Below are 261,639 nucleotides of genomic sequence, written 5' to 3'. Positions count from 1 at the left end.
TGCTTATACCAAGCCAAGGACACCTCAGCCTTTTGCTCTGTCCTGCCAACAGGCAGGCTGGGGGTGCAGTAAGAGCTAGGAGGGGACAGACCCAGGACAGGTCTGTCCACCAACTTAAAGAGAATCTATCTTCATCCCCACCTGAAACAACCAGTGTCCACCGACCAAAACAGAACACTGTGGAGAAACTTTCTGAAAAGGTTCACCAACTTGAAGAGAGATTATTCTCCTCCGCACCTGTACAGAGCAGTGTCTCAGCTATCAGGAGTAGGCGTTCATCCACACAAGGAAGACGATATGGTGGGTACTCACCCCGTGCCACCCTGTGGTTTTACTTACGAGACCATGGAGAGGACATGAGAAAATGGGATGGAAAATCTACTGCGACCCTAGAGGCACGGGTACGTGAGTTGCAAAAGAAAACAATCAGGAAAAAGGGATTCTCTGAAAAGTTTGCTGCTCCAACTTCCAGCAGACAGTCCTTCAAACACAGAAATGAAGAAGATTCTGACCAGGATTAGGGAGGCCCTGCCTCCAGCCAGGGGGAGGAAAGGGATAATCGAGTTTATTGGACTGTGTGGATTCGATGGCCTGGCACATCAGACGCACAGAAGTATAAGGCTTTAGTAGACACTGGTGCACAATGCACTATAATGCCATCGAGCTATAAAGGACCAGAGCCCATCTATATTTGTGGAGTGACGGGGGGATCTCAGCAGTTGACTGTATTGGAGGCTGAAGTGAGTCTGACTGGGAATGAGTGGGAAAAGCACCGCATTGTGACTGGCCCGGATGTTCCATGTATCCTTGGCATAGACTATCTTAGAAGAGGATATTGCAAGGACCCAAAAGGGTTCCGGTGGGCTTTTGGTATAGCTGCCTTAGAGACAGAGGGCATTAAACAATTATCTACCTTGCCTGGTCTCTCAGAGGACCCCTCTGTTGTGGGGCTGCTGAGGGTCGAAGAACAGCAAGTGCCAATCGCTACCACAACTGTGCACCGGCGGCAATATCGCACTAACCGAGACTCCCTGATTCCCATCCATAAGCTAATTCGTCAATTGGAGAGCCAAGGAGTGATCAGCAAGACTCATTCACCTTTCAATAGTCCCATATGGCCAGTGAGAAAGTCTAATGGCGAGTGGAGACTAACAGTGGACTATCGTGGCCTGAACGAAGTGACGCCACCACTGAGTGCTGCAGTGCCGGACATGCTGGAACTTCAGTACGAACTTTAATCGAAGGCAGCCAAGTGGTATGCCACAATTGATATCGCTAATGCATTTTTCTCTATCCCTCTAGCAGCAGAGTGCAGGCCACAGTTTGCTTTCACTTGGAGGGGAGTCCAATATACTTGGAATCGGCTGCCCCAGGGGTGGAAACATAGCCCTACCATTTGCCATGGGCTGATCCAGTCTGCGCTAGAGCAGGGGGAAGCTCCTGAACACCTGCAGTACATCGATGACATTATTGTGTGGGGTGACACAGCAGAGGAAGTTTTTGAGAAAGGGAAGAAAATAGTCCAAATCCTTCTGAAAGCTGGTTTTGCCATAAAACAAAATAAAGTCAAAGGACCTGCACGAGAGATCCAGTTTTTAGGAATAAAATGGCAAGATGGACGTCGTCAAATCCCAATGGATGTGATCAACAAAATAACAGCTATGTCTCCACCAACCAGCAAAAAAGAAACACAGACTTTCCTAGGTGTTGTGGGGTTTTGGAGAATGCACATCCCAAATTACAGTCTGATTGTAAACCCGCTCTACCAAGTAACCCGTAAGAAGAATGAGTTTGAATGGGGCCCTGAACAACGACAAGCCTTTGAACAAATCAAGCAGGAAATAGTCCATGCAGTAGCCCTTGGGCCAGTTCGAACAGGACCAGATGTAAAGAATGTGCTCTACACTGCAGCCGGGGAGAACGGCCCCACCTGGAGCCTCTGGCAGAAAGAACCTGGGGAAACTCGAGGTCGGCCCCTGGGGTTTTGGAGTCGGGGATACAGAGGATCTGAGGCCCGCTATACTCCAACTGAAAAGGAGATATTGGCAGCATATGAAGGATTTTGATCTGCTTCGGAGGTGGTCGGTACTGAAGCGCAGCTCCTCCTAGCACCCCGATTGCCGGTACTAGGCTGGATGTTCAAGGGAAGGGTCTCTTCTACGCATCATGCAACTGATGCTACATGGAGCAAGTGGGTTGCACTGATTACTCAGCGGGCTCGAATAGGAAACCCCAGCCGCCCAGGAATCTTGGAAGTGATTATGGACTGGCCAGAAGGCAAATACTTTGGGATATCATCAGAGGAGGAGGTGGGTCGTGCTGAAGAAGCCCCACTGTACAACCAGTTACCAGAAAATGAAAAGAGATATGCCCTGTTCACTGATGGGTCCTGTCGTATTGTGGGGAAGCATCGGAGATGGAAGGCTGCTGTATGGAGTCCTACACGACGAGTTGCAGAAGCTGCTGAGGGAGAAGGTGAATCGAGTCAGTTTGCAGAAGTGAAGGCCATTCAGCTGGCTTTAGACATTGCTGAACGAGAAAAATGGCCAGTTCTCTATCTCTACACCGATTCATGGATGGTAGCAAATGCCCTGTGGGGATGGTTACAGCAATGGAAGCAAAACAACTGGCAGCATAGGGGCAAACCCATCTGGGCTGCTGCACTGTGGCAAGACATTGCTGCTCGGGTAGAGAACCTGGCTGTGAAAGTACGTCACGTAGATGCTCATGTTCCCAAGAATCGGGCTACTGAAGAACATCAGAACAACCAACAGGTGGATCAGGCTGCTAAGATTGAAGTAGCTCAGGTGGACCTGGATTGGCAGCATAAAGGTGAATTATTTATAGCCCGATGGGCCCATGACACCTCAGGCCATCAAGGTAGAGATGCAACATACAGATGGGCTCGTGATCGAGGGGTGGACCTGACCATGGACGCTATAGCACAGGTTATTCATGACTGTGAAATATGCACTGCAATCAAGCAAGCCAAACGGTCAAAGCCTCTTTGGTATGGAGGACGATGGCTGAAATATAAATATGGAGAGGCCTGGCAGATTGATTGCATCACACTCCCTCAAACTCGCAATGGCAAGCGCCATGTACTTACAATGGTGGAAGCAACCACCGGATGGCTGGAAAGATATCCTGTGCCTCATGCCACTGCCCGGAACACTATCCTGGGCCTTGAAAAGCAAGTCCTATGTGTTGCCTTCAGGGGGCAGTGGCGACCTGGTTCAGGAACGGCATGGCGACCAACCCCAGGCCGCTCGGTCCATCGGCTCACAGACACCAATGTGGTGGATGGCAAATGGCGTTTATTGTCGAGTCACATGGCGTTATATACCCGAGGCCCATAGCGTCATTTCCGCTTGCTTACATCACAGACCACATGCTACTGTCCATCAAGGGACGGGCTCCACCTTTCCGTACAGCGCGACATCTTCCGGCCGCCAGACCCTAAATACCCACACCTATGGCGACATGGTACCCCAGAAAGAATAGAGTCAGACAATGGAACTCATTTCCGAAACAACCTTATAGACACTTGGGCCAAAGAACCAAGTTTTGAGTGGGTGTATCACATCCCCTATCATGCACCAGCCTCCGGGCAAGTTGAACGATACAATGGACTGTTAAAGACTACATTGAAAGCAATGGGCGCTGGGACATTCAAAAATTGGGATACGCATTTGGCAAAGGCCACCTGGTTAGTCAATACTAGGGGATCTGCCAACCGAGCTGGACCTGCCCAATCAAACCTGTTACGTACTGTAGATGGGGATAAAGTTCCTGTAGTGCATGTAAGAAATATGCTGGGGAAAACAGTCTGGGCTACTCCTGCCTCAGGAAAAGGCAAACCCATTTGTGGAATTGTTTTCGCTCAGGGACCTGGATACACTTGGTGGGTGATGCAAAAGAACGGAGAGGTCCGGTGTGTACCTCAAGGAGATTTAATACTGGGTGAGAATAGCCCATGAACTGAATTGTACCATGTTAATTACTATATAATACTATATGTTATCACTACCATGACTACTATAGGTGACTAATTAGAATGTATGGAAAAGAGTGTAACCTGAGCATGACATAAATGGTATGGAATAAGGGGTGGATAGATGTCCTGGTTTCAGTTAGAACAGAATTAATTTTCTTCCTGGTAGCTGGTGGAATGCTGTGTTTTGGCTTAGGATGAGAAGAGTGCTGATAACACCCCGATGTTTTAATTGTTGCAGAGCAGTGCTTATACCAAGCCAAGGACACCTCAGCCTTTTGCTCTGTCCTGCCAACAGGCAGGCTGGGGGTGCAGTAAGAGCTAGGAGGGGACAGACCCAGGACAGCTGACCCAAACTAGCCAAAGGGGTATTCCATACCATCTGACGTCATGCTAAACAATATATAGGGGTGGCTAGCCGGGGGGAGGGGGCCGGACTGCTCGGGGTTAGGCTGGGCATCGGTCAGCGGGTGGTGAGCAATTGCATTGTGCATCACTTGTTTGTACATATTATTAGTAGTAGTACTATTATCATCATTGTATTATTATTATTATTATTATTATTATTATTATTATTATTATTATTATTTTCCTGTCTTATTAAACTGTCTTTATCTCAACTCACGGGCTTCACTTTCCATTTCTCTCCCCCGTCCCAGAGAGGGAGGGGGGAGGGTGAGCGAACGGCTGCGTGGTGTTTAGCTGCCGGCCGGGTTAAACCACGACAGGGGAGAAGCTCTGGGAGCACAGTGACTGCCAGAAGGAGAAGCAGCAGCCGTACAAGGGTCTTGGACATGTTTGCTTTCACCAAACTATTCCCACACAGCCACTGGACCACCAGGACCCCTGGCACAGGATTAAGCGAGGAGGGGGATATGCAAGTGGTGTGTCAGTGATGATTGCGCATTGTTAATGAAGTCATGCAGTCAATTAGCGAAGACCTGGGAGCCCTGCTCTGGCACCCCCTGGCCCACAGGCACCCGCTGGGCCCCAGCCAGGCCGGGGGCAACCGGGAGCGACCGGGGGCGACTGGAGGGGACCGGTGGTGACCGGGGAGGGCCAGGGGGGACCGAGGAGGGCCAGGGTGGAGCAAGCTCCCTGGTTCCACCCAGCCCCTGAACTGCTGCGGGAGGCGGGTGTGCTCAGTGGCTGGAGCCCGGCCATGGCCCGGCACTGTGGATAAGTGCCCCGGCCCCTTGGGGGGGGCACTTACTTACTTGGGTGGGGGTTCCGGGGCTGGGGGGTTTGGGGGTGCCCCCTGGGTGGGTTTGGTGCACGCACCCCCAGGCAGCGGAGTGGCCCTTGTCGGTTAGTTGTTAGTGACCATTTCTAAACCAGAGACCTCATTATGAAGGTAATGAAGGTGACTGTCTGCTTCCATGGAATGGGAAGAAAAAGCTTTGGTTTTGGGTCAGCTGGGAAGCTTCATTGCATCAAGCTGCAAGCACGCTGCTTGGTTTTGCCACCCTCTCTGCCCGTTTTCTTTTTTTTAGAGGAGCTAGAGGTCACCACAGTGTCACCTTGGAGCAAAATAAGAAGTTTGCATTCCAAAATATGTTGAAACAGCTGTGGCATGTGCAGGCAATTCTCCGTGTGCAAGGTGGCAGGCATTATCTCGGGGGATCGTAGAAGACTTACCTTTGGTCTGGGACAGGGACAGGTCATGGGATGGTGAGCTACAAATTTTGTTAACAAAGCAAAACCAAGGAGGTGTTGGGCCAGCTGCAGAGTGAGGTCCTGCTTGGTACAGTCCTGCTGACCCCCGGCTGCAAACTTTTCTCAGCCTGCTTTGCAGAGCTGTGCCTGAGGAGGTGACGTCTAGACCTCAAGGTCCATTCTGGAGGAGGTGACATCTGGCATGACCCATAAGCTCCATGCACCAAAAGGGAATGGATCCTGGCTCGGCCATGCTCTAGGCTGTCCCACCCCATGGACAGTTGCCGCATTTGCAGGGTTTGTGCTGCTGAAGCTCTCCCTGTGACTCAGCAAGTTTGCTTCCACCATGAGCATTTAGTGCCTGAAACGATACTGATGGATGCTCTGTTGCAGCCTGCACCAGCGCTTGAGGTCTTGTACTGGGTCTGGCTGGAATGTTAACTTTCCCGGCAGCAGCCCATACAGTGCCGTACTCTGCACTTGTAGCTGGAACAGCAGTGTTATCACACCAGTGTTGTGTCTACTGCTGAGCAGCAGTGGCACAGCATTGGGCCTTTCTCTAACCCTCCTAGGGGGTGGGCAAAAAGTGAGGAGAGAAACATCACTAGGGCAGCTGACCTAAACCAATCAAAGGGATATTCCATACCATGTGGTGTCACACTCAGCAATAAAAGGTGGAAACAGGAAGAAGAGGGGAGGGGTGGGCTCTCGTTGAGAAGACGTCGGTCCTCCTCTCGAACACCGGCTGCGTGCGTTGAGGCCTTGCTTCAAGGACGTGGTCAATCATCGCTCATTTGTGGGAAGTAGAGAGTAATTTCTTTCCTCTGCACTTCCATATAGCTTTCATTTATTTTGTTTGTTTGTTTTCCTCCCTTTTTCCCCCTTTTCCCTTTTACTTCCCCTTAGTTAAATTGTTTAGTTCATGGTAGTCTTTATTTAATTATTATAATTATTTCCCTTTAATTAAATTATCCTTATCTCAACCCGTGAGTTGTTCTTTGCTTTACTTCTCCCCCTCCTCATCTAAAGGAGGGGGAGTGAGAGAGCGGTTGTGGGGTTTAGCTGCCCAGCACGGTAAAACCACCACAGGTCTGTGCACCTTTACATGGTGCTGTGCTGCATTTTTGGGTGCTGCTGATTGTACGTGTTGGTGAATACCATCCTCTGTGGTGGGATGGTGCAGGATGGTGCTCTGCCTCCATGCAGGGCTGCCTGCGCCCTTCCTCTGCTAAGCCGCAGAGGTTGGCTGAGCCCCAGCATCCATCGCATTCCCGTTTGGGTGCACCTGACCCACAGACAGCCTGGATGCATGGACTGGGTTAAATCTGCTGGCTCGGACACCTGGGCTGCGAACTGCTCCAAGGCAGACTGGGGGAGAAAACCTTTCCTACAAACTGCATTGGTTCACTCCTGAGTGGTATCAGGTAGAAAACCATGCATTAGGCAGGGCTCAAAAATACATCCAGGGTTGTGCACGGCATGGGGAGGAGTGTTCATGACCAAGTCCAGACCCAGAGAGGCTACGGCCAAAGCCCAATGCATTTCAAACCAGGTTGCAGAGGTGTCCACGGGTGCCAGCGGGGCAGTGACTGCTGAGCCATGGGATCCTGGCTGGGAGTGGGTTCAGCCCTGCCTGAGATCACAGTTTTTATTAAAAGTAAGGTGAAAAAAAAGGCAAAAAACAGCACATGTCTGGGAAGAGCCATGGTGAAAGGACAAGCTGACAGCTACAAATCCCCTTCAGGTAGGCAGCCAGTCTAGCAACCTTAGGGAAAAACAACCTCTTCCATCACAGACAGTCCTGGAGTCCAGGAAAGCCATAATGCTGGGCTGGGCCATGCAAAATCCCAAAATCCCACAGCTGAATAGAGAAAGGCAGGGACTGTTTTTTGTTTGTTTGCTTTTAATACTTTTTTTTTTTTTTTTTTTTTTTTTTCCGCCAGTGGATATGGGTGTTTTGTAGCTCAGTGATCATCAAAGATTAAGGGTAATAACCACCCCCCTCCAAAAAACATAAAGGCAGCCTGGAGTGAGTGATGTTCACACGTCACCAGCCCCTCCAGCAAGCACAGTGCTTGCTCAGAGCTGGGAGTGCTAAAAAACAACCATGACTAAAGCTCACCAAGGCAAACCAGATGTTCCTCCAGCAGCATGCAGCCCCACCAGGGAGAGGCAGAGGGGGAGAGAGCAGGCAGGGACAGAGATTTGGGAAGGAATTTTTGCAGCCACATGGACTTGACCTCTCCTTTCCCCAGGGGGAGCTGCTAGGATTGGGCAGCCCGTATCATCCCCAGTGGGTGCAGAAGGTCTTGGAGATGCATTTTCCCCCCCAGCCTGTGATGCAAGAGGGCAGCAGAGCCATGGCCATGCACACAGATTATGGGGCAGAGATGCTGCATGATGGGGCTGGAGACTGGCTCCCCACCACAACCAGCCTGGGCACCAGCAGGCTTTGGGCGAGCACCACAGGCAGCCTCATCTTTTCAGAAAGCTTTTTTCCTGCTGAAACAACAGCCAAGGAGCTTTGCTGGGGCCCACTGGGACCTTTCAGTCCCCAGAGCCCATGGGAGGAAATCAAAGATGCTGAACATCACCATGACACTGAACAGTGGTTCCCTTTCACATCCCTGGATTGAGGGAGATTTGGTGGGCTGTCCCTCCCCATCGCCACACCGCCAACTTTACTGGGGCCGAGGCTGCTTTCTCACCTTGCTTTCAGGGGCATCTAGAAACCATCCTGGCTCATCCCCTCTTGTGCAGCTGTGACCACGTAAGATCTTTGTGGCATAATGGACCCTCTGGTGGGACTGCGTAGACTGAGCACCAAACCAGCTCTGGAGTGACCATGATGCTCTCAAGTCTCCAAATGCTTCCTTCACTAAACAAATGAAAGTTATAAATATCTCAGTAGATCGGCTGCAGTACAACTGGGTAACAATGGAGTCCATGTAATTATATTTAAAAAAAAAAACAACACAGAAGTGTGCATGGCATTTCTTGATGGGAAAAGATTAGGAGTGGAGAATCTGTTTCTATATTTTGTATTAGTTATACTACAAGAACCAAGACATTCATTCAATACATTTTAGTAAGTTATTTTACAGCAATCACCACACTAGAGGTCACAGTATTTTCTTTGAGTTAATGCTAATGTATTTATACTTCAAAAGCTATAAAAATTCCCAGGTCAATAAAGTAATGGGTTTATTTACCTCTGGCACCATGGCAAAGCTGATGGTGGAGATTGTTATGAAACCCAGAGGAAATAGGTGACTTCATCCAAGTCAGTGGGATAGTCCGTGAGCAGCACTGGTATCTTCCAACTTAACAACTTCCCCTTGTAGCTGCACCACTTGCCCGCTGACAGGTAGACGTTGCACTCCTGCTTGCCCATCTCTAGGACGGGTGCCACCATGAGGGTGTCCCCGATGAGGAACTGCAAGTCAATCCCGTGGGTGGCCTCATTGCAAGGTGAGATCCACCAGAAGGGCCGGATGATGGGGTAGCCCGTGTGTTGTCTGTAGGTTCGTGCCTGGTGCACCGCACCAATAAGCACGCAGAGTCGGAATCCACCCAAACTCAACTTCAAAATTCCCAACTTCTCGGGACTGAGTATAATTTGCTGTGTTTGGAAAATTGGAGAATCCAGATATAGTTGTTGTTGGTAATGGAATAGCAATTAGGGACAAGGCCTTCTCAGTGTTTTTAGGCATTTGGGAACAAATCCAACAATTATTCCAATAGAGAACTCAAGAGAGATTCTGAATTAATTGGAAATGTTGATTTTCCCCCCATCCTATCGCTACTCTATTAAGAGTAGAGAATACTAAAATAAATTTAAAATACATCATTTCTATATATATAAAAATAATTAATATAGATAATAAAAGATCACACACTAAAGTGTTTTTTTTTTTAAAAGGAAAGAAAAAAAAATACCTCCTCCCCCCGTTAACTATTAATTCTATTAACAGCATCACACATTGCTTGAACTCCCCAATGACTTCCTTGGTGTAAAACAGTTAATATCTGCCTCATTATTGCCTTGTTCAGCATTTCTCTTCCATCAGGGAGCATCCATTTTCCTTCAGACTCCGTGGCTCCTAATTCCTTGAAACAATCTTTTTCTTTATCACTAAATATTTGTTTTTCGGGTGGAGAGGGTACCTCAGGTATAAGACAATTTATAGTGGATTCCAATTGTAAGGCTGCCTCCCAAGCCTTTTCATCTGCCACCTGGTTTCCTCGTGCAGTGACGGAGTTCTTTTTCTGATGTCCTTTTATGTGCACTCTTGCAATTTCAATAGGTAGTAACAAATTATCTAGGACTTGTTTTACAAGTTCAATATGGACCAGTTCCTTTCCCTTACTATTGATCAATCCACATTCCTCCCAGGTTTTACCAAACGTGTGAACCACTCCATATGCATATTTGGAATCAGTATAAATAGTTCCCTTTTTCTCTTTAAGCAGTATAAGTGCCTGATTTAAGGCATATAATTCACATGTTTGGGCTGACCAGTTATTAGGTAATCGGCCCATCTCTTTTACTTCCTCAGTAAATCCATCAATCACAGCATATACATTATACCTTTTTCCATGTACTACCCTTGAGGATCCATCAATAAACAGAATATCTCCTTCCTCTAGAGGAACATCTTGTAAATCAGATCACATTCTAGTTTGATATTCAATTAAATCCAGACAGCTATGTTCTATATTCTATGTTCTATATTCTCTCCAGAACTTTCCCCTTTCCATAGGAAAGTAGCTGGATTCAGGCATGCTTTTGTAGTTAACAAGAAGTCATCCTTTTCAATATTATATTATCCTTTTCAATAAAATCCTCATATTTTAAAATTCTGGAATCAGTCAGCCAGTGTCCAGATTTCTGAGTTAGGATCATTTTAACCTGGTGTGGAGTAGTAACTACCAGACGACCCCCAAAAGTTAATTTCCTACTTTCCTCTACCAAGATAGGAGTCGCAGCCACAGCTTGAACACATTCAGGCCATCCTCTAGAAACTGGGTCCAGCAACCACTGGTTGACGCTTATCCCCCCACTCCTGAGCCACTCCTGAGCCAATACTCCCAGTGCTGCTCCCTGATCCACGGTAACAAAAAGATAAAAAGGTTTATGTAATGCGAGTAGAGCTAAAACTGGTGCCGTAATTAAGCTCTGTTTCAGATTTTCTATTAACTCATTTTCTTTTTCTGTCCATTTAAGTATATTAAACAGCCCCCTCCCCCACGAGAGCCCCCCCTTTTATTGCTGAGTGTGACATCAGGTGTTATGGAATATCCCTTTGGTTGGTTTAGGTCAGCTGCCCCGGCAATGTCCCCTCCCCATCACTTGCCCACCCCCAGCCTGCTGGCTCTTGGGGGCTTGGAAGGAGTCCTGATGCTGTGCCAGCACTACGCAGCAATAGACACAACACTGGAGTGATATCAGTGCTGTTCCAGCTACGAGTGCAGAGCACAGCACTGTGTGGGCTGCTGCAGGGAAAAGGTGACTCCAGCTCAGACAGACCCAACACAACTTCCACCCCTTATTCCATAACATTTGTGTCACAATCAGGTACAGTTTAGTATATAGATGTTCTCATCACCATTGTTTTCTGTCCATTGAAGCATTTATATGTCTGTACTTCTCTTTATTCTATAGGTCTTTTCCCAAAATGCTCATAAAAACTGTTGATGGTTTCAGCTTCATCTGTCAAAGTGGTCACTCAGGGCAGGCGAAGTTGGTTTTCTTGACACCAGCACCAGCTTAGCTCATATCACTGTTGCACTTGCCCAGTTCCTTGCAAAGTTGACCTGTCATTGGTTCTGCAGTGTCCTCCTACAACACATAACTTGGATGACAGATTAATTTTCTCCCAGTGTTAAATCTCCTTGAGGCACACACTTGATATCCCCATCTTTCTGCATTACCCACCAGGTATACCCTGGTCCTTGGGCAAAGACAATCCCACGAGTGGGTTTGCCTTTTCCCATGGCAGGGGCAACCCACACTGCCTTCCCCATCCACTTTCCCACATGCACTACAGGGACTTTAGCTTCTCCCACAGTGTGTAGGGGTTTTGTTTCAGCAGGACCAGGACGGCTTTCAGACCCCCTGTTGTTAACTAGCCAAGTGGCTTCTGGTAGACTTATGTCCCATTGTTTCCATGTCCCAGCACCCAATGCTCGCAGCATAGTTTTTAACAGTCCATTGTACCTCTCAACCTTCCCAGAGGCTTGTGGGTGATAAGGGATGTGATACACCCATTCAATGCCATGTCTCTTGGCCCAGGAAGTGACCAAATTGTTTCAGAAGTGACTCCCACTGTCGGACTCAATTCTTTCTGGTGTACCATGTCGCCACAGCACTTGTCTTTCCAGGCCTAAGGTAGCGTTTCGGGCCGTGGCATGGTTTACTGGATATTTACTACTGGATATTTACTGGATTTACTACCTACACGTCGCATTGCCACATCATCCTTCAAAAAAGAAAGAAGGGCTATTGTTATGGGGGGCTCCCTCCTGAAAGGGACAGAGGGACCGATATGCCGACCGGACCCAACCCGCAGAGAAGTCTGTTGCCTCCCTGGGGCTCGGGTGAGAGACTTTGCCAAGAAAGTCAAGCGCCTGGTACGGCCCACTGACTACTACCCGCTACTGGTCTTTCAGGCTGGTAGCGATGAAGTAGCAACGAGAAGTCCGAAGGCGATCAAAAGAGACTTTAGGGATTTGGGGCGACTACTTAGAGGATCAGGGGCGCAGGTGGTGTTTGCCTCTGTCCTTCCGATAGGGGGGATCGAAGCTGAAAGACGTACTGTTCGCATAAACTCGTGGCTTCGAGACTGGTGTGACCGGCAGAATTTCGGTTTCTTTGATCATGGGAAGGTCTATGCTACACCAGGCCTGATGGCACCGGATGGGATGCGCCTCTCTCGGAGAGGGGTAAGGATCTTAGGTCAGGAGTTGGCAGGGCTGATAGATAGGGCTTTAAACTAGAGTCGAAGGGGGAAGGGGCTAAAACCAGGCGAGCCGGTGAAGACCTAAGGGATGGTACGCTAGAATCAGAAGGGCTGTGTGCCAGTGGGGTCCTTTGGTCAGATCCACAAGGTGCTGAGTGTAAGGAGACGCACCTGAAGTGCTTTTACACAAACGCACGCAGTATGAGGAATAAAATAGATGAGCTAGAAGTCCTGGCCCAGTCCCGCAACTACGACATCATCGGCATAAGCGAAACCTGGTGGGATGAGTCCTGTGACTGGGGTGTTGCGATAGATGGTTACAGGCTCTTCAGGAGGGACAGGCAGGGTAGGCGAGGTGGTGGGGTGGCGATGTATGTGAAGCAGGGGCTGGACTGTGTGGAACTTCAGGTCGGCGATGGCAAAGTTGAGAGCCTCTGGGTAAGGATCAAGGGACGAACGAATAAAGGGGATGTAGTTGTGGGAGTCTATTACAGACCGCCTGGCCAGGATGATAGCGCCGATAAATTATTCTTTACAGAACTAAGAGAGGCCTCAAGATTAACTCCCCTTGTCCTTATGGGGGACTTCAACTTGCCGGACGTTAACTGGGAGTGCCACACGGCTGACACGAGCAAGTCCAGGAGGTTCATGAAGCACCTAGATGATAACTTCTTGGTACAGGTGCTAACGGAGCCAACTAGGAAAGGTGCCCTCCTAGACCTGTTGCTAGAAAACAGAGAGGGTCTGGTGGGAGATGTGGTGATTGGTGGCCGCCTCGGTCATAGCGACCATGAAGTGGTTGAGTTCAAAATTTATGGTGACAGAAGGAAAAGTGCCACCAAAACCTCATCCCTAGATATGGGGAAAGCGGACTTCAGGCTGCTCAGGGAACTAGTCAGTAAGGTCCCCTGGGAAACTGCTCTTGAAGGCCTCGATGTCCACCAGTGCTGGTCACTCTTTAAGCGATGCCTCCTAGAAGCACAAGATAAGGCAATTCCAAAATATCGCAAGTCAGGCAGGCGGGGCAGGAGGCCGGCGTGGCTGACCAGGAACATTCTAATGGAGATTAGGCGGAAACAGAGAGTGTTTCGCTACTGGAAGGAGGGCCAGGCGTCATGGAAAGAATACAGGGATGCTGTTCGTGTTTGTAGGGAGAAAGTTCGAGTGGCCAAAGCACAGCTAGAGTTGAAGCTGGCTGTGTCTGTGAGAGAAAATAAAAAGGGTTTTTTTAGATATGTAAATGGAAAAAGGAGAACTAAAGAAAACATAGGGCCGCTCCTTGATAGGGAAGGTCTCCTCACAGACGATGACGTAGGCAAAGCAGAGACGCTTAACGCCTTCTTTGCCTCTGTCTTCAATGCCGATGATGGGCTTCGGGACCCAGGGTGCCCTGAGCTGGAGGACCGGGACGGTGGGGATGACAAACTCCCAACTGACCCTGAACGTGTGCGGGATTTGCTACTCCACCTGGATCCCTACAAGTCCATGGGTCCGGATGGGATTCATCCCCGGGTGCTGAAAGAGCTGGCGGATGTCATCGCGGAACCTCTATCAATTATTTTTCAACGATCCTGGGAATTTGGAGAGGTCCCTGTAGACTGGAAGCTGGCAAATGTTGTGCCGATTTTCAAGAAGGGTCAGAAAGAAGACCCTAGCAATTACAGGCCTGTCAGTCTCACGTCAGTGCCTGGTAAAATCATGGAGAAGTTGGTTCTCGGACTCATTGAGGCGCACCTGGGGGACAATGCAGTCATTGGTCCCAGCCAGCATGGGTTTGTGAAGGGTAGGTCCTGCCTAACTAACCTGATTTCCTTTTATGATAAGATCACCCGTATGGTGGACCAAGGGAAACCAGCTGATGTGATTTTTTTGGACTTCAGCAAGGCTTTTGACACGGTTTCCCATAGGATCCTACTGGACAAAATGTCCACCATACAGCTAAATAAAAACATCATACGATGGGTGAGCAATTGGCTAACGGGCAGGGCCCAAAGGGTTATGGTAAATGGAGCTGCGTCAGGCTGGCGGGCGGTCACCAGTGGGGTCCCTCAAGGCTCCATTTTAGGACCGGTACTTTTCAATATTTTTATAAATGATCTGGATGTAGGAATAGAGGGTATTTTGAGCAAGTTTGCTGATGACACCAAACTTGGAGGAGTTGTGGACTCGAATGAGGGCGTAAAGGCCTTGCAGAGGGATCTGGACAGGTTGGAGAGCTGGGCGATCACCAACCGCATGAAGTTCAATAAGAGCAAGTGCCGGGTCCTGCACCTGGGACGGGGAAACCCTGGCTGCATGTACAGACTGGGCGATGAGACGCTGGAGAGCAGCCTAGAAGAGAGGGATCTGGGGGTCGTGATAGACAGCAAGTTGAATATGAGCCAGCAGTGTGCCCTGGCAGCCAGGAGGGCCAATCGTATCCTGGGGTGCATCAAGCACGGCATCGCTAGTAGGTCAAGGGAGGTGATTGTCCCGCTCTACTCTGCGCTGGTGCGGCCTCACCTCGAGTACTGTGTGCAGTTCTGGGCACCACAGTATAAAAAGGACATGAAACTGTTGGAAAGTGTCCAGAGGAGGGCTACGAAGATGGTGAAAGGCCTTGAGGGGAAGACGTACGAGGAACGGCTGAGGTCACTGGGCCTGTTCAGCCTGGAGAAGAGGAGGCTGAGGGGAGACCTCATCGCAGTCTACAACTTCCTCGTAAGGGGTTGTCAAGAGGCAGGAGACCTTTTCTCCATTAACACTAGTGACAGGACCCGCGGGAACGGGGTTAAGGTGAGGCAGGGGAAATTTAGGCTGGACGTCAGGAGGGGGTTCTTCACAGAGAGGGTGGTTGCACACTGGAACAGGCTCCCCAGGGAAGTGGTCACTGCACCGAGCCTGTCTGAATTTAAGAAGAGATTGGACTGTGAACTTAGGCACATGGTCTGAACTTTTGGGTAGACCCGTGCGGTGTCGAGAGTTGGACTTGATGATCCTTAAGGGTCCCTTCCAACTCAGGATATTCTATGATTCTATATGTTTCCAGCCACCCAGTAGTTGCTTCTACCATGGTGAGTATGTAACGTTTACCTTGGCGGGTTTGTGGAAGTGGTACGATGTAGTCAATCTGCCAGGCCTCACTATATCGAAATCCAAGCCATCTCCCCCTATTCCAGGGAGACTTTACCCTCATGGCTCGTTTGATTGCAGCACAGGTCTCACACTCATGGGTAACCTGTGTGATGGCCTCAATGGTCAGGTCCACCCCTCGATCACGAGCCCATCTGTATGTGGCATCCCTCCCCAGATGTCCTGATGTTTCATGGGCCCATCGAGCTACAAACAGCTCACCCTTACGTCCCCAGTCCAGGTCCACCTGAGCTACTTCAATTTTCGAAGCTCGTTCTACTTCATTGTTCTGATGTTCTTCGTAGCACGATTCTTAGGCATATGGGCATCTACATGACGTACTTTTACATCCAGGTTTTCTACCCAGGCAGCAATATCTTGCCACAGGGTAGCAGCCCAGATAGGTTTACCTCTGTGCTGCCAGTTGTTCTGTTTCCATTGTCGCAGCCACCCCCACAGCGCATTTGCCACCATCCATGAGTCAGTGTAGAGATACAGTACTGGCCACTTTTCTCTTTCAGCAATTTCTAGGGCCAGTTGTATAGCTTTCACTTCTGCATACTGACTCTACTCACCTTCCCCTTCCATGGCCTCCACAACTTGTCGTGTGGGACTCCACACAGCAGCTTTCCACTTCCGATGGCTCCCTACCACACAGCAGGATCCGTCAGTGAACAACACATACTGCTTTCTGTCTTCTGGCAACTCATTGTATGGTGGTGCCTCTTCAGCACAAGTTACTTCTTCTGTCGGTGCTCCGAAATCCCTGCCCTCTGGCCAGTCCATAATCTCTTCCAGGATTCCCGGGCGGTTGGGTTTCCCCATTCGAGCCCGCTGTGTAATTAACGCTACCCATTTACTCCACGTAGCGTCGGTTGCATGATGTGTAGTGGGGATTTTCTCTTTGAACATCCAATGTAACACAGGTAGCCGTGGGGCCAAGAGAAGTTGTGCTTCTGTACCAACAACTTCTGAAGCGGCTCGAATCCCCTCATATGCTGTTAATATTTCCTTTTCAGTTGGGGTGTAATTGGCTTCTGATCCTCGATAGCCCCGGCTCCAGAACCCCAGAGGTCGGCCTCGAGTTTCTCCTGGGGTCTTCTGTCAGAGGCTCCAGGTGAGCCCATGCTCCCCAGCTGCAGTGTACAGTATGTTTTGCACAGCTGGTCCAGTACGGACAGGCCCAAGGGCTACTGCACGAGCTATTTCTTGTTTGAGTTGTTCAAAGGCCTGTTGTTGCTCGGGGCCCCACTCGAAAGAGTCCTCTTTCGAGTCACTCGATATAGAGGACTCACAAGCTGACTATAGCCTGGCACATGCATTCTCCAAAATCCCACAAGGCCTAGGAAAGCTTGTGTTTCGTTTTTGCTAGTTGGCGGAGACATAACTGTTATTTTGTTGATCACATCCGTCGGAATGTGGCGACGTCCATCCTGCCATTTTACCCCCAAGAACTGGATTTCCTGTGCAGGTCCCTTGACCTTATTCTGTTTAATGGCAAAGCCAGCTTTCAGGAGAATTTGAATTATTTTCTTCCCTTTCTCAAAAACTTATTCTGCTGTGTTACCCCATACGATGATATCATCGATGTACTGCAGGTGTTCAGGAGCGTTCCCCTGTTCCAGTGTTGTCTGGATCAGTCCATGGCAAATGGTAGGGCTGTGTTTCCACCCCTGGGGCAGTCGATTCCAAGTATACTGAATGCCCCTCCAAGTGAAAGCAAACGGTGGCCTGCATGCTGCTGCTAGAGGGATAGAGAAAAATGCATTAGCAATATCGATTGTAGCATACCAGTTGGCTGCCTTTGACTCTAGTTCATACTGGAGTTCTAGCATGTCTGGCACTGCTGCACTTAGTGGTGGTGTGACTTCATTCAGGCCCCGATAGTCCACTGTTAGCCTCCACTCGCCATTAGACTTTCGCACTGGCCATATAGGTCTGTTAAAAGGTGAATGAGTCTTGCTGATCACTCCTTGGCTCTCCAGATGGTGAACTAACTCATGGATAGGAATCAGGGAGTCTCAGTTGGTGCGATATTGCCGCCGGTGCACAGTTGTAGTCGCAATTGGCACTTGCTGTTCTTCAATCCTCAGCAATCCTACAGCAGAAGGGTCTTGTGAGAGACCAGGCAGTGTAGACAGCTGCTTAATCTTCTCTGTGCTCAAGGCAGCTATGCCAAAAGCCCACCGGTACCCTTTTGGATCCTTGAAGTACCCTTTCTTGAGGTAGTCTATGCCGAGGATGCACGGAGCCTCTGGGCCAGTCACGATGGGGTGCTTTTGCCACTCATTCCCAGTTAGACTCACTTCAGCTTCCAATACGGTTAGCTCTTGGGATCCCCCCGTCACTCCAGAGATAGAGATGGGTTCTGCCCCTTGGTGGCCTGACGGCATTAGGGTACACTGTGCGCCTGTGTCCACTAAAGCTTTATATTTTTGCCGTTCCGGTGTGCCAGGCCATCGAATCCACACAGTCCAGTAAATCCGGTTGTCCCTCTCCTCTACCTGGCCAGAGGCAGGGCCCCACTAGTCCTGGTCGGAGTATCTATCAATTAATTCTTCCAAATGTGAAGCAGAAGTCTCTTCGTCAGGGTCAGGAGTAATACTATCCCTTCTACTGCCTCTGGGGGACTGCCCAACAGAAACTGGGGCAGCAATCCTCCTAGGGGCCCTCTTTGTTGCTGCTGTATCTTTCCGTAGGTCACGTACCCGAGCAGCTAGGGCCGAGGTCGGTTCACCGTCCCACTTCCTCATATCTTCCCCGTGGTCACATAAATAAAACCACAAGGACCACAAGGCTTCATTGCCTTCTAGCTGTTGGGTATTGGCCCCACTATCCCAGCATCGAAGCAGCCAAGTGAGGATGTGCTCACCTGGATGACGACTGAAGTCTTTTCGTATTTCTCGCAGCTCACTCAAGGATAGAGACCGAATAGTTTCTGATTCATCTGTGATTTCAGTCTCTTCTCCGTGATGTTGCCGGGATTACGCTGCTTTAGAGCTGCCTGCCTTTTCCTCTTCTCCCTCATCCGTAGGAGGAGCTTCTTCCCTTACTAAACGACCTGATCTCCGTTTCCACTGTTTTGTCTTTACTATAGGGGCGACTGATACCATAGATGGTTGGTCCTCTGGGGTGGTCACAGTGCGTGCTGTCTCATCATCAAATTCAGGAACCTCCCTATCCCCTTGAGGGTGCTGGGCAATGTTAATTGACATCTGATAGGCGTAAGCCAGACCCCAGCAGAGCGCAGCAAGCTGGTGGAGTTCTCTAGTATTGTCAGGGTCAGGGCATACGTCTTTCAAACATTCTACCAGTTTTCTTGGATTTTGTACTTGTTCAGGGGTGAAATTTAGAACCATTGGAGGAGAAAACCGTGATAGGTACCTGCCCAAATCCCCCCACACACCTTGCCACCCACAACTACTTTGTCTGGGGACAGGTCCTTGGATAATATTCTTAATAAATTGCTTTACCTTGGGGAGGAAGACAAACACTAGACCTAGTAATAGGAGGATAATATCTGACCAAGGGTATCCAAGATACTGAAAGGCTGCTGTAATTAGCCCACAGGGAGAAAAGTAGAAGGCACCACCCCCGATATTATTCACTGATTGACTGCTAGGGGCAAAAAAGAAGGCTCTGTAATTCTTAATATTTTCAATAAGATAATCTCCATGAGACCAGGAGGATAACAATGCCGGGCCTGAATACCAAACAAAACTGAAGGCCAGTATGTTACAGCACAACATGATAAAAAAACAAGCACAGACTTCAACACTTTCTCTGATCGGATGTAAAGGAAAAAAGAAAACAGAGAGTGGACTACATACAACATAGCCACACAGAAAAGTATTACCAGAAAACAGAACATTATGACTACCAATATGTTAGTTGTAAATCCTTCAATCAATGCTATTGTTATCTCAACCCTCGAGCCCCACGTTGGGCGCCTAAAAGGACTGTGGTGGTTTTACTCAGGTGGGCAGCCAAGCTCCACCACAACCGCTCTCTCACTCCCCCTCTCCTCAAAGAGGAAGGGGGAGAAAATACAACACAGAGAACTCGAGGTTTGAGATGAGAAAGGTTTAATTAAAGGGAAAGGGAATGGGGAGGGAAAAAAGAAACAAGAGAAACAATCAGTCCGCGCGGAAGCACAGAGAGAGGGGAAAAAAATTATTCTCTACTTCCCATCAGCGAGCGGTGTTCGGCCACGTCCTGGGAAGCAGGGCCTCAAAACGTGTAGTGGTTGTTCAGGAGGAACAGCCCCCTCCCCCATGAGGGCCCCCCTTTTATTGCTGAGTGTGACATCAGGTGTTATGGAATATCCCTTTGGTTGGTTTAGGTCAGCTGCCCCGGCAATGTCCCCTCCCCATCACTTGCCCACCCCCAGCCTGCTGGCTCTTGGGGGCTTGGAAGGAGTCCTGATGCTGTGCCAGCACTACGCAGCAATAGACACAACACTGGAGTGATATCAGTGCTGTTCCAGCTACAAGTGCAGAGCACAGCACTGTGTGGGCTGCTGCAGGGAAAAGGTGACTCCAGCTCAGACAGACCCAACACAGGCTCTTCATCTAATAACTTGAGATACAATCCTTTTGTCTTCTGAGCATATGCCTCTATCCATAATTGACAGTACCTGATCACCCCTAAAAATTTCCTTATCTCTCTTTTATTTTTAGGTAGGGGTAATTCAACAATTCCCTGGATCCTCTCTGGATTTATTCTTCGTCTTCCTTCAGACACTAGATGGCCTAGATACTTGACCTCCCTTTCCACATATTGTAATTTATGTTTTGATACTCTCAAGTCCTGCTTTCCTAGGAAGTTTAACAACTCATTAGTGGCTTCTCACTAATCATTGAGAATGATCATTTATCAGCAGTCCTGGCTATCGGGGGAGGTCCCAGTTGACTGGCGGCTAGCAAACGTGGCGCCCATCTACAAGAAGGGCCGGAGGGCAGACCCGGGAAGCTACAGGCCTGTCAGTTTGACCTCAGTACCAGGGAAGCTCATGGAGCAGATCCTCCTGAGAGTCATCACGCAGCACTTGCAGGGCAAGCAGGCGATCAGGCCCAGTCAGCATGGGTTTATGAAAGGCAGGTCCTGCTTGACGAACCTGATCTCCTTCTATGACAAAGTGACGCGCTGGGTGGATGAGGGAAAGGCTGTGGATGTGGTCTACCTTGACTTCAGCAAGGCTTTTGACACCGTCTCCCACAGCATTCTCTTCAAGAAACTGGCTGCTCTTGGCTTGGACTGGCGCACGCTTCGTTGGGTTAGAAACTGGCTGGATAGCCGGGCCCAAAGAGTCGTGGTGAATGGAGTCAAGTCCAGTTGGAGGCCAGTCACTAGTGGCGTTCCCCAGGGCTCGGTGCTGGGGCCGGTCCTCTTTAATATCTTCATCGATGATCTGGACGAGGGCATTGAGTGCACCCTCAGTAAGTTTGCAGATGACACCAAGCTATGCGCGTGTGTCGATTTGCTTGAGGGTAGGAAAGCTCTGCAGGAGGATCTGGATAGGCTGCACCGATGGGCTGAGGTCAACTGCATGAAGTTCAACAAGGCCAAGTGCCGGGTCCTGCACCTGGGGCGCAATAACCCCAAGCAGAGCTACAGGCTGGGAGATGAGTGGTTGGAGAGCTGCCAGGCAGAGAAGGACCTGGGAGTGATGGTTGATAGTCGGCTCAATATGAGCCAGCAGTGTGCTCAGGTGACCAAGAAGGCCAACAGCATCCTGGCTTGTATCAGGAACAGTGTGACCAGCAGGGCTAGGGAGGTGATCGTCCCCCTGTACTCGGCTCTGGTGAGGCTGCACCTCGAGTACTGTGTTCAGTTTTGGGCCCCTCGCTACAAGAAGGACATTGAGGTGCTTGGAGAAAAGGAGGCTCAGGGGCGACCTTATTGCTCTTTACAGATACCTTAAAGGAGGCTGTAGCGAGGTGGGGGTTGGTCTATTCTCACACGTGCCTGGTGACAGGACGAGGGGGAATGGGCTAAAGTTGCGCCAGGGGAGTTTTAGGTTGGATGTTAGGAAGAATTTCTTTACCGAAAAGGTTGTTAGGCATTGGAACAGGCTGCTCAGGGAAGTGGTGGAGTCACCATCCCTGGAAGTCTTTAAAAGACGTTTAGATGTAGAGCTTAGGGATATGGTTTAGTGGGGACTGTTAGCGTTAGGTCAGAGGTTGGACTCAATGATCTTGAGGTCTCTTCCAACCTAGAAATTCTGTGATTCTGTGATTCTGTGATTCTCGCACCACTGTTCTCTCTGATCCAGATAATAAAAGATCATCCACATATTGCAGTAGCAACACCCCTTCTGGAGGTTGGAATTTTTCCAAGATCTGTTCTAAAGCTTGGCCAAATAGATTTGGTGATTCTGTAAACCCCTGAGGCAAGACTTTCCATGTATATTGTTGTTTTCGCCCTGTTACAGGGTCTTTCCACTCAAAGGCAAAAATATTCCTGCTCACAGGGTCCAGTGGACAGGCCCAAAAAGCATCTTTCAAATCTATTACACTGAACCGCTTATGTTCATGTGGGATCTTGCTCATCAAAGTGTATGGGTTGGGAACCACAGAGTGGCGCTTTCGCACTATCTCATTAATTTTTCTTAGATCCTGCACCAATTGGTAAGAACCATCAGCCTTTCTCACCGGCAAAATGGGGGTATTAAAAGGAGACATGTATGGTTCTAATAATCCATCCTTAATCGATTCTTATATTACTGATTTAAGACCGTTTCGTCCTTCAGTCGAAATAGGGTATTGCTTCTGCTTTATTGTCTCATATCCTTCCTGCATATCTATCTTCAGGGGGGTAATATTAATTCTTCCTCTATTTCCCTCCTTGACCCACACTATAGGGTCTATTTCTTTCTCATCATCTTCTGTCAATAACCTCATTGATACTGTTATCCCTGTCTGATCAGTTATTATTTGTATACCCAATTTCATCATTAGGTCCCTCCCCAGCAAATTAGTCCCTGCCTCAGGTACATATAATAATTGCCCAGTAATTATTTTATCCCCCAATCTCAGTTTGTTTTCCCCAAAAAGTGGTACTGTTATTCACATCCCTTCCATCCCGTTACCCTTAGGGTCTCATTAGTTAATTTAAGCCCTGATACCTTATGGGCTAGTGATGATCTAGCTGCTCCAGTATCTACTAAAAATACAACTTCTTTTTCATTAGGTCCCATCACTATATTTATCAAGGGCTCTCGGTGGGACCAAATTTCTGAGAACCCCTGACTCCCCTATTCTTAATTTATAACACCAATCAATCTTTCCTCCTTTTTCCATTCAGGGCAATCCCGTCTGAGGTGACCATCTCGACCACGCTTGAAACACTGTTTCCTGTCGCAATTTAGACTGTGACATAGATAGATTTCTCTGCCTGTTGTTCTTTCGTTTCTCTTCCTCCATCTGCTCTAGCCCCTCCTGAAAATGTCTTCCTCTATCACTAATTTTCTGTTTCATTATCTGATTCACTGTAGATACCATTAGTTTTGCTTTTTTTTCCTCTTTTTCCTCCCCTCTCCTGACATATACTTTTTGAGTCTCCCGCAGGAGGGTTTCTATTGGCTGTTCACTCCATCCTTCTATCTTTTGGAGCTTTTTATGTATATCTGGCCAGGCTTTGGTCACAAAATATACTTTCAAAAGCCCTTGGGCCAGAGGGTCATCAGGATTCATCCCCGAATACCTACTCATTCTATCCCTCAGTTTTTGCAAAAAGTCATTAGGGGATTCATCCTTTTGTTGTTGAATGTCAAATGCTTTAGTAAAATTCTGGGACTTTGGTACTGCCTCCCTAATCCCCATTACTATTATGTCCCTTAGATCTTTCATATGGGTCCTGTATTGATGGTTATTATTATCCCAATTGGGGTCAGCTAGTGGATATTTTTGCTCTACTGGAATTACTCCCGGCCCGGGAGGGTTAGCTCTTTCCCATTCTCGCATAGCCGCCCTCCTGATCAATCCCCACTCTTCCCCAGTAAATAACATACTCAGGATCGACATCATCTCCCCCCAGGAATACAAATTAGGTCCCAAAAACTGATTGAATTGTTCTGCTAGTCCTATAGGATCCTCAATTAAAGATTTAATCTCCTTCTTAAAATTCCTAACCTCCCCACTAGTGAGTGGAGCGTTCACGTAACCGATGTGCCCTGGCCCCATCGGGACCTCCCTAAGAGGGTACATAGACGTACCAGCACTATTGTCGTTAGGGAAGGGAAGATTTTCAATGTCCTTTTTACATTGCTCTAACTCCCGTAGGAGCCTAGAGTGCACTTTCCTTTTAGGGACCGCCCCCCCTTCCAGGGCAGTTGCAATGTCAGCTCCTGCTGCTGCCGGTTTGATATTAGGATTAAAGGGAGGGGGTAAATTTTCAAAGGGTTCCCATTGACTGACCCCACCCCCTTCCTCTAATTCCTTTTCCTCCTCTTTCTTTTGATCCTGACCCTTTCTCAGTAAAAGCTAATTTGCTTCCTTCATCCAGCAGGCAGCATAATTTGACTCCTCCTCCGAAAATGGAACCTTGTTATACACATGCCAATTCAAAGCCTGACAAATCCAGTCTTCATCAGACTCATATTTTGGCCAAAATACTGAAGTTCCTTTTATTGGCTTTTTAGGCCAGACAATTACTCAATATCCACAATATCTAACCACTGTTTGTTTTTGTTTTTGTTTTTGTTTTTGTTTTTGTTTTTGTTTTCCACTAGTTTTGGGATTCTCCTCCCAATTCCTTATCATTCTTCCCAAAGGACTATCTTTAGGCACAATCCCGGGGTCTCCACCCCAACCCTGCTGACTCTTGGAACCCTTAATCCCCATCTCTTCCTGACATGCTGCTGTGGACTTCACCACCCACAGGGTACCACACGCCTTCACCTAGGATTAGGAGAGAGGTGGGGTGTACTGCCGAGCACCTCACCTCACTGTGCTCGGGGTACTGTACACCTAAGGGCCCAATCCCCCGAGACTCACTTTCACTCCTCTCCTCTCTCTTTTGTTTCGTCCCTCTCCAGCCAAGGGTCCCCTCACAGGACCACCGAGCCTCACGGATCGGGACTTCACATTCACTCCGCACTAAAAGTGCGTCTCATTCACACTCACACTCATTCACACCAGAGTCTCTCCAAACCCAACTCGAGGCAAGATACAGTAAAGTTTCCTTTACCTCGGTCCGTGCACGGCTTCCCAGTCCAGGTTATCAGCAGTAATCCCTGTGCCTGTTCCCGATCTGGGCTGGACTATCTCTGGGCTGTGTCTGTGGTATGTCAGTGCTGGCCTCCCTTCTCCGCAGAGCTTCGCAGAGCCTGTCTTCAGATTAACAGTCTCGGTCCTTTGCTGGCCATACCGAGACAACACACCACCCCCAACGGGACCGCTGAAATCAGCAGGGTGCACCTTCCTGTCTGTGGTGGCAAGAAATCTTCGGTAGGTGACAAGATCCCGGACGAGCCCCCAAATTGTGAGAAAAATCTCAAATAATTTTCTTCAGACAGGATCTTCTGTGAAGCTATTTTATTCGCGATTGCAATGGCGGGCGTCCTGTCAATCAGGAGCGCATTTTAGTAAACAAATCATAACCTTTTATTCCCTATTACCCGACACCTGATCACCTCCCCTGTTTCCTCATTGGCTGAGTACTACAGGTTCACAAGCTACTCAACGCTCCTCTATACCATATATGTACAATTTTTCTTCTTTTTTCAACCCTTTAATTTCTCCGTTATGTTTTGAGAACTTGTGATCTTTGTTTTACTGTTCTCACACAGCTCATCCTGTTTTTCTCAAGCTTCTACCTTGTTTTGGAACTGTGAGGCCTCCTACTGTCCACTTATCTATCTACTTAACATTTCTCCTTATTATGACTTCACAACTACCTTGGACTACAGAAAAATAATTCTCTACTGCAAAAACACAACTTAGTTTCTCACAGGTGTGCACAAGAACAATCGAGTCCCCACCTGGTCACAGAGCCTAGCCGTGGTGTCTCCACTCCACTCTACGCTCCGTACTGCTCCTTATAACCAGCACATCAGGTTCCCCCAGCGCGATAGCATCTAAGGTTGGAAGCCTAGGGAACGCTCAGGTAATGCAGCTATGCCCTACCCTGAAAGCCTCTTCAATGCTGTACATTTTCTTTAAAATGTGGATGTTAGTTTTATTTTCCTAGTTACTTTAGGCAATTGCACCACATGGGAATCTTGGAGGGCTTGTTGAAGTACCTGCACACCATGTACTTGGGGATAGAGGTGACATCGGAGCCCACACACACACGGTAGCTCAGCTCGGGGAAGGGCTGCTGGCCTGGCAGGGGTTTGTAGGGCGAGTCCCTGCAGCAGGCCTGGAAGAAGAGGGTGCACTCGGTGGCATTGAAGCCCAGGTGGAAGGGCACCATTGGAAGGGCAGTCGTTGATCTTGATGGCTGCTGCTTTGGAGGCTTTAGTGGCTTTACCAGCGTGCAGTTTTTGGGCAAATGGCTTTCTTTGACATCCCCCTTTTGAGCATTTCCATGTTTTTCTGCCCAGTGGGTAATCTGACTTTCCATGACTCCTTGGTAATGTCACCATCTAGTTAGAAATTTTGCTGCTTATTTTTTTTTCCAACTTGTTCAAAGAAAAGCCCAGATACTGTGTGAAAGTGGTCAACTCTTCTTTCCAAAGCCTGGTCACTCATACCTGCAGAGTTGTTTTATGAAACAGAGGGTTATAATCAGTGAAAAAAAGCAATTAAATCTTCCTAACAGCCCTAGATCCTTCTGGATCTCTGTGAGAAACAAAGTTGTGTTTTATCAATAGAAGGTGTTTTTGCTTTGGAAAATTCCAATAATCTTGAATATTCAAAAGTGATTGTGCAGCATAGCAGTGGGGAGTATGTTAAGCAGATAAGGGGAAGGTCCCACTGTCCCAAAATTAGGAGGACTGGTAAGGGAAACAAGATGAGCAGTACGAAATCAGTAAAAACAAAAATCGCAGGCCTTCTAGTCATGAGAGGAGAAGGAAAAAAAAAGGAAAAGGAGAAATTAATGGTTGGTCAAATCAAATTGTACATATATGGTATAGAAGTGTGTCGAGTTGCTTGTGAACCTGTAGTACTCAGTCAATGAGGAAACGGGAGAAATCAGGTGTTGGATAATAGGGAATATAAGTTTAATAGTCCCATATGGGACTATTAAAAGGTGAATGAGTCTTGCTGATCACTCCTTGGCTCTCCAATTGACGAATTAGCTTATGGATGGGAATCAGGGAATCTCAGTTGGTGCGATATTGCCGCCCGTGCACAGTTGTGGTAGCGATTGGCACTTGCTGTTCTTCGACCCGCAGCAACCCCACAACAGACGGGTCCTCCAAGAGACCAAGTGTGAAATGTGTTCATCTAATTTGTGTCTATATGGAACAATGCTAGGGCCGCATGATATGATGAATGTGACCTCCAGTAGGAGGGTTTGGATTCCGGAAACTAATTATAATAACTGCCTAGGATGCACAGAGCATCCGGGCCAGTCACAATACGGTGCTTTTGCCACTCAATCCCAGTTAGACTCACTTCAGCCTCCAATACAGTCAACTGCTGGGATCCCCCCGTCACTCCATAAATACAGATGGGCTCTGGCCCTTTATAGCTTGATGGCATTAGAGTGAGTACATTGTGCACCAGTGTCTACTAAAGCCTTATACTTCTGTGCGTCTGACATGCCAGGCCATCGAATCCACACAGTCCAATAAACTCGATTGTCCCTTTCCTCCCCCTGGCTGGAGGCAGGGCCCCTCTAGTCCTGGCCAGAATCTTCTTCGTTTCAGTGTTTAAAGGACTGCCTGCTGGAAGTTGGAGCAGCAAACTTTTCAGAGAACCCCTTTTTTCCAAATGTTTTCTTTTGCAACTCACGCACCTGTGCCTCTAGCGTCAAGGTAGATTTTCCATCCCATTTTCTCATGTCCTCTCCATCGTCACGTAGGTAAAACCACAGGGTGGCATGGGGTGTTTACCCACCATATTGTCTTCCTCGCACGGAACGACACTTAACCCCTGATAGCTGAGACACCAGTTTGTACAGGTGGGGAGGAAAATAATCTCTTTTCAAGTTGGTGGAACTTTTCAGAAAGTTTCTCCCAAGTGTTCTCTTTTAGTTGGTGGACACTGGTTTGTTCAGGTGGGGAGGAAGATAAATTCTCTTTAAGTTGGTGGAACTCTTCAGAAAGTTTCTCCACAGCCGAGATGCAGGCCTGTAAGGAAGAGGAGAGACTTTCTTCATACTGCCGGAGTTGTTTAGCCACTTCATCCACTGTGGGTTCCTCATCCTCTTTCCAGGCCATTATTGCCAATGAGCTGGCATATGATGATGGTGCATTCCGTACAAACTTCCGCCACATGCATTGTGTACACCTGACTTCATCTGGATCTGTGAATGTTTGTCTGAGGTCTGGGTCCTCATAAATCACCTCCCGTATGGCTAATTCCCTCAGGTACTGGATTTCCTTCTCCATGGTGGTCCACTTGCCTGGTAGTCATACAAGTTCTTCCTTGAAGGGATACCTTTCCTTCACAGCTGACAGGAGCCGCCTCCAGAGGCTGTGAGGTCTTGCTCCATCTCCAATTGCTTTGTCAATGCCTGCATCTCTAGCAAGGGATCCCAGCTGCCTGGCTTCCTTGCCCTCTAATTCCACACAATTGGCTCCGGTGTCTTAGCACTGGAGCAGCTGCAGGGGCTGGAACGCCTGCAGGGACTGGAACGCCTGCAGGGGCTGGAATGCCTGCAGGGGCTGGGGCTGCAGGGGCTGGAGCGGCTGCAGGGGCTGGAATGCCTGCAGGGGCTGGAACAGCTGCAGGAGATGGAACAACTGTGGGAGCCCGGAGCGGCTGCGGGAGCTGGAGAGCCTGCAGGGTCCATCGTAGGGGTTGGAGTGGCCATTGGGCCTGGCACAGGACTTGGAGTGCCTGCAGGGTCTGTCACTAGGTTGATAGTAGCATCAATTGCAGCTCAATAGGCATAAGCCAGACCCCCAGCACGCTACAGTGATTTGTGTCTCTTTGGAACTGCCGGAGTCATGACACCCTTTTTTCAAGCATTCTACCAGTTTTTTAGGATTTTGCAGTTGTTCAGGGGTGAATTTCCAAAACACTGGAGGTGCCCACTGCTCTAGATGCCTGCCCATATCCTCCCACACTCCTTGCCACTCACAACTATCCCGCCTCCGGGCAGATCTCTGGATGAGATTCCTAAGTAGTTGTTTAACCTTAAACAAAACCTGAAGCGCATTCAGGAGACATAACAATATCACCATGCTAGTCTGAACATCCCAAGGATATTCAAAATCTTGGAGAACTATTGTAACAAGCTCGGAGGATAAGAGGGTGGTGAAGGAGAAAGGGAGAGTGAACAAGTAGGAAAAAATATCTCCCCCTTTCCCCTCCACAGATCGGCTCCCTTATGCAAAAAGGCAATAGATGTAATTGCTAATAGGTTCCAAGATATAGTTTCCAAAGTATAGAGTCGACGACAGTGCTGAGTACAAATACCAGGTTAGAGTCATGACCAGAAATTTCATCATATCATAAGCCACTGTTACAACACACAGTACCATAATGATCTTAAACCAGGGCCCAGAAAGGATAAACAGCCTGACAGAGAGCACATACAGAAAGTAACATGCAATAAAACTCAATTTGGAAAACAGGCACAGCAGACTTGAGATTAAAGCAATCAGCACTGTGACTAGCAACTATTAAGCAGGTCTAATATTTATACCAGTTTTTGGTTTAACACACTCTGGTCAGATCTGTCATTATCTCAACCCTTCGTGCCCCATGTTGGGCGCCAAAAAGGACTGTTGTGGTTTAACCCGGTCGGCAGCTAAACACCACGCAGCCGTTCGCTCACCCTCCCCCCTCCTTCTCTGGGATGGGGGAGAGAAACGGGAAAGTGAAGCCTGTGAGTTGAGATAAAGACAGTTTATTAAGACAGGAAAATAATAATAATTATAATGATAATAGTGCTACTACTAATAATGTGTACAAAAGAAGTGATGCACAATGCAATTGCTCACCACCCGCTGACCGATGCCCAGCCTATCTCCAAGCAGCCGGCCCCCCCACCCCAGCTAACCACCCCTATATATTGTTTAGCATGACGTCAGATGGTATGGAATACCCCTTTGGCCAGTTTGGGTCAGCTGTCCTGGGTCTGTCCCCTCCCAGCTCCTGCTGCACCCCTAGCAGCAGATCCTGTCTGAAGAAAATTATTGCGATTTTTCTCACAGTTATATACATGGAAGTTCTTCAGCAGAACTTGGGTACTTATCATTATTGGAAAAACTCGAGTTAATCCCTAGATGCTGCCTACACTTTCACTCCTGCTGTTCTCATGTATACATCCAGAAAAGAGAAGTGCTCATCCTCATTTGCTGTGAGGTATGCTTGTTTGGTCTTCACTGGAGACACTGTGCTGTTAAAGTTGTTAACCAGAAGTGGGTCAGTCAAGCCCACGGAAGATCCCTTGTCCACAGCATCCGTCTTTGATGAATCGATGGTTTTAGCTTGGAAGGAAATAAAGCAAAGGTATAGGTGGTTATCATTTACTTTTTGTACAGGAACTTGAATACACTCAATGCCCAGCAAGGGAAGGGGAACCCAATCCTACCCTATGAGTCCTCATCCTGCAAGGCAAATGGGATGCAGTGCAATAGCGATCACCTCCTTCAGTTCTCATGGATTTCAAAGCATAAATGAATTTCTCAAGACTGAATCCAAAGCCAGAACAGAGTTTATTTTCTGTTGGGGAATAAGGTCATTAATCTAGGAAGTATGTATGCAACACCAAAAGTTAAAGGATGAGGTAAGAAGAAGCAAGCAGAAGTATAGAGCATCATGGGTAGTACCAACACTGCAGATGAAGAAATGGGATTAAACCTGAGGCAAATAGTCCATATCTCTTGCAAGTGAGTGAGGTAGGTAGGATTTCAGCTATAAAATGTTGATTGAGTGTTTGAGAAATCTAGATACCAAACAGTTGTTTAGGCTGGCTGAGAAGGTCATAGCTGGCAGACCATCCTATGTCTTCTGGAGAGGTTAGAGAACTCTGCTTTGCTCTAGACATTGTTGGGGAGAATACCTGTCTCAGGTGGGTTTGCACTGACACTGCTGCTTGCAGACACTGCTGCTGCAATGCCCATAGCTAGACCCTGAAGAATTGCAGAGGATCTGACCATACAGAATAAGCTCTGGCCAAGGCAGGCACCTCTATAAGGCAGCAACCTGCTGGAGGCAGCAAACTGGCCAAAGGCTCAACAGTATCTTTTGCCTTGCTAGGCTTACTGCAGAAGTAGGGTGTGGTATAGCAACTACTGCTAGAGGGGAGGTTGTGGGAAATCTTATGACAGCAATAATCACCCCTCTTCTGCACTGATGCATATGGCAAGATGAAGAAAGGCATGTCTGCAGGGCTCCCCTCCTGCTTACCCTAACCTCTTCCCTTCCTGCAGCACGAGCATCTAGCCCTCACCCCACCACACATGGGGCAGCAAAATGCAGCTCTGCCTGGTTCTGCTGGGGAGCCTCGAGCTGCCGTAGATTAGAATTGATGCCCTGGTTAGGACACAGCTTCCTTCTCTGAATGTAGGGTGAGCTCTACCTGCAAAAAATCTGGACAAAAAAGGGAGATTGTACATGGGTGTAATATCCTGAGCAAATAACATGGCAAAGTAAAAGTTGTCTGTTGATGGTCAGCTGAAATTGTGGATAAGAAAGGCCTAAAAAAAACACTTAGGACTTTGAAATTGTTATTGACTAGTCAGAGGTTCACTCTGGTAGACTCTGAACCACAGGGTTGGTAGGAAAACTGTCAGTTTGCACAAGACAAGCTAACTGGCACAACCTGATTCAAAGCCTGCTCTCTGTTTACCCTTGCAGCATTATTCGGGGAGCCTGGCTCCAAGGCAGCTGTGGACTGCCAGGAACATTGCCTTAGGGAATGCAAATGTTCTTTTCTCTTGCCTTTTCCCCATATCTTAAATGTTCTATGCATTTCCTAGCCTATTATGGTATTTAATTTTTATTTGCTGTATTTACCTTCATGCTAAACAAACATTAACGCTTGTGACTACTGGTCTGTGATAATTACATGTTAACCTACTAGTTGGCTAATTAAAAACCTCAGTAAAAAGGCCATTTTTTCTACATGACAGCCAAAAAGCTACTATAGCTCTTTCTGTTTCCAATTAGATATAATCTCCTAGAGTCATAAGTTTATACTCATAATCCATTTGCTTATGCCAACCAAATTCAGCACATTTTTTATTTACTCATTTCTGCAAGGCTGAAAAACTCACTTAGGCTATCAAACCTTCATATAAGACATGGTATTACAAGAGTATTTTACAGCCGTAGCTTCTGGCAACTACATTGCCCTGTGTTTTTTCCCAACCACTGCTGTTTTTCTCTTAGGAAAATCTCACTTTTGGTTGACCAATAAGGCTTCATAGCTCTCCCTATTGATACAAGGTCTACTTTTCACCAAGTATTTCAGCAAAGGCTTCAAAGAGAGCAGAGCAGTCATAGGGAAGAAAAAAAAAAAAAAAAAAAAAAAAGGAAAGTTTTACCAGGGAAAAACCCATGGATAACGGATGAACGGATGGGAAGCAGAGGAGGTCAGTGAGGTTGCCATGAATCTGATGCATTTGGGGAAAACCAATCCCTGAAGGGGATATGGTGGAGATTTACACAATCCAGAGAGGCCTGGAGAGAATGGGTAGGGGTTGACTGGTCAGGGACTGGTCCCAAATGGGATGGGGTGCCGGAGAAGGCTCACAGTGTGCAGGAGGAAGTGGCTCAGCATGCAGCAGCCATGCATCCTTGCCACCAGGGAGACCCCATGCAAGCAGAGGGAAGAGATCTGGTAGCCACCGAATACAGTTAAACACACCAGGGTCAAAAAATCCCCCAAGAAGAAAATAGTTGGAGGCTGGAAAAATATATGAAGTAGGAGAAGTTTCAGATACATTTGTTCTTTTTGCCTCTTTCATGTGCGTTGTTTAGGGTTGCTGCAGGGGAGCGGGGTGCTAGGGGTCAGGGAGCAGCCAGCAGCGCATGTGGCCAGGTGGAGAGCAGCCCCCCAGGATATGCATGAGAATTGAGAGGTCTTCTTCTGTGTGGCTGTTGCATTCAGCCTCCTTGGAGGGTCATTTCATCCATCAGTGTTAAATGTGGCATTATTTCAGCAGTTTCTGTCTGCTTGTAAGTACATGGGTCCTGCTTGTGCCCGAGGCTCGGTTCCCACAGCACATCGTACAGTGCTGGGCCAGCATTAAGCTTCAACACTTCAGCTCCCTCCCTGTTTGCAGGGAGTTTCCAAAGCAACCACTCTCAGAAACAGCTTAGGTAATTCCAGGATTTCCATTTTCCAGCAGGAAAATGAACCAACCCTCTGATGTCCGTCAAGGGCAAGCACCTCTGTCCTGCCCACTGCCTTAAGACTGCAGCCCCAGGCAGAATGGAATTGGGAGAGGCTGCAGGAGGAGATTGGCCCTAAACAAACAACATGTTTGCTCTATGCTCTGTAAGTGTCTGGGCACTTCCAGACACTGCTGAGATAAACTACTTTCTTGCAAAGCATCTGTGGATTTATTAGCAGTCTAGCCAAAATGTAGCAGCTGATTGTGTGATTGCATCAAATGCATTTCACTGGAAAGGAGGTTTGCTGGGAAACATCCTGCAACCCTCCTTAATTTACTAATAAAACATAGCTGTGGGGCTCCTATTGTGCGGCAACAGTACAGCACCACTGTCTTATAACACTGGACAAGATCATTTTTAGAGCAAAGAGAAAGAGCGAGATACCTAAGGCTGTACTGCTGCCCCAACAGCCCACCAGTTCCTAACCTGATCCACTGTATCTTCTAGAAGATGAATGTACATCCTCACTCTTCGCTAGCACAATGAAATACATGCACTCAGTCTGGGACTTTAAGAAAGAGATTGAATTCTGTGGATTTACTTTAGCTGGTAAGATTTATGGTTTGAAAAAAAAGTTGCCAGTCTGAGGTTTGTCTTTAAGGAATAAACATCCCAGCTGCACAGTCAAAATTGTTGTCCCCTGGTCTAGAGAGCCTGAAAATCTCTGAGCATCTAACCTGTGAAACTGCAGGTCTGTCGTCCTTGCAGCTTCAGGGATTGAATGAGCCCTGAAGCACTTCAGGGATTTGTTTCGGTGAGTCCCTTTCAATAACCTGCATCCTTAGGCAGAAGAGCAAAATAAAAGGGAAAATATTTATTATCTCAGGGGCTTTGCAACCCATTGCCCATGATGGGGCGAGCAAGATGGTGGGGCTGTTCCTGGGGAACACTGCTCTGTCTCTGCAAGATGCTGCTTGCCAGGATTTCTTCTTTCCTCCTCTACCCATGCACATCAGACACCAGGCTGCTTGGCTTCCAAATCCTCATGTGCCCTGCAGATTCAAGTGATCTTGGACAAAGATGACCCACTATGATGCCTAGTGCCGCAGGCTCCCCAGCATGTCCTGCTCCCTGCTAATCAACACGGGAGCAGGACCAGCGCCGTGAGGTCCTGTCCCCCTTCCCACCACGCTCTCCCAATGCTGGGGCAGTAAATGTAGCACCCAGGGGTAGCTCAGTGTCACCTCTGCCCCAGCAAACAGGTTAATTCACTCCTGCTCTTCTTTGCATTTTGTCCAACCTGCTTTAAAAAGCGGCCAGGATGATGTCCCTGGACAAGCTGTCCCAGTGCTTGGCCAGCCTGTCTCCTGGGCACCCATGTTTAATCCTATTTTAAATTCTGCCTGAAATACACCTGCAAAGCACTTGTTTTACGGCTGGTGGGTTCAGAGCTTTGAAGCCAAAGCAACATTTCGGCAGAAAAATGGGTTAAACTCTGGGAGGCAGTTGGCTTCCCACTTTCTGGCTACCCCAAAGGAGGAGAAACTTACCCTCAAGCCAAGACAGGAGGCAAATGCAACTCAGGCTCAGCCTGAAAAGCTCCACTGTGTCCCAGCTCAGGGAGGGAAGGAGCCTCCAGAGCCTTCTCTGTCATTCAAAGCAGAAAAATCTGCTGGGAAGCTGTGGTGTAAATGCCTGAAGTAACTAGGAAAATAAAAGTAACATTCACATTTTTAAGGAAAAGGTACAGCATTGAAGAGGCTTTCAGGGTAGGGCATAACTGCATTACCTGAGCGTTTCCTAGGCTCCCAACCTTAGATGCTATCGCGCTGGGGAAACTTGGTATGCTAGCCCTAAGGAACAGTACGGAGCGTAGAGTGGAGTGGAGACACCACGGCTAGGCTCTGTAATCAGGTGGGGCCTCGATTGTTCTTGTGCACAAAGCTGCACTTTTTGCCACCCTGAGCCAAGGACCTGTCATGTTTTGACAAATGCTGTACCCTAGTGTACTTTTTTCTCATTATAATATCATTATAATACCAAAACACACCTCCATCCCAAAAGCTACCTGCCTCCAAGGTGCGACCACCCCTCACTGGGCATGCACTCTGAATTTCTCGGAGCCTATTACTTTAAACGGAGACGGGAAAACTTTACACCAATCATAACTAAGATATGCTTGACTAGAGCCACTCAAGCTCCACCTAAAAGATAGAAAATAATATAAATTGGCCCAAGAGAGAGGGGATGTGAGGGAAGATACCACCGTCAGGGGAGATACCATCCCGAGGAAATACAACATCCTTAGGACCTCCTGACTCCTGGGATCAGTCGACGGGCTGAGCCTCTTTCCCCCCCCCCCCCATTGGGATGCCTTTGGGTGAGATCTGAATACTTGCTTATAAATCTCTATAGAGTCTTTGATCCTTTTAACGCGTTTATTTCTAGGCTGCACACCTGTGACACCTGTGATACCTGTGACACCTGTAAACACCTGTAACATCTGTAACATCTGTAACATCTATAACACCTGTGTATTTCACGCATACTAGCTTGCTTTTGCAGACAGTCACTATCGCTGGCAATCCAAAAGAACCTGATTATCTGTTGCTGTAATAAAACCATGATTGATTGCATTGTGATAGCTCTCATTAAGTGCAACTAGGGTGAGGGTGGTTATCCGTGATAGTTCAGTGTTCTGAATCTAACCAGACCCCCAGATGGTTAATGCATTTTTGGTGGATGTCTGAACAGACCCCCAGACCGTTAATGTGTTGATGGTGAATATCTGACGGGAGCCCCAGACGGTTAACGTGTTTTTGGTGAATGTCTGACTGGTTCAGTACTCTGAATCTGACCAGGCCCGTAACGGTTAATCAGCTACACCCCTTAACACGACAGAAGCAAAAACTCTTCTTTTGTCCTCGTGCTGGAGACTTGGCAGTGGGTTTATCAGCAAAGGATCGGTGTGCAGATGCAGCCCCCTTGGAGGTTATACCTTAGGAACGATCCCATAGTGAGCTGGGCTGGCGCAAATGCTGGACCAACGTGCTCACAGCCGCTGACCTTGGTTCCTTAGCGCTCCCTGGCAACAAGCACCACATGCTAAGGAGGCTATTGGGCTGCCTCTGCGGGGCTGGGACTGAGGGAGAATGCAGGGCTTGCCCAGTGAGGAAAGGCAAAGTTCGGAGGAGCGTGGGATTCATCTGCCCAAACCCTGTGCTGGGGCGGTGGCTGTCACTGGGTCGTCATGTCTTCAGGGATAATTTTTTGCACGCATCAGTATGGGCTCTGCACAGTGCGAAAACCCCACATTCCTCCCCGAGGGGCAGTAGCGAAGGCTGTTGGGTGAAAGAGCAGCAAGGGAGGCCTGAGAAATAATTTTGCTAGTGAGATGCTCTCACTCAGCCACATCCTCTCGCGCTTGACTGTCCCACCTGCCTGCTGAGGTCTTTCCCAGCTGGATCTGTCATTAACCCCGGAGCTGCCTCTTGCATAAAAACACATAGAAATGATGTCTTCACATTTCCTGTTTTAGGGTACAGTCCAGGATGGCACCAGCATCAGATCTCCCAGCTCTGCCCATGAGACCAGGAGTCACTTGGAGAGCTGCTCCTGCCTGGCCATAGCACTGCACTCAAGGAAGGTGCTGCAGAAACGGGATTACTGGACTTCAAAATGACAATGTACCAAGTTGCACTAAATACCAGACATTTTTAGTTTAAAAAAGTGCATATTTTTGCCGAGGCGATCGGCTCCGGGGCAGACGCGTTCTGCAGCGGAGCGGGGGATCGGGCCAGGCAGGGCTAATTTTTTCCGGCATCGAGCCTACTTGAGGGAGCCGCCAGGACCCGGCAGCCCTCGTGAGGGAGGCTGACGAGGCGAAGGCGGAGCCAGCAGCGCCCCCTCCCCAGCCATTCAAAAGCTGCCCCTAGGGAGCGCGAGCGACCAGGAGCACGGCGACCAGGGCGGGCAAACAGGGCGTGGCGCGTCAGAAGGGAGTGGCGCGGCAGTTAGCGCGGCAGTTCGCACAGGCAGGGCGCGCAGGAAGGGCAGAGAGCTCCCCCTACACACAAACAACACCTCGTTAACAACAGCCTTAACTAGGCGATAATGGTCGCCACCAGGCACGGCGCGCTCTCCAGAAAGTCGGTACACACGCAGACCGACTACCCGTTAAAAAATGCCGCAGTTCAGGTCACCGGATGCAAGGAGTGTCTGAGCCTGTTGCTGCCATCGGCGGGAGGCAGAGAAACTGTGTGCGTGAGGTGCGAGCAGGTGGATGATCTGGTCCGCATGGTGGCGGAGCTCAAGGAGGAGGTGGAGAGGTTGAGGGCCATCAGGGAGTGTGAGCGGGAGATAGACTTCTGGAGTAACTCCCTGCAGGGCCTCAAGGGGAGGTGCCGAGGTGAGACTCCTCAAATGGGGGCAGACACCCTGCCCTGTCCCCGTCGGGCAGAGGGAGGGGATCTGGGAGCTGAGGAGGAATGGAAACAGGTCCCTGCTCGACATCGCAGGCGATGCTCTCCCCTTCCGGCCCCACCTTCCCAGGTGCCCTTACGCAACAGGTTTGAGGCCCTAGAGATTGAGAGGCCGGTGTGTGAGGAAGAGGTAGCAAATGTTCCCAGGAGGATGCCTGGGGCGAGGAGGTCAACTCCGCGCCTCAGGACTGCCTCCACCAAGAAAGACAGGAGGGTTATTGTTGTTGGTGACTCGATTCTTAGGGGAACAGAGGGCCCTATTTGTCGGCCTGACCCTACCCGTAGGGAAGTCTGCTGTCTCCCTGGGGCCAGGGTCAGGGACGTTGCCAGGAAGCTTCCTAACCTGGTACGCCCCTCTGACTATTACCCCCTTTTGATAGTCCAGGCGGGCAGTGATAACATCGAAGAGAGAAGCCTCAAGGCTATCAAAAGGGACTTTAGGGGACTGGGTCGGTTAGTGGATGGAGCGGGAGTGCAGGTGGTGTTTTCGTCCATCCCTATGGTGGCAGGGAGGGGTTCAGAGAGGACACGGAAAGCCCACCTGTTAAACACGTGGCTCCGGGGCTGGTGCCAACGCAGAAATCTTGGGTTTTTTGATCATGGGGCACTTTACTCAGCACCTGGCCTGATGGCCGCAGACGGGTCCCTATCTTTTAGGGGAAAAAGGATCCTGGGCCAGGAGCTGGCAGGGCTCATTGAGAGGGCTTTAAACTAGGTAGGAAGGGGGATGGGGCTGAGGCTAGGATTGTTGGGGCTGTGCCAGGGGGAACAATGGCAAGGCTGGGAGAGAAGGCAATGGCCCAGCTGAAGTGCATCTACACCAATGCACGCAGCATGGGTAACAAACAGGAGGAGCTGGAAGCCATCGTGCGGCAGGCAGGCTACGACTTGGTTGCCATCACGGAGACGTGGTGGGACCAGTCTCATGACTGGAGTGCTGCAATGCCTGGCTATAAGCTCTATAGAAGGGACAGGCAGCATAGAAGGGGTGGTGGTGTGGCTCTCTATATTAGAGAGTCTTTCGAGGTTGTAGAACTCGAGGTTGGGAATGACAAGGTCGAGTCCCTTTGGGTTAGGATCGGCAGGGACAACAAGGCTAGTGTCCTGGTCGGGGTCTGCTATAGACCGCCGAACCAGGATGAGGAGATGGATGAGGAATTCTACAGGCAGCTGACAGAGGTTGCAAAATCATCAGCTCTTGTACTCGTGGGGGACTTCAACTTCCCTGACATATCCTGGAAGCACAACACAGCCCTGAGAAAGCAGTCTAGGAGGTTTCTGGAGAGCGTGGAAGATAGCTTCCTGACACAGCTGGTTAGTGAACCTACCAGGGGTGGTGCCCCGCTAGACCTTCTCTTCACAAACAGAGAAGGACTGGTGGAGGACGTGATCGTCGGGAGCTGTCTTGGGCAGAGTGACCACGCAATGGTGGAGTTCACTATTCTTGGTGAGGCCAGGAAGGGGACCAGTAAAACCGCTGTATTGGACTTTCGGAGGGCTGACTTTGAGCTGCTCAGGACACTAGTTGGTGGAGTCCCTTGGGAGGCGGTTCTGAAGGGCAGAGGGGTCCAGGAAGGCTGGGCGCTCTTCAAGAGGGAAGTCTTAATGGCGCAGGAACGGTCTGTCCCCACGTGCCCAAAGACGAGCTGGCGGGGAAGAAGACCGGCCTGGCTCAACAGAGAATTGTGGCTTGATCTTAGGAGGAAAAAGAGGGTTTATAAGCTTTGGAAAAGTGGGCAGGCCACTAAGGAGGACTTTAAAGAAGTAGCGAGGCTGTGCAGGGACAAAATTAGGAAGGCCAAAGCTCATCTGGAGCTCAATCTGGCTACTGCCGTTAAAGATAACAAAAAACGTTTCTATACATACATCAACACAAAAAGGAGGACTAAGGAGAATCTCCATCCTTTACTGGATGCGGGGGGAAACTTAGTTACAAGAGATGAGGAAAAGGCGGAGGTGCTCAATGCCTTCTTTGCCTCAGTCTTTAGCGGCAATACCGGTTGTTCTCTGGATACTCAGTACCCTGAGCTGGTGGAAGGGGATGGGGAGCAGGATGTGGCCCTCATTATCCATGAAGAACTGGTTGGTGACCTGCTACGGCACTTAGATGTGCACAAGTCGATGGGGCCGGATGGGATCCACCCAAGGGTACTGAGGGAACTGGCAGAGGAGCTGGCCAAGCCACTATCCATCATTTATCAACAGTCCTGGCTATCAGGGGAGGTCCCAATCGACTGGCGGCTAGCAAATGTGACGCCCATCTACAAGAAGGGCCGGAGGGCAGACCCGGGAAACTACAGGCCTGTCAGTTTGACCTCAGTGCCAGGAAAGTTCATGGAGCAGATCCTCCTGAGAGCCATCATGCAGCACTTGCAGGGCAAGCAGGCGATCAGGCCCAGTCAGCATGGCTTTATGAAAGGCAGGTCATGCCTGACGAACCTGATCTCCTTCTATGACAGAGTGACGCGCTGGGTGGATGAGGGAAAGGCTGTGGATGTGGTCTACCTTGACTTCAGCAAGGCTTTTGACACCATCTCCCACAGCATTCTCCTCAAGAAACTGGCTGCTCTTGGCTTGGACTGGCGCACGCTTTGTTGGGTTAGAAACTGGCTGGATAGCCGGGCCCAAAGAGTCGTGGTGAATGGAGCCAAGTCCAGTTGGAGGCCAGTCACTAGTGGCGTCCCCCAGGGCTCGGTGCTGGGGCCGGTCTTCTTTAATATCTTCATCGATGATCTGGACGAGGGCATTGAGTGCACCCTCAGTAAGTTTGCAGATGACACCAAGTTAGGTGCGTGTGTCGATCTGCTTGAGGGTAGGAAAGCTCTGCAGGAGGATCTGGATATGCTGCACCGATGGGCTGAGGTCAACTGCATGAAGTTCAACAAGGCCAAGTGCCGGGTCCTGCACCTGGGGCGCAATAACCCCAAGCAGAGCTACAGGCTGGGAGATGAGTGGTTGGAGAGCTGCCAGGCAGAGAAGGACCTGGGAGTGATGGTTGATAGTCGGCTGAATATGAGCCAGCAGTGTGCTCAGGTGACCAAGAAGGCCAACGGCATCCTGGCTTGTATCAGGAACAGCGTGACCAGCAGGGCTAGGGAGGTGATCGTCCCCCTGTACTCAGCTCTGGTGAGGCCGCACCTCGAGTACTGTGTTCAGTTTTGGGCCCCTCACTACAAGAAGGACATCGAGGTGCTTGAGCGGGTGCAGAGAAGGGCGACGAAGCTGGTGAGGGGCCTGGAGAACAAGTCCTACGAGGAGCGGCTGAGGGAGCTGGGCTTGTTCAGCCTGGAGAAGAGGAGGCTCAGGGGTGACCTTATCGCTCTTTTTAGGTACCTCAAGGGAGGCTGTAGCGAGGTGGGGGTTGGCCTGTTCTCCCACGTGCCTGGTGACAGGACGAGGGGGAATGGGCTTAAGTTGCACCAGGGGAGTTTTAGGTTAGATGTTAGGAAGAACTTCTTCACTGAAAGGGTTGTGAGGCACTGGAACAGGCTGCCCAGGGAAGTGGTGGAGTCACCATCCCTGGAAGTCTTCAAAAGACGTTTAGATGTAGAGCTTAGGGATATGGTTTAGTGGAGGGCTGTTAGCGTTAGGTTGGAGGTTGGACTCGATGACCTTGAGGTCTCTTCCAACCTAGAAAATTCTGTGATTCTGTGATTCTGTGATATGTTAAACTCTCATCCACATTACTGCTTTGCTTCTGGGGTTGAAAATATGAACGCTCTCCACTGCATTTGCTAAATGTGTCTGTCGTGGTTCCGCTCGAGTGGGCAGCCGAGCTCCACCACAGCCGCTCTCTCACTCCCCCTCCTCAAAGAAGAATGGGGAGAAAATATGTGGAAAGGGCTCAAGGGTTGAGATAAGGACAAGAAAATCACGCAATAATTATTGTAACGGGCAAAACAGACTCGGCATAAGGAGACAGTAAGATTTATTGCCTATTACTAACAAGCGAGAGAAGTGAGAAAACAAAGGAAAAAAAAAAACAAAAGCACTTTCCCCCCCATCCACCCTCTTCCACCTCCTCCCCCCGAGCGGCGCAGGGGAACGGGGGAATGGGGGTTATGGTCAGTCTACAGCACTTCTTCTCTGCCGCTCCTTCTCGGTCACTCTTGTCCCCTGTGCTGTGGGGTCCCACCCACGGGATGCAGTCCTTGATGAACTGATCCGGCGTGGGCTTCCCACAGGCAGCAGCTCTTTCAGAACTGCTCCAGATATGGGTCTGTACCACGGGGTCCATCCCTCAGGAGAAAACTGCTCCAACCTGGCTCCCCTACGGGCAGCAGCTCCTGCCGGGTCACCTGCTCCTGCGTGGTCTCCTCTCCACGGGCTACAGGTCCGGCCCGGAATCTGCTCGGGCAGGGGTCTTCCACAGGCGGCAGCCTCCGTCGGTGCAGGGCCACCTGCTCCACTGTGGTCTCCTCCACGGGCTGCAGCGTGGAACCCTGCTCCACCGTGGTACTCCATGGGCTGCAGGGGGACATCCTGCTTCACCATGGTCCTCACCACAGGCCGCAGGGGACTTCTGCTCCGGCACCTGGAGCACCTCTCCCCCTCCCTCTACACTGACCTTGGCACCTGCAAGGCTGTTCTCTCACTCCCGGCTGCTGTCTGGCGCAGCATTTTTTTCCCTGTCTTAAATATGCTCTCACAGAGGCGCAAACAACATTGCTTATTGGCTCAGATCTGGAAAACAATGGGGCCCTTCCCAAACATGGGGCAGCTTCTAGATCTTTCTCACAGAAACCACCCCTATGGCTCCCTGCTACCAAAACCTTGCCACGTAAACCCACTACAGTGTCTCTCCCGCAGGAGGAGCAGATGGAAGGTTCCCCCAGACAGATGGAGAGCATTACATCAAATGTCCTGGAGGAGATGCTGCTGCCTTTTCTACCACAGATCATGTTACCACTCCTTCCCCTGGAACAGGTATTTCACCTGGTTTTCTCCTCCTGGCTCTTTAGTCTATTTTACACAAGGAAACTGAGGCACGGAGTGGCTGTGGTCTTCACAAAGCCAAGAAGTCTGTCTCTGAGCTCCTGAATCCCAGATTTTTCCCAGCCCACTGGATCACTGTTGCTTTCTAACACCCAGAAAGCCTTTCCTGATCCATACCAGGAAGGTGTCCTTCTGCCATGCATGTAGCTTTAACGTAGTTAGGACCATGCTGGGGCAGTCCCCAAGTCTGAGTCCAGTGAGGACTCAGAGTGGCTGTTGATGGAAAATTAAGCAAACAGCATGCATGTGTCCTACTCTTTTTCTGCCATTTTCAGCTCAGGATTTCCCAGTCCCAGTGTGTTCAGCTTTGCAGTGCCTCAACTAGCCCCTGCAAACTTCACAAATAATAGAATCACAGAGTCATCTAAGTTGGAAAAGACCTTCAAGATCACCAAGTCCAACCATCAGCCTGACTTATTGAGTCCCGTCAATAAACCACATCCCTTAGTGCCATGTCCACACAGCTCTTAAATACCTCCAGGGATGGGGACTCCAGCACCTCCCTGGGCAGCCTGTGCCAATGCTTGTCCAAAATGTTGCTGTGCATCTACTGTACCCCCACCATGGCCCCTTGGTAGCCCCCCCCCAGAAAGCAGCTGAATTCACTTAGTTTGTCTAGCGCTGGATTGAGGAGAGTCTAACCCAGAAACCCACGGTATTTGTGAGCTCTGCAGAAAGTTGCCAGTCTAAATGCACATATGCCAGTACAGACCAAAATAAGCCAGCTTAACATCAGCCACTGAGATCTTCTGGGTCTCAGTAAAGCAGATCATTCTTCTCCCTGTCAAACAAACTCACGTGGAAAACAGCATCATTCTGCTCCAGTGTATTTTAAAAGCTCACGTCCTTTCACAAAACCCAGACACCACTTTGGCCTTATTTCTTATACATGCAGGAAAGTATTTGCATATAAAATCACACTATAGCTCCAGAGCCTATTCTTCCGCAGTGCATTGGATGGCTGATGGCATGGCTTTGCCTCTTGCATAGGGATGCTTCTCCGAATCATTTTCACAGCTTTTCTTAGGCTGCCCTAGAAGGGAGCAAGTGACTTTTCAGCGGTGGTCTCTCCCACACGGAGCAGGATAGTCCTAAAACTGCTGGCTCCCAGTCACATAATTTCAATGTCCTGTTAGTCTTCACTGACCTGTGTCCCCTGGAACAGCCTTGTTCTTGGCTCCATCACCAGTTTGTTGGGTGCTTTGCATTTTCCTCTTCATTTTGCAGCTCATGGTAGCGTTAATCAGGGTGAAGTGATAATCACGTCTGTCTGGGTGACTGGTCCAAAGTTCTTGTGAAAAATTAACTTCAACCCTGCTGGGAAATATCTTAAAATCTCAGGGAAGTTGCTTGTGCAGGGCCAGGCTGAGTTTTGGTGATCCCCGCAGACCTGCTCCTATGTAAGCAGCATGCTGAGGCTGCAGGGAACCCAGAGCAGATGTCTTCAGCCTGCCTGAGAGCCTCATCTCCCCCTGTGGGTGCAGTGGTGCCCACAAGAAGTCCCACGGGGGCAAGTGTGAGACAACCTGCTCAGGACTTCTGACCCTGGCAGGGCAGTTGGATTAAAGAAGACTTTTGTTTTTACTGATTTCGTACTGCTCGTCCAGTTTTTCTTAGCTACCCTCCTTATTTTGGGACAGTGGGACTTTCCCCTTATCTGCTTAACATACTCCCCACTGCTATTACACACAATCACTTCTGAATATGCAAGGTTAGTGGAATTTTCCACTGCAAAAAACACCTTCTATTGCAAAAACACAACTTTGTTTCTCACAATTCCCCCCTCTTCTTTTCTTACTCCTATTGTTGTTTTTGTACCTCTTCACATACTGCACTCTTGAGTTTTTCCAACATTAAGGCGCAATATTCTTCTTTGGATGTCACGGGGGATAACAGATACACAATGCCATTATTATAACAATGCCAACAAATAGTTGTTTGAGCCAATTCTATTCAGGTAATCACAAAGATAATTTCTCCCAAATGTTTCTAAATCCCCAGGAAGTGTCATCTTGGGCCTAATTTTTTTTTCAAATATTTTTGAGGTCAGTCAAATTCATCCCATATATACACCAACTAGCATTAAGGACAGTGCACGCTCCTCCTTGTGAGGTTATTAATAAATCTAATACCATTCTATTCTGGAGTACTATTTTTACAAACTTGTTAACTCCTTTTATAGTTCCTGGACTGCATCCAGAGTGTAATTTTCTAGTTCTTCAATTATAGCTGAGATATTTACAATAACTTTTTCTAATTCACTCACCCCTAAACAAGATAAAAACCACCTTGCAAAACTGTGAAATGCTAGAGGATTTTACTATAGGATTATCTGGAGTCCGCTTAATTCTGTATGTGGTCTCAAGGGGGCTTTGGCTTTGTGGGTCTTCAATAATAGTTATTTTGGAATTATTACCCCCAGGGTGCAAGCTCCCTTCCATACTAGGGGCAACACCTTCCTGAATTTATTGCTACATAGTCAGCACCACCCCTTGCCATTTGGGAAAGGTCATCCGCTTACAGGATTCTCATGTTGTACCTGGTGTGCATTACGTATATTAGCATTCCCGTGGCTACCATATTCGGTACATTACTACTTCGTGGATAATATTAACACACCCAGGGTCAGTAATATTGCCCCCTGAGTTTCTATCAATGTTGTTTAAAAGGCACCTTTGATAACACAGTATGTTGTAGCCAGGACTATGAGTAGGGAGCTCAACTCCAAAATCTATTCCTTCCCAGGACTGAGTACGATCTGTCATTTTTAGAAATCTAGAGAATCCAGACACAGCTGCTGCTGGAAATAGCAATCAGGGACAAGGCCTTTTCAGTCTTTCTAGGCATCTGGGTGCAAATCCAACAATTATTTCGAGATCGCCTCTTGCCGAGGCGATCGGCTCCGGGGCAGACACATTCTGCAGCGGAGCAGGGGATCGAACAGGCAGGGCTAATTTTTCCGGCACCGAGCCCACTCGAGGGAGCCGCCAGGACCCGGCAGCCTGCGCGAGGAAGGTGAACAAGGCGAGAACGAGGCGTAGGCGGAGCCAGCAGCGCCCCCTCCCCGGCCGTTCAAAAGCTGCCCCTAGGGACCAGGAGCGCGGCGAACAGGACGGGCAAACAGGGCGTGGCGCATCAGAAGGGAGTGGTGCGGCACTTAGCTCAGGCAGGGCGAGCAGGCAGGGCAGAGCGTTCCCCTCTGTTTTAGGTTGGATATTAGGAAGAACTTCTTTACCGAGAGGGTTGTTAGGCATTGGAATGGGCTGCCCAGGGAAGTGGTGGAGTCACCATGCCTGGAGGTCTTTAAAAGACGTTTCGATGTAGAGCTTAGGGATATGGTTTAGTGGAGGACTTGTTAGTGTTAGGTCAGAGGTTGGATTCAATGATCTTGAGGTCTCTTCCAACCTAGACAATTTTGTGATTCTGTGACAGAACTCGAGAGATGTTCTGGATTAATTGGAAATGCCGATTTTTCCCTCCATCCTATCACTAATCCATCGAGAATAGGTATTACTAAAATAAACTTGAAATACATCATTTCTATATGTATATATACACCCCTATAATAATTAAGAAATAATAATTAAGAAAAACAATAAAAATCACAAACTGATAAGGATTCTTCTGGTGGGGATTAAATGCCCCACCTTCTCCCACTTCCGGGGAGTGTTCCCTGGAAACACTCCAATTCTGTGTAATTCAATCCCTTTTACTCATTATTTCATTAAGAATTCTTCTAAGGAGAAGTTAAAGGTTTACAATAGATAGTTTTTAACAGTTTTAACCTTAAAAGTCTTTGTTAAGGCAGTCTCTCAGGCATCAGGGTTAACTGATGCTTTTACCCAGGAATGAGTCCACCCTCTCTCAGCCGTTCTTACTGTCGTCTCAGTAGTCAGGAGCACTTGGAACAGTCCGTTCCACTCAGGTTGCAGCTTCGATTCTCTCCATGTTCGCATCAGATCCCAATCTCCTGTTTGGAATGCATCCCTCAGGATCAATCAGGACTTCCAAGGGTGGGGTTTGAGCTAATGATCCATGGGTCCTGAGAGATGACAAAAAGGATGACAGCCCGAGTATATAGTTCTTAAGAAAAGCATCTTTTGTCTCAAATTGAGGTAATTCATTCCTGTTGCAGGAAGAACGGCCGAAAACACGACAGACACCAGTATGGTCAGATCATGCTCTCTCTTTATTACCTGAATAGCCTGACTTTTATAGTGAACTTAACAGGGGTGGATAGTGTCTCACACAAGATTATTGGTCAAAAGCACTCAGATAAACAACTGCAAGAAAACAACCCCCTTGTCATTAGCAGTCACGTAGATCTTGTCCTTGAAGCCAGCTGCTGGCAACAATATTTTTTAATTCCTCACTCAGGCAATATGGGAACATTGTCATGGGAACTTCTCGTAGTCGTCCTGGTAGCTTGGTTTGCTCAGCTGCAGCAAGTCACGGACTCCTTGCTGTTTCAAAAATCCCTCAACACATTCCCTTTGCCCAGGTACAGCAATCCAAATAGTATTTCATATGGTGAAACTCCCACATCTTTTCTTGGTGCAGTTTGAATTCGGAGAAGTGCCAAAGGTAAGCATTTTGTTTGGGGAAGCCGAGTTTCCAGAACATAGTCAATTGCTTCTTTACTGTCTGATCCTCTCCACCCTTCTAGAAGAGGAAGGATGCCAAGGAGTGTGAAATTTCCACTTGATTCCTAGAGTCCACATTAGCCCTTGCAATATTTCTGGCATAAAGTGATTTCCTTGATCAGAGTCAATATTTTCAACAATTCCATACCTGGGAGTTATTTGTTCTAGAATTACTTTAGTTACTATGTTCACAGTAGCAGATACTAAAGGGAAAGCTTCCACCCACCCTGACAAATGATCGACCAAGACTAATAAGTATTTTCATCTACCTACTCTAAGGAGCTCTGTAAAATCTACCTGTACATTTTGGAAGCGGTGAATTCATGATTCTCGCCCCCCCCCCTTGGGCTGATTGTGGATAATTTTCCTATTTACCTTTTGACATACTACACAACTCCTGCATACTTGTTCAACCAGAGTATATATATATATATTCCTACGCATACATATTTCCATAGCACAGCATCACACATTGCTTGAATTTTGGTACTTTTGGGTAGGGGTAGCTCAACAATTGCCTGAATCCTCTCTGCATTTATTCTTCATTCTCCCTCAGACAGTAGATGCCCTAAATACTTGACTTCTCTTTCTACAAATTTTAGTTTATTTTCAATCCTTTCAAGCCCTGTTTTACCAGAAAGTTTAGTAGCTCGTTATAGGCTTCCTTCACAACTATTTTCTCTTGTCCTGACAATAAAAATCATCCACATATTGTAACAGTAACACCTCCTTTGGAGGTTGGAATTGCTCCAAAATTTCTTCTAGAACGTGCCCAAATAAATTGGTGGCCCTGTAAAGCCCTGAGGTAAAATTGTCCATCTGCACTGCTGCTTCCACCCCATTTCAGGGTCTTTCCACTCAAAGGTAAATATATCTTTGCTCCCAGGGTCTGAGAGCAACCTATTAATAACACCATTATTCCAGTCTAACAATTTACTGTTTGAATGCCCAATTTCATCGTCAAATCCCTTCCCAAAAAGTTAGTCCCTGCCTTGGGTGCATACAATTATTGCCCAGTGATCATTCTATCCCTAGTCTCAGCTTGGTGTCCCCAGAAAGTGGCACTGTTATCCCAGCTCCTTCTACCCCTATCACATTTAGGGTTTCATTAGTTAATTTAAGCCCTGGTACTTTACAGGCCAGTAATAACCTAGCTGCCTTAGTGTATTGGGTTTACATGGCAAGGTTCTGGTAGCGGGGTGTGCTGCAGTGGTAGCCCCTGTGAGAAGGATCCAGCAGCTGCCCCATGTTAGGTAAGGGCCAGTTTCAGCCAGCTCCAAAAGGGCCCACTGCTGCCCAGAGCCAAGCCACGAGCAACATTTGTGCCTCTGTGAGAGCTGTGCTGTCTCTGTCTTCTACCAAAGAGCATCAGAATAACACAGAGGTGAATCGAGCTTTGAAAATTGAAGTGGCTCAGGTGGACCTGGACTGGGGACATAAGGGTAAGCTGTTTGTAGGTCGATGGGCCCATGAAACATCAGGATATCTAGGGAGGGATGCCACATGCAGATGGGCTCGTGATCGAGGGGTGGACCTGATCATTGAGGCCATAGCACAGGTTACCCATCAGTGTGAGACCTGTGCTGCAATCAAGAAAGCCATGAAGGTAAAGTCTCCCTGGAACAGGGGGAGGTGGCTTGGATTTCAATACGGTGAGGCCTGGCAGATTGACTACATCGGACCACTCCCACAAACCCGCCAAGGCTAACAGTGCAGGAGCTGGAAGCCATTCGTGCGAAAGGCAGGCTATGACTTGGTTGCCATCATGGAAATGTGGTGGGACCATTCTCATGACTGGAGTGTTGCAATGTCTGGCTATAGGCTCTTCAGAAGGGACAGGCAGCACGGAAGGGGTGGTGGTATGGCTCTCTATATCAGAGAGTGTTTTGATGTCGTGGAACTCAAGGCTGGGAATGATAAGGTTGAGTCCCTATGGGTTAGGATCAGCGGGAAGGCCAACAAGGGAAGCATCCTGGTGGGGGTCTGTTATAGACCGCCGAACCAGGATGAGGAGACGGATGAGGAGTTCTACAGGCAGCTGGCAGAAGTTGCGAAATCGTCAGCGCTTGTTCTCGTGGGGGACTTCAACTTCCCAGATATATCCTGGAAGCACAACACAGCCCAGAGAAAGCAGTCTAGGAGGTTTCTGGAGAGCGTGGAAGAACTATCTGCCCCCACCCCCAACCCCCCACACACACCCAGACAGGAATTCTGATAGAACAGAAATATCCGCTTATTCAACTGTGATAACAACCCACAGCACAGATATCATATGAGAGACTTGGAGTCAGAATAAGAAAGCACTCGGGGATGAATCCCGAGGACCCAGTAGCCCAAGGGCTCTTGAAAGTTCATTTTGTGATAAAAGCCTGGCCAGATACACAGAAAAAGCTCTAGAAGGTGGGAAGATGGAGTGAACAGTGCAGGTAGTATGAAAGTGTATGTCAGGAGGGGAGATGAGAAGGAAAAGCAGAGAGCGAAACTAGTGGTATTCACAGTGTACCAGGTAGTGAGGCAGCGGGTTGGAGATACAGGGACTTTCGGGAGGAGTCAGGCCCAGGCTGGAAAGGAGAGGAAGAGAGATGAAGGAATGGCAGACAAGGAAAGCTACCTGTGTTGCAGCCTAAATCCTAGCAGGGACAGGCTTCGAGGAGATGTGGCCAGGCCGGCCACTTCAAATAGGAGTACCCAGAGTGGAATAACGAAGAGAGATTGCAGTTATAAATTCAGAATACGGGAGTCGGGTCTTCTCAGAAAGCTAGTTCCCTGATAAATGAAAAAGTGTACCTCAAGGGTTCAGATAAGGATATGGGGATCGCTCTACAATTATCATTGCGGGCAAAACAGACTTAGCATAGGAAGATTAATAAAATTTATTACCACTTGCTGACAGGCTGAAGCGGTGAGAAACAAAGAAACAAGCTGGGGGCACCTTCCCCAACCACTCTTTTCCACCTCTTCCCTGCCCTGAGTGGCGTGGGGGGGGGGCAGGAGTCGGGGCTGCAGTCAGCCCATGGTACTTTGTTCCCACCACTCCTTCACAGTCGCTCTCCCCCTTGCTCAGGTGTGGGGTCCCTCTCGTGGGGTGCTGACTTTCCTGGTCCTGTGTGGGTTTCTCCATGGGCAGCAGCTCTTTCGGAGCTGCTCCAGGTGTGGGTCTGCTGTGGGATCTATTCGTCAGGAGCGGGTTGGTCTGGCTCGGTCCCTGCCCCCTACCCTGAATCACCTGCTCCTGCATGGGCTCCTCTCCATGGGCTGCAGCGTGGAGATCTGCTCCATCCTGGTACACCATGGACTGCGGGGATAATCAGCCTGCTCCACCAGGGCCACAGGGGGGGCCCCACCTGTTGGCCGCAGGGAGGCTCCAGCACCTGGATTGCATCCTCCCCCTCCTTCTGCACTGACCTTGGTGACTGCAGGGAGGTTTCTCACTCCTCACTCTCCCAGGTGCTGTTGTGCAGCAGTTATTTTTCCTTTCCTTGGATGTGCTCTTGTGGTGGTTTTACTCAGGTGGGCAGCCGAGTTCCACCACAACCGCACTCTCACTCCCCCCTCTCCTCAAAGAGGAACGGGGAGAAAATACAACACAAAGAGCTCGAGGTTTGAGATGAGAATGATTTAATTAAAGGGAAAGGGAATAGGGAAAACAAAAACAAAAACAAGGCCACGCGGAAGCACAGAGAGGAAGGGAAAAAAAGTTATTCTCTACTTCTCATCAATGAGCAATGTTCAGCCACGTCCTGGGAAGCAGGGCCTCAAAACGCGTAGTAGTTGTTCAGGAGGAACAGCCCCCTCCCCCACGAGAGCCCCCCCTTTTATTGCTGAGTGTGACATCAGGTGTTATGGAATATCCCTTTGGTTGGTTTAGGTCAGCTGCCCCGGCAATGTCCCCTCCCCATCACTTGCCCACCCCCAGCCTGCTGGCTCTTGGGGGCTTGGAGGGAGTCCTGATGCTGTGCCAGTACTATGCAGCAATAGACCCAATGCTGGAGTGATATCAGTGCTGTTCCAGCTACGAGTGCAGAGCACAGCACTGTGTGGGCTGCTGCAGGGAAAGGTGACTCCATCCCAGACAGACCCAGCACAACCTTCACCTCTTATTCCATGACATTTGTGTCACACTCAGGTCCCGCATAGTTTAGTATATAGATATTCTCATCACCATTGTTCCCTGTCCATTAAAATATTTATATGTCTGTACTTCTTTTCATTCCATAGGCCTTTCCCCAAAATGTTCATAAAAACCGTTGATGGTTTCAGATTCATCTGTCAAAGTGGTGTCCTGGTTTCAGTTAGGACAGAGTTAATTTTCTTCCTAGTAGCTGGTAGAATGCTATGTTTTGTATTAGGATGAGAAGAGTGCTGATAACACCCCGATTGTTGCAGGAAGCACGGTCGAAAGCACGACAGACACACAGTAGAGTCAGATCATGCTCCATTTTATTGCCCGAATAGCCTAACTTTTATAGAGAACTTAACAGGGGTGGACAGTGTTTCACACAAGATTATTGGTCAAAAGCACTCAGACAAACAGCTACAAGAAAACAACCCCACCTGCAAGAAAACAACCCCCTTGTGATTAGCAGTCACATAGACCTTGTCCTTGAGGCCAGCTACTGGTAACAATATTTTCCTGAATTCCTCAATTGGGCGATGTGGGAACACTGTCATGGGAACTTCTCATAGTTGCCCTGGTAGCTTGGTTTGCTCAGCTACAGCAAGCCATGGGATTTTTGCTGTTTCAAGAAATCCCTCAACAATTCCCCCTTCTTCTTTTGAGCAAACCAAGCCTGACACAGCAGTTTTACAAGTAACTCTTTAGCTATACTTACAACACACAACGATGATTACCACCACCATAAACCAAATCCTTAATCCCCTTGTGATTAAACCCAGCAACCATCTACACTTTGTTTCAAACAAGTCAGTGAACCATTGATTGAAAGGATTGATACCATATTGAATCTTTCTCATGTGCTCTTTCAGGAAAGTAATGGATTTGTGAATTGACACATTATGATCAGAAAGGTTTAAACAGTACATTCCCTTAAAGTCCTCACACCCATTCCTTTGAGCCAAAAGCAAGATGTCAATAGCAGCTTGATCCTGTAAAAGCAGATGTTGCAGACTATTTTGATCTGGTAACATCTCCTCAAGTATCTCTGTCGTGGCATAGGCTTGCCTCTCGGCCCAGCATACCAATTTTTCTAAGTTGTTACATGCGGCCGCAGATGCCACTCCAGGCACTGAAATTGCTAATGCCGCTCTAGCTGCAACCCCACACAATTCAACATTATCATTGCAATCCAATGCAAGCAATGTCCATTTATGTCTGGTGATCTCACGCAACTGTAACAAGCTAGGAGCAAATACAATGAGTTTATCTATGTAACATGGACATCTGATAGCATTTGCAGGGATACCTTGCCAGGCCCCATCCCCACAAATCAGAAGCACATCAGGAGGTAAGGCCAAAGCTGTACAATTGTTCCAAACACTGTAGTTGTTACCCCTTGTCTCCATGCTACAAACCCCTAAACCCTGCTTAGCAGCGTCATTGCAATCACAGGTGTTATTTGTGTCTTTGTACCAGTATGACCTTTTCCAGGTTCCTGTAGCAGGAATCATCTGATATCCACGGCTACGTTCACTTTTGTAGCCACCTTTCAGGTTGATACACATTTGACTACAGATACCAAGGTTTTGACATTCATCAATGTCTCCACAGTTTCTCTTGTCTATAAACTCAAACCCAGCTGGACAGTCACATTCATTTATGATGCATTCCTTCAGGGGCTCATCACCCCAGTCCTTGCAGTCTCTCTGCTGGTTACACACTTTATTGATATCTATGCATTCTCCACTTCTGCACTTGAATTTGCCAGGTCCAGAACACTGAATAACATTGTTACAGTTTGCTTCATCAGTGCCATCCAGACAGTCTCTCACACCACTGCACTGCCTACTCCCATGGACACAGTTCCCATCTTCACATATGAAATGGTCTGGCCTGCAGGTCCGAGAAGGGCAGTTAATTTCATCACTTCCATCCTTGCAATCAGGATCTCCATCACATCGCCACTTCTTGTGGATACATTCACCTGAGCCGCACTGCACCTCACTCGTAGCACACTTCACTGGAGGTGCAGGCTGGCGGCCACACTGCTCCAAAGATTCATCCGAGTGGTTGGAGCAGTCAGCATCATCATCACACACCCAGCTGATAGGGATGCAGGTAGAACTCTTGCACTGAAACTCATGAACACCACAGGTAGGAGGTGCACACTCCAACTCATCGCTACCATCACTGCAGTCATCTTGAACATTGCAGACAAAGCTTTTGGAAATACATTGCCCACTACTGCATGTGAATTCTGCTGCACTACAAGTCACAATGCCACAACTCTCTTCATCTTCTCCACTGTCGCAGTCCTTTTCACCATCACATTTCCAGGACACTGGGATACACTGGGTTGACTGAGGACCACACCTGATTTCATTTACCCGGCATGTTCTCGTATGACACAGCTCAGCACTCTCATCAGACCCATTTTCACAGTCCGGATCCCCATCACACTGCCATCTATTTGGCACACACTGACCACTGTTGCACACAAAGTCAGATTCAGCACACGTCTTCTTCACACAAGCACTCTCATCACTGCCATCTGAGCAGTCTTCACATTTTGCTCTAGCACCGTCGGCAGCAGTGCACAGGCCGGCGAGGGCGAGCAGCAGGCAGAGTGCCCCGCAGCGCGGCAGCGCCTGCCGCCGCCCCGCACCGTCACCTGTGTCACTTATACTACTCCTATTACCCATGCTGTTAGTGTCAGTGGCATCCTCCTGGCACCGTTTCCGTCTTTGTCGCCCCTTACTCTCCCCCTTTTCTTTTTGCCACTGACCATTCACCACAAATGGATGAGACACATGATTACTAGTTAGGAAAGAGAGTGTAACGTCTGCTATACGGCTGCAGGCCGTGCCAGCTGCAACCCTAGAAGCTGTTTGTGAACGAGCCTGACGGTGGTCATTTGGCGGTGTAATCTGCGTCTCTGCTCTCCTGCCCTGCAATAGAGCTAAATCGTCATTAATAGTCTGTAGAATGTGGCAACCCCACGGAATGTTATCCAGAAACATAGTTATAACACCGATCTGGGGACGAATAGTCTTTTTTTGCATTGCAAGATAACTTCTTATAAAAAGAATGCCAGAGAGAAGCAGCACAGCCGCTGCTGCCGCTGCCTCCATGGTTACGTCAGACAGGCTGCAGAGTCCTGATCTCCGCCCCTCTGCTCTGTGCCGACTCGCCACACGGTGAGGGTCGGCCGCCATTGTCCACTGACGCCTCTGGTCTCCCGTAGCAACTCGATCTCGGATGGCCCGTATCGCACCGCGATTCCGCGTCTCTCCGCGATTCCTTTTTCCGCGTCTCTCCGCGATTCCACGTCCCGCCGCAACTCCGTTTCCCGCGGCCCTCCGCAAATTCCACGTCCCGCCGCAACTCTAATTCCCGCGGCCCTCCGCAAATTCCACGTCCCGCCGCAACTCTAATTCCCGCGGCCCTCCGCAAATTCCACGTCCCGCCGCAACTCCGTTTCCCGCGGCCCTCCGCAAATTCCACGTCCCGCCGCAACTCTAATTCCCGCGGCCCTCCGCAAATTCCACGTCCCGCCGCAAAACGCCGTTCCCCGCGGTTTTCCGCATGTCTCAGCGGGAATACCACGCCTCACCGTGAGTCCTGTGTACCGTGTTTCTGGGCCGGTGTCCGGTCCGCTCAAGCGCCGGTCGGATGGGCGCTCCGAAGTCCCGACGGCGCGGCGAGGTCGCGGCGCCGCTGGTCCCGGCGCCGCTGGTCTCCTGGTCTACCTGCGTTCGGATGTGCCGGCGCCGCTGGTGTCCCGCTGCGCTGCGATGTTTGTCCCGGCGAAGCTGCGATGTTCCGTTCGGGTCCTGTTCAGGTCTCAGCCTGTTCGGGCGCCATATGTTGCAGGAAGCACGGTCGAAAGCACGACAGACACACAGTAGAGTCAGATCATGCTCCATTTTATTGCCCGAATAGCCTAACTTTTATAGAGAACTTAACAGGGGTGGACAGTGTTTCACACAAGATTATTGGTCAAAAGCACTCAGACAAACAGCTACAAGAAAACAACCCCACCTGCAAGAAAACAACCCCCTTGTGATTAGCAGTCACATAGACCTTGTCCTTGAGGCCAGCTACTGGTAACAATATTTTCCTGAATTCCTCAATTGGGCGATGTGGGAACACTGTCATGGGAACTTCTCATAGTTGCCCTGGTAGCTTGGTTTGCTCAGCTACAGCAAGCCATGGGATTTTTGCTGTTTCAAGAAATCCCTCAACACCCGATGTTTTAATTGTTGCAGAGCAGTGCTTACACCAAGACAAGGATGTCTCAGCTTCTTGCTTTGTCCTGCCAATGGGCAGGCTTTGGGTGCAGCAGGAGCTGGGAGGGGACAGACCCAGGACAGCTGACCCAAACTGGCCAAAGGGGTATTCCATACCATCTGACGTCATGCTAAACAATATATAGGGGTGGTTAGCTGGGGTGGGGGGGCCGGCTGCTTGGAGATAGGCTGGGCATCGGTCAGCGGGTGGTGAGCAATTGCATTGTGCATCACTTCCTTTGTACACATTATTAGTAGTAGCACTATTATCATTATAATTATTATTATTTTCCTGTCTTAATAAACTGTCTTTATCTCAACTCACAGGCTTCACTTTCCCGTTTCTCTCCCCCATCCCAGAGAGGGAGGGGGGAGGGTGAGCGAACGGCTGCGTGGTGTTTAGCTGCCGACCGGGTTAAACCACAACAGTCCTTTTTGGCGCCCAACATGGGGCACGAAGGGTTGAGATAATGACAGATCTGACCAGAGTGTGTTAAACCAAAAACTGGTATAAATATTAGACCTGCTTAATAGTTGCTAGTCACAGTGCTGATTGCTTTAATCTCAAGTCTGCTGTGCCTGTTTTCCAAATTGAGTTTTATTGCATGTTACTTTCTGTATGTGCTCTCTGTCAGGCTGTTTATCCTTTCTGGGCCCTGGTTTAAGATCATTATGGTACTGTGTGTTGTAACAGTGGCTTATGATATGATGAAATTTCTGGTCATGACTCTAACCTGGTATTTGTACTCAGCACTGTCGTCGACTCTATACTTTGGAAACTATATCTTGGAACCTATTAGCAATTACATCTATTGCCTTTTTGCATAAGGGAGCCGATCTGTGGAGGGGAAAGGGGGAGATATTTTTTCCTACTTGTTCACTCTCCCTTTCTCCTTCACCACCCTCTTATCCTCCGAGCTTGTTACAATAGTTCTCCAAGATTTTGAATATCCTTGGGATGTTCAGACTAGCATGGTGATATTGTTATGTCTCCTGAATGCGCTTCAGGTTTTGTTTAAGGTTAAACAACTACTTAGGAATCTCATCCAGAGATCTGCCCGGAGGCGGGATAGTTGTGAGTGGCAAGGAGTGTGGGAGGATATGGGCAGGCATCTAGAGCAGTGGGCACCTCCAGTGTTTTGGAAATTCACCCCTGAACAACTGCAAAATCCTAAAAAACTGGTAGAATGCTTGAAAAAAGGGTGTCATGACTCTGGCAGTTCCAAAGAGACACAAATCACTGTAGCGTGCTGGGGGTCTGGCTTATGCCTATTGAGCTGCAATTGATGCTACTATCAACCTAGTGACAGACCCTGCAGGCACTCCAAGTCCTGTGCCAGGCCCAATGGCCACTCCAACCCCTACGATGGACCCTGCAGGCTCTCCAGCTCCCGCAGCCGCTCCGGGCTCCCACAGTTGTTCCATCTCCTGCAGCTGTTCCAGCCCCTGCAGGCATTCCAGCCCCTGCAGCCGCTCCAGCCCCTGCAGCCCCAGCCCCTGCAGGCATTCCAGCCCCTGCAGGCGTTCCAGTCCCTGCAGGCGTTCCAGCCCCTGCAGCTGCTCCAGTGCTAAGACACCGGAGCCAATTGTGTGGAATTAGAGGGCAAGGAAGCCAGGCAGCTGGGATCCCTTGCTAGAGATGCAGGCATTGACAAAGCAATTGGAGATGGAGCAAGACCTCACAGCCTCTGGAGGCGGCTCCTGTCAGCTGTGAAGGAAAGGTATCCCTTCAAGGAAGAACTTGTATGACTACCAGGCAAGTGGACCACCATGGAGAAGGAAATCCAGTACCTGAGGGAATTAGCCATACGGGAGGTGATTTATGAGGACCCAGACCTCAGACAAACATCCAAAGATCCAGATGAAGTCAGGTGTACACAATGCATGTGGCGGAAGTTTGTACGGAATGCACCATCATCATATGCCAGCTCATTGGCAATAATGGCCTGGAAAGAGGATGAGGAACCCACAGTGGATGAAGTGGCTAAACAACTCCGGCAGTGTGAAGGAAGTCTCTCCTCTTCCTTACAGGCCTGCATCTCGGCTGTGGAGAAACTTTCTGAAGAGTTCCACCAACTTAAAGAGAATTTATCTTCCTCCCCACCTGAACAAACCAGTGTCCACCAACTAAAAGAGAACACTTGGGAGAAACTTTCTGAAAAGTTCCACCAACTTGAAAAGAGATTATTTTCCTCCCCACCTGTACAAACTGGTGTCTCAGCTATCAGGGGTTAAGTGTCGTTCCGTGCGAGGAAGACAATATGGTGGGTAAACACCCCATGCCACCCTGTGGTTTTACCTACGTGACGATGGAGAGGACATGAGAAAATGGGATGGAAAATCTACCTTGACGCTAGAGGCACAGGTGCGTGAGTTGCAAAAGAAAACATTTGGAAAAAAGGGGTTCTCTGAAAAGTTTGCTGCTCCAACTTCCAGCAGGCAGTCCTTTAAACACTGAAACGAAGAAGATTCTGGCCAGGACTAGAGGGGCCCTGCCTCCAGCCAGGGGGAGGAAAGGGACAATCGAGTTTATTGGACTGTGTGGATTCGATGGCCTGGCATGTCAGACGCACAGAAGTATAAGGCTTTAGTAGACACCGGTGCACAATGTACTCACTCTAATGCCATCAAGCTATAAAGGGCCAGAGCCCATCTGTATTTATGGAGTGACGGGGGGATCCCAGCAGTTGACTGTATTGGAGGCTGAAGTGAGTCTAACTGGGATTGAGTGGCAAAAGCACCGTATTGTGACTGGCCCGGATGCTCTGTGCATCCTAGGCAGTTATTATAATTAGTTTCCGGAATCCAAACCCTCCTACTGGAGGTCACATTCATCATATCATGCGGCCCTAGCATTGTTCCATATAGACACAAATTAGATGAACACATTTCACACTTGGTCTCTTGGAGGACCCGTCTGTTGTGGGGTTGCTGCGGGTCGAAGAACAGCAAGTGCCAATCGCTACCACAACTGTGCACGGGCGGCAATATCGCACCAACTGAGATTCCCTGATTCCCATCCATAAGCTAATTCGTCAATTGGAGAGCCAAGGAGTGATCAGCAAGACTCATTCACCTTTTAATAGTCCCATATGGGACTATTAAACTTATATTCCCTATTATCCAACACCTGATTTCTCCCGTTTCCTCATTGACTGAGTACTACAGGTTCACAAGCAACTCGACACACTTCTATACCATATATGTACAATTTGATTTGACCAACCATTAATTTCTCCTTTTCCTTTTTTTTTCCTTCTCCTCTCATGACTAGAAGGCCTGCGATTTTTGTTTTTACTGATTTCATACTGCTCATCTTGTTTCCCTTACCAGTCCTCCTAATTTTGGGACAGTGGGACCTTCCCCTTATCTGCTTAACATACTCCCCACTGCTATGCTGCACAATCACTTTTGAATATTCAAGATTATTGGAATTTTCCAAAGCAAAAACACCTTCTATTGATAAAACACAACTTTGTTTCTCACAGAGATCCAGAAGGATCTAGGGCTGTTAGGAAGATTTAATTGCTTTTTTTCACTGATTATAACCCTCTGTTTCATAAAACAACTCTGCAGGTATGAGTGACCAGGCTTTGGAAAGAAGAGTTGACCACTTTCACACAGTATCTGGGCTTTTCTTTGAACAAGTTGGAAAAAAAAATAAGCAGCAAAATTTCTAACTAGATGGTGACATTACCAAGGAGTCATGGAAAGTCAGATTACCCACTGGGCAGAAAAACATGGAAATGCTCAAAAGGGGGATGTCAAAGAAAGCCATTTGCCCAAAAACTGCACGCTGGTAAAGCCACTAAAGCCTCCAAAGCAGCAGCCATCAAGATCAACGACTGCCCTTCCAATGGTGCCCTTCCACCTGGGCTTCAATGCCACCGAGTGCACCCTCTTCTTCCAGGCCTGCTGCAGGGACTCGCCCTACAAACCCCTGCCAGGCCAGCAGCCCTTCCCCGAGCTGAGCTACCGTGTGTGTGTGGGCTCCGATGTCACCTCTATCCCCAAGTACATGGTGTGCAGGTACTTCAACAAGCCCTCCAAGATTCCCATGTGGTGCAATTGCCTAAAGTAACTAGGAAAATAAAACTAACATCCACATTTTAAAGAAAATGTACAGCATTGAAGAGGCTTTCAGGGTAGGGCATAGCTGCATTACCTGAGCGTTCCCTAGGCTTCCAACCTTAGATGCTATCGCGCTGGGGGAACCTGATGTGCTGGTTATAAGGAGCAGTACGGAGCGTAGAGTGGAGTGGAGACACCACGGCTAGGCTCTGTGACCAGGTGGGGACTCGATTGTTCTTGTGCACACCTGTGAGAAACTAAGTTGTGTTTTTGCAGTAGAGAATTATTTTTCTGTAGTCCAAGGTAGTTGTGAAGTCATAATAAGGAGAAATGTTAAGTAGATAGATAAGTGGACAGTAGGAGGCCTCACAGTTCCAAAACAAGGTAGAAGCTTGAGAAAAACAGAATGAGCTGTGTGAGAACAGTAAAACAAAGATCACAAGTTCTCAAAACATAACGGAGAAATTAAAGGGTTGAAAAAAGAAGAAAAATTGTACATATATGGTATAGAGGAGCGTTGAGTAGCTTGTGAACCTGTAGTACTCAGCCAATGAGGAAACAGGGGAGGTGATCAGGTGTCGGGTAATAGGGAATAAAAGGTTATGATTTGTTTACTAAAATGCGCTCCTGATTGACAGGACGCCCGCCATTGCAATCGCGAATAAAATAGCTTCACAGAAGATCCTGTCTGAAGAAAATTATTTGAGATTTTTCTCACAATTTGGGGGCTCGTCCGGGATCTTGTCACCTACCGAAGATTTCTTGCCACCACAGACAGGAAGGTGCACCCTGCTGATTTCAGCGGTCCCGTTGGGGGTGGTGTGTTGTCTCGGTATGGCCAGCAAAGGACCGAGACTGTTAATCTGAAGACAGGCTCTGCGAAGCTCTGCGGAGAAGGGAGGCCAGCACTGACATACCACAGACACAGCCCAGAGATAGTCCAGCCCAGATCGGGAACAGGCACAGGGATTACTGCTGATAACCTGGACTGGGAAGCCGTGCACGGACCGAGGTAAAGGAAACTTTACTGTATCTTGCCTCGAGTTGGGTTTGGAGAGACTCTGGTGTGAATGAGTGTGAGTGTGAATGAGACGCACTTTTAGTGCGGAGTGAATGTGAAGTCCCGATCCGTGAGGCTCGGTGGTCCTGTGAGGGGACCCTTGGCTGGAGAGGGACGAAACAAAAGAGAGAGGAGAGGAGTGAAAGTGAGTCTCGGGGGATTGGGCCCTTAGGTGTACAGTACCCCGAGCACAGTGAGGTGAGGTGCTCGGCAGTACACCCCACCTCTCTCCTAATCCTAGGTGAAGGCGTGTGGTACCCTGTGGGTGGTGAAGTCCACAGCAGCATGTCAGGAAGAGATGGGGATTAAGGGTTCCAAGAGTCAGCAGGGTTGGGGTGGAGACCCCGGGATTGTGCCTAAAGATAGTCCTTTGGGAAGAATGATAAGGAATTGGGAGGAGAATCCCAAAACTAGTGGAAAACAAAAACAAAAACAAAAACAAAAACAAACAGTGGTTAGATATTGTGGATATTGAGTCAGAGGAGGAGTCGGAGGAGGAGTCAAATTATGCTGCCTGCTGGATGCAGGAAGCAAATTAGCTTTTACTGAGAAAGGGTCAGGATCAAAAGAAAGAGGAGGAAAAGGAATTAGAGGAAGGGGGTGGGGTCAGTCAATGGGAACCCTTTGAAAATTTACCCCCTCCCTTTAATCCTAATATCAAACCGGCAGCAGCAGGAGCTGACATTGCAACTGCCCTGGAAGGGGGGGCGGTCCCTAAAAGGAAAGTGCACTCTAGGCTCCTACGGGAGTTAGAGCAATGTAAAAAGGACATTGAAAATCTTCCCTTCCCTAACGACAATAGTGCTGGTACGTCTATGTACCCTCTTAGGGAGGTCCCGATGGGGCCAGGGCACATCGGTTACGTGAACGCTCCACTCACTAGTGGGGAGGTTAGGAATTTTAAGAAGGAGATTAAATCTTTAATTGAGGATCCTATAGGACTAGCAGAACAATTCAATCAGTTTTTGGGACCTAATTTGTATTCCTGGGGGGAGATGATGTCGATCCTGAGTATGTTATTTACTGGGGAAGAGTGGGGATTGATCAGGAGGGCGGCTATGCGAGAATGGGAAAGAGCTAACCCTCCCGGGCCGGGAGTAATTCCAGTAGAGCAAAAATATCCACTAGCTGACCCCAATTGGGATAATAATAACCATCAATACAGGACCCATATGAAAGATCTAAGGGACATAATAGTAATGGGGATTAGGGAGGCAGTACCAAAGTCCCAGAATTTTACTAAAGCATTTGACATTCAACAACAAAAGGATGAATCCCCTAATGACTTTTTGCAAAAACTGAGGGATAGAATGAGTAGGTATTCGGGGATGAATCCTGATGACCCTCTGGCCCAAGGGCTTTTGAAAGTATATTTTGTGACCAAAGCCTGGCCAGATATACATAAAAAGCTCCAAAAGATAGAAGGATGGAGTGAACAGCCAATAGAAACCCTCCTGCGGGAGACTCAAAAAGTATATGTCAGGAGAGGGGAGGAAAAAGAGGAAAAAAAAGCAAAACTAATGGTATCTACAGTGAATCAGATAATGAAACAGAAAATTAGTGATAGAGGAAGACATTTTCAGGAGGGGCTAGAGCAGATGGAGGAAGAGAAACGAAAGAACAACAGGCAGAGAAATCTATCTATGTCACAGTCTAAATTGCGACAGGAAACAGTGTTTCAAGCGTGGTCGAGACGGTCACCTCAGACGGGATTGCCCTGAATGGAAAAAGGAGGAGAGATTGATTGGTGTTATAAATTAAGAATAGGGGAGTCAGGGGTTCTCAGAAATTTGGTCCCACCGAGAGCCCTTGATAAATATAGTGATGGGACCTAATGAAAAAGAAGTTGTATTTTTAGTAGATACTGGAGCAGCTAGATCATCACTAGCCCATAAGGTATCAGGGCTTAAATTAACTGATGAGACCCTAAGGGTAACGGGATGGAAGGGATGTGAATAACAGTACCACTTTTTGGGGAAAACAAACTGAGATTGGGGGATAAAATAATTACTGGGCAATTATTATATGTACCTGAGGCAGGGACTAATTTGCTGGGGAGGGACCTAATGATGAAATTGGGTATACAAATAATAACTGATCAGACAGGGATAACAGTATCAATGAGGTTATTGACAGAAGATGATGAGAAAGAAATAGACCCTATAGTGTGGGTCAAGGAGGGAAATAGAGGAAGAATTAATATTACCCCCCTGAAGATAGATATGCAGGAAGGATATGAGACAATAAAGCAGAAGCAATACCCTATTTCGACTGAAGGACGAAACGGTCTTAAATCAGTAATATAAGAATCGATTAAGGATGGATTATTAGAACCATACATGTCTCCTTTTAATACCCCCATTTTGCCGGTGAGAAAGGCTGATGGTTCTTACCAATTGGTGCAGGATCTAAGAAAAATTAATGAGATAGTGCGAAAGCGCCACTCTGTGGTTCCCAACCCATACACTTTGATGAGCAAGATCCCACATGAACATAAGCGGTTCAGTGTAATAGATTTGAAAGATGCTTTTTGGGCCTGTCCACTGGACCCTGTGAGCAGGAATATTTTTGCCTTTGAGTGGAAAGACCCTGTAACAGGGCGAAAACAACAATATACATGGAAAGTCTTGCCTCAGGGGTTTACAGAATCACCAAATCTATTTGGCCAAGCTTTAGAACAGATCTTGGAAAAATTCCAACCTCCAGAAGGGGTGTTGCTACTGCAATATGTGGATGATCTTTTATTATCTGGATCAGAGAGAACAGTGGTGCGAGAATCACAGAATCACAGAATCACAGAATTTCTAGGTTGGAAGAGACCTCAAGATCATTGAGTCCAACCTCTGACCTAACGCTAACAGTCCCCACTAAACCATATCCCTAAGCTCTACATCTAAACGTCTTTTAAAGACTTCCAGGGATGGTGACTCCACCACTTCCCTGAGCAGCCTGTTCCAATGCCTAACAACCTTTTCGGTAAAGAAATTCTTCCTAACATCCAACCTAAAACTCCCCTGGCGCAACTTTAGCCCATTCCCCCTCGTCCTGTCACCAGGCACGTGTGAGAATAGACCAACCCCCACCTCGCTACAGCCTCCTTTAAGGTATCTGTAAAGAGCAATAAGGTCGCCCCTGAGCCTCCTTTTCTCCAAGCACCTCAATGTCCTTCTTGTAGCGAGGGGCCCAAAACTGAACACAGTACTCGAGGTGCAGCCTCACCAGAGCCGAGTACAGGGGGACGATCACCTCCCTAGCCCTGCTGGTCACACTGTTCCTGATACAAGCCAGGATGCTGTTGGCCTTCTTGGTCACCTGAGCACACTGCTGGCTCATATTGAGCCGACTATCAACCATCACTCCCAGGTCCTTCTCTGCCTGGCAGCTCTCCAACCACTCATCTCCCAGCCTGTAGCTCTGCTTGGGGTTATTGCGCCCCAGGTGCAGGACCCGGCACTTGGCCTTGTTGAACTTCATGCAGTTGACCTCAGCCCATCGGTGCAGCCTATCCAGATCCTCCTGCAGAGCTTTCCTACCCTCAAGCAAATCGACACACGCGCATAGCTTGGTGTCATCTGCAAACTTACTGAGGGTGCACTCAATGCCCTCGTCCAGATCATCGATGAAGATATTAAAGAGGACCGGCCCCAGCACCGAGCCCTGGGGAACGCCACTAGTGACTGGCCTCCAACTGGACTTGACTCCATTCACCACGACTCTTTGGGCCCGGCTATCCAGCCAGTTTCTAACCCAACGAAGCGTGCGCCAGTCCAAGCCAAGAGCAGCCAGTTTCTTGAAGAGAATGCTGTGGGAGACGGTGTCAAAAGCCTTGCTGAAGTCAAGGTAGACCACATCCACAGCCTTTCCCTCATCCACCCAGCGCGTCACTTTGTCATAGAAGGAGATCAGGTTCGTCAAGCAGGACCTGCCTTTCATAAACCCATGCTGACTGGGCCTGATCGCCTGCTTGCCCTGCAAGTGCTGCGTGATGACTCTCAGGAGGATCTGCTCCATGAGCTTCCCTGGTACTGAGGTCAAACTGACAGGCCTGTAGCTTCCCGGGTCTGCCCTCCGGCCCTTCTTGTAGATGGGCGCCACGTTTGCTAGCCGCCAGTCAACTGGGACCTCCCCCGATAGCCAGGACTGCTGATAAATGATCATTCTCAATGATTAGTGAGAAGCCACTAATGAGTTGTTAAACTTCCTAGGAAAGCAGGACTTGAGAGTATCAAAACATAAATTACAATATGTGGAAAGGGAGGTCAAGTATCTAGGCCATCTAGTGTCTGAAGGAAGACGAAGAATAAATCCAGAGAGGATCCAGGGAATTGTTGAATTACCCCTACCTAAAAATAAAAGAGAGATAAGGAAATTTTTAGGGGTGATCAGGTACTGTCAATTATGGATAGAGGCATATGCTCAGAAGACAAAAGGATTGTATCTCAAGTTATTAGATGAAGAGCCTGTGTTGGGTCTGTCTGAGCTGGAGTCACCTTTTCCCTGCAGCAGCCCACACAGTGCTGTGCTCTGCACTTGTAGCTGGAACAGCACTGATATCACTCCAGTGTTGTGTCTATTGCTGCGTAGTGCTGGCACAGCATCAGGACTCCTTCCAAGCCCCCAAGAGCCAGCAGGCTGGGGGTGGGCAAGTGATGGGGAGGGGACATTGCCGGGGCAGCTGACCTAAACCAACCAAAGGGATATTCCATAACACCTGATGTCACACTCAGCAATAAAAGGGGGGCCCTCATGGGGGAGGGGGCTGTTCCTCCTGAACAACCACTACACGTTTTGAGGCCCTGCTTCCCAGGACGTGGCCGAACACCGCTCGCTGATGGGAAGTAGAGAATAATTTTTTTCCCCTCTCTCTGTGCTTCCGCGCGGACTGATTGTTTCTCTTGTTTCTTTTTTCCCTCCCCATTCCCTTTCCCTTTAATTAAACCTTTCTCATCTCAAACCTCGAGTTCTCTGTGTTGTATTTTCTCCCCCTTCCTCTTTGAGGAGAGGGGGAGTGAGAGAGCGGTTGTGGTGGAGCTTGGCTGCCCACCTGAGTAAAACCACCACAGTCCTTTTAGGCGCCCAACGTGGGGCTCGAGGGTTGAGATAACAATAGCATTGATTGAAGGATTTACAACTAACATATTGGTAGTCATAATGTTCTGTTTTCTGGTAATACTTTTCTGTGTGGCTATGTTGTATGTAGTCCACTCTCTGTTTTCTTTTTTCCTTTACATCCGATCAGAGAAAGTGTTGAAGTCTGTGCTTGTTTTTTTATCATGTTGTGCTGTAACATACTGGCCTTCAGTTTTGTTTGGTATTCAGGCCCGGCATTGTTATCCTCCTGGTCTCATGGAGATTATCTTATTGAAAATATTAAGAATTACAGAGCCTTCTTTTTTGCCCCTAGCAGTCAATCAGTGAATAATATCGGGGGTGGTGCCTTCTACTTTTCTCCCTGTGGGCTAATTACAGCAGCCTTTCAGTATCTTGGATACCCTTGGTCAGATATTATCCTCCTATTACTAGGTCTAGTGTTTGTCTTCCTCCCCAAGGTAAAGCAATTTATTAAGAATATTATCCAAGGACCTGTCCCCAGACAAAGTAGTTGTGGGTGGCAAGGTGTGTGGGGGGATTTGGGCAGGTACCTATCACGGTTTTCTCCTCCAATGGTTCTAAATTTCACCCCTGAACAAGTACAAAATCCAAGAAAACTGGTAGAATGTTTGAAAGACGTATGCCCTGACCCTGACAATACTAGAGAACTCCACCAGCTTGCTGCGCTCTGCTGGGGTCTGGCTTACGCCTATCAGATGTCAATTAACATTGCCCAGCACCCTCAAGGGGATAGGGAGGTTCCTGAATTTGATGATGAGACAGCACGCACTGTGACCACCCCAGAGGACCAACCATCTATGGTATCAGTCGCCCCTATAGTAAAGACAAAACAGTGGAAACGGAGATCAGGTCGTTTAGTAAGGGAAGAAGCTCCTCCTACGGATGAGGGAGAAGAGGAAAAGGCAGGCAGCTCTAAAGCAGCGTAATCCCGGCAACATCACGGAGAAGAGACTGAAATCACAGATGAATCAGAAACTATTCGGTCTCTATCCTTGAGTGAGCTGCGAGAAATACGAAAAGACTTCAGTCGTCATCCAGGTGAGCACATCCTCACTTGGCTGCTTCGATGCTGGGATAGTGGGGCCAATACCCAACAGCTAGAAGGCAATGAAGCCTTGTGGTCCTTGTGGTTTTATTTATGTGACCACGGGGAAGATATGAGGAAGTGGGACGGTGAACCGACCTCGGCCCTAGCTGCTCGGGTACGTGACCTACGGAAAGATACAGCAGCAACAAAGAGGGCCCCTAGGAGGATTGCTGCCCCAGTTTCTGTTGGGCAGTCCCCCAGAGGCAGTAGAAGGGATAGTATTACTCCTGACCCTGACGAAGAGACTTCTGCTTCACATTTGGAAGAATTAATTGATAGATACTCCGACCAGGACTAGTGGGGCCCTGCCTCTGGCCAGGTAGAGGAGAGGGACAACCGGATTTACTGGACTGTGTGGATTCGATGGCCTGGCACACCGGAACGGCAAAAATATAAAGCTTTAGTGGACACAGGCGCACAGTGTACCCTAATGCCGTCAGGCCACCAAGGGGCAGAACCCATCTCTATCTCTGGAGTGACGGGGGGATCCCAAGAGCTAACCGTATTGGAAGCTGAAGTGAGTCTAACTGGGAATGAGTGGCAAAAGCACCCCATCGTGACTGGCCCAGAGGCTCCGTGCATCCTCGGCATAGACTACCTCAAGAAAGGGTACTTCAAGGATCCAAAAGGGTACCGGTGGGCTTTTGGCATAGCTGCCTTGAGCACAGAGAAGATTAAGCAGCTGTCTACACTGCCTGGTCTCTCACAAGACCCTTCTGCTGTAGGATTGCTGAGGATTGAAGAACAGCAAGTGCCAATTGCGACTACAACTGTGCACCGGCGGCAATATCGCACCAACCGAGACTCCCTGATTCCTATCCATGAGTTAGTTCACCATCTGGAGAGCCAAGGAGTGATCAGCAAGACTCATTCACCTTTTAACAGACCTATATGGCCAGTGCGAAAGTCTAATGGCGAGTGGAGGCTAACAGTGGACTATCGGGGCCTGAATGAAGTCACACCACCACTAAGTGCAGCAGTGCCAGACATGCTAGAACTCCAGTATGAACTAGAGTCAAAGGCAGCCAACTGGTATGCTACAATCGATATTGCTAATGCATTTTTCTCTATCCCTCTAGCAGCAGCATGCAGGCCACCGTTTGCTTTCACTTGGAGGGGCATTCAGTATACTTGGAATCGACTGCCCCAGGGGTGGAAACACAGCCCTACCATTTGCCATGGACTGATCCAGACAACACTGGAACAGGGGAACGCTCCTGAACACCTGCAGTACATCGATGATATCATCGTATGGGGTAACACAGCAGAATAAGTTTTTGAGAAAGGGAAGAAAATAATTCAAATTCTCCTGAAAGCTGGCTTTGCCATTAAACAGAATAAGGTCAAGGGACCTGCACAGGAAATCCAGTTCTTGGGGGTAAAATGGCAGGATGGACGTTGCCACATTCCGACGGATGTGATCAACAAAATAACAGTTATGTCTCCGCCAACTAGCAAAAACGAAACACAAGCTTTCCTAGGCCTTGTGGGATTTTGGAGAATGCATGTGCCAGGCTATAGTCAGCTTGTGAGTCCTCTATATCGAGTGACTCGAAAGAGGACTCTTTCGAGTGGGGCCCCGAGCAACAACAGGCCTTTGAACAACTCAAACAAGAAATAGCTCGTGCAGTAGCCCTTGGGCCTGTCCGTACTGGACCAGCTGTGCAAAACATACTGTACACTGCAGCTGGGGAGCATGGGCTCACCTGGAGCCTCTGACAGAAGACCCCAGGAGAAACTCGAGGCCGACCTCTGGGGTTCTGGAGCTGGGGCTATCGAGGATCAGAAGCCAATTACACCCCAACTGAAAAGGAAATATTAACAGCATATGAGGGGATTTGAGCCGCTTCAGAAGTTGTTGGTACAGAAGCACAACTTCTCTTGGCCCCACGGCTACCTGTGTTACATTGGATGTTCAAAGAGAAAATCCCCACTACACATCATGCAACCGACGCTACGTGGAGTAAATGGGTAGCGTTAATTACACAGCGGGCTCGAATGGGGAAACCCAACCGCCCGGGAATCCTGGAAGAGATTATGGACTGGCCAGAGGGCAGGGATTTCGGAGCACCGACAGAAGAAGTAACTTGTGCTGAAGAGGCACCACCATACAATGAGTTGCCAGAAGACAGAAAGCAGTATGTGTTGTTCACTGACGGATCCTGCTGTGTGGTAGGGAGCCATCGGAAGTGGAAAGCTGCTGTGTGGAGTCCCACACGACAAGTTGTGGAGGCCATGGAAGGGGAAGGTGAGTAGAGTCAGTATGCAGAAGTGAAAGCTATACAACTGGCCCTAGAAATTGCTGAAAGAGAAAAGTGGCCGGTACTGTATCTCTACACTGACTCATGGATGGTGGCAAATGCGCTGTGGGGGTGGCTGCGACAATGGAAACAGAACAACTGGCAGCACAGAGGTAAACCTATCTGGGCTGCTACCCTGTGGCAAGATATTGCTGCCTGGGTAGAAAACCTGGATGTAAAAGTACGTCATGTAGATGCCCATATGCCTAAGAATCGTGCTACGAAGAACATCAGAACAATGAAGTAGAACGAGCTTCGAAAATTGAAGTAGCTCAGGTGGACCTGGACTGGGGACGTAAGGGTGAGCTGTTTGTAGCTCGATGGGCCCATGAAACATCAGGACATCTGGGGAGGGATGCCACATACAGATGGGCTCGTGATCGAGGGGTGGACCTGACCATTGAGGCCATCACACAGGTTACCCATGAGTGTGAGACCTGTGCTGCAATCAAACGAGCCATGAGGGTAAAGTCTCCCTGGAATAGGGGGAGATGGCTTGGATTTCGATATAGTGAGGCCTGGCAGATTGACTACATCGTACCACTTCCACAAACCCGCCAAGGTAAACGTTACATACTCACCATGGTAGAAGCAACTACTGGGTGGCTGGAAACATATCCAGTAAACCATGCCACGGCCCGAAACGCTACCTTAGGCCTGGAAAGACAAGTGCTGTGGCGACATGGTACACCAGAAAGAATTGAGTCCGACAGTGGGAGTCACTTCTGAAACAATTTGGTCACTTCCTGGGCCAAGAGACATGGCATTGAATGGGTGTATCACATCCCTTATCACCCACAAGCCTCTGGGAAGGTTGAGAGGTACAATGGACTGTTAAAAACTATGCTGCGAGCATTGGGTGCTGGGACATGGAAACAATGGGACATAAGTCTACCAGAAGCCACTTGGCTAGTTAACAACAGGGGGTCTGAAAGCCGTCCTGGTCCTGCTGAAACAAAACCCCTACACACTGTGGGAGAAGCTAAAGTCCCTGTAGTGCATGTGGGAAAGTGGATGGGGAAGGCAGTGTGGGTTGCCCCTGCCATGGGAAAAGGCAAACCCACTCGTGGGATTGTCTTTGCCCAAGGACCAGGGTATACCTGGTGGGTAATGCAGAAAGATGGGGATATCAAGTGTGTGCCTCAAGGAGATTTAACACTGGGAGAAAATTAATCTGTCATCCAAGTTATGTGTTGTAGGAGGACACTGCAGAACCAATGACAGGTCAACTTTGCAAGGAACTGGGCAAGTGCAACAGTGATATGAGCTAAGCTGGTGCTGGTGTCAAGAAAACCAACTTCGCCTGCCCTGAGTGACCACTTTGACAGATGAAGCTGAAACCATCAACAGTTTTTATGAGCATTTTGGGAAAAGACCTATAGAATAAAGAGAAGTACAGACATATAAATGCTTCAATGGACAGAAAACAATGGTGATGAGAACATCTATATACTAAACTGTACCTGATTGTGACACAAATGTTATGGAATAAGGGGTGGAAGTTGTGTTGGGTCTGTCTGAGCTGGAGTCACCTTTTCCCTGCAGCAGCCCACACAGTGCTGTGCTCTGCACTCGTAGCTGGAACAGCACTGATATCACTCCAGTGTTGTGTCTATTGCTGCGTAGTGCTGGCACAGCATCAGGACTCCTTCCAAGCCCCCAAGAGCCAGCAGGCTGGGGGTGGGCAAGTGATGGGGAGGGGACATTGCCGGGGCAGCTGACCTAAACCAACCAAAGGGATATTCCATAACACCTGATGTCACACTCAGCAATAAAAGGGGGGGCTCTCGTGGGGGAGGGGGCTGTTTAATATACTTAAATGGACAGAAAAAGAAAATGAGTTAATAGAAAATCTGAAACAGAGCTTAATTACGGCACCAGTTTTAGCTCTACTCGCATTACATAAACCTTTTTATCTTTTTGTTACCGTGGATCAGGGAGCAGCACTGGGAGTATTGGCTCAGGAGTGGCTCAGGAGTGGGGGGATAAGCGTCAACCAGTGGTTGCTGGACCCAGTTTCTAGAGGATGGCCTGAATGTGTTCAAGCTGTGGCTGCGACTCCTATCTTGGTAGAGGAAAGTAGGAAATTAACTTTTGGGGGTCGTCTGGTAGTTACTACTCCACACCAGGTTAAAATGATCCTAACTCAGAAATCTGGACACTGGCTGACTGATTCCAGAATTTTAAAATATGAGGATTTTATTGAAAAGGATAATATAATATTGAAAAGGATGACTTCTTGTTAACTACAAAAGCATGCCTGAATCCAGCTACTTTCCTATGGAAAGGGGAAAGTTCTGGAGAGAATATAGAACATAGAATATAGAACATAGCTGTCTGGATTTAATTGAATATCAAACTAGAATGTGATCTGATTTACAAGATGTTCCTCTAGAGGAAGGAGATATTCTGTTTATTGATGGATCCTCAAGGGTAGTACATGGAAAAAGGTATAATGTATATGCTGTGATTGATGGATTTACTGAGGAAGTAAAAGAGATGGGCCGATTACCTAATAACTGGTCAGCCCAAACATGTGAATTATATGCCTTAAATCAGGCACTTATACTGCTTAAAGAGAAAAAGGGAACTATTTATACTGATTCCAAATATGCATATGGAGTGGTTCACACGTTTGGTAAAACCTGGGAGGAATGTGGATTGATCAATAGTAAGGGAAAGGAACTGGTCCATATTGAACTTGTAAAACAAGTCCTAGATAATTTGTTACTACCTATTGAAATTGCAAGAGTGCACATAAAAGGACATCAGAAAAAGAACTCCGTCACTGCACGAGGAAACCAGGTGGCAGATGAAAAGGCTTGGGAGGCAGCCTTACAATTGGAATCCACTATAAATTGTCTTATACCTGAGGTACCCTCTCCACCCGAAAAACAAATATTTACAGAATCACAGAATTTTCTAGGTTGGAAGAGACCTCAAGGTCATCGAGTCCAACCTCCAACCTAACGCTAACAGCCCTCCACTAAACCATATCCCTAAGCTCTACATCTAAACGTCTTTTGAAGACTTCCAAGGATGGTGACTCCACCACTTCCCTGGGCAGCCTGTTCCAATGCCTCACAACCCTTTCAGTGAAGAAGTTCTTCCTAACATCTAGCCTAAAACTCCCCTGGCTCAACTTAAGCCCATTCCCCCTCGTCCTGTCACCAGGCACGTGGGAGAACAGATCAACCCCCACCTCGCTACAGCCTCCCTTGAGGTACCTAAAAAGAGCGATAAGGTCTCCCCTGAGCCTCCTCTTCTCCAGGCTGAACAAGCCCAGCTCCCTCAGCCGCTCCTCGTAGGACTTGTTCTCCAGGCCCCTCACCAGCTTCGTCGCCCTTCTCTGCACCCGCTCAAGCACCTCGATGTCCTTCTTGTAGCGAGGGGCCCAAAACTGAACACAGTACTCGAGGTGCGGCCTCACCAGAGCTGAGTACAGGGGGACGATCACCTCCCTAGCCCTGCTGGTCACGCTGTTCCTAATACAAGCCAGGATGCCGTTGGCCTTCTTGGCCACCTGAGCACACTGCTGGCTCATATTCAGCCGACTGTCCACCATCACTCCCAGGTCCTTCTCTGCCTGGCAGCTTTCCAACCATTCCTCTCCCAGCCTGTAGCTCTGCTTGGGGTTATTGCGCCCCAGGCGCAGGACCCGGCACTTGGCCTTGTTAAACTTCATGCAGTTGACCTCAGCCCATCGGTGCAGCCTATCCAGATCCTCCTGCAGAGCTTTCCTACCCTCAAGCAGATCGACACACGCACCTAACTTGGTGTCATCTGCGAACTTACTGAGGGTGCACTTGATGCCCTCGTCCAGATCATCGATGAAGATATTAAAGAGGACCGGCCCCAGCACCGAGCCCTGGGGGACGCCACTAGTGACTGGCCTCCAACTGGACTTGGCTCCATTCACCACGACTCTTTGGGCCCGGCTATCCAGCCAGTTTCTAACCCAACGAAGCGTGCGCCAGTCCAAGCCAAGAGCAGCCAGTTTCTTGAGGAGAATGCTGTGGGAGACGGTGTCAAAAGCCTTGCTGAAGTCAAGGTAGACCACATCCACAGCCTTTCCCTCATCCACCCAGCGCGTCACTCTGTCATAGAAGGAGATCAGGTTCGTCAGGCATGACCTGCCTTTCATAAAGCCATGCTGACTGGGCCTGATCGCCTGCTTCCCCTTCAAGTGCTGCATGATGACTCTCAGGAGGATCTGCTCCATGAGCTTTCCTGGCACTGAGGTCAAACTGACAGGCCTGTAGTTTCCTGGGTCAGCCCTCCGGCCCTTCTTGTAGATGGGCGTCACGTTTGCTAGCCGCCAGTCGATTGGGACCTCCCCCGATAGCCAGGACTGTTGATAAATGATGGACAGTGGCTTGGCCAGCTCCTCTGCCAGTTCCCTCAGTACCCTTGGGTGGATCCCATCTGGCCCCATCGACTTGTGCACATCTAAGTGCCGTAGTAGGTCACCAACCAGTTCTTCATGGATAATGAGGGCCACATCCTGCTCCCCATCCCCTTCCACCAGCTCAGGGTACTGGGTATCCAGAGAACATCCGGTATTGCCGCTAAAGACTGAGGCAAAGAAGGCATTGAGCACCTCCGCCTTTTCCTCATCTCTTGTAACTAAGTTTCCCCCCGCATCCAGTAAAGGATGGAGATTCTCCTTAGTCCTCCTTTTTGTGTTGATGTATTTATAGAAACGTTTTTTGTTATCTTTAACGGCAGTAGCCAGATTGAGCTCCAGATGAGCTTTGGCCTTCCTAATTTTGTCCCTGCACAGCCTCGCTACTTCTTTAAAGTCCTCCTTAGTGGCCTGCCCACTTTTCCAAAGCTTATAAACCCTCTTTTTCCTCCTAAGATCAAGCCATAATTCTCTGTTGAGCCAGGCCGGTCTTCTTCCCCGCCAGCTCGTCTTTGGGCACGTGGGAACAGACCGTTCCTGCGCCATTAAGACTTCCCTCTTGAAGAGCGCCCAGCCTTCCTGGACCCCTCTGCCCTTCAGAACCGCCTCCCAAGGGACTCCACCAACCAGTGTCCTGAGCAGCTCAAAGTCAGCCCTCCGAAAGTCCAATACAGCGGTTTTACTGGTCCCCTTCCTGGCCTCGCCAAGAATAGTGAACTCCACCATTGCGTGGTCACTCTGCCCTAGACAGCTCCCGACGATCACGTCCTCCACCAGTCCTTCTCTGTTTGTGAAGAGAAGGTCTAGCGGGGCACCTCCCCTGGTAGGCTCACTAACCAGCTGCGTCAGGAAGCTATCTTCCACGCTCTCCAGAAACCTCCTAGACTGCTTTCTCAGGGCTGTGTTGTGCTTCCAGGATATGTCAGGGAAGTTGAAGTCCCCCACGAGTACAAGAGCTGATGATTTTGCAACCTCTGTCAGCTGCCTGTAGAATTCCTCATCCGTCTCCTCATCCTGGTTCGGCGGTCTATAGCAGACCCCGACCAGGACACTAGCCTTGTTGTCCCTGCCGATCCTAACCCAAAGGGACTCGACCTTGTCATTCCCAACCTCGAGTTCTACAACCTCGAAAGACTCTCTAATATAGAGAGCCACACCACCACCCCTTCTATGCTGCCTGTCCCTTCTATAGAGCTTATAGCCAGGCATTGCAGCACTCCAGTCATGAGACTGGTCCCACCACGTCTCCGTGATGGCAACCAAGTCGTAGCCTGCCTGCCGCACGATGGCTTCCAGCTCCTCCTGTTTGTTACCCATGCTGCGTGCATTGGTGTAGATGCACTTCAGCTGGGCCATTGCCTTATCCTCCGGCCTTGCCATTGTTCCCCCTGGCACAGCCCCAACAATCCTAGCCTCAGCCCCATCCCCCTTCCTACCTAGTTTAAAGCCCTCTCAATGAGCCCTGCCAGTTCCTGGCCCAGGATCCTTTTTCCCCTAAAAGATAGGGACCCGTCTGCGGCCATCAGGCCAGGTGCTGAGTAAAGTGCCCCATGATCAAAAAACCCAAGATTTCTGCGTTGGCACCAGCCCCGGAGCCACGTGTTTAACAGGTGGGCTTTCCGTGTCCTCTCTGAACTCCTCCCTGCCACCATAGGGATGGACGAAAACACCACCTGCACTCCCGCTCCATCCACTAACCGACCCAGCCCCCTAAAGTCCCTTTTGATAGCTGTCCTGGTTTCAGTTAGCACAGAATTAATTTTCTTCCTAGTAGCTGGTGGAATGCTGTGTTTTGGCTTAGAATGAGAAGAGTGCTGATAACACCCCGATGCTTTAATTGTTGCAGAGCAGTGCTTATACTAAGCCAAGGACATCTCAGCCTTTGCTCTGTCCTGCCAACGGGCAGGCTGGGGGGTGCAGTAAGAGCTGGGAGGGGACAGACCCAGGACAGGTGACCCAAACTAGCCAAAGGGGTATTCCATACCATCTGACGTCATGCTAAACAATATATAGGGGTGGCTAGCCGGGGGGAGGGGGCCGGACTGCTCGGGGTTAGGCTGGGCATCGGTCAGCGGGTGGTGAGCAATTGCATTGTGCATCACTTGTTTGTACATACTATTATTACTTTCGTATTATCACCATTGTATCATCATTATTATTATTATTATTATTATTTTCCTGTCTTATTAAACTGTCTTTATCTCAACTCACGGGCTTCACTTTCCATTTCTCTCCCCCGTCCCAGAGAGGGAGGGGGGAGGGTGAGCGAACGGCTGCGTGGTGTTTAGCTGCCAGCCGGGTTAAACCACGACAGTCTTTTTGGCGCCCAACGTGCTATAATACTCAATTTGGAAAACAGGCGCAGCACAGTTGAGATTAAAGCAATCAGCATTATGACAAGTGACTATTAAGCAGGTCTAATACTTATACCAATTTTAGTTTAACACACTCTGGTCAGATCTGCCGTTATCTCAACCTTTCGTGCCCCACGTTGGGCGCCAAAAAGACTGTCGTGGTCATGGACTGGCCAGAAGGCAAATACTTTGGGATATCATCCGAGGAGGAGGTGGGTCGTGCTGAAGAAGCCCCACTGTACAACCAGTTGCCAGAGAATGAAAAGAAATATGCCCTGTTCACTGATGGGTCCTGTCGTATTGTGGGGAAGCATCGGAGATGGAAGGCTGCTGTATGGAGTCCTACGCGACGAGTTGCAGAAGCTGCTGAGGGAGAAGGTGAATCGAGTCAGTTTGCAGAAGTGAAAGCCATTCAGCTGGCTTTAGACATTGCTGAACGAGAAAAATGGCCAGTTCTCTATCTCTACACCGATTCATGGATGGTAGCAAATGCCCTGTGGGGATGGTTACAGCAATGGAAGCAAAACAACTGGCAGCGTAGGGGCAAACCTATCTGGGCTGCTGCATTGTGGCAAGATATTGCTGCTCGGGTAGAGAACCTGGCTGTGAAAGTACGCCACGTAGATGCTCATGTGCCCAAGAATCGGGCTACTGAAGAACATCAAAACAACCAGCAGGTGGATCAGGCTGCTAAGATTGAAGTAGCTCAGGTGGACCTGGATTGGCAGCATAAAGGTGAATTATTTATAGCCCGATGGGCCCATGACACCTCAGGCCATCAAGGTAGAGATGCAACATACAGATGGGCTCGTGATCGAGGGGTGGACTTGACCATGGACGCTATAGCACAGGTTATTCATGACTGTGAAACATGTGCTGCAATCAAGCAAGCCAAACGGTCAAAGCCTCTTTGGTATGGAGGACGATGGCTGAAATATAAATATGGAGAGGCCTGGCAGATTGATTACATCACACTCCCTCAAACTCGCAATGGCAAGCGCCACGTACTTACAATGGTGGAAGCAACCACCGGATGGCTGGAAACATATCCTGTGCCTCATGCTACCGCCCGGAACACCATCCTGGGCCTTGAAAAGCAAGTCCTATGGCGACATGGCACCCCAGAAAGAATAGAATCAGACAATGGGACTCACTTCCGAAACAACCTTATAGACACTTGGGCCAAAGAACATGGTATTGAATGGGTGTATCACATCCCCTATCATGCACCAGCCTCCGGGAAAGTTGAACGATACAATGGCCTGTTAAAGACTACCTTGAAAGCAATGGGCGCTGGGACGTTCAAAAACTGGGATACGCATTTGGCAAAGGCCACCTGGTTAGTCAATACTAGGGGATCTACCAACCGAGCTGGACCTGCCCAATCAAACCTGTTACGTACTGTAGATGGGGATAAAGTTCCTGTAGTGCATGTAAAAAATATGCTGGGTAAAACAGTCTGGGCTACTCCTGCCTCAGGAAAAGGCAAACCTATTCGTGGAATTGTTTTCGCTCAGGGACCTGGATATACTTGGTGGGTGATGCAAAAGAACGGAGAGGTCCGGTGTGTACCTCAAGGAGATTTAATACTGGGTGAGAATAGCCCATGAACTGAATTGCACCATGTTAAATAGTATATTATACTGTATGTTATCACTACCATGATTACTATAGGTGACTAATTAGAATGTATGGAAAAGAGTGTAACCTGAGCATGACATAAATGGTATGGAATAAGGGGTGGATAGATGTCCTGGTTTCAGTTAGCACAGAATTAATTTTCTTCCTAGTAGCTGGTGGAATGCTGTGTTTTGGCTTAGAATGAGAAGAGTGCTGATAACACCCCGATGCTTTAATTGTTGCAGAGCAGTGCTTATACTAAGCCAAGGACATCTCAGCCTTTGCTCTGTCCTGCCAACGGGCAGGCTGGGGGGTGCAGTAAGAGCTGGGAGGGGACAGACCCAGGACAGGTGACCCAAACTAGCCAAAGGGGTATTCCATACCATCTGACGTCATGCTAAACAATATATAGGGGTGGCTAGCCGGGGGGAGGGGGCCGGACTGCTCGGGGTTAGGCTGGGCATCGGTCAGCGGGTGGTGAGCAATTGCATTGTGCATCACTTGTTTGTACATACTATTATTACTTTCGTATTATCACCATTGTATCATCATTATTATTATTATTATTATTATTTTCCTGTCTTATTAAACTGTCTTTATCTCAACTCACGGGCTTCACTTTCCATTTCTCTCCCCCGTCCCAGAGAGGGAGGGGGGAGGGTGAGCGAACGGCTGCGTGGTGTTTAGCTGCCAGCCGGGTTAAACCACGACAATAGCCTTGAGGCTTCTCTCTTCGATGTTATCACTGCCCGCCTGGACTATCAAAAGGGGGTAATAGTCAGAGGGGCGTACCAGGTTAGGAAGCTTCCTGGCAACGTCCCTGACCCTGGCCCCAGGGAGACAGCAGACTTCCCTACGGGTAGGGTCCGGCCGACAAATAGGGCCCTCTGTTCCCCTAAGAATCGAGTCACCAACAACAATAACCCTCCTGTCTTTTTTGGTGGAGGCAGTCCTGAGGCGCGGAGTCGACCTCCTCGCTCCAGGCATCCTCCTGGGAACATTTGCTACCTCTTCCTCACACACCGGCCTCTCAATCTCTAGGGCCTCAAACCTGTTGTGTAAGGGCACCTGGGAAGGTGGGGCCGGAAGGGGAGAGCATCGCCTGCGATGTCGAGCAGGGACCTGTTTCCATTCCTCCTCAGCTCCCAGATCCCCTCCCTCTGCCCGACGGGACAGGGCAGGGGGTCCGCCCCCATTTGGGGAGTCTCACCTCGGCACCTCCCCTTGAGGCCCTGCAGGGAGTTACTCCAGAAGTCTATCTCCCGCTCACACTCCCTGATGGCCCTCAACCTCTCCACCTCCTCCTTGAGCTCCGCCACCATGCGGACCAGGTCATCCACCTGCTCGCACCTCACGCACACAGTTTCTCTGCCTCCCGCCGATGGCAGCAACAGGCTCAGACACTCCTTGCATCCGGTGACCTGAACTGCAGCATTTTTTAACAGGTAGTCGGTAAATACTATCACTAATTTATCACTATCATTTAGTGATAAAGAAAAAGATTGTTTCAAGGAATTAGGAGCCACGGAGTCTGAAGGAAAATGGATGCTCCCTGATGGAAGAGAAATGCTGAACAAGGCAATAATGAGGCAGATATTAACTGTTTTACACCAAGGAAGTCATTGGGGAGTTCAAGCAATGTGTGATGCTGTTAATAGAATTAATAGTTAACGGGGGGAGGAGGTATTTTTTTTTCTTTCCTTTTAAAAAAAAAAACACTTTAGTGTGTGATCTTTTATTATCTATATTAATTATTTTTATATATATAGAAATGATGTATTTTAAATTTATTTTAGTATTCTCTACTCTTAATAGAGTAGCGATAGGATGGGGGGAAAATCAACATTTCCAATTAATTCAGAATCTCTCTTGAGTTCTCTATTGGAATAATTGTTGGATTTGTTCCCAAATGCCTAAAAACACTGAGAAGGCCTTGTCCCTAATTGCTATTCCATTACCAACAACAACTATATCTGGATTCTCCAATTTTCCAAACACAGCAAATTATACTCAGTCCCGAGAAGTTGGGAATTTTGAAGTTGAGTTTGGGTGGATTCCGACTCTGCGTGCTTATTGGTGCGGTGCACCAGGCACGAACCTACAGACAACACACGGGCTACCCCATCATCCGGCCCTTCTGGTGGATCTCACCTTGCAATGAGGCCACCCACGGGATTGACTTGCAGTTCCTCATCGGGGACACCCTCATGGTGGCACCCGTCCTAGAGATGGGCAAGCAGGAGTGCAACGTCTACCTGTCAGCGGGCAAGTGGTGCAGCTACAAGGGGAAGTTGTTAAGTTGGAAGATACCAGTGCTGCTCACGGACTATCCCACTGACTTGGATGAAGTCACCTATTTCCTCTGGGTTTCATAACAATCTCCACCATCAGCTTTGCCATGGTGCCAGAGGTAAATAAACCCATTACTTTATTGACCTGGGAATTTTTATAGCTTTTGAAGTATAAATACATTAGCATTAACTCAAAGAAAATACTGTGACCTCTAGTGTGGTGATTGCTGTAAAATAACTTACTAAAATGTATTGAATGAATGTCTTGGTTCTTGTAGTATAACTAATACAAAATATAGAAACAGATTCTCCACTCCTAATCTTTTCCCATCAAGAAATGCCATGCACACTTCTGTGTTGTTTTTTTTTTTAAATATAATTACATGGACTCCATTGTTACCCAGTTGTACTGCAGCCGATCTACTGAGATATTTATAACTTTCATTTGTTTAGTGAAGGAAGCATTTGGAGACTTGAGAGCATCATGGTCACTCCAGAGCTGGTTTGGTGCTCAGTCTACGCAGTCCCACCAGAGGGTCCATTATGCCACAAAGATCTTACGTGGTCACAGCTGCACAAGAGGGGATGAGCCAGGATGGTTTCTAGATGCCCCTGAAAGCAAGGTGAGAAAGCAGCCTCGGCCCCAGTAAAGTTGGCGGTGTGGCGATGGGGAGGGACAGCCCACCAAATCTCCCTCAATCCAGGGATGTGAAAGGGAACCACTGTTCAGTGTCATGGTGATGTTCAGCATCTTTGATTTCCTCCCATGGGCTCTGGGGACTGAAAGGTCCCAGTGGGCCCCAGCAAAGCTCCTTGGCTGTTGTTTCAGCAGGAAAAAAGCTTTCTGAAAAGATGAGGCTGCCTGTGGTGCTCGCCCAAAGCCTGCTGGTGCCCAGGCTGGTTGTGGTGGGGAGCCAGTCTCCAGCCCCATCATGCAGCATCTCTGCCCCATAATCTGTGTGCATGGCCATGGCTCTGCTGCCCTCTTGCATCACAGGCTGGGGGGGAAAATGCATCTCCAAGACCTTCTGCACCCACTGGGGATGATACGGGCTGCCCAATCCTAGCAGCTCCCCCTGGGGAAAGGAGAGGTCAAGTCCATGTGGCTGCAAAAATTCCTTCCCAAATCTCTGTCCCTGCCTGCTCTCTCCCCCTCTGCCTCTCCCTGGTGGGGCTGCATGCTGCTGGAGGAACATCTGGTTTGCCTTGGTGAGCTTTAGTCATGGTTGTTTTTTAGCACTCCCAGCTCTGAGCAAGCACTGTGCTTGCTGGAGGGGCTGGTGACGTGTGAACATCACTCACTCCAGGCTGCCTTTATGTTTTTTGGAGGGGGGTGGTTATTACCCTTAATCTTTGATGATCACTGAGCTACAAAACACCCATATCCACTGGCGGAAAAAAAAAAAAAAAAAAAAAAAAAAGTATTAAAAGCAAACAAACAAAAAACAGTCCCTGCCTTTCTCTATTCAGCTGTGGGATTTTGGGATTTTGCATGGCCCAGCCCAGCATTATGGCTTTCCTGGACTCCAGGACTGTCTGTGATGGAAGAGGTTGTTTTTCCCTAAGGTTGCTAGACTGGCTGCCTACCTGAAGGGGATTTGTAGCTGTCAGCTTGTCCTTTCACCATGGCTCTTCCCAGACATGTGCTGTTTTTTGCCTTTTTTTTCACCTTACTTTTAATAAAAACTGTGATCTCAGGCAGGGCTGAACCCACTCCCAGCCAGGATCCCATGGCTCAGCAGTCACTGCCCCGCTGGCACCCGTGGACACCTCTGCAACCTGGTTTGAAATGCATTGGGCTTTGGCCGTAGCCTCTCTGGGTCTGGACTTGGTCATGAACACTCCTCCCCATGCCGTGCACAACCCTGGATGTATTTTTGAGCCCTGCCTAATGCATGGTTTTCTACCTGATACCACTCAGGAGTGAACCAATGCAGTTTGTAGGAAAGGTTTTCTCCCCCAGTCTGCCTTGGAGCAGTTCGCAGCCCAGGTGTCCGAGCCAGCAGATTTAACCCAGTCCATGCATCCAGGCTGTCTGTGGGTCAGGTGCACCCAAACGGGAATGCGATGGATGCTGGGGCTCAGCCAACCTCTGCGGCTTAGCAGAGGAAGGGCGCAGGCAGCCCTGCATGGAGGCAGAGCACCATCCTGCACCATCCCACCACAGAGGATGGTATTCACCAACACGTACAATCAGCAGCACCCAAAAATGCAGCACAGCACCATGTAAAGGTGCACAGACCTGTGGTGGTTTTACCGTGCTGGGCAGCTAAACCCCACAACCGCTCTCTCACTCCCCCTCCTTTAGATGAGGAGGGGGAGAAGTAAAGCAAAGAACAACTCACGGGTTGAGATAAGGATAATTTAATTAAAGGGAAATAATTATAATAATTAAATAAAGACTACCATGAACTAAACAATTTAACTAAGGGGAAGTAAAAGGGAAAAGGGGGAAAAAGGGAGGAAAACAAACAAACAAAATAAATGAAAGCTATATTGAAGTGCAGAGGAAAGAAATTACTCTCTACTTCCCACAAATGAGCGATGATTGACCACGTCCTTGAAGCAAGGCCTCAACGCACGCAGCCGGTGTTCGAGAGGAGGACCGACGTCTTCTCAACGAGAGCCCACCCCTCCCCTCTTCTTCCTGTTTCCACCTTTTATTGCTGAGTGTGACACCACATGGTATGGAATATCCCTTTGATTGGTTTAGGTCAGCTGCCCTAGTGATGTTTCTCTCCTCACTTTTTGCCCACCCCCTAGGAGGGTTAGAGAAAGGCCCAATGCTGTGCCACTGCTGCTCAGCAGTAGACACAACACTGGTGTGATAACACTGCTGTTCCAGCTACAAGTGCAGAGTACGGCACTGTATGGGCTGCTGCCGGGAAAGTTAACATTCCAGCCAGACCCAGTACAAGACCTCAAGCGCTGGTGCAGGCTGCAACAGAGCATCCATCAGTATCGTTTCAGGCACTAAATGCTCATGGTGGAAGCAAACTTGCTGAGTCACAGGGAGAGCTTCAGCAGCACAAACCCTGCAAATGCGGCAACTGTCCATGGGGTGGGACAGCCTAGAGCATGGCCGAGCCAGGATCCATTCCCTTTTGGTGCATGGAGCTTATGGGTCATGCCAGATGTGACATTCCTCCAGAATGGACCTTGAGGTCTAGACGTCACCTCCTCAGGCACAGCTCTGCAAAGCAGGCTGAGAAAAGTTTGCAGCCGGGGGTCAGCAGGACTGTACCAAGCAGGACCTCACTCTGCAGCTGGCCCAACACCTCCTTGGTTTTGCTTTGTTAACAAAATTTGTAGCTCACCATCCCATGACCTGTCCCTGTCCCAGACCAAAGGTAAGTCTTCTACGATCCCCCGAGATAATGCCTGCCACCTTGCACACGGAGAATTGCCTGCACATGCCACAGCTGTTTCAACATATTTTGGAATGCAAACTTCTTATTTTGCTCCAAGGTGACACTGTGGTGACCTCTAGCTCCTCTAAAAAAAAGAAAACGGGCAGAGAGGGTGGCAAAACCAAGCAGCGTGCTTGCAGCTTGATGCAACGAAGCTTCCCAGCTGACCCAAAACCAAAGCTTTTTCTTCCCATTCCATGGAAGCAGACAGTCACCTTCATTACCTTCATAATGAGGTCACTGGTTTAGAAATGGTCACTAACAACTAACCGACAAGGGCCACTCCGCTGCCTGGGGGTGCGTGCACCAAACCCACCCAGGGGGCACCCCCAAACCCCCCAGCCCCGGAACCCCCACCCAAGTAAGTAAGTGCCCCCCCCAAGGGGCCGGGGCACTTATCCACAGTGCCGGGCCATGGCCGGGCTCCAGCCACTGAGCACACCCGCCTCCCGCAGCAGTTCAGGGGCTGGGTGGAACCAGGTAGCTTGCTCCACCCTGGCCCTCCTCGGTCCCCCCTGACCCTCCCCGGTCACCACCGGTCCCCTCCAGTCGCCCCCGGTCGCTCCCGGTTGCCCCCGGCCTGGCTGGGGCCCAGCGGGTGCCTGTGGGCCAGGGGGTGCCAGAGCAGGGCTCCCAGGTCTTCGCTAATTGACTGCATGACTTCATTAACAATGCGCAATCATCACTGACACACCACTTGCATATCCCCCTCCTCGCTTAATCCTGTGCCAGGGGTCCTGGTGGTCCAGTGGCTGTGTGGGAATAGTTTGGTGAAAGCAAACATGTCCAAGACCCTTGTACGGCTGCTGCTTCTCCTTCTGGCAGTCACTGTGCTCCCAGAGCTTCTCCCCTGTCGTGGTTTAACCCGGCCGGCAGCTAAACACCACGCAGCCGTTCGCTCACCCTCCCCCCTCCCTCTCTGGGACGGGGGAGAGAAATGGAAAGTGAAGCCCATGAGTTGAGATAAAGACAGTTTAATAAGACAGGAAAATAATAATAATAATAATAATAATAATAATAATAATAATAATAATAATAATAATAATAATAATAATAATAATAATAATACAATGATGATAATAGTACTACTAATAATAATATGTACAAACAAGTGATGCACAATGCAATTGCTCACCACCCGCTGACCGATGCCCAGCCTAACCCCGAGCAGTCCGGCCCCCTCCCCCGGCTAGCCACCCCTATATATTGTTTAGCATGACGTCAGATGGTATGGAATACCCCTTTGGCTAGTTTGGGTCAGCTGTCCTGGGTCTGTCCCCTCCTAGCTCTTACTGCACCCCCAGCCTGCCTGTTGGCAGGACAGAGCAAAAGGCTGAGGTGTCCTTGGCTTGGTATAAGCACTGCTCTGCAACAATTAAAACATCGGGGTGTTATCAGCACTCTTCTCATCCTAAGCCAAAACACAGCATTCCACCAGCTACCAGGAAGAAAATTAATTCTGTTCTAACTGAAACCAGGACATCTATCCACCCCTTATTCCATACCATTTATGTCATGCTCAGGTTACACTCTTTTCCATACATTCTAATTAGTCACCTATAGTAGTCATGGTAGTGATAACATATAGTATTATATAGTAATTAACATGGTACAATTCAGTTCATGGGCTATTCTCACCCAGTATTAAATCTCCTTGAGGTACACACCGGACCTCTCCGTTCTTTTGCATCACCCACCAAGTGTCCCTGAGCGAAAACAATTCCACAAATGGGTTTGCCTTTTCCTGAGGCAGGAGTAGCCCAGACTGTTTTCCCCAGCATATTTCTTACATGCACTACAGGAACTTTATCCCCATCTACAGTACGTAACAGGTTTGATTGGGCAGGTCCAGCTCGGTTGGCAGATCCCCTAGTATTGACTAACCAGGTGGCCTTTGCCAAATGCGTATCCCAGTTTTTGAATGTCCCAGCGCCCATTGCTTTCAATGTAGTCTTTAACAGTCCATTGTATCGTTCAACTTGCCCGGAGGCTGGTGCATGATAGGGGATGTGATACACCCACTCAAAACTTGGTTCTTTGGCCCAAGTGTCTATAAGGTTGTTTCGGAAATGAGTTCCATTGTCTGACTCTATTCTTTCTGGGGTACCATGTCGCCATAGGTGTGGGTATTTAGGGTCTGGCGGCCGGAAGATGTCGCGCTGTACGGAAAGGTGGAGCCCGTCCCTTGATGGACAGTAGCATGTGGTCTGTGATGTAAGCAAGCGGAAATCACACTATGGGCCTCGGGTATGTAACGCCATGTGACTCGACAATAAACGCCATTTGCCATCCACCACATTGGTGTCTGTGAGCCGATGGACCGAGCGGCCTGGGGTTGGTCGCCATGCCGTTCCTGAACCAGGTCGCCACTGCCCCCTGAAGGCAACACATAGGACTTGCTTTTCAAGGCCCAGGATAGTGTTCCGGGCAGTGGCATGAGGCACAGGATATCTTTCCAGCCATCCGGTGGTTGCTTCCACCATTGTAAGTACATGGCACTTGCCATTGCGAGTTTGAGGGAGTGTGATGTAATCAATCTGCCAGGCCTCTCCATATTTATATTTCAGCCATCGTCCTCCATACCAAAGAGGCTTTGACCGTTTGGCTTGCTTGATTGCAGTGCATATTTCACAGTCATGAATAACCTGTGCTATAGCGTCCATGGTCAGGTCCACCCCTCGATCACGAGCCCATCTGTATGTTGCATCTCTACCTTGATGGCCTGAGGTGTCATGGGCCCATCGGGCTATAAATAATTCACCTTTATGCTGCCAATCCAGGTCCACCTGAGCTACTTCAATCTTAGCAGCCTGATCCACCTGCTGGTTGTTCTGATGTTCTTCAGTAGCCCCATTCTTGGGCACATGAGCATCTACGTGACGTACTTTCACAGCCAGGTTCTCTACCCGAGCAGCAATATCTTGCCACAATGCAGCAGCCCAGATGGGTTTGCCCCTACGCTGCCAGTTGTTTTGCTTCCATTGCTGTAACCATCCCCACAGGGCATTTGCTACCATCCATGAATCGGTGTAGAGATAGAGAACTGGCCATTTTTCTCGTTCAGCAATGTCTAAAGCCAGCTGAATGGCCTTCACTTCTGCAAACTGACTCGATTCACCTTCTCCCTCAGCAGCTTCTGCAACTCGTCGTGTAGGACTCCATACAGCAGCCTTCCATCTCCGATGCTTCCCCACAATAGGACAGGACCCATCAGTGAACAGGGCATATTTCTTTTCATTTTCTGGTAACTGGTTGTACAGTGGGGCTTCTTCAGCACGACCCACCTCCTCCTCTAATGATATCCCAAAGTATTTGCCTTCTGGCCAGTCCGTAATCACTTCCAAGATTCCTGGGCGGCTGGGGTTTCCTATTCGAGCCCGCTGAGTAATCAGTGCAACCCACTTGCTCCATGTAGCATCAGTTGCATGATGCGTAGAAGAGACCCTTCCCTTGAACATCCAGCCTAGTACCGGCAGTTGGGATGCTAGGAGGAGCTGCGCTTCAGTACCGACCACCTCCGAAGCAGATCAAAATCCTTCATATGCTGCCAATATCTCCTTTTCAGTTGGAGTATAGCGGGCCTCAGATCCTCTGTATCCCCGACTCCAAAACCCCAGGGGCCGACCTCGAGTTTCCCCAGGTTCTTTCTGCCAGAGGCTCCAGGTGGGGCCGTTCTCCCCGGCTGCAGTGTAGAGCACATTCTTTACATCTGGTCCTGTTCGAACTGGCCCAAGGGCTACTGCATGGACTATTTCCTGCTTGATTTGTTCAAAGGCTTGTCGTTGTTCAGGGCCCCATTCAAACTCATTCTTCTTACGGGTTACTTGGTAGAGCGGGTTTACAATCAGACTGTAATTTGGGATGTGCATTCTCCAAAACCCCACAACACCTAGGAAAGTCTGTGTTTCTTTTTTGCTAGTTGGTGGAGACATAGCTGTTATTTTGTTGATCACATCCATTGGGATTTGACGACGTCCATCTTGCCATTTTATTCCTAAAAACTGGATCTCTCATGCAGGTCCTCTGACTTTATTTTGTTTTATGGCAAAACCGGCTTTCAGAAGGATTTGGACTATTTTCTTCCCTTTCTCAAAAACTTCCTCTGCTGTGTCACCCCACACAATAATGTCATCGATGTACTGCAGGTGTTCAGGAGCTTCCCCCTGCTCTAGTGTAGACTGGATCAGTCCATGGCAAATGGTAGGGCTGTGTTTCCACCCCTGGGGCAGTCGATTCCAAGTATATTGGACTCCCCTCCAAGTGAAAGCAAACTGTGGCCTGCACTCTGCTGCTAGAGGGATAGAGAAAAATGCATTAGCGATATCAATTGTGGCATACCACTTGGCTGCCTTCGATTCAAGTTCGTACTGAAGTTCCAGCATGTCCGGCACTGCAGCACTCAGTGGTGGCGTCACTTCGTTCAGGCCACGATAGTCCACTGTTAGTCTCCACTCGCCATTAGACTTTCGCACTGGCCATATGGGACTATTGAAAGGTGAATGAGTCTTGCTGATCACTCCTTGGCTCTCCAATTGACGAATTAGCTTATGGATGGGAATCAGGGAGTCTCGGTTAGTGCGATATTGCCGCCGGTGCACAGTTGTGGTAGCGATTGGCACTTGCTGTTCTTCAACCCTCAGCAGCCCCACAACAGAGGGGTCCTCTGAGAGACCAGGCAAGGTAGATAATTGTTTAATGCCCTCTGTCTCTAAGGCAGCTATACCAAAAGCCCCCCGGAACCCTTTTGGGTCCTTGAAATATCCTCTTCTAAGATAGTCTATGCCAAGGATACATGGAGCATCCGGGCCAGTCACAATGCGGTGCTTTTCCCACTCATTCCCAGTCAGACTCACTTCAGCCTCCAATACAGTCAACTGCTGAGATCCCCCTGTCACTCCACAAATATAGATGGGCTCTGGTCCTTTATAGCTCGATGGCATTATAGTGCATTGTGCACCAGTGTCTACTAAAGCCTTATACTTCTGTGCGTCTGATGTGCCAGGCCATCGAATCCACACAGTCCAATAAACTCGATTGTCCCTTTCCTCCCCCTGGCTGGAGGCAGGGCCTCCCTAATCCTGGTCAGAATCTTCTTCGTTTCTGTGTTTGGAGGACTGTCTGCTGGAAGTTGGAGCAGCAAACTTTTCAGAGAATCCCTTTTTCCTGATTGTTTTCTTTTGCAACTCACGTACCCGTGCCTCTAGGGTCACGGTAGATTTTCCATCCCATTTTCTCATGTCCTCTCCATGGTCTCGTAAGTAAAACCACAGGGTGGCACGGGGTGAGTACCCACCATATCGTCTTCCTTGTGTGGATGAACGCCTACTCCTGATAGCTGAGACACTGCTCTGTACAGGTGCGGAGGAGAATAATCTCTCTTCAAGTTGGTGAACCTTTTCAGAAAGTTTCTCCACAGTGTTCTGTTTTGGTCGGTGGACACTGGTTGGTTCAGGTGGGAATGAAGATAGATTCTCTTTAAGTTGGTGGACAGACCTGTCCTGGGTCTGTCCCCTCCTAGCTCTTACTGCACCCCCAGCCTGCCTGTTGGCAGGACAGAGCAAAAGGCTGAGGTGTCCTTGGCTTGGTATAAGCACTGCTCTGCAACAATTAAAACATCGGGGTGTTATCAGCACTCTTCTCATCCTAAGCCAAAACACAGCATTCCACCAGCTACCAGGAAGAAAATTAATTCTGTTCTAACTGAAACCAGGACATCCCCGCATGCTTTGGTTTGGGCACCGGTCCCTGAGATTTGTTCCCGTGCACTCCAAGGCAGCAGCACAGAGTGCACAGACTTGGATTTCATCCCATCTTCCCTCTCCAGTGACTGTCCCAAGGCAATAGGAAAGGAGCTGACGGGAGCGGTTTGCCCAAAGCGGTTTTAATGAAAGCCCGCCTTTGCTCTTCACCAGCACTCCTGGGCAAAGTAAGCCTCCAAGAAAAACTCGGGGTGGATGGTGTAGCTGCCTCGCTGGACTCCTCCCATCCTCTTGAAGTGGCTCATGTCCCACCTGGGGGAACATACATGGTGCTGTCAGCCACAGGGAGGATGAAACTCCAGTGAGGAAGGAGCAGAAGCCCCACTGCTGGCTGCTGGCACTGATAAGGGGCAAATGGCATGCGTGAAGCCACCACCATCTCCTCTGGAGGTGTCTTTGGGTGGTGAGGTCAAAGCCAAAGCTGGGCAGAGGGACTGAAGCTCTGTTATTTCCTTCAAACTTTCATTTCCAGAGCCATGCAAGTACAAGAAAATCTGCCTCTTTCTCAGCAGAGAAGACCCAAGAAACATCTCACCAGGGCTCGGGCATGGGGACAACTGTGGGGAACTCAGCACCCGCTGTTCGTTTGTCCTGTTTGTTTTCAGTTTCTGCTCTCAGAAATATAAAGCCCATCACACGTTTTCTACGAGCCTAACTCCTAATTTTGGACCATGGAGAGTTGATGTAATAGCACAGGGATGACTAAGCTAGATAAACAGCCTCCCCTCTCCCTTTGCTTCTTCCCGAGGGCTGTTCCAGGGTAAGAGCCGCCTCTGCAATGGAGAGATCCCAAAAGGGAACACACGGGGATTAAAAGGTGCTGCCAGACCTGCAGCAGGTGAAGGACCGGGCTGATTACTGTGTAAAGGGCAGCAGGACCAGTGACTGTGTCCCAAGAAGTGCAAGTGACAATGACAGAAAACACAAGAGCAGCACAGACAACACTAATGTGGCCCCAAAATCTGGGAGATGCTAAGCCACGTGCAGGCAGCACCATCACCCCCAGAACAATCCTCTAAGCAATTTTGCATCACACCCTAATGAAAAGAGACCTAGTGGCTGGCTGGTGTTAGGAAAAAATAACAGCTTTACCCCAGGGCACTCTGCCCTTGCTTGGAGCAGTCCCTCACCAAACCCATCCATACCTAGGGCTCATGTATGGGTACGATGGCTGGGGGTGATGTGAAGGTGCACAAAGCATCGCTGTGGGGCTGTAATTGCAGCATGGGATGCTCCTGCAAGAGGCAATGGAGGCAGGATATTTGGTGGCCTTGTGGACGAGGGCGGTCGTGTCCATCCCACCCCATCCCACCCCAACCCAACTCGTCCCACCCTACCCATCCCATCTCAACCCAAGGAGATACATTATGATAAGGAGCGAGTGTGGCGTTGACGATTTGTTTCATGGTTTGGTTTTTGCCCATGTAATTGAACCTTATACATGCTGTTGCTGTTACACTTCCCAGGATATCTAATTCCTGAGGCTCTAGGGGTGCTTGTGGTAATTGGACAGTCCATCCATCCCAGCTGTCTACCACGGAGCTTCCATTCTTTATTGCCAATTGTCCGCTGCTCATCTGGCTGCTTATTTCAGTCCAATCTTTGTTATCTGCTGGGATCCCCCACCAGACATGTCGTAAACAGGTTCTTAGCACTAACCAGGGACAGGCACATCGCTTCTTGTCCTGTCATGTTGGCGAGTGTGACCCAGATGTTGCGGCGTGATTGGATGGAGACCCAGGGCTGGAAATAACTGATGACAGCGGCAATTGTGAGGAGGAGGCCAACCACAGCCTTACTCCCCTTGCTGGTACCTATCTTGGTCCATGACCTGTGGAGACACAAGCATACCCTCAACCCCAAGTTATTAGTGGATGGAGTCCCTCCCAAAGACCTGTATTTATATATATTTTTTTACCATTACTAAGGCCTGCTCTGATTGTGGCACCTGTGACAGGGCAGAATTCATACTTCTGTAATGTTTTACTATGGGTGGCACCTCTTTGTGAGGAAAGGGTAATGATAGGTGATTCATTACGTAAAGTGCCTTTCCCAACCTGTTCTGTGGTGTTTCCTGGGTGTCTCCCCCTTTTTGTTTATTTAGCAGTGCTTTCAAGGTGCGATGTGTGCACTCTACAATGGCTTGGCCCGTGGGGGAATGAGGAATTCCTGTGATATGTTGGATACCCCAACTTTGAAAAAAGGTTTGACTAGTATAGGCAGGGCCATTGTTGGGTTTTATTTCCTTTGGGATGCCTAGCTCTGCGAAAGCAACACAGAAGTGAGCCTGGACATGGCGACTAGTTTCTCCCACTGCAGCTGTTGCCCAAATAGAATGAGAGAAAGTATCTACTGATACGTGAACATATTTCAAGCGACCAAATTATGGAATATGAGTTACTTCAGCCTGCCATAACTGTAGGGACCGTAGACCTCTAGAGTTTACTGTTAAAGATATGGTTGAAACAAATTGTTGACAGTCAGGTCATCTTTGGACAATCAATTTGTTGTCAGTAATCGTTATAGCGAATTGACTTTGGCGGATTGATGGAAAAAGGCATGGGATAACTGTGCTTGCTCCAGCACCTTAGGCACCGGGGCAGTTATGGTCACATTAGCTAGCTGGTCAGTGCGTGCATTACCCTCTGCAAAAATACCGGGTAACATGGTGTGGCTCCGCATGTGAATAATACAATATGGGTGCACTCGCTGCTCTACCAAAAATAACAGCTCCTTAAATTTTAGAAACAAGTTTTCCTTTGGGATATGTCTCAAATGTGCCCTCTCAATGTGCTGAGCGACACCTACAGCATATTGCGAGTCCAATACAATATTCAAAGGTACTGTTGGCCAGCACTTAAAAGCCATTATAATAGCGTGTAATTTAGCTATCTGTGGGGAATCTTGGATCTGCTCAATTTGGTGTTGCCACTTTCCACCTTCTTCCCAGGTTACTACAGCTTTGCCTGTTTTTCCAGACCCATCTGTAAAGACCGTCCACCCATTCACTGGTTGCCGTTGGCACAATGGTCGCTCTTCAATCTTTCTATCATTATAAAAGGAGAACATTTTATGAGGCGAATGGTGGGTATCAACATGTCCGTTGAATTCCGCCAACGCTATTTGGAGCTCTAAACTATTCTGCAAACACCAGTTGAAATAGTCTTTTACTACGGGAAATATAATGAGATTGGGCTCTTCTCCTGTTAATTCAACTATTCTCTCATGTCCTTTCTTTATTAGGTTTTCTTTATTATATTTCTTTATTACAGCTGCTGGTAACAATATTTTTCTAAATTCCTCAATTGGGCGATGTGGAAACACTGTCATGGGAACTTCTCATAGTTGCCCTGGTAGCTTGGCTTGCTCAGCTGCAGCAAGCCATGGGATTTTTGCTGTTTCAAAAAATCCCTCAACACCGCAGTTCTTTAATAAGGTCCCACTGGAAGGGGTTCCAGTCATTTGGCCTGTGATCCATTTGCACTGGAAAAACAAGCCCTGTGGCTCCCCATTCTTTATTGCTTCTCTCTGAAGATGTTCCCAACGGTCTCAGGGGTCAAAGGGATCTCCCACAGGCAGCGCCGCTGGCCTTGTGGGCGGCAGTGATGGCGACGCTGATGATCGCAATGGCATCGAGCGCGGAGTGGCCGCCATGGGTTGGGGGTATCATGTCTGCCTCTGTTCCCAAGTCTATCCAGGTTTGCTTTCTCTGGTGGTACGCAGTCACCGCTTTTTATTTCACCTGCCTGTGTAGCCTGAGTGGCCGCTGTCTGTACCAGTTTTTCCACTTGCCATGACCTCAATGTTTCAGTTACTAAGTGCCAGGTCGTCATCACTGTCGTGGTTCCACTCGAGTGGGCAGCCGAGCTCCACCACAGCCGCTCTCTCACTCCCCCTCCTCAAAGAGGAATGGGGAGAAAATATGTGAAAAGGGCTCAAGGGTTGAGATAAGGACGAGAAAATCACGCAATAATTATTGTAACGGGCAAAACAGACTCGGCATAAGGAGATAGTAAGATTTATTGCCTTTTACTAACAAGCGAGAGAAGTGAGAAAACAAAGGAAAAAAAAAACAAAAGCACTTTCCCCCCCATCCACCCTCTTCCACCTCCTCCCCCCGAGCGGCGCAGGGGAACGGGGGAATGGGGGTTATGGTCAGTCTACAGCACTTCTTCTCTGCCGCTCCTTCTCGGTCACTCTTGTCCCCTGTGCTGTGGGGTCCCACCCATGGGATGCAGTCCTTGATGAACTGATCCGGTGTGGGCTTCCCACAGGCAGCAGCTCTTTCAGAACTGCTCCAGATATGGGTCTGTACCACAGGGTCCATCCCTCAGGAGAAAACTGCTCCAACCTGGCTCCCCTACGGGCAGCAGCTCCTGCCGGGTCACCTGCTCCTGCGTGGTCTCCTCTCCACAGGCTACAGGTCCGGCCCGGAATCTGCTCCGGCAGGGGTCTTCCACAGGCGGCAGCCTCCGTTGGTGCAGGGCCACCTGCTCCACTGTGGTCTCCTCCACGGGCTGCAGCGTGGAACCCTGCTCCACCGTGGTACTCCATGGGCTGCAGGGGGACATCCTGCTTCACCATGGTCCTCACCACAGGCCGCAGGGGACTTCTGCTCCGGCGCCTGGAGCACCTCTCCCCCTCCCTCTACACTGACCTTGGCACCTGCAAGGCTGTTCTCTCACTCCCGGCTGCTGTCTGGCGCAGCATTTTTTTCCCTGTCTTAAATATGCTCTCACAGAGGCGCAAACAACATTGCTTATTGGCTCAGATCTGGAAAACAATGGGGCCCTTCCCAAACATGGGGCAGCTTCTAGATCTTTCTCACAGAAACCACCCCTATGGCTCCCTGCTACCAAAACCTTGCCACGTAAACCCACTACAATCACCTCAGCAGCTGTTGTATCTCCCCTCAAGGCAGCGTCCCATGTAGTTGTCCCTGCGTTTTCCCAAGTTTTTACATCAAACACCACCAAAACTGTCGACGGGGCCCCATTCTTCTGTAAGAACTTTAGCAGTAATTTCACTTTATACGGGTCATAATTCACTCCTCTTTTTATCAGGAGTTGAATCAATAACTTAACTATCACCTCCTCCTCAGCCGATAGATTAGCTCCCATAGTTAGTGCCCCAGTCGCTCACCTGCTTCTTGAGGTGATGTCCCAAGATTAAAGCCGCGGTCTCGCCACGAGCTTGAGTCGTTCGGCTGGGGTCCCTCTGGACGCTTCTCTCAGCAATGCTCTCTTCCGATCACGTCGGGGTCACCATTTGAAGGGATTAGCAACACAGACTCCTGATGGCTACTGAACAGGAGACCTTTATTGCAATTTTCTTCCACACTATATACTTTTCCGGTAGCCCCATACACTGTTCATGCACTCGTATCTGTCATACAATTGGTCAGAGAGCCTTAGGAATGTGCCTCAAACTAGCCAGCAACTGGCCATTGCGCAAAACTTATCTTCAACATTGCAGCTAAGTTGTTTATCTGGACTTGGCTCAAGTTCCTGTTTCTACCGCTTACTTCCTTATTATCCCTAGTTCAGGGATGTGTCAAACAACGCAAGGCTACCTGTGAATTCCTTCCCCTCATTTTACCCCTTTTTAGGTTTGGGTAGAGGTAGCTCAACAATTCCCTGAATCCTCTCTGGATTTATTCTTTATTCTCCCTCAAACACTAGATGCCCTAAATACCTGATTTCTCTTAATACGAATTTTAGTTTATTTTCAATCCTTTCAAGCCCTGTTTTGCCAGAAAGTTGAATAGCTTGTTAGTGGCTTCCTTCACAACTGTTTTCTCCTGTCCTGACATTAAAAGATCATCCACATACTGTAACAGTAACACCTCCTTTGGAGGTTGGAATTGCTCCAAAATTTCTTCTAGAACGTGTCCAAATAAATTGGTGGCCCTGTAAAGCCCTGAGGTAAAATTGTCCATCTGCGCTGCTGCTTCCGCCCCATTTCAGGGTCTTTCCACTCAAAGGTAAATATATCTTTGCTCCCAGGGTCTGAGAGCAACCTATTAATAACACCGTTATTCCAGTCTAACAATTTAAACACGTGGCTCCGGGGCTGGTGCCAACGCAGAAATCTTGGGTTTTTCGATCATGGGGCACTTTACTCAGCACCTGGCCTGATGGCTGCAGACGGGTCCCTATCTTTTAGGGGAAAAAGGATCCTGGGCCAGGAACTGGCAGGGCTCATTGAGAGGGCTTTAAACTAGGTAGGAAGGGGGATGGGGCTGAGGCTAGGATTGTTGGGGCTGTGCCAGGGGGAAAAATGGCAAGGCCGGAGGATAAGGCAATGGCCCAGCTGAAGTGCATCTACACCAATGCACGCAGCATGGGTAACAAACAGGAGGAGCTGGAAGCCATCGTGCAGCAGGCAGGCTACGACTTGGTTGCCATCACGGAGACGTGGTGGGACCAGTCTCATGACTGGAGTACTGCAATGCCTGGCTATAAGCTCTTTAGAAGGGACAGGCAGCACAGAAGGGGTGGTGGTGTGGCTCTCTATATTAGAGAGTCTTTTGAGGTTGTAGAACTCGAGGCTGGGAATGACAAGGTCGAGTCCCTTTGGGTTAGGATCGGCAGGGACAACAAGGCTAGTGTCCTGGTCGGGGTCTGCTATAGACCGCCGAACCAGGATGAGGAGACGGATGAGGAGTTCTACAGGCAGCTGACAGAAGTTGCGAAATCGTCAGCTCTTGTACTCGTGGGGGACTTCAACTTCCCTGACATATCCTGGAAGCACAACACAGCCCTGAGAAAGCAGTCTAGGAGGTTTCTGGAGAGCGTGGAAGATAGCTTCCTGATGCAGCTGGTTAGTGAACTTACCAGGGGTGGTGCCCCGCTAGACCTTCTCTTCACAAACAGAGAAGGACTGGTGGAGGAAGTGATTGTCGGGAGCTGTCTTGGGCAGAGTGACCACGAAATGGTGGAGTTCACTATTCTTGGCGAGGCCAGGAAGGGGACCAGTAAAACCGCTGTATTGGACTTCCGGAGGGCTGACTTTGAGCTGCTCAGGACACTAGTTGGTGGAGTCCCTTGGGAGGCGGTTCTGAAGGGCAGAGGAGTCCAGGAAGGCTGGGCGCTCTTCAAGAGGGAAATCTTAATGGTGCAGGAATGGTCTGTCCCCATGTGCCCAAAGACGAGCTGGCGGGGAAGAAGACCAGCCTGGCTCAACAGAGAATTGTGGCTTGATCTTAGGAGAAAAAAGAGGGTTTATAATCTTTGGAAAAGTGGGCAGGCCACTAGGGAGGACTTTAAGGATGTAGCGAGGCTGTGCAGGGACAAAATTAGGAAGGCCAAAGCTCATCTGGAGCTCAATCTGGCTACTGCCGTTAAAGATAACAAAAAACGTTTCTATAAATACATCAACACAAAAAGGAGGACTAAGGAGAATCTCCATCCTTTACTGGATGCGGGGGGAAACTTAGTTACAAGAGATGAGGAAAAGGCGGAGGTGCTCAATGCCTTCTTTAACCTCAGTCTTTAGCGGCAATACCGGTTGTTCTCTGGATAGTCAGTACCCTGAGCTGGTGGAAGGGGATGGGGAGCAGGATGTGGCCCTCACTATCCACGAAGAACTGGTTGGTGACCTGCTACGGCACTTGGATGTGCACAAGTCGATGGGGCCGGATGGGATCCACCCAAGGGTACTGAGAGAACTGGCAGAGGAGGTAACCAAGCCACTGTCCATCATTTATCAGCAGTCCTGGCTATCAGGGGAGGTCCCAGTTGACTGGCGGCTAGCAAATGTGACGCCCATCTACAAGAAGGGCCGGAGGGCAGACCCGGGAAACTACAGGCCTGTCAGTTTGACCTCAGTGCCAGGGAAGCTCATGGAATAGATCCTCCTGAGAGTCATCACGCAGCACTTGCAGGGGAAGCAGGCAATCAGGCCTAGTCAGCATGGCTTTATGAAAGGCAGATCCTGCTTGACGAACTTGATCTTCTTCTATGACAAAGTGACGCGCTGGGTGGATGAGGGAAAGGCTGTGGATGTGGTCTACCTTGACTTCAGCAAGGCTTTTGACACCGTCTCCCACAGCATTCTCCTCAAGAAACTGGCTGCTCTTGGCTTGGACTGGCGCACGCTCTGTTGGGTTAGAAACTGGCTGGATAGCCGGGCCCAAAGAGTCATGGTGAATGGAGTCAAGTCCAGTTGGAGGCCAGTCACTAGTGGCGTTCCCCAGGGCTTGGTGCTGGGGCCGGTCCTCTTTAATATCTTCATCGATGATCTGGACGAGGGCATTGAGTGCACCCTCAGTAAGTTTGCAGATGACACCAAGCTATGCGTATGTGTCGATCTGCTTGAGGGTAGGAAAGCTCTGCAGGAGGATCTGGATAGGCTGCACCGATGGGCTGAGGTCAACTGCATGAAGTTCAACAAGGCCAAGTGCCGGGTCCTGCACCTGGGGCGCAATAACCCCAAGCAGAGCTACAGGCTGGGAGAGGAATGGTTGGAGAGCTGCCAGGCAGAGAAGGACCTGGGAGTGATGGTGGATAGTCGGCTGAATATGAGCCAGCAGTGTGCTCAGGTGACCAAGAAGGCCAACAGCATCCTGGCTTGTATCAGGAACAGTGTGACCAGCAGGGCTAGGGAGGTGATCGTCCCCCTGTACTCAGCTCTGGTGAGGCCGCACCTCGAGTACTGTGTTCAGTTTTGGGCCCCTCGCTACAAGAAGGACATCGAGGTGCTTGAGCGGGTCCAGAGAAGGGCGACGAAGCTGGTGAGGGGCCTGGAGAACAAGTCCTACGAGGAGCGGCTGAGGGAGCTGGGCTTGTTCAGCCTGGAGAAGAGGAGGCTCAGGGGCGACCTTATCGCTCTCTATGGGTACCTCAAGGGAGGCTGTAGCGAGGTGGGGGTTGTTCTATTCTCCCACGTGCCTGGTGACAGGACGAGGGGGAATGGGCTTAAGTTGCACCAGGGGAGTTTTAGGTTAGATGTTAGGAAGAACTTCTTTACTGAAAGGGTTGTGAGGCATTGGAACAGGCTGCCCAGGGAAGTGGTGGAGTCACCATCCCTGGAAGTCTTCAAAAGACGTTTAGATGTAGAGCTTAGGGATATGGTTTAGTGGGGACTGCTAGTGTTAGGTCAGAGGTTGGACTCGATGATCTTGAGGTCTCTTCCAACCTAGAAATTCTGTGAAATTTACTATTTGAATGCCCAATTTCATCGTCAAATCCCTTCCCAACAAGTTAGTCCCTGCCTCGGGTGCATACAATAATTGCCCAGTGATCATTCTATCCCTAGTCTCAGCTTGGTGTCCCCCAAAAATGGCACTGTCATCCCAGCTACTTCTACCCCTACCACATTTAGGTGTTCATTAGTTAATTTAAGTTAATTAGTTAATTTAAGCCCTGATACTTTACAGGCCAGTAATGACCTGCAAGAACTCTTCAGTAGGTGACAAGATCCCGGATGAGCCCCCAAATTGTGAGAAAAAATCTCAAATAATTTTCTTCAGGCAGGATCTTCTGTGAAGCTATTTTATTCACAATTGCAATGGCGGGCGTCCTGCCAATCAGGAGCGCATTATAGTAAACGTATCATAACCTTTTATTCCCTATTACTCGACACCTGATCACCTCCCCTGTTTTCTCATTGGCTGAGTACTATAGGTTCACAAGCTACTCGATGCTCCTCTATACCATATATGTATAATTTTTTTCTTTAACCCTATAATTTGCCCCTTTTCCCCCCCTTTTTTTCCTCATTTCTTATGTTTTGAGAACTTGTGATCTTTGTTTTTTTTCCTGTTCTCACACTGTTCTCATCCTGTTTTTCTCAAGCTTCCACCTTATTTTGGAACAGTGAGGCCTTCTACTGTCCACTTATCTACTTAGCATTTCTCCTTGTTATGACTACACAACTACCTCTGAATACAGAAAATTAGTTCTCTACTGCAAAAACATAACTTAGTTTCTCACATTGGGGCTTGCAGTAAAGCAAAGATTGGGGTGGGTGCACCAGGACCACCGTGTATGGGGCCAGCAGTAGTAGGGAAGGGAGTTATGAGAGAAAGCCAGTCCCCTACAGCTGGCAAAGACCAAGAGGGCTGTGGTCTCCCAGCATGTATGAGTCTGTTCTGTCCCTGCACCGCAGTGACATTCTTCTCCATGTCCTCTGCTGGCTCTCTAATTACAATGCACATGCTAACAAGGCTGCAAGAGATGAGTCAGTTTGTGGTGTGGTTTGCATCAGAGTCTGCCTGCTTGTTGGGCTGTGTGGTGAGAGCTGCATGGCAATGCCACACATGGACCCTGCTGCAGCAAGGCCACGGCTCAGGGATCCATCCCTGTTGTGGTTTAACCCGGCCGGTAGCTAAACACCACACAGCCGTTTGCTCACCCTCCCCCCTCCCTCTCTGGGATGGGGGAGAGAAACAGGAAAGTAAAGCCCATGAGTTGAGATAAAGACAGTTTATTAAGACAGGAAAATAATAATAACAATAATAATAATAACAATAATGATGATAATAGTACTACTACTACTAATGTGTACGAAACAAGTGATGCACAATGCAATTGCTCACCACCTGCTGACCGATGCCCAGCCTAACCCCAAGCAGCCAGGCCCTCCTGCACCCAGTTAGCCACCCCTATATATTGTTTAGCATGACGTCAGATGGTATGGAATACCCCCTTTGGCTAGTTTGGGTCAGCTGTCCTGGGTCTGTCCCCTCCTAGCTCTTGCTGCACCCCCAGCCTGCCCGCTGGCAGGACAGAGCGAGAAGCTGAAAAGTCCTTGTCTTGGTGTAAGCACTGCTCTGCAACAATTAAAATATCGGGGTGTTATCAGCACTCTTCTCATCCTAAACCAAAACATAGCATTCTACCAGCTACTAGGAAGAAAATTAACTCTGTCCTAACTGAAACCAGGACAGTCCCCCTCCAGGAGCAGGGCTGGGAGAGGTTTTGCCATGCTCAGGGCTCCTCCTGGCCTCCATGTGGTCCTGCTGGCACGGAGGGCTCCCAGCTGGAGCCCTGGGGCTGTGTGCTGGGGCAGCTCCCAGAGCTTCCCAATCTGTCCCCCATCACCACCGTGTCATCTCATGGCCCTGGGTGACGCCCTGCCACTGCCTCAGTTTCCCCTTCATCAGTGGGAACTCTGAAACCTACTGATTGACAAGGTTAATATGTGAGAGCCGATTACACCTGCAAACCTGTTGAGGGATTTTTTGAAACAGCAAAAATCCCATGGCTTGCTGCAGCTGAGCAAACCAAGCTACCAGGGCAACTATGAGAAGTTCCCATGACAGTGTTCCCACATCGCCCAATTGAGGAATTTAGAAAAATATTGTTACCAGCAGCTGGCTTCAAGGACAAGGTCTACGTGACTGCTAATCACAAGGGGGTTGTTTTCTTGCAGGTGGGGTTGTTTTCTTGCAGTTGTTTGTCTGAGTGCTTTTGACCAATAATCTTGTGTGAGACACTATCCGCCCCTGTTAAGTTCACTATAAAAGCTAGGCTTTTCGGGCAATAAAATGGAGCATGATCTGACCATACTAGTGTCTGTTGTGCGTTTGGCTGTGCTTCCTGCAACATATGGCGCCTGAACAGGCTGAGACCCGAACAGGCTGCCAGACGGGGAGACGCTGAGAGAAACGACCCGAGAGGCGCCGAGAGATCCGAGGCACACGGAGACACTACAGCCGCACGGAGAGAGCCCTGAGAGACGCTTCAGAGCCACGGATGGCTCTGAGAGACACGGAGAGCCCTGACAGAAGCCGGAACACCTGAGAGACATTGAGAAACTCCAAGCACCGACCCGGACAAAGGACTCACGGTAGGACGCAGGAAATTGACGTCATCACGGTGCGACGCGGGACATCCGGGATCGAGTTGCTACGGGAGACCAGAGGCGTCAGTGGACAACGGCAGACGACCGCCACCATGTGGCGAGATGGCACATAGCAGAGGGGCGGACATCAGGACCCTGCAGCCTGTCTGACGTAACCATGGAGGCAGCGGCGGCTGTGCTGCTTCTCTCTAGCATTCTCACTATGAGAGGCATATCTTGCAATGCAAAAAAGACTATTCGTCCCCAGATGGGTGTTATAACTATGGTGTTACATAATTTGATAAATGTACAAATGTTCCTGCATAATATTCAGTGGGGTTGCCACATTGTACGGATTACTAATGATGACTTAGCTATATTACTACCTTTATTGCAGTGCAGGAGTGCAGAGCCGCAGATTACACTGCCAAATGACCACCGGCAGGCTCTTTCACAAACAGCTTCTAAGGTTGCAACCGGCACTGCTTGCAGACCTATAGCAGACATTGCACTCTCCTTCCTAATTAGCAATCGTGTGTCTCATCCATTTGCAGTGATTGGTCAGTGGCAAAAAGAAAGGGGGAGAGTAAGGGGTGACAAAGACAGAAACAGGAGGATGCCACTGACACTAACAGCATGGGTAATAGGAATAGTATAAGTGACACAGGTGATGGCAAGGGTGGAATGATAGGGCAGCATTTTCGAGCTCTGGAATGGATTTTCCTACAGATTCAGCCTAAAACGAGTGTTCCATTTTCTCCCACGGGCCAAGTGATGGTTGAACGATCACATCAGGTTTTAAAGGAACAATTAGTGAGATTAAAAGAGATCAAGAACATCGATGAGTGATTGTCCGAGGCATTGGGTGTCTTGAATCACTTATCTTTGACTAGGGACCGAGAAGACCCTCCTGCGAGTATTCATTTTCAAACAATAAATATAGCAGCACCAAATGTGTTACCACAAATAAGAATGAATTACCGAGATCCTGCTACAGGAACTTGGAAAGGGCCATGCGGGTACAGAAATACAAGTAACACCTGTGGTTACAATGACACTGCTAGGCAGGGTTTAGGGGCTTATGGTACGGAGACAAGGGGTAACAACTATAGCATTTGGAACAATCGTACAGCTATAGCCTTACCTCCTGATGTTTTTCTGATTTGTGGGGATAGGGCCTGGCAAGGTATCCCTGCGAATGCTATCGGAGGTCCATGTTACTTAGGTAAACTTACTATGTTTGCTCCTAGCTTTTCACAGTTGTGGGAGATCACCAGACATAAATGGGCATTGCTCGCACTGCATTGCAATGATAATGTTGAATTGCTTGGTGTTGCAGCTAGAGCAGCATTGGCAATTTTCGTTCCAGGAGCAGCAGCTGTGGCCTCACTTAACAACTTAGAAAAATTGGTATGCTGGGCCGAGAAGCAAGCCCATGCCACGACAGAGATACTTGAGGAGATGTTACCAGATCAAAATAGTCTGCGCCATGCGCTCTTACAGGATCTAGCTGCTATTGACTTCTTGGTTTTGGTTCAAGGGCATGGGTGTGAGGATTTTGAGGGAATGTGCTGTTTAAACCTTTCTGATCATAATGAGTCAATTCACAAATCCATTACTTTCCTGAAAGAGCACATGAGAAAGATTCAATATATCAATCCTCTCAATCATTTGTACATATGTATAGGCATACTCGGGTTAGTATGTAAAGCAATGTTCTGTATACATGTATTTAGAATGTTTGATGTTTGTGTGGGCATGTTGGTGGAGCATAGACTCCCTGCACACCCAGCGCTGTTTACTTGCCTTTTATAGCTTTTATACCTTTTAGAAATATTTGTTTTATAAATATTACAAAATTCAGATTGAATTCAGACCTCATTTATAACATGGGTATTAGTGATGTTTTCCTTCCAAATGCAAGTGTATAGCTAATTGAACAAGTGCACAAGTGCCTCCCCAATTAGATGGTAGGGTGGACCGTAAGATCTTCCCTCCACAGTACCAGCAGAGATCTGCCCTGGGGATCTCAAGTCTTGAGCAGTTTCCCATCAAGTCCTTGGTAGCACAAGGCAAATTTTCCCAGATTCTGGGTAGCACTCACACCCTGCCGTGAGAGGCAAGATGTATGGTTACCTATAACTGTAGAGAATGCAGGGGGAACCGCAATATTGCTATCATGCAAGGAACAGCAAAGAGAGAGACTTACAGGCCTCATTTCCCCAGGCAGTCTTCTCTTGGTACAATGCAATCATACATCACATCCCCTGGGAATCCTTGGTCCACCCCTATGGGAAGGGCACTATCTGAGCAATCGGTCTTCCCGAGGCACAAGCACAGCAATTGCTATGGTTGAGACTCTGGAAAGAGTATTTGACCCAGTCTATCCAGGCATTCACATCCCCATACCCTGTTTCAATCTCAGATGTTTGAACTGCCACATTTCAGAGGGCCTCCTGTTTTCTCTCCTGTTTTCTCCTTGAGTTTCTCCCTTTCTCTGATGGCAATAGAGGATTGTTTCCATACAGCCATTCTCAATCTAGCTGTTCGGTCTCTCCTAGTTATTTGTTCTCTCTGCTCAGTTGCCATGGGGAATTTAAATCTCCCCAAGCTAACACCTCACAATCATCAAACATGACAGCTTGTGGTACATAACCCCCTATCACAGTCACCCATATTTTGATGGGGTATCCCGTTTTTGCTATTATCTGGTCATGCCTTTTCCAAGTTGCCAATTGACCGAGGCCTTCTCTGAGGCCTAGAATCACTAAAAACAAAATTAGTAATCAATTTTTCCCTGTCATTATCTTTAAATCTTAGGTTTCCAAATTATTATCAATACAAAGAATAAGATGTGCACTACTACTATAACAACCCCCCCCTTGGGAGCACTGCAATTCGCTATAGGTCTGTCCTTTCTCTCAATCACAAGCCACACACATTAGTTACCTGTGAAAATATAAGGTTAGTTTACAGTTGTAAGCTTTTATCCCACTCAGAGTCCACTATGAGATTTTTCTCTTTGATTTCAACTTCCAACAAGTCTTCTGTAGGAACAGCTTCCCAGGTACTAGGGTCGACGGATGCCTTCACTCGAGTATAGTGAGTCCAACCTTTTTCCGCAGTTCTTACGGCTGTTTCAGTGGTCAGTAATTGTCCTTCCCATTCAGGCCGGAGTTAACTCTTTCCAGGTCCGAATCAGGACCCGGTTTCCAGGGTGATGGTGGTGAATGGGGAATTCCAAAGGTGGGGTTTGAGCCAACAACCCACAGGTCCTGAGAGATGACAAAGAAGAGGACAACCCCAGCATACAGTTCGTAAGAAAACTCTCTTGTTTTGAATTGTGGTATCTCATCCCTTCTGCCCAGATAGGGCAATCCGAACAGCATCTCATATGGTAATATTCCTATATCCTTTCTTGGTGCTGTTTGAACCTATAGGAGTAAGCATTTTACCCAAGGAAGTTGGGTTTCTAACACTAATTTAGTTAATTGCTTCTTTAATGTCTGGTTCATTCGCTCCACCTTCCCAGAAGAGGACGGGTGCCAGGGGCTGTGAAAATCCCACTCACTCTCTAAGGCCTGCTTTAACCCTTGCAGTAAAGCCAGTCACGTGGTCAGTTAGGACAAACAAATAACTCAGTGAAATCTACCTGTATACTTTGGAAAAAGTCGAATCCCTGGCTCCCATCCCCCTCTGGGTGGGTTACGGATGACCTTTTAATTTACCTTTTGACATATGGTACATCCTCTGCATATGTGCTTCACTGAAGTGTATATTCCTACACAGACATACTTTCTTAGCGCAACATCACACATTGCTTGCACCTCCCGATGACTCTTGATGTAAAACAATTAATATTTGCCTCATTGGTGCTTTATTCAGCATTTCTCTCCCATCAGGGAGTATCCATTTTCCTTCAGACTTCGTGGCTCCTGATTCCTTAAAAAAAATCTTTCTTTTAAAACTGTTTAATTCTTTCTTAGTTTTCAACAATTCCCTGAATCCTCTCTGCATTTATTCTTTGTTTTCCTTCAGACATTAGAAGCCTTAAATACCTGACTTCTCTTTCTCCATATTGTACTTTATTTTCCAATACTCCCAAGCCCTGCTTTCCCAGAAAGTTGGATAGCTTGTTAGTAGCTTCCTTCACAACTGTTTTCTCCTGTCCTGACAATAAAAGATCATCCACGTATTTGTAACAGTAACACCTCCTCGGGAGCTTGGAATTGCTCCAAAATCTGTTCTAGAACTTGCCCAAATAAATTGGTGGCCCTGTAAACCCCTGAGGTAAAACCGTCCATCTGTATTGTTGCTTCCGCCCCCATTTCAGGGTCTTTCCAGTCAGAGGTGAGTATATGTTTGCTCTCGGGGCCTGAGAGCACTCCATTAATAATTACTCCATTAACTGTTATTCCAGTCTAACAATTTACTAGTTGAATGCCCAATTTCATCATCAAATCCCTTCCCAACAAGTTAGTCCCTGCCTTGGGTACATACAATAATTGCCCAGTGATCATTTTATCCCCTAATCTCAGTTTAGAATCCGCCAAAATTGGCACTGTTATCCCAGCCCCTTCTACCTCCATCACTTTTTAGGGTTTCATTAGTTAATTTAATCCCTGATACTTTACAGGCCAGTAATGACCTAGCTGCCTCAGTGTATTGGGTTCGGGGGCAAAGTTGGGGGGAGGGGGGGCTGCAGTGGCAACCCCTGCGAAAAAAATCCAGAAGCCACCCCGTGGCAGATAAGGGATAATTTCAGCCGGCCCCAAAGGGGCCCACCAGTGCCCAGAGCCAAGCCATGAGCAACACAGACCCTGCCTCTGTGAGAGCACATCCATGAAAACAAAGAAAGAAAGAAACAAACAAAAACCTGCTGCTCAACAGCAGCTGGGAGAGTGAGGAGTGAGAAACCTCCCTGCAGACACCAAAGTTGGAGCAGAAGGAGGGGGAGGAGGCTCTCCAGGTGCTGGAGCTGAAGCCCCCCTGTGGCCTCTGGAGAGGCCCCTGGTGGAGCAGGCTGTCCCCCTGTCCCCCCCTTCCCGATACTTGGGAAACTGACCAAACACCACAGCAAATACAACCCACTCTGCCTCTGCAGATACAACCCATCAGCCAAGGTGTTACTGGGAGAGGAGCAGTCTTCTGAGATGCTTCCTCATGGAGAAGGCCAGGGCTGGCTTCCTAAATCCCCTCATCCTTGGAGAGGGCTCCCAGCGGCTACCCCACTACAGAGCACCCATCTGTTCCCAGGAGAGCTCCTGTTTTCCTTGAGCAGGAGGCCAAGCAAGGGTATATCAGTACAAAACCTCCTGTTCCCCATCCACTTGTCCACCCGTGGTTTCAGCCTCAGCAAGGGCTGGGGCTGCAGAGGAGATGGTGTCGTTCGTGTCCTCCCACCCTGCTGTCCGTCTCGCTCCAGTGAAAAGGCTGGCAGGCTGGTTTTCATATGTATGCTTTTTAATATCATTAATTGTTACACTACACACAAACAGTAACAATGATAAATACTGCAATGGAAATGTTAAAAAAAAATATTATACACTTCATGGTTTTTTTTTTCAAAAAATCATACTTTTAAAATAAATTAATGCATAAAACTGATGGTAGAAAAAAGAAAACCCAAAACAAACCACAACACAACTGATCTGTTTAAGGCAATACTCTATGCGGTCGGGAACAGAAGTACAACAGTGTGCTACATGTTCTGAACAGGAAGAAAGAAAAATAATCCATACAAGATACAGATTGATGCTTCAGGAGTAAAAAACTCCCCAAACCAGATAATAAAACGAATGGCCAAGTGCAGCATTACTACACTCTGCATGCCAAATGATTAGCAGGTTCCTAACATGGACTAAGGTCAAGCTACAACAAGTTTATCTTCCTAATTAAAAGGTTATTCAGGTCAAACCCTACATTTAACTCTACTTTGCATTTGGCTGTTTCAGCTATGTTTTACTATATGCAAGGACAGCCAGAAATTAATCTCGTGCTCTGAGATTAACGCAAAGGTCGGGAGGTCTCTCATGAAAGGCATTTCCATTAACTATATCCCAGAAGGATCCCATCTGCAGTGACCCACAAATACCTCCTGCCACCCCCTCTCTTGGGCGCCAGGCACCACACAGTGGAAGGAGACCTTGGTAGCATTTGCTTGGGTTTAGTTTCTTTCAAGCTGAGGACATGAAATGGAAATTCGGACTTGATCAGAAGAGGGCTGTCCCCCCACCTGCCAGGTTATCTGGAGCCTGCTGGAAGCGCAGCCTGCTCGTTGCCAGCACAGGAGAAACCCAGCCTGTAGCCAGGCTCTGGATGCAGCTGTGATGTTTGCTATCAAAGCTGGTGTGAAGCTCCATATCTGCCCAGACAGCCAATCAACCCCAATTATTAATGCAGCCCAGAACTTGGCCACTGGAAGGTGGACAAAAATTTTAATGCCAAAAAAATCCCCCTCTTCCTCAAAATCAAAATCAAAATCAAAAAGGGACAGTAGCCACTTCCTGCCAGATTCCCATCAGCTGTCACGTACGCAAGATTGGCAGTGCTGGATCTCACCAGCATTGACCCAGTACGTTCCTGGTAAGATGCATGTCTGCAAGGTGCTGCCAGGGGCAAAGAAGCTTCCTGGGACATGGTCAGAGCCTCCTGTGCTGCCCTGCTGGGGTGCTTGTGGAGGAAGCCATGGTACATGAGGAAAGAAATCCAAGTGGAGTTACTAAAAATTAAGAATTGTGATGGCCAACAGCTGTCCGGACTGCCTTGGGTTTGGGTGGGAGAACTGGGCTGAAAGTCGTTTTGGTGCAACTGCCTCTGTTGCTCATCACTAGTTCAAGGGGGAAAAAAAGATGATGGCTGCTTTGAGAAAAGAGGAGTGAAAGGAGGACATGTGCAATATAACAAGGCCTGAGATTCTAGAACTAACCACTGGATACAGATACTGAAGTTTACCTGTGACAACTAGATATACTGTCATTGCTGCTGCTTTCCCCCCTTCCCTTATCTGACCCTTCTCTAGTTTGGGAAGCTGTAGCTGTTGACATGATGGTCAGTGTTGGTTCTCCCAACCTAGATCCCGCATGGGGCTCCAGGTGACTCAGCTACAGGATGTGCCATGAGGTCTGGAAGTTACATGGTAGACACAGACCAGCTCTGCATGCAAGCAGCACCTGCTTTCAGAACCCTTTAGAAAGTATTTAATGCTGTTTTGTTTCCTTCTTTACTAAGGGTCCAATAACCCATGTGGAAGGAGTTAAAATGTGCAAAAAGGGAGGGAGGGGAGGAATATCTTCTTGAATTTTCTCCCCTGCAAGGACTTCATCCTCTGCAAGAGTTCTTCTCCCTGCAGAACTACAGCCCTACCCATGTGTTTCACAGCTGAGAAGGGGACCACTGACAGACTTCCACCTGTGCCTCCCTATGGGTCTCGGGCTCAGGCAGGTCTTGGACCGGGATCTCTGGTCCCAGTGTGCCCACAGCTGTAAGGGTGATGGCACCCACCTGGGCTTGGTGGCTCACACCAAGGTTTTAAACTCGCTTGGGTGACCCTCAGCTCCACAGCCTTCCCCTGGCCACTCGGGTGGGTGAAGAGAAATCCCATCCAGCTCGCTGGCTCACCCACCATTATGCCTCTTAGGTATCCTTCTGGTCTGATGTTTGCCTTGGGTTTGTCACCGGACAGAGGCAGCAACAAGCTGAATATATCTGCTATCCCAGCCAGCTTCCCCACACAAAGAAACAGAGCAGAGAAATCTCAGCTGGGGAAGGAGGCAGAAGTGACAAAAAACAGAAAGGCTGCCGTAAAGAGAGCTTGTCCAAATTTTCCAGCTCCCCATTGATCTATATCACATTTCCTGATAAACTTTTCCTTTCCCAGATCATGCGGCCTTGAGGAAGATGAGTAACAAATGAAGATGCAGCTTTTTTGGGACCAGTGCAGAAATGAGAAGGCAGCCCGGGCAGAGCAGTGCTTTCTGAAGACCTGACCTGGGGCAGCTGAATAGACAGCTCGGGGAGAAATGCTGCTCTGGGAGGGCAAACATCTCAGCATGTAATGGGACTTATATCAGCATGGCCTTTTAGTAGCCTTTTCTTTTCCTGGTGCCTACTGTGCTGGTTTCCAGTGCCATGCCCAAGACAGTCACATTTAAACAAGGCTTCTTTTGTACCTTCACTCCCTGATGTAATCCCCCCGCCTCTATCGCCACTTGTTACTATGGAAATGGCTGCCTCACAGACCAGGCACAATCAGCCAGGAGAGCTCCTTCCAGGAGCAAATCCATGTTTTGCTGAAGCAGCTTTTTACAGAAAAAGAAAGCCTCAGCCCCAGTTTCTGCTGGCAACTGGGTCTGGAAAGCAATGGGAAGACCTGTTCGCTGCAGGCGCCAGGGAAAGTCAGTGATGTCCTGCTCCGTGCCGTGGCTTCCTGAACGCTTGCGTGGGTCACAGTGCTCTGCTCCATGTAATCTCCATTAGCCCCTGGCCCTAACCTTCCAAGCAATCTGTCGAAGGAGCACTCAGCCAGGCTGCTGTGATCCTGGGATTGCCACCGATGTCAAGGGGGCTGAAGGACGGTATGTAGTTGTAATTTTTGGGAAGCAATGCAACAACTCAGTTGCACAACACAGGGAGTGAAAATTGGGATGTTAGTCCCTGTGAGAAACCTGCATCTGGTTAGTCTGTCATTAATCCTCTGTATGTAATCCCAGGTCCCAATCTCTTCCTCTGTCTCTGGCCCTTCTGCAGGATTTGTGTGGCTCTGTAACAGGCACGTTCATCTGGTGAGGTGCAGTTCAAGTCTGGAGCAACCTCTTGCACAAGAAGGTCTTGACAAGAAATGACAAGGATGCCTTGTCCTCCTTGAGGTGAAAAGCACCTTAAAATGAAGACCTTCCCGTGCCTGTCCCTCAGGCTCAGCCTAGTCCAGCTTCCCCTGTAGCACTCTGCCCATCTCTGCAGATGTTTTTGAGACATGAGAACTAGAAAGAGAAGTGGGTTGTGAAGAGACAGCTCTGAAGGGTGCCAGAGGCCAAAGCCAGGGTATGTTCAGGGTAGTACATGCAGCCTGTGCTTGCTGAGCAGCCAGGTGACAAAGTCTGTTCTGTTCTAGGTAAGAGTGGCCATACTGTGTGAGTATGTCAAGGAAGAATGGAAAAATAAAGGAAGAGCCCAGAAACAAGTGCCTCAGATCATTACATAAATGCTAAATATAAAAGCATGACACTTCCCTGGGAATATCTCAAATAAACCCTTCGGTGATCTCTTCCACCCAATTAAAATTCACTGTCTGAGTTGGAAATCCACCTGCACTCCTAAATTCCTTAAGTCTGCTAGCAGGGGATGGTGCTGTTGAACCACCAATTCTTACATGTTCCCTGTGTCACCGTGCATATTAAGTAGCCAGCTGTGCATGAGCCAACAGCCAAATAACTGGGAAACATCCCCTTGCCAAACATCTGCCCCCAAAGCTGTTTAATCTCTCTACTAAGATCACCCTGCAGCCTTCTGGCACATGCAAGCAACATCAGAAGCTGGTAAACAGAAGGAAAGTAGAGTTGTGTTGCTGTTCTCTGCAGAACTTTGAAAATATGTGTAAAACTTTTATAGCATACTTTTTCCACCCTGCTTACAGATCTGTCCTATCAATGGTGCCTGCCACACACTTGGCAACATCCATGCGGGGTGGTGGTAGCATCCGGGGAAGGCAGGTTTATCCTCTGCGCTGCAGAAGGAGGTGTCAAGAGGAGATGTGACCTGCCTGAGGTTGGAGCAAACACACATGCCAAAAGCAGCGAGGGATCCCAGATCTCATTTCTGTGCTCTGATGGTCCAGCAGACTCTCTGCAGTAGTATTTGGCTGCAGTGCTAGCTCAGGGACATGGTGTTTCTGGTGTATGCATCTGAAAACATGCTTAGCTTGGTATCAGCACTGTATTGCGATAGATTAGTTTGGACAACTGGGATTTTCCCTAGGCCAAGGCAGCACTTGGCAACCTTTCTAGTTATTGCTTGTTTTTCTTCTCTTGTTCCATCTGGTGCCCATCTGGGTCTTTCCTTCCTTCAAAAGCATCTTCATGTTTCTGTTGAGTCACATACAAGGAGCTGCACTTTTCAAGCTTCCTGCATGCCGTTGTACAGCTTGCAGGCCAGCCTGAGGACAGACTCTTCATGGAGAGGGAAGGTTTCTGCTCAGGATCTCAGATCAATGTGTCAGCCAGCACACAGCTGAGCAGAGCAGCTGTCTCCTTTTGGGAAAGGAGACGGAGAGACAAACCAGAAGCAGTTGAGTCTGTCCTGTCTGTGGGTGAGCACAGCATCCTCAAGCCCCTCTGTGAAGCAGGCTTGGCTGCTTGCTTTTGCAATTGCAAGGCATCTACAAGCAGGACAGCCAGAAGAGCAGAGTAGACTTGACAGCCAAATATACGCACTGGGGGTAGACATGCAGCAACATCAGATATGATCCAGTGGCTCTTCCAAAGGTTGGCTTTAAGATATGCCTGATAGGACATCAAATGAGCCTCTGGGATGGTCACCTGGACATCAGCCTTCCTTCAACCAAAGATTATTTACACAACCACAGGAAAAGCAGACTAGACCATGCTATCTAGGACCCTTCCTTGACACTGGGAGGATACTTCCCCTCACACGGACATCTGGAAATGGGGTGTTTGCAGACTGACTGGAGAGACAAGAATTGAGTGCTGAGACCTTGTAGTCCAAAGCTCACATGAAAGGGATGAACTAACATCTGATAAGAAGAAATTATTTGCCTAAACTCAGGTAATTTGGTGACTAAAATTACTTAAAATCCTAGCCAAAAAAAAAACAATCTGGCTTTAGGAGGCATCAAATGCAAATTCCTTTGTTAGAGGTGCCAGCATCACTATAAGGAAGCTATCCTATTTGCATGGTAATTTAGATGGACAGTAATGCAGCTTTTCATACTCCACGGCACTCCTCCCCCTGGTATTCTGTACACTTCAGACTGAAAATAGGGCCTGAGAAAACCATATGGTTTGGTGCAAAGACTAGAACAAGGAATGATTCGCTTTCTTGCAAGTAACCTGCAGTTTGGAGATTACCCAGCAGTTCTGCAGATTTTAGGGCTTTCTAATGCTGCAACAAAGAGCCAGGGACTGTGCTGTTTGCTTTTGTCTTCTCTGGTCCATGACAGCAGATATACTGCTGGTGTAAGGAGAGCAGTGACAGAACAACCATGTATCTATACTCCTTCCTGGGAAGCCCCCACAACCTCCAGTGAGGGCACAAGGAAAACCTTCTGGCCAAAACACAAAGGTCTGAACACAAGACCAGACAGGGAGAGCCAAGCCAATTTGCTGTTAACACACACTGCTGGGCTGTCCATCAGATTTTGTAATGAGCCAACAGACATGCCCTATGGTCATAACCTGACTAAAGGGCTGCAGTTCAGAAGGGTTAGTGGTCGGTTTTCTATGATAGCCACACATGCATTGCCTTAATCCATTCAGCCTTCCTGATAATGACCCTACACAGGTAACTACTTTTCCCCACCCTTTCTACTTTATTCCCCTAATAAAATATATGAACACAAAGCACAGAGAGGAGAAGCCAAAAAATTGCCATTTTATGGTCCTGTACTGTCATGCCAAATCAACTATTTGTGCAACCAGCTCCTTCTGTGAGCAGGGAAAAACACTTGGCTTGTGCTTCTGTCTATATTTGGAGGAATAACTGGCCTAGTTCACGTTTAAATTCATCTTCCCCCCTCACATGTGAAAATGAGTAGTGTCCTCCCAGGGACTGATGATACAAAGCTGGGAGGAGTGTCTGACATGCCAGAAGGCTGTGCTGCCATTCAGCAAGACCTGGACAGGCTGGAGAGATGGGCAGGAAGAAACCAAATGAGGTTTAACAAGAGCAAGTGTAGAGTCCTGCACCTGGGAAGGAACAATCGCATCTATCAGTACAGGCTGGGGGACGACCTGCTGGAGAGGAGCTCTGAGGAGAAGGACCTGGGGGTCCTGGTGGACGACAGGTTGACCATGAGCCAGCAGTGTGCCCTGGTGGCCAAGAAGGCCAATGGGATCCTGTCGTGCATTAAAAGGAGTGTGGCCAGCAGGTCAAGGGAGGTGATCCTCCCCCTCTACTCTGCCCTGGTCAGGCCTCACCTGGGGTACTGTGTCCAGTTCTGGGCTCCCCAGTACAAAAAAGACAGGGATCTCCTGGAAAGAGTCCAGCGGAGGGCCACAAAGATGATACGGGGCCTGGAGCATCTTCCCTATGAGGAAAGGCTGAGAGACCTGGGTCTGCTCAGCCTGGAGAAAAGAAGACTGAGAGGGGATCTCATCAATGTGTATAAATACCTGAGGTGTGGGAGACAGAGGGATTTGGCCAACCTCTTCTCAGTGGTTTGTGGGGACAGGACAAGGAGTAATGGTCACAAGATAGAGCACAGGAAGTTCCGCATCAACATGCAAAAGAATTTTTTCATGGTGAGGGTGACGGAGCACTGGAACAGGCTGCCAAGGGAGGTTGTGGAGTCTCCTTCTCTGGAGATATTTAAGGCCCGTCTGGACACCTACCTGGGCAGCCTGCTCTAAGGAACCTGCTTTGGCAGGGGTTTGGACCTGATGATCTTTCGAGGTCCCTTCCAAACCCTACAATTCTGTGATTCTGTGACTTTAAGGGGTTATGGTGGAAGCAGGTGTACATAACACAATGCAAAGGGTGGAGGGTGGTTGCAGGGTTGTGGGGTTGGGGAATGCCTCAGAGCACATGGCAGGCAAAAAACAGAAATTGGGGCAATAAAAGGACTTAGCAGTGGTGCCATGGGGCAGTGGTTACAGGGAAGGTCTGTCCTTCAGAGGGGAAGTTAAAGTTCTGGGAGACACAATCTCAGACATCTACTTCCATCTTTGTCCTAAGACAAAGGTGGTTTGATGGAGAACTGTGCGATGTGCAGTCTGCCATGGTTAACCAACGGAAATAGACACCTCATTGCTTGAGCAGGCTCACCAAAATACCCCAAGCTCCTGAGCAAAGGCTGTGGGAAAGGCTGCGTGTGTGCAGCCTGCCTGAAAGGCACAGACACTGACCCAGGAGGATAAGTGCAATGGAGATGTTGCATGGTACCAATGCTGAACTGCAAACTCCTGCTTTAAAAGTGTGAATGTTTAAAGAGACTTGGCCATGTCCTACAGGATTTAGTTTGACCATGTGGTTTCTGTTTTCTGTTTTGACTACATTCCCCATCTGAAAAAAATACTCCTGAGCTTTTCCTCCCTTTTAACTTCTCTTCCCACATAGTGCTGTTAGAGCTCTTCTCCCCACTGCAGACAACTTGCTAATCTCACACCTGAGCTAGCACTAGAGAGGAAGGCTGGCACACGAAAGAAGAAGCAAGGAATTGAAGCTTTGTGCTTCTTTAGAAACATTTTTGAAATATTCCCCCTTGGCACTGCCACATTATGAGAAAGTGAGAGGAATTCAATAGAGGAACGCTCTCTCCCTAGAGGAGTTGGCAAGTTAACCAGCACTTCTGCACAAGGAGGCAGAGATGCTCAGTAAACAAGTCTTCTCCATCCTCTTTCTGTTCCCTGGCAGATAGGGCAACAGTCCCTGTTTCAGGGAAGGGGGCAAACACAGTTTTCATGGTTGCCTGCAGGTAGCTGCTGAATAATAAAGCCCAGGAGCCTTGTATGCCTGCTCTTTTGCTCATGCTGCGGATGACATCATGCCTTGCGCTGCACAGAATGAAAACATGTGATGTTAAATAAGTGTCCTCCTCATCACTAAGAGAACTTAAAGAGTCAGCTCATGATGTGCAAATTTCATACAGGGTATCTGTAATTCAGTGTGGAGATCAGGCTCTTTCTCGTGGCTCAGGGGAATTCTGATGGGAAACTTAGAATTGCCTTCGCTTTTTCCCTCCACCAGGCTCTAAAGAGAGCGCTGACATAAGGCAGGCAGTCTTTCTTCCTGTCTGAGCAGGGAAAGACACAGTTGTGGCTGTGTCAAAAGATTTCACCTCAGAGAAAGATGCCAGCCCATCCATCACCTGAATCCCATGTCTTCTGAAGCCAGCAGTGTAAGACTGAACAAGGAGAGGACATATTTCCTAAATCCAGAAATGATTTTACATTTAAAACAATCTGTTGGTGAACTGGCAATTCAGCCCAGAAATCTAATGTAATGCCAGGTTTCCTGACTATTCCAGCATCAAATAAACATAATTGTTCCTGATGTGGGACTGCTCTAACAGACAAAGCTTGGTTCACAAGGGGGCGGAGATGCAATAAACAGTAGTTCCCTCTCATGGCTTTTTTTCAGCTGAATCTGCTCATAATCCCTCTGTTGCTGAAAACTCCCCTAAAGTCTGACACCACCACGTTAACTAATGTCTCCCATAGGCACCAAGAGATGCACTGTCAAGAGTACCAACAGCTGAGCTCCAAAAAATATACTTTCTTCAACTAGCTTTTTCAGCACTGACCTTCAGACTGTATAGCTCAAGTCCTGTCTTATGCAGGACTCATTTTTTCTTAGTTGAACAGAGTTCAAGATTTTTGGAAGCAGATGGCTCTCACAGGACTTAAGTAGAAGCTGAAGTCAGTGTATTCAACTGAACTGAACTCATGATTATGGTATTCTCAGGCAAGGACTGAATCTACTGAAAGTATGGATGGACTGCAGATCAAATCTGATGTGTTTGGTGATAATTTAATGTGGTGCTAAGGGTAGATTGCATTGGGTATGTGACACAGCAGCTCCAGCTACTACTGACTCACAGAGAAATGCCACCATCTTGCTCTCTTTGCAAGTGAATGAATTGTGTCATGTTGATCCTGCCTAGACTTGCCATAAGAAAGGATGCCCTGCTCTGTTGCCATTCCTGTGCCCTGATCATGGTGTAATTTTGGTTACACAGGCAAATGAGGCTTAGTGAACTAATTATGAACTGACCTCAGGTAAACCCCCCCGACACCTCAGACACCCCTGATCTTGCAAATGGATTGTTTTTAGAGGGTAGGATTAACTGCAGCCCCATCTGATCCTTCCCATTCTGGACCTGACACCTTACAAAACATCTCTGGTGTCTACACAAACCCAGAAGTATCTCTGAGCCATTCTGCATCTGCTCTCCGGACCAGTCAGTTCTGCCAGGCACTGCCTAGCACTTTGAGTTTAACTCTTTTGTTTAATCATAGTTTAAAATAACTTATCAACCAATCATAAAATGAATTTTTTGGTTTCTCCTGGCTCCATGAACACAAAGAGGTGCACATCCTACCATAGGAGGAAGCAATGGCGGTTAAGTTTTACAGTTATAGTGGAAAGCACTGATCACAGCCTGCCGGCCTCACTACTGGATGTGACAGGCGGTGGAGGAGGTGGCTTGGCAACACATGCAGGTAGGGTTGACCGATTTAGGGGGGATTAGGTCGAGGTCCTCGTCATCTGGGATCTCATCTAACCGGTACCCATCCTTTAGCAGCTGGATGTTCAAGTCTTGGTTGATCTGCTACAGACAAAGAGACAAACAGTCAAACACTTGAGACTTCTTGCTTCTGACAGGTCGGAAGAGGAAGGAGGTCCCTTATTCTGGAATATATATCCCACATACGATATGGGAAATATATATGATATTTAAAATGGGAAATAATGATAATAAACCAACTGGGAGCTGTGTAGTCCCTCCACTCAATCTGGGGCACTACAGCAGTTGAAAGGTGGTGGTAAAGCCACTTGGTTCTTTGTAATCTCAGATTGCTGCCTAGCTAGCTCTGGGTGAAAAACCCTTCAAGTCAGGGCCCACAGATGGCCCAGATCATTTGACCTGGTCCCTGCTCTTGGCTGTTTCTCCACACTTCAGAGGGATTTTGCCCTAGGAAGAGATACAAGGGGGAACAGTTTCCAGCAGCTTGCGTGCAGAATGGCTGCTCAGCACCCTGACTGTAAATCAGATCCTACAGAAGCAGCACCCAGAGGCCGAGCAACTAATTAACTGGAGATCTTGGGAATACATTCAGAAACAATGCAAGGGATTAGCAAACATGAACTTCCTGCCATTTCTCTTTGAAAGGGCAAGAGTTCATATCTGTAAGTCCTCTTTGGAATTTCTGCTTGCTCCAAGTAAACACCTTCCAGGTGACCCTGACCCCTGCTAAAACTGGAAATGACAGCACACCCTCAGCTCCTTTATTTGTGTCTTGGCAAGCGGACAGTTGCTGAGCTGCCACGACAGACAAGTTGATGCTTTTGCACCACATGGGCACTGCAGGACCGAGCAGAACTGGGAAAAGCTTCAGTGAAGCTGACGGGCAAATCTCTGTGCTGTGGCAGTGTGGGGACGGAGCCAACTAGATCACTAGGGAAGAAAGAAACATGACACAATTTCTGCCACGGCCCCTTACAGATTCACAGAGTTTACACCACTGGTAAATTCCTTGTGTAGCTGTTTCTGGCTGCAAAAGGCCACTCTAAGGCATCTCTGGATGCTCTGCTACCAGCATTCATGGCTGGGAAGAGAGAGTGTAACTCACCTCAGCTGATGAGTATCCCGAGGAGGAATATCTGGACATATCGAAGTCATCATCACTGCAGGGAAGGACAAGACAGCAAAGAAGGAAACAGTTAAAGAGACCTGAATTCCCTGCTTAATCCTATCCTTCTTGTGCTGTGAAGCTGTCCTTTAGGCACAGAGAATTTACATCAAGGCAGCCTAGAGAACAACTTTCATCTGTGAACCTCAGACATTTCCATGAAAGTGCTCTTTACTCTTGTCTCTTCCTGCTTGTTTACATGCACAGACCAATTACGGCATATGCCAAAGGGCACAGCAAGGAAGGCTGCAAGTGGTCTGCAAGAATGGTTTCAGCAGGAGTTAGTTCCAGTGCTGTGCTTTGTCATGAAAAACTTGCTTGCGCCTTAACATATATCATCTTATTATCACTTTGCATACCTGTCCGTATCCAGGGCTACCAGTGGCTTTTCATCTGGATTCTGATCTAATGACGAATAGCCCTTATTGGGAACGACGAGCCTGAAATAATTAAATGTTCTCCATTAACCACACAGTAAAGCTCAGTACCACACATAGTCGTATCAAAGTCACATGATAGTTAGGCTTTCCCCATTTCACTTCTTTGCAAGTCCTCCCTTACTAGTGAAGACATTTAAATAGGTGCAATTCAGAGGAGGCAGGCTGTGTCTCTGGGTAGCTCAGAGCAGATTTACAGGGACAGATGCTGGACATGCCTTGGGAACACACTCCTCCCTGAAAGACAAAATGATTGGGACGCTCTGGGCTTCATTCTGATGAAACTGTTCAGTTTGCAGTGCTTGCCTTATCAGACTTCTGTGTTGTTTTTTTTTCCTAGCAATGAGTATGTGGCACTTGCAATAAGCAAGCAGGAGAAGGTATTCTAGCTAAGGGAAGGTACTATAGGATTGGAAATCAGGGATTTGGTCTTTCTGCCTGTGTCCCTACCCAGCCCCCATAACACAGAACTTGTGAAGTCTCACCCCTAACTTCAGTAATATGAGAAGTAAGAGCTGGTGGGTGTAGCATAAGAGCCCTGTCTGACTTGCACTTTTAAAATCCCATTATTCTATAAAGACTTTCAGTTCATCCGAAGTGTTACAATGGCTGATGATGACTTTGCACCTTTAATTGCCTGAGGGAGTCTGTGGAATGGGATATAGACTTCAGAGCCTCTAGGATAAGGAAAATATTCAATGGTATCCAGCTCACAACAGTTATTTCATCCACAAAATTGCACAAAGACTTGGGTTCATATTTAAAATAAGATCAACCAGACAGAGCAAATGGAGCAAGGTACTATGTTCAGCAGGTGGGAACTGCAAGATTATCATGGAAATCTTATTCAGTGGGTTAAATCAGATTCTCTCCCAAAAAAATGATTGGTCTTTAACAATACAATGATGCAGCAGGGCTTCACTAAGAGTTTGGGAAGATCTACAAATGATAATCCATCTCATCCATGCTCTAATTGCTCTTTAACCAGCTGCAATGCTCTTCTGCTCAAAAAAAATCAGAAAGTCATTACAATTTTAGTAATGTAAAGGCACTGAAGATGGGCAAGGCTCAGGGAAAGCAAAATATATCAAATGTTCTAATGAAGCAGATGTATAGGCTCATAACTAGTTGCATTTTCTTACTGCATTCATTGAAATGCAAGGCTAAAGAAATTAATTGATGCAGAATTTCCAGGCTGCTGCATCAGGGTACTGCAGAAAATGGGATCCACTTGCAAAATGCAAAACCCCTTCCCATATCCTCCAGAGGTTCCTTCTGCTCCCTACAAACCATGTAGGAAGGAAGTCAAGAAGCAAAGATGTCTGGAACTAAAACAGAAGCTGTGATCTGGCAGCAGCAGCTTGCCTATCCAGATACCAGAAGCACTCACTTCCATGCCTGCTCTCCATTTTTCAAGTCACTGCTCCACATACACTCACTGACAATTGTTTCTACATTGTGAGTGAACAAAGCACTATCAGGGGATCAAGGAGAACAGTCCTTTGTGGTGCTATTTACTTGATTAAAACAAATCACTACATCTTTTTGTTGAGAAATGTTTTGTGTTTTTTTTTTCTTAGCAATGGAACTTCAACTTTTCTGCCACAGACTAAAACTGATAATGTTTTTGTCCCTGATTTAAGCTTTTTCTCACATCCTGATTGCCTTTTATTTTCTTGCTTCCCAGTGTCCTTGGAACAAAGCTGGGTTTAAGTTGTACCTGCTTTCATCTGCAGGTATGAGCTTTTTGTCTTGGTGGTTTTGGTTGCTTAACATGGAATACTTTACAACATCTGTGTTTAGTTTATCTTTAGAGTGGACTACAATATCTGGATGCGTAGAAGTAGTGCAGATGGTGTTGTGGGCTCTGCCTGTGTTTCCAGTGGGGATTGGTAACATCACATCAACTTTGTTCACATTGTATTTGCTCTTAGGGAGGCTGAGCATGTTATGGATCCAGATTCTTTCACCTCTAAGGCTGGCTGCGCCCCTGCCTCAGAAGAAGACTCAATGGTGAACGGAACCTGATATTAGAGGCTGGATTTCAGAAATACTGAAGAACAACGGCCTTGGGGAAGGAGGAGGAAGTGGGGCAGGGACAAAGAGAAGAAATACACTTTGAATGAAAGAAGGAAAACATATTTGATGAGGAGAAGAGCAAAAAAGGGGAAATGGCTTTAGCTTCTTCTATAGAGCCTGGAAGAAGCCAACAGTTCAGACATAGAGCAACTAGAACCTGGATGTTTTGCAGTGTATCCCACTGGAGTCTCTCATTGTACTGCAGCCTTGTGAACAAGATTGTGACATTTCTGCCTTCCTGGGGTTGCCCTGTCTATGGCAGGACAGAGCAAACCATTCTGAGGTACCGTGAGGGCTGTGCCCAGACTGCTGCTTGGTTCCCAGAAAGCCAAGGGAGCTGGGGGATGAGGAATCACAGGCCAGCAAGAGCCTGTGCCAGGCATCTCCCAGCTCTCCATATGGGAGCAATGGAGCTTGGCTACATCTGCTACTAAAGCAGTTGCTGCAAACCTGTGTTTTTCAGATCCCAAAGGAAGCTTCTAAAAGCTGTGTGAAAAGTAACTAAGAGATGTGAGTCTATTGCCAGCAGGCTTATCTTGTCTGTGCAGGGTTCTCCACATCCCTGAACACTGCTCAGATGTCCATGGATGGAATAAAACTGAGCTGGCTGTTCTAAAGCTTTTGTCAATGGTTGTCAGTGCTCTACCCTTCCCAAACCAAATCACTCTTCCTTCCACTGGCACCTCTGAAACAGCAGCCCCTCCAGGCAGACGTAACTAATTTTACAGGTGGGCATCAGCACTTATCCTCTCTCCCTTACTATCTTCCCCCACTAATTTCAGTGTTTCTAAATCTCTAAAGCAGCAAATCTGCTACTATTCCTCTTGGGAAGCTATTGTGCAGCCTAATGCCAAAAGAATCCAAGTCTTCCCAGCTTGCATTTAGGATACAAAGAGGAGCAGTGGGAACAGAAAACCCAGCTGGGCATTTGCAGAATTTCTTACTGCCAATAAGGGCCTGGCACATTTACATGGTCTCAACAACCAAATTTGGAGCAGTGAGCAGTGTAGCATATTTCGCCAACATCGCAGGTGCTTACAAATAAAACTTGACAAAGTCCTGGCATGATTTATGACTGCTGTTGTGGGTTTTGGGAACTAATTTGAAACAAAGAACCTCATCTGTTGGATGTGTTGCACAGAGAGAGGCTCTCACCTACAGCTCCTGTTCTACTTAATATATGGTAATCCATGCAAGTTTCTCATTCATCAACAAAAACACGGCTTTAATGCAGACTCTGCTGTCATTTTAAATAAGATCCTCCAATAAAAAATGCCACCTTTCTCATAGCATGCAAAGAGTGCAATCCTGTTGACTCAGTGGGTTCCTGCCCCTGAATTTAGGCACACAATACACAATTGTACTGATGCCTGCATGGAAAAAAAAAGAAAAAAGAAAAACAAACAAAAAACAACAACAACAACAACAAAAACACAGAAATACTCTGAAAGAAAGTATTCAGGTAAGAACGTCTTTGTTTACAGAGGTTTGTAGCACTGTCCGATACTGTCATACAGAGATGAGCCAAAGCAGCCCCAGCAAAGTATGACCATGCTGTTTGCAGTGTGGAGGAGGTGTATAGCAAAGCACGCAGAGATGAATTAGACACCAGCCTTCATTAAGTTAATCAGTATGGGGAAGAGGGCATTTTCAAAAAGAAGCAGGGGAACTATTGGGATAAAAGCAGCCAAGTCAGAACTAAGCTCTAAAACAGTTTGCTGTTACACGAAGCAGCACTGTACGCTCTCCCGCTGGTAGGATTACAACGTTACATGAGGATGCCCAGAGCATTCGAGACAAACATATAAAACCTCTAATTTTCACAGAATGATCGAATCACAGAAAGGTTTGGGTTGGAAGGGACCTTAAAGATCACCCATTCCAACCCCTCTGTCATGGGCAGGACACCTCCCCCCAGCCCAGGTTGCCCAAAGCCCCATCCAGCCTGGCCTTGAGCACTGCCAGGGATGGGGCATCCACAGCTTCTCTAGGCAGCCTGTGTCAGTGCCTCACCATCCTTATAGTAAAGAATTTTCTCCTAACATCTCATCTAAATTCTCTTCATTTAGTTTAAAACTGTTCCCCCTTGTCCTATCACTACCTGCCCAGGTAAAAGCCGTTCTCCAGGCCGGGCTCCCTCTGCCTCCTGAAGGCTGTATTGTCACTTGTCCTGGGCCCAGCTGTCCCCATGTTCCCCCATGGGACAGGATGCAACACAGCACAGAGTGTTTGGGAAAGGCCATCACTGCTCTTACTGTGTATTTGTAGGGGAATGGCAATGAATGTTGTTCTTGTCATCTTAAGGCCATTAGGGATTTCAGCTTAGAGCACAGCTGAGTTTTCCAGTCCTTTACCTTGTCCGTGCCATCACGTTGTTCTTCTTGGGCTGCTGATTAACTGGGCTGCCCATGTTGCCGTTCTTCAGGGAGCCCTTCCGAGCCAGCTCCCTCTGCTTCTCTGCATATGGGATACAAAGGGGGAAAAGCAAAATTAGGGCACCAGCCTGGCAGGTCACCATACAGCTACAGAAACCCAGATTTGATTGCAGCAAAAGGGATTGCAGAATTAATAGCACAGGACATGAGCACTCCATCTCCCAAGCAGACACAGCAGAGGCCAGAAGAGCTGTGTCCCATTGCCTCCAAGGTCCCTAGGGGCTAAAGTTCATATGCCCTGCCTTGCAGCATCCTGCTGACCAGGCCACACAACGACGGCCATGGAGCTTCTGGATGCAGGCCGAGACTGTCCTGCTGGGGCTGAAGAAGGGCAGAACCCCTGCCTCTGTGCAGCTATGGGCTCTGAGACTGCACTGTATGCTGGGCAAGGGAATTTCTCCTTTTACATTTTCTCCTATTCAGGCTGCCACTGAGGGGCCCAGCTGGGACAGAAAAGAGCTTCCATCAATGTAGCACCATCATTTAGTGTTAGTTGATATTGTATAAACTCACTTTAGGATAGAATAAATCTTGTGGTTAAAAATTAATGAGAACAAAATATACGACATCTTGTTATCTGTCGACCTTCTGTTATGTTGAAGCATCTTGTTAACTGAAACACCCCGTTATCTGTTGACCCTCAGTTAGGCTGAAACTTGAGATAACTTGAGCCAACTCGGCATTCCTGCAGCTTGGAAAACAACTGATTCAGCCAACTTGGCATTCTTTAGCAAAAGGTGAAAAGTACATCATGAGGAAGACCTATGGTCTTCCTCCCAAAGACCACTGCCCACGTCCTGAAGACCCCGGCCCACAATTCTTGGGAGGCTTTGCGCAAGCGTGAGGACTGATAAGCTAATTAACATACGAAGCGAGAGTAGGCGGGTTTAGGTATCGAATATGTATAGGTGTTAATAGAATATTCATTGTTTTGCTGTATAAATATGAGATAGTTTGTCACTTTGAATATGCACGTTAGGTGGAAGGATCCCCCGTGCATCCAGCGCTGACAATAAAGGATACTTCGTCACTTAGAAATTTCGGCTTCGATCTTTGAATTAATCTGGCGACCCAGATGGGACACCCTCTCTGCCGGGCTGCAGGACCCGCTGGGAATAGGACTCCCTAGGGTACTCCCGGGATTTCCTGGAGGGACTCCTTGACTCAACGGATCACTGCAGAGGCAGACAAGGACCCCATCGCTGTAAGTGACAGTATTCTTTATTTTGGTTTTAGTTAGTTTGTTTGTTTGGTAGACTGGTCATTTGAAAAGGCCCATAAGTCAGAAAATAAAAGTTCTGCAGGGTGGTGTATACTTTTGTGGCTAGCACCTTAAGTATATGTTTGATTTTGTTGGCATTTAATTGCCGTTTGGAACCTGGCAAGTTTGCTAATAAGGTTCATTTGGTACAGTGTTACTTATTTCGGTTTTCTGACTTATCGCATGTGGAATTTGACTCTGATTATTGCTATTGTGATTTTGGCTATATTCTTGGTAATAATAGTAGGTTCTTGGCGTTGCTATAGAAAGATACCTGCGTGCTGCATTTTGTAAGTGATAAGTGTATTCTGAAAGTGTGAACTGGGAAAATGGGAGGAAGGCAAACTGGTGGGATTTTAAAGAAAAGCCCTTTAGGATGTGTTTTGAGTCATTGGAAGGATATTGGAGGATATGCCGGTGGAAGTGTGAACAGGAAAACATTGATAAAATATTGTAATCAATGGTGGCTGCTTTATAAGCTGGAATGTGGAGAAAAGTGGCCTTTTAATGGAATTTTAAACTATAATACTTTGCTACAGTTAATGTTGTTTTTGAGAAGGAGAACAGGATGAAATGTTGTATACTGCTGTTGTTTCAGCATCTTGGTGGGAAAAGGTACGGAATTAAGTTGGCCCCTGACTGAGCCTTTGATGATGGCATTAGAGAAGTACAGGCTGGAGAAAGATAAAGGAAGTGTTAAAAGGGTTGTTGAAAGTGTTAAAGGTGTTTGAAGTTGAATGAGCAGGGAAAGAGGATGTAGGAATGTTAATAGTTCTGCCTCTGCCCGAGGCAGAGATCTTAAAATCCCGGGTGTTAGCCCTTTAGGGCAAAGGGACCACAATGGGTCTGAGAGAGTTGTCACAGAAACAGAAAAGCAGTTAACTCTTAAAACAACCTGAGTTCATGTGCGAGCTCAGATTGCCGATGGGACCGCTCAGGGAACTGTGGACAATTGCATTCCCCTGACCGACCCCCACTAAGACCCGAATCATCCTGAAAATTATGAACGGTTAAGTAAATACTAAAACCTGGATGAATTGGGAATTGAGAATATGCTTCCAACAAGGTCCAAAAGAAATCCCTATGGAATTTTTGGACCAACTCTGAAATGTTATGGAAAAAAAAAAAAAAAAAAAAAGATTTGGACCTGGCTTCGGAGGACAAATTGACAAGCCTTTTCCTAGGGTAATCATCGGCCCCTGATTTCAACAGGAATAACAGGGACTTGGGTAATCTACCCTAGTGGATCCTCCACTGGTTATAATGAAGTTAGGGGAGGAACGGAAGTGAAATTTCTTATTAATATGGGGACAACATATTCGGTTCTAAATCAAGCATTAATGCCTTTACGGAATGATTATGTTAGGGTAAAAGGTGCAACCAAAAAGGCTTATTTTTGCGAACCTTTGAAGTACAAGTTAGGGAAACAATGGGGCATACACAGATTTTTATATATGCCTAACTCCCCATGGGCACTCTTAGGTAGAGATTTATTAGAGCAATTAGGAGCAGAAATTGTCTTTGAAAAAGGGAAAATGGAATTAAGGATAGGAGAAGAACAACTAATAAATGTGTTGAGCTTGGCACTAATACAAACTGACCCTAAAAGTGAAACACCTTTAGAGATCACAGATCAAGTATATCCAGGAGTTTGGGCCACCTAAGTCCCTGGAAGAGTTAAAAATGTGACCCTAATAATTATTAAATTAAAGCCAGGAGAGAAACCCGTTAAGGTTAAGTAATATCCTTTGAGGATAGAAGATAGGAAAGGAATTAAAGACATAATTGATAAATTTCTACAGTATGGATTATTGATTGAATGCGAATCAGAATACAATACACCCATATTGCCAATTAAAAAGGCAGATGGAAAAAGCTATAGGCTAGTTCAGGATTTGAGGGCCATAAATAAAATCACTGAGGATATACATCCAGTAGTGGCAAACCCTTATACTTTGCTGACTAAATTAAAGAATAGTCAAGTCTGGTTTACCGTACTGGATTTAAAAGACGCCTTCTTCTGCCTAGGCTTAGCCACAGAAAGCCAAAACCTATCTCCCTTTGAATGAGAAAACCCTGACTCAGGCAGAAAGACACAGCTTACGTGGACATTACTACCTCAAGGATTCAAGAATAGTCCCACTATTTTTGGAAACCAATTAGTAAGGGAACTCGAGACTTGGATACCTCCGGACACTGAAGGGGCTTTGTTACAGTATATAGATGATCTCTTAATAGCTACTGAGACCAAAGAGAGTTGTATTCAATGGACTATAAGTCTCCTTAATTTTCTGGGTTTAAAGGGATATCGAGTCTCTCAACAGAAAGCCCAGCTGGTTCAACAATGCATAACCTATTTGGGATTTGAAATTTCGGGAGGCCAACGAGAACTAGGAACTGAACATAAGGAAGTCATTTGCCGGACTCCAGAACCCCAAACGTTAAGGGAGCTACGAACCTTTTTAGGAACGACAGGTTGGTGTCGCCTTTGGATTTATAATTATGGACTAATGGTAAAGCCTCTATATGAATTGATAAAGATTAATCAGTCAAAGTTAGTCTGGACTGGAGAAGCATGAAAAGCCTTTAAACAACTTAAACAAGAATTACAGAATCACAGAATCACAGAATCACAGAATCACAGAATCACAGAATTTTCTAGGTTGGAAGAGACCTCAAGGTCATCGAGTCCAACCTCCAACCTAACGCTAACAGCCCTCCACTAAACCATATCCCTAAGCTCTACATCTAAACGTCTTTTGAAGACTTCCAAGGATGGTGACTCCACCACTTCCCTGGGCAGCCTGTTCCAATGCCTCACAACCCTTTCAGTGAAGAAGTTCTTCCTAACATCTAGCCTAAAACTCCCCTGGCTCAACTTAAACCCATTCCCCCTCGTCCTGTCACCAGGCACGTGGGAGAACAGGCCAACCCCCACCTCGCTACAGCCTCCCTTGAGGTACCTAAAAAGAGCGATAAGGTCTCCCCTGAGCCTCCTCTTCTCCAGGCTGAACAAGCCCAGCTCCCTCAGCCGCTCCTCGTAGGACTTGTTCTCCAGGCCCCTCACCAGCTTCGTCGCCCTTCTCTGCACCCGCTCAAGCACCTCGATGTCCTTCTTGTAGCGAGGGGCCCAAAACTGAACACAGTACTCGAGGTGCGGCCTCACCAGAGCTGAGTACAGGGGGACGATCACCTCCCTAGCCCTGCTGGTCACGCTGTTCCTAATACAAGCCAGGATGCCGTTGGCCTTCTTGGCCACCTGAGCACACTGCTGGCTCATATTCAGCCGACTGTCCACCATCACTCCCAGGTCCTTCTCTGCCTGGCAGCTTTCCAACCATTCCTCTCCCAGCCTGTAGCTCTGCTTGGGGTTATTGCGCCCCAGGTGCAGGACCCGGCACTTGGCCTTGTTAAACTTCATGCAGTTGACCTCAGCCCATCGGTGCAGCCTATCCAGATCCTCCTGCAGAGCTTTCCTACCCTCAAGCAGATCGACACACGCACCTAACTTGGTGTCATCTGCGAACTTACTGAGGGTGCACTCGATGCCCTCGTCCAGATCATCGATGAAGATATTAAAGAGGACCGGCCCCAGCACCGAGCCCTGGGGGACGCCACTAGTGACTGGCCTCCAACTGGACTTGGCTCCATTCACCACGACTCTTTGGGCCCGGCTATCCAGCCAGTTTCTAACCCAACGAAGCGTGCGCCAGTCCAAGCCAAGAGCAGCCAGTTTCTTGAGGAGAATGCTGTGGGAGACGGTGTCAAAAGCCTTGCTGAAGTCAAGGTAGACCACATCCACAGCCTTTCCCTCATCCACCCAGCGCGTCACTTTGTCATAGAAGAAGATCAAGTTCGTCAAGCAGGATCTGCCTTTCATAAACCCATGCTGACTGGGCCTGATCGCCTGCTTCCCCTTCAAGTGCTGCATGATGACTCTCAGGAGGATCTGCTCCATGAGCTTTCCTGGCACTGAGGTCAAACTGACAGGGAATCAAATTGATGCAAGCTCCGGCTTTGGGATTACCGGATCTCTCGAAACCCTTTTGGTTGTTCTCTCATGAGAGACAAGGGATAGCTTTGGGAGTACTAGCACAACGATTGGGTCCCTATAAACGAGCAGTAGCTTACTTCTCTAAACAATTAGATGAAGTAAGTAAAGGATGGCCTGGATGCCTTCGGGCTGTTGCAGCTGTTGTTATCAATATACAAGAGGCTTTGAATCAAGTCCAGCCTAGTTTGACACCATGCCTGAGTTATTACTACTTCCCTGGCTGGCAACTCAATGGACTAACACACCCTACAGCAGAAAATGTTGCTGCCTCTCCTTCTCCTCCTGACAGCCAGTGATATCCCCAGTGTATCTTCCTCTTTTATCTCACATTGAATCTTGAGAGCTTTATTTCTTTATTTAAGTAAAATAAAGAAGTTGCACCTTGTTCTGGGAATAGAAATGTTGTTTTTGCATTTACATTGTTTAGAGGGAAGGAATGTGGTACTGAGATATGCTTACAGTGATAAGAAAGCTTATCAGGTGACCTTGTAAAATGCAGACAGACTCCTTAGGACAATTAGGTGAAAATCGCAGTGTTAAGTCAAGTCAGATAAGTGAAGAAACATTACCACTTCAGCCAAAATACAGGTCTGATGAAAATTCAGGCTTTAAATTTATATGCAAACTATAAGATTCCTTTTTCAGAGGAGGAATCAAGTTATGCTCCCTATAATCCTAATATTGCACTGGCGGCAGCAGCAGTCACTCCAGGAAGGGAGACAGGGACTGCAATTAACACTGTCCCTAGAGAGTGTACTCTAGGCTCTGGCAAGAATTAGAACAAGGTAGAGGAGATATTGAGAGTTTTGCCTTCCCTGATACTAACAGTACTAACACTAACTGTGTATCCTCTTAGGTGAACTCCCCCCCCTCCATACCAGCAAAGAGGTTAGGAGTTTTAAGGAGATTAAGTCATTAACTGAGGACCCCATCAGGCTAGTTGAACTATTAGACCAGTTCCTAGGACCTAACTTATACTTTTTTTGGGGGGGGAATTATATCTATAAGTATGTTGTTTACAGGGGAAGAAAGGGGAATGATCAGGAGGAGAGCTGCTATACAAAAATGGGAAATAGCTCATCCTCCAGGACGAGGGGTAATATCGGCAGGGCAGAAATACCCACTTGCCAATCCTGGCTGGAATAATAATAGTGTGCAACACAGAAATCATATGAGAGACTTGGGGTCAGAATGAGAAAGTACTCGGGGATGAATCCCGAGGATCCGGTATCCCAAGGGCTCTTGAAAGTTCACTGTGTGATTAAAGCCTGGCAAGATACACAGAAAAAGCTCCAGAAGGTGGGGGGATGTAGTGAACAGTCACTGGGGGACCCTCCTGCGGGAGGCCCAGAATGTGTATGTCAGGAGGGGAGATGAGAAGGAAAAGCAGAGAGTGAAACTAATGGTATTGACAGTGCATCAGGTAGTGAGGCAGAGGGTTGGAGAAAGGAAGAAAATCTTCAGGGGGAGTCAGGGCCAGGATGGAAAGGAGAGGAAGAGAGATGAAGGAATGGCAGGCAAAGAAGGCTGCCTGTGTTGTGGCCTGAATCATAGCAAAGACAGGCTTTGATAAGATGTTTTGTGTGGCCAGGCTGGCCACTTCTTGTAGGAATATCCGGAGTGGAAGGAGGAGGAAAAAAAGGAAAATGGGATGAAATATGTTATACTGATATGTTGTTTCAGCATCCTGGAGGGAGAAAGATACAGAATTAAGCTGGCCAATGACTGAGCCTTTGGTGAAAGTACAGGCTGGAGAAAGATAAAAAGAAGTGTTAAAAAGGGTTCCTGAAGGTGTTAAAGTTGTGGTATGTAGTGTTTGACAGAGCTGTTTGAAGTTGAATGAGCAGGGAAAGAGGATGCAGGCAATATCTAAGTAACAGTCTAGAAGTTTTAGTATATTTGCTGTGGTGTTTGGTCAGTTTCCCAAGTATCGGGAAGGGGGGGACAGGGGGACAGCCTGCTCCACCAGGGGCCTCTCCAGAGGCCACAGGGGGGCTTCAGCTCCAGCACCTGGAGAGCCTCCTCCCCCTCCTTCTGCTCCAACTTTGGTGTCTGCAGGGAGGTTTCTCACTCCTCACTCTCCCAGCTGCTGTTGAACAGCAGGTTTTTGTTTGTTTCTTTCTTTCTTTGTTTTCATGGATGTGCTCTCACAGAGGCAGGGTCTGTGTTGCTCATGGCTTGGCTCTGGGCACTGGTGGGCCCCTTTGGGGCCAGATGAAATTATCCCTTATCTGCCACGGGGTGGCTTCTGGATTTTTTTCGCAGGGGTTGCCACTGCAGCCCCCCCTCCCCCCAACTTTGCCCCCGAACCCAATACACTGAGGCAGCTAGGTCATTACTGGCCTGTAAAGTATCAGGGATTAAATTAACTAATGAAACCCTAAAAAGTGATGGAGGTAGAAAGGGCTGGGATAACAGTGCCAATTTTGGCGGATTCTAAACTGAGATTAGGGGATAAAATGATCACTGGGCAATTATTGTATGTACCCAAGGCAGGGACTAACTTGTTGGGAAGGGATTTGATGATGAAATTGGGCATTCAACTAGTAAATTGTTAGACTGGAATAACAGTTAATGGAGTAATTATTAATGGAGTGCTCTCAGGCCCCGAGAGCAAACATATACTCACCTCTGACTGGAAAGACCCTGAAATGGGGGCGGAAGCAACAATACAGATGGACGGTTTTACCTCAGGGGTTTACAGGGCCACCAATTTATTTGGGCAAGTTCTAGAACAGATTTTGGAGCAATTCCAAGCTCCCGAGGAGGTGTTACTGTTACAAATACGTGGATGATCTTTTATTGTCAGGACAGGAGAAAACAGTTGTGAAGGAAGCTACTAACAAGCTATCCAACTTTCTGGGAAAGCAGGGCTTGGGAGTATTGGAAAATAAAGTACAATATGGAGAAAGAGAAGTCAGGTATTTAAGGCTTCTAATGTCTGAAGGAAAACAAAGAATAAATGCAGAGAGGATTCAGGGAATTGTTGAAAACTAAGAAAGAATTAAACAGTTTTAAAAGAAAGATTTTTTTTAAGGAATCAGGAGCCACGAAGTCTGAAGGAAAATGGATACTCCCCGATGGGAGAGAAATGCTGAATAAAGCACCAATGAGGCAAATATTAATTGTTTTACATCAAGAGTCATCGGGAGGTGCAAGCAATGTGTGATGTTGCGCTAAGAAAGTATGTCTGTGTAGGAATATACACTTCAGTGAAGCACATATGCAGAGGATGTACCATATGTCAAAAGGTAAATTAAAAGGTCATCCGTAACCCACCCAGAGGGGGATGGGAGCCAGGGATTCGACTTTTTCCAAAGTATACAGGTAGATTTCACTGAGTTATTTGTTTGTCCTAACTGACCACGTGACTGGCTTTACTGCAAGGGTTAAAGCAGGCCTTAGAGAGTGAGTGGGATTTTCACAGCCCCTGGCACCCGTCCTCTTCTGGGAAGGTGGAGCGAATGAACCAGACATTAAAGAAGCAATTAACTAAATTAGTGTTAGAAACCCAACTTCCTTGGGTAAAATGCTTACTCCTATAGGTTCAAACAGCACCAAGAAAGGATATAGGAATATTACCATATGAGATGCTGTTCGGATTGCCCTATCTGGGCAGAAGGGATGAGATACCACAATTCAAAACAAGAGAGTTTTCTTACGAACTGTATGCTGGGGTTGTCCTCTTCTTTGTCATCTCTCAGGACCTGTGGGTTGTTGGCTCAAACCCCACCTTTGGAATTCCCCATTCACCACCATCACCCAGGAAACCGGGTCCTGATTCGGACCTGGAAAGAGTTAACTCCGGCCTGAATGGGAAGGACAATTACTGACCACTGAAACAGCCGTAAGAACTGCGGAAAAAGGTTGGACTCACTATACTCGAGTGAAGGCATCCGTCGACCCTAGTACCTGGGAAGCTGTTCCTACAGAAGACTTGTTGGAAGTTGAAATCAAAGAGAAAAATCTCATAGTGGACTCTGAGTGGGATAAAAGCTTACAACTGTAAACTAACCTTATATTTTCACAGGTAACTAATGTGTGTGGCTTGTGATTGAGAGAAAGGACAGACCTATAGCGAATTGCAGTGCTCCCAAGGGGGGGGTTGTTATAGTAGTAGTGCACATCTTATTCTTTGTATTGATAATAATTTGGAAACCTAAGATTTAAAGATAATGACAGGGAAAAATTGATTACTAATTTTGTTTTTAGTGATTCTAGGCCTCAGAGAAGGCCTCGGTCAATTGGCAACTTGGAAAAGGCATGACCAGATAATAGCAAAAACGGGATACCCCATCAAAATATGGGTGACTGTGATAGGGGGTTATGTACCACAAGCTGTCATGTTTGATGATTGTGAGGTGTTAGCTTGGGGAGATTTAAATTCCCCATGGCAACTGAGCAGAGAGAACAAATAACTAGGAGAGACCGAACAGCTAGATTGAGAATGGCTGTATGGAAACAATCCTCTATTGCCATCAGAGAAAGGGAGAAACTCAAGGAGAAAACAGGAGAGAAAACAGGAGGCCCTCTGAAATGTGGCAGTTCAAACATCTGAGATTGAAACAGGGTATGGGGATGTGAATGCCTGGATAGACTGGGTCAAATACTCTTTCCAGAGTCTCAACCATAGCAATTGCTGTGCTTGTGCCTCGGGAAGACCGATTGCTCAGATAGTGCCCTTCCCATAGGGGTGGACCAAGGATTCCCAGGGGATGTGATGTATGATTGCATTGTACCAAGAGAAGACTGCCTGGGGAAATGAGGCCTGTAAGTCTCTCTCTTTGCTGTTCCTTGCATGATAGCAATATTGCGGTTCCCCCTGCATTCTCTACAGTTATAGGTAACCATACATCTTGCCTCTCACGGCAGGGTGTGAGTGCTACCCAGAATCTGGGAAAATTTGCCTTGTGCTACCAAGGACTTGATGGGAAACTGCTCAAGACTTGAGATCCCCAGGGCAGATCTCTGCTGGTACTGTGGAGGGAAGATCTTACGGTCCACCCTACCATCTAATTGGGGAGGCACTTGTGCACTTGTTCAATTAGCTATACACTTCAACCTGGCATTTAAAAAAGAAACATCACTAATACCTAGAAGAAGGAAAAGAAGCTTAGGAGTATCATTCAGTGACAGAGTATACATAGATTCTATTGGGGTACCTAGAGGATTTCCCGATGAACAGAAAGCCAGGAATCAAATTACTGCAGGGTTTGAGTCACTGTTCTGGTGGGTAACAATCAATAAGAATTGGATTGGATTAATTGTATGTATTATAATCAGCAGAGATTCATAAATTATGCAAGAGATGTGATAAAAAGAATCGCTGAGCAACTAGATACCACCAGAAAAATGTCTTGGGAAAAGAGAATAGCATTAGATATGATGCTTGTGGCGGAAGGAGGTGTGTGTGTGATACTGGGGACCATTGTTGCACTTTTATACCCAACAATACTGCCCCAGATGGCTCAGTAACTAGAGCATTGCAAGGGCTTACCACCCTTGCCAGTGAATTGGCAGAAAAAGTAGGCATATTTACATCCTTGATTGTAGTTGTAGGAGTTTTGACAGCCATTGGTTGCTGCATTATCCACTGTGTAAAAGGACTAGTACAGTGGTTAACTGAAATCGAACTATTGAAACAAATGACCATGGAGCCACCACCTTACTCAGATAAGGTGATAATGAGGGGATGGAAAGCAAAGAAAGTGAAGAAGAAGAAGATATCTACCAAATTATACCTTAGAGAAAACTTTTGCAAAAATCAACAGTTTATAAAGAAGAAAAGGGGGGAATTGTGGGAATAGAAATGTTGTTTTTGTAGAGTTACACTGTTTGGGGGAAAGTAATGTGGTACTGAGATATGCTTACAGTGATAAGAAAGCTTAGCAGGCGACCTTGTAAAATGCAGACAAACAGGCTCCTTAGGACAATTAGGTGAAAATCACAGTGTTAAATCAAGTCAGATAAGTGAAGAAACATTACCACTTCAAGCAGTAAAAAGGTCAAAAGAAATCTGAAATTTAACAGGCCAGCAACTGAAGGCCATGCATTGATTGTGAAGCATTGGATAGATTGTGAACCTGGATTACGCACTCAGTGGGGAAACAGGGGAGGGTCCTGTCATCAAAAAGTATATAAACTGTGTTTTGGAACTAGTAGATGCGCACTCTCCTGCTTGTGGGGCGCCCACCACTGCAATCGCAAATAAATTGCTACTTCACTGAGATCCTCACCTGAGCCTAAGTTATTGGCTACGGAGTGTTTCTCACATTGTGCAATTGTATTTTTAAACAGGCTATTGTTTGCTTTAGTTTCAAAGCATGTTCTATTTGCTGCTGAAATGTACCTTAATGCTCTGACAGTACATGGGGCTTTCTTTGTATATTCATTGCAAGAGGGGATTAAAATTAGCTTCTCGTTTAGGAGAGGCTATTTCTCTTCTTAATAACTTCTCACCACAGGATCATAACCAGAGTTCAGGTCCAAAAGCTAAGCCTTCTGCAGGAATGCAGCATTTGTGCTGTATTAAATCATCCCTTCCTCCAGGATAGGAAGGATAGGAGCCCATCTATGATGGGCTGTCATATAAACTGATATTTAATTTTCTGATTCAAAGCAATCAGTTAGCAATTGGCCAAAAAAGCTGAGCTAACTTCCCCAAACTCATCCTATAATGCCAGGCAAGTCTGGTAAGGAAAAGCAAAGTGAGAGACCAGCAAGGTAGGAAAAGGCCTAGTTAAAAACATTCTCAGGAATGTGAGAAAATGCTGGAAACTACTTTTGTGACATGACTGAATAATAGGGGTTTACCAGACTGCTGGCTGGGGAACCTGAATAATGAATTCGTTTTGCTTCTGCTTCCCCTGGGGTGTGTGAAATGTGCCGATATATTTTTCTCTTGCAGATTTTATTCCCCTTGGAGACAAAAGCACCTGTTGCTTGTTGTGGGAAAGCTATGTGCCTACCCAGGTGTGCAAGTGTGATATGGGCCAACTCTGTCCTTACTGCAGGGGTAAGAGCAAGGAGATGTGTCCAAGGCCGCCTTTTCTGACAGCAGCAGAGATGCCTAGATACTGTGGTAATGCGTGTGGCTGAGGAACCTGCAGAGAAGAGTTTATACTCATACAAACCATGCCCAGCGCTGCTCCTGATGACAGCAGAGGTAAATAAAAGCTCATTGAAGTTGGCAGGGGAAGGACCAGACCTATAACTCTCTTTGGCATTGTGGGAATAAAAATGTTATTTTTGCAGTTACATTGTTTAAAGATAAGGAACCTGGTATTGAGATATGCTTGCAGTGATAAGAAAGCTTAACAGACAACCTTGTAAAATGCAGACAACCAGACTCCTTAGAACAATTAGGTGAAAATCACGGTGTCAAGTCAAGTCAGATAAGTGAAGAAACATTACCACTTCAAGCAGTAAAAATGTCAAAAGAAATCTGAAATTTAACAGGCCGGCAACTGAAGGCCATGCATTGTCTGTGAAGCATCAGATAGGTTGTGAACCTGGATTACCCATTCAGTGGGGAAACAGGGGAGGGTCCCGGTCATCGAGAAATGAAGTATATAAACCGTACTGTGTGACTAGTTGGCGCGCTCCTACTTGTGGGAGGCCCACCATTGCAATCGCTACTTCACTGTAGCCTAAGTTATTGGCTATGGAGTGTTTCTCACAACATGAGCAACGAAGAGACTGATACAGTGTCAAAGTCAAAATCTTAAATCACAGTAATTTCTCATGACTGGAACTTGCAAATGTTGTGGCTATCCTTGTCTCCAGAAAATAAATAAATAAATAAATAAATAAAAGGCTGGTATTTTGCAGGCCATGTGAATGGTGCTATTCAAACATAGAGGAATAAAGTGGGGTTTTATGGAGGCAAAGATTTACAACCCTAAATACAAAACAGCTTCCACCCATCTACACCAGGAGCTCTAGTGGCTGACCACAAATATGCAGTGCTGTTACAATATGCAAGTTATACAAGTTGCCAGTACTTCAAGATGCTGTATAATTCACAAAAAGCACCTGACTCAGAAACAAGGTTACAGATTTCATTTTCTGTCAAGACACTTCAGGCTTGCCTGAGCCTTTTAAATGTACTGCTGCTCTCTGATTCCTATTGATTACTCACTACAAGCACTAAATGCTGTTTTCCAATTCAGATTACTCGTTCAGTTGATGAATATGGGCTTTAGCAAAGTCTTCTTCCTTCAGTAGGTCTCCCCATGACTATTTTTCTGCTCTTACTGAGTGATAATTCAATGTGTGAGGTTGGATGATAAGACTTCTCCTATTTAACCCCTTCTTTCACTTACTTAGTGGCTTGGAGCAAATATTCCTAAAGCAATAGCACTGCAGGAATACAGTGTCATTGTCACATCCATGCCTGTGTCCCCAGACAAATTTCTTAATCATGAATCAACAGTTCAGCTCCCTCTTGGATGCTATGAATCCTGAGTCCCTGGTGGCCAAAAAGCAAAAAATGGGAGGGAGAACAGGAGCTCTATCCAGCTCTGGGGTGACAGGACAAGCTCCTGGAAGATGGTAGAGATGTGTATAAGTCATTTCAGGCTTGGAGGCAAGGAAAAACAGTAACCAAGTCTTAAAAGTATTATGAACTGCTGCTATGTCCACCATCAACCAAAGGAGCTGTTTGGGTACCAGTCTCCTGAAGTAATTCTGAGCAGCCTTGCACACCAACCATGAGGTCCATGAGAATGGTGGGCTTTCAGTGCCCATTTTCTGCTTGGTGTATCCTTCTGGCCTAGCAGGTAAAGTTGGTGAACTCCATTTATAGGTAGCGAGCTCTTTTCCAGCTCATTTAATTTTAGCTTCCAGATATTTGTTTTAAGGCCAGAGCTCCAAATGGTAAGTGTTATAAATGAAGACTCAACTTAATCTGAATTTTGTAATATTTATAAAACAAATATTTCTAAAAGGCAAGTAAACAGCGCTGGGTGCGCGGGGAGTCTACGCTCCACCAACATGCACACACAAACATTAAACTTTCTAAATATATAAAACATTGCTTTTACATACTAAACCCAAGTACACCTATACATAAGTACAATCAGAAAAGGTAATAAACAATCCTTTAAGTTCCATGACTTAACAGTCTCCATTTTCCATTCCTTTTCTTGACTACACACAAGTCTCCATTTTCCATTCCTTTTGAACAATATGTCTCGCTTTAAGTTGTCAAGCAACTCGGTCTTCAGGCCTTATGTATCCCGTTCTTCCCGGATCGAAGAAAAGCATATCCATCTCCTTTTCAAGGCCAATAGGGTCTGGGTCAAAAGGCACGTCCAGGTCACCAGGGGGTTGTAACAGCAAAAGCCTTCGATGGCTGTAGCAGCAGAGGGGCCCATGGCGTAGCAGTCGGATCAGTAAAGGAGCCCACAGCTCCCTCACTGTCTGGCAAGCCACACGTTTGTGATTGTGGCTCCACATGGCTCTTTAAGGCCTCAGAGATTGCTCGCCAGGTGCCGAGCAAACCCACTGCAACCTTGTCGTTTTTAGTTGCAGAGTCCCACACCTTGACCTCAATTTGGTCCCATATTTCAGGATCATAAACTATCTGATTGTTAATAAAGGGAATAAGCTGTAAGGTTACCAGGACAGTCTTTGTTTCTAAGGACATATGATTCCCCATAATGCGCAACTGCTTACCAGCGAGGGGCGGTTTTGTGCACAGGTCCGCTTCTCTCAGCTTGAGCTTCTTTCCAGCCCTGGTGTGCCTATTTCCAGCGACTTTCTGTACAAGCTTCTTTGAGCGGTTTGCTGAGTTTGGCCGAACTTATCTTCATACCAGCAAGGCTAGTAGAAATGGAGGTGAGACAGCTTCAACCAAATCTGAGTTCCTGCTGGCTTTTCACTAATTTTCCAGACAGATGCTTCCTGTGCACGACAGAACATAGGAGGCTGGGAGGGTATGAAGCAGCCGGTATGTGCCTTTAACATTAAAAAGCATGCTCAATTAGGAGTCTGAAGGTCCTGTCTGATCATTAGTACGGCTGTTGTGTTGGGTAATCTACCTAGCTTCACGCTCGAGTGGAGCAAACTTTTGTTTCAGTGGAGAGCTTGGAGAGCACAGGCATCTATGCGTTCAGCCTGATGCACTGGGGATTGTGGCTGCACCACTTCCTTGTAAGCCAATCCTGGACATTGTGTTGGAAGAGGAAAGTGTGGAGTGACACACACGTCTGTGCGTGTGTGTGTATGTGGGGAGGGGTCCAGGATCCTTTCAATACCCATATACACCTCTGAATAGCAGGAGGTGCAATGTAGAATTGTTACCTGTTCAACTGGCTGGATGTGTCTGGTTCCTTTGTGACAAGGGAAAATAGTGTTATAAATGAAGTCTCAACTCAATCTGAATTTAGTAATATTTATAAAAGAAATATTCATAAAAAGTATAAAAGGCAAGTAAACAGTGCTGGGTGCACGGGGAGTCTACGCTCCACCAACACGCACACATGGACATCAAACATTCTAAACATATAGAACATCGCTTTTACATATTAAACCCGAGTACGTCTATACATATGTACAATCAGAAAAGGTAACAAACAATCCTTTAAGTTTCTCCATTTTCCATTCCTTTTCTTGACTACACACAAGTCTCCATTTTCCATTCCTTTTGAACAATATGTCATGCTTTAAGTTGTCAAGCAACTCGGTCTTCAGGCCTTATGTATCCCGTTCTTCCCGGATCGAAGAAAAGCATATCCATCTCCTTTTCAAGGCCAATAGGGTCTGGGTCAAAAGGCACATCCAGGTCAACAGGGGGCGTAACAGCAAAAGCTTTCGATGGCTGTAGCAGCAGAGGGGCCCATGGCCACAGCTCTCTCACTGTCTGGCAAGCCACACATTTGTGATTGTGGCCCCACATGGCTCTTTAAGGCCTCAGAGATTGCTCACCAGGTGCCGAGCAATCCCACTGCAACCTTGTCTGATTGTTAAAAAGGACAACAAGCTGTAAGCTTGTAAGCATGTGAAGCAGAATGAACTTACATGAATGTGTCTATGTAAAACATCAGAGCTGAATAAAGCATTACAATCATACCTCTGGATCCAGTATTTAAGAAAATCATAACCAGTTTTAATTACAATTTCCCATTTTTTGTTTTTAAATGGAATTCTGAGCAGCTTTTTGGTACACATTGCTATGTGTGGCATTATTTTTGTCTACACTCTATCCTAACCAGAAACATTAAAAAATAGCATATATTTTGGTCTCCTGCAGAGGGGCAGTTGTGTGCACGGGTCTGCTTCTCTCAGCTCGAGCTTCTTTCCAGCTCCGGTGCGCCTATTTCCAGCGACTTTCTGTACGAGCTTTTTGAGCAGTTTGCTGAGTCTGGCCTAACCTATCTTCATGAGGTGATCAATATGCCTGTTCCTGTCCTGGTCTCCGTTCTGCCATCCTGTTCCTCTTCACTCCTTCTTTCTACTTCTTTATTGATGACATAACTTCATTGTGTTGCCCTTTTTTTTTTTTTTCGAAGACAGGATCCCCTCTTATACCCTTCTCTCCACAGCAGTCCTTTTCAAAACAACTTTTCATTGGTCAAACAACTTTGTATATAACAGCAACGGCAAACCCCCAGAAACTTCCATGCCTTAAGGGCTGGAGAACAAGCAACCCTGAGACTGCATGGAGTCTTCCTGAATCACCCTTCTTTGTTCCCTCTAAACTCTTTTACATTCCTGATGGCCTCATCATTAAGAGTCTAATGTTATATCAACCACGGGGCTTGCCGACTCCCATGGCCACGTTCCCACATCTCCCCCTTCTTTATTAATATCAACCATTTTCTCGACACGAATTACCACTCCATATATAACAAGACCAAGTCCTGAACACAGCTCAGAGCATCATTCAGCTCTGGGACATCGGTATACATCTATTTAACACTGAAACTGTCCCGAACTTACACCTCTGACAGAGAGCATTTGGCAGCTGGGAGCGTGCCTCCCCTTGGAGAGATTTCAGGGCGCTCTTTGGTAGGGTCTTTGCCTGCATGCTGAGGAGTGCTGTATAGAAAGGGAGGTAGATTGTGTGCTGTGGCTATGCCGATGCTGACAAGGGCTGTGCTCCCTGGGGAGATTTGGAGCACATGTGTGTGAGTGGTAGTTTTACTCATGTGGGCAGCCAAGTTCCACCACGGCCAGTCTCTCACTCCCCCTCCTCCAAGGGAAAAGGGGAGAAAATACGATACAAAGAAAAGACTCTTCACATAAATAGGGGTCAGATAGCTAAGTCATCCAGCTCCCAACTTGGGAGAGTTGTGCATGACAATATATTTACCCAAAGCACCTCATTTTTGCTGACCCAGCCAAATTTGTGGAGATTAGCAAGGTACGTCTAATTGTGAGAACTCTCAATAAGAGTGGGCATACAAATCTGTCCTCCAAGGTCCCTCCAGGACCAGGTTTTAAGCACCCATGTAGCTGCATTTTCTTCTGTTTTGCTGCTCTGGGTGCTGCTCTGTCTCTTTGGCATGATTGAGAGCTGGCACAAACCCTGCGAGGCAGTGGTTTTAAGCTCCCCTGAAGGCCTGACCAGAGACAGAAGTGGTATGCAGTACAGTACAGACACGATGTTTGTGTCTCTTTTCCGAGGATGCAGCATTTAACTTTTAACATAGAAGCTCCTACAACAAGCAGTCAGTGCACTGCCTGCACAGCAATGCAGGGTTAATGTGAGAAACAAAGTTGTGTTTTTGCAATAGAAGGTGTTTTTGCTTTGGAAAATTCCACTAACCTTGCATATTCAAAAGTGATTGTGTGGCATAGCAGTGTGGAGTATGTTAAGCAGAAAAGGGGAAAGTCCCACTGTCCCAAAATAAGGAGGTTAGCTAAGAAAAAAAGGATGAGCAGTGCGAAATCAGTAAAAACAAAAATCACAGGCCCTCTAGTCACGAGAGGAGAAGGAAAAAAAAGGAAAAGGAGAAATTAATGGTTGGTCAAATCAAATTGTACATATATGGTATAGAAGTGTGTCGAGTAGCTTGTGAACCTGTAGTACTCAGCCAATGAGGAAACAGGGGAGGTGATCAGGCGTCAGGTAATGGGGAATAAAAGGTTATGATAAACTTTTACTGTGTGTTCCTGCTTTCAGGACACCTGCCATTGCAATCGCAAATAAAATAGCTTCACAGAAGGTCCTTTCTGAAGAAAATTATTGAGATTTTTCTCACACTGACTCCTGGGGAATGCTCTCCTGAAGTGCTGGCTCCACAAGTTAGAGAGGTGTGGTGCAATTGCCTAAAGTAACTAGGAAAATAAAACTAACATTCACATTTTAAATAAAATGTACAACATTGAAGAGGCTTTCAGGGTAGGGCATAGCTGCATTACCTGAGCGTTCCCTAGGCTTCCAACCTTAGATGCTATCGTGCTGGGGAAACTTGGTGTGCTAGCTCTAAGGAACAGTACGGAGCATAGAGTGGAGAGGAGACACCATGGCTAGGATCTGTAACCAGGTGGGGACTCTATTGTTCTTGTGCACACCGAGACCGATAAGCTGCACTTTTTGCCACCCTGAGCCAAGGACCTGTCATGTTTTGACAAATGCTGTACCCTAGTGTATTTTGCTCATTATAATATCATTATAATACCAAAACACACCTCCATCCCAAAAGCTACCTGCCTCCAAGGTGCGACCACCCCTCACTGAGCATGCGCTCTGAATTTTGCAGAGCCTATACCTTTAAATGGAGACCAGAAAACTTTTCACCAATCATAACTAAGATATGCTTGACTAGAGTCACTCAAGCTCCACCTAAAAGATAGAAAATAATATAAATTGGCCCAAGAGAGAGGGGATGTGAGGGAAGATACCACCGTCAGGGGAGATACCATCCCGAGGAAATACAACATCCTTAGGACCTCCTGACTCCTGGGATCAGTTGACAGGCTGAGCTTCTCTTCCCCCCCCCATTGGGACACCTTTGGGTGAGATTTGAACACTTGGGTATACTGTATGTCACCATGGAAACTTAGAAATCTCTATAGAGTCTTTGTGCCTTTTAACACATTAATTTCCAGGCTGCGCACCTGTGTATTTCATGCATACTAGCTTGCTTTTGCAGACAGTCACTATCGCTGGCAATCCAAAGAACCTGTGCACTTGTTGCTGTAATAAATTGTGCATTGTTCCTAGCCGTGATAGTTCTCATTGAACGTGACTAGAGTAAGGGTGGTTATACGTTATTGGTGAATCCATGACCGTGGTAGTTCAGTACCCTGAATACGACCAGACCCATAACGGTTAATCGGCTATACCCCTTAATGCGACAAGAGGTTTCTGTTTGGCCAGGCTGATGTTCCTATTTGCATTTCCCTTCAGAAAACACACACTAAACTAAGTGCCATGCTTTTCCTTATGTTACAAATGAGGTCTCAACTCAATCTGAATTTTGTAATATTTATAAAACAAATATTTATTACAGGTATAAAAGGCAAGTAAACAGCGCTGGGTGTGCGGGGAGTCTACACTCCACCAACATGCACATACAAACATCAAACATTCTAAATATACAGAACATTGCTTTGCATACTAAACCCGAGTATGCCTATACATATGTACAAGCAGGAAAGGTAACAAACAATCCTTTAAGTTCCATGACTTAACAGTCTCCATTTTCCATTCCTTTTGAACAATATGTCTCGCTTAGTTGTCAAGCAACTTGGTCTTCAGGCCTTATGTATCCCGTTCTTCCCGGATCGAAGAAAAGCATATCCATCTCCTTTTCAAGGCCAATAGGATCTGGGTCAAAAGGCACATCCAGGTCAGCAGGGGGCGTAACAGCAAAAGCCTTCGATGGCTGTAGCAGCAGAGGGGCCCATGGCGTAGCAGTCGGATCAGTAAAGGAGCCCACAGCTCCCTCACTGTCTGGCAAGCCACACATTTGTGATTGTGCCCCCTGATTAAGGAGGTATTGAGGAGGCATTGGGGAGGCAAGGACAATCCCCAGACAAGGACTGTATATCTCGAAATAAGACACTGGAACTCATGATAAGGAAGCGGCAGACGGACAGAGAAACAAATGTAAGGACTATAAATCTCAAAACTGGACATTGGAATTCATTATAAAGATACAGCAAATGGAAGAATTAGCAACAACCAGCTCTTGCAATTAAGAAACATGCCAATTCAGCAGATTCCTGACCAAAGGTGAAAAGTACACTGTGAGGAAGACTCGGGGTCTTCCTCCCAAAGACCCCTGCCCACAATTCTTGGAAGGCTCTACGCAGGCGCAAGGTGCCAAAAGGCTAATTAGCATGAGAAGCGAGGGAAGGCGGGGATAGGTAATGAATATGTATAGGTGCTTGTAGAATATTGATAGATTGATTGTATAAATTCAAGACTGCTTTCTGCTTTGGATATGCCCGATAGGTGGAGAGATCCCCCGTGCATCCAGCGCTGCAATAAAGAATATACCACTTAAAGGAATTTCGGCTTCGATCTTTGAATCACCCCACATGGCTCTTTAAGGCCTCAGAGATTGCTCGCCAGGTGCCGAGCAAACCCACTGCAACCTCGTCGTTTTTAGTTGCAGAGTCCCACACCTTGACCGCAGTTTGGTCCCATATTTCAGGATCATAAACTGTCTGATTGTTAAAAAGGAGAATAAGCTGTAAGGTTACCAGGACAGTCTTTGTTCCTAAGGACGTATGATTCCCCATAATGCACAACTGCTTACCAGCGAGGGGCAGTTGTGTGCACAGGTCCGCTTCTCTCCAGCTCCAGCGTGCCTATTTCCAGCGACTTTCAGTATGAGCTTCTTTGAGCAGTTTGCTGAGTCTGTCCGAACCTATCTTCATGAGGTAATGAAAGTGCCTGTTCCCATCCTGGTCTCCATTCTGCCAGCCTGTTCTTCTTCACTTCTTTTTTCCTGCTTCTTTATTGATGATGTAACTTCATCGTGTTGCCTTCCTTTTTTCTTTTTTTTTTTTTTTATCTTGAGGGCAGGCTCCCCTCTTATACCCTTCTCTCCACAGCAGTCCTTTTCAAAACAACTTTTCATTGGTCAAACAACTTTGAATGTAACAACAACAGCAAACACCCAGAAACTTCCATGCCTTAATCCTGCTGGAGAACAAGAGACCAGCTGGAGAACAAGAAACCCTGAGACTGCATGGAGTCTCCTGAATCACCCTTCTTTGCTCCCTCTAAACTCTTTTATATTCCTGATGGCCTCATCATTAAGAGTCTAATGTTATCTCAACCACAGGGCTTTCCAACCCCCATGGCCACATTCCCACATCTCCCCCTTCTTTATTAATATCAACCATTTTCTCGACATGAATTACCACTCCATATATAACACTGAGCACACAGGAGGACAGGTAAATGGCTGCTCCAGTCCCGACCAAAGCTAGAATCCATTCACACCACAAGCGTTTCCAAAATTGGCTTTATGTTCCAATAGCATGCCCCTGTACACTAGACGCATTGTCCCAGCCCCAAAGCTCATTTATCTGACCTTCACGTGATTATAGGAAAGAATGACTTCTCTGTTTATATCCATTATTGGGCTCTGACATGAAGGAGAGCTGGGTATCCAGTGCAACTAGCTATCTAGCAAATGAAACCTTATAGCTGTAAATATTAGGGAAATAATTTACTGTTTTGAATTGATTAAGGAGGTATTGGGGAGGCATTGGGGAGGCATTGGGGAGGCAAGGACAATCCCCAGACATGGACTGTATATCTCGAAACAAGACACTGAAACTCATGATAAGGAAGCGGCAGACGGACAGAGAAACAAACGTAAGGACTATAAATCTCAAAACTGGACATTGGAATTCATTATAAAGATACAACAAACGGAAGAATTGGCAACAACCAGCTCTCGCAATTAAGAAACCTGCCAATTCAGCAGATTCCTGACCAAAGGTGAAAAGTACACTGTGAGGAAGACTCGGGGTCTTCCTCCCAGAGACCCCTGCCCATGTCCCAAAGACCCCTGCCCACAATTCTTGGAAGGCTCTACGCAGGCGCAAGGTGCCAAAAGGCTAATTAGCATGAGAAGCGAGGGAAGGCGGGGATAGGTAATGCATATGTATAGGTGCTTGTAGAATATTGATAGATTGATTGTATAAATTCAAGACTGCTTTTTGCTTTGGGTATGCACGATTGGTGGAGAGATCCCCCGTGCATCCAGTGCTGCAATAAAGAATATACCACTTAAAGGAATTTCGGCTTCGATCTTTGAATCAATCTGGCACCCCAGATGGGACGACCTCTCTGCCGGACCGCAGGACCCGCTGGGGACAGGACTCCCTAGGGTACCCCCGGGATTTCCCGGAGGGACTCCTCGACTCACCGGATCACTGCGGAGGCAGACAAGGACCCCATCATTGTAAGTGAGTATATTCTTTATTCTGGTTTGGTTTTCTGGTAGACCGGTCATCTGGGACTGTCCAGTAAGTCGGAAGGTGACTTCTGCAGGACAGTATTTGGTATATACTTTGTGGTTAGTACCACAAGTATATCTGGGGACCTTGGGGTCCATCTGTATCTGGAACTGTCTGTAAGTCAGAAGGTGATCTTCTGCGAGGCAGTGTTTGGTATATACTTTGTGGTAAGCACCATAAGTATATTTGGGGACCTTAAGGAAAGAGCTCGCTTTAAGGTCCATCTGGAATTGTGTTGTCTATTTCGGTTTTCTGACTCATGGAGCATGGTATTTAACTCTGGTTATTGTTACTGCGATTTTGGCTATTTTCCTGGTGGTAATAGTAGGTTCATGGCATTGTTGTAAGAAAGATATCGTTACGGTGTTACACAGTTCGGTTTTCTGACTTATCGCATGTGGAATTTGACTCTGACTATTGTTATTGTGATTTTGGCAATATTGCTGGTAATAGTAGTTTTGTGACATCTCTACTGAAAGATATTGCGTGCCCGTATTTTTGTGAGTGATACATTTTGTGACACGCTTTTGTAAGTAACATGTGTATTCTGAAAGTGTAAACTGGAAACTGGGGGGGCAAACAAGCAGTGAAATTTTAAAGAAAAGTGTGTTAGGATGTGTTTTAAGTCACTGGAAGGATATTGGAGGATCTGCCGGTGGAAGTGTGAACAGGAAAACATTGATAAAATATTGTAATCAGTGGTGGCCGCTTTATAAGCTGGAATGTGGAGAAAAGTGGCCCCTAAATGGAACTTTAAACTATAATATTTTGCTACAGTTAATGTTGTTTTTTGAGAAGCAGAACAGGATGAAATGTTGTATACTGATGTTTCAGCATCTTGGTGGGAAAAGGTACGGAATTAAGTTGGCCCCTGACTGAGCCTTTGATGATGGCATTAGAGAAGTACAGGCTGGAGAAAGATAAAGGAAGTGTTAAAAGGGTTGTTGAAAGTGTTAAAGGTGTTTGAAGTTGAATGAGCAGGGAAAGAGGATGTAGGAATGTTAATAGTTCTGCCTCTGCCCGAGGCAGAGATCTTAAAATCCCGGGTGTTAGCCCTTTAGGGCAAAGGGACCACAATGGGTCTGAGAGAGTTGTCACAGAAACAGAAAAACAGTTAACTCTTAAAACAACCTGAGTTCATGTGCGAGCTCAGATTGCCGATGGGACCGCTCAGGGAACTGTGGACAATTGCATTCCCCTGACGGACCCCACTAAGACCCGAATCATCCTGAAAATTATGAACGGTTAAGTAAATACTAAAACCTGGATGAATTGGGAATTGAGAATATGCTTCCAACAAGGTCTAAAAGAAACCCCTATGGAATTTTTGGACCAACTCTGAAATGTAATGAAAATAAATAAATAAATAAATAGATAAATAAATAAATAAATAAAACAAAACGGTTTGGACCTGGCTTCGGAGGACAAATTGACTAGCCTTTTCCTAGGGTAATCGACCCCTGATTTCAACAGGAATAATGAGGACTTGGGGAATCTACCCTAGCGGATCCTCCACTTGTTATAATGAAGCTAGGGGAGGAATGGAACTGAAATTTCATATTGATATGGGGCAACATATTCAGTTCTAAATCAAGCATTAATGCCTTCACAGAATTATTATGTTAGGGTAAAAGATGTGTCGTGGTTTAACCCGGCCGGCAGCTAAACACCACACAGCCGTTCGCTCACCCTCCCCCTCCCTCTCTGGGACGGGGGAGAGAAATGGAAAGTGAAGCCCGTGAGTTGAGATAAAGACAGTTTAATAAGACAAAATAATAATAATAATAATAATAATAATAATAATAATAATAATAATAATAATAATAATAATAATAATACAATGATGATAATAGTACCACTACTAATAATGTGTACAAACAAGTGATGCACAATGCAATTGCTCACCACCCGCTGACCGATGCCCAGCCTAACCCCGAGCAGTCCGGCCCCCTCCCCCCGGCTAGCCACCCCTATGTATTGTTTAGCCTGACGTCAGATGGTATGGAATACCCCTCTGGCTGGTTTGGGTCACCTGTCCTGGGTCTGTCCCCTCCCAGCTCTTACTGCACCCCCAGCCTGCCTGTTGGCAGGACAGGGCAAAAGGATGAGATGTCCTTGGCTTGGTATAAGCACTGCTCTTTAACAATTAAAACATCGGGGTGTTATCAGCACTCTTCTCATCCTAAGCCAAAACACAGCATTGTACCAGCTACTAGGAAGAAAATTAACTCTGTTCTAACTGAAACCAGGACAAGGTGTAACTGAAAAGGCTTATTTTTGTGATCCTTTGAAGTACAAGTTAGGGAAACAATGGGGCATACACAGATTTTTATATATGCCTAGCTCCTCATGGGCACTCTTAGGTAGAGATTTATTAGAGCAAGTAGGAGCAGAAATTGTCTTTGAAAAAGGGAAAATGGAATTAAGAATAGGAGAAGAACAACTAACAAATGTGTTAAGCTTGGCACTAATACAAACTGACCCTAAAAGTGAAATACCTTTAGAGATCACAGATCAAGTATGTCCAGGAGTTTGGGCTACTGAAACCCCTGAAAGAGCTAAAAATGTGACCTTAATAATTATTAAATTAAAGCCAGGACAGAAACCCGTTAAGGTTAAGTAATATCCTTTGAGGATAGAAGATAGGAAAGGAATTAAAGAGATAATTAATAAATTTTTACAGTATGGATTATTGATTGAATGCGAATCAGAATACAATACACCCATATTGCCAATTAAAAAGGCAGATGAAAAAGCTATAGGCTAGTTCAGGATTTGAGAGCCATAAATAAAATCACTGAGGATATACATCCAGTAGTGGCAAACCCTTATACTTTGCTGACTAAATTAAAGAATAGTCAAGTCTGGTTTACCGTACTGGATTTAAAAGACGCCTTCTTCTGCCTAGGCTTAGCCACAGAAAGCCAAAACCTATTCGCCTTTGAATGGGAAAATCCCGATTCAGGCAGAAAGACGCAGCTTACGTGGACATTACTACCTCAAGGATTCAAGAATAGCCCCACTATTTTTGGAAACCAATTAGCAAGGAAACTCGAAACATGGATGCCTCCGGACACTGAAGGTGCTTTGTTACAATATGTAGATGATCTCTTAATAGCTACCGAGACTAAAGGGAGTTGTATTCAATGGACTATAAGTCGTCTTAATTTTCTGGGTTTAAATGGATATCAAGTCTCTTGACAGAAAGTCCAGCTGGCTCAACAAAGTGTGACCTATCTGGGATTTGAAATTTCGGAAGGACAACGAGAACTAGGAACTGAACATAAGGAAGTCATTTGCCAGACTCCAGAACCTCAAATGGTAAAGGAGCTACAAACCTTTTTAGGAATGACAGGTTGGTGTCGCCTTTGGATTTATAATTATGGACTATTGGTAAAGCCTCTATGTGAATTGATAAAGATTAACCAGTCAAAGTTAGTCTGGACTGGAGAAGCACAAAAAGTCTTTAAACAACTTAAACAAGAATTGATGATTATGAAATATCAAGCAATATTGGTAGAACAGGACAACGTGGAAATTGTGATAACTAATATTGTGAATCTAGCCTCTTTTCTTAGTGATGCTCCGGCACAACCTGTGATTCACGATTGTTTAGAAATTATAGAGACTGTGTATTCCAGCCGACCAGACCTTAAGGAGGAGCCCATGGAAGATGCAGAAGAAACTTGGTTCACGGATGGGAGCAGTTTTGTTATGCAAAGACAACGTAAAGCTGGATATGCTATAACAACTACTCAGCAGGTAATCGAGTCTAAGCCTTTACCCCCTGGAACATCAGCTCAAAAGGCGGAGATAGTTGCTCTCACGAGAGCATTGGAACTGGCAGCGGGAAAAAGGGTAAATATTTGGACAGATTCTAAATATACATTCGGCGTGGTACATGCTCATGGAGCAATTTGGAAAGAACATGGATTGCTGACCGCTCAGTGAAAACACAAAGTATGCTGAAGAAATTTTAAAATTGTTAGAGGCTGTAAAACAACCAGAAAAGGTAGCTATCATGCATTGTCAGGGACACCAAAAGGGGAACACCGATTTTGAAATTGGAAATCGATTGGCAGAGGCTAAGCAGGCAGCTGAAATAACTGAGGTGAAGGCATTGTCTTTGATACCAGACGGTAAAATCCAAACTATATCCAAATTATACAAAAGAAGACTTAAAATTAATTGAAGATTTGAAAGGTAAAATGAAGCCAGATGGATGAGTATATTTAAAAGATAACCACATAGTAATACCCTCTAGTTTGACATGGCCCATAGTTCTTACAGAACACAATAAAACGCATTGGGGAGCTGGCACACTGCATAAGAGCCTGAGTCAGACATTAGTGGGACGATATGATAAAACAAGTAACTCAACAATGTAGCATTTGCTTACACAATAACCCCAATACCAAGAATAGAATAAAATTTGGAATAATCGGTAAAGGAAATTATTCGGGGCAACAGTGGCAAATTGATTTTTCAGAACTCCCTAGAAAAGGGGGATATCATTATTACTGGTTCTGACTGACACATTTTCAGGAAGGCCTGAAGCCTTTCCCTGTCGAACAAACAAAGCAAGAGAAGTGGTTAAAGTCTTGTTAAATGAAATAATACCATGCTTTGGGATTCTAGTAGCAATGTCTTCTGATAGAGGTTCACATTTTTGTGCACAAGTGGTACAACAGATAAGTAAGATTCTAAAGATAGATTGGCAACTGCATACCCCTTATAGACCACAGGCAAGTGGACAGGTAGAAAAAATGAACCATTTAATTAAACAATAAATAGCTAAAATTGGATAAGAAGCTAATTTGTCATGGCCTCAATCCCTCCCTTTAGCATTACTTGGAATTAGAGTTAAACCTAGAATAAAAGGGAATTTGAGTCCCTTCAAAATCTTATATGGAAGGCCATAGCAATTTCTATTTAGTGGAGAGGACCTAACGCAGTTAGGATCAGAATATTTATATGCTTATATAACTGAACTTCAGAAACAATTAAATAAAGTACATAAATTTGTGTTAGGGACCAGGGCTAGAGGGTTGGATCAACCAATCCACCCCTTTAAGCTCGGGAATTATATATATATATAAAGACTTTTTCAGGACAACCCCTACAGGAAAAATGGAAGGAAAGTGGATGGGACCATACCAAGTATTACTGACAACACACACCGCCATTAAGATTAAGAAGCAAGCAGCTTGGATCCACAATTCAAAGGTGAAGAAGGTCCCGGCGAAGATATAGACCACCACTCCAATTGGACCAACAAAATTACGGTTTTCCAGATCCTAATGATTGCAGGGGTGCGGTTCTCGGATTCGGGGTGGGCAACTTGGGATGAGAACTTACACCTGACCTTAATACAAACAATTTCTCAAGTAACTAATAAGACGAACTGTTGGGTATGCACCCATCTGCCACAGCATGGGAATAAGGGTGTATCGTTAATCGGGATTCCGTTGCCTGCAAACTTATCTTGGACTAATTTGTGGGAAAACACATCTTGGGGTCGAAAATATTAAGAAGTTTTGGAACTAGAAGTGAGTAGCTTCATGCCGTTAGAATCCTATTATGTATGTGTACAAAGGTGTAACCCGCCTAAGGGTATAGGAAAACAGCATTGTATAAATACGGATACTACTTATGTGGGAAATCAGACATCTTGTAATTGAACAATTGATATTAGTACGACTAGCGGCTGGGCAAATTCAACCAGCTGGCCGGTTCCAGAAGGAAAAGGGTGGTATTGGCTATGCAACGATACAGCCCCTAAGGTCTTGCCTGAGAATTGGAAGGGAACTTGCACTCTTGGAGCGGTAGTCCCCAATATGACAGTACATGATGTAGTGCCTCGAGGTTACTTGAGAAATCATATGCGGAGAATCAGACGAAAAAAATTAACAATCCATTGATAGAGAGACACACCGCTTTTCATAGTTTTGTTTGATGGTTTATCCCATGGTTAGGAGTGAGTGAATTGGAAAAGGCAATAGTTAATATTTCTGCAATTATAGAGAAGTTAGAAAACAAAACTCTGGATGCTATAAAGGCTCAACAAGAAGAGATATCTAGTTTATCACAGGTAGTATTACAAAATCGGATGGCCCTAGACTTGTTACTGGCCGCTCAAGGGGGAGTCTGTACAGTAATAAACACAAGTTGTTGTGTGTATGTAGATCAGAGTGGAAGGATCTCTACCGACCTGGAAGAAATATGGAAGCAGACAAGGGTCCTACATGAGATCAGTAAAGATGATCTTTCGTGGAGTTTTAGTGAAATATGGAATAAGTTAACCTCCTGGTTGCCCAATTTTCAATGGTTGAAACAAGTGTTCATTGCTCTAATCGCATTAGTAGTATTAGGAATATTTGTGTGCATGTTGTTTAGATGCCTGCTTTGTTGTGTTACTGTAAATAATGAAAGTATCTGATGCAAAAGAATTTGCATGGGAAAAGAAAAGGGGGGATTGATTAAGGAGGTATTGGGGAGGCATTGGGGAGGCATTGGGGAGGCAAGGACAATCCCCAGACATGGACTGTATATCTCGAAACAAGACACTGAAACTCATGATAAGGAAGCGGCAGACGGACAGAGAAACAAACGTAAGGACTATAAATCTCAAAACTGGACATTGGAATTCATTATAAAGATACAACAAACGGAAGAATTGGCAACAACCAGCTCTCGCAATTAAGAAACCTGCCAATTCAGCAGATTCCTGACCAAAGGTGAAAAGTACACTGTGAGGAAGACTCGGGGTCTTCCTCCCAGAGACCCCTGCCCACGTCCCAAAGACCCCTGCCCACAATTCTTGGAAGGCTCTACGCAGGCGCAAGGTGCCAAAAGGCTAATTAGCATGAGAAGCGAGGGAAGGCGGGGATAGGTAATGCATATGTATAGGTGCTTGTAGAATATTGATAGATTGATTGTATAAATTCAAGACTGCTTTTTGCTTTGGGTATGCACGATAGGTGGAGAGATCCCCCGTGCATCCAGCGCTGCAATAAAGAATATACCACTTAAAGGAATTTCGGCTTCGATCTTTGAATCAGAATACAGCCCATTTTACCTCTTCATGGCACAGTATAATCATGAATGACCTTTGTGAAGCAGTAAGCTATATTTTACTAATGGGAGAAACTATTTAACTGCTTTACCTTTAAGCCATGTAAAGCATCTGTGGCAGCAGGGAAGCAGAAAATGGGGACTCCTGGCTCCCAGTCCTCCCCCTGCTCAGTCTCTACAGCCATCTTATGACTATGTAGCAGCAGACAGCAACTGATCTCTCTTCAGCTTTGAACATCTATCTGGGCTGATTTCAAATGCATCTGTTGTCGCAGCTCCCAGCTCACAAGGGCATTTTGTTGTGATTCAGCTAGTGCTTTTTCATTTATTAAAGATTGAGACTTTTATTCCTAATGGCTGCAAAATACTGAATATAAAGATTTCATCCATCACTGTCAAAACTGGAATGTATGAACAGCATCAGTTTTATTTAAATGTATTTTTTTCTTCTTGCACATTTACCTTCAGAAATATATTTTTTTGGTATTTTCAACTATTTTTCCAAGAATAGTTTTCCTACCAGCCAAAAGAACAAAGTTATATATCTGGGGAAGTGCTCGCAACCTGACAAGCCCAGCTAAAAAGTTTCAGTTTATAAAATGAACTCTAAAAAATATAAACCATAAATTTGAGTTACTCTCTCCCTTTACATATTTTAAAGGGACAAAGAAAATTATTTCATCCGGAAAGACTTCTGCAAATGTTCCCTCCAACATCATTTCTACTCAGATGAATACAGGTTTAAGACAAAGTCATTTGCTTGTCCTGAGTCTGTTGCACAGCACATTAGATTTTAAAAAATAATAATAAAAAAGTAGTCTATTAAATGCAGTTTAATTCTTATTGGTTATAGCCATCTTCATTTAAAGCATCACTTATGCTAAAGGCACAGCAATAATCTACCAGAGAAACAATCAATCTTAGTGCCCACATCACATTTGTTATGGTCCTGAAGTTCTGTGAAGAAGCATTGAGGTCACTGATGCATGCAGTAAGTGTAGTGTGTATTTGGGAGAGTAACAGACAGTACAAATTTGCTTAGCTGAATACTCATGGTCTTCAGTTACAGAGATCATTGTACAGTACATATTTGTATAAAAAACACTTGAACAGAGCCTGACAGAAGTAGGCTTGAACTGCATACAAACTTAATCAAGTTTCTGTGCTTGTGTGAGTCTAAAATACACACTAAATGATAGGTCTATGTTAGGGAGCGTGTGTTTTATAGCCTATATAAACTACAGATTGAATTTATTTTTAATATGTTGTAATTGGGAAAGCTTTCACTGGCTGGCGGATACCATGGGTTGGAATGACTTGTTGGGTTCCCATCCAGAAACCAAAACAAATAAGGACAGAAGTGCTAATGCCATAGGCAGCACGTGGGATTGGAAGGGACTCTCAGCTCACTGACTCCAGCATCGTGCTTAGAAAAGGCCTTTGTATTTTTCCTGTTCCCAGGACTGGACTGCAGCTGACAGTCCCAGTCGTGTTTCTGGCCTTGATTTAGCAGCAAAATGTCAAATATTTGATCCACTTTGTTTTATCATTTGCTGCACTGGGTTTCTGCAACCCTAGGTATTTCAAACAAAACTATATATTTTCTACCTAACAAAATTAAAAAGAATAAGGCAAGGGGGCTGGTTAACACACTGAGTGGATGGGTACTCCTCACTCCATCATGCTTTGAGAAATGCCTGCTCTTTTCTGAAAACAGTACCTATTGTTTTCTTCCCTGGGAAAGGGAGAGTGTTACTAACTTAGCACACCGCCCTACATATATTCTTCTTGCTAGATGAGGACTTTCAGGTATTTTTTCACTAGATGAATTTCCTGGTTACTGTGAATCTTTGTAGGAGAACAGGATACGTACAACCTCTTCCTGATATTCAGTTTGTCAGCCCGAGTCCTGTCTGTTTGGAACAGCATCAGCTCTGCTGGAGAGCCCCCCTGCACAGCAAACCCGCTCCCTTAGCCGGATTACTGACCTGATCTCTCCCTCAGTGAGATTTCCGTTGTCTGGAAATTGATAAAGAGCCTTAGAGCTCAATTAGTTATTTAATAAGTTTATGATTAACCAATCTGCTGATTAAGCTTTTGTTAATTAGGTTGGCAGGAGTTCTATTTCAGAGGGATGCTGGCCTCTAATTTAATATGCTCCCTCTTGGAGCAGGGTGGGGATGTCTGTGCGATCTCCGTGTGCGGCACACTGCCATTCTTCTTTTGCAGCAGGAGTACCTGCAAAAGCTGGATGGCATCTAGGGCTGCTCCTTGGAGCATGGTGGCCCATGGGGACAGCTCAGCACAGCAGCCTGGTCTTTGCACTGGGTGCAGCTAAAAGGCTCCCACTCCTCTCTTTTGATGTCTCACCGGGTGGCGTGGAGAGAGGCAGCTGCAGTTTATCCAGGGCAGCCACAGACCTCAGAAGTGCAGTTTCAAAAAGCCTAGCCTAGCATTTTGATATCCACATTGCTTTCCTCCAGATTTGGGTGTCTGGTCCAGCCCAACGGATGAGCTGCTTTCCTCTTCTTCCTTGCAGAGGGCTCAGAGAAAGCTCATGGCTTCTTCCCTGGATTTTATGTCCTCTTCTGAGTGCTCTGAAGGATGGGGCCAGCCAGTGCTGTGATCCCTCACATCCTTGTAGGGTGCCCCAACAGAGGGGTCAGCAGGCTGCCACCCTCCTATTCCAGCCCTGATCCTGCTTTGGCAGAGAAATCAAAGCTGGGCTTGGCAATTAGTCCCAAACTATTACAAATGATTAACCCTTTTCCTATCCTCAAGGCATCTCTTGTCTCTTTTATCAGGAATGGCTATAATGTGGCAGCATTAGTTAATAGAGTATGATGGAGGGGATGGCAGGCTGCTGTTATCAACTGTTTTACGCTGCTTAGTGTCCTCCTTTCAGGATGGGGAGGAGGGCTGAGGGTTTGGAAGCTGCCTCAAAAGACAGAGGGAAACAGGACTGGCCAGAGAAAACACAACCTCACTGAAACCCCTGAGAAAAGGGTTTGAAAGACAAGCCAAAAGGGGCCTTCTGGGCCAAAGACTGCTGGCTGCAGCTGCTTTGAGTGCTGCAGGAGGGGAAGCAGGGCTGGAGGATTAGAGATGTCTTCCCAAAACACAGAGCCTGGCAATCAGGTACGTGCACCGTTGAGCTGAGGCCTTTGTCTAAGGAGCAGCAGTTCTGGCTGCAGGCAGAGTTCAAAGGAGCTCATGCTGGAGATAACAGCAACGTACAGGTAGAGATGAGGACAGTTCTTAATATAAAACCCTGATGTCAAGCCCATCCAAAGCTGCGGTATAGCAGTGCCATCCCAATATCACTCTTTTGGCCACCCCAGTGCAGCTGTCATTCACAGCCACAGAGGTCAGGTGTTAAAGCACTGCTGGCCTGAGTGAGGTTTCACACTGCTTTCTGGGGGCTGTAAAAAGGAGTCTAGGTGAAGGGGAGGCAGGTACAAACTAGACTCTGAGTGTCAGACCCTGTGTTTCAGAGCTCCGCATGTTCCCAGTCCTCTTGCAAAGAGTCAGACTTTTCTGTCTTGCCACACCGAAAGGCCTGATGTGATCCCATCAACTGGCAAGCACATCTGCCTCCCCCTAACAGCCGGCAAGGGAGGTTTTTGCCTCTGCCTCTCAGCTGCCTGCTCTCTCCACCACAGCACTAAATGAGATTTTTCCCCAGGCTGCAGCTGCAGAGACCTTGACACCAACCCGCTCTCCTCAGTGATCCAGTGAGGCAGAAATGGTGTCAGGCTGACACTTCTACCTCCCTCCCTGATGGGCAGCTGTACTCACCGAGGGGAGGAAAAATACCAGCTTGGATTTGCTTATCAAAAGACCATTAGCTAAGGATTTTCTACAGCATTTCTAAACAAAGGATAGGAGGCAAGCAAAAGCAATATGGGAATTATTATAATTTCTGTTCTCATTGCATGCGTGGGTCAGGTTTGTGCTGGGCCATGGTGCGTGTATATTCAGCTTCACTTGGCAAATACATTCTGGTGAGCTAAAATCTCCTACTGCATATAAGCATGAGATTTATTGCTGTATAGTTACAGGTTTGGCTGCCTGACTGGAGTTGGAGCTGGGATAAAAGGAACAGAAGAATTGTAAGAGTAGAAGAAAGGAAGGAAACAGCCTGAGGGTCTCAGCAAGTGAGATTTTAGTGCAGTAGCACTATGGGACTAGAGAATGTGTATATAAGACATAGTTCCATGCCTGAGGAAATTAAGACAGAAAACAGAATGTGTGTAAGCAGTACAGGCAGCTAAAATGGTAGGTGTTTCAGTGATGTACAGCTCCTCTAGGTTCCAACTTCTGTTTGAATTATCTTTAAATAATTAAGATTTACAACAGGCTTTAACTTCTACCCACAGATTCTTAAACACAGCAAAAGTGGGTTGAAGCTAATGATGAAAAAGTAGAGTGAGGAGGGTCAGCTTTTTTTTTTCCTGACAAAAACACTGAACTCCACCAGTTGGTGTTAATTCCAGTCCTTTCAAATGACTTTATAAAAATGACCTTCAGCCAGGCGGTGCTGCCGGGTGGACAGGAAGGGGTGAAGGGGAAGGAAGGGGATTTGGCAGCGGGATGTGCAAGGAACAAAGCTACAGACTACAATCTAGAGCAGAAGATGTAAGGAGTTGTCATAAGGCATGGTGGTATTTCAGAAAGCCTTTGCAAAAACACAAGACTGTTTTGTTTTTTCTTTTTGGTATGCATTTTTTAAAGAAACTAATCTGCCTGTTCATAATCTGTTTTGAATCAAGAACACAGATTTCCGTTGCAAACCAACTGTGTGCAGGGTAAGCAGCAATTGTCTTTTATGTCTCATTATTTCCCTCTATGGAAGATTCAGCAGCTCAAAGTCACACTGCATGTCAAATTACCCCAGGGACAGAAAGTAGGAGTGATGGGAGATGGGACTGGCTGTCCTGGAGACAACTTCAGTGTGAAACTCTCTGAATGCACAAACTGGAACAGGGAAAGGAACCAGTTCCCCCAAGGCAAAAAGTTCAAGTGAGTGCAGGGAGGATAAAGCAGCCATGGTGTACATACACACCCACACCCACAACCTGTTCAATAACTCTCAAACCTAGAATCTTTCTCACACATAAGATGCTGGAAAGAGCCTGGCTTTTGCCAAGACCCAAACAGAAATAGCTGTAATGCTCAGATTTCCTGATAGTCTCTCCGCCACACTGATTCTGGCATGCGCAGTGCTCAAGGAAGATGGGGAAAAGCTGTGAGTAGAGGGAAAGGGTGACAGAAAACACTGCTTTCAACGAGCCCTTGTGGCTGCTAACAGCTGCACTTGCGAGGTGATCAGAAGGGCAACACCACGGTTCGGGGAATAAAAAGTCTTCGACTTCTCTCTGGTCAGCACCAGCAGAGATGTGGAGGAAGCCCTTGGATTGACAGCCTTGTCCTTTACAGGGATAGCACTTAAGCAAAAATTTGGGGGCACTGGGATGTGCCAATCTCTCTTCAAGAGGTTCTCTCCCTGAGCAGTGTGTGCATTTTCCGATCACCAACACATAACCCAGCAAAGCCAACTACGCAGGGAGACTCGCCCTTACTTGGTGCACGTAAGGACAAAAACTGATGAGAGCCAGAAAAACAACTCAAACTGGAATTTTTTCATCCTCTGTGTCTGTTCCCACTGCCTCCACTCCTGCCCTAAATTCCTCTAAGAAGATCAAAACAGTGTTTTTTAAGTCATCAAAATAACAGACCTCATTCTTCAGGATGAATTTTAACTTCTTCTGCTTAAAAAACGCTCCCCCCATTCTTCAGAAAAAAAATACATGAGATATAAACAGGAAAGAACACAGAATGGGAGTATTCATCCACTTTTTATTTTTTTTTCTTTTCTTTCTCTTAATCATTTGTGGCAAGCAACATGTAGGGATCTACATGTGATGGGTCATGATCTTTTCTTGCAAAGTCCTCTTAAAAACCCAAATTACAGTGGGAAAAAATCCTTCTGCCAAGTTGAGACTGAACTGCCTTTCCCAATGGCTGCTGGAGACATCAGCAATGCTAAGAATAGCCCAAACTGGTCTAAGAAGTGGAGCTGTTGTACAGCTGCATTAGCAGGTGCTTGTTTGTCATCTGTGCTGCACCTCACATGAAAACTTGCACAACCATCTTGAATTTGTTTCTGCTTCGTAATATTCCATTGCTACCCTTTGTGAATGCCCTTGTTCTGCTAGGACACAGTGAGTGCAAGAAATCAGGCTGCTTGCTGGTATTAAAAGATTACTCGACATTGAGAAACATGGATAAAATGCCAGTCAGGAGACACATCTGTAAAAGAACAAATTACCCTGTCTGTGCACTGGAGTCAGTCAGAGGTAAAAGCAAAGGAGAAAAATAATTTTAATATATTCTGAAATGTAATCACTGTACAATTGGGGAGGTTTGCTGGATTAAAGAGAAAGAATAGAGCAATAAAAAATAGAAATAAAAACATTTGTAACAGAGTGAAAATGAAGCAGCAATTGGGTTTCTCTTGTTTACCAGTGGACCTCATGTTTATGAATGAGGACTGCTCTGTGCCAGTGCACTCAAGTTACTTAAGTCAACCTCTGCAAATCCTGCTGGGTTTGTGTTGGGATCCCAAGAGAATAACGAGATAGGACTTAGAAAGGATATGACATCTGAAAAAAATAACTGGAGGTCAAACCAGGAATGGGATCATAGGAAGGTTGGAAGGCACCTCAGGAGGTTTCTAGCCCAGTGCCTTGCTCAAAACAGGATCACCAACTGGATCAGACTGGGCTGCTCAGAGCTTTATTCAGTCAGGTTTTGAAAACCTCCAAGGATGGAGGTGACACATTCTCCCTGGGAAAAGGTTTTCTGTGCTTGACTCTTCTTGTGGTGAAAAAGGTTTTCCTTAATTGCGATTAAGGTGTGAAAAGAAACAGGCTGGGAACGAAGTACCCATCAGATGCTGCAGTCAATTGATTGCCAACTTGGCCATGTTGGTATCACTCCTCACTGCCACAAAGGAAGTTTCTTACAATGTCTTTCCACTCCTTTTACAACTCTCCAGATTATCCTGTCATCCTCCATCTGATGGTCATAACCAAGTAAATGCAGACAGTTTTTCCCCCTTTATTCCTGCCCTTTCCTCTTTCTCTGCCCTACCCTGAGGCAGAGGGTACAGCCATAATGTGTTCATAACACCACTTTCTAGGAAGGTGGAAACTCCTGCATTGCTATGACAGTTTTGTTGCAGACTTGAGATTAAAGCAATCAGCATTATGACAAGTAACTATTAAGCAAGTCTAATACTTATACCAATTTTAGTTTAACACACTCTGGTCAGATCTGCCGTTATCTCAACCTTTCGGGCCCCACGTTAGGCTCCAAAAAGACTGTTGTGGTTTAACCTGGCCAGCAGCTAAACACCACAGTCGTTCGCTCACCCTCCCCCCTCCCTCTCTGGGATGGGGGAGAGAAATGGAAAGTGAAGCCCGTGAGTTGAGATAAAGACAGTTTAATAAGACAGGAAAATAATAATAACAATAATAATAATAACAATAATAATAATAACAACAATGATGATAATAGTACTACTACTAATAATGTATACAAACAAGTGATGCACAATGCAAGTGCTCACCACCTGCTGACCGATGCCCAGCCTAACCCCGAGCAGTCCGGCCCCCTCCCCCAGCTAGCCACCCCTATATATTGTTTAGCATGACGTCAGATGGTATGGAATACCCCCTTTGGCTAGTTTGGGTCACCTGTCCTGGGTCTGTCCCCTCCCAGCTCTTGCTGCACCCCCAGCCTGCCTGTTGGCAGGACAGAGCAAGAAGCTGAAAAGTCCTTGTCTTGGTGTAAGCACTGCTCTGCAACAATTAAACCATCGGGGTGTTATCAGCACTCTTCTCATCCTAAGCCAAAACATAGCATTCTACCAGCTACTAGGAAGAAAATTAACTCTGTTCTAACTGAAACCAGGACACAGGCACAAAGAAGAACATCATTGTCAGCAAAGGACAGGAGATCACCTCCTTGTGTGGCTGATCATCCCCTTTCAATGAAGGGTAGCAAAACACTTTATAAAGCCAAATCCAAGGACTATCCTGTACCTTAGCTCTTCTGCACACAGGTAGAAGTGAGTCAGTTATATGAGGCATTAAGAACATAGCATCTGCCTGCACTGAAATATCTATGTCAAGGTTTTGTTTCTACATTTTGCAATTGCTTTACGTCGTCCTGCCCCAAAGATCAGAAGCTGAGTAAAGCCACATTTCAGCGTGGTAGTTAAAGCATTCAGGCAGAAAAAGAACTTGAATCTTCCATGTTCTGACTGAAAGTCTCTATTAGCTAAACAGGGCAAAGATGTTTTGTGTCTGGAGCCTCCCATTTTTTTCTAGCCAGAAACACCTTGCAAATTAGACCCAGATTTGTGAATACTTTCGGAATGAGCAAGTACATATTCTTTCAGTGAATGTACAAAAATAATAGTGCTAGGGTTTATTGAAGACTTTAAGCCCAAAATACCTGTTTTTTCTTCTTTAAAAATTTTAAACAAAACCTGAAAATCCTAATTTTAAAGAGCGGCCTCTGTTCTGGACTCAAACTACCCATGCCTGACAGCATCACTTTAAATATTAAATATGCTAGCCTTGCTCAGGATCTATTTTTAACACTGTGTCATTTAATATGTCAAATACTGCTTGTCAGATCAACTTATACAAAGTACAATTGGCTCCATTGTAATCTTCACCTCCTCTCCCAAATTGCTAGTCTTACAACTAGTATTTTAAATAAATCAAAGCAAATCTGTCTTTTTTTTGAAAACCTGCTTTTATTTTGGACTCGGTAGTGGAGGCAGACCGAGAGGGGCTGTTTTCTGGCACGATGTTTCCTGGGAGCTCCATTGCAGTGAAGGAACTGCTAGCAGCTCTGAAACAAATGCTGTGATCAAACTCTCTTCTCATAGCCAGCTCACGGTTTACTCATGGCAGAAAGCACTTTTAAGCTCCTGAACTTCAGCCTGCTGAGCTAGATGGGAGAGTGCACTGTTCCTCCAAAAGACATCAACACCTTCTGACTTGATTTTATGTCCTGGTTTCAGTTAGAACAGAGTTAATTTTCTTCCTAATAGCTAGTAGAATGCTATGTTTTGGCTTAGGATGAGAAGAGTGCTGATAACACCCTGATGTTTTAACTGTTCCAGAGCAGTGCTTACACCAAGACAAGGACGTCTCAGCTTCTTGCTCTGTCCTGCCAACGGGCAGGCTGGGGGTGCAGCAAGAGCTGGGAGGGGACAGACCCAGGACAGGTGACCCAAACTAGCCAAAGGGGTATTCCATACCATCTGACGTCAAGTTAAACAATATATAGGGGTGGCTAGCTGGGGGAGGGGGGCTGGACTGCTCAGGGTTAGGCTGGGCATCGGTCAGCAGGTGGTGAGCACTTGCATTGTGCATCACTTGTTTGTACACATTATTAGTAGTAGTACTATTATCATCGTTGTTATTATTATTATTGTTATTATTATTTTCCTGTCTTAATAAACTGTCTTTATCTCAACTCACGGGCTTTACTTTCCTGTTTCTCTCCCCCATTACAGAGAGGGAGGGGGGTGTGGTGTAATTGCCTGAAGCAACTAGGAAAATAAAACTTAAAGAAAATGTACAGCATTGAAGAGGCTTTCAGGGTAGGGCATAGCTACATTACCTGAGCGTTCCCTAGGCTTCCAACCTTAGATGCTATCGCGCTGGGGAAACTTGGTGTGCTAGCTCTAAGGAACAGCATGGAGCGTAGAGTGGAGTGGAGACACCACGGCTAGGATCTGTACCAGGTGGGGACTCTATTGTTCTTGTGCACACCGAGACCGATAAGCTGCACTTTTTGCCACCCTGAGCCAAGGACCTGTCATGTTTTGACAAATGCTGTACCCTAGTGTATTTTGCTCATTATAATATCATTATAATACCAAAACACACCTCCATCCCAAAAGCTACCTGCCTCCAAGGTACGACCACTCCTCACCAAGCATGCGCTCTGAATTTCTCAGGGCCTATTACTTTAAACGGAGACGGGAGAACTTTTCACCAATCATAAGTAAGATATGCTTGACTAGAGTCACTCAAGCTCCACCTAAAAGATAGAAAATAATATAAATTGGCCCAAGAGAGAGGGGATGTTAGGGAAGATACCACCATCAGGGGAGATACCATCCCGAGGAAATACAACATCCTCAGGACCTCCTGACTCCTGGGATCAGTCGACGGGCTGAGCCTCTCTTCCCCCTCCATTGGGACGCCTTTGGGTGAGATCTGAATACTTGCTTATAAATCTCTCTAGAGTCTTTGATCTTTTTAACGCATTTATTTCTAGGCTGCGCACCTGTAACACCTGTGTATTTCATGCATGCTAGCTTGCTTTTGCAGACAGTCACTATCGCCGGCAATCCAAAGAACCTGGTTATCTGTTGCTGTAATAAATCACACTTGATTGCATTGTTATAGCTCTCATTAAGTGCAACTAGGGTAAGGGTGGTTATACGTTATTGGTGAATCCATGACCATGATAGTTCAGTGTTCTGAATCCAACCAGACCCCAGATGGTTAACACGTTATTGGTGATTATCTGACCGGACCCCAGACGATTAATGTGTTATTGGTGAAATCTGTGATTGTGACCAGACCCCAGACGGTTAATGCGTTATTGGTGAATATCCGACCGGACCCCAAATGGTTAACGTGCTATTGGTGTATCCGACTGGTTCAGTACCCTGAATCCGACCGGATCCATAACAGTTAATCAGATACACCCCTTAATGCGACAGGGGGAGGGTGAGCAAACGGCTGCGTGGTGTTTAGCTGCCGGCCGGGTTAAACCACGACAGTCCTTTTTGGCATCCAACGTGGGGCTCGAAGGGTTGAGATAACGACAGATCTGACCAGAGTGTGTTAAACTAAAATTGGTATAAGTAGTAGACCTGCTTAATAGTTACTTGTCATAATGCTGATTGCTTTAATCTCAACTCTGCTGTGCCTGTTTTCCAAATTGAGTATTATAGCACGTTATTTTCCGTATGTGCTCTCAGTCATGTTGTTTATCCTCTCTGGGCCCTGGTTTAAGATCATTATGGTACTGTGTGTTGTAACAGTGGCTTATGAGACGATGACATTTCTGGTCAAGACACTAACCTGGTATTTGTACTCAGCAATGTTGTCAACTCTATACTTTGGAAACCGTATCTCGGAAACTATTAACAATTACACCTATTGCCTTTTTTCATCAGGGAGTCAATCTCTGGAGGGGAAAGGGGAAGATATTTTTTCCTACTTGTTCACTCTCCCTTTCTCCTTCACCACCCCCTTATCCTCTGAACTTGTTACAATAGTTCTCCGAGACACTGAATATCCTTGGGATACTCAGACTCTACTTAGGAATCTCATTCATAGATCTGCCCGGAGGCAGGATAGTTGTGAGTGGCAGGGAGTATGGGAGGATATGGGCAGGCATCTAGAGCAGTGGGCACCTCCAGTGTTTTGGAAATTCACCCCTGAACAACTGCAAAATCCCAAAAAACTGGTAGAATGCTTGAAAAAAGGGTGTCATGACTCTGGCAGTTCCAAAGTGACACAAATCATTGTAACATGCTGGGGCCTGGCTCATGCCTATCGAGCTGCAATTGATACTACTATCAACCTAGTGACAGACCCTGCGGCCACTCCAAGTCCTGTGACAGATCCAACGGACACTCCGACCCCTATGATGGACTCTGCAGCCGCTCCAGCTCCAGTTCCTACAGCCGCTCCAATTCCTGCAGCCGCTCCAGTTCCTGCAGCTGCTCCAGTTCCTCCAGCCGCTCCAGCTCCAGTTCCTGCAGCCGCTCCAGTTCCAGATCCTGCAGCCACTCCAGCTCCAGTGGCTGGATCAGAGAAACGAGCTGTAGCAGTGCAAGTTGACCCTGCAGAGGGTATTCCAACCTCTGTGGCAGACCCTGTAACGGGGTCAGAGAAACGAGCTGTAGCAGTGCAAGTTGCCCCTGTAGAGAAGGTGAAAAAATGGTATAGAGATTCAGGTCGTCTAGAACGCAGAGAGTCTTCTGCCAAATCTAGGTATAGAGACGATGCTGGGCCATTAGGGATTCAGGAGGAGGAAGATGAGGATGCTGAAAAATCAACAGTAACTACCCGAAACCTATACAAGCGTGAGCTACGAGATGTGCGAAAAGATTTTGGTCATTGCATAGGTGAGCAGCTTGTCACCTGGCTGCTCCAGTGCTGGGACACCAGAGCCAATTGTGTGGAATTAGAGGGCAGGGAAGCCAAGCGACTGGGATCCCTTGCTAGAGACACAGGCATTGACAAAGCAATTGCAGATGGAGCACAATCTCACAGCCTCTGGAGGCGTCTCCTCTCAGCTGTGAGGGAAAGGCATCCCTTCAAGGAAGAACCTGTATGTCTACCAGGCAAGTGGACCACCATGGAGAAGGACATTGTACCATTTCATAGCAGGGAGCAAAAATGTGGGTATGTGTGTAGGTTGTTTGGAAAAAGAAGGGATTGTCTTGCGTGTAGAGCAAAAGGTAGAAAAAATCAGTTACAGTAAACTTAACACGATGACTTTGGGTTTACAATAGAATTGCCTTAACACCCTGTAGATTTATTTTATTGTGGTATAAAAAAGTGTTACTTTAAAGATGGAATTGAAATAGTTCCCCATCCCCAGAGGCTTAGGCTGGGTCAATTCAAGCTCTTCTCAGGGTAAGAACTGAGGGAAGAAAAGGGCACAGAGTTAAGTACCAGAGCAGAGGACAGAGATGAAAGAAAAAGATTTGGGCAGAGTCCACAGGCAAGAGGGACATGGAGTGGAAGGCAGGAGCTGGGGAGAGGCAGTGGCTGAGGTGTGCAGTCATGAAACATGAGGATAAACTGTTTCACTGAGAGAGAAAGCAGGACAAAGCCTGGGGGAGGAGCAGTTTGCAAAGCAGAAGGGAGAGAACAGGAGTCCAGCACTATTACTGGCCAAGGCTGGAGGCAGGGAGGAGCAGATCACAGGGATTATAAAGGAGAAATTGGAGATGACTCTAAGCAAATGAATCCAGCAAGCTGGATCTACCTGGCAAGAATGTGTTTGCTATCCTTCCTCTCCCCTCTTATTCAGGTCTGGAGAAAGGAACACATTGTCTGTGGGACATGCTTTTTCTACAGGTTAATTTAGAAAAACGGTTTGAGGAATACTCATGTTTTAAAATCTGATGAACAAATTCTGTTTCTCCTTCTGGAAGAGGTTTCACAAAGGGGACTATGACTGTTTTGCACAGTACCCGACTGTGATGCCTCGTTTCCATGAATGGTGCAATAAATGCCTACCCTCAGCACAAGCTTTTCTGCAATGATTCTGTCAGTAATTAAAGCTCTTTAAATTATAGCTATGTTTAACAACTGGCGAAATGGGATCAGACTGTCCAATTACTGCTGTGACTTTACAACTTTTTAAATAAAAACTTATCTTGGTAAGTATGTGGCATCTATAAAAACAGCTTTATTTTTCTTCAGTGAGACCTGCTTTATAGAGAATAGCTGCCAAGTAGAACAAAAAAAGAGCTGTGCCAAAAGCTTGAGGTTTGAGAGAAAAGGAGGAGAGGTGCCAGAGGGGTTTCTGCATGCAGCAGAGCAGAAAGACTGCAACTGGTACAGGCTGTGGTCCTTCCTGAAGAGGCCACCTGCCTCATTACTTCCAGGGGTGAAGCGGCTGTCAGGGTACAGGCGAAGCTCCCTCTCAGTCCCAGCCAGGGCTTGCAAGATCCAGAAGCCTCGTTGCACAACTGGCCCCACTGTCTGCACTGCAGCCTCATTTCTGTTTCTAAAAGTTCTCCATAAAGGTGTTGCTGTAAGAGGTGGGAGGGATCTCTGACCCCAAGCTTGGATCCTGAGAACAGATGGAGATGCTGTAGAATCACTTCCATTGGTCTGCTAACCTAGGCAACAGCCTCCTTTGTGTGTGCCTACTATAGGCCCACAGAGCAACGTGCTCCGTGACCTGCTTCAACCAGCCCTATTCCTTTCCATGAAGCACTGTGAAAGAAACATGTTGATTCCCCCACTTTGGGGAAGCTCTTCTCCCCAGCACTCTGAGCTGAAACTGATGGACACGATGAAGTCCAACAGTTGCTAACTGAGCAAAAAAAAACATGTTTAGTTTGCTGCTGTTGCTCCAATCCTACCTCTTGTCCATCATTTGGTACGTCTTCCTCACTGACACTATAATAGCCTGGGCACACGGGTGGTGCTTAGCTGCACTGCTGTACTGTGCCTGGCATGCTGGGGCTCTGCTGTGCACAGCTTGGTGCATGTACTGGGTCTGGCTGGAATGTTAACTTTCCCGGCAGCAGCCCATTCAGTGCCGTACTCTGTACTTGTAGCTGGAACAGCAGTGTTATCACACCAGTGTTGTGTCTACTGCTGAGCAGCAGTGGCACAGCATTGGGCCTTTCTCTAACCCTCCTAGGGGGTGGGCAAAAAGTGAGAAGAGAAACATCACTAGGGCAGCTGACCTAAACCAATCAAAGGGATATTCCATACCATGTGGTGTCACACTCAGCAATAAAAGGTGGAAACAGGAAGAAGAGGGGAGGGGTGGGCTCTCGTTGAGAAGACGTCGGTCCTCCTCTCGAACACCGGCTGCGTGCGTTGAGGCCTTGCTTCAAGGACGTGGTCAATCATCGCTCATTTGTGGGAAGTAGAGAGTAATTTCTTTCCTCTGCACTTCCATATAGCTTTCATTTATTTTGTTTGTTTGTTTTCCTCCCTTTTTCCCCCTTTTCCCTTTTACTTCCCCTTAGTTAAATTGTTTAGTTCATGGTAGTCTTTATTTAATTATTATAATTATTTCCCTTTAATTAAATTATCCTTATCTCAACCCGTGAGTTGTTCTTTGCTTTACTTCTCCCCCTCCTCATCTAAAGGAGGGGGAGTGAGAGAGCGGTTGTGGGGTTTAGCTGCCCAGCACGGTAAAACCACCACAGTGCAACACTGGCTGATGTAAGTGGAGACAAGACAGACTGTCCCCAGGTTCAGGGCAGAAGGGCTCCTTGAATGTTCCTCCATTAATGTTCAGCTCAGGTCCATTTCCAAGACCACCAGGGTACCCTCACCTAACAAGGACCCTGCTATTGCCAGGACACAAATATCACAGAATAACAGAATTGTCTAGGTTGGAAGAGACCTCAAGATCATCGAGTCCAACCTCTGACCTAACACTAACAAGTCCTCCACTAAACCATATCACTAAGTTCAACATCTAAACGTCTTTTAAAGACCTCCAGGGATGGTGACTCCACCACTTCCCTGGGCAGCCCATTCCAATGCCTCACAACCCTCTCGGTAAAGAAGTTCTTCCTAATATCCAACCTAAAACACCCCTGGCGCAACTTTAGCCCGTTCCCCCCTGTCCTGTCACCAGGCACGTGGGAGAATAGACCAACCCCCACCTTGCTACAGCCTCCTTTAATGTACTTATAAAGAGCGATCTCTGCCGTGTGGTAGGGAGCCATCGGAAGTGGAAAGCTGCTGTGTGGAGTCCCACACGACAAGTTGTGGAGGCCATGGAAGGGGAAGGTGAGTAGAGTCAGTATGCAGAAGTGAAAGCTATACAACTGGCCCTAGAAATTGCTGAAAGAGAAAAGTGGCCGGCACTGTATCTCTACATTGACTCATGGATGGTGGCAAATGCTCTGTGGGGGTGGCTGCGACAATGGAAACAGAACAACTGGCAGCACAGAGGTAAATCTATCTGGGCTGCTACCCTGTGGCAAGATATTGCTGCCTGGGTAGAAAACCTGGCTGTAAAAGTACGTCATGTAGATGCCCATATGCCTAAGAATCGTGTTACCGAAGAACATCAGAACAATGAAGAAGTAGATTGAGCTTCAAAAATTGAAATAGCTCAGGTGGACCTGGACTGGGGACGTAAGGGTGAGCTGTTTGTAGCTCGATGGGCCCATGAAACATCAGGACATCTGGGGAGGGATGCCACATACAGATGGGCTCGTGATCGAGGGGTGGACCTGACCATTGAGGCCATCACACAGGTTACCCATCAGTGTGAGACCTGTGCTGCAATCAAACGAGCCATGAGGGTAAAGTCTCCCTGGAATAGGGGGAGATGGCTTGGATTTCGATATAGTGAGGCCTGGCAGATTGACTACATCGTACCACTTCCACAAACCCGCCAAGGTAAACGTTACATACTCACCATGGTAGAAGCAACTACTGGGTGGCTGGAAACATATCCAGTAAACCATGCCACGGCCCGAAACACTATCTTGGGCCTGGAAAGACAAGTGCTGTGGCGACATGGTACACCAGAAAGAATTGAGTCCGACAGTGGGAGTCACTTCTGAAATAATTTGGTCACTTCCTGGGCCAAGAGACATGGCATTGAATGGGTGTATCACATCCCTTATCACCCACAAGCCTCTGGGAAGGTTGAGAGGTACAATGGACTGTTAAAAACTATGCTGCGAGCATTGGGTGCTGGGACATGGAAACATTGGGATATAAATCTACCAGAGGCCACTTGGCTAGTTAACAACAGGGGGTCTGAAGGCCATCCTGGTCCTGCTGTGGAGGAACACTGGGAGAAAATTAATCTGTCATCCAAGTTATGTGTTGTAGGAGGACACTGCAGAACCAATGACAGGTCAACTTTGCAAGGAACCGGGCAAGCGCAACAGTGATGTGAGCTAAGCTGGTGCTGGTGTCAAGAAAACCAACTTCGCCTGCCCTGAGTGACCACTTTGACAGATGAAGCTGAAACCATCAACAGTTTTTATGAGCATTTTGGGAAAAGACCTATAGAATAAAGAGAAGTACAGACATAAAAATGCTTCAATGGACAGAAAACAATGGTGATGAGAACATCTATATACTAAACTGTATCTGATTGTGACACAAATGTTATGGAATAAGGGGTGGAAGTTGTGTTGGGTCTGTCTGAGCTGGAGTCACCTTTTCCCTGCAGCAGCCCACACAGTGCTGTGCTCTGCACTCGTAGCTGGAACAGCACTGATATCACTCCAGTGTTGTGTCTATTGCTGCATAGTGCTGGCACAGCATCAGGACTCCTTCCAAGCCCCCAAGAGCCAGCAGGCTGGGGGTGGGCAAGTGATGGGGAGGGGACATTGCCGGGGCAGCTGACCTAAACCAACCAAAGGGATATTCCATAACACCTGATGTCACACTCAGCAATAAAAGGGGGGGCTCTCGTGGGGGAGGGGGCTGTTCCTCCTGAACAACCACTACGCGTTTGAGGCCCTGCTTCCCAGGACGTGGCCGAACACCGCTCGCTGATGGGAAGTAGAGAATAATTTTTTTTCTCTCTCTGTGCTTCCGCGCGGACTGATTGTTTCTTCTGTTTCTGTTTTTCCTCCCCATTCCCTTTCCCTTTAATTAAACCTTTCTCATCTCAAACCTCGAGTTCTCTGTGTTGTATTTTCTCCCCCTTCTTCTTTGAGGAGAGGGGGAGTGAGAGAGCGGTTGTGGTGGAGCTCGGCTGCCCACCTGAGTAAAACCACCACAGGGGGTGAACACACTTTTAAATGGGGTCTCTATTTGCCTCAAAGAAAGCAGTGATGAGAGCAATATGCAGCATGTAGTGAGACCTCTGAACAGACCATGGGCTTATCACTGCTGGGGTATTGACTGCTGTGGTTAGGTTCTGCCAGGGTAGTTTTTATTCTAATCACTACTTCTATTACTGTGTTTTTCCCTCCTTCTATCAGAGACTGTCAGTAATTTGCTTAATTTGTTTACCTCACAACCTACTGCTAGTGAAATAAGCAGGACATGATCTGAGCTACTTCTTACATTTGTGACAGATTATGGCAAGTCAGGGCAGTGCAAAAAAAGAGAACTTGTAATTTGCAGCTCTGGTCTTCTGCTTCAAGCACAAAACCTCCATTCAGATGCTTTGGCACATTCTGATTACAAAGTGAAATAACTTGTGTAGAAGCAGATCTCCAGGATTAGCTCACTTTCCTGGACTACCACATATATTTATACTGTAAAAACTCCGAGGCCAGAGGATGGCCAGATACTGCCCATCAGAATAATACAGCTAGCTCATAGCCTCCTCCTACACAACCTTTTATCTAAAGCCATGTTAGTTAAGACTGTTGTGTGTGATACAAGATGTGAATGCACATGTGTCTATCGTCTGGTGAGGCAGGTGGGTACGCAGTGACTTGTCACAGGAGAGGTGCACGTATGATGGAGGAGGGCTGGGAGGAGCAGTAAGACCCTGATGGGCTGGCATAACAAATTGAACAGCAGTGACAGAAAGACTAGGATCATTTTGTGTAAATGTAAATCATGCCACATCGTGCTTGTATTTATTTGTCCACACTGTGCTTTGCTCCTGGCTTTGCTGACTGGTACTTCCCTTCCCTCTGTCTCATCCACCTACACACATCCTCCTGCCCAGAGATCTCTGCTGAACCCCACTGGGTTGCTCTATTCCAGTTTCTCTTAATGGCTTTACTCTTTACTGGTGCCTGTGTCAGCTACAGCATCTCACACACCTCTTCCTTTCTGCCCCTCTATTTCTCCTCTATCTAATCTGCAATAACATGCCTGTCACAACTGTTTTTCTGCCCTCGTTTTTGCCACTCTGTCTGCAGACAGCCCTACTGCCCTTAATGTGATGCAGTTGTTCACTCTCTTATTCCCTTCCAAACAGCCTGGAGATATCCTAAAGGTAGGATGCTGCAATAAATCTGTGTACACAATTTCTCTTACAAATGGTAAGAGTAATAACATGAAATAATGTTTAAATAAATTCCTCCCAGCCCCAGGAGACCTCCGAGTGGTAGGCTGCACTTCTGTCTTCATGAAGAAAATCAATAGCAGTGCTATATTGCCACTGCACTCTGGCTTCCACATTACTCCCCCCCAGCAACGTACAGACTGTGTTCAAGGAAATGTATGCTCCCAAGGAAGGAAAATGGCTTTGTGCACTTAAGGTAATGATGTCATTTGAGGTCACCAAGCAAACAGTTATGGATACAGAAATCTGCAGTTTTGTCAATAGAGCTGGAACCTGGGGACCTAGCTAAAGAGATACAGCTTTTTTATAAAATGTTTCCCTAATTTACCTACAGAGTTTCTTCCCAGGAACAACAGCTGCTAATCGCCTTGTTACAGAAGAGCAACTGGGAATAGTACAGTACTTGAGGTACTGACATAAGGATACACTAATGACATTGATTTGTCCAGTCTACTACAACCTTCCCTTATTATTCTACTTTCTGTATTTAAACACTTAGAAGTCACAAGCTGTGAAGTAGACTGGGAAGAAATGATGCAGAAAAGAAGCCAAGGATGCAGACAGGTACCAACCCATTCAGATTGCACAAGAAGCTTGATACCTGCTCCCTTTGGGATGGCATCTCCCAGAGCCACTTTTTCATCTTAACCTCTGGCAAAAGCAGCACTGGCAGGGGGTTTCTGAGTGAGGCATCCTTTTGAACAGTACTGGGACAGGTTACTCCACTGTTCATTTTGTGTCTCTTCAGTGGATCTGCTTTAAAACAAGTTCTGAACCCATACACAACCTTATGAGAGTGGTTCAATAGCTACACATGAGTTAAATAACTACACATTGAAAGATCAGTTTCAGAAGCAACATGGAGAGTTAAAGGCAGTCTGTTATTTACTGGGATAGAGACCATCTGTAAAGTTTCAACCAGAAATACATGAATTTTGTTATGTTGAACCCTGAGGGCTTTGTAGTTCTTAGCTCATTGACTGATATTCCCAGTACTACTCCTCCCTGACAGTATGGCAATTTAATATCTGTCACGAATGCACAGCAGCAGGCTGGAAGGCAGGAGCCAACACCAAAGCTTGTGCTGTTAGCCTCTGTCCCCAAGTGGATTACTCCTTTGTTCACTCCAGTTTCCACTAAGATGGGGCCCAGCCATAAATTAGATCCTTAGTTTTTTCCAACGCAAGCACACCAGGGAACAACATGCTGAATTTCCTTGGAACAGGATTTCTGTTGCCGTTTCACCCTTACCAGAGTTGCTTGCTGTAAGTGAACATCATTCAAGTTAAGTGACTGAGGTTTCAGAGAATGTTGTTAACAAGCAGGAATTAATACAATAGCACAGGAGAAGTAATTTGGTGCTTGGAAGTGGACACACGTGATTGGTGTCTCTATGCAGAATCCCTGTCCCCAGCTAGAGACTGCGAAAGCCAGAGATATGAAATCCTCTCCTGCCATCAGGTAAAATCTTAGGATGTTTGTACATGGAGAAGTTCAGTGATGGAGCGATGGGTCCATTCCCTCACAGCCTGGTTACGTCTCCGTATGTCACACTCCAGTGCTGGATACCACTGGGTTCCCTTTTAGCAATCCTCTCAGCAAGCACCTTAGCTTAAGCAAGATCTGCAACAGCCTCTTGCAAAATTCAAGGATAATCCTGGTCAACTCCTAGTGTGGCATTTGCCTCAAAAGGTATTTGGATAATGCCCTCATTAAAAGGCTTTAACTTTTGGTTAGCCCTGAAGTAGTCAGGCAGTTGGACAAGATCTTTGAAGCTCCCTTCCAACAGAACTATTCTATTCTATTCCAGCATAGATGAAAACATATTTTATTTCCTGCTGTCTCTTCCTCATTATCCAAATATGCTTTGTATACTTATCACTGGATTTGACAGGTGTTATAAGATTATACCATACAACAGGGTGATATAAAACTTAATTGGATATCTGCAGAGTGCTTTGAGCTTAAAAGGAGATATGGTATACAGCATATTCTGTATGCTATGTATAATAGAGCAAAAAAGTGAAAATTTTACTCATAAATTCTTGTATCTTTCAGGACATTTGATGTATCCTTTAAATATGCTTTTTTTAACTTCAGCACTTTTTTTTTTTTAAATAAACGACACCATAGAGAGGTGGGACTGATAAAGAGAGAAACAGAAGCAGACAGAAAGCCTCAGTGGTCTAATCTGAGATCTCATCTCTCCTTGGAGGGAGAGCAATATGGTTATGTGTCAGAGCACAGCTTTTTCTCCTTCCTTCACCTCACCCTGCTTGACTCAGGCCTCCCCTATGGCTGCTCGGTTGCTCTTATCTCCTTCTTGTCATACAGAAAGCCAAAAGGCCAGGCTGGGATGATTCAAGATGCTTTTATGCTCACCCTAGCAATAGGTCCAGGTTCCAGGAGAGCATAATTTCCTCCCCCACAATAACGGGACTGTGGCTGACCTGCTCTAAGACTGATCTTTGCAGTGTCTTCTGGAGAAAAAAAGCAACATCCTACAGCTGGCCCCAGCAAAGTGTTAGTACCCTATTAATTCATGAAATAGCTCTGCTCTGTTAGCTGTAGGACAGCTTCCTGCCTCTTGAAGCACAGGAAGTTTCTGGTTAGGCTGGCAGATTATATAATTGAGCAACAGCAACTTACATTAAAGGCAACTTTGTGACATGCGCTTCTCCTTATGGGGCTGACTAGTACCAGCCACTGTGTTTTTTTTGGTACTTAGATAAATACCAGCATGAGATCTAAGCTGGGAGAGGAACAAAACTGTAGCTAGGAAAGTGGGAAAATTATCTGCTACATTTGCAATTCAGGTCACTTTTTCCAAGAAGCTTTGCAAACAAAATCTAAAATAAAAACCACAAATATTTTCAAGCCAGCATCAATATGAAATAGGCTTCCTTTTGGGACTTCATCTGCATGTAGCTCACTCGGTCCTAAAGAGGGATCCAGTGTGCTAGATTAGACATTTGCTGATCACATACAGTTAGGCACCCCACTGAGCAATCTTCCAAAAGTAGTGCCATATTTCTCTACCTAGTTCAAAGAGAGAAGGTGCTTACATCTAAGCAGACAAGATCCCACCAGAGCCCTCCAAAAATACCTACCTTTCCCCATTAGCTGACTGGCAACTTTATAAAGAAGCAGTTAAGAAACTGCTCCAGAACCTAGCTAAACTAAAGACAGCAAGGAAGCGCTGACAGATGCACTGCATCCCTGATGGATATCTAGAAGAAAGAGTCCACAGAGAATAATTAGGAGGTCAAAAGGCTGGGAAGAAAGGTATTAGCTGCAACATTTGAGCTGCTTCTGAATATAGCCTATAAAGCATGCATTTTCATAAATGGAGAAGATTTATCCTTTTTCAAGAACCCACGTCCAAGGAGAGCCTCTCTAATTTTCCACAAAAACAATCAAAACTCCCTAATGGCAGCTTGATTTTTGATACCCATCATCAGCCCTTGTTACTTTGCTTGCCTGAAGCCAGTTACAGTCAGCGAGCCCCTTCTGGGGTGGAATATCTCCCTCCAGCACATTAAGTGTACTGGCCAGGTGTCATGCCTTGGACACTGCAATTTTCCTTCCCTCTACAACAGTTGAGATTGCATGAAAGCCTGCGTTGAAGCCAGCCTGCATGCTTGTCATGGACGCTGAGTAAGAAAAGGAAGCAGGTCTCAGAGGGATGCTGCTATGAGTCGCTCTGTCTGCCTTTCTCTCGTATGCTCATCTTGCAGACAAGGATGTGGGGGATTTACTGCCAAGCTCCTGGAGTGGTGGATGTGTTGATAAAGATGCCACTGCCACAGTCCCTCATCACCACTGTAGCCTGTGCTGCAACCCATTGCCACACTGCCTATTTTGTTTTAACGCAAACTGTCACATCACTGACTGCTAGGTAAGACAGACAGACTGTCTGGATGGGGATTTCAGTGCAAAGAAGTGAAATTAAAAATGCAAAATAGAAAAACAGATGGCATAAACTTCATTAAAATAATATGTCATCTTGTGGGGACCCCATGGGGATCTGTTACCTTCCAATGGATATGGAGCCCCTGAGATTTACATTTAGGGATTATTCTGTTCCTTCCTCCTTATCACAACTCTCTTCTGTTTTCCAAAGGCTTGTGGTATGTGCTCCATCTGGATATGCCTCCTAATAAGGATGTGCTGGAGACATCTCCCAGCACTAATGGACACCCAACCCCCCCAGTGCTGTCGGGAGCCTCCTTATCAAGTGATTTGCAGGCAAGAAAGAAGCATGGCTGAGTCCTGAAATTTCAAGAGAAAGACAAAGTGGGAGTGTCAGGAAAGTAAGAAATACATAATTAATATGGTTAGAATATCTGTAAGTCTTAAGATGATGAATTACATGAAGCAGAAGAGGTTACTTTCCCTTGATGTGAAGTTTGTCTCTTTTTAGATGTGGTACCAGCAACAAACTAAATACTTTACTATTCCACTTATAAACCAGGTGTAATCTTTAGGAACTTACTAGAAATAAAAGCCACCTGTGAAGATTTTCTTGTATTTAACTGACCCCCAAACAAACATGTGGTAATGCCATGTATTTACTTATGGGACAGAGAAACAACCATAGAAAGGACATTCAAGCAGCAGGATAAATCTGAGTTTGGAGCATGCAGCACAGCACACTTTCTGTCATCTTCAATCACTGTGGGTTCTGGAAGCAAAACTTGTATGCATGCTGGGTTGGTATTTAATTGAGCTCATTTAAACTAAGCTTCCAGCAAGCACATATGACAGATTTATATATGAATCTTCACAGAGTATAAAATGACATTTATCAACCTTCCAACAGAGTATTTGATATTTGAACAATTGATTCTGATTTAACAGTGAAAAATGCCACTATCCGTACAGAAAATTTGCAATAGGATTAAAACCCTAGTCACTACCATCCCCAACAATGGCTCTGCCAGGTAAACTATTAAACATTTATGTACTACCTTAACTTTGTCTAGGCTTAAAGGGATTAAAAAGTAATCCAAATCCTGATGAGTTTAATGCAGAAGAGACTAAAGATTGAGTTGGAAGAAAAGGAGCCAGAGCTGGGAGATGTGAGACATTAAGCTGCTTGAAAATTTCAAAGGTCAGGCAGATTTTAAGAATGACAGCAGCAGGAGCTGATTGATGTGGATTAAAAGCATGTTACACTGGCTGCAGACAATACCATCAGTCTCATTTTGGCCCAGGTAACCTAGCACTCATCAGAGTATGACTAAGAGTAGAGAGTCGATCCAAATACCGCTAGATATGAGTTCACCTAATTAAAGAGACACACTGTATCCACAGGGAGAGGAGGTTTTTGAGCAGACTTTTCTCTAGAGCCCAGGCAGGAACATGCTTGTCAGCATTGTTGGACAATTCCTCTTAAGCAGGTAGATTTCACCAACTATGATCTTCATAAGCACAGTGTGGTCAGCACTGAGCATTCACTAGACAGGAGCACTAGCAGGTCCTGGAGGCTGCGTTCTTCTATAACTCTGTGGAGCTCTAACATAATACAAGTTTTGGATGTTTTCTGTTATTCCCAGAAGATGCCAGTTGAGCCTGTCCCTGCTTTCATGGTTAAGCATGCTTTAATTTCCAAATGTAATATACCCCTCACAATTTATGCTTAACTTTTCCAATGTTGACACCATTTATTACATCAAATATTTCTTTTTTTGTTCCTGAAAGATTTATACATGGCAAGCAAATCCTTTCTCCATACTGGTTTTACCAGGTTCAATCTGCCAACCTCTTTTAGTTTTCTGTTATATGACAGGCTTTCAAATCCCATGTCTTATGTAGTTCTCATCTACGCCTAGCCCACACTAAATTCTTATTGGTGGAACTGAAGAGATGAGATTGTTATACTGCATTGCAAACATCTTACCCTGGCCTTTCACAATAGCAATGATACACCTTTATCTACTGGAAAAAGTGATACCGACTCTTCTAATATCTACCTTTCCCACTTTAATGGTGGATAATATAATTCAGCAGTGGCCAAATGGAATAAAATTTTCCCTACATGATAAAGCAGAAGTTTTGGCAGAAGAACTAATCATTCTGCTGTATCTGTATGTTTGGAAAAAAGCTGGGAAACTGCAAAGGTATGACTATGGCATATTTTTATGTATTAGTCCATTTTAATAATTACTTATCTTGCAATCATATCAGGCTTCATCTTCCTTAGTCACTTCCAGTTGGTAAACTTCAATATACAGCAGATTGAGTTGCTCCTGTCATATTTTTCTCATTTCTATTATTTTAGTTTTCATGCCTTTCCTCTGTGGCATTTCTGAGCCTTTGTTGTACTGATGTCTCCCTCCTTTCTTAGCCAACTCCCTCCTGCTTTTTGTCCCTTTGTCATTAATGAACTTCAAAAATAAATGACTATTGGACAAGTCCATTAACAATCTCCTTTCTTCTGACAGTTTCTCCTTCACCACTACCTAATGTAGTTCCCAGGGTTCTCAATTCATTGCCCCTGCTTATGCACTCACTTTATAAAACTGAAATTTGTTATTGTCGTGGTTTAACACGGCCGGCAGCTAAACACCACGCAGCCATTCGCTCACCCTCCCCCCTCCCTCTCTGGGATGGGGGAGAGAAATGGAAAGTGAAGCCCGTGAGTTGAGATAAAGACAGTTTAATAAGACAGGAAAATAATAATAATAATAATAATAATAATAATAATAATAATAATAATAATAATAATACAATGATGATAATAGTACTACTACTAATAATGTGTACAAACAAGTGATGCACAATGCAATTGCTCACCACCTGCTGACCGATGCCCAGCCTAACCCCGAGCAGTCCGGCCCCCTCCCCCGGCTAGCCACCCCTATATATTGTTTAGCATGACGTCAGATGGTATGGAATACCCCTTTGGCTAGTTCGGGTCACCTGTCCTGGGTCTGTCCCCTCCCAGCTCTTACTGCACCCCCAGCCTGCCTGTTGGCAGGACAGAGCAAGAAGCTGAGGTGTCCTTGGCTTGGTATAAGCACTGCTCTGCAACAATTAAACCATCGGGGTGTTATCAGCACTCTTCTCATCCTAAGCCAAAACACAGCATTCCACCAGCTACCAGGAAGAAAATTAATTCTGTTCTAACTGAAACCAGGACATCTATCCACCCCTTATTCCATACCATTTATGTCATGCTCAGGTTACACTCTTTTCCATACATTCTAATTAGTCACCTATAGTAGTCATGGTAGTGATAACATATAGTATTATATAGTAATTAACATGGTACATTTCAGTTCATGGGCTATTCTCACCCAGTATTAAATCTCCTTGAGGTACACACCGGACCTCTCCGTTCTTTTGCATCACCCACCAAGTGTATCCAGGTCCCTGAGCAAAAACAATTCCACGAATGGGTTTGCCTTTTCCTGAGGCGGGAGTAGCCCAGACTGTTTTACCCAGCATATTTCTTACATGCACTACAGGAACTTTATCCCCATCTACAGTACGTAACAGGTTTGATTGGGCAGGTCCAGCTCGGTTGGCAGATCCCCTAGTATTGACTAACCAGGTGGCCTTTGCGAAATGCGTATCCCGATTTTTGAATGTCCCAGCGCCCATTGCTTTCAATGTAGTCTTTAACAGTCCGTTGTATCGTTCAACTTTCCCGGAGGCTGGTGCATGATAGGGGATGTGATACACCCACTCAATACCATGTTCTTTGGCCCAAGTGTCTATAAGGTTGTTTCGGAAATGAGTTCCATTGTCTGACTCTATTCTTTCTGGGGTACCATGTCGCCATAGGACTTGCTTTTCAAGGCCCAGGATAGTGTTCCGGGCGGTGGCATGAGGCACAGGATATGTTTCCAGCCATCCGGTGGTTGCTTCCACCATTGTAAGTACGTGGCGCTTGCCATTGCGAGTTTGAGGGAATGTGATGTAATCAATCTGCCAGGCCTCTCCATATTTATATTTCAGCCATCGTCCTCCATACCAAAGAGGCTTTGACCGTTTGGCTTGCTTGATTGCAGCGCATGTTTCACAGTCATGAATAACCTGTGCTATAGCGTCCATGGTCAGGTCCACCCCTCGATCACGAGTCCATCTGTATGTTGCATCTCTACCTTGATGGCCTGAGGTGTCATGGGCCCATCGGGCTATAAATAATTCACCTTTACGCTGCCAATCCAGGTCCACCTGAGCTACTTCAATCTTAGCAGCCTGATCCACCTGCTGGTTGTTTTGATGTTCTTCAGTAGCCCCATTCTTGGGCACATGAGCATCTATGTGGCGTACTTTCACAGCCAGGTTCTCTACCAGAGCAGCAATATCTTGCCACAATGCAGCAGCCCAGATGGGTTTGCCCCTACGCTGCCAGTTGTTTTGCTTCCATTGCTGTAACCATCCCCACAGGGCATTTGCTACCATCCATGAATCGGTGTAGAGATAGAGAACTGGCCATTTTTCTCGTTCAGCAATGTCTAAAGCCAGCTGAATGGCCTTCACTTCTGCAAACTGACTCGATTCACCTTCTCCCTCAGCAGCTTCTGCAACTTGTCGTGTAGGACTCCATACAGCAGCCTTCCATCTCCGATGCTTCCCCACAATACGACAGGACCCATCAGTGAACAGGGCATATTTCTTCTCATTTTCTGGTAACTGGTTGTACAGTGGGGCTTCTTCAGCACGACCCACCTCCTCTGATGATGATATTCCAAAGTATTTGCCTTCTGGCCAGTCCATAATCACTTCCAAGATTCCTGGGCGGCTGGGGTTTCCTATTCGAGCCCGCTGAGTAATCAGTGCAACCCACTTGCTCCATGTAGCATCAGTTGCATGATGCGTAGAAGAGACCCTTCCCTTGAACATCCAGCCTAGTACCGGCAGTTGGGGTGCTAGGAAGAGCTGCGCTTCAGTACCGACCACCTCCGAAGCAGATCAAAATCCTTCATATGCTGCCAATATCTCCTTTTCAGTTGGAGTATAGTGGGCCTCAGATCCTCTGTATCCCCGACTCCAAAACCCCAGGGGCCGACCTCGAGTTTCCCCAGGTTCTTTCTGCCAGAGGCTCCAGGTGGGGCCGTTCTCCCCGGCTGCAGTGTAGAGCACATTCTTTACATCTGGTCCTGTTCGAACTGGCCCAAGGGCTACTGCATGGACTATTTCCTGCTTGATTTGTTCAAAGGCTTGTCGTTGTTCAGGGCCCCATTCAAACTCATTCTTCTTACGGGTTACTTGGTAGAGCGGGTTTACAATCAGACTGTAATTTGGGATGTGCATTCTCCAAAACCCCACAACACCTAGGAAAGTCTGTGTTTCTTTTTTGTTAGTTGGTGGAGACATAGCTGTTATTTTGTTGATCACATCCATTGGGATTTGACGACGTCCATCTTGCCATTTTATTCCTAAAAACTGGATCTCTCGTGCAGGTCCTCTGACTTTATTTTTTTTTATGGCAAAACCAGCTTTCAGAAGGATTTGGACTATTTTCTTCCCTTTCTCGAAAACTTCCTCTGCTGTGTCACCCCACACAATAATGTCATCGATGTACCGCAGGTGTTCAGGAGCTTCCCCCTGCTCTAGCGCAGACTGGATAAGCCCATGGCAAATGGTAGGGCTGTGTTTCCACCCCTGGGGCAGCCGATTCCAAATATATTGGACTCCCCTCCAAGTGAAGGCAAATTGTGGCCTGCACTCTGCTGCTAGAGGGATGGAGAAAAATGCATTAGCGATATCAGTTGTGGCGTACCACTTGGCTGCCTTCGATTCAAGTTCGTACTGAAGTTCCAGCATGTCCGGCACTGCAGCGCTCAGTGGTGGCATCACTTCGTTCAGGCCACGATAGTCCACTGTTAGTCTCCACTCGCCATTAGACTTTCGCACTAGCCATATGGGACTATTGAAAGGTGAATGAGTCTTGCTGATCACTCCTTGGCTCTCCAATTGACGAATTAGCTTATGGATGGGAATCAGGGAGTCTCGGTTAGTGCGATATTGCCGCCGGTGCACAGTTGTGGTAGCGATTGGCACTTGCTGTTCTTCGACCCTCAGCAACCCCACAACAGAGGGGTCCTCTGAGAGACCAGGCAAGGTAGATAATTGTTTAATGCCCTCTGTCTCTAAGGCAGCTGTACCAAAAGCCCACCGGAACCCTTTTGGGTCCTTGAAATATCCTCTTCTAAGATAGTCTATGCCAAGGATACATGGAGCATCCCGGGCCAGTCACAATGCGGTGCTTTTCCCACTCATTCCCAGTCAGACTCACTTCAGCCTCCAATACAGTCAACTGCTGAGATCCCCCTGTCACTCCACAAATACAGATGGGCTCTGGACCTTTATAGCTCGATGGCATTACAGTACATTGTGCACCGGTGTCTACTAAAGCCTTATACTTCTGTGCGTCTGACGTGCCAGGCCATCGAATCCACACAGTCCAATAAACTCGATTGTCCCTTTCCTCCCCCTGGCTGGAGGCAGGGCCCCCCTAACCCTGGTCAGAATCTTCTTCGTTTCTGTGTTTGAAGGCCTGTCTGCTGGAAGTTGGAGCAGCAAACTTTTCAGAGAATCCCTTTTTCCTGATTGTTTTCTTTTGCAACTCACGTACCCGTGACTCTAGGGTCGCGGTAGATTTTCCATCCCATTTTCTCATGTCCTCTCCGTGGTCTCGTAAGTAAAACCACAGGGTAGCACGGGGTGAGTACCCACAATATCGTCTTCCTTGTGTGGATGAACGCCTACCCCTGATAGCTGAGACACTGCTTTGTACAGGTGAGGAGGAAAATAATCTTTCTTCAAGTTGGTGAACCTTTTCAGAAAGTTTCTCCACAGCTGAGACGCAGGCCTGTAAGGAAGAGGAGAGACTTTCTTCGTACTGCCGGAGTTGTTTAGCCACTTCATCCACTGTGGGTTCCTCATCCTCTTTCCAGGCATTATTGCCAATGAGCTGGCATATGATGATGGTGCACTCCGTACAAACTTCCGCCACATGGGTCGCGTACACCTGACTTCATCTGGATCTTTGGATGTTTGTCTGAGGTCTGGATTGTCATAAATCACCTCCCGTACGGCTAATTCCCTCAGGTACTGGATTCCCTTCTCCATAGTGGTCCACTTGCCTGGTAGTCATAAAAGTTCTTCCTTGAAAGGATACCTTTCCCTCACAGCTGAGAGGAGACGCCTCCAGAGGCTGTGAGATTGTGCTCCATCTGCAATTGCTTTGTCAATGCCTGTGTCTCTAGCAAGGGATCCCAGTCGCTTGGCTTCCCTGCCCTCTAATTCCACACAATTGGCTCCAGTGTCCCAGCATCGCAGCAGCCAGGTGACAATCTGCTCACCTATACAGCGACCAAAATCTTTTCGCACATCTCGTAACTCACGCTCATTTAGGCTTCAGGTAGTTACTGTTGATTTTTTGGCATCCTCATCTTCCTCCCCTTAATCCATGATGGCCCAGTGTCGTCGTCGTCTCCGTCGTCTCTATACCTAGATTTGGCAGAAGACTCTCTGCGTTCTAAACGACCTGAATCTCTATACCATTTTTTCACCTTCTCTACAGGGGCAGCTTGCACTGCTACTGCTCGTTTCTCTGACCTTGTTACAGGGTCTGCCACAGAGGTTGGAATACCCTCTGCAGGGTCAACTTGCACTGCTACAGCTCTTTTCTCTGACCCAGCCACAGGAGCTGGAGCGGCTGCAGGAGCTGGAGCAGCTGCAGGAACCGGAGCTGGAGCAGCTGCAGGAGCTGGAACTGGTGCGGCTGCAGGAGCTGGAACTGGAGCGGCTGCAGGAACCGGAGCTGGAGTGGCTGCAGGAGCTGGAAGTGGAGCGGCTGCAGGAGCTGGGACTGGAGCAGCTGCAGGAACCGGAGCTGGAGCGGCTGCAGGAACTGGAGCTGGAGCGGCTGCAGGAGCTGGGACTGGAGCAGCTGCAGGAGCTGGAACTGGAGTGGCTTCAGGAACTGGAGCTGGAGTGGCTGCAGGAGCTGGGATTGGAGCATCTGCAGGAGCTGGGACTGGAGCGGCTGCAGAGTCCACCGTAGGGGTCACAGTGGCCGTTGGATCTGTCACAGGGCTTGGAGTGGCCGCAGGGTCTGTTACTAAATTGATAGCAGTATCAATGGCAGCTCGATAGGCATGAGCCAGGCCCCAGCATGTTACAATAATTTGTGTTACTTTGGAACTGCCAGAATCGCGACACCTTTTTTTCAAGCATTCTGCCAGTTTTTGAGGATTTTGCAATTGTTCAGGGGTGAATTTCCAAAACACTGGGGGTGCCAACTGCTCTAGATGCCTGCCCATATCCTCCCATACTCCCTGCCACCCACAACTATACTGCCTCCGGGCAGATCTCCGGATGAGCTTCCTAAGTAGTTGTTTAACTTTAAGCAGAATCTGAAGTGCTTTCAGGAGGCAGAACAACAAGACTATGCTGGTCTGAGTATCCCAAGGATATTCAATATCTTGGAGAGCTATTGTAATAAACTCGGAGGATAAGAGGGTGGTGAAGGAGGAAGGAAGAGTGATCCAGGAGCATACAGGGGTGGTGAAGGAGAAAGGGAGAGTAATCAAGTAAGAAAAATTATCTTTCCCTTTCCCCTCCACAGATTGACTCCCTAATGAGAAAAGGCAACAGATATAATTGCTAATAGTTTCCAAAAAAAAGTTTCCAAAGTATAGAATCAAAGATGTTACTGAGTACAAATACCAGGTTAGAGTCATGGCCAGATATTTCATCATCTCATAAGCCACTGATACAACACACAGTACCATAATGGTCTGAAACCAGGGCCCGGAGAGGATAAACAACATGACAGAGAGCACATACAGAAAATAACGTGCAATAATACTCAATTTGGTAAACAGGCGCAGCAGAGTTGAGATTAAAGCAATCAGCATTATGACAAGTGACTATTAAGCAGGTCTAATACTTATACCAATTTTAGTTTAACACACTCTGGTCAGATCTGCCGTTATCTCAACCTTTCGTGCCCCACGTTGGGTGCCAAAAAGACTGTCGTGGTTTAACCCAGCTGGCAGCTAAACACCACGCAGCCGTTCGCTCACCCTCCCCCCTCCCTCTCTGGGACGGGGGAGAGAAATGGAAAATGAAGCCTGTGAGTTGAGATAAAGACAGTTTAATAAGACAGGAAAATAATAATAATAATAATAATAATAATAATAATAATAATAATAATAATAATAATAATAATAATAATACAATGATGATAATAGTACTACTAATAATAATATGTACAAACAAGTGATGCACAATGCAATTGCTCACCACCCGCTGACCGATGCCCAGCCTAACCCCGAGCAGTCCGGCCCCCTCCCCCCGGCTAGCCACCCCTATATATTGTTTAGCATGACGTCAGATGGTATGGAATACCCCTTTGGCTAGTTTGGGTCACCTGTCCTGGGTCTGTCCCCTCCCAGCTCTTACTGCACCCCCAGCCTGCCTGTTGGCAGGACAGAGCAAAAGGCTGAGGTGTCCTTGGCTCGGTATAAGCACTGCTCTGCAACAATTAAACCATCGGGGTGTTATCAGCACTCTTCTCATCCTAAGCCAAAACACAGCATTCCACCAGCTACCAGGAAGAAAATTAATTCTGTTCTAACTGAAACCAGGACAGTTATAGATCTATTTTAAATTACCTTTACATTTAATTTGCATGAATTGAACTTATTATCTCTGAATCCAAATCTATTTCTGATGATCAGCTCTTCTATAATGTCCTCATGTGTTACCAAAGCCAAGTATAGAATAGCACCATTTTCTGTCACATTAGTGAATCTCTGGAGGATATCTTTATTGTCTAGAAATGCAAGAATGTCTTGGATCTACCAATAATAGTATCAATTGCTCTCCAACCTAATTCCTGATGTTAAATTATCCAAAACAGCTACTGCAGTAGCAATTACCTCTCTAATAACATTACAGAACTCTTTAGGTAGTGAAAAAGGAACCTGATGGCATATGGAATGCGGGCAGTGATTATCTTTTACCAAACTGAGTTGAGTTGTCATTAACACTGCTTTCTGCCTTTTCCTGAAAAGCAGCTGCCAGTTTTAGAGTACTTATGATTGCTGTTGCAGGACAGATCTACTGTCCCAATGCACTTGGTCATATCCTCTATCAATAGTTCAAGGTCTTCCACTTTGCTGCATAACCTTGCTGCATTTGCACATACAACTTTGTCTTTTCCTCCCTAGTCACTCTTTCTTCAAGATCATTATTCAACTACTTTTTCACTTTGCTGTCCATGGACCTAGTCTACAAAATTCCTTTATGCACTGCAATGACCAGATTTGTCTATTATTCAATCTCCCATATACTCCATCAGAGCCTTGAGAATGCACAAGTGCTTCCAGCCTTTTCTGAGTGTTTCTTTAAGGCTTCTCTTACCAATGAAGCCAACACCACTCTTTGCAGTAGTACTGTAGGTCCTTGAGTTAAACCTACCTATTGACAAGATCTCTTCATAACCACATAACAATGCTCACACTTTCCCAAATCTTGTTCAGACTTTAGCTGTCTGCTGAACTTCCCTGTCACTTATTTGGTAGTGTCCGGAGCTATGCCACTGAACATCTGGGCATCCACTTTTTTTCAGAGCCTTCCCTGACATGGCACAGTCAACCTCAATCATCTCTAGCAGTATCTCATCAATGTCATTTATTCTAATGTGAAGGACAACTAGGGACTGCTTTCTGCTCCTATCTGGAAATTTTCCAGACCATTTTTTACCCATGCTCTAAGCAAAAAGCACACTATTCCTTTGACATGTCCTTTGTCAGGGTCTTGAGTCTGTATGGCACAACAGCGGCTCAGGTTTTGGAAGCAGGATGGCAATGTGTGGATTGCTGTCCTCTTGTAAGCATCAGCTTTATGAGGAAGCAGTGTATTGTGCTAATACATGCTGCTGCTTCCAGAACTTCAGAAATACTGCTCAGAAATAGCATGAGCATTTCTTTGTGAACCATTACAAACCCACAGTCCCTCCACCTCACAACAACACAACTCTGTCTTTTCCTGGTAATGGTCCAAGTCTCTGTTCCTCTCCCTTTTGTTTGCAGTCATCCTGGCCTCTTCTTTTTACAGTCCTTCTATATTATCTTCATTCTTTTTCTGGCCAAGCCTTAATCTTAGCTTGATGAAAATCTGTGAGTTTAAAAAGCTAAGCCTTCCTTTTGAAGAAGACCTCTACCACAGCCCAAGACAAAGCGTCCTTCAACGTTCGTAGGTCAGTTCCCTGAGCAGTGGAATCACACTGATAAACTGCTCTGTGAGATTTCTGAGCTGAGCTGGCACATTCAGTCATATAAATGGAGATCTGCTTATGATCCCACTAGCACCTCAACATATTACAGACCCTAGATTCAGCCTTCTCATTCTTCATCAGCAAAGACTCACCTAATTTCACTTGGAGTGGGGGAGGCTTATAGTTCATGGCTACAGTCTCTCCCTCTCTCGTATCACAATCTCTGTCCGAAATAGATGCAGCTGTTGGATCCTGTGGAGATAGAAAATGAAACAGAACAGAACGGTTTAGCTAAAAGTTATGCAGTCACTTCTCTAACTGACTATTAGGCTAGTCCATCCCCACACACGTTCAGAGGGAGCAGAGAGTATGCTGGTGTTTCAAATGGCTGAAACCTAGGGGAAAATCACATAACTCTGGAAGTATGTTTAGTATGTTTAAAGTATTTCTGGAAATGCCAGATTTCAACATCAGACACATGATAGATGATATTGGGAATATAATATGGAGGGTGGGTCACCAGATCAAATTCAGCCCGGGCTGGCAATAGTCCCAAGCCATTTTCATATGATGACTCTTTGGTGTGTCGTATGAAACACACTACAGTTTCAACTGAGTTCTAAGTGGATCAGTCAACCTCGTGATTAAAACTAAAAAGTTCGTGACCAGCTGTGTAAGTCTGGCTCAAAAGGAATTAAGACCAAATGAAAAGGTGAATTCAATCTCCGGTTCATCTTGGAGAAGACTGAAGAAGCCTGTATTTCCCATACTGGACCTATTTTGTGGCAAAATGGGAAGATTTAATTTTAGTATCTGTCAGCACAGAAATTTTCACTGGAATCCCCCTAAAACAAAAGCTCCCAAAACTTATATCTGCTCCATCGTATACACTTGCAGACAACCTAATCCAGGTAGTGCTGTATTCAGTGTTACAGTGCATCAGAGCATTCACACAGAGATAAGCTACCAATTCACTTGGCTCCAGCACTGATGAAAGTATTTAAAATCCTTTCATGTCAAATTTCAAACCTGTTGGACCTATATCTATTTAGCACCACTGATTTTCCAATGTGTTCGCTTCTTCCCAGCTAGAAACTAAATTGAACATGCATATGTATATATACAAATATGGGTATATGAATTCTGATTTATAATAGGTACACCTGCACAGGGAAAAACATCCAGCATTAAGTCCAATATCTGACGAAACCATCACTTTGTAGAAATAGAACAAATCGTGAGAAACTAAATATCGATAAATACCACTCCAAAGTAGCTAATAATATTGTCCATCTCTCAGTTTCTGGAGATTTCTACAGATTTTCTAGTAAAAATGCAACCTATGATTTGGCGCTGACACCTGTATGCAATGCAAGTTATTGAAGCGCACCTGCGGGACAATGCAGTCATTGGTCCCAGCCAACATGGGTTCATGAGGGGTAGGTCCTGCCTAACAGATTTGATTTCCTTTTATGATAAGAAAACACGGTTGGAGCATTTTGCTCCTGAGGGATGGACCACGTGGTATGGACCCATATCTGGAGCAGTTCTGGAAGAGCTGCTGCCTGTGGGAAGCCCACGCCGGATCAGTTCACCAAGGACTGCATCCCATGGGAGGGACCCCACAGCACAGGGGACGAGAGTGACCTAGAAGGAGCGGCAGAGAAGAAGCGCTGTAGACTGACCATAATCCCCATTCCACCGTTCCCCTGCGCCGCTCGGGGGGAGGAGGTGGAAGAGGGTGGATGGGGAGGGAAGGTGCTTTTGGTTTCTTTCCTTTGTTTCTCACTTCTCTAGCTTGTTAGTAATTAGCAATAAATCCTACTGTCTCCCTATGCCGAGTCTGTTTTGCCTGTCACAATAATTGCTGCGTGATCTCCTTATCTCAACCTTTGAGCCCTTTTCATCGTATTTTCTCCCTGTTCCTCTTTGAGGAGGGGGATTGAGAGAGCGGTTGTGGTGGAGCTTGGCTGCCCACTCGAGAGGAACCACCACAGCACCACAGTACAAAAAGGATGTAAAACTGTTGAAGAGTGTCCAGAGGAGGGTGACGAAGATGGTGAAGGGCCTAGAGGGGAAGACATATGAGGAGCGGATGAGGTCACTGGGCCTGTTCAGCCTGGAGAAGAGGAGGCTGAGGGGGGACCTCATCGCGGTCTACAACTTCCTCATGAGAGGGAGTAGAGAGGCAGGTGACCTATCCTCTGTAAACACCAGTGATAGGACCCGCGGGAATGGTGTTAAGCTGAGGCAGGGGAAGTTTAGGCTGGACATCAGGAAGAGGTTCTTCACCGAGAGGGTGGTTGTACACTGGAACAGGCTCCCCAGTGAAGTAGTCACTGCACCAAGCCTGTCTGAATTTAAGAAGCGTTTGGACTGTTCACTTAGGCACATGGTCTAAACTTTTGGGCAGACCTGTGTGGTGCCAGGAGTTGGACTTGATGATCCTTATGGGTCCCTTCCAACTCGGGATATTCTATGATTCTGTGATTCTATGCAATGCAAGACAGTCAGTGAGTTTCAAAGCAAGGGACTGTTGCTCTTCTGTCACAGAAAGAAATCAGTCTGTGAGCTCAGTGAGTTCTCCTTCAGTCAGTAAGTTCTGAAGAAAAGGACCGAGGAGTCAAGTTGACAGGACACCAAGGACACCAAGTTGAAGGTGAATCAGCAATGAAGAGTAGAAGGGTAACAGCATTCTTCTACTTTAAACTACAAGTTTAAATGATCCTGAATGGGATGAGAAGGCGAATAGGGATCAGCCAGCCTTTATTTTCTACAACAAAGGGCTATCAAATGTTAACATGCAACAGCTGGAAACAAACTCGGTACTTCTACATACTACAGGTGACAGGCTACTGTGGATGCTAAAAGGGGCTCAGGAAAGGGTGAGATAAATGCATGGAAGGGATATCCATCAGGACTATCAAATACTAAAGAACTGCTGCCAGCTTAGGCAGCCCTAGAGGCACAGATCACTGGAGGGAGTGAACCAGGGAGGCAGGGCTCACCCAGTTCTCATTCTTACAGGGACACGATGAAGGGGTAGGTGAGGCCTTTAATCGGACTCGGAATAGTCATCCTTATTTTTTGTGTCAGAAGCTATTTTATGGTCTCAACTTCAGAATAGCTCCTCTGATTTCCTTGCAATATGTGATCTATCTCTCAAATGCCCAGCTGATGAATCAGTCCCTGGAGAGCTCGCTCCTTCCCCCACCACTGACTACCGAGCAACCACCGCTGTGGTGCACGGGCCAGGCCTGCTCCCTCTGAATTGCAAAACTGAACCAAAAGGACACTGATCTGGGCCAGAGACAGCGTCCCCAGCATGAGCGAGCCTTGTCTGTGGCACTGGCATAACCCTGGTTCTGCAGCAATGCGCAGGGCTCCGCATGAGCACGAGCACGACAGCATTCTTGTGGCTCAGCTGGAGCTGCCCCCTTGCCTCCGTGCATACTGAATGCACACATTTCTCTCTATAGTAAATCTACCCAGAGAAACATTTACTCGACTAATTAGTCCTTTGTTTGTGGATGCCTACAAGCAGACCGAGATTCACCATGTGCTTTTGCTACTGGAATTCACTTGTGGCTTTATCCTTTTTTACAAGCCTTCCTTAGACAATGCATTCAGCTTGGACCCCAGCATCAGGGCCACAGCTATGCGGTGTGACCTGTCCCAGGCCAGGTGATGTGATTTCTCTGCTCCCTGGGAGGCAAATAACACTCCCAATAAAAAGGCAAGTGGCTGCAGTGGCTCCAAAATGGCTCTGAGAAATTAATACATTTTAGGGTTTTTTTTTTGATTGTTTGGGGTTTTTTTGGCTGTTCCTGAGACCTCTTTATGCCTCCTAGGGAAAAAAAAAAAACAAAAACATTCAATCAGACTGCTGCATGAACATTTGGCTGGGGCCAGAGTTTAATCAAAGTTTTCTCCCCACATGCTCACAGCTTAATTGGGCATAGGTAACAGTAGCATTTGAATGGTGGGGCATTTCCTTATCATTTTTTTCTTCTTCTGGGCTCAACACAACAGACCATGAAAACTCTGCCTCCTGCTAGGTACAGCCACGTCCTGCAGTGAGTACAACGTGCCGTGTCTGAACATCAGAAATTAGTTCCAATGAACCTTCATGGTACAGCATCAGTGTGAATCCTTGGTATGCAGGAGCATGGAGAGGAGCTGAAACCACTTTAAACTTAAATCAGGGGGTGCCGAGTAGGGTTTTTGTTCTTTCTCTGTTCCACTCTTCTTCCCCTTTCCAGGTCAACAGTCTTTTTACTCTTACTGCCTGCCTCTCCCAGTAGCCCACACTGACTATGGGGAAGAATAACCCCAAACAGCCACCAAACTGCAGTGTTACACCCTGAGCAATGGAGCTGGGTGCAAATACACCCTTGAACCACCTTTGGAAAAGCAGCTTCCTTTCACATCCTTCACAGTCAACACCTCTGACATCTTGTGAGCTTAACAAGCCTGCACCACGACTCCTCTGGGACCCTAGTGCACGTGGAAGGGAATGGGCATGCAGTTTTTGTGGCCTTCAGCTGCCCCTTAAGAACAGGGCTGGTAACTGAGATGCCTCTACTTGCCCACCCTTCCAACCCTCAAGATCAGTCATTCTTGCAGTCACTAGAAGACATTCTCCACTCTGCTCTCCGTGGGGAATTCTGTGATCATTAAAGCAGCTCTGCTTTTTAATAAAGCAGAGGGGGAAGAGTGCCTACAGACAACATTCTCACCCTCTGATCTCACGGAAAGACCCAACATACAAGGCTGTACCCATCACTTCTCTCCTCAGTTCAGAGGCATCGGTCTGATTATCAGCAGCTAAATCATTATGATCTGGCTGCTCAAGAATATCATCCAGTTAGCTTTGTCTCTCTCCAATACAGGCTGCTGATGTGTGTTCTGTCTTCTGTCCAACTTAAAGATGCTGGAAGTCCTGGTACCAATGTGTGCGTTACGGCCTACAGCAAGCACTTGCAGCCCAGCAGACTCCTGCTTTCTGAAGCTGCCCATGTGGATCACATAGAAAGGGCCATGGAAAGGACAAGCCCAAGTGTTTTGCTTTTTTTTTTTTTTTTTCCCCACATAAAACAATGAGCTTGAAAATGTGATAGATGTTCTGTGCATGAGAAACTGACTTAGCACAAAAACAAGTGAGAAACTCATGCACCCCAAATGCAGGGTATACATTTGGGTCACTGAGAAGTTTCTATCATTCCCATGTTGTCATCCCAGGCTCCTGGGCTAGAACGTTGCTCCCGCTAATAGGTATTCACATCTTCAGTCTCTCTGCCCTGGGAACAGAAATCATATTGTGAAATATATTAATCTGATTCATGCCAATGTGGAACAATGCTAGGGCCTCATGATGAAATGTGACCTTCTGTCTTACATCACCTTGTATAACCACAAGTCCAAGAGAAACAGAGTGGTTAGTGTATATAGTTCTTGTATCTGGCAAAAGAATGGTCTAGCAGTTCATGTTGATAGAGGGTTTGAAAGGTAAACCTTGAGACTCGGGTCTGGAAGATAAGAGAATAGGGGTGAGTTTTTTGAGATAACTGCTGCCTATTGCACGAGACAACTTTCTGACATCCAGCCCAGAGACTACTAAATAAGGAGAGGGGGGAAGCTGAAGAACAACCAAAGGACAAAGCCTGGGAGGAAGACTACGAGCCTTCAGTATCAGCGACCCCCAGAGGGACCACCGGAGACTGATACGCATGCGTCCATGGGATGGTTCGGGTCCCGGGAAACTAATTATAATAACCCTGCCTTTTCCAAAAGTGGTGATGAATATGTATTAGCCTAGGAGCATAAAAACCAGCCGCCTGATGAAACTTGTGTGTGTCTTGGTGGAGCGGAGACTCCCGGCGCACCCAGCACTGTTTGCTTGCCTCCATTCGTTTAATAAATTGTAAACTTTAATTGCAATCCTATTTGGGACTCAGTCATTTATTACAATATGATACTTGCAGATTGGCTCTGCCTCAAGCTGTGACACACAAGGTTGTCCTGATGAATGTAGCTGTGGATGGCATGCTTGCGGAGAAGGGACTCTGATGTGCATAGGTAGGTATGTAAAAGCACAGACTCACAGTATTTTAGACAACAGACCTGAAGCCTCTAGGTACCACTACAATATAAACATGAAATATCTATAAGCATAGAGTATAAAACAAACAAACAAACAAAAAAAACACTGGGAACTGAGATGTACAAGATGTGCACAGATTTGTGTGATCTATGTGAGAAAGCATAAAAGTAGAGGGATAAAGGATGTGAGATTTATACTGAGTCAGGCCGAACAATGGTCAGTAACGGCATATTCTGGAAGAGAAAGGGAAGTGTCACAGAGGGATGTACGGCAGGAATGTAACCTGCAAACCTCATGAAAGAGTCTCTCATGCTCTCCTCTCTATCCCTTGGGCTTCAGCTTAAACATTCTGTTTTGGAGCCCATTATTTCAAGTAAGATGTTGTGGAGTAATTGCCTAAAGTGACTAGGAAACTTAAACTACTATTCACATTTTAAAGAAAATGTACAGCATTGAAGAGGCTTTCAGGGTAGGGTGTAGCTGCATTACCTGAGCATTCCCTAGGCTTCCAATCTTAGATGTTACCACACTAGGGGAACCTGGTGTGCTGACTCTATGAAACAGTACAGAGCGTAGAGCGGAGCGGAGACACCGCGGCTAGGCTCTGTGACAAGAGGGGGACTCGACTGTTCTGGTGCACACCGGGACCGAAAGCTGCACATTTGTTACCCTGAGCCGATGACCTGTCATGTTTTTGACAAAATGCTGTACTCTAGTGAACTTTTTCTCATTATAATATCATTATAATACAAAAAAACACACCTCCATCCCAAAAGCTACCCGCCTCCAAGGTGTGACCACCCCTCACTGAGCACGCGCCCTGAATTTCACAGAATCACAGAATTTCACAGAATTTTCTAGGTTGGAAGAGACCTCAAGATCATCGAGTCCAACCTCTGACCTAACACTAACAGTCCCCACTAAACCATTTCCCTAAGCTCTACATCTAAACGTCTTTTGAAGACTTCCAGGGATGGTGACTCCACCACTTCCCTGGGCAGCCTGTTCCAGTGCCTCACAACCCTTTCAGTGAAGAAGTTCTTCCTAACATCTAACCTAAAACTCCCCTGGCTCAACTTAAGCCCATTCCCCCTCGTCCTGTCACCAGGCACGTGGGAGAACAGGCCAACCCCCACCTCGCTACAGCCTCCTTTGAGGTACCCATAGAGAGCGATAAGGTCGCCCCTGAGCCTCCTCTTCTCCAGGCTGAACAAGCCCAGCTCCCTCAGCCGCTCCTCGTAGGACTTGTTCTCCAGGCCCCTCACCAGCTTCGTCGCCCTTCTCTGCACCCGCTCAAGCACCTCGATGTCCTTCTTGTAGCGAGGGGCCCAAAACTGAACACAGTACTCGAGGTGCGGCCTCACCAGAGCTGAGTACAGGGGGACGATCACCTCCCTAGCCCTGCTGGTCACACTGTTCCTGATACAAGCCAGGATGCCGTTGGCCTTCTTGGCCGCCTGAGCACACTGCTGGCTCATATTCAGCCGACTATCCACCATCACTCCCAGGTCCTTCTCTGCCTGGCAGCTCTCCAACCATTCCTCTCCCAGTCTGTAGCTCTGCTTGGGGTTATTGCGCCCCAGGTGCAGGACCCGGCACTTGGCCTTGTTGAACTTCATGCAGTTGACCTCAGCCCATCGGTGCAGCCTATCCAGATCCTCCTTGGAGCCTATACCTTTAAATACCTTTCTCGGAGCCTATACCTTTAAATAAAGACCAGAAAACTTTTCACAGAATCACAGAACTGAAGGGGTTGGAAGGGACCTCAAAAGATCATTGGGTCCAACCCCCCTGCCAAAGCAGGTTCCCTGGAGCAGGCTGTCCAGGTAGGCATCCAGACAGGCCTTGAATATCTCCAGAGAAGGAGACTCCACAACCTCCCTGGGCAGCCTGTTCCAGTGCTCCAGTCAACCTCACTGTGAAGAAGTTCTTTCGCATGTTGGTGCAGAACTTCCTGTGCTCTATCTTGTGACCATTACCCCTTGTCCTGTCCCCACAGACCACTGAAAAGAGGTTGGCCAAATCCCTCTGTCTCCCACACCTCAGGTATTTATACACATTGATGAGATCCCCTCTCAGTCTTCTTTTCTCCAGGCTGAACAGACCCAGGTCTCTCAGCCTTTCCTCATAGGGAAGATGCTCCAGGCCCCGTATCATCTTTCTGGCCCTCCGCTGGACTCTTTCCAGAAGATCCCTCTTTTTTGTACTGGGGAGCCCAGAACTGGACACAGTACCCCAGGTGAGGCCTGCCCAGGGCAGAGTAGAGGGGGAGGATCACCTCCCTTGACCTGCTGGCCACACTCCTTTTAATGCATGCCAGGATCTCATTGGCCCTCTTGGCCACCAGGGCACACTGCTGGCTCATGGTCAACCTGTCGTCCACCAGGACCCCCAGGTCCTTCTCCTCAGAGCTCCTCTCCAGCAGGTCGTCCCCCAGCCTGTACTGATAGATGTGATTGTTCCTTCCCAGGTGCAGGACTCTACACTTGCTCTTGTTAAGCCTCATTTGGTTTCTTCCTGACCAGCTCTCCAGCCTGTCCAGGTCTCGCTGAATGGCAGCACAGCCTTCTGTGGTGTCAGCCACTCCTCCCAGCTTTGTGTCATCGGCGTACTTGCTGAGGGCAGACACTATTCCCTCATCAAGGTCGTCGATGAAGATGTTGAACAAGACCGGACCCAGCACCGACCCCTGGGGAACACCGCTAGTCATAGGTCTCCAGCCAGACTCTGCGCTGCCGATCACCACCCTCTGAGCTCGGCCAGTCAGCCAGTTCTCAACCCACCTCACTGTCCACTCCTCTATCCCACACTTTCTCAGCTTTGCTATCAGGATGTCATGAGAGACAGTATTGAAAGCCTTGCTAAAGTCAAGGTAGATGACATCCACTGCTCTTCCCCCATCTACCCAGCTGGTGATGCCATCATAGAAAGCAACGAGGTCGGTCGAGCACGACTTCCCCTTGGTGAATCCATGCGGACTACTCCTCATAACCTTCTTCTCTTCCACTTGCTTGGAGATGGCATCCAGAACAAGCTGTTCCAACACCTTTCCAGGGACAGAGGTGAGACTGACTGGCCTGTAGTTTCCCGGATCCTCCTTCTTGCCCTTCTGGACGACTGGAATGACATTGGCTATCCTCCAGTCTTAAGGAACCTCTCCTGTTCTCCAGGACCTTTCAAAGATGATAGAGAGCAATTCGGCAATCACCTCTCCCAACATCTTCAGCACACGTGGATGCATCCCATCGGGACCCATGGATTTGTGTGCTTTGAGCCCACTCAGACGCTCCCGAACCACTCCCTTGTCAACAAGGGGGGAGATCTCCACTTCCCAGACTCTTTCTCCTTCCTCCAGGGTCAAGGAGTCCCGGGGGGGGGGTCCTTGAAACAAAGACTGAGGCAAAGAAAGCACTCAGTATCTCCGCCTTCTCAATGTCTCCCATTACCAGGATACCCCCCTTGTTCAGCAAAGGACCTACATTATCCCTAGTCTTCCTTTTACTGTTTACATATGTCGTGGTTTAACCCAGCCGGCAGCTAAATACCACACAGCCGTTCGCTCACCCTCCCCCCTCCCTCTCTGGGACGGGGGAGAGAAATGGAAAGTGAAGCCCGTGAGTTGAGATAAAGACAGTTTAATAAGACAGGAAAATAATAATAACAAAATAATAATAACAATAATAATAATAAAAATAATACAATGGTGATAATAGGAAAGTAATAATAATATGTACAAACAAGTGATGCACAATGCAATTGCTTACCACCCGCTGACCGATGCCCAGCCTAACCCCGAGCAGTCCGGCCCCCTCCCCCGGCTAGCCACCCCTATATATTGTTTAGCATGACGTCAGATGGTATGGAATACCCCTTTGGCTAGTTTGGGTCACCTGTCCTGGGTCTGTCCCCTCCTAGCTCTTACTGCACCCCCAGCCTGCCTGTTGGCAGGACAGAGCAAGAAGCTGAGGTGTCCTTGGCTTGGTATAAGCACTGCTCTGCAACAATTAAACCATCGGGGTGTTATCAGCACTCTTCTCATCCTAAGCCAAAACACAGCATTCCACCAGCTACCAGGAAGAAAATTAATTCTGTTCTAACTGAAACCAGGACATCTATCCACCCCTTATTCCATACCATTTATGTCATGCTCAGGTTACACTCTTTTCCATACATTCTAATTAGTCACCTATAGTAGTCATGGTAGTGATAACATATAGTATTATATAGTAATTAACATGGTACATTTCAGTTCATGGGCTATTCTCACCCAGTATTAAATCTCCTTGAGGTACACACCGGACCTCTCCGTTCTTTTGCATCACCCACCAAGTGTATCCAGGTCCCTGAGCAAAAACAATTCCACGAATGGGTTTGCCTTTTCCTGAGGCGGGAGTAGCCCAGACTGTTTTACCCAGCATATTTCTTACATGCACTACAGGAACTTTATCCCCATCTACAGTACGTAACAGGTTTGATTGGGCAGGTCCAGCTCGGTTGGCAGATCCCCTAGTATTGACTAACCAGGTGGCCTTTGCGAAATGCGTATCCCGATTTTTGAATGTCCCAGCGCCCATTGCTTTCAATGTAGTCTTTAACAGTCCGTTGTATCGTTCAACTTTCCCGGAGGCTGGTGCATGATAGGGGATGTGATACACCCACTCAATACCATGTTCTTTGGCCCAAGTGTCTATAAGGTTGTTTCGGAAATGAGTTCCATTGTCTGACTCTATTCTTTCTGGGGTACCATGTCGCCATAGGACTTGCTTTTCAAGGCCCAGGATAGTGTTCCGGGCGGTGGCATGAGGCACAGGATATGTTTCCAGCCATCCGGTGGTTGCTTCCACCATTGTAAGTACGTGGCGCTTGCCATTGCGAGTTTGAGGGAATGTGATGTAATCAATCTGCCAGGCCTCTCCATATTTATATTTCAGCCATCGTCCTCCATACCAAAGAGGCTTTGACCGTTTGGCTTGCTTGATTGCAGCGCATGTTTCACAGTCATGAATAACCTGTGCTATAGCGTCCATGGTCAGGTCCACCCCTCGATCACGAGTCCATCTGTATGTTGCATCTCTACCTTGATGGCCTGAGGTGTCATGGGCCCATCGGGCTATAAATAATTCACCTTTACGCTGCCAATCCAGGTCCACCTGAGCTACTTCAATCTTAGCAGCCTGATCCACCTGCTGGTTGTTTTGATGTTCTTCAGTAGCCCCATTCTTGGGCACATGAGCATCTATGTGGCGTACTTTCACAGCCAGGTTCTCTACCCGAGCAGCAATATCTTGCCACAATGCAGCAGCCCAGATGGGTTTGCCCCTACGCTGCCAGTTGTTTTGCTTCCATTGCTGTAACCATCCCCACAGGGCATTTGCTACCATCCATGAATCGGTGTAGAGATAGAGAACTGGCCATTTTTCTCGTTCAGCAATGTCTAAAGCCAGCTGAATGGCCTTCACTTCTGCAAACTGACTCGATTCACCTTCTCCCTCAGCAGCTTCTGCAACTTGTCGTGTAGGACTCCATACAGCAGCCTTCCATCTCCGATGCTTCCCCACAATACGACAGGACCCATCAGTGAACAGGGCATATTTCTTCTCATTTTCTGGTAACTGGTTGTACAGTGGGGCTTCTTCAGCACGACCCACCTCCTCCTCTGATGATATCCCAAAGTATTTGCCTTCTGGCCAGTCCATAATCACTTCCAAGATTCCTGGGCGGCTGGGGTTTCCTATTCGAGCCCGCTGAGTAATCAGTGCAACCCACTTGCTCCATGTAGCATCAGTTGCATGATGCGTAGAAGAGACCCTTCCCTTGAACATCCAGCCTAGTACCGGCAGTTGGGGTGCTAGGAGGAGCTGCGCTTCAGTACCGACCACCTCCGAAGCAGATCAAAATCCTTCATATGCTGCCAATATCTCCTTTTCAGTTGGAGTATAGTGGGCCTCAGATCCTCTGTATCCCCGACTCCAAAACCCCAGGGGCCGACCTCGAGTTTCCCCAGGTTCTTTCTGCCAGAGGCTCCAGGTGGGGCCGTTCTCCCCGGCTGCAGTGTAGAGCACATTCTTTACATCTGGTCCTGTTCGAACTGGCCCAAGGGCTACTGCATGGACTATTTCCTGCTTGATTTGTTCAAAGGCTTGTCGTTGTTCAGGGCCCCATTCAAACTCATTCTTCTTACGGGTTACTTGGTAGAGCGGGTTTACAATCAGACTGTAATTTGGGATGTGCATTCTCCAAAACCCCACAACACCTTGGAAAGTCTGTGTTTCTTTTTTGTTAGTTGGTGGAGACATAGCTGTTATTTTGTTGATCACATCCATTGGGATTTGACGACGTCCATCTTGCCATTTTATTCCTAAAAACTGGATCTCTCGTGCAGGTCCTTTGACTTTATTTTTTTTTATGGCAAAACCAGCTTTCAGAAGGATTTGGACTATTTTCTTCCCTTTCTCGAAAACTTCCTCTGCTGTGTCACCCCACACAATAATGTCATCGATGTACCGCAGGTGTTCAGGAGCTTCCCCCTGCTCTAGCGCAGACTGGATAAGCCCATGGCAAATGGTAGGGCTGTGTTTCCACCCCTGGGGCAGCCGATTCCAAATATATTGGACTCCCCTCCAAGTGAAGGCAAATTGTGGCCTGCACTCTGCTGCTAGAGGGATGGAGAAAAATGCATTAGCGATATCAGTTGTGGCGTACCACTTGGCTGCCTTCGATTCAAGTTCGTACTGAAGTTCCAGCATGTCCGGCACTGCAGCGCTCAGTGGTGGCGTCACTTCGTTCAGGCCACGATAGTCCACTGTTAGTCTCCACTCGCCATTAGACTTTCGCACTAGCCATATGGGACTATTGAAAGGTGAATGAGTCTTGCTGATCACTCCTTGGCTCTCCAATTGACGAATTAGCTTATGGATGGGAATCAGGGAGTCTCGGTTAGTGCGATATTGCCGCCGGTGCACAGTTGTGGTAGCGATTGGCACTTGCTGTTCTTCGACCCTCAGCAACCCCACAACAGAGGGGTCCTCTGAGAGACCAGGCAAGGTAGATAATTGTTTAATGCCCTCTGTCTCTAAGGCAGCTGTACCAAAAGCCCACCGGAACCCTTTTGGGTCCTTGAAATATCCTCTTCTAAGATAGTCTATGCCAAGGATACATGGAGCATCCCGGGCCAGTCACAATGCGGTGCTTTTCCCACTCATTCCCAGTCAGACTCACTTCAGCCTCCAATACAGTCAACTGCTGAGATCCCCCTGTCACTCCACAAATACAGATGGGCTCTGGACCTTTATAGCTCGATGGCATTACAGTACATTGTGCACCGGTGTCTACTAAAGCCTTATACTTCTGTGCGTCTGACGTGCCAGGCCATCGAATCCACACAGTCCAATAAACTCGATTGTCCCTTTCCTCCCCCTGGCTGGAGGCAGGGCCCCCCTAACCCTGGTCAGAATCTTCTTCGTTTCTGTGTTTGAAGGCCTGTCTGCTGGAAGTTGGAGCAGCAAACTTTTCAGAGAATCCCTTTTTCCTGATTGTTTTCTTTTGCAACTCACGTACCCGTGACTCTAGGGTCGCGGTAGATTTTCCATCCCATTTTCTCATGTCCTCTCCGTGGTCTCGTAAGTAAAACCACAGGGTAGCACGGGGTGAGTACCCACAATATCGTCTTCCTTGTGTGGATGAACGCCTACCCCTGATAGCTGAGACACTGCTTTGTACAGGTGGGGAGGAAAATAATCTCTCTTCAAGTTGGTGAACCTTTTCAGAAAGTTTCTCCACAGCTGAGACGCAGGCCTGTAAGGAAGAGGAGAGACTTTCTTCGTACTGCCGGAGTTGTTTAGCCACATCATCCACTGTGGGTTCCTCATCCTCTTTCCAGGCATTATTGCCAATGAGCTGGCATATGATGATGGTGCACTCCGTACAAACTTCCGCCACATGGGTCGTGTACACCTGACTTCATCTGGATCTTTGGATGTTTGTCTGAGGTCTGGATCGTCATAAATCACCTCCCGTACGGCTAATTCCCTCAGGTACTGGATTCCCTTCTCCATAGTGGTCCACTTGCCTGGTAGTCATAAAAGTTCTTCCTTGAAAGGATACCTTTCCCTCACAGCTGAGAGGAGACGCCTCCAGAGGCTGTGAGATTGTGCTCCATCTGCAATTGCTTTGTCAATGCCTGTGTCTCTAGCAAGGGATCCCAGTCGCTTGGCTTCCCTGCCCTCTAATTCCACACAATTGGCCCCAGTATCCCAGCATCGGAGCAGCCAGGTGACAAGCTGCTCACCTATACAGCGACCAAAATCTTTTCGCACATCTCGTAACTCACGCTCGTTTAGGCTTCGGGTAGTTACTGTTGATTTTTTGGCATCCTCATCTTCCTCCCCTTAATCCATGATGGCCCAGTGTCGTCGTCGTCTCCGTCGTCTCTATACCTAGATTTGGCAGAAGACTCTCTGCGTTCTAAACGACCTGAATCTCTATACCGTTTTTTCACCTTCTCTACAGGGGCAGCTTGCACTGCTACTGCTCGTTTCTCTGACCTTGTTACAGGGTCTGCCACAGAGGTTGGAATACCCTCTGCAGGGTCAACTTGCACTGCTACAGCTCTTTTCACTGACCCAGCCACGGGAGCTGGAGCGGCTGCAGGAGCTGGAGCAGCTGCAGGAACCGGATTTGGAGCGGCTGCAGGAACTGGAGTTGGAGCAGTTGCAGGAGCTGGAACTGGAGCAGCTGCAGGAGCTGGAACAGGAGTGGCTGCAGGAGCTGGAACAGGAGTGGCTGCAGGAGCTGGGACTGGAGCGGCTGCAGAGTCCACCGTAGGGTTCACAGTGGCCGTTGGATCTGTCACAGGGCTTGGAGTGGCCGCAGGGTCTGTCACTAAGTTGATAGCAGTATCAATGGCAGCTCGATAGGCATGAGCCAGGCCCCAGCATGTTACAATGATTTGTGTTACTTTGGAACTGCCAGAATCATGACACATTTTTTCAATCATTCTGCCAGTTTTTGAGGATTTTGCAGTTGTTCAGGGGTGAATTTCCAAAACACTGGGGGTGCCAACTGCTCTAGATGCTTGCCCATATCCTCCCATACTCCCTGCCACCCACAACTATACTGCCTCCGGGCAGATCTCCGGATGAGCTTCCTAAGTAGTTGTTTAACTTTAAGCAGAATCTGAAGCGCATTCAGGAGGCAGAACAACAAGACTATGCTGGTCTGAGTATCCCAAGAATATTCAATATCTTGGAGAGCTATTCTAACAAGCTCGGAGGATAAGAGGGTGGTGAAGGAGGAAGGGAGAGTAATCCAGGAGGATACAGGGGTGGTGAAGGAGAAAGGGAGAGTAATCAAGTAAGAAAAAATATCTTCCCCTTTCCCCTCCACAGATTGACTCCCTAATGGAAAAAAACAATAGGTATAATTGCTAATAGTTTCCAAGATACAGTTTCCAAACTACAGAGTCGACGATGTTACTGAGTACAAATACCAAGTTAGAGTCATGACCAGATATCTCATCGTCTCATAAGCCATTGCTACAACACTCAGTACCATAATGGTCTGAAACCAGGGCCCGGAGAGGATAAACAACATGACAGAGAGCAAATATGGAAAATAATGTACTATAATACTCAATTTGGAAAACAGGTGCAGCAGAGTTGAGATTAAAGCAATCAGCATTATGACAAGTGACTATTAAGCAGGTCTAATACTTACACCAATTTTAGTTTAACACACTCTGGTCAGATCTGCTGTTATCTCAACTTTTCGAGCCCCACGTTGGGTGCCAAAAAGACTGTCGTGGTTTAACCCAGCTGGCAGCTAAACACCACGCAGCCGTTCGCTCACCCTCCCCCCTCCCTCTCTGGGACGGGGGAGAGAAATGGAAAGTGAAGCCCGTGAGCTGAGATAAAGACAGTTTAATAAGACAGGAAAATAATAATAAAAAAATAATAATAACAACAATAATAATAATAATACAATGGTGATAATAGGAAAGTAATAATAATATGTACAAACAAGTGATGCACAATGCAATTGCTCACCACCCGCTGACCGATGCCCAGCCTAACCCCGAGCAGTCCGGCCCCCTCCCCCCGGCTAGCCACCCCTATATATTGTTTAGCATGACGTCAGATGGTATGGAATACCCCTTTGGCTAGTTCGGGTCACCTGTCCTGGGTCTGTCCCCTCCCAGCTCTTACTGCACCCCCAGCCTGCCTGTTGGCAGGACAGATCAAAAGGCTGAGGTGTCCTTGGCTCGGTATAAGCACTGCTCTGCAACAATTAAACCATCGGGGTGTTATCAGCACTCTTCTCATCCTAAGCCAAAACACAGCATTCCACCAGCTACTAGGAAGAAAATTAATTCTGTTCTAACTGAAACCAGGACAACATACTTAAAAAAAGCCCTTCTTATTATCTTTTATCTCTTTTGCAAGCCTCATCTCTAGGTGGGCTTTAGCCTTCGTCGTTGCCTCCCTGCAGGCCCTGACAACACTTCTGTACTCCTCCCAAGAGGACAGGCCCTTTTTCTACATTTCATAGACCTTCCTCTTCCTTTTGATCTTATCGATTAGCTCCTTGCTCATCCATGCAGGTTTCCTGCCCCCTTCCCCGATTTCCTACTCTTCAGGATGCACCGATCCTGAGCTTGGAAGAAGTGTTCTGTCGCAGTTCCGCTCGAGTGGGCAGCCAAGCTCCACCACAGCCGCTCTCTCACTCCTCCTCCTCAAAGAGGACTGGGGAGAAAATATGATGAAAAGGGCTCAAAGGTTGAGATAAGGACGAGAAGATCACTCAGTAATTATTGTAATGGGCAAAACAGACTCGGCATAAGGAGATGTCTGCGTGGTCTCCTCTCCACGGGCTACAGGTCCGGCCCGGAATCTGCTCCGGCAGGGGTCTTCCACAGGCGGCAGCCTCTGTCGGTGCAGGGCCACCGTGGTCTCCTCCACGGGCTGCAGCGTGGAACCCTGCTCCACCATGGTACTCCATGGGCTGCAGGGGGACATCCTGCTTCACCATGGTCCTCACCACAGGCCGCAGGGGACTTCTGCTCCGGCGCCTGGAGCACCTCTCCCCCTCCTTCTCCACTGACCTTGGCGCCTGCAAGGCTGTTCCTCACTCCTCTCACTCTCCCAGCTGCTGTGTGGCACAGCGTTTTTTTCCATCTTAAATATGCTCTCACAGAGGCGCAAAACAACATCGCTTATTGGCTCGGCTCTGGTCAGCAGTGGGGCCCTTACCAAACATGGGGCAGCTTCTAGATCCTTCTCACAGAAACCACCCCTATGGCCCCCTGCTACCAAAACCTTGCCATGTAAACCCACTACGTTCCACCCCTCGCCTCTGTTAAAAGCATATTTAAGATTAATCACAATATACTCTTACTTTACAATTATCACAACCTTCACAAACTTCACTTACATTAAAAAGAAAAAGAATTCACCACACCAAAATAAACATCATCACAGCACCGACAAGGTGGACATTTTACACACACACCACCCCTCGTCCCTTCACCACACTAACATCTCACAGTTACTGCTTTCTTAAATTCTTCACAACTTGTAACAATCATCCTGTCCATATTTTGCCCGTTACTTCTATCAACTATCATCCTTATCTCAAATTCCTCGAGCCCCATGTTGGGCACCAAAAAAGGACTGTGGTGGTTTTACTCGGGTGGGCAGCCGAGCTCCACCACAACCGCTCTCTCACTCCCCCTCTCCTCAAAGAGGAAGGGGGAGAAAATACAACATAGAGAACTCGAGGTTTGAGATGAGAAAGGTTTAATTAAAGGGAAAGGGAATGGGGAGGAAAAAAGAAACAAAGGAAACAATCAGTCCGCGCGGAAGCAAAGAGAGAGAGAAAAAAATTATTCTCTACTTCCCATCAGCGAGCGGTGTTTGGCCACGTCCTGGGAAGCAGGGCCTCAAAACGCGTAGTGGTTGTTCAGGAGGAACAGCCCCCTCCCCCACGAGAGCCTCCCTTTTATTGCTGAGTGTGACATCAGGTGTTATGGAATATCCCTTTGGTTGGTTTAGGTCAGCTGCCCTGGTAATGTCCCCTTCCCATCACTTGCCCACCGCCAGCCTGCTGGCTCTTTGGGGGCTTGGAAGGAGTCCTGATGCTGTGCCAGCACTACGTAGCAATAGACACAACACTGGAGTGATATCAGTGCTGTTCCAGCTACGAGTGCAGAGCACAGCACTGTGTGGGCTGCTGCAGGGAAAAGGTGACTCCAGCTCAGACAGACCCAACACAGCATGATGTCAGATGGTATGGAATACCCATTTGGCTAGTTTGGGTCACCTGTCCTGGGTCTGTCCCCTCCCAGCTCTTGCTGCACCCCCAGCCTGCCCGTTGGCAGGACAGAGCAAGAAGCTGAGACGTCCTTGGTTTAGTATAAGCACTGCTCTGCAACAATTAAAACATCGGGGTGTTATCAGCACTCTTCTCATCCTAAGCCAAAACATAGCACCCTACTAGCTACTAGGAAGAAAATTAACTCTGTCCTAACTGAAACCAGGACAATTTGAAAATAAAATAATGAGGTGAAAGTGTTTCTGTGCACAGTGTTAATTGAAAGCCATGAAGACAAAGAGGTAGAACCAGGCTCAAGGGACCTTTCTTACAGAAAGTTTTTGTGAACCGTCTCTCCTGTATCTGGATGTATTTTCTATGTCATCCTCATGAAGTTAAAAAGACTTTGGTGTTAATAGGAGGTCTTCTTAATGCTTCCCCATGCATTAATTCTATAGGCAACTTACAAATCAAATTGAAACCCTTCCAAAAGATCCCATTCTTCTGTTTTGTTGACTCGTTTCTAGTCTCCACTTCTCTGTACAAAGCAAAAGAAGCAGATGCAAGTGTAGACTTAGCTTCAACATCTACAATTGAGAAGGTACCTTAGGGGAATATACTAAGGCAAGTTGTGCATTTTTTATTTTCTTTTTAAGCTCGTGTGTTGTTCTTAATTGTGATCTCCTTATATAAATGAGACTCACAGGAAGCAGAAATTGTCAGATGTGACAGATTGGTAGAGAGGTGACTCTTTACATTGATCGGGGATGTGTGACATAATTGGCACATTGGGGAGCTCTGTCTGAATTACAGTAGTTTGGATGATAATGAGAAAGGAGTAAGTTCCTGAGAAAATTAAATGAGCAAAGAGCATGAAGCTGTTTGCAAGGCAATTCTGGAAAAAAAAAATGCTGGAAAAAGAAGATTATAAGAAAAAGAAACAAGCCTGTATACTGAACTCAACCTTTAAAATGTCTGGGGAATGATGTGGCTTGCAAGACTTTCGATTTTTTTATGTAATTTTCTGCTTAATATCAAGTACTTGTAGGAAGGAACCACTTTTCAGGACTGTAATATAGTCCTGGAACTGCAGCTTCTGACCACTTTCCCCTGCAGTGTAGTTTGAAGAGTAATATTGGTACTCACTGCTTTCTGGTGCATGCTATCAAGTGGATTCAGTAGAAATGCATTTATGAAAATGCTCTTATCTCAGAGACAAAACCAGGGAGGAGGACACAGCTCTCCTGCTCTTGTGTTGAACAGATTCACCTCTCTGTATCTCAGCTTACCCAAATATAAAATGGGGATAATGATTCAGACACTTCTAAAAATGCTTTGAAAGATGAAAAGGAGGATAGCTGAGACACGTGGGAAAGAACTCAGCATCACTGTCGGGAACTCGAATTAAGCTATCTAGGTTTTGTGGCAACAAAAACAAAAAGGTGAACAAAAGTTCAGGGAGCAGAGAGTAGACAAGATACTGTGAAGCCGTTCTAGATCAGTAGCGCGGTGCCTGGGACATTGCATGTGTTTCTGATCACCCACCTTCAAAAAGATGTCGTAGACATCTGCGTACTAAAAGGAGGAAAATAATCAAGGAGGTAGAAAAAGGAGACAAGGGTTTCATGGGTACCCAGACTGCTACTCCAAAACAGAAGTTAGTGAGGCTGAACAACACAGATCCCAAAGCTGAGTTATATTGGGGTGAGGGGGTGAGGCTGGGATGTGAATCCATTCCTGTGTCTTATGGACCCACTGGCACAAGGCTCTGCTTGCCAAAAGGGGAGAGTTAATGGCTACCGAGAATGCCCAGAGCTACTTACAAACTGCCAAGTTAAGCCTCCTCCCCACTATATACCTTATGTACTGTGAGTAGTGCATGGTCTTGTGATACAAGACCATTTCTCTGTTCAGATGGATAGGGTTCGATCTGTTCATAAGCAACACTTTTTGTATTTTGCTGTAGTCTCATTGCACCTGCCAGGCTGTCTAGTTGCTCACAGCAGGTCAAAGACCTTATTAGTGACCCTTTGTGGGAAATCTGATTTAAGAGGCTTGGCACACTTCACATAAAAGCTCAAGAGTAAAGGTCCCAGTTCCCTAGGACAGCCCTGGGTTGTATAACCACAAGATCATCTTTCCTCCTGTGCACTCTGTTTCCCTGCTCCCTACATGACTTGCAGCTTCTGCAAGAAATAACGTACTTAGGTTTCTCTTCCCTGGTTGCTTAACCCTGGTTCATCTCTAGCATAGGTCTGTACTGTCCCCTGAATTACCAAGGAAAAGAGGTCACGTGAGTGTGTCATTAAAGACTGTTTTATAGCACATAGGTTGCAGGGACTCAAATTAGGCTGCAGTCGCTGTATTTCAGAGCTTGGCTAACCAGCCCTGCTGTTTTTTTTTTTTTTTTTTTTTTTTTTTTCTTGTAATGTCAGTTCCCTGCAGTTTTAACAGAGGAAAATGGCCTATAAAGGAATTCCAGCATGATCTGGCACAGCAGCAGCAGCAGGGATCAGGGCCATCTGAGTGCTCAGCTCTGTGTCACTAGCTGTAGCTAAGCTCAGGCCACAGGGATAAGCAAGGTTACTAAACCCTGCTGATTTCTTATCAGTGCAGGAGGGTTTTTAGAGCTTAACACAGCCGGGGAAGTAATAGCAATGGTATGCTCACTGTCCCCGTCCTGACTCTTCCTTGTCTTCTTGAACCTGTCCAAGAACATCCTTTGGCCCCTCGTAGCTAGCCATCCTATCCATTTCCCCCATCCCCATCCAGCTCAAGTCCTACCAGCAGACTCTGCCTACCATCACCCTCAGGCTGCAATTGCTGAGGAGTTATCACTTAGCAGGGAGGGCTGAAGATGACAAAATACATTCCCAGCACCCCCACCCCAGCAAAAAAAAAAGGTGTATTTATATTTATTACATTATATATTTATTTATTTATTTTTTAATGAGGTTGAGAACTATCTGGAGTGCAGAATTTTGTCCCAGAGATAGACATTTGGCAAATGAAAAAAAAAACAACTGTCAAAAACAAAAAGATTTGGGCAGTCATGTTCAGTAAGCAAAACCTTGCGTGTCTTGCATCACCCTGCCTTCCAGCAAGCCTTCAGGAGGCCCCATGCAGGGCTTTGGGGCTGTTCCACGTCTCCGCGGCAGAAGAAGCAGCAGCCCAGAGGGAGCTGAGCAGCAGGGGCCGGTGAGCATGTGTCTGAGCCCGTCCCTGGGAGTGCTGATGGTAGCGGCCACCCTTTCATCTCCCTTCCCAGCTAAACGGCTTCCCCCCAGCGCTGGGGGAAGAGGATCTGATTTGGCTTCTTGTGCGTGCGAGGAGCTTCCTTGACCTCTTGGTCCCACCTCGTGCAGTGTTTCCTCCGCAGTCTGCTGCATCACCTTGGAGGGGGCCGGGGACAGATGGCTTGATTTAGGCTGATAAAGGGGCTGCCTTCAAAGGAGAAGCGGGGCAGAAGCTGTCTGGTCTGATATCTCTTTCTGGCACTGTCAACAGGAGGCTGAGGAGACAAGCTGGGGCCAGATGGAGACAAGCTCCATTGCAGGGAACATGGAGAGAAACAAATCTCCCCTTAAAAGCACTCTAATGCTGTTAAATAGTGTCTGCTTGCCTTTATTTCAAACAGCTCCTGCCAAGCCAGGTTTACCTCAGTATTTAAGGCATGCTCTGGTCCTTACTCAGGCTGCTGCACTATGTGAAAGATAACAGCGCTCTCGTTCTCAGCTTTTTTCTCTGGGTGTTAGGGCTGTGCATGGGATGGAAGCATAGATCCTCTCTAGTGGAAAACTCATTTTTTTTTTAAATAGTTTTACTCTTGATGATGTGTCCTTAAAGCCTTGAAGGAATGGGGCACACCTTTGAAAGAAGCTCTAGAAACTTACCAACAAGCATGAATTCAGTCCCTAAAAGTTCCTGCTGTTGTCCCGTAGGGGCAATGCTGTGGCTGAGCACTGCAGTTTTTTATAGGTTTTGCCTATAGAAGCCCAGGCACCTATTCCAGCCCCCAGCCTTCAAACACACCTTGGGTCTTTCATTTTGAGGATATCCTTCCTCATGATTCGAGGTTTAGAAAACAATTGTAAAGTTGCTTAGTTGGTTTTGAGGTCCTGGTTTGGCCACATGCCAGTTGCTGAACTGACTCTTAAAAACAGCTACCAAGGAATTTGTGATGCTTTATTGCCTTAAATAATCATGTCTAATTGGTCCTCAGAGCTGTGAATGTAAAATCAGAGGTACAAAAGGAACAGTATAATGCCCTCATGTATATAACTTTTATATGGAAGGAAATATGTTGAAACATTCTGAATATATACCTCAGTTAATAGATGGTTTTAAATAGTTATTGCATGCCAGCCACTTGTCAAGTGCTGCAGGCAGTGGGGAGTGCAATGTGGTATTTCTGTAATTTGCAATGTTAATGATCCAATTTAAGTCCTGTAAAGTTAGCACAAGATACCAAACCTATAAATGCATGTGATAAAAGGGATGGCTGGTGCTTGTGTGTGAAAAGAGTCTGGAGGGAAATAGTGTTAAATATACTCTGTCATGATTGAAAGGACCAGGGGCTGCTTGTGCTGCTGGCTTCTCTGAGGGAAATCTAACAGAAATCATGTAATTACTCCCCTTTTTCTTCCTTGTCCCTCAGTTGCTTTCCCAAAGCATTTGGTCTACTTACATATTTGGTGCTTCCTCTGTTACTGTGGACTCCCAGGATTAGTCCATCATCATCTAAAAAAAGGGACTTTCTTCCCCGTGCTGCAAATGTCATTTCTGATTAGGAAAACAGACATTTGAAACTTCTTGTTCGCTTTCCACAGCTTACGTCTTTCTGCTTGTTGCGTTTTGTTCAGCTTGAACATGGAAGTCAGGCAGTCCTTTTACAGGGTTTCATGGGAGCATGTCAACAAGCACGGTGGCACAGGAAGGCAGACTGGCATTTCTCTTCTGGACCTCTTTTAAACAAAGCAAAGACCTGATCTCCTTGTTACCTGCCAGAGGATTAAGCTTTACCTACTGTGGGTGTGCACAGTAGAATGTAATGCCAGTGCAGTTCTGGCTGAATTTAATTAATTAGGCTTGAGGTTTTAATCATGCAGCAATATTAACTCTGCTGGTTTCAGTTGATGAAAAAAATGGCTTCGAATACTGGTTTGTCTTATAAATGAATTGTGTTTGAAACCTGGATCCTGTAGTGGGTATTGCAGGCCTGCTTTGTTATTATTCAATAAGATTTGTTCAGCAGTTGCTCAGGAAATAAAACAAGCAGTGTTGTAACTGGTGCATTGGCAGAGCTAGTGGAATGTCAATAAACAGTTGTTGTTTATTACTTTTTTGAAACTGAGTCAGTAGCTATCATAGTGTATTTTGGTGCATCACTCACTGTGTCACCAAAATGCTACTTATTTTCCCTAGGTATAAAGTGGCTATGCTAAGACAAGCAGTTAATGAAAGGTGCACATGCTGATGAAAAGTGCTGACCACGATGTCCTGGGAGCCTTCTGCTCTGGTCACTGTGCAAGTCTAGAGTTCCTTCAACGTGTGAGACTTAGAAAAAAAACATGTTTTTCTCCAGATCTCCCAGAGAGAAGGTGACAGCCAGCTGTAGTCCTTGGAAGTGATTAGGAAATTTGGATAACCTCTCGTTCCCACGGTTAACTGGTGTTCTGCCTAAATGAGTCTGTCTCAGAAGTGGGTCCCTCTTCTCTTAAGAAGGATGAGGGAGCGAATGGTTAGAGGCAGTGCCAAGCATGCTCAGGGCATCTGGACAGAGGTCAGAGCCTGAGGACATACAGCCTCTGCCATCCCATCCAGGATGGGCCCCAGAAAAGCTGGGGGGCAGCAGCTAGGTTGCATTGCAATATGGCTTTCCCCAGCCTGGACAGATTAGTGCTAGGGGACTCCAGGCTAAGCTCTGTGTCTGTCATCAGTATCACATTTCACTGTTTGAAAGAGTTTGTATTATTTCTAGGCTGATCTTTGAGCACTACAGTCTTTTATCCTGTGAACAGGACAAATGCAGGGTATGCATTTGCGCTCCTGGTTCCTTCACCTGCACCCTGAGCAATAGTGCTGTGGTGTGAAAGGGATGTTTTGGCTTTGTTCAGCTTCATTGCACCACTGGCTCGTGAATCAGGGGAGCATCTGTTGCTTTGTCACCTGAATGTTTTGTACCGTAAGCCAGATAAACTACAAAACCTTACAGCCACTATAGCCACTTACCAGTTTCCCTAAGTCGTTCCTCCTCCTATATTTCCTTTTGCATAAATACAGGATCTGCCATTGCCTGTGATGTCTCTAGGATAAACCAGGGCTGTATAAACCTACCCCTACCATGCTGTGTTTTGTTCCTTCCTAGGAACAAACTTATTACAGCAACAGGTACACAGGTTCTTCAGATTGCTGGTGATAATTTACAGTCTGCAAAAGCAAGCTAGCATTCATGAAATACACAGGTGCGCAGCCTGGAAATTAACATGTTAAAAGGCACAAAGACTCTAGAGATTTCTAAGTTTCTGTGGAGACACCTGGTATAACCAAGTGTTCAAATCTTACCTCACAGCATCCCAATGCGGGGGGGGGGGGAGAGAGGCTCTGCCCATCCACTGATGCTGGAAGTCAGAAAGGTATCCCCCACGATGGTGTCTTCCCTCACATCCCCTTTCTCTTAGGCCAATTTATATTATTTTCTATCTTTTAGGTGGAGCTTGAGTGACTCTAGTAGGCAGCATTTCATGAAGCAGAATGTAATTAGATGTTGATAAGAAGTGACAGGAGCTGAATATTTAAAATCACATCCTAGAATTTTGGTAAAATTGCAAACACAAATATTAGAGTGATTACTGGTATCTGCCATTGTATTATCTACGACTATAGAATCACAATGAGTTCTCATGCAAACACAACCTTTCCCAATATATACAAGTACAGTTTCAAGGGTTTCATTAGGATGTATCTCAAAGTGACAAATATTTTGCTCAGTGTCAAGACAAATGTCTTAGGATTCCAGCATGTTACTTTCACAGATGAAACCTTTTTGTTCACGCACAATACATGCATTTACATCAATTGTTTGCCACTTTCCTCCCTTTTGATGGGCCCATACTTTATGCTTTATCCTAAGGATAAAGTATAGTTCCATTATGATTGAGTCCTAATGCAATGATTGGATATACATTGTATACGGTGGCATTACTTATAGTAAGTATAAAGGCAACAATTTTATCATTTTCTGCATAATGGGTAAAGTTGACCTCCTTCTCCCTCTCTAATAATAGCTGCTGCTACAGATTGTATCTATAACTGCGCTTAGATGCAGCTCAAGGCAAGGGAGGTATTGCCTTGGGTTTTTCCAAGGGCATTTACAATTAATTGATGCCAGTTTCCTTAGGTCATCTGTAGTAGCAGTTAGTCTACTCATTAGGACCTCAGCATCAATGCTATTTAATATACCTAATCCTGTTCCAAATAACCTAATTGCATCCCGTGGCATGCACCGAGATTGTTTCAGAGAATGTCCGTGTAACCATGCCCAAAAAGGTAGTACATTTTGAATTGATTTAGGAGATTTTAATGTGCAGCGCTAGCTCTACCCTTTTTAGGGACCAACTGGGGTTAAAGAGAATTTGTTGTTGTCCCACATTTCTAATTATGTAAGGACCTGTGTTGAAGATGGAAGGAGTTAGACCAATGGGAGGCTGAGTAGGTTCACTTTCAAATATCTGCAGGGACAGAGGCTTCTTATCCTTTGCTGTAATTTTGTGCCTCTGTAACCCCAAAGACAGTACACAATTATAGGATTGGTGAAAGTAAAATTGTACCAGCAATCAAAATTTGGTTCAGTTATTTTGGAAACTGTCTTAATTTCAGTCGGCTGATTATAAGTGGATCCATTAGTTATTCAGCAACCAATTTGTATTGTCTGGCCAGACGTAGCTTAAAGTTCAGCCATTCTTAGAGAATCATTCCAACTCCATTCATCTTTTGAAAATATTGTTTCCATGTAGAACTAAAGTAGAGAGATTTAGGTCCTTTCTGTTTTGAGATGTTCCAGTGATTGTGCTATACTGTGACAATACATGGTTAGATGCCATGGTGAAACACCTCAGCTCCATGCACAACCACAGTAGCTAAGTTTCCTTTAAGGTCTGTAATTGCATCAAGGTCAGGGTAAAGTATAGCATTATTAATCTAAACTGTTGATTTGTCATCCTCCAGCTGTCCATATACAGTTTGCTCAGGGTTCCTGTGAACACAAAAGAAAATAAAATATGCTCGGTTGTATTCAACTGGCAGTGTTAGAAGGAGGGTGAAATAGATTGCTCCTTCTAACTAATTTTCACCTAATCTAAAAAAAAAAAATCCCATGCATAGAAATATTTGGGAGTAGTTAGCACCATTACTACTGTTAGATGCACAGAAGGCTTTCACTATCTCTGCCATGTTTGGAACTGCGGCAGTCAAAGGTATAGTGTTAGCATTCAACTGTCTGTAATCCACTGTAAAATGCCATTGCCTGGTTGGTTTCTTTACTGGCCACACCAGTGAATTGTAAGGTGAATGAGTCCTTTTAATAATGCCTCTTTTTTCCAATTCTGCTACCACCCCGTCAATTCCCATAAGTGCTGCTGCTGACAACAGATATTGCTGATCATTAATGATTTTAGCAGGGGATAAGGGTATGGATGTTTGTAACAGGCTCAGTCTCGCGGTGCCTGAATCCCTTTGATGTATCGCAAAACTCCACACAGTTCCATCAGGTAGTTTCCACATATGACCATGCAGTATGTCAAATTCTAAAGTATTAGTGTATGCAGCACCAACTAATACTTCTATCCTGGTTAATTTTTGTTCCTCTGGCAACCAGAGTGAAATTTTTGCAGTGGGGCATTGTTTTTCCACACCATTGATTCCCGTGAATTTAACCCTGCATTGACCAGGTGTTATGCTCAGGGTTTGTGCCGTCTCATGTGTAATTACTGACATTTGGGTCCTGGTGTCAATAAGAAAATGTACCAATATTTTGGGGGGTTCAACAGGAATGGCAATGATAGGGTCAGAGTGTTCATTAGAGAGCCATTGAATTGCTAATACCCGCTGAGCAGGGTGGCTCATTGCCCTCCCCGGGGATAGGAGTTTTTTTGCTGACACCACAACTCACCTCGTTCCCTATTAGGTTTGAACCTCTCTTTGAATTTGGGGTATCTGGGATTTTGAGTGTGGATTTGGCGAACTCGCTGAGAGTGGTCTTGGGATTTAATACTGGCTGAACTTATCCAGCCCATTTGGCATCTGTACTTATCTATGTCTTGTACCAATTCACCCCAGGTGGGAATGGGGGAGTTCAGATTTCGCCTACAACCACTATCATCATCCCTACAAGCAGCTAGTATGTGATCCTGGGTATTTTCTACAAACATCTTAAGACAATCAGGGAGTCCACGGATGAAAGAGGTTAATTGAACCAGGTCAATAGGAGCTAACATCGGGGATTTCCTTAATTCATCTCTTTCATATATCACCTGAATGCAGGCTGCTTTCTGTACTGCTACAGCCAGGAGATAAGGAGGACTGTTCACAAAGGGACAGGTTAGGAATATGCATATGTATAGGAATGTTCATGTATATGTAACTCTTTACTAAAGCAATTTGCCACATTAGGAGTGCATGACTTTGGTGGGACTACCTGCCCCGTGCTGCATGGAACTGAGTAAACATACCTACTTTACAATCTTACTGATTGTGGAGTCAGCTTTCTGTGAGTCATTTTGGAGAGCCAGGCAGGAGACACTCTGCTCGGCTGTGGGATCGGCTGCAGCGTGGTGTAGTGGGTTTACGTGGCAAGGTTTTGGTAGCAGGGAGCCATAGGGGTGGTTTCTGTGAGAAAGATCTAGAAGCTGCCCCATGTTTGGGAAGGGCCCCATTGTTTTCCAGATCCGAGCCAATAAGCGATGTTGTTTTGCGCCTCTGTGAGAGCATATTTAAGACAGGGAAAAAACGCTGCGCCACACAGCAGCCGGGAGAGTCAAGGGAGTGGGAGAACAGCCTTGCACCAAGGTCAGTGTAGAAGGAGGGGGAGAGGTGCTCCAGGCGCCGGAGCAGAAGTCCCCTGCGGCCTGTGGTGAGGACCATGGTGAAGCAGGATGTCCCCCTGCAGCCCATGGAGTACCACGGTGGAGCAGGGTTCCACGCTGCAGCCCGTGGAGGAGACCACGGTGGAGCAGGTGGCCCTGCACCGACGGAGGCTGCCGCCTGTGGAAGACCCCTGCCGGAGCAGATTCCGGGCCGGACCTGTAGCCCGTGGAGAGGAGACCACGCAGGAGCAGGTGATCTGGCAGGAGCTGCTGCCCGTAGGGGAGCCAGGTTGGAGCAGTTTTCTCCTGAGGGATGGACCCCGTGGTACGGACCCATATCTGGAGCAGTTCTGAAAGAGCTGCTGCCTGTGGGAAGCCCACGCCGGATCAGTTCATCAAGGACTGCATCCCGTGGGTGGGACCCCACAGCACAGGGGACGAGAGTGATCGAGAAGGAGCGGCAGAGAAGAAGTGCTGTAGACTGACCGTAACCCTCATTCCCCCGTTCCCCTGCGCCGCTCGGGGGGAGGAGATGGAAGAGGGTGGATGGGGGGAAGGTGCTTTTGTTTTTTTTTTTTTTCCCTTTGTTTTCTCACTTCTCTCGCTTGTTAGTTGTAGGCAATAAATCTTACTATCTCCTTATGCCGAGTCTGTTTTGCCCGTTACAATAATTATTGCGTGATTTTCTTGTCCTTATCTCAATCCTTGAGCCCTTTTCACATATTTTCTCCCCATTCCTCTTTGAGGAGGGGGAGTGAGAGAGCGGCTGTGGTGGAGCTCGGCTGCCCACTCGAGCGGAACCACGACACGTGGACACCCCTAGGTGCACCCTGAGTGTTTTGCTCGGAGGGGACTCCACTCTCAGCTGCTCACCGCAGGAGCAAAGATTTCCTGAAACTGCAGACAAACGGTATGTTTTCGGCTGCTGGAGGGATACTAACTGGAGTGTTAATAATTGTATGTGTTTTTATGTATGTATTTTGTGTTGTATTTTGTGTTGAAATCTTGTATATTGTAATATTTGCATATTGTATGTATTTTGTGTTGAAAGTATTTGTGTAAGTGTAAGGGTTTGAAACAAAGTGTTACAAGTCACTTCACGAAGAACACAGTCAGAGACAATACTTGTTTGGTTGGTTATCATTCTAAGTTATATTCCTGTGGTATGAATGAGATGTGCTGGAGGCCTCTGTGTGCGATTGTGCTGTGTGAGTGAGACGCAGCGTTGCTGCAAAGCGAGTGCAGAGTTCCGATCCATGGTTCCGTACTCTCTGCAAGCGGAGTGGGCAGAGACGAATGAAGTGCTTGACAGACTGAAAAGAAGTGCTGTTTTATCCAAGTTTTGAGTGGTGGTGCCCGGTGTATCTTGTGTATCTTGTGTATCCTATTTTTTGCTCTTAAATGTTTTGACTGTGACAAGAAAAAGGCAGGAGCATGATATGACATGCTTCCTGCAACATATGAGGCCCGCACAGGCCGAGACCTGGACTCGCTGAGACCTGAACAGGCCGAGAGACTGGAGCGGCGCCGAGAGACTGGAGCGGCGCTGGGAGACCAGAGAAACTACGGAGGGACTACCGCTGGACGGAGAGAGCCCTGAGAGACGCTGCAGAGCCACGGACGGCTCTGAGAGACACAGAATAGACCTGACAGAAGCTGCAAAACACGGGGAAATTGAAGTAATTGCGGAACATCCGAGATCGAGTTGCTACGGGAGACCAGAGGCGTCAGTGGACACCGGCAGTCGACTCAGTCGACTCTCACCGTGTGGAGAGTTGGCACAGAGCAGAGGGGCGGACATCAGGACCCTGCAGCCTGTCTGACGTAACCATGGAGGCAGCGGCAGCAGCGGCTGTGCTGCTTCACTCTAGCATTCTTTTTATAAAAGGTTTATCTTGCAATGCAAAAAAGACTGTTAGCCCCCAGATCGGTGTTATAACTATTACTAATGACGACTTAGCTCTATTGCAGGGCAGGAGTGCAGAGACGCAGATTACACTGCCAAATGACCACCGGCAGGCTCTTTCACAAACCTAAGGTTGCAGCTGGCACTGCCTGCAGCCGTATAGTAGACGTTACACTCTCTTTCCTAACTAGTAATCATGTGTCTCATCCAGTTGTGGTGAATGGTCAGTGGCAAAAAGAAAAGGAGGATGCCACTGACACTAACAGCATGGGTAATAGGAGTAGTATAAGTGACACAGGTGACAGTGCGGGGTGCTCTGCCTGCTGCTCGCCTTCACCTGACTGTGCACTGCTGCCGACGGTGCTAGAGTAAAATGTGAAGACTGCTCAGATGGCAGTGATGAGAGTGCTTGTGTGAAGAAGATGTGTGCTGAATCTGACTTTGTGTGCAACAGTGGTCAGTGTGTGCCAAACAGATGGCAGTGGGGATCAGTGGGGGTCAGTGGGGATCCGGACTGTGAAAATGGGTCTGATGAGAGTGCTGATCTATGTCATATGAGAACATGCCGGGTAAATGAAATCAGCTGTGGTCCTCAGTCAACTCAGTGTATCCCAGTGTCCTGGAAATGTGATGGTGAAAAAGACTGTGACAGAGATCCTGATTGCAAGGATGGAAGTGATGAAATTAACTGCCCTTCTCAGACCTGCAGGCCAGACCAGTTCAGATGTGAAGATGGGAACTGTGTCCATGGAGTAGGCAGTGCAGTGGTGTGAGAGACTGTCTGGATGGCACTGATGAAGCAAACTGTAACAATGTTGTTCAGTGCTCTGGACCTGGCAAATTCAAGTGCAGAAGTGGAGAATGCATAGATATCAATAAAGTGTGTAACCAGCAGAGAGACTGCAAGGACTGGGGTGATGAGCCCCTGAAGGAATGCAACATAAATGAATGTGACTGTCCAGCTGGGAAACTGTGGAGGTATTGATGAATGCCAAAACCCTGGTATCTGTAGTCAAATCTGTATCAACCTGAAAGGCTATCAGATGAATCCTGCTACAGGAACCTGGAAATGGCCATACGGCAAAGCAAATTAGATAACTGTTATTTAACTTGTCAGAAGATAAAAAAGAAAGTGTTTCAACAAGCAGCCACGAGAGGAAAGAATCACTGAACCCCCGATGTGAGGGACTGTACCTTGTTTTACTGACTACTGAAACAGCTGTGAGAACCGCAGAAAGGGACCCACGCATCCAGAATAAAAGGACCAGTAATTACTGAAACTTGGAGGGTTGAGTCCGCTCCTGGGAAACTGAAACTCAAGCTAAGGAAGAACTCATATTCTGGCAACGAGGCTCTGCATGAATTAAGGATGCCAAATAAAGGGGACAAGCCTAAAGGGAGAAAAGGGAGAAGGCAAGACCGGGGCAGGACCCTCCACTGCGGTATGTATGGTCTACCGAGGGAGGCAACCCCTATGGGTATTGACTGCCGAGTGAGAGGGCCTCGACCGGACTTCTCCCACACTAAGATCAGGTTGTCCCGAGAAAATAACATAAAAAAAAACTCTTTTTTTAAACCTATATAAAATTGTGATTCGTTTTCCAGGAGCTGGATCACCCTGACAGGCCGAACGGTAACACAAGCCTGAAGTGACCCTGAAAGCGGGCCTAACTCCTTGACTGAAGGCGTTTGCCTATTATGATCCAGCTACGTGGGCAGAAGACAGATCCTGGGGCTATAGGACCTCAGTATATATACTTAATAGAATAATTAGGTTATTAGCTGTAATAGAAATAGTTATAAATGATGAGAACTGATCTAAATGAGTTATAAAGATGAGAACTGCTTTGTATCAAAATTGCCTAGCTTTGGATTATTTACTAGCACAAGAAGGAGAAGTCTGTGGAAAATTTAGCTTTAGTAATTGCTGTTTAAAGATTGATAAAAAGGGTGTTTCTTCCTGGTAGATGATAGAATGTTATGTTCTGGTTTAGGATGAGAAGAATGTTAATAATATGATGATGCTTTAATTGTTTTTAATTGTTACAGAGCAGTGCTTACACCAAGCCAGGGACCAAGCCAAATTCAGCTTCTCACTGTCCTGTCAGCAGGCAGGCTGGGAGGAGGGCCAGACTGCTTGGGGTTAGGTTGGGCATCGGACAGCAGGTGGTGAGCAATTGCATTGTGCATCACTTGTTTTGTACACATTATTACTAGTAGTACTATTATCATCATTATTGTTATTATTATTGTTATTATTTTCTTGTTTTTATCTCAACTCACAGGCTTCACTTTCCCATTTCTCTCTCCCATCCCAGAGAAGGAGGGGGGAGGTGAGCGAGGAAACACAAACCTGGAAGGATATGGAATGGGATTTATTTTCATGGCTGCCTGGTGGACCATGGGTTAAAAGAGTGTTATTTTTATTGTCATGTGGTGTAATTATGTTATTGTATATACCTTGTATGATACCTTGCCTTACGTTATTAATACACCGGGTGATAAATAGTACATTTGTAATAACTTCATTAAAAAAGGAAGGGGATATGTCAATTATGATGTTTAAGAATTGGACCCTCCAAGAACGGACTGATGAAATCCAGTTATTAACAACAGAAGTGACACGAATTGTTGATATTAAAAAGAAGATAAGGGATTGTGAGGAATGTTTTAACAATTCGTGTCCATAAAGAACAATTCTGTTTGAATCCTGTCTGCCTCTGGGCCCTGCACTGGCAATTTAATTCTTGAACCACAGATGCAGTGTGTCCCAGTCTCCCCCTCATTCTAGTCAATTTATCACTTCTTAAATTTATGAACCTGTTTGCTTTTGTTATTCCGGACTTCTATTTCTAACACTGCTATAGATGTGTCTGTGAATAGCTGGGGAAGAATGTTTTAATTACTCGTGTGTCTGGGAGTTTCAGAACAACTGATAACAACTGGTGACTGTTATGGGATACTATGTGGATCTTTGGTATCTGGTTAGGGGGGGCCGAGAGATAAAGAGGAAGGAGAAAGAAGCTGAAGGACGGCTGGGAGACAAGACTTGAAGAGGATGTTCTATAAACTTGGCATGGTGCCCAGTAAGTACAAAGGGGGAGAGGAAGACTACGAGCCTTCAGCATGAAAGACCCCTAGAGACCCCCAGAAGAGACCCCAGAGGAGACTGCGCATGCTCCAGTAGGAGGGACTGCACCCCGGAAACTAATTTTAATAATCTATTTTTTTTAGAAGTAGTAATGAATATGTATTAGTCTGGGAGCATAAAAATCAGCTGCTTGATGTAACTGGTGTGCGTCCTGGTGGAGCGGAGACTCCCAGTGCACCCAGCGCTGTTTGCTTACCTCTATTCCTTTATATTCTTTCAATAAATCCTATTTTTTTTATTTAATCCTAATTTGAATCCTGAGCCATTTATAACATGCTTGACTGTAGCGCAAGGCTGTACTTTATTTAACAGATGACTAACCCTCTCCAGCAGTTGTTTAAGATGATTATTCTCACTCACAAGTTTGTCATTTTCAGTAACAAGTTTATCCACTCTGATTCCTAATGTTTTTCCTGTCTCCCTTTCAAAGGCCAATGATGACTTCAATACCTCATTCTCTGATTTCAAAGCTGTATGTTCCACATCAGAGATCAGTTTGGGAGCAGGAGTTTCCTTAGCTTCCTGCTGAGCACAAGACAAACAGGCTCCTAACACAGCACAAATCGCACCTTTACCCTTTCTTTGACCAATCTTTCATGAAGCCTGACACTACTCAATGCACTCTACCACTTTCTCCTCATCTTTCCAAAACTTTTGGGAAAACTCCTTACCTGCCTGGGAAGGGGCACATTTGTATTTTTGTAGCAGTTTATCCATAGCAATCCTGCCGACTACACCAATTTTACTGTCGCGTTAAGGGGTGTAGCTGATTAACCGTTATGGGCCCGGTCAGATTCAGGGTACTGAACCAGTCGGATACACCAATAACGCGTTAACCATCTGGGGTCCAGTCGGATATTCACCAATAACGCATTAATCGTCTGGGGTCCAGTCAGATTCACCAATAACGTGTTAACCGTCTGGGGTCTGGTTGGATTCAGAACACTGAACTATCACGGTCACAGATTCACCAATAACGTATAACCACCCTTACCCTAGTTGCACTTAATGAGAGCTATAACAATGCAATCAAGTGTGATTTATTACAGCAACAGATAACCAGGTTCTTTGGATTGCCGGCGATAGTGACTGTCTGCAAAAGCAAGCTAGCATGCATGAAATACACAGGTGTTACAGGTGTTACAGGTGCGCAGCCTAGAAATAAACGCGTTAAAAGGATCAAAGATTCTAGAAAGATTTATAACCAAGTGTTCAAATCTCACCCAAAGGTGTCCCAATGGGGGGGGGAAGAGAGGCTCAGCCTGTCGACTGATCCCAGGAGTCAGGAGGTCCTAAGGATGTTGTATTCCCTTGGGACGGTATCTCCCCTGATGGTGGTATCTTTCCTAACATCCCCTCTCTCTTGGGCAAATTTATATTATTTTCTATCTTTTAGGTGGAGCTTGAGTGACCCTAGTCAAGCATATCTTAGTTATGATTGGTGAAAAGTAAGGCTTTTAGTAAGGCTAAAAGCAGGATTGTAACCCTGCACTTTCAGAGAGCCAATTTTGACCTCTTCCGGGACCTGCTTGGGAGTATCTCATCGGCTAGGTTGGTAGAAGGCAAGGGTGCATGTGAGAGCTGGGCTACATTAAAACAGCATGTGTTGGGTCTGTCTGAGCTGGAGTCACCTTTTCCCTGCAGCAGCCCACACAGTGCTGTGCTCTGCACTCGTAGCTGGAACAGCACTGATATCACTCCAGTGTTGTGTCTATTGCTACGTAGTGCTGGCACAGCATCAGGACTCCTTCCAAGCCCCCAAAGAGCCAGCAGGCTGGCGGTGGGCAAGTGATGGGAAGGGGACATTACCAGGGCAGCTGACCTAAACCAACCAAAGGGATATTCCATAACACCTGATGTCACACTCAGCAATAAAAGGGAGGCTCTCGTGGGGGAGGGGGCTGTTCCTCCTGAACAACCACTACGCGTTTTGAGGCCCTGCTTCCCAGGACGTGGCCAAACACCGCTCGCTGATGGGAAGTAGAGAATAATTTTTTTCTCTCTCTCTTTGCTTCCGCGCGGACTGATTGTTTCCTTTGTTTCTTTTTTCCTCCCCATTCCCTTTCCCTTTAATTAAACCTTTCTCATCTCAAACCTCGAGTTCTCTATGTTGTATTTTCTCCCCCTTCCTCTTTGAGGAGAGGGGGAGTGAGAGAGCGGTTGTGGTGGAGCTCGGCTGCCCACCCGAGTAAAACCACCACAGTCCTTTTTTGGTGCCCAACATGGGGCTCGAGGAATTTGAGATAAGGATGATAGTTGATAGAAGTAACGGGCAAAATATGGACAGGATGATTGTTACAAGTTGTGAAGAATTTAAGAAAGCAGTAACTGTGAGATGTTAGTGTGGTGAAGGGACGAGGGGTGGTGTGTGTGTAAAATGTCCACCTTGTCGGTGCTGTGATGATGTTTATTTTGGTGTGGTGAATTCTTTTTCTTTTTAATGTAAGTGAAGTTTGTGAAGGTTGTGATAATTGTAAAGTAAGAGTATATTGTGATTAATCTTAAATATGCTTTTAACAGAGGCGAGGGGTGGAACGTAGTGGGTTTACATGGCAAGGTTTTGGTAGCAGGGGGCCATAGGGGTGGTTTCTGTGAGAAGGATCTAGAAGCTGCCCCATGTTTGGTAAGGGCCCCACTGCTGACCAGAGCCGAGCCAATAAGCGATGTTGTTTTGCGCCTCTGTGAGAGCATATTTAAGATGGAAAAAAACGCTGTGCCACACAGCAGCTGGGAGAGTGAGAGGAGTGAGGAACAGCCTTGCAGGCGCCAAGGTCAGTGGAGAAGGAGGGGGAGAGGTGCTCCAGGCGCCGGAGCAGAAGTCCCCTGCGGCCTGTGGTGAGGACCATGGTGAAGCAGGATGTCCCCCTGCAGCCCATGGACTACCATGGTGGAGCAGGGTTCCATGCTGCAGCCCGTGGAGGAGACCACGGTGGCCCTGCACCGACAGAGGCTGCCGCCTGTGGAAGACCCCTGCCAGAACAGATTCCGGGCCGGACCTGTAGACCATGGAGAGAAGACCACGCAGGAGCAGGTGACCTGGCAGGAGCTGCTGCCCGTGGGGGAGCCAGGTTGGAGCAGTTTGCTCCTGAGGGATGGACCCCGTGGTACGGACCCATATCTGGAGCAGTTCTGGAAGAGCTGCTGCCTGTGGGAAGCCCACGCCAGATCAGTTCATCAAGGACTGTATCCCGTGGGTGGGACCCCACAGCACAGGGGACGAGAGTGACCTAGAAGGAGCGGCAGAGAAGAAGCGCTGTAGACTGACCATAATCCCCATTCCCCCGCACCGCTCAGGGGGAGGAGGTGGAAGAGGGTGGATGGGGAGGGAAGGTGCTTTTGGTTTCTTTCCTTTGTTTCTCACTTCGAAGTGAGGCACTGCCCCTTCTCTACAGGGGCAGTGCAAGCTGCCCCTGTAGAGAAGGGGAAAAAATGGTATAGAGATTCAGGTCGTTTAGAACGCAGAGAGTCTTCTGCCAAATCTAGGTATAGAGACAACGATGCTGGGCCATCAGGGATTCAGGAGGAGGAAGATGAGGATGCCGAAAAATCAACAGTAACTACCCAAAACCTATACCAGCCTGAGCTACGAGATGTGCAAGAAGATTTCGGTCATTGCATAGGTGAGCAGCTTGTCACCTGGCTGCTCCGATGCTGGGACACCAGAGCCAATTGTGTGGAATTAGATGGCAGGGAAGCCAGGCGGCTGGGATCCCTTGCTAGAGACACAGGCATTGACAAAGCAATTGCAGATGGAGCACAATCTCACAGCCTCTGGAGGTGTCTCCTCTCAGCTGTGAGGGAAAGGCATCCCTTCAAGGAAGAACTTGTATGACTACCAGGCAAGTGGACCACCATGGAGAATGGAATCCAGTACCTGAGGGAATTAGCCGTATGGGAAGTGATTTATGAGGACCTCAGACAAACATCCACAGATCCAGATGAAGTCAGGTGTACACGACCCATGTGGCCAGCTCATATGCCAGCTCATTGGCAATAATGGCCTGGAAAGAGGATGAGGAACCCACAGTGGATGATGTGGCTAAACAACTCCGGCAGTACGAAGAAAGTCTCTCCTCTTCCTTACAGGCCTGCGTCTCAGCTGTGGAGAAACTTTCTGAAAAGGTTCACCAACTTGAAGAGAGATTATTTTCCTCCCCACCTGTACAAAGCAGTGTCTCAGCTATCAGGGGTAGGCGTTCATCCACACAAGGAAGACGATATGGTGGTGTCGTGGTTCTGCTCGAGTGGGCAACCGAGCTCCACCACAGCCGCTCTCTCACTCCCCCTTCTCAAAGAGGAATGGGGAGAAAATATGTGAAAAGGGCTCAAGGATTGAGATAAGGACGAGAAAATCACGCAATAATTATTGTAACGGGCAAAACAGACTCGGCATAAGGAGATAGTAAGATTTATTGCCTACAACTAACAAGCGAGAGAAGTGAGAAAACAAAGGAAAAAAAAAAAAAAAACAAAAGCACCTTCCCCCCCCATCCACCCTTTTCCACCTCCTCCCCCCGAGCGGCGCAGGGGAATGGGGAATGGGGGTTACGGTCAGTCTACAGCACTTCTTCTCTGCCGCTCCTTCTCGGTCACTCTCGTCCCCTGTGCTGTGGGGTCCCACCCACAGGATGCAGTCCTTGATGAACTGATCCGGCGTGGGCTTCCCACAGGCAGCAGCTCTTCCAGAACTGCTCCAGATATGGGTCCGTACCACGGGGTCCATCCCTCAGGAGAAAACTGCTCCAACCTGGCTCCCCTACGGGCAGCAGCTCCTGCCAGATCACCTGCTCCTGCGTGGTCTCCTCTCCACGGGCTACAGGTCCGGCCCGGAATCTGCTCCGGCAGGGGTCTTCCACAGGCAGCAGCCTCCGTTGGTGCAGGGCCACCTGCTCCACCGTGGTCTCCTCCACGGGCTGCAGCGTGGAACCCTGCTCCACCGTGGTACTCCATGGGCTGCAGGGGGACATCCTGCTTCACCATGGTCCTCACCACAGGCCGCAGGGGACTTCTGCTCCGGCGCCTGGAGCACCTCTCCCCCTCCTTCTACACTGACCTTGGTGCAAGGCTGTTCTCCCACTCCCTTGACTCTCCCGGCTGCTGTGTGGCGCAGCGTTTTTTCCCTGTCTTAAATATGCTCTCACAGAGGCGCAAAACAACATCGCTTATTGGCTCGGATCTGGAAAACAATGGGGCCCTTCCCAAACATGGGGCAGCTTCTAGATCTTTCTCACAGAAACCACCCCTATGGCTCCCTGCTACCAAAACCTTGCCACGTAAACCCACTACAGGTGGGTACTCACCCCGTTCCACCCTGTGGTTTTACTTACGAGACCACGGAGAGGACACGAGAAAATGGGATGGAAAATCTACCGCGACCCTAGAGTCACGGGTACGTGAGTTGCAAAAGAAAACAATCAGGAAAAAGGGATTCTCTGAAAAGTTTGCTGCTCCAACTTCCAGCAGAGAGTCCTTCAAACACAGAAACGAAGAAGATTCTGACCAGGGTTAGGGGGGCCCTGCCTCCAGCCAGGGGGAGGAAAGGGACAATCGAGTTTATTGGACTGTGTGGATTCGATGGCCTGGCACGTCAGACGCACAGAAGTATAAGGCTTTAGTAGACACCGGTGCACAATGTACTGTAATGCCATCGAGCTATAAAGGACCAGAGACCATCTGTATTTATGGAGTGACGGGGGGATCTCAGCAGTTGACTGTATTGGAGGCTGAAGTGAGTCTGACTGGGAATGAGTGGGAAAAGCACCGCATTGTGACTGGCCTGGATGCTCCGTGTATCCTTGGCATAGACTATCTTAGAAGAGAATATTTCAAGGACCCAAAAGGGTTCCGGTGGGCTTTTGGTACAGCTGCCTTAGAGACAGAAGGCATTAAACAATTATCTACCTTGCCTGGTCTCTCAGAGGACCCCTCTGTTGTGGGGTTGCTGAGGGTCGAAGAACAGCAAATGCCAATCGCTACCACAACTGTGCACCGGCGGCAATATCGCACCAACTGAGACTCCCTGATTCCCATCCATAAGCCAATGTATTAATTGGAGAGCCAAGGAGTGATCAGCAAGACTCATTCCCCTTTCAATAGTCCCATATGGCCCGTGGGAAAGTCTAAATGTGAGGGCGAGCAAACAGCTGTGTGGTGTTTAGCTGCCAACCGGGTTAAACCACAACAGTATTCAAATAAGCTGTGTGCTTACAAGTGTACTAAATCATTAACCTACATTCGCATGTAATCAGCAAAATGCACAAGACAGAGAAACAATGATCATTAGAATATCACTGCCATGTCTGGGTTCTTAGGAAGGGAGACTGTACAGGATTTGTTAGACTGAATGCTGCAGAGCCCAAAAGATCAGCTGCTTGTATTAATTAATCAGGAAGGACACTGAAGAGATAGTGAGAGAAACAGTGTCACACAAGCATGAGATGACACATCATACCATACCCATGGAGAAAGGATTTGTGTCTGAGGACCCTGAATGCAGAAGGAAACCAAAGTATGACAGAGAAGATCCAACAGTCTTTTCTGGAAGCAACTTTTGATAAGCGTGTAAGCAAAGCAGTTCCCAAATCATTGATGAGTAATGTTTCATCTACCTACACACACACACAGCGCATAGTCTAAAAGAAGTGGTCCAGCCGATCCACCAAACAAGACTACAATTTAAACCTCAGAAAGAAGAATAATGGTCAGGAAGACCACACGAGGTTAGAAATGGAACTGACAGATTTACTAGTTGCAAGTGGCTGCATCACTAAGATGTCAATTTTAGTGACAGATACCGAATAACCCACCAGGACCTTATATTCAAAATGGTGCAAGGCTTCACAGAAGATACACAATGCGTGCAAGCATGGGGTGAAAGCAGACATTTCTGCAGTCTGTGGAAAGTGACAGATAATTGATCTGAATAGAAGCAGAAAGACAACTGCTCCAGCCAAGGTCTTAAAATGTCTGGAAAAAACAGGCACACCATCATGACTGACTAAATCCCTGTTGTGCCTTTCGCCAGCTCCCCACTTACCTCCTACCCCACAGGCAAGGCCAGCTGTAGGGTCACCTCCTCTTTTATTATCAAATTCAATCTTCAGTTGGACAGCAAGGAAGAGGCAGCTCCAGGAACGCCACATATACCTACAGCCCTGCAGGTGAGTGCAGAGCTTACTTTAAATGAAGAATTGCAGAATTAAAATTACACATTGTTTTCGTCTCTTGCACTGGCATTTTGCTCACCTTGCCTGCTTCCTTGCGGGCCTACCATTACTACCAGCAGAAAGAGCACATGGCTATTTCTGTACCATGAGTTGGTGTCTGAGTAGATATTAAAGTCGAGCTACAGATAACAAGCTCCTGGGAGGTGTGAGAAACACTCTGTAGCCAATAACATAGGCTCAGGTGAGGATCTCAGTGAAGTAGCATTTTTATTCACGATTGCGATGGCGGGCGTCCCACAAGCAGGAGCTCACCTAGTAGTCACACAGTACTGTTTATATACATGTACTTAATTTCTCAACAACCAGGACCCTCCTCTGTTTCCCCATTGACTGGGTAATCCAGGTTCATAATCTATCCAATGCTTTAAAAATAATACATGGCTTTCAGTTGCCAGGCTGTTATTTTAGAAATTTCTCTTTTCTTTTTTTTTTTTTTTAAAAAAAAAAAAAAAAAAAACTCTGAGGTGGTAATGTTTCTTCACTTACCTGACTTGACTCAGACACCGTTACTTTCACCTAACTGCACTAAGGAGTCCAGTTGTTGTCTGCATTTTATAAGGTTGTCTGTTAAGCTTTCTAATCACTGCAAGCATATCTCAATACCACATTCCTTCGCTCTAAACAACGTAACTCTGTGCAAATACAACATTTTTGTTCCCACAATTCCCCCCTTTTCTTCTTTATAAATTGTTGATTCTTGCAAAACTTTTCTCTAAGGTGTAATTTGGTAGATATCTTCCTCTTCACTTTCTTTGCTTTCCATTTCATCTAATATCATCCTCTTATCTGAGTAGGGTGGTGGCTCCATGGTTATTTGTTTCAATAGTGCCATTTCAATTAACCCCTGGACTAGTCCTCTTACACAAGGGATAATGCAACAACCAAAGGCTGTCAAAATTCCTGCTACTACAATCAAGAATGTAAGTATGGACACTACCACCCCTTTCCATTTACCAAACCAAGATTCCAACCGTCTGGTGGTGGAAGTGCCTGTTCCTAAGTTTTCTGCCAATTCACTGGCAAGGGTGGTAAGCCAATGCTCTAGTTACTGTGTCATCTGGGGCAGTATTGTTGGGTATAAAAGTGCAACAATGGTTGCTCAGTATCATACAAACTTCATTTCTCTGCAAGCATCATATCTAATGCTATTCTCTTTTCCCAAGCCATTTTGCTGGTGGCATCTAGTTGTTCAGCAATTCCTCTTATCGCATCCCTTGTATAATTTATGAATCTCTGCTGATTATAATAGACATAATTAATCCAATCCACAGTCTTATTGATTGTTACCCACCAGAACAGTGACTCAAACCCTGCAGCAATTTGACTCCTGGCTTTCTGTTCATCAGGTAACTCCCCTAGGCACCCCAATGAAATCTATGTATACTCTGTCATCAAATGATATGCCTAAGTTTCTTTTACTTCTTCTGGGTATTTGTGATGTTTCTCTTTCAAATGCTAGGGTGAAGGGCATAGCTAATTGAACAAGTGCACAAGTGTCTCCCCAAATAGATGGTAGGGTGGACTATAAGATCTTCCCTCCACAGTACCAGCAGAGATCTGCCCTGGGGATCTCAAGTCTTGAGCAGTTTCCCATCAAATCCTTGGTAGCATTCAAGGTCCTTGTGCACAAGGCAAATTCTCCCAGGTGACGGGTAGCACTCACACCCTGCTGTGAGAGGCAGGCTGTGTGGTTGCCTATAGCTGTAGAGAATGCAGGGGGATCCCTGATATTGCTATCACACAAGGAAGGGAACAGCAAAGGGAGAGACTTACAGGCCTCATTTCCCCAGGCAGTCTTTTCTTGGTACAATGCAATCATCGCATCACCTGGGAACTCTTGGTCCACTCCAATGTGAAAGACTATCTGGGCAATCGGTCATCCCAAGGCACAAGCATAGCAATTGCTATGGTTGAGACTCTGGACAGTATATTTGACCCATTCTATCCAGGCATTCACATCCCCATACCTGTTTCAATCTCAAATGTTTGAACTGCCGCATTTCAAAGAGGGCCTCCTGTTTTCTCCTTGAGTTTCTCCCTTTCTCTGATGGCAATGAAGGATTGTTTCCATACAGCTATTCTCAATCTGGCTGTTGGGTCTCTCTCCCAGTTACATCTTCTCTGTGACCTGAAGTAAGGTTAGTAATGTAATCAGCCTGACTTATTGTTATAGTTGTTGGATTACACTATAGATGCCGAAAATTTGGCTGAACAGTTCCTTTCAATATGTTAATTTGTTGTTTGTTTTTTTTTTAAACCTTATGAAGTCAACAGTTGAGGTGGGTGTATGCAACCACCCTTTATGATTGGTCATCCACCATACATTAGTCCATGATGGGCAAGGGGGTCCTTCAAACATCCCACTAGTCTTAGGTTCAGGACAGAGATATTGGTTCTCTCTGCTCATTTGCTGTTGGGCATTTAAATCTCCACAAGCTAACACCTCACAAGCATCAAACGTGATGGATTGTGGTACATAACCCTCTGTCACAGACACACATATTTTGATGGGGGTACCCTGTCTTACTGTTGTCTGGTTATGCCTTTTCCAAGTTGCCAATTGACCGAGGCCTTCTCTGAGGCCTACAATCACTAGAAACAAAATTAATAGTTGATTTTTCCGTCATCATTTTTAACTCTTAGGTTTCCAAATAATTATCAGTACAAAGAATAAGATGTACACTACTACTATAACAACACCCCCCCGCCTTGGGAGCACTGCAATTCGCTATAGGTCTGTCCTTTCTCTCATTCACACGTCACACTCATTAGTTACCTGTGAAAATAAAGGGTTAGTTTACAATTGTAAGCTTTCATCTTGCTCACAGTCTATTATGAGATTTTTCCTTTTGATTTTAACTATCTACACATCTTCTGTAGAAGCAACTTCCCAGGTACTAGAGTCAACGGATGCTTTCACTCGAGTATAGTGATTCCAACAATTTTCCGCAGTTCTTACAGCTGTTTCAGTGGTTAGTAGTACTTGGAATGGTCCTCCTTCCCATTCAGGCCAGAGTTGATTCCTTTCAGGTCTGAATCAAGACACAGTTTCCTGGTTGATGGTGGGGGGGGGGGGGGAGGGGTTGAGTCAACAACCCACGGGTCCAGAGAGATTACAAAGAAGAGGATAACCCCAGAATACAGTTCATAAGAAAACTCTCTCTTGTTTTGAATTGTGGTGTCTCATCCCTTCTGCTCAGATAGGGCAATCCGAACAACATCTCATATGGTGAAATTCCTATATCCTTTCTTGGTGCTGTTTGAACCTGGAAGTGTGCTAAGGGTATACCATTTTAACATTTTGCTCCACCTCCCCAGAAGAGGAGGGGTGCTGGAGGTGGGAAAAACCCACTCAGTCTCTGAAGCCTGTATTAACTCTGTACTAACCTCTTAAAGGAACCAACCTGGCCACAATGCTTCAGAAGTAGATATAAGAGCCATTAACCCAATTTCTCTGCAAAGAGATGTGTAGGGTCTGTCTGAACTGGAGTCACCTTTGTTATATATGTTCATCTGATTCGTGTCAGTATGGAACAGTGCTTGGGCCGCATGGTATGATGAATGTGACCTTCTCTCTTACATACCCTTGTATAACCACAAGTCTAAGAAAAACAGAATGGTTAATGTATATAGTTCTTGTACCTTGCAAAGGAATATTTTAACAATTCGTGTCAATAGAGAGCAGTTCTGTCCGTCTCTGGGTCCTGCACTGGCAATTTAATTCTTCCACAGATGTGGTTTCTTCCCTTTCCTCCCAGTGTCCCAGTCTCCCCCTCATTATAGTCAATTTATCAAATCTTCAGAAATATTCCTCAAATCCATGAGCCTATTTGCTTTTGTTATTCCGAACTCTTATTCCTAACAGTTACAGCCTTTTTGCCTTCTTTGTGGTTGATTTAGCACTGCTATAGATGTGACTGGAGTGTCCCTGTGAATGGCCTGTGAGGAATGTTTTAACTACTCATGAAGTGTCAATAGAGAACTATTTGTATTTGTATGTTCTTTCTTTGAAGTCTCTGATGCCTGGGGGTTTCAGAACAACTGCTAACAACTAGTGACTGTTATGGCTTCTGAATGGGACCCCTGATATTTGGCCAGGTGGCCAGGAGATTAAGGAGAAGAAAGAAAGAAACTGAAGGACGGCTAGAAGACAAAACTTGCAGGGGACGCTGTGTAAACTTTTGACATGCTGCCAAGGAGTACAAAGGGGAAAGACAAGAAAAAAACCTGAGAGGAAGACTACGAGCCTTCAGCATGAAAGACCCCCAGAGACCCCCAGGGGGACCACCGGAGACTGATGCACATGCTCCAGTAGGAGGGACTGGATCCCAGAAGCTAATTATAATAATCCGTGGTTTTGTTTTTTTTTTTTTTTTTTTTTTTTTTTAGAAGTAGTAATGAATATGTATTAGCCTAGGAGCATAAAAATCAGCTACTTGATGTAACTTGTGTGCGTCCTGGTGGAGCGGAGACTCCCAGTGCACCCAGTGCTGTTTGCTTACCTCTATTCCTTTGTAAACTTTGATTATAATCCTATTTTGAAGACTGAGCAATTTATAACACTTTTTCCCTGCAACATCACTAGGGCAGCTGACCTAAACCAATCAAAGGGATATTCCATACCATGTGATGTCACACTCAGCAATAAAAGGTGGAAACAGGAAGAAGAGGGGAGGGGTGGGCTCTCATTGGGAAAACGTCGGTCCTCCTCTCGAACACCAGCTACGTGCGTTGAGGCCCTGCTTCAAGGACGTGGTCAATCATCGTTCATTTGTGGGAAGTAGTGATTAAGGAGGTATTGGGGAGGCAAGGACAATCCCCAGACAAGGACTGTATATCTCGAAACAAGACACTGGAACTCATGATAAGGAAGCGGCAGACGGACAGAGAAACAAACGTAAGGACTATAAATCTCAAAACTGGACATTGGAATTCATTATAAAGATACAACAAACGAGAATTAGCAACAACCAGCTCTTGCAATTAAGAAACATGCCAATTCAGCTGATTCCTGACCAAAGGTGAAAAGTACACTGTGAGGAAGACTCGGGGTCTTCCTCCCAAAGACCCCTGCCCACAATTCTTGGGAGGCTCTACGCAGGCGCAAGGTGCCAAAAGGCTAATTAGCATGAGAAGCGAGGGAAGGCGGGGATAGGTAATGCATATGTATAGGTGCTTGTAGAATATTGATAGATTGATTGTATAAATTCAAGACTGCTCTCCACTTTGGGTATGCACAATAGGTGGAGAGATCCCCTGTGCATCCAGCGCTGCAATAAAGAATATACCACTTAAAAGAATTTCGGCTTCAATCTTTGAATCAGTAGAGAGTAATTTCTTTCCTCTGCACTTCCATATAGCCTTCATTTATTTTATTTGTTTGTTTTCCTCCCTTCTTTTTATTTTTCCCTTTCCCCCTCCCTTTTTATTTCCCTTTAGTTAAATTGTTTAGTTCATAATAATCATCTTTATTTAATTATTATTATTATTTCCCTTTAATTAAATTATCCTTATCTTAACCCGTGAGTTGTTCTTTGCTTTACTTCTCCCCCTCCTCATCTAAAAGAGGGGGAGTGAGAGAGCAGTTGTGGGGTTTAGCTGCCCAGCACGGTAAAACCACCACACCCACACAGTGCTGTGCTCTGCACTCGTAGCTGGAACAGCACTGATATCACTCCAGCATTGGGTCTATTGCTGCGTAGTGCTGGCACAGCATCAGGACTCCTTCCAAGCCCCCAAAGAGCCAGCAGGCTGGCGGTGGGCAAGTGATGGGAAGGGGACATTACCAGGGCAGCTGACCTAAACCAACCAAAGGGATATTCCATAACACCTGATGTCACACTCAGCAATAAAAAGGGAGGCTCTCGTGGGGGAGGGGGCTGTTCCTCCTGAACAACCACTACGCATTTTGAGGCCCTGCTTCCCAGGACGTGGCCGAACACTGCTCGTTCATGGGAAGTAGAGAATAATTCTTTTTCCTTCTCTCTGTGCTTCCATGCGGACTGATTGTTTCTTTTTTTTTCTCCCCTTTCCCTTTAATTAAACCTTTCTCATCTCAAACCTCGAGTTCTCTATGTTGTATTTTCTCCCCCTTCCTCTTTGAGGAGAGGGGGAGTGAGAGAGCGGTTGTGGTGGAGCTCGGCTGCCCACCTGAGTAAAACCACCACAGGAGTTCCCTTTTTCAAGCAGGTGGAGAACTGGGAAATTAAAATATTGTGTTCCAGCTGCCACTTACAGAAATCAAGCTAAAGTCTCAGCAGTTTGTGGAAAAGCTCCTCTGAAGCTGCTGCATTTTGGCAGGTACTTTTTCCTCAGGAAAAGTGGTACCGATGCCATGTGGACAAATGCACTTCTATTCTACTTGCATTTTCATGCTAAGAACAGGAACTGCCTGCGTTAGCATATAGGAATGATGTGCAATCCAACACTGTCATCTGTCAGTTTGCCACCATACACCAGCCGGGCTCAGGAGGGTTTCCACATACCACCAAAATTCAAGATACAACCCCACCACACTGTGCTTGGTATATTCCATTCTACCAAAAATAGGAAGGATTTTGCAAGAGTTTAGCCAACGCAACAAACTTGTAAGTCATGGGAAGAGCATGAGGTTCCTGTGCTGAACTTTTGCTACAATAGGTCCACATATAGGTACAGGCTGCCCCATTCCTATTCCAGACTAATGCTCTTCCCCTGGGGCATCCTCACCAGGCAAACGTCCCTCCCTCCACTTTTCCCTCTGTTTAATACCTATCTCTGCAACAAGAATGATGTGTTATGAACCCTTCCAGACACATACACACAAAAAAGAAGTTGGAGAAAAACCCGCATCAATCATAACAATAATGCAACAAAAGGCTTGCAGTATTTCTCTAGTTGCAAGTTAACACATCAAATCCCAACCACATCAGCAAAGACAGCTACCCACAGAGCATAAGCATCCCAGAAATAGAGTGTTTCAGGCTTCATCACATCATATGCCCCAGCAACATTGGAACTTTGCTGTCTCTGAAACTAGCCTGCTGCCCAGCAGCTACTGAAGAGATCCCTTTTTGTGAGCACAGAAGGATTGTGACCAGGCAGAGATCAAAGAGAAATTAAGCAGAACAGAGTTTCCACAGTTGAGTTCGCATCACGTTGATAGGGAAGACATGATATTAAGCATTAGGAGTAAACAAGACCCCAGGTAAATTAGTATATTAATTAATTTGAAGGGGCAGGTATTTTGGGGATGGAAGTCAAGCACAACCAGTATCCAAGACAGGAAATCAGAATCAAAGCCATTCCAATATTATAGAAAGATGTCACGTGTTCCAGAAGGAATGTGTACTGAGTTGTGCCATAATATCAAGACATGCAGAATAATACATCTTGCAGAGATGTGAAACACTGGGCCTTGACTTGCCAGTGTTGATCCACGGTCTGTAGGCCATCCCGTCCATTTCTCTGCAGCAAATCCCTCTCGTTAAGTCCTGCACTGAACCTTTTCTTGGTCAGCATTAGTACGCAGCAGTTCTCATAATCCATGTTTGCAGAGGTCAAGCAGAATCAAGACAGCTTGCCTGACTCAGTGTTGCTTATCCAAACAGGCTGAAGAGAGAAGGAAATGACTGGCCACCTTCCTACCTCCACATCATTGCAACTGATGAGAAGGGTAGGGAAATCACAACAGAGCTGGCCAGCCCAACAAACGCTTATCTGCTCCGCAACACAACCCCTGACCAACCCCATTATTAGCTGGAAGCAACTTGCAGCAACCAGAGATCCCAGCAGGCTTTGTCAGAGCAAGTGATGCTCCACACAACTCCAGTTAGGGGCAGCCCCTAGCCTTGTACTAAGACACCAACATAACCCTTAGCTGGACATGAGACAAGGTTCCCCCTCCAGACACATTTGAACTTTAAGGATTTGGGCAAAAAGTCATAGCTGGGCCAAGTACTCTACCCCTGCTCAGTGATTACAATACTATTAGTGTCATGATGCACACTCTGTGAGCACCACCACAAAGGCTGAGGTTGGCAGGAACCTCTGGAGGTCACCTGCTCCAAGCCCCAGCTCAAGCTCAAGCAGTACCACCCTGAGACAGCTGCTCAGGAGGCTTTTGACATCTCCCAGGAGGTAGACTTGTGCTTCTGCTTGGCAAAAATATAATCATAGAATATCCCAAGTTGGAAGGGACCCATAAGGATCATCAAGTCCAACTCCTGGCACCACACAGGTCTGCCCAAAAGTTTAGACCATGTGCCTAAGTGAACAGTCCAAACGCTTCTTAAATTCAGACAGGCTTGGTGCAGTGACTACTTCACTGGGGAGCCTGTTACAGTGTACAACCACCCTGCCAGTGAAGAACCTTTTCCTGATGCCTAAACTTCCCCGCCTCAGCTTAACACCATTCCCGCAGGTCCTATCACTGGTGTTTACAAAGAATAGGTCACCTGCCTCTCCACTCGCCCTCACGAGGAAGTTGTAGACTGCAATGAGGTCCCCCCTCAGCCTCCTCTTCCCCAGGCTGAACAGGCCAAGTGACCTCATCCGCTCCTCATACATCTTCCCCTCTAGGCTCTTCACCATCTTTGTCACCCTCCTCTGGACACTCTCCAACAGTTTAATGTCCTTTTTGTACTGTGGTACTCAGAACTGCATACAGTACTCGAGGTCAGGCCGGACCAGCGCAGAGTAGAGTGGGACATCACTTCCCTTGACTGACTAGCGATGCCGTGCTTGATGCATCCCAGGATACGGTTGGCCCTCCTGGCTGCCAGGGCACACTGCTGGCTCATATTCAACTTGCTGTCAACCACGACCCCCAGATCCCTCTCTGCGGGGCTGCTCTCCAGCATCTCATAAAGCCAGAGTTGCCCCGTCCCAGGTGCAGGACCCGGCACTTACTTTTGTTAAATTTCATGTGGCTGGTGTTTGCCCAGCTCTCCAATCTGCCCAGGTCTCTCTGCAAGGCCTTTCCACCCTCATCCGAGTCCACAACTCCTCCAAGTTTGGTGTCATCAACAAATTTGCTCAGGACACCTTCTAGTCCTACATCCAAATCATTTATAAAAACACTGAAGAAGACTGGCCCTAAAACGGAGCCTTGGGAGACCCCACTAGTGACCATCCACCAGCCAGATGTGGCCTCATTTACCACAACCCTTTGAGCCCTGCCCGTCAGCCAATTGCTCACCCATCGGATGATATTTTTGGTAAGTTGTACGCTGGACATTTTGTCCAGTAGGATCCTACGGGAAACCATGTCAAAAGCCTTGCTGAAGTCCAAAAAGATCACATCAGCTGGTTTCCCTTGGTCAACCAGACGGGTGATCTTATCATACAAGGAAATCAGATTTGTTAGGCAGGACCTACCCCTCATGAACCCATGTTGGCTGGGACCAATGACTGCATTGTCCTGCAGGTGCACTTCAATAACTTCAAGAATCATTTTCTCCATAATTTTACCAGGCACTGACGTGAGACTGACAGGCCTGTAGTTGCTAGGATCTTCTTTCTTACCCTTCTTAAGAATTGGCACAACATTTGCCACCTTCCAGTCTACTGGGACCTCTCCAGATTCCCAAGGTCGTTGAAAAATAATTGAGAGAGGTCCTGCGATGACATCAGCCAGCTCTTTAAGCACCCTGGGATGAATCCCATCCGGACCCATGGACTTGTAGGGATCCAGGTGGAGCAGCAAATCCCGCACGCGTTCAGGGTCGGTTGGGAGTTTGTCATTCCCACCGTCATAGTCCTCCCACTCAGGGCACCCTGGGTCCTGAAGCTCATAATCAGTGTTGAAGACAGAGGCGAAGAAGGCATTAAATGTCTCTGCCTTGCCTATGTCATTGTCTGTGAGGAGACCTTCCCCATCAAGTAGTGGACCTATGTTTTCTTTGGTCCTCCTTTTTCTGTTCACATACCTAAAAACCCTTTTTTATTGTCTCCCACAGACATGGCCAGCTTCAACTCTAGTTGAGCTTCGGCCACACGAATTTTCTCCCTACAAACACGAACAGCATCCCTGTATTCCTTCCTCATCGCCTGACCCTGCTTCCAGCAGCCGTACACTTTCTTTTTTTGCCTAAGCTCCAGTAGAAGATCCCTGGTCAGCCAGGCCAGCCTTCTGCCCCACCTGTCTGACTTCTGATATTTTGGAGTTGCCTGATCCTGTGCTTTTAGGAGGCAGTGCTTAAAGACTGATGAGCCTTGATGGACACCAATGCCTTCAAAAGCAGTTTCCCAGGGGACCTTGCTGACTAGTTCCCTGAGCAGCCTGAAGTCTACTTTCCTCATATCCAGGGCTGAAGTTTTGGTGGCAGTTTTCCTTGTCACCATAAATCCTAAACTCAACCACTTCATGGTCACTATGACCGAGATGGCCACCAATTGCCATGTCTCCCACAAGACCCTCTCTGTTCTCTAGCAACAGATCTAGGAGGGCACCTTTCCTAGTTGGCTCCCTTAGCACCTGCACCAAGAAGTTATCATCGAGGTACTTTATGAACCTCCTGGACTTGCTCATGTCGGCCGTGTGGTGATCCCAGTTGACGTCTGGCAAGTTCAAGTCCCCCATAAGGACAAAGGGACTTGATCTCGATGCATCTCTTAGTTCTACAAAGAATAATTCATCGGCGTTGTCATCTTGGCCATGTGGTCTGTAAGAGGCTCCCACAATGACATCCCCTTTATTTGTTCATCCCTTAATCCTTACCCAGAGGCTCTCAACTTTGCCATCCCCAACTTGAAGTTCCACACAGTCCAGCCCATGCTTCACATACATCATCACCCCGTCACCTTGCCTACCCTGCCTGTCCCTCCTGAAGAGCCTGTAACCATCTACTGCAGTACATCAGCCACAGGACTCATCCCACCAGGTTTCGCTTATGCCAGTGATGTCATAGCTGTGGGACTGGGCCAAGACATCTAGCTCATTCATTCTATTCCTCATACTGCGCGCGTTTGTGGAGAAGCACTTCAAATGCACCCCCCTACACGCAGCACCTTATGGAGCCGACCGAAGGACCTCACTGGCACACAGTCCCTGATTCTAGTGCACCATCCCTTAGCTCATCACCAGCATGCCTGGTTTTATCCCCTTCCCCCTTCGACTCTAGTTTAAAGCCCTATCTAGCAGCCCTGCCAGCTCCTGAGCAAAAATCCTTACCCCTCTCTGAGAGAGGGGCATCCCATCTGGTGACAGCAGGCCTGGTGTCACTTAGACCTTCCTGTGATTGACAAACCCAAAGTTCTGCCGGTTGCACCAGTCCCAAAGCCACGCATTAATGTGATGAGGCTGCCTGTCAGCGGCAATGCCCCCTATCGGAAGGACAGAGGCAAACACAACCTGTGCCCCTGATCCTTTAAGTAGTTGCCCCAAAGCCCTGAAGTCCCTTTTGAATGCTCTCAGACTTCTCCTAGCTACCTCATCACTACCAGACTGAAAGATCAGTAACGGGTAGTAGTTGGTGGGCCATACCAGGCGCTTGACTTTCTTAACGAAGTCTCTCACTCACCTGAGCCCCAGAGAGACGACAGACTTCCCTGTGGGTTGGGTCCAGTCAGCATATTGGGCCCTCTGTCCCTTTCAAAACAGAGTCCCCCATGACAATAACCCTTCTTTCTTTTTTGACAGATGATGTAGCAATGCGGGGGGTAGGTTGCCTTGCCTTAGGCACCCTCTCCAACTGGGACAGGCTTTCATCTACTTCGTTGTTCTGACTATGGTGTTCTAGAGCCTCATACCTGTACATAAGGGTAGATGGGAAGGTGAGGTGGGCAGGGACAGGGCTCGCCTACCACCCTGAACAGGAACCTGCCTCCATTCCCCCCCTTGGCCCCCACTGCTGACCAGAGCCGAGCCAATAAGCGATGTTGTTTTGCGCCTCTGTGAGAGCATATTTAAGATGGAAAAAAACACTGTGCCACACAGCAGCTGGGAGAGTGAGAGGAGTGAGGAACAGCCTTGCAGGCGCCAAGGTCAGTGGAGAAGGAGGGGGAGAGGTGCTCCAGGCGCCGGAGCAGAAGTCCCCTGCGGCCTGTGGTGAGGACCATGGTGAAGCAGGATGTCCCCCTGCAGCCCATGGACTACCATGGTGGAGCAGGGTTCCATGCTGCAGCCCGTGGAGGAGACCACGGTGGCCCTGCACCGACAGAGGCTGCCGCCTGTGGAAGACCCCTGCCAGAACAGATTCCGGGCCGGACCTGTAGACCATGGAGAGAAGACCACGCAGGAGCAGGTGACCTGGCAGGAGCTGCTGCCCGTGGGGGAGCCAGGTTGGAGCAGTTTGCTCCTGAGGGATGGACCCCGTGGTACGGACCCATATCTGGAGCAGTTCTGGAAGAGCTGCTGCCTGTGGGAAGCCCACGCCAGATCAGTTCATCAAGGACTGTATCCCGTGGGTGGGACCCCACAGCACAGGGGACGAGAGTGACCTAGAAGGAGCGGCAGAGAAGAAGCGCTGTAGACTGACCATAATCCCCATTCCCCCGCACCGCTCAGGGGGAGGAGGTGGAAGAGGGTGGATGGGGAGGGAAGGTGCTTTTGGTTTCTTTCCTTTGTTTCTCACTTCTCTAGCTTGTTAGTAATAGGCAATAAATCCTACTGTCTCCCTATGCCGAGTCGGTTTTGCCTGTTACAATAATTACTGTGTGATCTTCTCATCCTTATCTCAACCTTTGAGCCCTTTTCATCATATTTTCTCCCCATTCCTCTTTGAGGCAGGGAGTGAGAGAGCGGCTGTGGTGGAGCTTGGCTGCCCACTCGAGCGGAACCACGACACCTAGGTTTCCTCCTGCTGCCTGGTGGGATGAGGGAACTTTTGTCTTCTGCGTAGCAGGAGGCACCTGTGCTGCGGCAGGCTCCTGAGTCTGTCTCAGAGAGGGTAGAGTACACCTCCACCAGTCAATTTCCTGCTCTGAATCCCTGAGGCTCCTGAGCCTGCTCACCTCCTCCCAAAGCTCCACTACCTGGCTGAGCAGCTCTTCAACTCGGGCACACCTCCCACAGGCATACCCCTCGCTGCTGCTGTCATATACCAACAGGAGACTCAGGCACACCCTGCAGCCCAAGACCTGAACGGTGGTGTGTTTCCCCGAGCCCTCCATCTGAGTAGTCACATCGGTGACTGTGGCTGGAGAGGCCGCAAGAGATGTGGAGGTCATGGCTTTCTGCCTAGTTGATACCATGGCCAGGTTCCTCGCAAGCAGGTTACAAGTACGGATGGGAAAGACTGCTGTGAAAGAGTGGCGAGGTGCCCTGTCTGCACAAACTGACGCACCACACCCTTCTGACACACCACACCCTGGTCACTCATGCTCCCTAGGGGCTGCTTTTGAACAGCCATGGAGGGGGCACTGCTGGCTCTGCCTACACCTTGTCAGCCTCCCTCACGAGGGTTGCCAGGTCCTAGCAGCTACCTCGGCTGCTTCAAGTGGCCTCGATGCTGGAAATAAAAACCCTGCCCATCTCAATCCCCCGTTCCACTGCAGAACGCATCTGCCCTGGAGCTGATTGCCTCAGCAAGTGGATCAATTTATACATACAAGTAGGGCATAGAACAAGTCTACATCAGCTTGTATAGATTTTTTTTCCCCCCAACACAAGAGTTAAAAGCTACAGAAACAAAGAACCACCTACATTTTCACTATTTATTAACTCTGTCACCTCTGACAGACAACTGAACGATAATGCCAGTATTGGTGGCAGGTGTGGATACTTATAGGATTAGAAAGGCTTCAGACTACATTCTGAGAATGGCTTTCCTTAAGCATTTACCAGCTGTACCTCTCTCTTAAATTTTAGGAGTTCTGGCTCTCAGGTTACACCTGGAAAACGAGATTCTACAGACCGCTGTCCCTGGGACCATGTGGAATTTGAATCTTTTCCACTGAGGGGGGAAAAAAAAAGTCCTGAGATGCACAGGTTATTTTGTACTTAAAAACATGAAATGGGGTAAGGAGGGAGGGGGGGGAAGAAAAATGGGACAAGCAGTAGCTACCATAGAACAACAAGGCAGCATGGGGCAGAATTGGGCCACACAAGCCAACTGCTACGAACCCTAGTCAGCTTCTGAACTGCAAGGAGCCTTGCAAGCACCAGTGCCTGCGTGCCAGGTGCTGACCAGGAGCTACAAGCAGGTGGTGCCACTGGAAATGCTGTACCAGACTAGATCTGCCCTACTCCTGAGACTGACGCCAGCATTTCCAGGCACGTGGAAGAATCCCCCACCATCCACTTGCTGCAGCAGTCCCTCGCATGCACACATTTTCACTATGAACTTCGTTTAAAAAAAAAACACAGAAACCCTGAATCATAGGGGGGAAAAAAAAAAAAAAAAAAAAAAAAAACCACTTTAGCTGTGTTCGGAGGTTTTTTTTTTTAAACAAACAAACAAAAAAAAAACGTGTGAAATTCCACTGTGAAACTTTCATAATTTTGGCAGCTGAGGACGGGAAGGAAGCCTTCTTAAGCTTATTACCATTGCTGCATGATATAACATCTTACCCTGAGACAGCAGGGCTGGACTAAGTCACCTCTTCAGGTTCTGCCCACTCTGTGTCTCCACAAACATGTGCTGCATAAGTACCATTTCCATCCCTCTACTATTACGGGATTTTATTAGGCATAAGAAATCCCAACTGCTTTAGGAAGTATTCAAGAGTTCTGTTTTTTTTTGGTCTGCCAATGACTTTTCTAAACTTGCTCGTCTGAATACTATGCCTACTGCCTTCACCAGCAGGTATAACAGGGCCAGCCTCACCATGCTCAACAAAAACGCACAGTAAGCATGCAACAAGTTCTCAGCATCTCGTAGGGACAGTTCTCTTCCCATCACAAAGGTTACAGACTAAAATATCAAACCATTAAAAAAAAAAAAAAAAAGAAAGAAAGAATCAGCCTGAAACTATTTCCATGATTTGTCACCAAAGCGTTTTCTTGTCACTGGGAGGTAATCAGTTTGGAGACCAGCATAGTAAAGCCCTCCTGTTCGCAAGCCAATTATTGTGTTCTCAGTTTTTATTTAGCTGATAAACATTAGTTGCCACAAAAAACAAGGTACACACACCAACTCTAGACAGCCAACAGCTCAATACACCACAAGCCTCAGGAGCACCTTCAGGGCTAACATGAACCTGCCACTAACAGTCTTGCTCCCGCTGCCAGGAGATCTGTACAGGCATTTCAGTCAAGTCCATCATACCTCTCCAAGCAGTTCACCCCATACAACTAGGTGCTGGGATGGGATCTGCTTCCTCCAGGTGCCAACAGGAGCTGGTGCATTGAAGCCACCTGCCTTGACCATGATGCCAACAGGTCATGAGTTTTGAGGAGGCAGGGAAGAAAGGGAGGAAAATGGGGAAGGAGAGAGGAAGGCAAGGAAGGAGGAGAGAAAGATGCAGGACCTTTACCAGGCAGGATGTAGGGCCAGACACCCACCCTAATGCTTGCACATAGCTGGGACACATGCCAGAAGCAAGCCCTTGGCCCCAGAGTAAGGCCAGCCACACACATGTAGGAAGCCACTGGCTACCAGGCAGCCAACTGGCAACGCCCGGGGCTGGCCATACCTCCTTCCCACCCACCCATCCACCCACTGAGTGTAGGCGAGCCACAACGGGGGTGTGGGGAACCACATTTTGTGGTGGCCACCGCCCCCCATACCCTCTGCCATGACACAGCAGGGGACAGCCACTATGTTACAGCCCCGAGGCCAGCCTCCGCCACCGTTTTCCCCTCCCTAACCCCAATCCCGCTCCCGTTCCCGCAGGAGAGATAGCAGCCAAGCTCCACTACGTCCCCGCCCGCCGCTCACCAGTGGCTGCATCTCTGCGCGCACAGCAGGCACCTGGAACCGGTCTATCTCCTCCATCATGGTGACGGCAGGGAGGGAGGAAGAGCAGGAGGACACAGCAGAAAAACAAAAACTCCCGACTCCTCGCTCACACACACACCAACGCCCACCGCAACCTCATCACCGCCGTGACACAGCCACGCAGCTTCCGGGCTCACCACCGCCGTCGCCCCCTTCATTTGCATATTCATGAGAACGGGGGTGCAGTGGGCGGAGCCAGAGCGCGTAATAGCTCGGCAAGGGGAGATAGTTCGACTGCAGCGCTTTCGGCGCGTTTCCATGGCTATTGGAGTCAACTTCCGGTGGAGAGGAGGCCGGGATGGAGGACTGCCATGCCGGCTAAGGCGGGTGACAGACAGCGGCAGGTAGGGGGCAGGGCGACGCCGCGAAGACGACACCAAACACGGACCCGTGACGTCACCACCGCATCCCTAACGCTCCGTGCCCACATTCCCGTGTCCCCAATCAGCAGCACCTCCGCTATGCCTCTGTCACTGTCACATCACAGCGTCAGAAAAAAAAAAAAACAAGAGGGAACGGGAGGACATGCTCCAGTTTCCGGAGACGAAGCCCTCCCACAGCCCATAGAGAGGCCCTTGGTGGAGGCTGTGTTATGTCCTTACCTCCTTGGGAAACTGACCAAACACCACAGCAAATATACCAAAACGTCTAGACTGTTACTTAGATAATGCCTACATCCTCTTTCCCTGCTCATTCAACTTCAAACAGCTCTGTCAAACACTACATACCACAACTTTAACACCTTCAACAACCCTTTTAACACTTCTTTCTATCTTTCTCCAGCCTGTATTTTCACCAAAGGCTCCGTCAGGGGCCAACTTAATTCCATACTTTTTTTTTTTTCCCTCCAGGATGCTGAAACAACATATCAATATAGCATATTTCATCCCATTTTCCTTCTTTCCTCCTTCTTCCACTCCGGATATTCCTATTCGAAGTGGCCAACCTGACCACACTTAAAACATCTTATCAAAGCCCATCCCTGCTAGGATTCAGGCTGCAACACAGGTAGCTTTCCTTGCCTGCCATTCCTTCATCTCTCTTCCTCTCCTTTCCATCCTGGCCCTGACTCCCCCTGAAGATTTTCTTCCTTTCTCCAACCCTCTGCCTCACTGCCTGGTGCACTGTGAATACCATTAGTTTCGCTCTCTGTCTTTCCTTCTTATCTCCCCTCCTGACATACACATTCTGGGCCTCCCTCAGGTGGGCCCCCAGTGACTGTTCACTACATCCCCCCACCTTCTGGAGCTCTTTCTGTGTATCTGGCCAGGCTTTAATCACACAATGAACTTTCAAGAGCCCTTGGGATAGTGGGTCCTCAGGTCTCATCCCCAAGTACTTTCTCATTCTGACCCCAAGTCTCTCATATGATTTCTGTGTTGCACATTATTATTATTCCAGCCAGGATTGGCAAGTGGGTATTTCTGCCCTGCCGGTATTACCCCTGGTCCTGGAGGATGAGCTCTTTCCCATTCTTGTATAGCAGCTCTCCTCCTGATCATTCCCCTTTTTTCCCCTATAAACAACATACTTAGTATAGACATCATTACCCCCCCAAAAAAAAGTATAAATTAGGTCCTAGGAACTGGTCTAATAGTTCAGCTAGCCTGATGGGGTCCTCAATTAAAGACTTCATCTCCTTCTTAAAACCCCTAACACCTCTCTGCCAGTAAGGAGGAGGGGGTAGTTCACCTAAGAGGATACACAGTGTTAGTACTGTTAGTATCAGGGAAGGCAAAACTCTCAATCTCTCTTCTATCTTGTTCTAATTCTTAACAGAGCCTAGAGTACGCTCTTCTCTAGGGACAGTGTTAATTGCAGTCCCTGTCTCCCTTCCTGGAGTGACTGCTGCTGCCGCCGGTGCAATATTTGGATTATAGGGAGCATAACTTGGCTCCTTCTCTGAAAAAGGAATCTTATTGTTTACATATAAAGTTAAAGCCTGAGTTTTCATCAGACCCATATTTTGTCCAAAATACTGTTGTTTCCTTAATTGGCTCTTTTGTCCAGACTGATACACAATATTTTTATTCTTTTTCTTTTTTTTTCATTTTCTTCTTTTATCATTTCCTCTTCTTTTGAGATTATTTTTCCAATTTCTTATCATTCTTCAAGAAGAACTATTGGTAGGCACTCCCCCAGGGATATCTCCCTGTCCCCTTGGAACTCATATTTCCCATTTTTCCTAGCACATGTCAGTGTGCTGCTACAGAAATTGACCTCCTGCAGGGTATCACACACTAACGTTCCGATTCTGGAAAATGGGGGTGTACTGCCAAGCACTATACCGTGCAAGTGGTACCGTACACCAAATTTCTCAAGACTCTTCCTTTCTCTTTCTTATGTCACACTCTCTTATCCGTCTCTGGCCGCGCCACTCGCGGAGCTATGGAACTATGGATCTGTCCTGGTTTCAGCTAGGATAGAGTTAATATTCCTCCTAGTAGCTGGTAGGGTACTATGTTTTGGATTAGGATGAGAAGAATGCACAGGATGGCATCCAGGTGGGTTTTGAGTATCTCCAGAGAAGGAAATTCCACAACCTCTCTGGGCAACCTGTTCCAGTGCTCTGTCACCCTCACAGTGAAGTGCCCTCACAGCCCCTGAGAATCCAGCTTTCAGGCATCCTTACGCCATGCCAGCACTTAGCAAAGGGGGCTTCCTTACCAGGGCAGGAAGGAAGGAGGAAGTAAAACTATTTGATCTTTGTGCAGGGAGACGGGGGTTAGAATAGTTGGTCCAGAAGCACCCCAAAGCAACAACAACCGGAATGCATACCAGAATACCGTAACTGACCAGGGAAAGCTGAAGGTAAGAAAGAAGGACAGGCATGAGGGCTTGTTGCAGGAAGCACGGCCGAAAGCACAACAGACACCAGTAGAGTCAGATCACGCTCCATCTTATTGCCCGAATAGCCTAACTTTTATAGTGAACTTAACAGGGGCGGACAGTGTCTCACACAAGATTATTGGTCAAAAGCACTCAGACAAACAACTACAAGAAAACAACCCCACCTGCAAGAAAACAACCCCCTTGTGATTAGCAGTCACATAGACCTTGTCCTTGAAGCCAGCTACTGGTAACAATATTTTTCTGAATTCCTCAATTGGGCGATGTGGGAACACTGTCATGGGAACTTCTCATAGTTGCCCTGGTAGCTTGGTTTGCTCAGCTACAGCAAGCCATGGGATTTTTGCTGTTTCAAAAAATCCCTCAACGATTCCCCCCTTTTTTTTTTCTTTTTTTGAGCAAACCATGCCCAATATAACATTTTTGCAAGTAACCCTTTAACCACATTTATCACAATACCACATGCAATGATGATTGACACCACAGCAAACAGAATCCTTAATCCCTCTTTGACTAATCCCAGTAACCATCTATGCATTGTTTCTAACAAATCAGTGAACCATTGATTGAAAGGATTGATACCATATTGAATCTTTCTCATGTGCTCTTTCAGGAAAGTAATGGATTTGTGAATTGACTCATTATGATCAAAAAGGTTTAAACAGTACATTCCCTTAAAGTCCTCACACCCATTCCTTTGAGCCAAAAACAAGTAGTCAATAGCAGCTTGATCCTGTAAAGTACATGTCGCAGACTATTTTGATCTGGTAACATCTCCTCAAGTATCTCTGTCGTGGCATAGGCTTGCTTCTCGGCCCAGCATACCAATTTTTCTAAATTGTTACCTGCGGCCGCAGATGCCACTCCAGGCACTAAAATTGCCAATGCCGCTCTAGCTGCAACCCCACACAATTCAACATTATCATTGCAATCCGGTGCAAGCAATGCCCACTTATGTCTGGTGATCTCACGCAATTGTAACAAGCTAGAAGCAAATACAGTGAGTTTATCTAAGTAACATGGGCATCTGATAGCATTTGCAGGGATACCTTGCCAGGCCCTATCCCCACAAATCAGAAAAACATCAGGAGGTAAGGCCAAAGCTGTACAATTGTTCCAAACACTGTAGTTGTTACCCCTTGTCTCCGTGCCATAAACCCCTAAACCCTGCTTAGCAGCGTCATTGTAATCACAGGTGTTATAAATTAGACCACACAATTTACTGGTCTATTGAAATTATTTTATTAATCAAGTAAGCAGACACAAGCAAAACAGCGCTGGGCGGCTGGGGGGTCTCTGCTCCACCACAGCACGCAACTTCCCCTTTCCAGTGTCGCTGTTTTATAGCATTGAAGTTCCGGCTTGTCGAGACTTGTCGAGACCTGTCGAGACCTGTCGACTTGTCGAGACCTGTCCTGAGATTGCGCAGTCTGTTGTTGGGGGTCGTTGTTCTTCCTCCGGTGATCATGCGTTGTGCTTGTGTTCAGGTGGGGTCAAAACAGGATGTCTTGCTTTGTCCCCATGTTACAATGCCGTGAGTTGTGAAACCTTATCTCCTCAGTAGATTCTTTAAATTCTCAAGGACAATGAACAAACCCCTACTAATTTATCACAATCCCTCCTTTTTCTTTTTCAAACATATTTTGTTCATTGAATTTTTGCAATATCTGCTTACTGAGCATCAAAGTTTCTGCGTTGTCCTCCTCCTGCTCAAGAGATTCATAGTTAGCACGCACAAGCATAAGATGAGCAGCTTCTAATCGACTTTTAACAATTGCGATTACTTGATTGAATATACATGGTCCAAAAGTCAGTGTTAATATAAGTAACAACAAGGGGGCCCTGCTATGGTTGATAGCAGGGTAGTAAGCCAAGGTGAGTAATTAAACCAGGATTCATACCAATTCTGACGAGCCTCATTTTCCCTTTTGTGTTTTTCTAATCCTTCCCGCAATTTAGTCATTGTATCTCTTACCACCCCAGTATGATCTTTACCAGATGGTATTCAGCCACTGTGTGATGGGTATACATATACTCTTCAGTGTGGTATAGAATCCTTGGTATAATGACCACCTGTACACAAAAATCATGAGATGTGTTAAACAATTTTAAAGATAGGCAAGGAGTGACTCCCAACAATGAACATACCCACCTAGTGTTATTTGCAGGAATTAACCATTTATGTGTTTGGTCCATTCTTATTTTTATTTTTTTCAGTGGCATGGCACAGATCATTTTTATCTCTTGGAACTGTGCCAATACATCTACCTTTTCCCGTAACTTGGGTCAAAGTTATCCCAATTTCCTGACCCCAACTGCACTTGGAAGAATTTGAATATGGGGGCTTAACACTTACACATAGCCAGTACCCTTCAGTTATCTCCTCGGGTACAACCCCTTTCTTTTTTTCACAATGCTTGGAAGCAGTGTGGGAAAGGATAACTCTGTCAACTTATTAGAAAACACTGTAGTAGGTTGGGCAGTCCCAGGTATATTTACAGTCTGGACAACCAAACCTTCCCCTAGTAACTCTTTATTAGGCCCGACTACCTTGGAAGTCTCGGGTTTTCCCTTCTTTATTAGGATGAGTCCTCCCCTATCTGTTCCGTGTTCGTAAAATCTGACATTTTTCCTAGTACCCAGCTAGTATCGTCCGAGTTTGTTATATTTATATATAGAACCTTGCAAATTTCTTTATTTCCGTGGAAGGTTCCTGTATACCCTATACCATGCCCTCACCACCTGTAACGGGGATCCAATTGTCGGTTACAACTTTGCAGCCCATATCCCACTTGTAAGAATTTATCCCGACCAGCCCCAAGCGTCCAGTCTGTAGCAATGGTTTCACACCCCCGGTATGCACAATAATACACGTTCAGGCATTTACAGTACCCCCTTCCCAGGTTAGAACTTGGGCAGAAATAAAATCCCACATATTCCCAGCATCGGGGCCTCGAGCCCCCCCCGATGTTATCTGGGTTGCAATAACCTGTTGATCTTCGAATCGACTTAAAGTCCATTTAAAAGGTTGGTGGGGGTGGTGTTGAGTCGCTATGCAGGATGAAATCACTGCGAGAACCCCCAAATACCGATAGGAATGGCTGAGGCCCATGTCTTTCCCCACTTATTCACTCCTCTGCCTCACTCGTCAGTTGGGTTGCAGCCAACTACGAGGTTTTAGTTCTTCTCGGCAGCAGTAGTGTTCTTCAGGGGAGAGCCTCTACCTTAACCCACGGTACCTATCGAGTTCGTCACAATGTGAGCTTCAGGTCTTTGTTTCCTGGAGCGATCTCCCATATCTTGTCACAGGTGGGTCCTTTAACACGGCTGGCATGTGTCCATCCTTTCTCCGCAGTCCAAACGGCTGTTTCTGTAGTAAGCAAAACAACATAGGGGCCTTCCCCATCGTGGTGTTAAAAAGAGTCTCTTTCAAAGTCTTCATTAGAATTGAGGGTGATCAAGTGGCAATTCCAAGTCATAGGGCATACCATATAGCATTTCAAAAGGAGAAATTCCTACATCAGTTCTGGGCTGCATCCATATGTTTAACAGTGCAAGGGGGAAGCATTTTACCCAAGAAGCCTTAATTTCCAGCATAAGTTTTGTTAGTTGTTTCTTAATTTCACCATTCATTCGCTCTACCTTTCCAGAAAAGGAGGGGTGCCAGGGGCTGTGAAAATCCCACTCAATCTCTAAGGCCTGCTTTAATCCTTGCAGTAAAACTTTACACTCATTCAGTCACATGGTCAATTAGGACAAACAAGTAACTCAGTAAAGTCTACCTGTATACTTTGGAAAGGTCAAAGCCCTGGCTCCCGTCCCCCTCTAGATAGGTTACAGAAGACCTTTTTTATTTACCTTTTGACATATGGTACATCCTCTGCATGTGTGCTTCCCTAAAGTATATATTCCTACACAGACATGCTTTCTTAGAACAACATCACACATTGCTTGCACCTCCCAATGACTCTTCTGATGTAAAACAGTTAATATTTGCCTCATTATCACTTTATTCAGCATTTCTCTCCCATTGGGGAGTATCCATTTTCCTTAAAAAGATCCACATATTTGTAACATTAATACCTCCTTGGGAGGTTGTAATTGCTCCAAAACCTTTTTTAGAATTTACCCAAATAGATAGGTGGCCCTGTAAACCCCTGAGGTAAAATTGTCCACCTATATTGTTGCTTCCACCCCCATTTCAGAGTCTTTCCAGTCAGAGGTGAATATACGTTTGCTCTCAGGGCCTGAGAGCACTTCATTAATAACACTGTTATTCCAGTCTAACAATTTACTATTTGAATGCCCAATTTAATCATCAAATCCCTTCCCAACAAGTTAGTTTCCGCCTTGGATACATACAATAATTGCCCAGTGATCATTTTATCCCCTGGTCTCAGCTTAGTATTCCCCAAAAGTGGCACTGTTATCCCAGTACCTTCTACCCCCATCACATTTAGGGTTTCATTAGATAATTTAATCCCTGAAGCTTTACAAGTCAGTAATGACTTAGCTGCCCCAGTGTATTGGGTTTGCTGGCAAGGTTCGGGGGGGGGTGTGTGTGTGTGGGAGTGGGAAACTGCAGTGGCAGCCCCCGTGAGAAAAACCCAGAAACCTCCCCGTGGTAGGTAAGGGACAATTTCATCTGGCCCCAAAGAGGACCACTGCTGCCCAGAGCCAAGCCATGAGCAACACAGTCCGTGCCTCTGTGAGAGCACATCCACGAAAACAAACAGACAAAGAAACGAACAAAACCCTGCTGCTCAACAGCAGTTGGGAGAGCGAGAAACCCCCCCGCAGACACCAAAGTCAGTGCAGAAGGAGGGGCAGGAGGCGCTCCAGGCGCTGGAGCTGAAGCCCCCCTGCGGCTGCTGGAGAGGCCCCTGGTGGAGCAGGCTGTTCCCCCCCTCCCCGATGCTTGGGAAACTGAACAAACATCACAGCAAATATGCAAATATACCAAAACTTCTAGACTGTTACTTAGATAATGCCTACATCACCTTTCCCTGCTCATTCAATTTCAAACAGCTCTGTTAAATACTACATGCCACACCTTTAACACCTTCAGCAACCCTTTTAACACTTCCTTTATCTTTCTCAAGCCCGTACTTTTCTAATACCAACACCAAAGGCTCAGTCAGAGTCCAACTTAATTCCATACCTTTTCCCTCCAAGATACTGAAACAACATATCAATCAATATACCATATTTCATCCCATTTTCCTTCTTTCCACAAAAACAACATTAACTGTAATATGGTGTTATAATTAATAGTTCCATTTAGGGGCCACTCCGCTCCATCCTCTAGTTTATAAAGTGGCCACCATTGATTACAATATTTGATAAGAGTTCTTTTACTTTCTGTACCCTCTCACCCCACTATATCCCTCCAATGTGTTAGTATACACCCTAGGGGGCTTTTCCTCGGGGTTTCTTTGCTTTGAACATTTCCTATTGTTATCTACAGTGGTTAATATTCCACTGTTTTCCTAGAAGCTCTTTACTAGTCAATCCCAATCCCTCCAAAATTCACAATATATAGATACACAAATAAAATCAAACCACTGTAAATTAACTGCCTGTTGACAATTACACTGAGGACATTTAAACCTGATGAGCCAATAATATGCCTGGGCAAATTTTGTTCCCTTAGACATACACCTCAATGGCAGTTCTTATATTTACATATTTACATATTAACATATGAATAAAAGAATACTTTAACAAAAATGCCCGGGCTTTTATATATACAATATACAATGTACAGTTATTATTCCAGTTAGAATTATTCCTCAACACTTGCAAACACTATGCCAGTTGCCATTAAAGCTTGCTTACCGTCCTCCTGTCCTTTTCTTAAAATCTCGGACATCCCCGGAGTTAATGGGGATGGCCACATATTCCATTCCTGGCTGGGGTCCGCCCAATTACTATTTCTCGTAGGGGATATAATCCCTCCCTTAAAGCAGATTTCTGATTTCTTGCCCTGCTTCTGGTTACCGGCCCCTGTGTTTCATGATCCGATTCCGATTCTCCTGGATTAGCTAATTCGGGGAGTCCATTAAGGACGGGAGCCGTTGGTGCGGGTGGTGGAATATAGGGCGGGGGTGGTGTCGGGACTTCTAAGTCCTTTCTCTTTTTATCCCGCCCTCCTTTTTCTTTTAGAGGATATAGATGCATCCTCATATCTGAATTTATCCAGAGGTGCGCATACTCACTTTCTTCTAGACTAAAGGGTTCCTTTGAGTTTACATAAATATTGAGGCCTGACAAACCCAATCTTCAAAAGACCCAAATACAGGCCAGTAAAGGTGGTCTCCTCGAATCTGTTTACCATCCCAAACTTCAACACAATAATGTATCATTTTTACTTTATTCCTTCCCCGCCTAAAAGGGGAATCCTGCCAATTTTTAATCATTAATCCCGGGGTAACCTAACATCAGACGTTACCCCACCCATGGGACCAGAAGGCTTACTCTTCTTCTGTCCCATCTTCCAGAGTGCCCTCACACGCACACACACACGCTCCCCCTTTTCGTGGCCCAGTCCCTCGCGGGATGTGGGAACCGCACTACCGAGGGGTCCGCTCTCGCTTCGTCCGCAATTGGACGTCTCAGTTGTCACACTCTGGGAAACCCAACCCCAACCGAACGGAACACTGGCCTATACTTACCCACCCCATGGGTCTTCGTTCGGGCTTCGTGCACAAAGGTTGCCTGGGGTTTACCGGTTTTATTTGCTTGTGTCTAATTTTGGGTTCGTCGGTGAAGGGTTTGAATGAAAGTAGTCCTAGCGAAGGCCGCTGAAATCAGCGGGGCGCCCCCTCCGAAGGTCTTTCAATCAGATTTGCCTTCATCCAAGTCACGGCACCAAATTGTTATAAATTAGACCACACAATTTACTGGTCTATTGAAATTATTTTATTAATCAAGTAAGCAGACACAAGCAAAACAGCGCTGGGCGGCTGGGGGGTCTCTGCTCCACCACAGCACGCAACTTCCCCTTTCCAGTGTTGCTGTTTTATAGCATTGAAGTTCCGGCTTGTCGAGACTTGTCGAGACCTGTCGAGACCTGTCGACTTGTCGAGACCTGTCCTGAGATTGCGCAGTCTGTTGTTGGGGGTCGTTGTTCTTCCTCCGGTGATCATGCGTTGTGCTTGTGTTCAGGTGGGGTCAAAACAGGATGTCTTGCTTTGTCCCCATGTTACAATGCCGTGAGTTGTGAAACCTTATCTCCTCAGTAGATTCTTTAAATTCTCAAGGACAATGAACAAACCCCTACTAATTTATCACAACAGGTGTTATTTGTATTTCTGTACCCGTATGGCCCTTTCCAGGTTCCTGTAGCAGGATTCATCTGATAGCCACAGCTACATTCACATTTGTAGCCACCTTTCAGGTTGATACAGATTTTACTACAGATACCAGGGTTTTGGCATTCATCAATATCTCCACAGTTTCTCTTGTCTACAAACTCAAACCCAGCTGGACAGTCACATTCATAGCCAATGTTGCATTCCTTCAGGGGCTCATCACCCCAGTCCTTGCAGTCTCTCTGCTGGTTACACACTTTATTGATATCTATGCATTCTCCACTTCTGCACTTGAATTTGCCAGGTCCAGAGCACTGAATAACATTGTTACAGTTGGCTTCATCAGTGCCATCCAGACAGTCTCTCACACCACTGCACTGCCTACTCCCATGGACACAGTTCCCATCTTCACATCTGAACTGGTCTGGCCTGCAGGTCTGAGAAGGGCAGTTAATTTCATCACTTCCATCCTTGCAATCAGGATCTCTGTCACAGTCTTTTTCACCATCACATTTCCAGGACACTGGGATACACTGAGTTGACTGAGGACCACAGCTGATTTCATTTACCCGGCATGTTCTCATATGACATAGATCAGCACTCTCATCAGACCCATTTTCACAGTCCGGATCCCCACTGACCCCCACTGATCCCCACTGCCATCTGTTTGGCACACACTGACCACTGTTGCACACAAAGTCAGATTCAGCACACATCTTCTTCACACAAGCACTCTCATCACTGCCATCTGAGCAGTCTTCACATTTTGCTCTAGCACTGTCGGCAGCAGTGCACAGGCAGGCGAGGGCGAGCAGCAGGCAGAGTGCCCCACAGCGCAGCAACGCCTACCGCCGCCCCGCACCTGTGTCACTTATACTACTCCTATTACCCATGCTGTTAGTGTCAGTGGCATCCTCCTGGTACCGTTTCTGTCTTTGTCGCCCCTTACTCTCCCCCTTTTCTTTTTGCCACTGACCATTCACCACAAATGGATGAGACACATGATTACTAGTTAGGAAAGAGAGTGTAACGTCTGTTATAAGGCTGCAGGCAGTGCCAGCTGCAACCTTAGAAGCGGATTGTGAAAGAGCCTGCCGGTGGTCATTTGGCAGTGTAATCTGTGTCTCTGCACTCCTGCCCCGCAATAGAGCTAAGTCATCATTAGTAATCCGTAGCATGTGGCAACCCCACGGAATGTTATCCAGAAACATAGTTATAACACCGATCTGGGGACGAATAGTCTTTTTTGCATTGCAAGATAAACCTCTTATAAAAAGAATGCCAGAGAGAAGCAGCACAGCCGCTGCTGCCTCCATGGTTACGTCAGACAGGCTGCAGGGTCCTGATGTCCGCCCCTCTGCTATGTGCCGACTCGCCACACGGTGAGGGTCGGCTGCCGTTGTCCACTGACGCCTCTGGTCTCCAATAGCAACTTGATCTCGGATGTCCCGCATCGCACCGCGATTACTTCAATTTCCCGCGTTTTACGCGGCTCCGTTTCCCGCGTCACCCCGCGGTTCTGTTTCCCGCATCCCCCTGTGGGAATAGAAATGTTTTTGCAGTTACCTTGTTTAGAAGGAGGGAATGCGGTACTGAGATATGCTTACAGTGATAAGAAAGCTTAGCAGGCGACCTTGTAGAATGCAGACAAACAGACTCCTTAGGACAATTAGGTGAAAATCACGGTGTCAAGTCAAGTCAGATAAGTGAAGAAACATTACCACTTCAATCAGTAAAAATGTCAAAAGAAATGTGAAATGTAACAGGCCGGCAACTGAAGGCCATGCATTGTTTGTGAAGCATCAGATAGATTGTGAACCTGGATTACCCACTCAGTGGGGAAACAGGGGAGGGTCCTGCCATCAAAAGGTATATAAACTGTGTTTTGGAACTAGTAGATGCGCTCTCTCCTGCTTGTGGGGCGCCCGCCATTGCAATCGCGAATAAATTACTACTTCACTGAGATCCTGACCTGAGCCTAAGTTATTGGCTATGGAGTGTTTCTCACAATTTGGGGGCTCGTCCGGGATCCAGTCACCTACTGGGGAGCCCCACCGCCGCAGCAGCAGGAAGGCATGCCCCGCTGATTTCAGCGGTCCTGTGCATCGACGGTGGCGGTTCTGCGGAAAGCTGACAGAGGGCCCGAGACTGGTTAAAGAGGCAGGATCCGTGAAGTAGTGGGGAAAGGAAGAAGGTAGGCACTCCGGGTTTTTAAGAATCGATCCGGTAACTCTGTGCACAGACCAAGGTAAGAAATATTAAGTATTGCCTTGGGGGTCGGGTGATCTGGTGTATGGTAAGCCCTTGCACGGGGAAGTGCTGGCACTGCACCAGGGGAATCTGGTGTACGGTAATCCTTGCACGGGGAAGTGCTTGGAAGTACACCAGGGAATCTGGTAAACTCATAGGTGTGCGGTAACGCTGGCACGGGGAAGTGCTTTGCGGTACACCCCCATCTTTCAGTACGTTGATGTGTGGTACACTGCAGAAGGGAAAATTCTGTAGCACATACTGGCGAGGGTTAGGAAAGATGGGAAATATGAGTTCCAGGGGACAGGGAGATATCCCTGGGGGAGTGCCTACTAATAGTTCTTCCTGAAGAATGATAAGAAATTGGAAACATAATCCCCAAATTAGAGGGATTGTAAAAGAAAAATAATTTAAAAATAATTTAAAAAGGTTAAATATTGTGTATCAGTCCGGACAAAAGAACCAATTAAGGAAACAGCAGTATTTTGGCCAAAATACGGGTCTGATGAAAATTCAGGCTTTAAATTTATGTGTAAACAATAAGATTCCTTTTTCGGAGAAGGAGCCAAGTTATGCTCCCTATAATCTTAATATTGAACTGGTGGCAGCAGCAGTCACTCCAGGAAGGGAGATAGGGACTGTAATTAACACTGTCCCTAGAGAAGGATCGTACTCTAGGCTCTGGCAAGAATTAGAACAAGGTAGAAGATATATTGAGAATTTTGCCTTCCCTGATACTAATAGTACTAACACTAACTGTGTATCCTCTTAGGTGAACTACCCCCTCCTCCTTACCAGCAGAGAGGTTAGGACTTTTAAGAAGGAGAGGAATTCTTTATTCGAGGACCCCAACAGCCTAGTTGAACAATTAGACCAGTTCCTACGACCTGATTTATACTCTTGGGGGAGGGAATTATGTCTATAAGTATGTTGTTTACAGGGAAAGAAATGGGAATGATCAGGAGGAGAGCTGCTATACAAGAATGGGAAAGAGCTCATCCTCCAGGACCAGGGGTAATACCGGCAGGGCAGAAATACCCACTTGCCAATCCTGGCTGGAATAATAATAGTGCGCAACACAGAAATCATATGAGAGACTTGGGGTCAGAATGAGAAAGTACTTGGGGATGAGACCTGATGACCCAGTATCCCAAGGGCTCTTGAAAGTTCATTGTGTGATTAAAGCCTTGCAAAATATGCAGAAAATGCTTCAGAAGGTGGGGGAATGTAGTGAACAGTCACTGGGGGACCCTCCTGCGGGAGGCCCTGGAGGTGTGTGTCCGGAGGGGAGATAAGAAGGAAAAAAAAAAAAAAAAAAAAGAGATCGAAACTAATGGTATTGACAGTGCAGCGGGTAGTGAGGCAGAGGGTTGGAGAAAGATGAAGAAAATCTTCAGGGGGAGTCAGGGCCAGGATGGAAAGGAGAGGAAGAGAGATGAAGGAATGGCAGGCAAAGAAGGCTGCCTGTGTTGTGGCCCGAGTCCTAGCAGAGACAGGCTTTGATAAGATGTTTTAAGTGTGGCCAGGCTGGCCACTTCGAATAGGAATATCTGGAGTGGAAGAAGGAGGAAAGAAGGAAAATGGGATGAAATATGCTATATTGATATGTTGTTTCAGTATCTTGGAGGGAAAAGGTATGGAATTAAGTTGGACCCTGACTGAGCCTTTGGTGTTGGTATAAGAAAAGTACAGTCTGGAGAAAGATGAAGGAAGTGTTAAAAGGGTTGCTGAAGGTGTTAAAGGTGTGGCATGTAATATTTAACAGAGCTGTTTGAAGTTGAATGAGCAGGGAAAGGGGATGTAGGCATTATCTAAGTAACAGTCTAGAAGTTTTGGTATATTTGCATATTTGCTGTGGTGTTTGGTCAGTTTCCCAAGCATCGGGGAGGGGGGAACAGCCTGCTCCACCAGGGGCCTCTCCAGCGGCCGCAGGGGGGCTTCGGCTCCAGCGCCTGGAGCGCCTCCTCCCCCTCCTTCTGCACTGACTTTGGTGTCTGCGGGGGGGTTTCTCGCTCTCCCAACTGCTGTTGAGCAGCAGGTTTTTGTTTGTTTCTTTGTTTGTTTGTTTTCGTGGATGTGCTCTCACAGAGGCACGGACTGTATTGTTCATGGCTTGGCTCTGGGCAGCAGTGGGCCCCTTTGGGGCCAGATGAAATTGTCCCTTATCTGCCACGGGGAGGCTTCTGGGTTTTTCTCACGGGGGCTGCCACTGCAGTTTCCCACCCCCCCACTCATAGCCCCCAAACCTTGCCATCAAACCCAGTACACTGGGGTAGCTAGGTCATTACTGACTTGTAAAGTATCAGGGATTAAATTAACTAATGAAACCCTAAAAAGTGATGGGGGTAGAAGGGGCTGGGATAACAGTGCCAGTTTTGGGGGATACCAAGCTGAGACTAGGGAATAAAATGATCGCTGGGCAATTATTGTATGTATCCAAGGCAGAGGCTAACTTGTTGGGAAGGGATTTGATGATTAAATTGGGCATTCAACTAGTAAATTATTAGACTGGAATAACAGTGTAATTAATGGAGTGCTCTCAGGCCCTGAGAGCAAACATACATGTATATTCACCTCTGACTGGAAAGACCCTGAAATGGGGGCGGAAGCAACAATATAGGTGGACAATTTTACCTCGGGGGGTTTACAGGGCCACCTATATATTTGGGTAAGTTCTAAAAAAATTTTTGGAGCAATTACAACCTCCCAAGGAGGTATTAATGTTAACAAATATGTGGATCGTTTTCTATTGTCAGGACAGGAGAAAAGAGTTGTGAAGAAAGCTACTAACAAGCTATTCAACTTTCTGGGAAAGCAGGGCTTGGGAGTATTGGAAAATAAAGTACAATATGGAGAAAGAGAAGTCAGGTATTTAAGGCATCTAATGTCTGAAGGAAAACAAAGAATAAATGCAGAGAGGATTCAGGGAATTGTTGAAAATTAAGAAAGAACTAAAAAGTTTTAAAAGAAAGATTTTTTTAAGGAATCAGGAGCCACAAAGTCTGAAGGAAAATGGATACTCCCTGATGGGAGACAAATGCTGAATAAAGTGATAATGAGGCAAATATTAACTGTTTTACATCAAAAGAGTCATTGGGAGGTGCAAGCAATGTGTGATGTTGCGCTAAGAAAGTATGTCTGTGTAGGAATATACACTTTAGGGAAGCACGTATGTAGAGGATGTACCATATGTCAAAAGGTAAATAAAAAGGTCTTCTGTAACCCATCTGGAGGGGGACAGGAGCCAGGGGTTTGACCTTTCCAAAGTATACAGGTAAACTTTACTGAGTTACTTGTTTGTCCTAATTGACCACGTGACTAGATGGGTGTATGCTCTACTGCAAGTGTGAGAAACACTCCGTAGCCAATAACTTAGGCTCAGGCGAGGATCTCAGTGAAGTAGTAATTTATTCGCGATTGCAATGGCGGGTGCCCCACAAGCAGGAGAGAGCGCATCTACTAGTTCCAAAACACAGTTTATATACCTTTTGATGGCAGGACCCTCCCCTGTTTCCCCACTGAGTGGGTAATCCAGGTTCACAATCTATCTGATGCTTCACAAACAATGCATGGCCTTCAGTTGCCGGCCTGTTAAATTTCACATTTCTTTTGACATTTTTACTGATTGAAGTGGTAATGTTTCTTCACTTATCTGACTTGACACCATGATTTTCACCTAATTGTCCTAAGGAGTCTGATTGTTTGCATTTTACAAGGTCGCCTGCTAAACTTTCTTATCACTGTAAGCATATCTCAGTACCACATTCCCTCCTTCTAAACAATGTAACTCTGCAAAAACAACATTTCTATTCCCACAATTCCCCCCTTTTCTTTTTTTATAAACTGTTGATTTTTGCAAAAACTCTTTTTATTTTTATTTATTTATTTATTTAAAGTGTAATTTGGTAAATATCTTCCTCTTCTTCACTTTCTTTGTTCTCCATTTCCTCTAATATCATTTTATCTGAGTAGGGTGGTGGATCTATGGTCATTTGTTTCAATAATGTGGTTTCAATTAACCGCTGGACAAGTCCCCTTACACAGGGGATAATGCAACAGCCAATAGCTGTCAAAACTCCTGCTACTATAATTGAGGATGTAAATATGGACATTACCATCCCTTTCCATTTACCAAACCAAGATTTCAACCATCCTGTGATGGAAGTGTCTGCTCCCGAATTTTCTGCCAATTCATTGGCAAGGGTGGTAAGCCCTTGCAATGTTCTTGTTACTGTGCCATCCGGGGCAGTATTGTTACGGATAAAAGTACAAGGGTTGCCCAGAATCACGCATACACCACCCTTCTCCACGAGCATCATATCTAATGCTATCCTGTTTTCCCAAGCCATTTTGCTGATGGCATCTAGTTGTTCAGCGATTCCTCTCATCGCATCCTTGGTATAATTGATGAATCTCTGCTGATTATAATAGAAATAATTAATCCAATCCACATTTTTATTGATTGTTACCCACCAGAACAGTAACTCAAACCCTGCAGCAATTTGACTCCTGGCTTTATGTTCATCCGGAACTGCTCTAGGTACCCCAATAGAATCTATGTATACTCTATCATCAAATGATATTCCTAAGCCTCCTTTACTTCTTCTGGGTATTTGTGATGTTTCTCTTTCAAATGCCAGGGTGAAGGGTATAGCTGATTGAACCAGTGCACAAGTGCCTTCCCAATTAGATGGTAGGGTGGACCGTAAGATCTTCCCTCTACCGTACCACCAGAAATCTGCCCTGGGGATCTCTAGTCTTGAGCAGTTTCCCATCAAGTCCTTGGTAGCACAAGGCAAATTCTCCCAGGTGACGGGTAGCACTCACACCCTGCTGTGAGAGGCAAGCTGTATGGTTACCTATAGCTGTAGAGAATGCAGGGGGAACCGCAATATTGCTATCATGCAAGGAACAGCAAAGAGAGACTTACAGGCCTCATTTCCCCAGGCAGTCTTCTCTTGGTACAATGCAATCATGCATCGCATCCCTTGGGAGTCTTTGGTCCACCCCCATGGGAAGGGCACTATCTGGGCAATCGGTCATCCCGAGGCACAAGCATAGCAGTAGCTACGGTTGAGATTCTGGACGGTATATTTGACCCATTCTATCCAGGCATTCACATCCCCATACCCTGTTTGAATCTCAAATGTTTGAACTGCCACATTTCAGAGGGCCTCCTGTTTTCTCTCCTGTTTTCCCCTTGAGTTTCTCCCTTTCTCTGATGGCAAGAGAGGATTGTTTCCATACAGCTATTCTCAATCTGGCTGTTGGGTCTCTCCCAGTTATTTGTTCTCTCTGCTCAATTGTCGTTGGGCATTTAAATCTCCACAAGCTAACACCTCACAAACATCAAACGTTACAGATTGTGGTACATAACCCTCTGTCACAGTCACCCATATTTTGATGGGCTATCCCGTTTTTGCTATTATCTGGTCATGCCTTTTCCAAGTTACCAATTGACCGAGGCCTTCTCTGAGGCCTAGAATCACTAAAAACAAAATTAGTAATCAATTTTTCCCTGTCATTATTTTTAAACCTTAGGTTTCCAAATAATTATCGATACAAAAATAAGATGTACACTACTACTATAACAACTCCCCCCTTGGGAGCACTGCAGTTCGCTATAGGTCTGTCCTTTCTCTCAATCACAAGTCACACTCGTTAGTTACCTGTGAAAATAAAAGGTTAGTTTACAATTGTAAGCTCTTATCCCACTCAGAGTCCACTATGAGATTTTTCTCTTTGATTTCAACTTCCAACAAGTCTTTTGTAGGAACAGCTTCCCAGGTACTAGCGTCGACAGATGCCTTCACTCAAGTATAGTGAGTCCAACCTTTTTCCGCAGTTCTTACGGCTGTTTCAGTGGTCAGTAATTGTCCTTCCCATTCAGGCCGGAGTTGACTCTTTCCAGGTCCGAATCAGGACCCGGTTTCCTGGGTGATGGTGGTGAATGGGGAATTCCAAAGGCGGGGTTTGAGCCAACAACCCACAGGTCCTGAGAGATGACAAAGAAGAGGACAACCCCAGAACACAGTTCTTAAGAAAACTCTCTTGTTTTGAATTGTGGTATCTCATCCCTTCTGCCCAGATAGGGCAATCTGAACAGCGTCTCATATGGTGAAATTCCTATATCCTTTCTTGGTGCTGTTTAAACCTGTAGGAGTAAGCATTTTACCCAAGGAAGTTGGGTTTCTAACACTAGTTTAGTTAATTGCTTCTTTAATGTCTGATTCATTCGCTCCACCTTCCCAGCAGAGGAGGGGT

The 261,639-nt window shown here is 46.9% G+C and overlaps 2 protein-coding genes across 7 annotated transcripts; both read right to left on the bottom strand.

Moving 5' to 3' along the window:
• Positions 1–49,729: 49,729 nt before the first annotated feature.
• Positions 49,730–54,128, bottom strand: LOC309889466 (very low-density lipoprotein receptor-like; the record flags this gene model as incomplete). The annotated part of the gene is made up of 2 exons (XM_082782322.1): positions 52,289–54,128; positions 49,730–49,808 (listed from the first exon to the last, which is right to left on the bottom strand). The coding sequence occupies exons 1-2, from the start codon at positions 54,064–54,066 to the stop codon at positions 49,730–49,732; spliced, it is 1,857 nt and encodes a 618-aa protein (XP_082638448.1). The 5' UTR covers positions 54,067–54,128.
• A 62,111-nt stretch (positions 54,129–116,239) lies between these two features.
• Positions 116,240–242,962, bottom strand: LOC309889555 (protein FAM219A-like; the record flags this gene model as incomplete). 6 transcript variants are annotated; one of them, XM_082782408.1, is made up of 6 exons in its annotated part: positions 116,240–116,414; positions 117,436–117,490; positions 117,855–117,935; positions 122,366–122,468; positions 186,481–186,580; positions 242,903–242,962. In XM_082782408.1, the coding sequence occupies 6 exons, from the start codon at positions 242,960–242,962 to the stop codon at positions 116,256–116,258; spliced, it is 558 nt and encodes a 185-aa protein (XP_082638534.1). In that variant the 3' UTR covers positions 116,240–116,255. The 6 variants fall into 6 exon arrangements, with proteins under 6 accessions (XP_082638534.1, XP_082638535.1, XP_082638537.1 ...); XM_082782409.1 differs by having other exon boundaries at positions 116,240–116,411; XM_082782411.1 differs by having other exon boundaries at positions 122,366–122,460; positions 186,524–186,580.
• Between the last annotated feature and the right edge of the window lie 18,677 nt (positions 242,963–261,639).

Source organism: Aythya marila (assembly GCF_965140915.1).
Source record: "Aythya marila genome assembly, chromosome: W".
Lineage (NCBI taxonomy): Eukaryota > Metazoa > Chordata > Aves > Anseriformes > Anatidae > Aythya > Aythya marila.
Note: the sequence above shows the minus strand (reverse complement) of the source record. Positions and strands in the feature narration are given on the sequence as shown.